This window comes from Moschus berezovskii, chromosome 5, assembly GCF_049115385.1.
Source record: "Moschus berezovskii isolate FMDL1 chromosome 5, NW_MosBer_1.0, whole genome shotgun sequence".
NCBI classification, from domain to species: Eukaryota; Metazoa; Chordata; class Mammalia; order Artiodactyla; family Moschidae; genus Moschus; species Moschus berezovskii.
This window is the reverse complement of record NC_142464.1, coordinates 50,436,176-50,724,533: the sequence shown is the minus strand read 5'-3', so window position 1 is coordinate 50,724,533 and position 288,358 is coordinate 50,436,176. Positions and strand designations below refer to the sequence as shown.

Genomic DNA, 288,358 nt, shown 5'->3' with positions numbered 1-288,358 from the left:
TTTTCCCTTTTCCCTAATTTGCTGTACAGGCTTTCTGATGGCTCCACACCCAAACCCAACACTGAGGGAAGTAAGAGAAGAAAGTAAAGGGGGGACATCTCTTTTTAGCTGACATTGCCATGTTGACTTGTCACTGACTCTTTCTGTAGTTGTCAGATGTTGACAACTGACTCTCATGAAGCGCTAGTGTCCTTCCATCACTGAGACTCTCACTCGCCTCACCTGCAGTTCCATAGAACAAGGTGAACATGTTTCTACTCATTCTTACTCCTTTCCCCAGATCCTAGGAATCCAGTAGCAGCTCCAGTTCCTCTCTGCTTAGATCTGCTCACCTCTTTGGGATGAGATTTAAGACCCCTCCTTGCAGATGTTTATTGTGTATAGGCACATGAATTCATATAAAATATTCATTCTTCCTTTACCTTTACAAACTCAAAAGTGCCTGCTGCCTAATGCAGCAAACTTGCCTTTGTTTTACCAAACTGATCATTCTGCCGGCCAGCCCATTCTTGCTGGAACTTAATAGCAAACCTGAGTCTCCAAATAACCATATCATGATAACTAACAATTTGGTACTTAATATATGCCAGCGGCCTTCGAAGTAATTTAAGCATATTAATTTATTTGATCCTCTATAGTCATTAGAGGTAGATATTATAATCATTTCTATTTTACAGATGAGGAACTGAGGTGATCTTCTCTGTGGCAAGTCCTGCATGAAAGAGCCTAGCTCTGGAGCATGATTCCCAGGAGGTCTAGCCTTACCAAAACAACTGAACTCATCTACTAATAATTCTAGAGCAGGTAATTTCTAATCTTCTTTCCCATACCTGTAATTAAAAATTTTTAAATGATATCACTCTTCCATCTACCCATGGGGAGGAATAGGCATGGGTTAATGTTGTGGTGGTGACAGCAGTAGAAGATTGGAGAAGGATTTTCCTGGTCTAAATCCCTAGAGGTGCCCCAATGTGATTCTTGCTATGATTTTGTAGCTCAGCAGAAGACTAACATAGCATCGATGGTATTACTCATGGAACCATGGAGTTATAACTCTTCCCAGGTCCTAGTAACAGATGTTCAATTGACCGTTCACACTTGCACCAAACTGCATGAAGCAAATGAAAGCATAGTGCCAGAGACACTAGATATGAAGACCTGCTATTTTTTTAATGTATATACTTAAAACCAAACTCCCAACTGTTTATGCATCTCTGCCCCCATACAATTCCAACATACCTCTATTAAAAAGATATCAGAGAGTGGGAACCAAAATTAGCTCTGTAACTAGTTGGAGGTTTTCTGACACAGGAAAAAGATGCAATAAACATGAATTTTATGACAATATTTTGGTATTTGCTGCTGGAGCACCTCCTTCCCGAAAGAGAAGAAACTGAAGAACGTAAATATGCATTCAGGAGGACACTGAAATTGGCTTCCTGAAGTGTGATCTCTGATGACCACAGACTTCGGGCGTGTTCTGTTAATGTCCAGTTGAAGAGCAGGAATAAGGAAAGCAAAGTGCTATTAAAAGTTAGGAGCTCTAACGCAAACCAAAACCACAGTGAGGCACCACTTCACGCCAGTCAGAATGGCTGCTATCCAAACGTCTACATGCAACAAATGCTGGAGAGGGTGTGGAGAGAAGGGAACCCTCTCACACTGTTGGTGGGAGTGCAAACTAGTACAGTCACTATGGAGAACAGTGTGGAGATTCCTCAAAAAACTGGAAATAGAACTGCCATATGATCCAGCAATCGCACTCCTGGGCATACACACCGAAGAAACCAGAATTGAGAGAGACACATGTACTCCAGTGTTCATCGCAGCACTGTTTATAATAGCCAGGACATGGAAGCAACCTAGATGTCCATCTGCAGACGAATGGATAAGAAAGCTTTGCTACCTATACACAATGGAGTATTATTCAGCCATTAAAAAGAATGCATTTGAACCAGTTCCAATGAGGTGGATGAAACTGGAGCCTGTTATACAGAGTGAAGTAAGCCAGAAAGAAAAACACCAATACAATATACTAGCACATATATATGGAATTTAGAAAGATGGTAACAATAGCCCTGTATACGAGACAGCAAAAGAGACACAGATGTATAGAACAGTCTTTTGGACTCTGTGGGAGAGGGTGAGGGTGGGATGATTTGGGAGAATGGCATTGAAATATGTATATTATCATATGTGAAATGAATCGCCAGTCCAGGTTCGATGCATGATACAGGATGCTCAGGGCTGGTGCACTGGGATGAACCAGTGGGAGGATAAGGGGAGGAGGGAGGTGGAGGGGGGTTCAAGATGGGGAACACATGTACACCTGGGGCATATTCATATCAATGTATGGCAAAACCAATATAATAATGTAATAGCCTCCAATTAGAATAAATAAAATAAAAAATAAAATTAAAAGTTAGGAAGCTCTTATGCCTCATGTCTTAGATTTTGAAGGCTCTTCAGAGCCCCTGGAAAGCAGAGTCCCCTGACTGCCAGGATGCAGCTGTAACTGGTGAGGCAGCTGTGAACTCATAAATAAAAGCCAAAGAGAATCCATAAAAGTATGTAACAGTAAGGTGAATGTAGAAAGAAAAGGATACCCAGTTCTCTTCCCTCTCGCCCACTACCGTTGCCTTGACTTCATTTCACTGCAGTTAGTCCACAGTCTCTTCTCTCCTTTCAGCCTTCCTATTCTTATCCACACTCAACTTCACAGCCAGAGTCATATTTCTAAAATGCAAATCTGATCATGTCACTTCTCTGCTCAAAATGTTGCTCCCCACTGCCTACAGGCTAGAGTCCAAACTCATTAAAATGGAAGTCAATGCCTTGAAAAGCTGGCGCTGACCCACCTTCTGGCCTCATTTCTCAGTGTAACATTTCCAAACCCATCATGCCCTCTTCTCTGCGAGCCTTTGCACATGCAGCCCTCCTATCTAGAATTCCCAGCAGTTTGGGATAGATTAGTTGCAAGTAAGAGAAAACTCAGCTCAAACAGGCTTCAGTAATGAAGTGTATGTATCAGCTCACAGATCAGAAAGTCAAGAGGTTGACAGGATTCAAAGTTGGTTGAACCAGGGGGTCACCAGCATTATTAAGGGTTCACCACTTACCATCACTTTCCTTGCCTTTTTACAGTACCTATTCCAGGGCCAGGAAAATTCATCTTGGGGTAACAGGATGAATATCAGCAGCAACCAGGTCTACATGGAATGGAGGATACACAGCTTGAGCAATGGGTGGCTCCCCAGAGAAAAATCTGGATGCTAAAAAGAGAAACAGAGAAATATATTGTGTATCTTTCAAGTCCCAGCTTATCAGCTCTGGGGAAACCCCCTATGCCCCAGGCTAAGCTAATAGTTTCTTCCTTAATGCTCATCTGACACATTATACATAGCTCTTTCCTATTTATTAGTACTCCTACAACTCATAAAAGTTTTCATGTTGGCCTATTGTATGCTGACTATTTGATATATGTTAACATATTTAACATTAATGGCAAAACTTTGAAATAGATACTGGTATCCATGTTTTATTTATGAGGAAACTGTTCTGAGGTGTTAAATAACTCTCACCGAACCCTCTAACTTCTGAGTTCATATTCTTTACTCTATACTATGTAAATGAAAGCACATTACAAAATATTCACTACATGGCAGTCACCTGAAAGGTATTTTGAATGAATCATAACACTTATCACACTGTCTTATATTTATGGATCTCTCTTCTACACCAACCATAAAACCCCTATAAAAAGGGATTGTATCTTATTCCAGTTGAGAGCTCTAGGGTGTCATGATTAAAACTGTTGGCTTTAAAGACAAACTTCCTGTGTTAATATCTGAATTCCTTCACTTCCTTTGAGACTTTGGGCAATTTATCTTAAACTCCGTATGCATCATTTGCCTCATCTGTAAAATGGGGATGATAATAGCACCTACATCATGGAGTTGTTATAAGAACTGAATAAGCTACAGAAAATCCAAACAATTATGCTTGAAGCATTGAAAGACTTCAGGAAGTATTACCTAAAAAGTATTATTATTCATCTGCTGCCCCCTTAAGATGGTCACTGTTACACAGCTAAACTGTGATCAGAGCCATGAGGAAAATCTTTACCTTGCAGAAAACATTTACCCTTTCCTCATATTTTCCTCCCTGTCTTGTAACTTTAAGGATACAGAGTTATTTTGTTGATCTGCAGAGGATCTGGCCCCGTTTAGCACAGAACAATGACTTTTTGATGTCCTGGACAGCATTAACATGGGGGAGGGGAAATCATGTTACAGTGAGATGGAAATTAAGCATTGTCCAGGAATCAGCAGATTTCAGTTCCTAGAGTTGTTTCTCTTTAACTGTGTGTGAGATTGAGGTGAAATCAATAGAACTAGATGACAGTCTGAATGTGGGGATTGAGAAAGAAGGAATTAAGAATCATTCTCAGCTATTCTGATCTAGTTTGTTTTTTATATCAATGAGTGTGTTTCTATCATATACGTTCTTCTATGTTTTTAGAATCCACATGTAAGTAATAATATACAGTATATGTCTTTCTCTTTCTTATTTCACTAACCAGAATAACCTCAGGATCTATCAATGTTGATGCAAAAGGCAAAATTCCATTCTTTTTAAAGCTGAATAATACCTTGAACTGCACAGTTGAACTGCACCAACTGTGGTGCAGTTGGTAAAGAACCTGCCTGCCAATGCAGAAGACATAAGAGATGTGGTTTCAATCTCTGGGTTGAATATACCCTGGAGGAGGCAATGCCAACCCACTCAGTACTCTTTCCTGGAGAATCCTATGGACAGAGGAGCCTGGCAGGCTTCAGTCCATAATGTCACAAAGAGTGGGATATGATTGAAGCAACTTAATACTATATATACAACATCTTCATATATACATATATAAAACATCTTTATCCAATCATCTGTTTATGGACACTTAGGTTGCTTCCATATCTTAGCAATTGTAAATAGTGCTATGAACATTGAGGTGCATGAATCTCTTCCAATTAGTGTTTCTGTTTCACAGAAACCTTATTTAAAGTGGAGTCAAGGGAAGCTGTCATGCCCTACCACTCCACCTCAATTGCAGATTCATCAGGAAGAGATACCTTACACTGCAACAGAAAGAAGGTTATGATTTTACTACTCAGCAGAAGGAAGAATTTCTTCTTGCCTGGCAACAGCCCAGCCTATGTGAGACCGTCACAACTCTTGATGAAAAGAATAAGTGGCAATAAAACTTGCTATTTGTTTTATTGCTCTACATTTGTTCACATTTCAAAACCAAGTAAACTATAATAGAGCCAATCCTTGGTATTGGGCAACCCACTCCAGTACTCTTGCCTGGAAAATCCCATGCACAGAGAAGCCTGGTAGGCTACAGTCTATGGGGTCACAAAGAGTTGGACATGACTGAGTGACTTCACTAATCCTTGTTATCCACTGAGGATTGGTTCAGAGACTTGATATGTTACACTTAAATCCAGAGATCCTCAAGTCCCACAGTCTGTCCTCCTCCCTCTCCACATCTGTTGATTCCACATTCAAGGGTTCAACCAACCTGGAAGAGATTGTAAGTATGGCACTTTTTATAATTCACAGTTGGTTAAATCCACGAATGTATTAATAGAACAGCTTATAGGGAAGGCCAACTTTACAATACAGTTAACCTTTGAAAAACAAGGGTTTGAACTGTGTGAGTTCACTTACAAGTGAATTTTTTTCAAAACATATACTACTATGTCTATAGTTGGCTGAGTCTCTGGATGCAAAATTCCTGGATAGGAAGGGCAGGACCTTGTTTTGACCCTCCAAGGATTTTGGTAACTATGGTGGGTTATGGAACCAATACAGAGGGATGGCTGTATAATGTATTGTAAAGATACATATATATGTGGCAGAACTATAGAGGAAAAAAAGAGGATTGTTAACAAAATGCAGGATAGAGACTTTCTTGGGAAGCAGGGGCACATGCTTTAAAGATGTTGGTGATTTCTAAACCTTAAACTGGTCAGTGGATACAAGGATGTCATTTCATTATTATCTTTTAAACAATACATTTAGGTACTCTAAACTCTTCTGTTACATAAAATAGAATGTGTGTATGCTACATTTCACAATAAAAACAAAAATTTAAAAGACTCTCTTGTCTTGATCCGGGCTTGGTAGGGATTTGCCTCCAATGCAGGAGACCAGGGTTTGACCCCTGGATGGGGAAGATCCCTGAGAGAAGGGAATGGCTACCCACTCCAGTATTCTTGCTGGAGAATTCCATGGTCAGAGGAGCCTGGTGGGCTATAGTCCATGGGGATCCCAAAGAGTTGGACACAACTGAGGGACTAACACACGTTGTCTTGGTCCAGGTGTTGGTCGCTTGGTCCAAGCAGGTGGGGACTAAGATACTGTGTCAGATTAGTAAATATATCTTAGAGGCAAAAGGGACACAACTCTGTGACTATTTGCATGTGAGTGTTGGGGGTGGGAGTGTGAAGGATGACTCCTAAGGATTTGGCATAAAGACTGAGGGGACACAGCATTAGGCATTATTTCTTAAAATGAGAGGACTTAAGTGAAATGAGGCAGAATTTGGTTCTGAGTAAGTTTGTAGCGCCTGTGAGATACCTGACAGGAGATGGCTGTAGGCCTCTGAGAGTGTGGGTCTGTTCAGAAGAGAGACAGAGATGGAGAACTCAACCAGGAGTCATGACCATGAACATGGTGCTTGATAAAAGGTAGAACTTAATCAATATTATTACATCATCAAGGTCACAGAAAATGTTGACCCAGTGAGTGGGAAGGAAGACGTGATGTGGTGGTTTAGTCGCTTCAGTTCAGTTCAGTTCAGTTCAGTTCAGTCGCTCAGTCGTGTCCGACTATTTGCGACCTCTAAATCACAGCACGCCAGGCCTCCCTGTCCATCACCAACTCCTGGAGTTCACACAAACTCACCTCCATCGAGTCGGTGATGCCATCCAGCCATCTCATTCTCTGTCGTCCCCTTCTCCTCCCGCCCCCAATCCCTCCCAGCATCAGAGTATTTTCCAATGAGTCAACACTTCGCATGGGGTGGCCAAAGGATTGGAGCTTCAGCTTTAGCATCAGTCCTTCCAATGAACACCCAGGATTGATCTCCTTTAGAATGGACTGGTTGGATCTCCTTGCAGTCCAAGGGACTCTCAAAAGTCTTCTACAACACCACAGTTGAAAAGCATCAATTCTTCGGCGATCAGCTTTCTTCACAGTCCAACTCTCACATCCATACATGACCACTGGAAAAACCATAGCCTTGACTAGATGGACCTTTGTTGGCAAAGTAATGTCTCTGCTTTTTAATATGCTATCTATGTTGGTCATAACTGTCCTTCCAAGAGGTAAACATCTTTTAATTTTATGGCTGCACTCAGCATCCACAGTGATTTTGGAGCTCAAAAAATAAAGTCTGACACTGTTTCCACTGTTTCCCCATTTATTTCCCATGAAATGATGGGACCAGATGCTATGATCTTTGTTTTCTGAATGTTGAGCTTCAAGCCAACTGTTTCACTCTCCTCTTTTACTTTCATCAAGAGGCTTTTTAGTTCCTCTTTACTTTCTGCCATAAGGGTGGTGTCATCTGCATATCTGAGGTTACTGATATTTCTCCACGCAATCTTGATTCCAGCCTGTGCTTCTTCCAGCCCAGCATTTCTCATGATGTACTCTGCATAGAAGTTAAATAAGCAGCGTGACAATATACAGCCTTGACGTACTCCTTTTCCTATTCGGAACCAGTCTGTTGTTCCATGTCCAGTTCTAACTGTTGCTTCCTGACCTGCATACAGGTTTCTCAAGAGGCAGGTCAGGTGGTCTGGTATTCCCATCTCTTGAAGAATTTTCCACAGTTTGTTGTGATCCACACAGTCAAAGGCTTTGGCATAGTCAATGAAGCAGAAATAGATGTTTTTCTGGAACTCTCTTGCTTTTTCCATGATCCAGCGGATGTTGGCAATTTGATCTCTGGTGCCTCTGCCTTTTCTAAATCCAGCTTAAATATCTGGAAGTTCACGGTTGACGTATTGCTGAAGCCTGGCTTGGAGAATTTTGAGCATGACTTTACTAGCGTGTGAGATGAGTGCAATTGTGCGCTAGTTTGAGCATTCTTTGGCATTGCCTTTCTTTGGGATTGGAATAAAGACTGACCTTTTCCAGTCCTGTGGCCACTGCTGAGTTTTCCAGATTTGCTGGCATATTGAGTGCAGCACTTTCACAGCATCATCTTTCAGGATTTGAAATAGCTCAACTGGAATTCTATCACCTCCACTAGCTTTGTTCATAATAATGCTTTCTAAGGCCCACTTGACTTCACATTCCAAGATGTCTGGCTCCAGGTCAGTGATCACACCATCGTGATTATCTTGGTCGTGAAGATCTTTTTTGTACAGTTCTTCTGTGTATTCTCGCCACCTCTTCTTAATATCTTCTGCTTCTGTTGGGTCCATACCATTTCTGTCCTTTATCGAGTCCATCTTTGTATGAAATGTTCCCTTGGTATCTCTAAATTTCTTTTTTTTTTTTTTTTTTTCAAAAACAATTTTAGGAATCTTTACTTAAAAACAACCTTATCTTAAAATGGAGTAACTTTGGTTTTACAAGCAGCAAGCAAAGTACAGAAGCAAAAATGCATTACAGGAGCATTAAGTTCTACATTAAGTCACAGCGTCTAATCCGAAATCACACCCGTAATATCATTTTCCAGGATATCTGGGAAATAGTTATTTCCCAGGATGTCTGAACCATAGCTACTCTATTTTGACTTTTAATTGTAAAAAAAAAAAAAAATTTTTTTTTTTAATAGCCAAAGCAGATTTCACCGTTAATGACGTCAGTGTTTTTCTAGGTATAAGAAGATGCAAGAATTGGAACTCATAAAATCTTTTTCTGAAAAGATCTAACTATCTGAAGGCCTGTTCTGCCAGTTTGTTTTTTGTTTTTTTTTTTCAGAGCACAGAGTGCCTCATTCCTGATTTTCACCCTGAACTTCTTTCAGGGGGTGTTGAAGGTCAGCAGCTTGCAATGGTCATGATGTAATCTTTGTAGAGGCAGCTGGCAAGTACCAACTTCCAGTCAGCAAGGTCCCTTCATAGCCACATATCTGACCATGTGACACCATTTCATGGCCATTGTGTCCCGTGGTGCTGGGAAGGCTCATTCCCAGATCTAGGGAAGTGATGGGCCACTCAGTGTGCTAAAATTGGACCAGGCCTTGCAAGTAGCAAAAGTCTCTGGACCACAGTCTTACTAGCCTTCTGGTCCAGGAAAATATTTCCTCTTGCTTTTTCCCATACCCAGAGTCACATTATTACAATTATTGATCTCATATGGAGCTGTCAGTTCAGCATTATATCACAGGCTCAGTGAAACAAGTGACATAGAAAATAATATAGCCATAGCTAGCAGTTATTAGTAAAATAAGAATTATAAGTCAAGAACTTTCATTAGATAAAGCCTGGTACACCCCAAGTCACTTGACTTCATTCATTAAATGATTATAGTCTGGTGTTAATCTCCTGGTTGTACATTATGGAGCATCCGACCTTTATCTGAAGATTGGTTACTGAGATAAGCCTTAGAAACTAACCTAGAGTGTCTTTTTAATAACTTAATTAAATCTTTTAGCAGTATCACGTAACAAGGAACTGTCTCAGCAGTGAGTCTTAGTAAACACTAGACATTAACAAAACTAGAAACTTAATTTAACAATTTACAAAACTTAATTTTCCAAGATTTTTCATTATGGAGGCCCTGTAGCCAGGGAGGCTTTAACCCATCAAATAAAAAATGAGGTTTGTCAGGGAGCTGGGAAAAGCCAAGCAGCCATCTTGGATTTCCCATAGTCCTGACTCTGATTTCCAGCTATTGTTTTTAATTTTCCAATTTAGAAGCAGACTGTTGCCATGGTTTAAGGACATTAGGATGGCACAAGTCTAACAGAGTTTTTGTATAAGCAGAATGAGCTTTTACATGTCTACAAATCCGACAACTGGATTAATGTTTAAAACTAGCATAGGATCAGGCCTATGGTAGAAAAGCATTTGATTTATATGCAGAGGGCTAAGAAGTCAAGAAAACATTATAAGTGATCATACGAATCAGGTCCAGCATCTTGGGCAAGCTGTCTACCTCTGCTGTCGTCGTCTTCTCATCCTGGTGTAGTGTAGTTTCTTCTGAAAAAAGTCCTTCCATCCAGGTTGGAGACAGTCCTTTAAATTATGTCCTTTTTTTTTTTTAGTCCTGGTTGCAGGTCACGAGGCATCTGATCTTCATCCAAAGATAGATCACTGAGATAAGCTTCAGAAACAAACTTGCTGCTGCTAAGTCACTTCAGTCATGTCCGACTCTGTGCGACCCCATAGACGGAAGCCAACCAGGCTCCCCTGTCCCTGGGATTCTCCAGGCAAGAACACTGGAGTGGGTTGCCATTTCCTTCTCCAATGTGTGAAAGTGAAAAGTGAAAGTGAAGTCGCTCAGTCGTGTCGGACCCTTAGCAACCCCACGGACTGCAGCCTACCAGGCTCCTCCATCCATGGGATTTTCTAGGCAATAGTACTGGAGTGGCTTGCCATTGCCTTCTCCGGAAACAAACTTAGGGTGTTCTTTAAGAATTCAATTAAATTTTACATTAATATCACATAACAGCAAGGAACTATCCAAGAAATGAGTCTTACTACCTCCATTGGTAGAAGAGATCTCTTGTCTTTCCTATTCTGTTGTTTTCCTCTATTTCTTTGCATTGATCGCTGAGGAAGGCTTTCTTATCTCTCCTTGCTATTCTTTGGAACTCTGCATTCAGATGCTTATATCTTTCCTTTTCTCCTTTGCTTTTCGCTTCTCTTCTTTTCACAGCTGTTTGTAAGGCCTCCTCAGACAGCCATTTTGCTTTTTTGCATTTCTTTTCCATGGGGATGGTCTTGGTCCCTGTCTCCTGTACAATGTCACGAACTTCCGTCCAGAGTTCATCAGACACTCTATCAATCAGATCTAGTCCCTTAAATCTATTTCTCACTTCCACTGTATAATCATGAGGGATTTGATTTAGGTCATACCTGAATGGTCTAGTGGTTTTCCCTACTTTCTTCAATTTAAGTCTGAATTTGGCAATAAGGAGTTCATGATCTGAGCCACAGTCAGCTCCTGGTCTTGTTTTTGCTCAGTGTATACAGCTTCTCCATCTTTGGTTGCAAAGAATATAATCAATGTGATTTCGGTGTTGACCATCTGGTGATGTCCATGTGTAGAGTCTTCTCTTGTGTTGTTGGAAGAAGGTGTTTGCTATGACCAGTGCGTTCTCTTGGCAAAACTGTATTAGCCTTTGCCTTGCTTCATTCCGTGCTCCAAGGCCAAATTTGCCTGTTACTCCAGGTGTTTCTTGACTTCCTACTTTTGCATTCCAGTCCCCTATAATGAAAAGGACATCTTTTTGGGGTGTTAGTTCTAAAAGGTCTTGTAGGTCTTCATAGAACCGTTCAACTTCAGCTTCTTCGGTGTTACTGGTTGGGGCGTAGGCTTGGATTACTGTAATATTGAATGGTTTGCCTTGGAAACAAACAGAAATCATTCTGTCGTTTTTGAGATTGCATCCAAGTACTTTAGTCGCTTAGTTGTGTCCAACTGTTTGTGACCGCATGGACTGTAGCCCATCAGGCTCCTCTGTCTGTGAGATTTCCCATGCAAGCACACTGGAGCAGATTAGCATTTCCTTCTTCAAGACTGTCCCAACACAGGAATCAAACCTGTGCCTCTTGCATTGACAGGCAGATAATTTACCACTGAGCTACCTAGGAAGTCCAGAAGACTTGCCACCTGGGAAGTCCAGAAGACTTGCTATACAATTCTGCCTTTTTCATTCTTGCTGGGGAGAAATATCCACTCTTTTACCAAAACTATATCTTTTACTCCCAGCCTAAGTAAAATGGAAAGCAGGGCAGAGAAAGCAAGGAAGAAGGAAGGAGGGAGGGGACGCTGGCTCACCAGATTATAACATGCATTTTAAAACAACATATTCCCTGCCTATCAGCATCGCATCCTGCTCTCTGTCTGAGTAGGCTGCCCAAGTCCCTAAATGTATCTGAACCATGCATAAACTTCATTTTCCCTTCCTCTTTTCTTTACTTTTCATTGAACTCATCCACCCACATCATTGTCTGTCCATGAAAGTCACCATACTCATCTACAAAAATACATTAAGCTCTCAGTTTTGTCTGTCACTGGGAAACATTTTCATAAATTTGGTATGAAGATTGCTGAAGAAAAACAAATAGTGCTCTCTCCTACCTGCCAGAATGATTGTTGCCACACCAAATTTAATGAAAGATTGCCATCAGGTGTCTAAATGCTTTAGTGACCCAAAGGTCAGAGTATGCCTTTATCTGCTGTTGCAAAACCTAATGCAAAAACCTTGGCTCTCCTAGAGCCAAGGGAGGGAGAGTAAACAACAGATATCATCGTGAAACTCCTTCTCCTTCTCCTTTGTCTTGTCCATATTTTCATGCAAATTTTCAAAATACTAATAATGCAATACCTTTTCTGTGAAAAATGTGAAATTAAAAGCTCACCTTTTTTCAAAGCTCACAGCAATGTCATAGTTCTGAAATTTAAATATTTTCTAAAATTATCATTATTAGGAATAATCTCTTCAGTTATAAGTATATTAACCAAAAACATCATTCCTTTCAAGCAAAAGTGAAATACTATAAAATATTGAAGTGATTTTAACTCTCAGGAAACTGCAATGCTCTACTTCAGCTTCAAACATAATAAGGCATTCATTTATGCATTATTCACTTTCACTTATTTAATGAACAACTACTCAGTGCTAGAGACTGTTATAGACTCCAGGGAGAAGCAATAGAACAAAATAGACAGGATCTCTATACTCTTAAAGAGTTTGTATTATAATTGCAGGGCAGGGAGCTGAAATGGGAAAGACTGACAATAAGTATAAACAAAGAATCATTTCAATTACAGAGCATGAGAAGTGCTTTGAAACAAAAATAAACAGGGTGGGGACTCAAAGGACATAGGGACTGAGTGTTCAGGAAAAGGGGCAACTCCTCTAAATGAGGTGGTATAGACATCCCAGAAGGATGGGAATGAGCCATTCAGGTGATAATGCTGCTAAGTCACGTCAGTCGTGTCCGACTCTGTGCGACCCCATAGACGGGCAGCCCACCAGGCTCCCCCATCCCTGGGACTCTCCAGGCAAGAAAGAACACTGGAGTGGGTTGCCATTTCCTTCTCCAATGCAGGAAAGTGAAAAGTGAAAGTGAAGTCGCTCAGTCGTGTCCGACTCTCTGCGACCCCATGGACTGCAGCCCACCAGGCTCCTCCGTCCATGGGATTTTCCAGGCAAGAATGGAGTGGGGTGCCACTGCCTTCTCCATCAGGTGATAATAGGGGTGAGGAAATACTCTTCCAGGCAGTGTGATTTGGAAATGTGAAGGCTCTGGCTGGGGAAGCACTTGGCATGTTCACAGATCACAAAGTAAGTCATTGGTTGGGTCATATAAAGGAAAGAAATGAATGTGAGTGCATTTCCAAAGCTTTATGGGAGGTGAGAAGGTTGTATTCAAACCCAATCCAACACCATTGGACCCAGGATTCTTACTACTGACCTAAAACAATAAAACAGCTCGCTATTTTCACCAGCAAAATGAGTTTACTCAGCAACAGCAAAGAATTGCAACTCAGGATACGCAATTTATGGTGAACCACAGGCAAGCCTGGAGAACAAAGGAAAGGACCATTCTTTACAGAGGAGAAAAGGGACTTGAGAAGGGCTGTTGTAAGGAGTCCATTGGAGGAAACTGGGAGTTTGCAGTGACTTTTCCACTGAGTTGTGACAGACTCTTATTGACTGGGGGTGTTGCCAGGCAAGGAAAATTCTTTCTTCCTCTTGCAGAGTAGCAAGATAGTAACCTTCCTGTTGGGTCTGCTACTGAGGTGGAGTTGTAGGGAATGATGGCTCCCCCTTCTGGCCTCCTACCTCCATTTTAAATAAGGTTTCTATGAAACAAAAAACACTAATTGGAAATGATACATGTATCCCAATTTTCATAGCAGCATTATTTATAATAGCCAACATATGGATGTAATCTAAGTGTCCATCAACAAATAAAGAAGATGTGCCATGTATAAATGCAATGGAATACTACTCAGCCATAAAAATGGATGAAATTTTGCTATTTGCAACAATATGGATCAAGAGTATTTGTCTTAGGGCAGTAAGTCAGACAGAGAAAGATAAATATTATATATCACTTGTATGTGGAATCTAAAAAGTAAAAGAATGAACATAACAAAATCAAAATGACTCATAGAGAACCAACTAGTGGTTACCAGTGAGGAGAGAGAAAGGGGAGGTAGAGGATTAAGAGGTACAAAATACTATGGACAAAATAAATGAGCTATAGGGATACATTGTGTAACCCAAGGAATATAGCCACTATTTCATAATAAATAACTTTTGGTTCAGTTCAGTTCAGTAGCTCAGTCATGTCCGACTCTTTGTGACCCCATGAATCACAGCACGCCTGGCCTCACTGTCCATCACCAACTCCCGGAGTTCACTCAAACTCATGGACATCGAGTCAGTGATGCCATCCAGTCATCCCATCCTCTGTCGTCCCCTTCTCCACCTGCCCCCAATCCCTCCCAGCATCAGAGTCTTTCCCAGTGAGTCAACTCGTCGCATGAGGTGGCCCAAGTATTGGAGTTTCAGCTTCAACATCAGTCCTTTCAATGAACACCCAGGACTGATCTCCTTTAGAGTGGACTGGTTGGATCTCCTTGCAGTCCAAGGGACTTTCAAGAGTCTTCTCCAGCACCACAGTTCAAAAGCATAAATAACTTTAAGTGGAGTATAATCTATAAAATATTGAATCACTATGCTATATACCTAAAACTAATACAATATTATAAATCCCCTGTACTTGAATTTTAAAAATTGTATCCACCAAAGTAAATAAATAAATGAGATTTCTGTGTCTTAATTTTCACATTACCCGCTTGTGAGCAATCTGAGGAGAAAGCTATGACAATCTGGTGGCTGTTTTGATTTCTCCTTTTTTGTTGGCTCTGACCTAAGGCTGATTGAGTTTACCTATGCAATGTTTTTCAAATCCCACCCAAAGCTCCTGGCCTAATTTAGGCCTTCACCATTTTTCACCTGGCCTGTTGAAGAAGCTCTGAGCTCTGGATTCCTGCTGTTACTTTAGTCCTTCAGGCTAAAGTTTTTCCAGTCTGCTGCAGAGTTAGCTCATTAAGGTACCTCTGACCAGGCCACTTGAACTCCGACAACCTCAGAAGCTCCCAGATGCTCAGACTGCTGGACCTACAATGGAAGGACTCTCACAATCTAGCCCCAATTTGCATTTCCTGCTTCACCTCCTATATTAGTCTCCTAGGACAGCACTAACAAAGTACCACCTACAGAGTGACTTTAGCAACAAATTTTATTGTACCACAAGTTTGTGGAAGAGTTGGTTCCTTTTGAGGGCTGTGGGAGAAGGATTTGTTCCAACCTCTTTCCTTGACATATAGCTGGCTGTCTTCTCTCCGAGTTTCTTTACATCACTTCCTCTCTATGAGTGTCTGTGTCCAAATCTCTTCTTAGAAGGACACCAGTCATACTGGACTGGGGCCCACCCTAATGAGCTAGTTTTAACTTCGTTACTTCTGTAAGGACTCTCACTCTAAGTCACTTTCTAAACTACTGGGGGTTACAACTTCTACATATATATTTGGGGGAAAACAGTTCAACCCATAAAACCTCCCATCTCCCATCCAATATTTTTTCATCCTATGCTCTGATCCCATTTAACATTCAGGCCCCCAAATCATCCTATATTCTTTGATACCACCAGGGATCTCTTGACTCTTTTCTTTCTGCATATGGAACATCCTTCATATTTTATTCAATATGGCGAAATCTTACTCACCACAAAAAGCCAATCTCAAAAGTTATGACCTCTATCCTTATCTTCCCCCAATGCACACATTTCTACAGTTGGAAGAAATGGCCTCTCCCACTTGTGTTTTTGTACCGATCGGTTCATAGCCAGACATGACTTGTGATGCATTGTATTAATTAGTTTGGGGTGCATCCATCTCCCCAGATAGAGTGTGGTGAACTGCTCCATGCCTTCTATGTAATAAATCATCAAAAAATGCTTAACGGACCACACTGCATGGCATTGCATTTACTCTTACTCCCTTGGTTTTCTCTTTAGAAACATTTTTGTTGGAGACTTTTGACAGTGACAAATGGCATTATCAAAATAATGATGGAGACATTGTGATGGATCTTGTGTCAGACTCTACAGTTTCTTTTATATATGAGGTATTGACCAGCTGTGTGATTGAGGAAAATAAAAGTATTATCTATTGGATGAGTGGTTGGACTTGACAACCTTTAAGCTGTCTTCCCCGCCCCCAACATGTTATGACAGAATTTTCAGTTGGATTTGAATAGCTGTTTAATTACTAACCCATCCCAGACCTCCCATAAACAATACTTTATTACCTAGCTTTTAAAGATGCAATGGATAATAATCCAAAGCATTAACCAATGAATAAAGGTACCCCGTGGTCAAATGAGTTTGACTAAAGCTAAATTACAAATCTCCCTCTTGAAGAGGACAATGATGCCAATATATTAAAGACTGAAAAATCCAGCAGCAAAGAAGACTTTTTAAATGTGTCCCAATACTTTTCTCATGTATTTGATTATATAAAATTATATATATATATATATACAAATAAATAATGCATAAATTTATAAAGTGTTTCAGTTCAGTTCAGTTCATTCATTCAGTCATGTCCGACTCTTTGTGACCCCATGAACCACAGCACGCCAGGCCTCCCTGTCCATCACCAACTCCTGGAGTCCACCCAAACCCATGTCCATTGAGTTGGTGATGCCATCCAACCATCTCATCCTCTGTCGTCCCCTTCTCCTCCTGCCCTCAATCTTTCCCAGCATCAGTGTCTTTTCCAATGAGTCAGTTCTTCGCATCAGGTGGCCAAAGTATTGGAGTTTCAGCTTCAACATCAGTCCTTCCAATGAACACCCAGGACTGATCTCCTTTAGGATGGACTGGTTGGATTTCCTTGCAGTCCAAGGCACTCTCAAGAATCTTCTCCAACACTACAGTTCAAAGGCATCAATTCTTCAGCACTCAGCTTTCTTTATAGTCCAACACTCACATCCATACATGACCACTGGAAAAACCATAGCCTTGACTAGACGGACCTTTGTTGGCAAAGTAATGTGTCTCCTTTTTAATATGCTGTCTAGGTTGGTCATAACTTTCCTTTTAAGGAGTAAGCGTCTTAATTTCGTGGCTGTAATCACCATCTGCAGTGATTTTGGAGCCCAGAAAAATAAGGTCTGACACTGTTTCCACTGTTTCCCCATCTATTTGCCATGAAGTGATGGGACTGGATACCATGATCTTAGTTTTCTGAATGTTGAGCTTTAAGCCAACTTTTTCACTCTCCTCTTTCACTTTCAACAAGAGGCTTTTTAGTTCTTCTTCACTTTCTGCCATAAGGGTGGTGTCATCTGCATATCTGAGGTTACTGATATTTCTCCCAGCAATCTTGATTCCAGCTTGTACTTTCTCCAGCCCAGAGTTTCTCATGATGTACTCTGCATATAAGTTAAATAAGCAGGGTGACAATATACAGCCTTGACGTATTCCTTTTCCTATTTGGAACCAGTCTGTTGTTCCATGTACGGTTCTGCCTGTTGCCTCCTGACCTGCATACAGGTTTCTCAAGAGGCAGGTCAGGTGGTCTGATATTCCCATCTCTTTCAGAATTTTTCACAGTATAAAGTGTTTATTTGAATGTAAATATGTATGTGTATTTACATACAATATAAAATGCATATTTTGTATGTAAATACAGGAATAAATGCAGATAGATATATAGATAGCAATATTGTAAATAGGCATTTCATCTCAAGAAATTAGTGTCTATGAAGCCAACTTTAGGAAAAGTGGACCCAACAACATTCATTGACTTTAATATTTAAAAAAAGACTGTTTTATTACAAGTGGTCATTTATATTTCTTTTTTTAATATGATATGCTTGCATTTTTCCCCCAGTATACACATACATGGATTCAAGGGAGTAATATAAAACTCATTTCTCCACCTAATTCCTCCTTAAAGATACAACAGCAAGAGTCCTGAACTTCTGAAGACAAAGTAAAATTGGTGATTATAATTTCAAGATAAAATTGTTAGCATGTTAGGTAACAGATTCTTGTAATATTTGCTCAGCAGACATTGTGATTTTGGAAGAGCTTCACATTAGATCTCTGACTCATGAGAATTTTGCAAATGATGATTGTGATAATCAATTTTGTCTGTCAATTTGACTGGCTCTGCTGCTACTGCTAAGTCACTTCAGTCGTGTCCGACTCTGTGCGACCCCACAGATGGAAGCCCACCAGGCTCCCCCATCCCTGGGATTCTCCAGGCAAGAACACTGGAGTGGGTTGCCATTTCCTTCTCCAATGTGTGAAAGTGAAAAGTGAAAGTGAAAATGAAGTCGTGTCCGACCCGTAGCGACCCCACAGACTACAGCCAACCAGGCTCCTCCATCCATGGGATTTTCTAGGCAATAGTACTGGAGTGGCTTGCCATTGCCTTCTCCGTGACTGGCTCTAGCTCCAGGTTATTCAATCAAACACTAATATAGGTTTTCTCTGAAAGTATTTTGTAGATGAGATAGACATCCATAATCAGTTGACTTTAAGTAAGAGACTTTGTCTTAGATAATCTGGGTGGACCTGATTTAATCCATTGAAAGATCTTAATTGCAGCTGAAGCCTCCCTGATAAAGTGCAAGTTCTACATGTGTCATCAGCTTCCACTTGAGCCCATGGATTCCAGCGGGGTCTTCCTGATGGCCCATCTTATGGACTTGAGACTTGCCTAGACAGTCCCCACAATTGCATAAGCCAGTTCTTTGCAATAAATCTTTTAGTATGTATCTCCTACCAGTTCTGCTTCTCTGACTAAGCACTGATTGATACCAAGGTAATATGTCTTCTATGACCACCACCCTACACTTTATTTTGGCTTTTTTGATCAGGAGACTTTGAAGGGCAGGGAGCAAGTCTCATTCATCTTGATGGCTCAGTACTCATGGGACTTGGCAGACTAGAGCTCAGTAAATATACACTGAATGAAGTAATTAATCAACATAGGCCAAACCCGTGGCAAAGACATTTAAGTAGGTTTTTCTGTGCCTCTGTATGGTTTTATAATAACCCACTGAGGTCATATTTTTGTGGTTTTGCTGATAAAGGAAAATAATTCTACTTTTCTCTATCCTTCTGTGGAATGAAAGAAAAATATAAAAGCACTATAAACACAAGCCTCAGATAATTATTAGGGAAATTACATGGAGCAAGAACAACAAACAAAATAGTTGCAAGGGTAATAACACTGTGACATTTTATATGACTATATACTTTTATAGCAGAAAGCTTTCTTTCCAACTGTATGATAAAAATTCATAATTTTGTAAATAAGACTATAATTTCTTATCACACTCTAAAATGCAGGTGTATCATAAGGGGAAAACCTAGACTTTCAAAGGGACTATGTTGGTAAGAAAGAAAGAAAAATAGCATAATTTTCATCGAACGCATATGCCATAGATGCTGCCCTGGATTGGTTTGCATTCCCAACAAAAATGTCCTCCTTCAACAAGAGGTCAAGTGATTGTGATAAAGTGAAATGGGCTTATGAATGTGCAGAGGATGTGTGTGTGAGGGTGTGGAAGGTAAATAAACTTTGCTCAAGAAAAGAGAAATGAGGAAAACAATTCACAGTGGAGTTCTACTATATGACAACCTTGGTGATATTGAGAGAGAATGAAATAAGTTATGCATTTTACTCGTGTAATCTTTACAGTCCCATGAGATAGGTTTTGCTTGTGATATTTCCCAGATCAGGCTTAGATAGGTTGAATTACTGGGACAATAATCACAGAGTCGAACGCGAATTAGCAACGGAACAACCACCACTGGTTAGTTAAAGAGGCACGATTTGAATTCAGGGCTGACTCTGAGGGTGATGCTCTTTTCACTACATAAATGTTTTCCTTGCAACTCATTGCACTTTATACTTAATAAACTCTTTAATGTATGTTTAGGTTGCACACTCATGCATGCTCAGTTGCTTCAGTCGTGTCTCTTTGCGACCCCATGGACCGTAGCCTGCCAGGCTCCTCTGTTCATGGGATTCTCCAGGCAAAGAATACTGGAGTGGGTTGCCATGCCCTCCTCTAGGGGATCGTCTCGACCCAAGGATAGAATTTGTGTCTTCTGGGTCTCCAGCATTGCAGATGGATTCTTTCTTTTTAATGTTTAGCCACCGGGAAAGCTGGATTAGGAGTTATAAAAAATCACACCTATTTAACATGCCCATCTCTTAAGAAGACAGAAAAAAAAGTTAGATGGAGAACAAGTATCCCTTTTATTATAAGTAAAAATGGAAAAGAGAAACCAGCTGAAATGGGCATCCACGTTCAGTTCAGTTCAGTCGCTCAGTCGTGTCTGACTCTTTGCGACCCCATGAATCACAGCACGCCAGGCCTCCCTGTCCATCACCAACTCCGGAGTTCACTCAAACTCATGTTCATTGAGTCGGTGATGCCATCCAGCCATCTCATTCTCTGTCGTCCCCGTCTCCTCCCACCCCCAATCCTTCCCAGCATCAGACTCTTTTCCAGTGAGTCAACTCATTGCATGAGGTGGCCAAAGTATTGCAGTTTCAGCTTTAGCATCAGTCCTTCCAATGAACACCCAGGACTGATCTCCTTTAGAATAGACTGGTTGGATCTCCTTGCAGTCCAAGGGACTCTCAAGAGTCTTCTCCAGCACCACAGTTCAAAAGCATCAATTCTTCGGCGCTCAGCTTTCTTCACAGTCCAACTCTCACATCCACGTTAGGGTTTCCCAATTCTGACCCCCAAATCTGGACACACGGGAAGACCACATAAGGGATAACGTAGATAAGCAGACACTGTTACTCAGAACTTTTGGACCACATGCTTCTGCCTTATTAGTAGGTAGATTCAGAACTCCAGCCCATCCTTCAGAAATCAGGCTTAGTCTCTGATTCACATGTGCTAGCCAAATGGAAGAACAAAGCAGAAACTATCATCCTGTTGGCAGGCAGAGCCAAAGGGAGAAACCGGAAATGGATTCAGCTCTGAATATCCATCCTCTTTCCAATCTCAGCAGTCAAAGTCACACTTCTCCACAGGAGAGGAGTGAGTCATAGACAAAGATCAGAAGCGTACCTTCTGAAATGTTCCCTTGGGTCAGAGTGGTGGAGCCCCACTCCACCAGCACTCCTCACCTTGCTAGTTACAGAAATGTAAGGAGTGAGAATTGAGGCCGTTTCTAATATCTTTCAACTGTGTCAATCAGAATGTAGCTACCTTACTGAATGCAGATAAGGGAGCAGTGGAAGAGTAGCATTTCATCTGGGACAATCTTACTCCCCTTACCACTGCCTCTTTGGAAGAGCGGGAGGACAGCTAAGCTTTTCCTTGGAGAAGGCTCTGAAATTACGTATTTTTTAAAAAATTGATTAGTTAAGCACCAAGGTCAAGTGCCACCCATGGTTGCAAATTCATTTCTTAGTTTATTTATCATCCAAAATTTTTCCCAGTAAATTATTCTACATGACTTCCCAGAACTATACAATGTATATTAGCTTCCTACAGCTGCCAAAACAAGTAACCACAGACAGACTGGGTGATTTTAAAAAAAATTATTTTTTCTCAAAGTTTTAATGATGGGAGTCTGAAGACAATCAGAGCCATGCTCCATCTGAAACCTATGCAGGGAATCCTTATTTGCTTCTTCTAGCTTCTGGTGTCGGAGAAGGCAATGGCAAGCCACTCCAGTACTCTTGCCTAGAAAATCCCACGGACGGAGGAGCCTGGTGGGCTGCAGTCTGTGGGGTCGCTAAGGGTCGGACACGACTGAGCGACTTCACTTTCACTTTTCACTTTCACACATTGGAGAAGGAAATGGCAACCCACTCCAGTGTTCTTGCCTGGAGAATCCCAGGGAAGGGGGAGCCTGGTAGGCTTCCGTCTATGGGGTCACACAGAGTCGGACACGACTGAAGTGACTTAGCAGCAGCAGCAGCAGCAGCTTCTGGTGTTGGCTGACAGTCCTTTAAGTTCCTTGGCTTACAGATACTCAACCCCAATTACTCTCTCCACCACTACATAGCTGTCTTCTCCACTTGCAGGTTTGTGTCGTCACATGGTGATCTCACTTCTGTAGTCTTTTCTTATTGTTATAAGGATATAGTCATATTAAATTAAGTGCCTATCTTACTGCCTTATATGGGGCTTCCTTGGTGGCTCAGATGGTAATGAATTTGCCTGAAATGCATGAGACCTGGGTTCAATCCCTGGGTCTGGAAGATCCTCTGGAGAAGGAAATGGCAACCCATTTCAGTATTCTTGCCTGGAAAATCCCATGGACAGAGGAGCCTGGCGGGCTGCAGAGCATGGTGGGTTGCAAAGAGTCAGACGTGACTGAGTGACTAACGCTTTCTTTCACTTTTACTTTCTTTCACTGTATTACACCTCTTCTTAACTTAACCAGCCATATCTGCACTGACCGTATTTCCAAATACATTTTGTTCTGAGTACTGAGAGTTAGAACTTTAACACATATTTTGGAGGGACACAATTCAGCCCATAATACAAAGTCATCACATGAATACCTAAAGGTGCTAAGACAATACAACATCAGCAACCCATCCGAGAGCTCCAGATGTGGACAAATATTTACATTCCTAGAGAAAAATTAAGGCTTCAAAATCAAATGTTCTTGCCTTTAACGTAACTGTTCAATGACATGACAATGCAAAACTCCTGAAATTAGGGTCCCAAATTTATCTCATTCTGCTACATCTCCACCAGAACATCTGTGTTGCGTTCCTCCAGGAGTCCTCCAGCACAACCAGGAATGAAGATGACTCCTCCATTGAGTTTGTAGGACACACAGATAATTACAATACTCCCAAGTCCACATAATTTAGAGAACATGACAAACCCCAGTACCAAAATCAAGGTTAATTCTCCCAACTCAGTATGGGTACAATCCTAATAAAGAAACAAAAATCCTAATAAGTGAAGACATCCGAGTGAAGGAGGAGAGTGAGTGGTAAGATGATTACTTCTATGTTTGATGCTTTCCAGCAGATCCACTGCTTACAACTATGGGACCTGGAGCAAGAAGACATATAAATGGAGGCCCTCATACCGTTGTTTAAATATTCAAAAGTTACAGATCAAGTTAACAAGCAATGAAATACAATATGTTCTATCCTCCGACCTTTAAGTCAAATTAGAATTTAGAATTCTCAAACTTTTCTGTGTTCTTATTCTAATCATCTTTTTAAGTCATTAGACCCCAGGGCATCCGTTCTCTCCTGTACCCTGTGATCAGGGAGTTAGTCTCAGCGGTTCCCTCCAATTTATTTTCAGTTTTTGGCTGTATCTCAGTTTCTCTGTTTCCAGAGCTGCACACTTTGCCTGAGTTCTGGTTCCAAGTTCATCTAAAGTATCTTGAATTTGGTTAACTTGCTATTTCAGGTCTTGGCACTCTTCCCATGTTCACCTGCCTCCTGAGAGAAGACATTCTAGATAAAATCCATCCTTGGTAAATTTGTGCCTTTAGGTTTGTGATGGCAACTTTTTCTCCTCCTTTGTTCACAGAAACTTTTCCCCTGGATCAAGAACACCACTAACCTCGACCTGTTTATCAATAAAACACACTACTCTTCCAGGATTGAAGCAAGTGTCCAGGCATCTAGAATAAAAACCATTGTCAGAACTTTCATAATTGACAAGTCTAGAGCCGAAGTGGAGTAATGTGATGGACAGGTGGGGAGAATTAATGACTCTAGGGCGCTGTGAAAAATCCACACACAACTAAGATGTGTGTCTTTCAGAGTCCCACAACCAGCCCTCTGTACAGGTAGTTCACAGAAAAGAGACTGAGAGAGAAAAGAAGCAGAATAGGGGCAGCTAATTTATTGTCCTTTATAGGCTCAAATCTAAAAATCAGTTTTTGGCGCGTTCCAGTAGAACTTAGCTGCCCTTTGCATTTTCAAGTCCTGTTCTGAAGTTCTAGGTGAGAACACAGTCAAAGCAACAACAGTAAAGATATTGTGACAAATACTGATAGAGAAAAAGTCAGCATGCTATAGATCTGCTCATTTGAAGTGAGCTTTAAGGAGAAATAAAAATAGCCTTTTCCTTATAATCTAATCACTTTCTCAGTTAAGCCTGAAAGGTCAAAGCCAGTTTTAAAAATCAGTTTATTCAATCCCCAGGTGACTAGGCTCAGCACAGCCCAGGTGAGTTTCAACAACAAAAGCAACAACAAAGATACACAATTTTAAAACGTTTCTCATTGTTCTCTCGGGTCCTTACTTACTCTCACACAGAGAAAAGGGGGAGGGACTGGGGGTGGGGTTCAATTTCTTCCAAAGAAATAAAGATAGGTTGAAGGAATAGTCAGCATTGTCCACTTACATTATGACATTGTCTCTTGTGGTTTTACAGGTGAGAAAACCACATGCCTTTGCATCACAGGCTGAACCACACTGATTTTACTGAGGATGAGCAAAGATCTGCACTGGTACTTTGAGCTAAACAAGAAAAAAGGAAGGCTTTTTCTTCCCTCAAGAATTATCTTGTGGGTAGTAGAATAGTTCTAAATGATGGCCCTTTTTGGTTCTGAGAATCTGTGAATCTAAGGTTATCAATTTCTCTGAACCAAGACAATAACAATTAGGTTATCTTGGAAATTTCTCTATGAGTAAGAGAAATCATTCAACTGGAGGAGTGGAAAAGATATCAGGGAGAAAGGGACATTTGAAATAGGACAGAGTGGACTGAAGTTTATACTCTTTGACTCATGTAACTATTTCTCTATAATTCAACTTATTTTGCTCAAAAGCACCAATTCCTACCTTTTGGGCAGCAATGGATTCAATTTGATAATCTCCAGGTCCATCCATGGTGCTGCAAATGGCATAGTTCCATCCTTTTTAATGGCTGAGTAATATTCCACTGTATAAATGTACCACATCTTCTTTATCCGTTCACCTGTTGATGGACATTTAGGTCGTTTCCATTTCTTGGCTATTGTAAATAGTGCTGCAATGAACATTGGGATGCACGAATCGTTTCAAATTATGGTTTTCTCTGGGTATAGACCTAGGAGTGGGATTGCTGGGTCATATGGTAGCTCTATTTTTAGTTTTTTAAGGAACCTCCGTTTTTCTCTCCATAGTAGCTGTACCAATTTACATTCCCACCTGCAGTGTAGGAAGGTTCCCTTTTCTCCACACCCTCTTCAGCATTTATTGTCTGTGGGTGGGATGAAGGGAGAGTCAGAGCTAGAGTTTGACTTCAGTTTAGGTTTAAATCATAATATGAAGAGCCATGATTATAGAGTTTATTCAATAAACTAGGAGAAACCATTAAAATGTTTAGGTTTGTGAGCAATGTAACTGAACCAAGTCTGGGGGGAAAAAACTTACTGAACCAGTCTCCCATAGGAACTCAGAATGGATGTGACTTTGGGGGGAAAAAATCATAATTTACAGAAACAATATATGAACAAAGGAGTCCTGCATTTTAAAACCTTTTCCAAAACCTGAACTAATAAATTTTACCCAAAAGACCATAGAACTCTCTCAAGTAAAAACTGTTATTTATATCATTAGGCATACACATAGTCTTGAGAAATACAAGACACATCAAGACTTTTTTTTTAAGAATATTAAATATAGGTCATTCACAAATTCCTCTGACTGATCACACCAAATGTGTTCAAGTTATGCTTCGATGACTTACACTCTGCCAGCCTGGCGTGACTTCCGAGTGGCAGCAGCTGAGACGTGCTTTAAAAATAGATTTTCTTTAATTGGATTCCAAATCAATTAAAATCCCATTAGGAACATAATTGTAGTGATACAAATCATAAAATGATATCTTTTAAAATAAACGAAAATCCGGGGGGTTCTGGTGTAATTAAGGCTTGATACACATAGACAGCATCATACTTTTCAGTCACCACCTGCCCAGATGCAGATAGATGTTTCCATTACTGAAGAAGGAAAAATTGGAAAAGTGTGTCAGCTGCCGATGTGGGCACCAACAGAATGAATAGATCCCCACTGGTTCACTTGTAAGAAAATCAAAAACCTTGTAGATATTTCATCATGGTTTTGGACACACTCTACATCTTTTCTATCAACTAATTAATCAGTAAAAACATACTAAGCAACACCCTCTACTACTTACTTTTACCCATCATTCAAGATCCAGCTCACATCCTGTTCTTTCAACAAAGCTAAGCCACTTCTCTCAGCTGCAGTTACCAGTTGGCTCTTTAGAACAAGGATGATACAGTCTTTCGGCTTTTATCACTTCAGAATTCTCTTTAACAAAGACTCGGTCCTTGTTCTCAAAGGGTGGTCACACACCAGCAGCAGCAGCATCACCTGGGAGCTTGCCGGAAATGCACAGTCTCAGGCCCCACTCAGATCTACTGGCTCAGGACAGCAGTGTGACAAGATGCTCAGGTGGCTTGTCTAGACATTAGAGTTCGAGAAGCAGTAGTACACTTTGCCTTGTCCTTAGCGGAGTGCCTTGGAAAGAACTAATTCTCAATGTACAATTTTAAATAAATTCTTTCTAAATTCTGATGTATTAGTAAAATTACATTAAAAAATTGAGCCCACTTTTTCCTATATTAAGGGCATCCTTTGCTTCTGAGTGGTAGGAATTAAATGAGACAATTACATATAATGTGCTTATACAAGGCAATTACATTTAGAGCATTTAGAGTGCCTATCATTGAGCTTATTAAATGTTGCTTAATAACATCATTATCTGGACTCTTTTGCCAATTGGTTTCTTTACCCATATAGGCATGATCTCCCTATTTTGGTCGATGTATTCCAATATAACTTGGTTGAATTTTGCTTTCATTTTAAAAGGAGGGAAATGACACAATATTGTAGAATCATTATTTTAAAAACCAGTGGAAAAGACGATGGAAACACGAACTTTTTCTCTTGTAGCAGATGACTGTGAGCCTTAATGTGAGGAATACAATTATTATGATCATAGTACAGAACATTTAAGTAGCCACGGGGTATCTGAGAAAATTCATAACCCACAGAAGATGTATCTTCCACCCAGCATAGTGCTACAAAAATGATTTTTGTGAGGGAGTGGGAGAAATCTTCCTTCAACCAAAGGAAATTTCAATTTTCAGTCACCACCTTGTCAATCCTGCTCTTAAAAATCTCTTTAAAAGAAGATATTTAGGAGAAAGAAAAACTTTGTGTTAGAAAAAGTAGACATTTCCAGTTTCTGGAATGAGTCTTAAAGTAAAAGCCCATATAAAAATGAAGTACATAGTTTAATTGTCCTTTTATCAGATTGGGGGTGGGTGTGCCTGGTAAGATTCCCTTCAGCAGCCTATTGACTCTTTCAACCTTGCCTCTTGAAACCTTTCTGAACACAGGAGCTGATACTGCAGGTTTTATATTTATAATGATTAATTAATTCTGCACTAAGCAATGTTCTTGACTGCAAGAACAAAATCCACTTTAGAAGCCCTAAATGACAGCTTGCCTAAAATAATTAACACTCATACTGATAGAATTGAAATGTTCTTACTCTACCGATGCAGATTTCAGCAATTTAATTACTAGTATTTCTAATTGTTCTAGAAATATAATAAAGAGTTTGATAAAACAATACTGCTAGTTTCTCAGTCGTGTCCATCTCTTTGCGACCCCATAGATTGTAGCCTACCAGGCTCCTCTGTCCATGGAATTCTCCAGGCAAGAATACTGGAGTGGGTTGCCATTTCCTTCTCCAGATAAAGCAATGGTGTTAATTAGAAAAATCAGGCAAGGGATAGGAAGTGAAAAAAACATTTAAATGTGGACACACTTAAAATTATTATATACACAGCAGGCACAAACAGGTATTTTGGTTGGGTGAACTACAAACAAAAAGATAGTGCCAATTATGGTCTAGGTTTGGAGTGAAAGCTCTGAGAGCACCATTGTAACACTCTGGAACTAGTAACTCTCTGGCACCCCAGTGAAGTATTATGTAACTGTGGCTTCAGAATGTCAGAGATGTAGCATTTCCTTGAAATTCCTTGGCCCTGACTGTCAGCTTTGACTATTATCTAGTTCATCATGGGACTTTAAAATCTCCAAATTTAAGAGTTCTGACATCTGGTTCGCGGGACTTAGGTAAATAGAAGAGGCAGAAGCACGTGATACAGCCTCTTGCCTTTTCCTGTGAATCTCTGAGTAGAGTTCATAAAATTACCCTACAAGTGGAAGCTTTCAACTGAAGCAAACTCAGGGTAGTGCCTGTCGGATTACGTCTCTATAAAGTGACAGCTTTGCTGATAAAACACTTTGATGGCATCCTCACACTTTTCACTCTCCCATCTCTCAGTTTCATATTCCCTAAATATGTAGTAAATGAAATCTAAATATTTCCCCCTGTTCCCCATAAAATCCTCACTACCTTTCAAAAGTTTGCTTTGAAAAAGGTAAAAGCAACCGAGTTCCTATTTTGAGTGAACAAATCAGTTTTTTTTTTTTTTCTTAAAAGCAAAATAATACAGACCCTTCTTTTCTTTGTAGATTTAGCCAATGTAGTCCAGAATTTCACTGACAGGATTGATTCATAAAATCTTTGATCACATTTTCCTTTTTGTTAGTTATACTGTGGCAATCTTGCTGTGGCGAGCAACTTCAATGCCTTTCTTAGCTTGGAGAATTATCCAAATTGACAGAGCTGTTGTCTAAAGCTCCCCAATCCAATGTGGTAGCTGCTAGCCTCTTGTGGATTTCAATCACTATGAAATGTGGCTAGCTCCCTTTAGGGGCTTCCCTGGTAGCTCAGTCTGTAAAAGACCACTTGCAATGCAGGAGACCCAGGTTCAATCCCTGAGCCAGGGAAGATCCCCTGGAGTAGGAAATGGCAACCCACTCCAGTATTCTTGCCTGAGAAATCCTGTGGACAGAGAAACTTGGTGGGCTACAGTCTATGAGGTCACAAAGATTCAGACATGACTTAGCAACTAAACTGCCACCACCAGACCCCATTGAGATATGCTGCTGCTGCTAGAAGTATAAAATGCATAATGGATTTCAAAGACCAAGCACAGGAGGAAAAAACAGAATATAAACTCATTAGTCATCTCCCATACATGGTTGAGTAAAAATATTTTAGATATATCAAGTTCGACAAAATAAAATTAATTTCACCTCCTTTAAAAAAAACACCAACATTTAAAGAAAAATAATTGTATTATTTACTTATTTATTTTTGGCTGTGCTGGGTCTTCAGTGCTGTGCTGGCTTCTCTAGATGTGGCAAGTGGGAGCTACTCTCTAGCTGTTTGGGAGGCTCTCTCCGTGGTGCCTTCTCGTGCTTCAGAGCGCAGGCTCTAGGGTACACAGGCTCAGTAGTTATGCACAAGCATGGTTGCCCCGAGGTACGTGAAATTTTCTTTGCATTGGCAGGCAGATTCTTAACCACTAGATCACCAGGGAAATCCTCACTTCTATTTTTTTTTTAAACTTGTTTTAAAGTGACTATTCAGTTCAGTTCAGTTCAGTCGCTCAGTCGTGTCCGACTCTCTGCGATCCCATGAATCACAGCACGCCAGGCCTCCCTGTCCATCACCAACTCCCGGACTTCACTCAAACTCATGTCCATCCAGTCGGTGATGCCATCCAGCCATCTCATTCTCTGTTATCCCCGTCTCCTCCCACCCCCAATCCCTCCCAGCATCAGACTCTTTAGAATAATATTAAATCACACCTGTCTCTTATTTTGAGGGTTCACATCCTATTTCTATTGGACAATAGTGGTAGGCAGAGAGCTATACACTCAATATTTTACAAACTCCACCTCTGTATGTTCTTAGTAAAGAAAGAGAGTAGACCAATGTTCATTGCAGCACTGTTTATAATAGCCAGGACATGGAAGCAACCTAGATGTCCATCTGCAGACGAATGGATAAGAAAGCTTTGGTACATATACACAATGGAGTATTATTCAGCCATTAAAAAGAATACATTTGAATCAGTTCTAATGAGGTGGATGAAACTGGAGCCTATTATACAGAGTGAAGTAAGCCAGAAAGAAAAACACCAATGCAGTATACTAACACATATATATGGAATTTAGAAAGATGCAAATGATAACCCTGTATACGAGACAGCAAAAGAGACACAGATGTATAGAACAGTCTTTGGGACTCTGTGGGAGAGGGTGAGGGTGGGATGATTTGGGAGAATGGCATTGAAACACATATGTTGTCATATGTGAAATGAATCACTAGTTCAGGGTCAATGCATGTTATAGGATGCTCGGGGCTGGCATGCGGGGATGACCCAGAGGGAGGATAAAGGGAGGAGGGAGATGGGAGGGGGGTTCAGGAGGGGGAACTTATGTAAACCCGGGGCAAATTCATATCAATGTATGGCAAAACCAACCAATATAATATTGTAAAATAAAAAAAAAGAAAGAGAGTAGACCTTGGAATCTGAGAATCAAGGATTTAGACCCTCTTTCTGGGATTTTCTATCAGTGAAAATCAGAATACTCACTTCTCAGAGTTACTGTAAACAATAAATAAATAAGCTCTCAAAGGGTCAAAGGGAATGCCTGGAAATGCTGTAGAAGAAAGAGTTTGAATTTGTCTCACTGGACAGAATAACACTTTGGAAAATGTGCCTCTTCCCAGCATCATGGTTTTGGGTCAGGTAACCTCCCAGCATCAATTTTTTTCACCCACAAAAGAAAGTGATGACACAGCCTTGCCAGGTCGTCATGGTGACAGCACAGGGCTCAACGAATAGAGGTCACTATTAACAGTCTCCATAAACACAATTATATTCCTTTTGCTTTCTACAGTTTGCTGCTTAGCAGGTGCCAGGGTTGGTTTTAAAGAATTTCAGACACATTGTATAATTTAGTCCTCCCCACCATGACCACAATGATGGTAACAGCTGCAGCTTGTAGAGACGTGACCAGGCACTGAGCAAAGTGCCTCACTGTGTCACCTTACAGCCTCACTGGTAAGGAAAATGGAGACAAAAAGCACTATTAGACACCCTTTATGGATGAGAATATTGAGACTCAGAGAGGCTAAGTCATCCCCCAAAGTCCCAAAGCAGGAGACAGAGCTGAGCGTCAAATGAGTTAGTGTTAAGGTGTTCTCGCGATCACTACAACACTGTCTCTCCCTTCATGGCTTTGCTCCTTCCTGCCCTTCCCTGTCTTTTCCTTCCTCCTTCCCATCCTATCCTTCCCTTCTCGATGACTCCTTTTCTTGTATTCTCTCTTCTCTCCAATCAGTTTCAAGGTGAGGCTTCAGACGTGAATACATTTTTTTTCCTCCCAGCAATGTCTAGTTCAGTGGATCAAGTAACTGCTTAACCCTTCCTCAGCATCTCTATCAAAACCATCTCTGTCTGTGATGCTGCGTTTGTACTTTTAATCGTAAATTAAGATCTGGCGTGTTACTGTTTCTCTAACATATTACAGGGGATTCGCGCTGCCATGGAGGTGCCTCTGGAGTTGCAGCCAACGACTGTCAGATGTCCAAGCAAAGCAATCACAGGGCACTGCCGCTGGTTTCCCAACTGATAAAATAATATGCGTGATCTTATAGCATAAGACATAGAATCCAGTACTAAACAGCATACTGGACATCATCTAATTTCTATGTTTTACACCACCACCACCATCATCATTTCTACATTTTATCAATAAAATAATTCTGCCCCACAAAGATTTTGACTTGATTTTCACTTTCATATAGCTATATGGCCATTAAGGTCTACAGTTAGTCCTATGTTCTTTATATTATACTAGTCGATACTCCAAGCTTAATTATCTTTAATAAATAGCTAAAATCCTATTTTTAAATAGAAAGTTCCATTCAAGAAAAGAAAATCCAGGGAAAGCAAAGCAATATTAAAATCTGTGTGGCTGAAACCTATTATTCCTTTTTTACCTACATTGCTGTATTACTATATTACTATCTAATTATCTATATTACTCTTTATGTGTATCTCCTACCCTATTTTAAACTGTACCCTTGTCTATAGCCAAGCCTTCCTTTGCTCCAAACTTTAGAGCAGAAAAGAGCAAACTGCCTAGGCTAGACCTTTCAGCATCCAATGGAAAATTGGTCACTTCATTTCAGAGCTGCACATCCACCTGCCTAGTGTTATACAAACCAAAACAACAAAGTTACCGAATCTGGCTAATTTGTCAATCATGCCTGCCTCCTTTCACAAATCTAAGCCCTTGGTCCACGTTAGGTATTATCGTTGTACTTAGGACTGGAGCTTTACCATTTTAAAAACCACTCTGGGAAAACATGTGAAGCTGAGTGAAACCGTCTAAGCATTTTGGATCAAACTTTACCAATCATTTGTATATCTCTAATAAAGCTATTCAAAATTGGGTGCATCACTTCCTGTTTATCCATTCTCAGTAACAGTGAGCCACTGCGCAACACTGGGGGGAGGAGTGATTTTTTTTTCCTTTTTTAAAATTGGACTATAACTGCTTTACCATGTTGCATTAGTTCCTGCTGTACAACAAAGTGAATCAGCTATATGCATCCATATATCCCCTCCCTTCCACCCCTCCATGCATTTTAAAATGACTTCCCCAGTAGAGTCATTTCAATCTGAAAGAATATTTACAAACTCATCTCTGTGGCAGCTTACTCCCACCATGTTTCATAAAATTTCCTTACCATCTCTATTTCTTGTCACCTTCCAAAATCAATTATTGTGATTATATCTTCCAAAGAAGGTGGCAGAAATGATCGTTTATTGTTCTACATCTTTAATTCGCTGATGAGAAATGAACTACAAATTTATTAACCTTGACCAGACAGTAATAAATTTGATGGAAATAATGTTAATTTGTAGCAGCCACTGTACACGTTGACATCTCTCTAATCTCTGAGGCTGGTTACCAGTCCTTCTGATCCATATCTCTAGCTGCTGCTGTTGCTAAGTCGCTCAGTCCTGTCTGACTCTTAGCCACTCCATGGACTGCAGCCTACCAGGTTCCTCCATCCACGGCATTCTCCAGGCAGGAGTAGTGGAGTGGGCTGCTATTGCCTTCTCCTATATCCCTAGCAGAGGAATCTAAATCCTTCCCATCTCATACGGTCATTAGTTCTTAGAAGAGTTAGATATACTTTCCAATTATGCATTCTGGTGAGTGAACAGAGAGAAATCACCAGACCAGTATCTTTAAAGAGCATCAATGGAGTACCCTTCCTTCCCCAGCAGAGGTCTGGGTAGCATATAAAACCAGATAAGCGGAGGCTGCCCTGCCCTCCGGGAGCTGCGATATATATCCATTCTGTGGATACGTAGAGGCGTCAAGCCTGCATTTCTGCTTCTATGTGGTGGAAAACAGCGCTCAGTTATATAACAGACAAATACGGCGTTTCAACAGCACTCATTACTGTGGTCTCTATTCATAAAGCAAATCCTGTAGAATGGAACTAAGTTTCCTAAGAGAGTGTATTTTTAAAACTTGTGTTGACTACCATTTTGCTTCAAGACGGAGCCATAAATTGAACTTGAATTATAACTCAGTGCCTGTCTACAGCCTCTTCCTCTCCCATCAATCAGACTGTGGTACAAAGATGCAGATTTCTGAGAGATGTGGGGTGGATGTCCCAGGAAATAAATACTATACAATACATCAGACATACCCTTTATATAGAATTGTTTAGCCGAAAGGAAACAGATCCCTACTTCTCCCTTAACCCCAGACATAACAGACTAAGTGTGAATGTGTTCCCTTTGAGAGTAATCATTCTTGGAAGCCTGATGATCTGACCTACATGTTAAAGGTATTTCACATTCCCTTCTCTAAAGTCTCTCTTGATTATTTCTCGAGGTCTCCTGGCAGTGTGACATGCCCTCTGAAGTGTCTTCTTGCTTTACTGCAGCCCAGGAGTTGAAACCCTATTCTAGAAGCTTCTCCCATTTCCACTTTCTCCAGGGTCCTCAGTAAGATCAAAGATGTCCACGTAGGGGTCTGAATCAGAATGTCCATCCTCCCTACATAGTGAGCCAAGGGACTGAGGGGTCCCAAAACAGCATGCCCCCTCTCAGGCCTCACATGGGGAGAGACACCATGCCATGTTTCACACAGAAACGAAGAGACACATCACCCAGTCAGGTCCACCCAAGTGCTGCTGGGAACCCTGACATCCAGAGTACTCTCACAAATCAACAAAAAATAGTCCACAAAGTTGAACCTACCAGGCACTGAGCGTTTCCCCTGCGACCCTTCTCTCCCTCCCCAGCTCCCCTCATGCAAAATCAAACTATGAAAAATAGATGTCTAGTTCCTGCACAACTAGTTCCAAGCCAGACAGGGGCTTCCCAAGACGCAGAATAACAACTCACCCTTTCTGAGCATTTAATGAAAGCCAGGAATTGTTTAAGCAGCTGGTGGGTTTAAATCCTGACTCTGGCTGTGTGACCTTAGGCATATTTCTAAACTCCTCTATGCCTCAGATTATTCAGCTCTGAAATAAGGATCACACTAATCATAATAACAATAGTACCTATGTCATAGGTTACCCTACGCACCAAAGGATTCACACATAAAGGACTTAGACTAACATCAGACACATAACAAGCACACTATTGTTTGAATTGCTGATAATTCTCACAGTAACCCTCCTGCTGCTGCTGCTGCTGCTGCTGCTGAGTCGCTTCAGTCGTGTCCGACTCTGTGCGACCCCATAGACGGCAGCCAACCAGGCTCCGCCGTCCCTGGGATTCTCCAGGCAAGAACACTGGAGTGGGTTGCCATTTCCTTCTCCAATGTGGGAAAGTGAAAAGTGAAAGTGAAGTCGCTTAGTCGTATCCGACTAGTAGCGACCCCATGGACTGCAGCCCACCAGGCTCCTCTGTCCATGCGATTTTCTAGGCAAGAGTACTGGAGTGGCTTGCCATTGCCTTCTCCGGTGACCCTCCTAGGACTAACATTATTGTCAACTTCCTGATGAGGAAACCAAGGCTCAGAGAAGTAATGTCACTTGTCCAGGATAACCCAACAAGAAGGTGACAGACTGGGGACTGAGAGTCAGAGATACCAGAACTCAAGCTTTTAACTCCCACTTTTGACTGTCTGCAATAAAATTCAGATCTGCTGATTATCTAGCAAGAGTCTTGTAAAATTCCCATTTGAGGCTTCTACTTGATTATCTCCAGTTCTTGCATAGTGGGGGCAACGAGGGATAGTAAGCAAAGAGCCCCCAAGCACCAAATTCCCTAGCAGTGCCCTCTATAAAGCCATTTTCTCTTCTCAAGTGCAGTCAGGATTAAGACTGTCGCACCCAGTGCCGCATCTCTTCAACACCAGTAATTGTCAACCATTTCTCTTGGATTTTTGCCTTGTGTTGTCCTGTTTTAGTCTCCTGTAGCACAAGCATTGCCTTCATTCCCCACTTCCACACTGCAGCTGGGCATATGCCCTGAACTTTCTCCTTTGTCCTTAATTCCATCAGATAACCTATAACGGAAGTTCGGAAGTAAACTTGGGCAGTGCAGCCCTCCCCCTAGTGGTGATGCAGGGAATATCCTCAATTTGCTTGCATTACAAATGAATCACGTTTTGTTAAAAACCTACCTACTTCTTTGAAAGATATTACAAAAAGAAGCCGTAGACGAGTGCAGCCTGTCAAATGAGGATGAAACAGGTTTCTGAGGTGCCCCCGAAAACTCAGGTACTTCAGTCATCTGGAGGCTAAGTGGAATTAATAAGTTGGAGTAGAGGGAGGATACTGTGTGTATACTCAGTCGCGTCTGACTCTTTGCAACCCCATGGACTGTAGCCCGCCAGGCTCCTCGGCCCTGGCAAGAATTTTCCGGGCAAGAATTCTGGAGTGGGGTGCCAGTTCCTACTCCAGGAATCAACCCGCGTTTCTTGCGTTTTCTGCACTGGCAGGTGGATTCTTTACCACAAGCGCCAACTGGGAAGCCTAAGAAAACTCAGATTTACAGGAGAGACCAGGGTAGTGCATTCAAAGTGTGTGCGGGTGAGCTCAGTCATGTCCGACTCTTTGTGACCCCACGAACTGTAGCCCACCAGGCTTCTCTGTCCATGGGATTTTCCAGGCAAGAATACTGAAATGGATTGCAATTTGCTTCTCCAGGGGACCTTTCCTACCCAGGGACTGAACCTGAGTCTCCTGTGTCTCGTGCATTGGCAGGCAGATCCTTTATCACTGAGCCACCTGGGAAGAGGTGCATTGGAAGTCCCTGATGCAAAAGGGAGTAAGCTTGTGGGGAAGATGGGGGAACTAAAAGAAAAACCAGTGAGGCTAGAATTCACAGAAGAGAAAGAATTAGCAAGACCAGCACATGCAAGCTTTTCTAGGCAAAGTTTAGGACTGGGCGGGGGTGGGGTGGGGGGTGGGGGTGGGGGGGGTGGGGGTGGAGCGGTGCTGTTGTCTAATAGCAATGGGCAGCACTTAAATGTCTTTACTCAAGGAAATGGCATGATCAGACTAGATTTTTAGCCAGTCCCTTAAATCCTATCTACCCCATGCTGGAGCTGGGAGTCCTTCCCAATACAGGGGGTTTGTTTTCCCCATTATCCTCATTTCATATTCCTGGACACGGGCTTGACTAAACCAATAGCAGAAGAGACCTGCTCCTTTAAGGAGACTGTAGGAGGGATGGTCTCACTGGCAAGTAAGGGCTATTTGTAAGTCAGCATTTCCTCCTGGGGGGATGTCAGCTCTGAAGCACTGTTGGAATAACAAGTGTCATGATTCCTCAGCAATCTTCCCCTCTGTGAAAGGAAAAAGTATAGACGCTTCTGTGTGGTTACAGTACATTTGCTTGTCTGTTTACTTACCCAATGGCAAGGGAGTCCCAGAGAATCTTGGATTTAATGCTGCCACAATTCTACCTGTCCTTGAGACACTTTCCCATGAAACCCTGCCCGCTGTGATCTGCCCCTTCTTTCTCTGCTCTCCTATAGTAACTGACATCACTATAGGAACTGAATAGTCAAAGCTTGGTTAACATAGTCCAAAGAGAAGCTGTGAGGTCTCTCCCCTGCCCCTAGCCTGCTCGCCGTGTGGACATACACTCAGAGATGGGGACGATGCACCTACAAGCCAAGGATTGTCAGCAAACCACCGGAAGAGACAGGCACAGGACCAATTCTGCCTTGCAGCCCTCAGAAGGACCCATCATTTCTGACCTTGACCTAGCACTTCTAGTCTCCAGACAGTAAGCTTCTGCCCTTTAAGGCACTTGGTGTGCAGTACTTTGTTAAGGCAGCCCTAGCAAACTCATGCAGCTTTTGGTCTCAAATCTTCCATATCTGAAGAAACATCACCCCTATTTTCCAAAAAACCAAGGTCACAAAGTTGTCATACTTGATTTGTCCATTTTCTTCAATATCCACCACCCTTCCATATTCCAGCCATCAACAAGCAGTCTGTCAATGAATAACATTGGCTCCTCCCTCCAGTTTCACCACTATCCTCTGATCTAAACTTGCACCACTTCTTTGCCTGGACTGTTGCAAAAGGTTGTGTGATTCTCCTGGTTCCCTGTTTGTTAGAGTTAGTCACTCAATCGTGTCCATCTCTTTGCAACCCAATAGACTGTAGCCCACCAGGCTTCTCTGTCCGTGGAATTTTCCAGGCAAGAATACTGTAGTAGGTAGCCATTCACTTCTCCAAGCAATCTTCCCGACACGACCCAGCGATTGAACCCAGGTCTCCTGCATTGCAGTAAGATTTTTTTTTTACCATCTGAGCCACCAGGGAAGCTAAAACCTTCCAATGACTTCCATTACATTTAAAGTAAAACCCAAACTCCACCCAGGGAACTCCTGGCTCTCACATGACCTTGCCTTGCTCATTGCTCTGGCCTCTTCTCTTACCTACCTTTTCCTTATGCTTCAACACACTCACCTTTTTCTGTTAGTAAAATTCACCAAGCCTAGCCCTACCTCAGGGCCTTTGCACTAGCTGTTCATTTCTGTATAGAATGTTCTTCATCCAGATATTTACGTGACTGGCTTCCTCTTCTCAATCAGACCTCAGCTCTAATGTTGAACTCTTCAATGAAGCGCTCCCTACTAGCCAATCTGAAAGGATCCCTTAGTTCCTCTTGATCACATCTTCATTTTATTTTCTACTAGGCACATTCTATTACTGGGTAACATATTTCATTAACTGAAAATATTGATTGAACCCCTACTCTGTGTTGAGAATTCTTCCTGGTATTATGGAATACAGTGGTGGAATGACAGTCTTTGTTCTCAAGTTTACCTTCCAATGGGGAAAGACAGATAAGTGACTTATCCCTTATGTCTTTCTGGTTTATTCTGGTTGATTGTCTGCCCAGTCCACTGCTCTTCCCACTAGAATGTAAACTGTTAGACATCAGGACACTCTTCTACCTTGGTCATCTCTATATCTCCAAGGTCTTAAAACAGATCCAGAAACATTTTTATTTGGATAAAAGTATTGAACAAATAAAAGGAAAAAACACTGTATACAAGTCTTCTATATAGTCTCCACTGACTGGCAGAAATATTTGGAGGAAGTGAACAAATCTCTCCAAGACCTCAGTTTCTTTCATAGTAAAACAGATAACATGATATCTACCTTGTTAAGGATTTATATTGTCCAAACACCAGGTTCAGAATTTTTAATCCAAGAAAACTTTAAAAAAAAATTTATGGTTTCATTTGCCATAAATAAAAACAGGATTATCAAACAGGAGAAATATAGAAAGGGTCAACTATGAAGATTCCACAGAAAAGCAAGTGCTCATGTTGGAAGAGTGAAAACCAACCGGCAGGAATGCCTGTTGGAACATAATCATAACTAAACCTGTAAAACCAGCGGGGGCACGCTTAGATCTCAGGCTTTTTCTCTACATCCTCAAAGCCCACGTGGAAGCAGGAATCACTTATTGAGGAAAATAAACTTTAAAAACGATGGTATAAAGTAGGTAATAAGCATAAGAAACTAGTAAACTTGAGATATAGTATGAGGTGAAACGGAAACACAGAAATATAGAACTGAAAGGGGATTTAAAAACCCAGAGCATATCTGAAAATCTTTTGTAAAAAGAGAAGAAAAGTCCAGGAAAAGGCAAGATCATTGTTACAATGTTTATTCATCAAAATGTGTGTCTTTTAGTCTCTTAGTGTCTATTTACCTTTTGTTTACACACAATTCTAACAAGTATGGAAATTTAATTTTCCTAGTTCCTCTAGATTAGGCTCAGTTATTGAACAAGAACTAGCTTGACAGAAAGAAGATAAATAACAAAAAAATTAGACAAAACCTGAAAAAGAATAATAAGAACCCCCTGAGGCCATTTAATGAAGAGGAAGGAAGTCCTCCATAATTCAGTAGCATCAGTGCATTCCTATTTTATAGACATACATAAGTATTCTGATTAAACCAAATCTTCCCAAAGACGCAAAAAATTAAACTTTACATTTTCTCTCTCTAACCATGAAAGTGTGCCATAACTTCATAAATTTTTATTGCTATTTGGTATTAAAAATTATATACGATGTCACATTTCAGTCATCCATTGAATTCAAGTATAAATCCCCCTAACTTTGTGACAGCAGGTAAATAAAATACTAAATAAATGCACAGAGAAGGATCTCAGACAGCTAATGAATCACTGAGGGACACCGGGCTATATAAAGCAGCCCTTAATCTTTGACTCTGGCATCCAGAAAGAGGGGCACATCCACGTGCCCATGACACCTGGGACAATCAGACAGAGGGCTCAGCAGGTGAGTATATAACCGCTTGAGAAAGAAGGTTCCAGCTGCAGTGCCTGGACTCTTCATTCTCTGGGCAGTGATGACTCTTTTACAACATCACACTGTACTTTCCGGTATCGACAGGGTCCCTCCATCAATTTGCCCTGTGTTGTCAATTGTCCCATTTGCAAGTCATTTAACCAAGAGCTATTTTCCTGCCTCACATTTTTCTCCCCAGTGGTTCTTCGAGGACCTCACGTGGAGTGAAAATGTTCTGTGCTCTGTATTCTCCAGTCGCTCCTACAATCTCTCTCCCCATTCTGCTCTGGGCCCCAAAAAGCTGACCTCTAAGGCCAGCCTGACAGAACCCCTGGTTCTCTGGCTTCTGGGTGGCTGCCGTATCTATGAGAGACAGTAGGAAGGGAGAAAATTTCATTTTACTTCCCTAGTTTCCTTTCTGCCGGACCAGTTGTTAGATGTGGCTTCCTTCCTTCTTCCTGACTCTCTTCCTCTCTCTCCTTTTCCTTCTTCTTTGGTCTCTCCCTGCCTCTCTCTCTCCTTCTTTTTATCAACTTTATTTGCCCGTCTTAAAACCACTTTTCCTTGTACTGTTGAATGCATTTTTTAAAATGTATACACTTGTGTAACCAGTACCACAATCAAGAATTCGGAAAGCATTCCATCACCGCAGAAGGGTGTATGACAGAGGAGCCTGGCAGGCTACAGCCCATAGGGTCCACAGAGTCAGAGACGACTGAAGTGAGTTAGCACTTAGGCACGCACCTGCAGTCAGCCCTTGCCTTCCCAGCCCCAGGTCACCACATATCTCTCTTGTCAGTACAGATTAGTTTTACCTTGAATAGAATTTAGTACAAATGGAATCACAGGGTATGAATTCGTTTGTTCAATTTAGTTATTTTGAGGTTCATCTCTGTTGTTGAGTTTATCAATAGCTCACCACAGATTATTGCACTGTAGTATTCCACTGCAGGCCTATCACAGGAATGTAGTACTTCCATAGCAGTCCCTGGAACATAGTACTTCCTTGTACCTAGAACATAGGCTTCCCTGGTAGCTCAGACAGTAAAGAATCCTCCTGCAATGTGGGACACCTGGGTTTGATCCCTGGGTTGGGAAGATCCTCTGGAGGAGGGCACCACAACCCTCTCCAGTATTCTCTCCTGGAAAATCCCATGGACAAAGACAGACAGTGGCTACGTTTTTACAGGCTTTCTAAAACTGACAATTTCCCTAGTTCCACTGTCCTTGTTGGTTTCCCTTAAGTCTTTTCCATTTTTGTAAAGAGCTCCCTCATGACACTGTCATCATGATTCCCTGTGGATATGCCCTCTGTCTCATGCTGGGCCTCTAACTGCCCCAACATTGCTTTGAAACACAGAACGAAAAGAGTATATACAATGTTCATTGCAGCACTGTTTACAATAGGCAAGACATGAAAGCGACTTAGATGTCCTTTGACAGATGAGTGGATAAAGAGGATGTGGTAAATACACACAATGGAATATTACTTGACCATAAAAGAGAATGAAATAATGAAGTTGCAGCAACATGGATGGACCTAGAGATTACCATACTAAGTGAAGAAATTCAGAGAAAAACAAATATCACTTATGTGTGGAATCTAAAAAAGAAAGATTCAAATGAACTTATTTACAAAAGAGAAGCAGACTCACTGAAGTAGAAAACAAACTTACAGTTACCAAAGTGGAAAGGTGGGAGGGGGGAATAACTTAGAAGTTTGGGATTAACAGGCACACATTCAGTTCAGTTCAGTTCAGTCGCTCAGTCGTGTCCCACTCTCCACGACCCCATGAATCACAGCACGCCAGGCCTCCCTGTCCATCACCAACTCCCGGAGTTCACTCAAACTCATGTCCACAGAGTCGGTGATGCCATCCAGCCATCTCATTCTCCGTCGTCCCCTTCTCCTCCCGCCCCCAACCTTTCCCAGCATCAGAGTCTTTTCCAGTGAGTCAACTCGTCACATGAGGTGGCCAAACTACTGCAGTTTCAGCTTTAGCATCAGTCCTTCCAATGAACATCCAGGATTGATCTCATCTAGAATGCACTGGTTGGATCTCCTTGCAGTCCAAGGGACTCTCAAGAGTCTTCTCCAACACCACAGTTCAAAAGCATCAATTCTTCGGCGATCAGCTTTCTTCACAGTCCAACTCTCACATCCATACATGACCACTGCAAAAACCATAGCCTTGACTAGACAGACCTGTGTTGGCAAAGTAATGTCTCTGCTTTTTAATATACTATCAAGGTTGGTCATAACTTTCCTTCCAAGGAGTAAGCATCTTTTAATTTCATGGCTGCAATCAGCATCTGCAGTGATCTTGGAACCCAAAAAAATAAAGTCTGACACTGTTTCCACTGTTTTTCCATCTATTTCCCATGAAGTGATGGGACCAGATGCCATGATCTTTGTTTTCTGAATGTTGAGCTTCAAGCCAACCTTTTCACTCTCCTCTTTCACTTTCATCAAGAGGCTTTTGAGTTCCTCTTCACTTTCTGCCATAAGGGTAGTGTCATCTGCATGTCTGAGGTTATTGATATTTCTCCCAGCAATCTTGATTCCAGCTTCTGCTTCTTCCAGCCCAGGGTTCCTCATGATGTACACTGCATATAAGTTAAATAAGCAAGGTGACAATATACAGCCTTGACGTACTCCTTTTCCTATTTGGAACCAGTCTGTTGTTCCATGTAGAGTTCTGACTGTTGCTTCCTGACCTGCATACAGGTTTCTCAAGAGGCAGGTCAGGTGGTCTGGGATTCCCATCTCTTTCAGAATGTTCCACAGTTTATTGTGATCCACACAGTCAAAGGCTTTGGTATAGTCAATGAAGCAGAAATAGATGTTTTTCTGGAACTCTCTTGCTTTCTCCATGATCCAGCGGATGTTGGCAATTTGATCTCTGGTGCCTCTGCCTTTTCTAAAACCTGCTTGAACATCTGGGAGTTCACAGTTCACATATTGCTGAAGCCTGGCTTGGAGAATTTTGAGCATGACTTTACTAGTGTGTGAGATGAGTGCAACTGTGCGGTAGTTTGAGCATTCTTTGGCATTGCCTTTCTTTGGGATTGGAATGAAGACTGACCTTTTCCAGTCCTGTGGCCACTGCTGAGTTTTCCAAATTTGCTAGCATATTGAGTGCAGCACTTTCACAGCATCATCTCTCAAGATTTGAAATAGCTCAACTGGAATTCCAGCACCTCCACTAGCTTTGTTCGTAGTGATGCTTTCTAAGGCCCACTTGACTTCACATTCCAAGATGTCTGGCTCTAGGTCAGTGATCACGTTATCGTGGCCATCTTGGTCGTGAAGATCTTTTTTGTACAGTTCTTTTGTGTATTCTTGCCACCTCTTCTTACTATCTTCTGCTTCTGTTAGGTCCATACCATTTCTGTCCTTTATCAAGCCCATCTTTGCATGAAATGTTCCCTTGGAATCTCTAATTTTCTTGAAGAGGTCTCTTGTTTTTCCTATTCTGTTGTTTCCCTCTATTTCTTTGCATTGATCACTGAGGAAGGCTTTCTTATCTCTCCTTGCTATTCTTTGGAACTCTGCATTCAGATGCTTATATCTTTCCTTTTCTCCTTTGCTTTTCGCTTCTCTTCTTTTCACAGCTATTTGTAAGGCCTCCTCAGACAGCCATTTTGCTTTTTTGCATTTCTTTTCCATGGGGATGGTCTTGGTCCCTGTCTCCTGTACAATGTCACGAACCTCCGTCCAGAGTTCACCAGGCACTCTATCTATCAGATCTAGTCCCTTAAATCTATTTCTCACTTCCCCTGTACAATCATAAAGGATTTGATTTAGGTCATATCTGAATGGTCTAGTGGTTTTCCCTACTTTCTTCAATTTCAGTCTGAATTTGGCAATAAGGAGTTCATGATCTGAGCCACAGTCAGCTCCTGGTCTTGTTTTTGCTGACTGTGTAGAGCTTCTCCATCTTTGGCTGCAAAGAATATAATCAATCTGATTTCGGTGTTGACCATCTGGTGACGTCCATGTGTAGAGTCTTCTCTTGTGTTGTTGGAAGAGGGTGTTTGCACAGGCACACATTACAATATATCAAATAGATAAACAACAGGACTTACTGTATAGCACAGGGAACTATACTCAATATTTTATAATAACCCATAAAGGGAAGGAATTTGAAAAAGAATATATATATTCATATATATGTATAACTGAATATATTTTAAGTCAACTTACACTTCAATTTTTAAGTGAAAAAATAGTATGTAAACTTCTGTTCTCTAAAGTGGTGAACATTTCAAGAGACATCATTTTATCATCTTCATTGTGTCCCTCTGTGGCAAAAAAAAAAAAACAGTAGATATCAGCCTTTGTAACTGCAAAGAGAAGAGGAATGTGGAGATACCCAGCTCCTTGCCTGTGGTAGGTGGTGAGATAGTAGGTAGAAACAAGTCGGGGCAAAAGAGTCTGGTGCCCTTGAATTTCTAAACCTCAGTGTTTATTTAATTATTTTAAAATAGTCTAGTAGATAAAATAGTCTAAAATATATGGATATCAAATAAAAATATAAGGAAAAAATTAAAACCATTCATAAATCCACTTTCCTGAGATAAATGTAACCTAAGTCTTCTCTCCCTCCACCTCACCAGGGGAACTAAGGGGAACTATTTTAAAGAAAAGCTTTATGCAACTGTTTTAAAGAAACAGAACAGTTTGGTTTTCTGCCTTTTTACACTTAATTATATATTGCAGCAGTTCCATTAGCATTAAATAGTATTCACAGAGAATTTTTTTAAGGGTCATATAAGCCTTACACTGTATAGTACATGCATTCAACTACTTCCCTATTGTTTGTGATCCTTGGCTTCTAACTACATTCTGAGCTATATTTTGCAGAAAGCAAACCAAGTTTCAATTCACTCTTTGGCCATCATGATGGTGTTCTTTGACATTTAGGGCCAGCCTCAATCCTAAATAGAATTTAAAATCAAAGGATTTAAGAATTGAGAGAATGGTGCTTGACAGCTAATGGAGGCATTTGGGGAATACTCACTGGGTCTAACAAGGAAAATAGAGGGGTTCTCAGTCTCCACCTCCAGGTAACTTCGAAAGCTTGCCCTGCTGAGGTTCAATTAAGATGAGAATGATCAGGTAACTTCACAGGAAGACCATAATTCCTGCAATAACAAATGTCAAATGCTGCCATTTTAGCAGTTCTGAGTGACTGCCTTGTTATTTCTGAGGGTTTTACAGGTAGTATTTGTCAATGGTAGTCTCACTGACTTTTCAAAGTAATTAACTTTTTATCCAAAAATAAACTTAATTGTTTAACCACCAGTGTATTAGGCACCATGGGAGGGATGTGCGACTTTCTTTGGAAATAAATCTGATTTCTTCAGCCTCTCGATTTATTTCTCCAGGAATTGTGTTATTGTCTTGTAAAATGGTCCATCCCTCCCATTATCTCCTAAGTAGCAGTTAGGCTGGGGAGAAAACAGTTATATTGATATATGAAGTTGGAGGCAGATGCCAAGCTAATTGATCTGAGTAGGTTAAATGGGAGAAAATACTTCGGAGAATCAATAGAGGTGCTAATTCGGCTAATTGTTGGATAGTGTTTCTTTTTTAAGTGAGCGATTTTCCCAATTACTGTTTATCATGTTGATTTTTTTTTACACTGAGTTTATCAGTTTTAACTTTACTAAACCTTCTATGATATTGGATTCCAATGCGTCTTGGTCCAAAAGTTTTTATCTGCAACCTGGCGGCAGGTAGTTTTCCTGGATGTGCTGCTCTTAAGGTGCAAAAATGAGGTTTAATCTTTTACCAAGAAGACGCCAGTAGGCACACACAAAAAAGTGGCATCTAAAAAAAAATAAGATCTCTATCTCACTAAAGTGGATGGACCAAGAAGTAAAAATTTAAGCACGTTATGTAAATCTGGGCTTCCCTGGTAGCTCAGGGGTAAAGAATCCTTCTGCAAATCAGGACCCTCAGGAGACGCAGGTTCAATCCCTGTGTCAGGAAGATCCCCTCGAGAAGAGCATGTCAACCCACTCCAGTATTCTTGCCTGGAGAATCCCATAGACAGAGGAGCCTGGTGGGCTACAGTTCACAGGGTCTCAAAGAGCCAGACAGGACTGAAGCAACTTAGCACGCACACATACGTAAATTTACAAAGATAACCAATAGATAAACTGGAGATTTAATATCTTACTAATTTAAAACTGGGACGAGACGGAACAAGATGGCGGAGGAATAGGACGGCGAGACCACTCTCTCCTCCACAAATTCATCAAAAGAACATTTGAACGCGAGTAAAGTCCACAAAACAACTTCTGAATGCTGGCAGAGGACGTCAGGCACCCAGAAAAGCAGACCATTGTCTTTGAAAGGAGGTAGGAAAAAACATAAAAGATAAAAAGCGAGACAAAAGAAGTAAGGACAGAGCTCTGTCCCGGGAAGGGAGGCTTTAAAAAGAGAGAAGTTTCCAAACACCAGGAAACACTCTCACTGGCGAATCTGTGGCGAGCCTTGGAAGATCAGAGGGCCACATATCCCTCTTTTTTTTTTTAAGATTTTTTTAAAACCCACAGACTACCCGCCAAACGGTAACTCCCAGCGGAGAAGCAGCGCAGACGCCTGCATACGCCATTAGCAAGCGGGGGCTGGGCAGGGAGGAGCTGGCTGAACTGCTTAGAGAGAGGACTGGGCTTGAATGCCGCGAGAACAATTTGAGAGAACTGGGGAGAGCAAAGCAGACTGTGGGATAGCTTTCCCATGAAAAGGCGGAAAGCTCTAACCTAAGATTCGGCCAGCCCCGCTCACAGAATAAAGGACTGAGCAGAGCAAGCTGGCTGCAGTCGGCCCATCCCCCATCCCCCGCCGAGACAGGCAGGGAGCGCAGCCAGAGCAGGAGCGGGCAACCGCGGCCCCAGAAAGGCATCTGATACAAACTGCAGACAGGCTTGTTGCTAATCAGGACTTCTTGGGCTCGGGCCGGTCGATATCCCCCTGAGAAGGTGCGCTGGTTGTACACCCAGAAAACTGAGTGGCGGGGACTGGGGAGGCGATAAGTCACAGAGACAGCGCTCGCCAAACACCTGGTCCCCTGAACTGCTCGGACCGGGGAAGGCACAAAACGCAGGCCCAACCAAGTCTGTGCCTTTGTGGAGTACCTGAGAACCTGAACTTGAGCCGCTCAGACCTGGGAAGTGCATACAACCCGGCGCCGGCCTCGGACAGTTCCCAGCAGAGCAACCTAGAGCCTGTGCAGTGTAGACTGGGACAGCACACGCTCTGTGAGCGGGGGCAAACCCAGTGTGGCCGAGTCACTGCGAGCACTCCCCACAGACGCCAGAGATATTTGTCTGCAGCGTTCCTCCCTTCCCAGAACAGGACTGAACAACTGAGCCTTAAAAAGTGTCCACCCACCCCCTAGTATCAGGGCGGAAATTAGACACTGAAGAGACCAGCAAATAGAAGCTAAAACAGAGGGAACCACCTTGGAAATGACAGATAGAGACGTCTAGAGGCTACTCCAAGAATAAGACCAAAAACTAGAGGCAAGAGGCTTAAGCCCGAATCCTGAGAACACCAGAGAACTCCTGACTCCAGGGAACATTAATCGATAGGAGCTCATCATACGTCTCCATACCTACACTAAAACCAAGCACCACCCAAGGGTCAACAAGTTCCAGAGCAAGACATACCACGCAAATTCTCCAGTAACACAGGAAACTAGCCCTGAGCTTCAATATACAGGCTGCCCAAAGTCACTCCAAACCCACTGACATCTCATAACTCATTACTGGACACTTCATTGCACTCCAGAGAGAACAAATCCAGCTCCACCCACCAGAACACCGACACAAGCTTCCGTAACCAGGGAACCTTGACAAGTCACCTGTCCAACCCCACACACAACGAGGAAACTACATAATAAAGAGAACTCCACAAACGGCCAGAAGAGGGAAAGGCCACCCCAAGCAAAGCATTATAAGCAAGATGAAGAGGCAGAGAAATACCCAGCAAGTAAAGGAACAAGATAAATGCCCATCAACACAAACAAAAGAGGAAGATATAGGGAATCTACCTGATAAAGAATTTCGAATTTTGATGGTGAAAATGATTCAAAATCTTGAAAGCAAAATGGAGTTACAGATAAATAACCTGGAGAAAAAGATTGAGAAGATGGAAGAAAGGTTTAATAAGGACTTAGAGGAAATAAAAAAGAGTCAATATACAATGAATAATGCAATAGATGAAATCAGAAACACTCTGGAAGGAACAAACAGTAGAATTACAGAGGCAGAAGACAGAATAAGCGAGTTAGAAGATAGAATTGTAGAAATAAATGAAACAGAGAGGAAAAAAGTAAAACAAATTAAAAGAAATGAGAACAATATTAGAGACCTCTGGGACAATGTTAAATGCTCCAACATTCGAATCATAGGAATCCCAGAAGAAGAAGACAAAAAGAAAGACCATGAAAGAATACTTGAGGAGATAATATTTGAAAACTTCCCTAAAATAGGGAAAGAAATAATCACCCAAGTCCAAGAAACCCAGAGAGTCCCCAACAGGATAAACCCAAGGCGAAATACTCCTAGACACATATTAATCAAATTAACAAAGATCAAACACAAAGAACAAATATTAAAAGCAGCAAGGGAAAAGCAGCAAATAACACACAAGGGGATTCCCATAAGGATAACAGCCGATCTTTCAACAGAAACTCTTCAGGCCAGGAGGGAATGGCAAAACATACTTAAAGTGATGAAAGAAAATAACCTACAGCCCAGACTACTGTACCCAGCAAGGATCTCATTCAAATATGAAGGAGAAATCAAAAGCTTTACAGACAAGCAAAAGCTGAGAGAATTCAGCATTACCAAACCAGCTCTCCAACAAATGCTAAAGGATCTTTTCTAGACAGGAAACACAGAAAGGGTGTATAAACTCGAACCCAAAGCAATAAAGAAAATGGCTACGGGATCGTACTTATCAATAATTACCTTAAACGTAAATGGGCTGAATGACCCAACCAAAAAACAAAGGCTGGCTGAATCGATACAAAAACAAGACCCCCATATATGTTGTCTGCAAGAGACCCACCTCAAAACGAGGGACACATACAGACTGAAAGCGAAGGGCTGGAAAAAGACATTCCATGCAAATAGAGACCAAAAGAAAGCAGGAGTAGCAATACTCATATCAGATAAAATAGACTTTAAAACAAAGGCTGTGAAAAGAGACAAAGAAGGAAACTACATAATGATCAAAGGATCAATCCAAGATGAAGATATAACAATTATAAATATTTATGCACCCAACATAGGAGCACCGCAATATGTAAGACAATTACTAACAAGTATGAAAGGGGAAATTAACAATAATGCAATACTAGTGGGAGATTTTAATACCCCACTTACATCTATGGATAGATCAACTAAACAGAAAATTAACAAGGAAACACAAACTTTAAATGATACAATAGACCAGTTAGACCTAATAGATATCTATAGGACATTTCACCCCAAAACAATGAATTTCACCTTTTTCTCAAGTGCACACGGAACTTTTTCCAGGATAGATCACATCCTGGGCCATAAATCTAGCCTTGGTAAATTCAAAAAAGTTGAAATCATTCCATGCATCTTTTCTGACCACAATGCAGTAAGATTAGATCTCAGTTACAAGAGAAAAACTATTTAAAATGCCAACATATGGAGGCTGAACAACACGCTGCTGAATAATGAACAGATCATAGAAGAAATCAAAAGAGAAATCAAAATATGCATAGAAATGAATGAAAATGAAAACACAACAACCCAAAACCTCTGGGACACTGTAAAAGCAGTGCTAAGGGAGAAGTTCATAGCAATACAGGCACACCTCAAGAAACAAGAAAAAAGTCAACTAAATAACCTAACTCTACATCTAAAGCAACTAGAAAAGGAAGAAATGAAGAACCCCAGGGTCAGTAGAAGGAAAGAAATCGTAAAAATTAGGGCAGAGATAAATGCAAAAGAAACAAAAGAGACCATAGCAAAAATCAACAAAGCCAAAAGCTGGTTCTTTGAGAAGGTAAATAAAATTGACAAACCGCTAGCCAGACTTATCAAGAAACAAAGGGAGAAGAACCAAATCAATAAAATTAGAAATGAAAATGGAGAGATCACAACTGACAACACAGAAATACAAAGGATTATTAAAGAATACTATCAGCAATTATATGGCAATAAAATGAATAACCTGGAAGAAATGGACAAATTCCGAGAAAAGTACACCTTTCCAAAACTGAACCAGGAAGAAATAGAAAATCTGAACAGATCCATCACAAGCACGGAACTAGAGGCTGTAATCAGGAATCTTCCAGCAAACAAAAGCCCAGGTCCAGATGGCTTCACAGCCGAATTCTACCAAAAATTTAGAGAAGAGCTAACACCTATTCTACTCAAACTCTTCCAGAAAATTGCTGAGGAAGGGAAACTTCCAAACTCATTCTATGAGGCCACCATCACCCTAATCCCAAAACCTGGTAAAGACCCCACAAAAAAAGAAAACTACAGGCCAATATCACTGATGAACATAGATGCAAAAATCCTTAACAAAATTCTAGCAATCAGAATCCAACAACATATTAAGAAGATCATACATCATGACCAAGTGGGCTTTATCCCAGGAATGCAAGGATTCTTCAATATCCGCAAATCAATCAATGTAATACACCACATTAACAAACTGAAAAATAAAAATCATATGATTATCTCAATAGATGCAGAGAAAGCCTTTGACAAAATTCAACATCCATTTATGATAAAAACCCTCCAGAAAGTGGGAATAGAAGGGACATACCTCAACATAATAAAAGCTATATATGACAAACCCACAGCAAACATTATCCTCAATGGTGAAAAACTGAAAGCATTTCCCCTAAAGTCAGGAACAAGACAAGGGTGCCCATTCTCACCATTACTATTCAACATAGTTCTGGAAGTTTTGGCCACAGCAATCAGAGCAAAAAAGACATAAAAGGAATACAAATTGGAAAAGAAGAAGTAAAACTTTCACTGTTCGCTGATGACATGATCCTCTACACAGAAAACCCTAGAGACTCTATCAGAAAACTACTAGAGCTGATCAATGATTACAGTAACGTTGCAGGATATAAAATCAACACACAGAAATCCCTTGCATTCCCATACACTAATAATGAGAAAATAGAAAGAGAAATTAAGGAAACTATTCCATTCACTGTTGCAACGAAAAGAATTAAATACTTAGGAATATATCTACCTAAGGAAACAAAAGACTTGTACATAGAAAACTATAAAACACTACTGAAAGTAATCAAAGAGGACACTAATAGATGGAGAAATATACCGTGTTCATGGATTGGAAGAATAAATGTTGTAAAAATGAGTATACTACCCAAAGTAATTTATACATTCAATGCAATCCCTATCAAGCTACCAAGGATATTTTTCACAGAACTAGAACAAATAATCTCACAATTTGTATGGAAATACAAAAAACCTCGAATAGCCAAAGCAATCTTGAGGAAGAAAAATGGAACTGGGGGAATTAACCTGCCGGACTTCAGGCTCTACTACAAAGCCACAGTCATCAAGACAGTATGGTACTGGCATAAAGACAGAAATATAGATCAATGGAACAAAATAGAAAGCCCAGAGATAAATCCACACACCTATGGACACCTCATCTTTGACAAAGGAGGCAAGAATATAAAATGGAGAAAAGACAGTCTCTTTAACAAGTGGTGCTGGGAAAACTGGTCAGCCACTTGTAAAAGAATGAAACTAGAACACTTCCTAACACCATACACCAAAATAAACTCAAAATGGATTAGAGAGCTAAATGTAAGATCAGAAACTATAAAACTCCTAGAGGAGAACGTAGGCAAAACACTCTCCGACATAAATCACAGCAGGATCCTCCATGACCCACCTCCCAGAATATTGGAAATAAAAGCAAAAATAAACAAATGGGACCTAATTAAAATCAAAAGCTTCTGCACAGCAAAGGAAACTATAAGTAAGGTGAAAAGACAGCCTTCAGAATGGGAGAAAATAATAGCAAATGAAGCAACTGATAAAGGATTAATCTCCAAATTATACAAGCAGCTCCTGCAGCTCAATTCCAGAAAAATAAATGACCCAATCAAAAAATGGGCCAAAGAACTACACAGACATTTCTCCAAAGAAGACATACAGATGGCTAACAAACACATGAAAAAATGCTCAACATCCCTCATAATCAGAGAGATGCAAATCAAAACCACAATGAGATACCATTTCACACCAGTCAGAATGGCTGCTATCCAAAAGTCTACAAGCAATAAATGCTGGAGAGGATGTGGAGAGAAAGGAACCCTCTTACACTGTTGGTGGGAATGCAAACTAGTACAGCCACTATGGAGAACAGTGTGGAGATTCCTCAAAAAACTGGAAATAGAACTGCCATATGATCCAGCAATCGCACTCCTGGGCATACACACCGAGGAAACCAGAATTAAAAGAGACACATGTACTCCAATGTTCACTGCAGCACTGTTTATAATAGCCAGGACATGGAAGCAACCTAGATGTCCATCTGCAGACGAATGGATAAGAAAGCTTTGGTACATATACACAGTGGAGTATTATTCAGCCATTAAAAAGAATACATTTGAATCAGTTCTAATGAGGTGGATGAAACTGGAGCCTATTATACAGAGTGAAGTAAGCCAGAAAGAAAAACACCAATACAGCATACTAACGCATATATATGGAATTGAGAAAGATGCAAATGATAACCCTGTATACGAGACAGCAAAAGAGACACAGATGTATAGATCAGTCTTTGGGACTCTGTGGGAGAGGGTGAGGGTGGGATGATTTGGGAGAATGGCATTGAAACACGTATGTTGTCATATGTGAAATGAATCACTAGTTCAGGGTCAATGCATGTTATAGGATGCTCGGGGCTGGCATGCGGGGATGACCCAGAGGGAGGATAAAGGGAGGAGGGAGGTGGGAGGGGGGTTCAGGAGGGGGAACTTATGTAAACCCGGGGCGAATTCATGTCAATGTATGGCAAAACCAACCAACATAATATTGTAAAATAATTTGCCTCCAATAAAAAATTAATTAATTATAAAACCGGGACGAGAAATGCAGAGGGAGTGGATAATGAACTAATGTCTCACCTTTCCAAAGGTGTTGGGAAGAGGACATCAGGAGATATTGCTCCAGATTGATGGTTCAGGACATTGATCAACAATGGATACAAGGAATGGACATGGGGGAAGGATTGAAGGGGCGAGGAGAGAGAACTGTCTTTTTTTATTCAACCCGTCTGTGTAATGACTTAAAATTAATAATAATATGAACACAAAGATATTAAGACTTTGAAAAGAATAATGAGTAGGAAAGAGGAATCTGGAATCCTAGAATGTCAGGACTAAAAGAGACCCAGGAGAATGGTCTTTTCCCCACTCACTTCCTTTACAAACAACAGACTAAGAGACAGATGGTTGAATAATAATACAGAATATCACAAACATTGAGACACAAAAAGGACAAACCAGAGCATAGTCTATTGATATTCATATTTTCTTGGAATAATACTTGGAAAATTCTCTTTGCTAACTCATACCTCCAAACCTGCTCACTAAAACCTGAAATTCTTTAAAGATGGGACTAAGCCTTTTATTCCAAAATGAAGGCTACCCTAGGGAGAAATTTACACATTAACTCAGGGTTCTGCTTGAGTGATTCTGACCTAAATTGGAACAAAGGTTTAAATGTCTGATATTAGAAGAGTACAAAACTCTGAACACAGAGACAGAGAAAGCCCTGTCAATGTAAACTCCAAAAAGGATGACCAGAAGCATCGGATACAAGTATTTTACATCATAACTGTTTCCTGCTGTGTCTCCTGCTCTCTGCTCTCTTTCTCCAGCCTCCTTCTTTCTTTATGTGCAATGGTCCATGATGTTGGAGTTGTTTTACTGCTAAAATCAGCATCAGAATTGGAATTTCAAACAGTTACCATCAGGTTTTGGCTGCCATCTTTGGCAGATCCTCCTTCTGGAGTGACAACTATCATATCAGGGGGTGGTGATAAACTAGAACCAACATATCAGCTGGTGGCTAACCTGGAACAGAGAAGAATGTTTCAAACTCTTTCTCAGGGAAATTGAAGTTCATTGATCAAAAGAATTCACACAAACATCAGGGTACCAACAAGAATCACCCTGGAAGTAATGTGTTATCATCATCATCAACAACACTTCACTTGGGTTGCCGTGTGACTGAGGACTTATTTCACTTCTCTGAGATCAGCCTGTCCATCTATGAAATGGAAACATTGAATATGGCCCTGCCCACCTTGTAAAGAGAAAAAATTTGGAAAAAGAAATGAGACAAAATGCATCAGAAAGGCATGAAAAAGCACTAAGCAAATATGAAACTAATCAGAAAGATTTCTAGGTTGGGAGGTCTTTGAAGACCCCAGAGATCATTGCATGGAGCATTGCACATTGTGGATATTCAAATGTGTTTTATGTATATCTCACAGAGAAAATAAGGTAAAAATACACAATAACATAAATGATAAGATAATTCCATAAGGTATTAGGCATATGATAGCAAGGGGTATGAACAGTCAATGCTATAATTTCAGAGGATATGGGACCAGCCAGAAGGATTCTGGAATAAAATTATGGAAACTTTAGTTGAGCTTTGAAATATAGATCAGATTTAGATAACTATTGAAGAAAAGATATCCAAAGGTAGGAGAAAAATATAATTGGCAAATTAGTCCAATTATTATAATACATCCAGATATGACGATATGGTAGCCCTTTAGATGTACTCTTTAGTCTTTTCAAAAACTTTCTGAGGGATTAATGTAAATATTAGTTAGTTTCCAGTAAGTTCTATTTCATAGATGAACCATGATTCGAAAATGCTGAGTTGCCTGAAACTGCATAGCTAATCATGGGGAGGAGAGTATGACTGACGCCAAACCCTGTACGCTTAACCACGTTGTAAAGTGGATGTGCACACAGTTTGGAAACTGAAGACCATTATTCACTTGACAGTAAGATGTTCTTGAACCCTTGGGGGATGTTTAGTCTTCTAGAAAGGATGCTCTTTTGTAGTCTGAGCTCTGTGAAAATGCAAATAGAACCAACCTTGAGTAGTTGCAGACAGCATATTTGTGAATTTACCTACTTGCTAAAGTTTGTTGGAAAAAATCAGCATTTGCAGAGCTTTTGTGGTCATTTGCAGACATGGGCAGAGTGACAAAAAATTTTGAGCTACTGGACATGCCTGCTTCCAGCTGAGGTCCAACAAGGCAATGCTTTGCTTTCTGCTTTAGCTCTCATCCTATAAATGAGTGTCCTTTACAGAATCTATTTAGTGCCATCCTTTTCACTTTTTTTTTGCTTTTAGTTGGTGATTTTGCCACTGAAAATGGCCCCAGAATGTAGTACTAAAGTTCTGTCTAGTGTTCTGAAGCGCAAGAAAGCTATGATGTGGGAAAGAACGTGTTAGACCAGCTTCACTCATGCATGAGTTATGGTGCTGTTGGCCTTGAGTTCAATGTTAATGAATCAACAATAGATACTAAATAAGGGGGTCTTTAGACAGAAACACACATAAAACAAGTTTATGTACTGAACGGTTGACAAAAATGTGACCTGAGACTCACAAGGACCTAGCTCTGTTTTTCCCCCGGGAGTAATGGTTCAATATCCTCTAACTCAGTGTTCACAGCAACTTTATGGAACGTAACTACCACAAATAACAGGAATCAAGTCTATTTCCTTGAAAACACAGCCTGTGGCTTGCAGTATCGCTCACTGGTTACATATCACAAATTCATTTACTGGATTTGCTCACCCCTCTTGGGAATGGGAAGTAAAGTTGGAGGCAGGGACAGAGGTGTAGAATGGAAAGGGCAGAGAGGGTTTAGAACTAGGACACGCACAGGTGGGTTAGCACAATAGTGAGGAAGATGGCATCGTTAGAGTAGCTGGAGAGAACTGGGTGTTTGAGATTCCCAATATGAGAGACTCCAAAAGGAACCAAGGAGGGGACCGTTGAGCTCAAGCTTCCGCTGCTCACTACTTTGTCTTGAAAAGGACCGCTGTACATAGCTTTGTGGAAAGTGTCATTCAGCATGACTGCCTTCTTCCTGAAAACCTAGTTAACTCTCCAGTTAGGGCTCAGGAACTCTGCAGTCTCCTTTCAACATCTTCAGCTGTCATTTGCTCATCCTGGTCTCCACTTCTAAACCACCCCATGGAGCCAGTGCCCATCAAGTCAAAGGAATGTCCAGGTCTGGAGACTGCCTGAAGCTGCCTATCATCAAGATTCAAAGGTTCTTTAAGGGTCTATGTTTTATCACAGAAATTCAGAGTTGGGCAAATTTTGTGTTCTACTCTATAATGGACCTGCACCTATATGTGCAACAAAAATTAACATAAATAAACATTTTAAGAATAATCATTAATCTATATGAACACTGATCATGAGTCAGGCAGTGATCTATGCCCTTTACTTTCATTATCTTTTTTTAATATTCAACAGGTGGAAAAACTAAGGCTTGGAAAGAGTACTTTGCCCAAGTGCATTCAACCAATCAGGCTGGTGGCAAAATTAAAACCCAAGCTGGATGACTCCAGAGCTCAGTTGGATCCTTCAAGAACCATCCAAATTTTCTCCTCTTGTACCCATCTCTCCATGCGCCTCGTTATGGGCTAAGTGTCCTCTGAAGTCATGGCATTTACCATCCATCCCCTTCTGTAATCATATCCTCCTTAGGTTATCAGGTATATTGGCATTCATATTTATTACAATGTGCTGACACTGGGGCTTCTAGAACTCTGAATCTCACAAACTTAAGTTTGGGAAGGACAGATCTACATGATTAGACCTTCCAGGAGAAGTCTTAACATTATCTAAGCTAAGCAATGGTTTTTGCAGTAGTCGTGTATGGATGTGAGAGTTGGACCATAAAGAAGGTTGAGCACTGAAGAACTGATGCTTTCGAATTTTGCTGCTTGAGAAGACTCTTGAAAGTCTTTTGGATGGCACAGAGATCAAACCAACCAATCTTAGAGGAAGTCAATCCTGAATATTCATTAGAAGGACTGTTGCTGAAGCTAAAGCTCCAGTATTTTGGCCACCTGATTTGAAGAGCTGACTCATTGGAAAACACCCTGATACTAGGAAAGATTGAGGGCAGGAGGAGAAGGGGGTTGCAGAGGATGAGATGGTTAGATAACATCACTGACTCAATGGACAGTATGAATTTGAGCAAACTCCAGGAGGTAGTGAAGGAAAGGGAAGCCTGGCATGCTACAGTCCATGGGATCACAAAGAGCTGGACATGACTAAGTGACTGAACAATAATCAATAGGCTTCATCCTGTGTCACAGCCTGAAGGCCTCCAGCGAGGGAAAAGAGATAAAAGAGTATAAAAAAAAATGGTAGTAAGAGGGAAAAAATGGGAAAAGATTTTGAAAAATAACAATAATAAAGTTAGTAGAGGGAAAGGAAGGTGGGTTAGAAAGAAAAATAAATACAAGTGGTGTATTAGCCTGGGTGTATTAGAAAACAACAATGAAAAAAGTGTCTGTTACCATGTATATCCCACGGGTTACCCATCTCTAGGGCTGGCCCAAGCTCAAGGCTGGTTGTTAGAAAACAAGAGCTGTGACCCTGTGTTCACTACTAATTAGTTGGAAAATCTTGAACCATTCAGCCAGTTTCCAATCAACACACTTCACTTAATCTCAGCTGCTTCTACTCCATTACCTCTCCTGACCACTGCATGAGATGACTGGAAGAACTAAGTGACTTCACATTGTGTGAAAACACTTGGAGGGGAAAATGTATTTGGCAGAATATTACATTGCACTTCTAGAAAATATTGTAGAAGGTTTCATGATGAATGTTAGAGATCCAGAGATGAGCAAGACCGCACCTCACCCTCAAAGAACCCACAGGCCAGGGATGGAGACAAGATGGATTAACAAATGAATTACAAAATATTATGACAAGTGTTGGGACTTCCCTGGTGGTGCAGTGGTTAAGACTTCTGCACTTACAATGTGAGGATTACACCTGGTAGCTGCCTTTCTTTTGGGCTTCTCTGGTGACTCAGATAGTAAGAATCTACCTGCAATGCAGGACACCTGGGTTCGATCCCTGAGTCAGGAAGATCCACTGGAGAAGGGAATAGCTACCCACTCCAGTATTCTGGCCTGGAGAATTCCATGGACAGAGGAGCCTGGCAGGCTACAGTCCATGGGATCGAAGAGTCAGACATGACTGAGTGACTTTCACTTTCATGACATGTGTAGGGTTTCCCAGGTGACACTAATGGTAAAGAACTCACCTGCCAATGCAGAAGACACCAGAGACATGGGTTCGATCCCTGAATGGGGAGGATCTCCTGGAGGAGGAAATGGCAACCCACTCCAGTATCCTTGCCTTGAAAACTCCATGGGCCGAGGAGCCTGGCAGGCTACAGTTCATGGGGCCACAAAGAGTAGGACATGACTGAGCACACACATGACAAGTGTAATAAGAAAATACATCCCAAGAATGGAGAATGGTTGACTCTCTCAGGGGAGGGCAGGGAAGACATCATAGAAGATAATACAGGTATCAGTATTTGTTTTACACACACAAAAAAATGGGAGGTGATGAAAGGAAAGACAAGAAGTAACTAAAAATGTCCAATGTAGGTTTAAAACCACCTGATTCACTATCAGACTAACAGTGTATTTGTTAATGTCCGACTTCTTTTCTCTGCAATTTTAATCAAGCCCTAAAAGACACTGGTGAGATTAAATCACCACCCATAAGACCTTGATTTATCCAGGGAAAATGGACTATTTCAGCCTCCACTCCCTGAGCAGAACAGACAAGCCAATTTTGCTTTAAAAAATCAACAGGTAGAGGCATAACAAAGGTCATATATTATGAGGCTGCAGATGGAAATTCAGCCCCAGCAGTTACATCGACACAGTTATTACTGTTATTACAGCTAAACCTCCTCATTCCGCTGACATTATTAACCAAGACAAACGTGGCCCTGCAGCTTTATTTCATGGGGCAGATCACCTATTAAACCAAGAACAATATCACTGTCTTTTGCAGCACTTCCAAAATTGCTTCCTGCCTCTAAAAGGTTTCCTGGGCTTTTTTCCCCTTACCCTCAAAATAGACACCATCCATCTCGTACATGTTGTATGGGCAGAATTGGTTTCACACACCCCTGCATTTCGCCATGATATTCAGTCAGGTGAAAGACGTGCAATTGTTGTGATCATTTGTGAAACCATCAGCATGCTCTCCGGTAATATTATTTAGGTGCTTACAGACTGAATCCACCTTTTAAAAAGCTCAAAGTTTATCAGGCTATTTTTTACCTCTAGTCAAAAATGCATACTTCAGGATCCATGAGTAAAACTCACCCCAGAATTTGAGAGTGCTACCTTCATCTACAGAAAGAAACTGAGTCCCAGACAATATAAATGACTTGACCAAAGCTACGCAGCTATATGTGACTGAACAGGGATTAAAACCGAGCTCATATAAAATGTTTTCTTACCTATTTAATCTAGAAAAATAAGCTATTCTTTGAAACAGGATCTTATTATTTTTCTTGTGTGCTCACTCATGTCTAACTCTCTGCAGCCTCATGGACTGTACCTGACAAACTCTTCTGTCCCTGGAATTCTCCAGGCAAGAATATTGGAGTCTGTTGCCATTTCCTCCTCCAGGGTATCTTCCTGATCCAGGGATCGAACCTGAGTCTCCCGCATTGGCAGGCAGATTCTTTACTACTGTGCCACCCAGGAAGCTGATTCTTTTGAAACAGGATCACAAGTCCTTGTTTGCTATGTGGATGATAACTAAAATTCAAACTACCTTTATCTGACTGACAGGTTGGGCTGACGTTTGCAAGGAAATTTCCCTCATTTAAGTATACTTTTTTCACCTCAATTAATGTACTGAGTAAATCATTCCCACACTTCATGTCATGTGACCTGGATTTGTTACAGTTTGAGTGTAGTCCCTTCTGGTCAAAGGGGAACAAATCCCCTCAAAGCATTGATGATCATGGAACTGACAATATTGATTCTTTTTAATGTAGCCCTAGGCACCCTATGTAATTGTAAATAAAATCCCAGACAGAAATAATTACAGTAATCACTCAACAGTGTCCTCGGTTCTCTTGTGAATGGTACCCTCAAGAGGCAGAGTCCAGCAAGAAGTTTAGGACAATGTGATCTTTCAGAAAGGGGAAATATCTTCTAAATTTTGTGAAACTCCAAATGATCAAAGCTTTCCCAGGAGGTTTGCCATATGGCTTGGGCTTTTGCATGTCTTTTCTTGAATTTTCTTGTCTAATAAAACACATCAACATGTTACTGTTGAACGACAACAAAATAGCAGGACTTGATGTTCCAGTGGCATCAAGGTCGGATGTCTGACCTGCGAGGACCTCTGTGGGCTGCCTCTCCCTCGGCCTCCACTCTTCCAGCCAAGCTGGCCGCCGGCAGACAAGTGTGATGTGGGGGGCAGAGCCTGTCGCCTCGCTGGTTCCTCTGGTCTGTGGGCAGCCGGACTGATCCAGGGCCAGACATGGCTCCCCAGCTCTCTGCCTTTTGGCGACCAGCCACCTGGAGTCTGTTCAAATGAACAAGCTGCCTTTTCTTCCTACATATTGGTTTCTCCTCCATTTGAAAACAAAACTCTTCCCCATCTGCTTGCTTCTGGGATCGCCATAATTGCATGGAGGATAATTGGCGGCAACTCAATCTGAGGAAAACCCTGTTGATTCGAAGCACAGGCTCAATAAACGTTTGTGTTTCATCGTTTTGCTAAATGGAGCCTGTGTCCCAGCCAGCTTTGCTAACGCAGGAGGAGAAATTAATGGGAGCCATATGAAGAGGAGGGGAAGCATTGAACAATATTCTACCATGACTTCTTTGTTTCTAAGAAAGCTTTGCTGTCAAGGGAGCCATTGATTTGTCTGGAAAGTGTCCCCCCCAATCCATAAAGCAAAAAGTAAATGACACCAGGATGGAGCCCTAAAAACAATGGTACTGCCAAGAATAGGGCTATTTACCTGACTCCACGTACTAAACTGTGGTTCTGGATATGAGTACTGAGCCGGACGATTACCATTAAAAAAGAAAAAATCATTGCCTTAATACCTAACATTTGCTTTCTGAAATAGTCCTTGACACAGTGAAATAAGCCTTGTGAGTTTGTGCATAATCCAAGCAGGGAGTACGAGAGAATAAACTAGTCATTTGAACACCTGGATTTGAGTCTTGATACTCACAAGCTGTATGACCTTGTGCACGTCCTTTAATCTCAGCCTCGGGGTCTCATCTCTAATATGGGGATGAAGAATCATTTCTAACTCATTGGGTTGCTGTGAATGAGATGGTTCATGTAAGTGCTACATCAGTATCTGAAGCATAGTAAGCTCTGTAACACTTGGTTATTATTACTTATTACATTTGGTGTTCATTCAACAAACTTGTACTGAGTGTTTACTATCTATCAGGCACTCTTTTATGTTCTGGATATACAACATAGAAAAAGACAATGTTTGGCAGTCATGAATCTTAGAGACTTGTAAGGGAGGCAGGCAATAAAGCAAGGAAATAAATTAGTAAATGAGATTGTTTGAAATAGTAACAATTTCTATGATGAAAATAAAACAACCTAAATGTCCACTGACAGATGAATGAATAAAGAAGATATGGTGCTGTGCTGTGCTCAGTCACTCAGTCATGTCCAACTTTTTGTGACTCCATGGACTGTAGCTCACCAGGATCCTCTGTCCATGGAATTATCCAGGCAAGAATACTGGAGTGGGTAGCCTTTCCCTTTTCCAGGGGATCTTCCCAACCCAGGGATTGAACCCAGGTCTCCCGCATGGCAGGCAGATTCTTTACCAGCTGAGCCACAAGGGAAGCCACAGGGAACTATACTGAATATTTTGTAATAACCTATAAAGGAAAAAAATCCAAAAAAGAGCATATATAACTGAATCACTATGTTGTATACCTGAAACTAACACGAGGTTATAAATCAACTGTACTTAAAAAAAAAAAAGAATAGGAAACAAGAGAAGTAGAGAAAGACTAAGATAGGGACTATAAGCTTGGATAGAATTTAGGAAAAGTCTCCCTAAACAGGGGAGCTTCCTGGATGGCTCAGACAGTAAAGAATCTGCCTGCAATGCAGGAGACCCGGGTTTAATCCCTGGGTCAGAAAGATGCCCTGGAGGAGGAAATGGCAACCCACTCCAGTATTCTTGCCTGGGAAATCCCATGGACAGAAGAGCGTGACGGGCTTCAGTCCAAGGGTCTCAAAGAGTCAGACACGACTGAGTAACTAACACTTTCCCTTTCACTTTCACTTCCCTAAAGAGGAAATATCTGAATGGAAACTTGAAAGCTTAGGCATAGAAAAGAGCTAGGGCGAAGGTCAGTAGTGGGAATGACCCTGACATATTCAAGAGGAAAAAGGAGACCAGTGAGGCTGGAACACAGTGAACCACGGATGAGAGAGATGTGAGATGAAATCAGAGGACTTGGCAGGACCCTGTAGTTCAAGGTAAGTATTCTTTTGTACACCGTGGAAGGTTCCGCAAGTCACTAGAGGCATGTAATTTTTCACATTTAAATGCTCAGTCTGGCTGCCTGGGGAACACTGTCATGAGCTTAAGCAGGAGCAGGCCAATAGCAGACTGGTGCTGTGACCTCATTGGTGGAAGGAACAAGACGGAGACGGGTAGACGGTATTTGAGCTATCTTCCAGTACAGCTACGTCCATCAGCCTGGCACTTGCTTCCTTTCACTGATCTGATTAATCTGAGTTTCTGAATGTCAGTCCTGAGATCACCTATCAAGCAGCAGTCACATAGACAGTGAAGAAGTTTGGAAGAAGGTGTATTCAAGGGATTTTTTTCACTACACCAAGTAGGCAGGATGGGGTAGTAGAACGTGCCCTGGGGTTTTGTCAAAAAAGCCAAGAATGAGCTGGACTCCACCACCTACCAGATGTGTCACTTTGATCAAGATAGTCAACATCCAGCCTCAGCTGTTGTCTCATCTGCAAAATGAGGGGGAATTCCAAACTCATAGACTGGTGAGGATAATATATGTAGAAACTGTTCCGTGAACTTTAATGTGGTATTAAAATGTAAGAAAGTATTTCCAAACAGAGAGCTGGAACAGATGGTTTCTGCTTTTCTTGATGTTCAGTGCCCAACCACAGGGCCAACTGGGCCGCATCTTGTTTGAGTTTCTATATTAGTTTCCTACGCCTGCAGTAACAAATTAACACAAACTGGGTGGCTTAAGATAAGATAAATGTATTCTCTCAGTTCCAGAAGCTAGAAATCCAAAAACAAGGTACTGGCATGGCCATGCTCCCTTGAAAGACTCTAGGGAAGTGCCCTTCCTTGCTTCTTTAAACTTCTGGTAGCTCCAAGTGTTCTATGGTTTGTAGCACCATTATTCCAATCTTGGCCTCCATCTTCACATGGTCTCTCTCCTACATGTCGGTGTGTCTCTGTTGTCACAAGGCATCCTCCTTGTGGAGGATGTGGCTGTTTTCTCTTCTTCTAAGGACACAGTCAGATTAGGGCCCACCTTAATCAAATATGACCGCATCTTTAACTTGGTTACTTCTGCAAATACCCTATTTTTAAACAAAGGGACCAGGTTGCGGAGATTGAGACTTTAACGTATCACTTCAAGGGACACAAAAAAGAAAATGTGCAGATTTGAACCATCCTGGTATCTTGCTAAACAAGAGAGTAATGTCCAGTTTAGAGCTGCAGGACATAGCTTTGCAAAAAGGCAAAATGAAGAATCCAGGATATGGACCATGAGCAGACGGGATAAAATGGGATGCTTGATGTTGTGGTTAAAAATTAAACTGGAGCCATCTGGTGGCCCTAAGGAGGGTTGTCAAATTGGAAGAACTAAGGAAAAAAGGAACTAGAGAATAAGCCAGTACTGTTATGGGAAAAGAAAGAGTTAAACTGGGTACAACTGGGGTGGAGGAGACAGTTGCCACACACAAGGGACACGGCCAAAGCACTCCATTTTTTCAGGCAAAGAGTGTTACCCAATAAGAAGCAAAGAGAATGATTCAAAGAAAGTAGGTTTCAAGTTCTGCAGGTCATTAATTGAGCACAGGTGGAAGCCCTAAAGAAATTAGACTGTAAGTCACTCTGAACTGTATATGTGTTAGATGGTAGCTCAGTCTGGCAGGTAGCCATGTTCCTAGGCAGACAAGACAGAATCTTTTAAAAGTGTCCTTTATCAGTTTCCTTTTTGATTTTTGTTTTAACATTTAATTTTAAACTGTTCATGAATATATGCTTAATTCCACTAAACAGAGAAAGTAAGCAATAATATCAATTATTAATATTTTTCCTTTCTCAGCTGGGGGAGAGAGAGAGGCTTTAATTCTGGAATTAACTAGGTACATTAAGAAATATTCAAATGGAGCTTCATGGGATGTCTTCTGACAGAAATTAATTCAAGGAATGTCGAATTGTATGTAGAAAGGAAAGAACTGGAATATTCTCTCTCCACAAGAAGTCATAGTGGCTTTCAGGGATCAAAGCTGCAGGCAAATCATTATACTAGTGCTCGTGAGATGAAATGTGCACTTTGAATCCATAAAGTGGAACCGACGGTGTTTCTTCCACAGCATCAAGTACTGTCATGTGAATTTCACTGTATATAATTCACCCACATATGTCATATCAAACCACATTAGCAGACATTTAGAAACACCAACACTGTCCCAAAATCTGCTGCTGCTGCTAAGTCGCTTCAGTCATGTCCAACTCTGTGCAACCCCACAGACAGCAGCCCAGCAGGCTCCCCTGTCCCTGGGATTCTCCAGGCAAGAACAATGGAGTGGGCTTCCATTTCCTTCTCCAATGCATGAAACTGAAAAGTGAAAGTGAAGTTGCTCAGTCGTGTCCGACTCTTCACTACCCCATGGACTGCAGCCTACCAGGTTCTTCTGTCCATGGGATTATCCAGGCAAGAGTACTGGAGTGGGTTGCCATTGCCTTCTCCAGTACCAACCTCTGAGAGAGATTCAATACGCTAGTGTGGTTGTATGTCTCTTGTAGTTGTATGTCTCTGTGTTATATATTTACCCATTTATCTCCCACTCTAGACTGAAAGTCCCCTAAAAGCCAGGGATGTCTTTCATTTCCATATGCCTGGACTGGTGTTTAATCAAAACTCAAAGAATGAATTTACCTAACATACAACTATCTCACTTAGCCCTAATTTTAGGAGACAAAGCTCTTGGGGAACATGATCTTCCAACTGAGGTTTGAAGAAAGAATAAAAGGACATTCCAAGCAGAGAAAATGAGATGAACAAAGGCATGGAGGGAGGAAATCACGATGTGACAATTGGTAGATGGTAATGGGGAAACAGTGGAAATAGTGTCAGACTTTATTTTTTTGGGCTCCAAAATCACTGCGGATGCTGATTGCAGCCATGAAATTAAACGATGCTTCCTCCTTGAAAGGAAAGTTATGACCAACCTAGATAGCATATTAAAAAGCAGAGACATTACTTTGCCAACAAAGGTCCATCTAGTCAAGGCTATGGTTTTTCCTGTGGTCATGTATGGATGTGAGAGTTGGACTGTGAAGAAAGCTGATCACCAAAGAATTGATGCTTTTCAACTGTGGTGCTGGAGAAGACTCATGAGAGTCCCTTGGACTGCAAGGAGATCCAACCAGTCCATTCTAAAGGAGATCAGTCCTGGGTGTTCATTGGAAGGACTGATGCTAAAGCTGAAACTGCAATACTTTGGCCACCTCATGTGATGAGTTGACTCACTGGAAAAGACTCTGATGCTGGGAAAGGTTGGGGGCGGGAGGAGAAGGGGACAACAGAGAATGAGATGGCTGGATGGCATCACCAACTCAATGGACATGAGTTTGAGTGAACTCCGGGAGTTGGTGATGGACAGGGAGGCCTGGCGTGCTGTGATTCATGGGGTCACAAAGAGTCGGATACTACTGAGAGACTGAACTGAACTGAACTGAAATTTGAAGTTAAGACCAAAAAATTAGCTGGAGATATACAGTGGCCACATGCAAGTGATCCCAGACTATCTTTCCAGACTTCAGTATCAGCTGGGGTTCAATCCAGAAACACAAACCACCCTAGGTGTCTTAGTCAGGAAGTGGTTTAACATAGAGAATTGGGAGTTTATAGGATACTTGGAGCTAATGGACTGTACCTCTGGGAACATCTCCCAATCTGCACAGAATGAGCCATCAGCAGAGCTAGCTTATCTGAGATCCCTGGAGCTTTTCCAGAATCAGGAAGTTGGAACACCATGATTGCCTCCAAATGCCCCCAGAAGCTGGTGGTGGCCAAAGGAAAGCTTCTGCAGAAATACCCACCAATCCAGGCTCTTGTCCAAGAAGGTCAGGAAGACAGCACCTTCCAAATACCACATAAAATCACTCATGGGTAGCCCCTAATTCAAACCCAAAATCCCTATCCATAAAGACGTGTTAGTCACTTAGTCATGTCCAACTCTTTGTGACCCCATGGACTGTTAGCCTCCCAGTTTCCTCTGTCCATGGAATTCTCCAAGCAAGAATACTGGAGTGGGTAGTCATTCGCTTCTCCAGGGCATCTTTCTAACCCAGGAACAGAACCCAGGTCTCCTGCATTGCAGGCAAATTCTTTACCATCTGAGCCACCACTCATTGGAAAAGACCCAGATGCTGGGAAAGATTGAGGGTAAGAGCAGAAGGGGTGATAGAGGATGAAATGGTTGGATGGCATTACTGACTCAGTGGACATGAGTTTGAGCAAACTCTGAGAGATAGTGAAGGACAGGGAAGCCTGGCATGCTGCAATCCATGGGGTCGCAAAGAGTCAGACACAACTTAGCAAATGAACAGCAACAACATCCATAAAGAATTCTAGGAAATGTAATTTTAATGTAGTTTTACCTTTCTAACTTCTTCAACTAGAAGGAAGTTGGTGGTTTGAGTGATCCAAACCACAGCATTCAGAAAACCTGTTACAGGATTAAAGTGCTGACGATAAAAGTGATGGCTTGAGAAATTTTTCCAGGATGAATTAAACAGAGTCTGAACACAGAGAAACTAGCAGAAACAAATGAAAAATTTATAACATGTACTAAATATTACTCAGAGATTTTATTGATGACAAAAATCTTTTTAAAGAAAATATCTTTCCTGCTTTGGAGTATGTGTGTGTGTGTGTTGGCGTGCGTGCATGCGTGAGTGTCTGTGTGTTTTAAGGAAACTGTTTTATGACTGATAAGGGCATTTATCAATAGGGAACAATGAAATACAGATAAGGAAAAAGCGTCCCTCAGCTCAAAAGGACTGCCTACTGTTGTCATCTTACACTGTAGCCTGCTGAATCCTGGAGTCATCCACAGGATTTCTTGAATTCATTTGGCATTTCAAATATCAGCTGCAGTTTTAGGTCAAGCGTTGGCTTAAATTTCTATGGGGTTTGTTCAATATGGTGCCTCGGGTTTGGGTATTGGCGAACTGTCATTGTAATTGTGCATTTAATTTGATGTGACTTCAGTATGTACCTCTCACTAAAACCTCCTGAGCAGTTCTTAGAATCCTTGATTAGTTTAGGAAAAGAAAAAAAAGTTTTCTCCATTAAAAGAAAGAAATAAAAATGGCCACATTAGTCATGAGGCTTTCTAGATATGTGGCTGTGAGAGAACAAAGTCCCCGTCACAGCTACCTTTCAAGCTGCTCTCCACTGTACCACAGGGCAGTGGGGACACACATGGGCAGCCTAGGCTAAATCTCAACATTGCGCTCTGCCAGCTAGTTATTTCACTGCTCAAAGCCTCAGTTTTATCTACTGTAAAATGGACATGACACTTATTTTATAAAATGGTTGGGGAGATTAAAAATATAGCAATTTCTGGCTTATAATACATAATTTGGGCTTCCCAGATGGTGCTAATGGGTAAAGAATCCATCTGCCAATGCGGGAAACATGAGAGACACAGGTTCGATCCCTGGATTGGGAAGATCCCCTGGAGAAGGGCATGGCCATTCACTCCAGTATTCTTGCCTGAGGAATCCCCATGAACAGAGGAGCCTGGAGAGCTACGGTCCGTAGGGTCACAAAAAGACCCTATGTAATCATAGGGTCACAAAACTGAAGTGACTTAGCACGCATGCGTGCATACATAGCTTATATACTATAAAAGTATAGTTATCGCTTTAATAAATATCAGTGCATTCTCTCTTTCTCTCCTTTGCTGCTTAACTGTGTGCTTAAAGAGCGTAATACTGTGTGTTCCCTTGTTTCTAATACCTATGTATATACCTGGTACATGGTAGGTTCTTTACAACTGGTTTCTGGATAATTAGTTAATGCTAGGATGGCCAAGTGGGTTGTTTACAACAGTCACTCATACCATGAACAACTGTTGGTTGACTGGGCTGTACCTACATCTCTGTAATGCCAGGGAGTGGGTTTATAGTGCAGACTCCAGCCCATGCTGAGCAGTGAAGCAACTGTCATTTTCACTCCTGACTAGAACCCGACAGGACCCTCCCCTTTCTGCCTCAGAAGGCCTTTCTTGCATTTGAGGCCCCAGGAGTAATTGTCCTTTCCTACAGGCTTATTTCACAGTCGATTATCCTGTGGCAGCCCCAGTCATCTCATTTTAAACATGTATAGCATGTCCTTGAAGAACCCAATTGCTTCAACAAGAAGCAGTCACTCAAAATATTAAATATCACTCCATCTTCGAAGCAACTTATCATATCATCCAGTCTCTTTTGCGCAAGATCGGCTCTTGTCAAAAAAGAAAAGAAAAAGAAAACATAGTTGCTTAGAGATGCAATCAGTCAGTTACCGAGCCATGGTGGCCACAGGGCTGGACATCATCAAAGAAACATCACCTGGTGACAGGCTCAAATACAGCCATTTGGCCAGCAATATCCAAATAAGTACTTTGCACCAAATAAACACAGGGCTTCGATTCTCCACAACATGAAAGAACCTAGATGTGCAGTTCCCATAGCCTTGGTGGGAGTCCCATGGCTTACTCTAGCCTCATGGATCCTCCAAGTGGGTATTTATCTTGGCTGCCTAAGCCACCGCTGGTGTCATTAGTGACTGCAGAAAGAGTGCCAACACCACACTGCTGCTTCCAAATCACTGTGGACCACAGAGACAGTGTGGTTTGGATAACTCCTGAGAAGCAGGCTGCTAGACAAGGTTTTCTCTCCTCCCTGAGAAGTGAAATTATACAAGCCTTTGATCTCACTTTATTTTCTTTCTCTGAAGTGAATTTTTTTTTGCCTGTGGAAAGTACCAGACTAGCAGGCCAGGAAAATGAAGGGTTGTACTTGCCAGTGAGAAAGGTCAAAGAAGAGGAACAACCTTGCTCTCAATGGTCAATTTTCCTGCCCCTGCATCCCCTATCTATGAGGGGTTAGAAGAAAACTGTCCAGATATCAGAGGATTCTTGTCCTGGCTTCAGTCTAATTGGAAAGCTTGCCCAGCTTCCTTGCTCTACCTTGGTTTTCCTTTCCACTGAGTGAGTAGAGTCAGTCAGATTTTTCTTCCTCAGAGAAATATTTGAAAACAAAGGTGCTTTCAGGTTTGAAGTGCTTCTGAGTTCACCAGAGCATAAGTGTGACAGCAACTCAGTCAGAAAAAACTGGTCTTGCTTCTGAGGTTTGTGTGCCTGTGTGCTCAGTCGTGTCCGACTCTTTGCAACCCTATGGACTGTAGCTTTCCAGGGTCCTCTGACCTTGGAATTTTCCAGGCAAGAATACTGGAGTGGGTTGCCATTTCCTCCTCCAGGGGATCTTCCCAACCTAGGGATTGAACCCATGTCTCCTGCATTGGCAGGCAGGTCCTTTACCACTGCACCACCTGGGAAGCCCCACTCTGGTCTAAGTTCAGTTCAGTTCAGTCACTCAGTCGTGTCCGACTCTTTGCGACCCCATGAATCACAGCACGCCAGGCCTCCCTGTCCATCACCAACTCTCGGAGTTCACACAAACTCATGTCCATCGAGCTGGTGATGCCATCCAGCCGTCTCATTCTCTGTCGTCCCCGTCTCCTCCCGCCCCCAGTCCCGCCCAGCATCAGAGTCTTTTCCAGTGAGTCCAAGAGGAATGCGCAAAAAGGACACCATTCACTCCCCTGTTCAACTTCCCACTCTGCTCCCTAGAGTGGCCCCGCCTCTGCATGGAGACATAGGAATGGGGTCCTGCCCTCAATCAAGGACTGTCTATGAAGTTTCTTCCTTTTCCTGAAAATGGAAACATAGGTCTAATCAGAAAAATTAAACTAAGTCAATAAATAATCAAGAAGGAAAAAAGTTAAACCAAAACTGACTTAGCATAACTTAACAACTGTGAAGTGTTATGAAGATAGCCATTGCACCATGTAGCTACCACCCACAGGGCTGAGAAAACTAAGGGGACAGATAAGCATCATTAAAACAGAACAAAGACCCCATAAGACTGGAACTCAACTCGGACTTCCCAGGAGGGAGGGCTGCATGGCTGAAGCTGGGGTTTCTTAGGGGATGTGATGGGACTGGTCCTATAAAAGTTTGAAAAACTTCAACGTGCTTTTGGCTGCTGGGGTGAAGGAGCACCCCCTAAGTAATAAAGCCAGGAACTGGAGATTGAATATGGCAAGAAGGGAAAAACAGGAAGAGGTACCTTCTCCCCTCCAGTCTTGCTCACAGTGTCCCTCTAGTGTTTCCTTTCGGCAAGACTTAACAGAAAGCAGTGGGCAAAGCAGATAGGTGGTTGTAGAGCCCCAGTGCCTGCATCACACGAGGGAAAAGGGAAGGGTCAGTTTGGAGTGGGAAGACAATTCCTTAATAACTGGCCATAGGGAATAAATAAGGAGAGAAAGAGAAAGTACTATTTGGGGGGTGGTGCTGTAAAGACAAAGGGTAGAGAGTAAGACAAGAGAAGCAAAAAAACTGGAACAAAAGTAATCAGTAGAAAATGTAAGCCTTTGGAATTCACAAGAAAAATAGAAAGAGGGAGTAAACATAACACAGAATGTAAGGTTCAGTTCAGTTCAGTCGCTCAGTCATGTCCAACTCTCCGCGACCCCATGAATCGCAGCACGCCAGGCCTCCCTGTCCATCACCAACTCCCGGAGTTCACTCAAACCCATGTCCACAGAGTCGGTGATGCCATCCAGCCATCTCATTCTCTGTCGCCCCCTTCTCCTCCCGCCCCCAACCTTTCCCAGCATCAGACTCTTTTCCAGTGAGTCAACTCGTCACATGAGGTAGCCAAAGTATTGCAGTTTCAGCTTTAGCATCAGGCAAGGCTATTGGGCAGGGACAGGTGGCAGTGAGCCAGACAGATCTTAACATCAGAGTATGAACTCTGATTTAAATACAAGTTACATCAGTTATTTAATGTAGGACCCTGGGCAACTTGCTCAAACTCTGAGTTTCTTTGACCACATCTGCAAAGTAGAGATAATAACACTAGCTATGTTGTAACGTTACTGTGAACGGTGGGTGAGATAATTTTGTAAAAGGGCTTAATAGAGTGAATGGCATAAACCAGGATCTCATTGTTTTCTGTAGTTTTTTTTTTAACATATTTCAAATCTATTCACACTTGCTATTCTCTTTTGTGATGTTATGAAAGAAACTGCTCTTTGTGTCCCAATACTCACTTTTTAATTTCAGCATAACGGTGGAATTTTTATCTGGGGCATCTGGCTACACAGAGTAACAACTTCTTTCTCAGCTATCTCTGTGCCTCGTAGATTAAGTTCTGACCAACAGGATAACAAGCCAGTGATGGTGCAACTTCTGAGTGCTGTCTTTAAAAGAAAAGGGCACTGTCTCCTCTTTCCTTCCTGCCTTACTGCTGGCTGGAATGTAGACATCCCAAGGAGCCCTCTTGACTTTTTAGATGAAGGCAGCACCTTAGGGAAGGCAGAGCAACAACATAGAAGGAGCCTGTTCATCTGACAATATCACAAAACCATCATAGTAGCTCAGACTTTGTGAAAGAGAGAGGTAAACTTCCATTGTATTAAAGTCACTGTAATCTGGAGTGAAGTAGACTTGATCCCCGTCTTCATGGAGCTTTCTTTCTAAAAGGAAAGTGTAGCTGTTATAAACGTGTATCCGAGAGCATACTTTTGATTTCAAGAAACAGAATAATCAGAACCTAGGAGGTTTTAAATAAAGGTTTGCTTGTCTCACAGAAAAAGGAATTCAAGTGGCTATGGAGTTCATTGAGTAGCTCACCAATAACAGGATTCTGTGTCAGCTTCTCTGTGATGCTGTTGGACCTGTCCTCATGGTGTAAAGATAGCTGCCATAGCACCAAACATCACATCTTCACACACACAAATATATAAAGCAAGAAAAATGGTCCCTGTTTGTCCTTCTTTTCCATCAGACCGGAAAGTCTTTAACAAATGTCCTATCAGTTTTGGTCTCAGATTCCACTGGTTAGTATTGGAATACATGCCAATGCCATAACAGCTAGAGAGGCCAGTCCAGCAAGGAAGTGACATTCTTAGCTTTTACAGGCTTTGGAAGGTGGGCTTCTCAGGAAAGGAAGAAGTAGGCTAATAGTACTGTTAGGCATCAATCTTTTCAGGAACCATTCTTTGCTTTTTGTAACTTTCATGTGGATAGGTTAGTGCTGAAATTCTTCTCCAAATGTGTTTATTTATGCCTTACTGTCTTGTTGAGTTGCCACCTTATGTTATAGAGGAAATAAAGTAGGGTTAATTAATCAATTTTTTCTGTACTACTATTTAATTCAATTATGCCATGCATCAGGCTTTGGATTGAATACTTGAAACACATTATATCATTTAATAAAGTGTGGTTTCTGAAAATTGCTGGTCATCTTCTTGTTACCTTCCAAAGCACTGCATTTTTGTATGAATAAAATAAAGCTGGATGATAGAAGGTACTGTGAATCAATTTTCAATATGCCCAAGAATCAACATTGCAGAAAGCAGACATCTTATTATCTTGGCCAAACTACATAAAGTGTTGGCTTAGCTTTTAGCTATGGTTTCAAATCGATTCTGATAATGGTGACAGAAAACACGGTGAAAAACTAAAACATATCTGGCATTTTCCTGTCAAATAAACCAACCACTCCCTGGGAAATGAGACATTGGTCAAGAATTTAGATTGACTCACCAGGGTTATTCCAGGACTTATCAAAAAGTCTCAAAGTTCTTCTAATTTGCTTAAATATTTGCCGCAGTTGTGCACTTTGCTAGTTACTTGCATTGCATAAATTGCTACACATTCTCATGTAGACTGTGGACTTGCCTTTAAATCTGCTGAATTGAAGAAATTAATGCTGGGAGACTTTATTAAAACTGCCACTCTCACATCCCATCACCTTCACACAAATGGTCAGATTGCAGATATGGTAGATGCAGTGAAGAAACGTGTAGAAAGAACTGTCCAATGAGACTAGACTAGACAGGTTCCACATCACAGAGCACAGCTCAAGGGTGGAGTCAGGACTGCAGTTTAGCGAGCTGTGCAGAATCTCATGTCTTGACAACATCAAGACTTCTATATGTGCAGCATCAACACAAACAGAGCCTAGAATAATTGGCTCTCAAATTTGTGTGGTCATAATAATCACATTAAGGAATGTATTAAAATATAGATTCTATGTGCTAAGTTGCTTGAGTCATATCCAACTCTTTGGGACCCTATGGACTATAACCCGCCAGGCTCTTCTGTCCATGGGATTCTCCAGGCAAGAATACTGGCATTGGTTGCCATTATTGATCTTTATTGTTGACCTCCCCTGGAGGAGGACCTCCAGGGGACCTTCCTGACCCAGGGACCAAACCCCCATCTCCTACATAGCAGGCAGAAACACTGAAACACTGGGGAAGCCCATAGATTCTTATATCTTATCCCAAACTGTGTGAGTGGATCTGGGCTAAAGTAGGTGAATCCGCTTATTTGACATGAGTTCCAGGTGGCTCTGATACACCTGATAGACCAGATCACAGACCATAGTTTGAGAAACATGGTCTAGATGCTGCTTGGTTGGCATCTACTCTTCCAACTTTGAGTTATACAATTTAGTCTTTATGAATTTGGCCTAAAGTAGGATCCCTTTCAAACTGAAATCACATAGTCAAGTTGTGCAATGATTAGACATCATAAAAATCAACATGGCATTACCATGTTTACCAGGTGAGATTTGTATATACACATGCATAGTCCAGTGACTAATAGAACCAGAGCTTTTAAAATATCTAATCTCCATCACTTAGGAAATAAACTATCAAATTTATCAGAAACAGAATATAAAGAACATAATTATTTTAAGACTACCACAAACTGCTATAATTAAGTTATCTAATGGTTTTAAATCTATTGGCACAAGGTTCAACTTGAGGTGTCCTCTTCCGGGATAAACAGTTATATTCATTTTAGGGAGTAAGAGTAAAGATTTGATAGTCAAGGAATTAAGACACATTAAATCTTCAGTTCAGTTCAGTTCAGTCGCTCAGTCGTGTCCGACTCTTTGCGACCCCATGAATCACAGCACGCCAGGCCTCCCTGTCCATCACCAACTCCCAGAGTTCACTCAAACTCATGTCCATCGAGTCGGTGATGCCATCCAGCCATCTCATTCTCTGTCGTCCCCGTCTCCTCCTGCCCCCAATCCCTCCCAGCATCAGAGTCTTTTCCAGTGAGTCAACTCGTCACATGAGGTGGCCAAAGTATTGGAGTTTCAGCTTCAGTATCAGTCCTTCCAATACTTAGTCTAACAAATATCCTTATTTTCCCATTAGGTTCCCAGGAGACATTTATGCAAAATACAGAAGCAGGATGTTTAGAATAAAAGAACCACTAAATTAATCGAGCACAGATCCTCCTACTACTTTACTCTGTTTCATGGCAGACTGGAGCAAGTGTGCTTTTGTCTCGAGACCTAGGCAGGGTCTAAGACTCCTGCTCTCTTCCTGTAAGTCTAAATTCTGGAGCAATTATATGCTGTCAAATCTATGTGGAGAGGGATGGAAGAGAGGTGGCAGGATACAGAGAAGAGAGAATGAGACCAGGAATGAGGAGGAAATCCAGAGGGTGGGCCCTGGCCTGAGTCGCCTACCTTATAATACACAGAGAGACTGAAAAATAATTAACCAGGAAACCAGGAGTCAGTCACTAGAACGGCACGCCCTGCCAAGATCTGCTTATCAAACGAAGAGATATCAAAAGGGCAAAGGAAAGAAGCCACTTCCACCTTTAAGGACCGTAAGCCTGCCTGTAAAAATGGTATGGCTCTAAGGTGTACTTTCATCTGAACAATCATATTAGCAAGTCTGGCTCAGACTCTTGTGAGGTCACTGCTCCTTTCCCATGGGTCCTGGAGAAGACTCTTGAGAGTCCCTTGGACAGCAAGGAGATCAAACCAGTCAATCCTAAAGGAAATCAACCCTGAATATTCATTGGAAAGACTGATGCTGAAGCTGCAGCTCTAATACTTCGGCCACCTGATGTGAAGAGCCAACTCATTGAAAAAGACCCTGATGCTGGGAGGGATTGGGGGCAGGAGGAGAAGGGGATGACAGAGAATGAGATGGTTGGATGGCATCACCGACTCAGTGAATATGAGTTTAAGCAAACTCCGGGAGATGGTGAAGGACAGAAAAGCCTGGCATGCTGCAGTCCGTGGGGTCACAAAGAGTCAGATACGACTGAGCAATTGAACAACCACCACCACTATCTCACAGCAAATACAGAGGGATGGGGCGGGGGCAGTGGAAGGGAAGTCCGAGTTTGCTCCAGCTGTGATTCATGCCATAATTGGTTTTGACCTTGAAATGGATTGGCCAATCTGTTTCCTCAATCCTACCTACCTTTTAAAATCTTACTCAACTTTTAGGGTTCAGCTCAAATACATTCTTCTGCCTGACACCCAAGCAGGTAACTCTTTCTGTGCAATCAAATGGCGCACATCTATACCATCTGATAATTACCAGCTCACTTATGGACAGATTGTGAATGACTTCACTTATAAAAAAGTAAGCTAACCCTTGTAAGAATTCATAGAATGATTGGGAGGAGTCTCAGAAATGTGATCATGCCTCCTCTCCGTAACTAGATTCTCTATTCCCAAAACACAGAATTTTTGTTTCAAATGTTTTTGTAATCTTTTGTATCACCTGTAATGTATAATCTAGAAATCCTCTCACTTATGAACAGTCAATTTACGAACTTGCATTGTAACAAAGATTTTCACTCTGGTGAAAGGGAAGCAATCTGCCGGCCATCAACAGATGGTTGGGCATGGTCCCTTGAGATGTGGGGATCAAGTCTTTCATTAATTAATTGCATGTCTGAAGCAGTACCATGCTATCAACTTATTTTTTATTTTAAAAAAATTAAAATGCAAGCATATTGGGGGAAAATGTTTAAGAAGTTTTTAAAAATCATAACTGTCAAATAATCACAGTTCTTTTACAAAACTTGACAGAAATATGCTGACAGAGATTGCTTGTCGGGTATCCTGGGACTTCTGAACAAATAAGCTAATGAACAGCCTTTTGAATCTTGACTTGATCATAAGTTAAAGAAGATTTTGGACTAGAATGTAGTAATTATTCAGTAAATTTTTATCTGATTTTAATTTCTTTGGCTTCACTACTAAATTTTTAACCTTTTCAAAGGCAAGCACCTTATCAGCTGCTGCTTTTGCATTCACCACAAAGGACCAAACACAGTGCTAAACAGCACTGCCAACCATAGAAAGAGAACAAATTTTAAAAATCATCATCCAAAATAAGTCCACAGTACATACTTGTGTGTAAGATTCTACACACTAACAAGGATATTTTTCCTCCAAGAGAATATCCCAGGGAAGGAAAGGAAAGAATGTGGAGATTTTCAGATACTTGTGTGCAGCAGAGGATACAGGTCCAGGTCAAACAGCTTTCTTCACATGGAAGCACTCATTGAGTATTCAACTTTGGTTACATTGCCTAGTCATTCTGTGCCTCAATTCACTCTTCTGTACAATGGAGGTGACAATAGCAGGACCTATCTTATACAATCAGTCTGAAGCTCAAAAGAATTAGAGGTTGGCAAACTAACACCCGTGGAGCTTTCCAGGTGGCACTAGTGGTAAAGAACATGCCTGCCAATGAAGGAGATGTAAGAGACATGGGTTTGATCCCTGGGTCAGGGAGATCCCCCTGGAGGAGGGCATAGCAACCCACTCCAGTATTCTTGTCTGGAGAATCCCATGGACAGAGGATCCTAGGGGACTATAGTCCATAGGGTCACAAGAGTCAGACACAACTGAAGCAACTTAGCACAGCACAAAGAAACTACCTCCCATGGCTGAAATCTGGCTTACTATCTGTTTTTTTTTTATATAAATAAAGTTTTATTGAAACACATACACAAGAGTAATGCATGTGAATGCTTAGAGTTTTCCTGCCCTCTAGCCAATGCTCAGTGAATACTAGCTACTGTTTTTGTGGTGTCAGGAGACACTAGTCCTAGCTTTGCTGCTATTGCGCCCTTTGATTCAATTTCCTTGTCTGAGAAATGGAAATATTTAAGTATTTAAACCAAATGATCTCTAGTGCTAATTCTAAACTGAGTGATTCATATTCACATTATTCATATTTTTCTTTTCAGAAAAGAAAATGCACAAGATAATGGAAAGAAAAATATAGACAAAGAAAAAAGAAACCAAGCAGAGTAAATTATTAGACAGAAAGCATCCTGCCTCCCCTTCTCACACCCAAAATAAAAGCAGCTGAGAGAAGGAACAGGATACAAGGAGAGATAGTGACACTATAAAAAGAACGAAGAGGCAATATTTCACTCAGGGCTCTATTGCTTTTATTAACTGTGAGACAGATTCACTCAGAACTTTTAATTCTTCAAATAACAGGCATCATAAACACCATTATCTGTTTGCTTTTGCCTGTAGCATTTACTGTAATTCCTCAGATGAAAACCTCAGCTTCTAATATTACAGGACAAGGATGGAGTGAGAAAGGCTTAATGCAATTCAAGATATTCAAAGGTAAAAAGCTGCAAATGAAAATTATCACAATGAGCAAGAATAAAATTATTATAAAACTGTCACATTTCTAATATTTCATATCACTTCTGACCATAAGCTCTGCAGCTATAAAAGCAATATCTTTTACTCCCCAGTGTGCGGTGGCAATGGTTCGCATTCTTCAAGGCTTATGATGTTAAAATGCCTTTAATTACGTTCCGGATAGCTATTCGCAAGGCATTCCTAAACCTCTCCAAGGTCAGCGTCTTCCTTCTCACTGATTCTCAGGTCATCACTCTCTGATTCTGGCTTCACTGACATAATATTCATTTTATCCTGGGGAAAGGCACAATTGCTGAATTGGTCACACTGGCATCCGGGACGGGAGCAAGACTGTCCCAGAAGGTACCTTTGCTGGGCACTTGACGTCTGCATTGGTCTCCTCTGCCATTCTTTAGAGGTCAGCCAAACAAAATTCAGACGGATACTTAATGCAATTCAAACGTCTGAGCTTTGCAAACAGCCACCACCTTTTGGGGCCATTTGGAGACCTGAATACCAAGCAGATGGTCAGCGGCACAGCCCCTTATAGATTTGTGTTTCTGGCGATATCATGTAATGGGGAACAGGAAAGCAACGTTGAGTTGCCCATCACAATGTTAAGTAGGCACCTTGAAAATTGAAAACCTAGGTCTACCCATAGTTTATGCCAAACTTAAACAATTGCTGGCTATGTTGCCTACAGTATTAGACTGTACTCCCAATTCATCCACTAAAATGCTCAGACACCCAAACCCCAAAAAGGAAATCAACTTCATGGATGGCTGGCCTTGTTAACAAGTAGCGAGTGGGTAAGTTATATTTCAGGAGCACTGGCTCACCAAATTCTTGTTAAGGGCATGGCAATTTTGGAAATGTCCTTGTTTTCAGCAATTTTCTTTTCATTTACACACATACCCACCCACACAGACCCATACATCTGTTTTCCCTATGTGAAATTTCAGAAAGGCTGTGAAAAATAAGCGGAAAGGGAATCCAAAGCCCAAAGCTATCAGAAGAAGACCAAGTACAGAATGGGCTATGGGGTGACTTCCAGGAACCACCTAGGTGGTGGGGGATGACTTTATTCTCCTGTTAATAATTTTTAATAGTACTTTTTGTTATTGTTGTTCAGTCTCTCAGTCCTGTCTGACTCTTTGCAAGCCCATGAACTGCAGCACACCAGGTTTCCCTATCCTTCACCATCTCCTAGAGCTTGCTCAAACTCATGTCCATTGAGTCAGTGATGCCATACAACCATCTCATCCTCTGTTGTCCCCTTCTCATCCTGCCTTCAACCTTTCCCAGCATCAGGCTCTTTTCCAGTGAATCGGTTCTTCAAATCAGGTGGCCAAAGTATTGGAGTTTCAGCTTCAGCATCAGTCCTTCCAATGAATATTCAGGACTGATTTCCTTTAGGATTGACTGGTTCGATCTCCTTGAAGTCCAAGGGACTCTCAAGAGTTTTCTCCAACACCACAGTTCAAAAGCATCAATTCTTTGGTGCTCAGCTTTCTTTATAGTCCAACTCTGACATCCATACATGACTACTGGAAAAAAACATAGCTTTGACCAGACGGACCTTTTTTGGTAAAGTAATGTCTCTGTTTTTTAATATGCTGTCTAGGTTGGTCATAGCTTTTCTTCCAAGGAGCAAGCGTCTTTTAACTTCATGACTGCAATCAGCATCTGCAGTGATTTTGGAGCCCAAAAAAATAAAGTCTGACACTGTTTCCATTATTTACCCATCTATTTGCATGAAGTTTTGGAACCGGATGCCTTGATCTTTGTTTTTTGAATGTTGAGTTTTAAGCTAGCCTGTTCACTCTCTTCTTTCACCTTTATCAAAAGACTCTTTAGTTCTTCTTTACTTTCTGCCATAAGGGTGGTGTCATCTGCATATCTGAGGTTATTGATATTTCTCCTGGCAATCTTGATTCCAGCTTGTGATTCATCCAGCCCAGCATTTCGCATGATGAATAGTACTTTACTGTGTTTTTTGCAGTAATTGAGAGAAATCTATTTCTCACTATAGGAAATTTGGAAAATACAGAAATGTTATGGAATAAGTTCTACAATTCAGGGACTGCCACTAATATGATTTTGGTATATTTTATGGTTAGTAAGCATTTTATTTTATTTTTTATTTTTTTTAATTAATTTATTTTTTATTGGAGGCAAATTATTTTACAATATTATATTGGTTGGTTTTGCCATACATTGACATGAATTAACTGAATCTTTATAAGCCTTTTTTATATTGCATTATCTATTTGTTTTATACCTCTTCATTTCTAACCTTGACGTAATTCCAAATTTTGTTTATTGTCTGTAACTCCCCCACCCTGAAATGTTCATTCTGCCCTGAAAAGTATGCTTCTGAAAGGAAAATCATTTTGTCCTATTCTTTGCTTTCACAGGACCCAGGATCTCTCGGGCCCAATAGATTAGTGAATGCACCCAACTGATTAGTGAATGCACCAATTCATTGAGATCCTACTGAATATGTAACTTTAGATCTTATATTTCTCTCCCAACACTACAACAGAGTAATAAGCACATCTTGTACATTATGACTCAATCTCTCCAATCTCTCTATTTATCCAAGTACTACTGAAGAGGCAGATACCTGTATGCCCTAATGCAGCTGGTGAATGCCTCCCACAGACTTTTGTTTCCAGCCTGAAGGCGTTTCTCATTCCTTAGAGACACTCATGGGAACCCTATGCACAACCTGGAGGTGTGCCCATGAGGTCACCCTTGATCAATGACAGTCAGGAGCCAGTAGATAAATCCTCTTCTTATCCCTGAAGAAGATGGTTCTGAGATGTCTTTCACAAACCCCTCTGAAGGTACAGATGGGTTTGAGTTCACCAGCCAAGGACAACATGAAAACACATTCTTGTTCTGGTTCTCCCTTCTTCCTTCTCTTTTGCTCAGCAAGCCACCCCCAGGGAAACCCATCCTAAAGATTCAAAAAGACTTCATCTCAGATTCTGCATCATGGGAAGTCAGTCTAAGAAAAACATAATTTTTATATATTATTATAAATTATTTAAAACAATTTTAATGGCTGTATGATGTTCTATTAACATGAATTACTACAGATATATAATAATTTTAATATTATTGGACTTTCAGGTGGTTTATCCCTTTTAATCTTACAAATAAAACTATGTCAGTCTTCACATGTAAAGCTTTTTATTCATTTAAGAAATGGAATTTGTGATTCATAGATAAGAATCTTTTTTTTTCTTTTAAGTTTTAGACCATATTGGCCAGTTTCTGTCTGAAAATTATAGTCTTATGAACTTGTTCTTTCACCGCAACCTTGCCAACACTGAATATTATCTTCACTTGTATTTCTGGTAATTTGGGAAGTTGAACATATTTTTATTTTAATTTACATTTCTTTTATTTATAGTATTTCATCTTTTGGAAACTGTGTCTTATGGAAGAACAATACTGTTCGGAATTTTATGAAATTGTGTTGCACATACCCTATGCCACAAGCCAGATAACCCTAGGAGATGACCATTAGGTTAATGAGGTTGGAGAAGAGATCTATGAGAAGTTTTGAGTTGGAAGAAGAAGAAAAAGGGACATTTCAATTAAATAAATATGGTGCCCACTACATGCTGGCACATTAGAAAATATTGAATATCCAAAGATGAAAAAGATAGAAAATGTCATTTTGGAGCTAATACTCTAGTGACCATGCTAAAGGGGATACTGAATGGCTGAACTAAAGTCATCCTAGACAATAGCTTGACTGGAAAGAGAAAACCTAGTTCCAAATTCTCAGATTTTAGATTAAGAAAAGTACATTGTTTGGACTGCATTTAGTTTGGCTATGAAAGAAAATAAACAAAGCCAGTGGTTTAGAACTAGACATAACTGGATTAAGCTCAAGTGATACCAAGTGGAGTAAATGATAATATGATATTATAAGAAAACAGTTGTTATGTGACTTTAAATTAAATAGGGTATGGAATACTCTAACAAACTCAACGGTACAAAGCAGAAAACTGATAAAAATCATAAAGCAAAAAAAGTTAATGCTTTTTTAAAGTCAAAAACAAAATTCCTCTGAGGATAAGAAGTATATTTTGTCATGTAAAATACATCAATGTCACATTTAACTGTGAAAAGACAGACCTAAAGCAAGAGAATAAAAATGAAGGAAAGGCTCTAGAAGATAGAAACTGTGAGGAAAGTAAAAAGTAGTAACCAAAAAACAAGTGCTGAGAAATAGGGAAATTGTCTCAACAACTTTTTTAACAATGAAGGATATGAAACAGTCAATTAAAAATTGTTTGTTTTCTGGTGACCACAGTTGATAATACTTGAAATTTGCTAAGAGTGTAATGAAATTTGCTGAGAGTCTTCCACGTTCTTAACGCTCACACACAAAAAAAGGAGCTATGTGAGATGATGGATGTGTTAATTAAATTGACTGTGGCAATCATTGCACAATGTATATGTGTATCAGATAATTATTCATCTTAAATATGTATAATGTTTATAATCAATTATACCTCAATGAAGTGGGGAGAAAGTGACTTTTCTACTCACTAAAATTGGATGTTATAAATCTTTGAATTTTGGCAATAAGATCTGTTAAATTATTTTATTTAATAATTGCTTTAGGTATTCCACGCCAGTATTCTTGCCTGGAGAATCCCATGGACAGAGGAGCCTGGCAAGCTACATACAGTTCATGCAGTTGCAAAAAGTCGGACACGACTGAGAACTAAACAGGCAAAGTTGGGGAATAAAAAATTATACCTCCAAAAAACTTTGCTACACACATAGTCTAGTACCAAAGTGTGTTAATTAATATGCATATGAGGGTTTAAGATTGCTATCAGCTTTCTTTTCTCCCACACTCAGGACCTGTTTACGGAAAAAGTATATTAGATATAGGAATTACAAAAGATGTTACATATATACCTAAAATATTTTTATCCACTAATTTTTGCGTGTGAATCTAATACCTTCTGTTCAAGTAAAATTCTCTCAGCTGGCTTCCCAGTCATCTTTCTTGCATAAATCATACCTATAATACAGCCTTAATTTCCATTTTTATTTCTTGAAAGTGGAACAAGAACTTAAAGACACTTGTGAAATAATCTGAGTACAGAATCTTTCTGGAGCCTTCCAATTTTTTTCCAAATCTTTTACTGTTATTTTTCCCAGGTTTAATTTAACTGTTTTTAAACAGCTCATCTTTATTGAGACTTGCCATTATTATATCATAATGGACAGAAGCTTTTACTTAATTTTTTAATCTGTTAGGATAATATTTCCTATAAATTAATTAGTTATACTAAAAAATGTCTGTAGCAAGCCAGTTCGGTAACAGACATCTTTAATATTACTAAGCATACCACATGACTGGTGCCTGTGCATGACTGTAGTTCTAGAGGATAGCCTATAATGGTTTCTATTTTAGCAGTACGGTAGACTAGATCTTTCTGAACAACCTTCCTGACTAAAATAGCTAAAGTGTTGGATAAGGTATATATATATATATATATATATATATTCAGTCTTTTAAAAAGAACTGCTAAGTTGGCATAAAGGAAGTAACTCACAGAGGTCAAGGTAAAAGTGAAAACAAGAACCTTGAAAGATAAAAGATACCAAAATCAGATTACATGTAGAGGTTTCTGGTAAACCCTGGAGTTCCTGAGCTCCACTTTTGTGCTATAAAAGGTACAGGATACTGGAGTTAAGATCTAGGATTTACCCAAGGATGGAAACTGTGAAGACAAACTTCCTTAGGTTCAGCTTCCAAGGGCTGCCTACTCAAGATAAAAAGGGACACCAGGAAAATTTCATTTATTGATTCATTGCATTTATTGATTCTATGTTGAACACGACTGAACGACTTCACTTTCACTTTTCACTTTCATGCATTGGAGAAGGAAATGGCAACCCACTCCAGTGTTCTTGCCTGGAGAATCCCAGGGACGGCAGAGCCTCGTGGGCTGCTGTCTATGGGGTCGCACAGAGTCGGACATGACTGAAGCGACTTAGCAGCAGCAGCAGCATGCTGAGTCAAGAGAGAAAAACAAAATCTCATTTAAGAATTTGTTGCCAATAGACCATCATTATAGAAGTTTACAATCCAAATCCATGATCCCACTGAATAATAATAAATTCCCAGAATAGTAAAGTCATCCTGTGTCAGTAATGCTACTGAATAGCCGGCTGCTATGTAACCCCACAGACAGCAGCCCAACAGGCTCCCCTGTCCCTGGGATTCTCCAGGCAAGAACACTGGAGTGGGTTGCCATTTCCTTCTCCAATGCATGAAAGTGAAAACTGAAAGTGAAGTCTCTCAGTCGTGTCCAACTCTTAGCGACCGCATGGACTGCAGCCCACCAGGCTCCTCCATCCATGGGATTTTCCAGGTAAGAGTACTGGAGTGGGATGCCACTGCCTTCTCTGCTGAAAAGCCTGCTGCTGCTGCTAAGTCACTTCAGTCGTGTCCGACTCTGTGCGACCCCACAGACGGCAGCCGACCAGGCTCCGCCGTCTCTGGGGTTCTCCAGGCAAGAACACTGGAGTGGGTTGCCATTTCCTTCTCCCATGTGTGAAAGTGAAAAGTGAAAGTGAAATCGCTCAGTCATGTCTGACTCATAGCGACCCCATGGACTGCAGCCCACCAGGCTCTTCTGTCCATGTGATTTTCTAGGCAAGAGTACTGGAGTGGCTTGCCATTGCCTTCTCCAGCTGAAAAGCCTAAACAAACACAAATGTAGTTTGGAGGAATCCAACTATAACTTAGGCCTCAAGAAATTCTCACAGATAAAGTGCCAAGGGAAATGAGCTGACCACAGCCAAAAATCACAAAATGCAAAAGTGACAGCCAGCAGGAACAAAGAGATTTCAAATTAGAACTGGAAGTCTTCAGTAATTCTAATATCGGATGCCGTGTATAAAATCTACAAATTCAGTATGTTTAAAGAAATAAAAGAGAAGCTTGAAAGTAAAGCAGAAAGGAGATTATAAAGAGCAACTAAATTGATTTGGAAAGACCTAAATTACACTTCTAGACATGAAAATAAATTAATTATTATTAAAAATACAATGGGTAAATTCAACAGCAAATTGGAGACAACTGACATGAGTGTTAATGAGCTGAAAGACAAATCCAAATAAGTTATCTAGAATACATCCAGAGAGAAAAATGATTGGAAACACAAAAAGGGCTAAGAGTCATAGAGAATAGAGGGGAAATATCCAGTATAAACCTAATTAGTGGTCCAGATAGAGGATGCATTTGTCAAAACAGGCTAGTCTATGACATAGTTACCTTTTAGTGGATTAACAAACAAGTGTATGTCTCATTCACATAAAGTACAGTGTGAATCAGGCAGCTGTTCAGGGAAACATTCTTCCCTGCAGAGCCCCAAGGGTACTGTGGATCTTTTATCTCCATGAGTGGTCTCCACAGTTTCTGCCAAAGGAGAAGAGAAAGCTAGAAGGTCAGAAAATAATCAACAATTATAAGGTAAATGCACAGCATTATCTCTGCCTCCGTTTCCCCTTTAGTCATCAAACCATTCAACTCTTCTACCCACACAAAGAACACATTCAGCCTCAACCCGAAGTCCCATCTAGTTACTATCTTTACCTCAAAATCCTTGGATTTTTATAATCATATTAATCTCTTTAAACCTGGCCTCTGTTTTCATGAGATCTGTGAACTAAAAAGTCAGCATTATGTTCCATCCAAAAAAATCAATAATGGTGAAAGAGAAAAAATGATTGCAATAAATATTCCCATTCTGAAAGGAAATGAAGGGAAGACATGTAATGCAATGTCACATAATATAATATTCACTGAAGTCCAGTGGGCAGACCGCATGCATGCTCCTTACTCAAGAGAGATTTTCCAAAATTAAGTCCTGATTTTCTCTTTTGGAAGAATCCTTTTCCACAGGTTTTATTCCCCACTGGTGTTACTCTATTAAGTTATTCCTTTTTGCTTATTATCCTTTGCCACATCTAACGGAGAAGGCAATGGCACCCTACTCCAGTACTCTTGCCTGGAGAATCCCATGGATGGAGGAGCCTGGTAAGCTGAAGTCCATGGGGTCGCTAAGGGTTGGACGAGACTGAGAGACTTCACTTTCACTTTTTGCTTTCATGAATTGGAGAAGGAAATGGCAACCCACGCTAGTGTTCTTGCCTCGAGAATCCCAGGGACGGGGGAGCCTGATGGGGTCGCACAGAGTCGGACATGACTGAAGCGACTTAGCAGCAGCAGCAGCAGCAGCCACAACTAAAATGGCCTTTTGGAGTCAATAACTTGTGGTCTGTACAGATTTCACAACCCATTTTCAGTTCGTGGAAAGTTGGAACCCAAAGTTTGCTTTAAATTCGGAAGGTCATATGCTTTCTAAAATATCAAGCTAATAGTTTCTTTGTCTATATAGGTTTCCTAAAAAATTATTAAGTTTCTGATCTATCTGCTTTCAGTCAGTTACACGTCAGTAATGATATCTAAGTACCCTTAGAGATATTTTTTCAGATATGATTTATCTCTTTGTTTTCTTGTCCCATATGTCCCATATACTTCTTTTTCTCTCTCAGTTTAATGGCAGATATATTAAGGCTTTTGTAATAAGGACTGAAAGGAAAAAAAGGTATAATGTGTATTTATCCTGGGTCATTTTATCTATTGATAGGTTTTGCTAGTTGCCACTTTTAGATATTTTGGCTTTCCCAACTCTGCAAGTTTTTTAATAGATTCTTGATATTCTTTTCTATTGTGCTTGTAAACTGACCATCTCTCTCTCTCTCTCTTTTTTTTTTCATTGGAGTCTGAGTTGGTGATGGATAGGGAGGCCTGGAGTGCTGTGATTCATGGGGTCGCGGAGAGTCGGACACGACTGAGCGACTGAACTGAACTGAACTGAACTGAATTATTTTACAATATTATATTGGTTGGTTTTGCCATACATTGACATGAATCTGCCCCGGGTGTACATGAGTTCCCCTTCCTGAACCCCCCTCCCACCTCCCTCCTCCCCTTATCCTCCCTCCGGGTCATCCCTGCACACCAACCCCGAGCATCCTATATCATGCATCGAACCTGGACTGGCGATTTGTTTCACATATGATAATATATATGTTTCAATGCCATTCTCCCAAATCATGCCACCCTCGCCCTCTCCCACAGAGTCCAAAAGACTGTTAAATACACCTGTGTCTCTTTTGCTGTCTCGTATACAGGGTTATCATTGCCATCTTTCTAAATTCCATATATATGCATAAGTATACTGTATTGATGTTTTTCTTTCTGGCTTACTTCACTCTGTATACTAGGCTCCAGTTTTATCCACCTCATTAGAACTGATTCAAATGAATTCTTTTTAATGGCTGAGTAATACTCCATTGTGTATATGTACCAAAGCTTTCTTATCTATTCATCTGCAGATGGACATCTAGGTTGCTTCCACGTCCTCACTATTATGTCTACGGCCATGCCACCATGAACGCGCCCAATCTCGTCTGATCTCGGAAGCTAAGCAGGGTCGGACGTGGTTAGTACTTGGATGGGAGACCATATCTCTCTTGAACAAATTCCATTTTTATAACATTGTCACAGGTTGGGTTCTCTAGAAAGGAATTTCAATGGGAGTTTAATATACAAGATGATTATTGAGGAAAGTTCTTTGAATTGGCAATTGTGAAAGAAAAGGAAAGATAGGAGAGTTAAACAGAGGGAAAAACTGAGACATGATGGAGTCCCATGAAAGCCTCAGTCTATCCCACATGGAACTCTGGAACTAAAATGGCCCAAGATAATTTTCACATGCTGGGCTAAAATGATTGGATGTTCATTTATCTGTTTTAATCAGTCATTAGATATAAGCTAGGTGGCCAAGGACAACCAGCTAAGTCAGTACCTCTTTCATGGAGGATAGTCTATTACCTATTGTACGTACTGATAGTACATTACATTGATGTCTTATAAAGATCTATACATGCTAAGTATACTAAGTCACTTCAGTCGTGTCCAACTCTTTGAGACCCCATGGACTCTAGCCCACTGGGCTCCTCCGTCCATGGGATTTTCCAGTCAAGAGTACTGGAGTGGGTTGCCATTTCCTTCTCCAGGGTATCTTTCTGACACAGGGATCGAACCCAGGTCTCCCACATTGTAGGCAGACGCTTTACCATCTGAGCCACCAGGGAAGTCTTAGCATCTATTCCCATGTATTAACCTATGTGTCTCTATGCCAGATCACTTCATCACTAGTCTGCTAATCTTCTTCCTTCCGGAAGTCTGATCACCTGTTCAGAATAGTCACATCTTCCCATGAATCCATATACATATTTTATCCTGAGGAGGTCACTCCTCTGGCCACACAAGTTGATAATCGGGTGTACCACTTGTATACCTGCCAAACTTGAGAGAAACCAGCATCCCATCCACCCATATTCCACTATCCACATCTCCACCATATAGTCTTTACCAGATTTAAAGAGAGCTAGACAAGCTAAGAGTATTCTATGTCTGGAATGTTCAAAGCTTTGTCTCTTCCATGGAGATAATAGAAAATAAAGAAAAGATAATGTTCAAAAACTGCTGAGAATTTTCCAGAACTATTTAAAGACATCAACATTCAGGACTAGGAACTACAGTAAATCCCCAGGGGAATAAGTATAAAAGAAATAGATACCTCAATCATAATAATAATCCTGAAGAACACAAAAAATGAAAAAAGAACATCTAAAACATAGATTACCTACAAAGAAATGGATATTAGACCAATTTATGATTTATCGACAACAACAATGAAAGCCAGATAGTATTGGAATAATATCTTCAATGTTATGAGAAGAAAAACAATTGAACTATTGTTCAAGAAAGAAGGTAATGACATTCTCAGACAAAAAATATATGAGAAGCTCAACCTAGCTTCTCCTTGGAGTAAAATCTATGGCATATAGTGTAAAGAGAAGAAAAGCAATCACAGATAGAGTATCTGGGACACAAAGATTAAAAAAAGATGGGAAATGTGGGTAAATTTAAATCAACACTGACCATCCAGAAAAGCATAAGAAATGTTAAATGTTGGGGGGAAATAGGAGAGAATTAAAATACAGAATAATATTAAGATTTAAATTGGAAAAAGAGGTGATTAAATTTAAAATATTTAAGGCCCTTGAATATCTTGTAGGACAATAAAGTGGTGGGGTTGGTTAAATAAATGTGTTAAAAGTGTTTGGGTAACAAAACAAAAAATACATGGATCACGTAGCATCCAAACATACAAAAGGAAAAAAAAATAAAACAAGGGAAAGGAAATCATATTTAGCCAAACAAGTATGTCACAGAAGAAGATATATCAATATAGAATCATATTATCTTACTTACATATAGATAAAAACAAAACAATATATTTTCAGGGGTACATATAAAATCACAGAGGAAATTTAGAGAGTAATTTAGAGAAAATTCAAAGGTTGACTACTGCTTAGAAAGTGGAAGAGCAGTTGAGGGATGCTGTGAGGGAGGGGCATATACATTTTGGTTTTTTAAACTAGACGATGGGTACCCAGGTATTTATCTTATTATCCTTTTTCAAAAGAGTCACAAGTGTTTCAAATATTCTTCTACATGTATATTTCATCAAAAATTAAATATACATTAGAAAATGTGGCGTACTGACTCTGAGTATTCAAAGTGCCATGAGCTTTTAGTCAGTATGAGTTGTCAGCACATATGTTTTAGAGAAGGAATGGAGAGTGCCAATTAAAGCAATAAATCAATCCAGAAAAGCTCTAATCCAGCAATGTGATTAAGTAGAGATCAGATAAGAGTGATTCCACTCTGGGTAAACTGTTTGGATGTGTGCTCCCAGGGGAGAAGAGAAGCAGAGAGAAAACCTAGCAGAATTCATTGCTCCTGGTTTGATTTCTTGGAAACTGTTCTGGATCTTGGATGTGGATTTAACTGACTGTGATGCTTGCTTTGGTAAGACTCTATATGTGTTAACTGAATTTTATCATGTACAGACTTAATATCACTTCTTAATGGGCTATATCTGTATTGCACATTTTTCCTCCATGAAAAGCACAGCAATAGGTTACTGTTCAACAACGACAAGACAATAGTTAATAAGGTTTGTATTTCTTATAAAGTTGCTTAAATAATGCCTGCTCAGCTTCCTGAAGAAACTGGGATGAAATAATAAAATACATTTTAATGAAATATGCAAGGAGTTTGAACGTTAAAACTGTCGTTATCAGTATTACCATTATCAGTAGAGAAGTTGTATACCTAATTCTCCACACATTATTCCAAAAAATTAAAGCATTATATCTAACACAATGTCAAAGACAACATTAATGAAAAAATTAACTACAGGAAAGCACAAAAGTGAAAGAACAGAATTCTAAATGAACAGATTAAAGAGATGGTAGCATTAAGATGTCTCGGCTTCTAGAATTAAGACACAAAGTTTTCTAATGTAGCACTCTGAAAAAAAATTATTCTTGGACGTTCTACCTACAGTCATTTACATTTTCATAAATGATATGTAAAATGACTAGTTGTTAAAATGTAATATTGACTTTAGATTGATAAAGAATCAACAACCAAGAAATGCCTGAAAATGAATTCATCCAAACTGTCATCGTTGGCCAGAGACTGTGCTTTGTTAGAAATACAAAGCCAAAGTTAAAAATACAAAGCCAAAGCAATCAGGATTCCTGTCTAAGGGGATAAATGAAGCGGAAAAAGCCAAGAGATTCCATGCTCGCATGGTGAGTCTCTGGCTCCCCGTTCTCCATCTCTTAGTAGGTGCTTATTGAAATGTTATTTGAATGATGGCTATGTAGTACGTTGGGTCAAAGTACTTTCAGAATACCAAAGAGTAGGTGAGGTTAGAGCTGAATCTTTAAGAAAGGACAGGGTATTTCTAAGAAGAGAAATATTCAGATGGAAGAGCTCAATGGAAAGAAAGATTGCTTTTTCCATTCAAAATGTAAGTAATGCAGGGGTAAATGGACATGTAAGCCCTGAAAGATTCAGAGGAAGCCTGGAACAGAAGTGTGAAGGTACAGATGAGACAGGGAGGTAGACAGCCATATAAAAAAATGACATTTAAAAAGCTTGTACTTTCTCCTACAAAAAAGGAGACTTTAGAGGCTTTTCTGCAGGGGAGTGTACATGCAGACTTGTCCCTATAAGAGATCTCCTAATGCATAACAGAGGATGGGTTAGGAGAGGAATGCCATGTCCTAGGCCCTGTGTTAGTGACTACATGAAGATAAAGAAGATGCTGTCATTGCCTACCAGGTGGTGGATGCCTAGTGGACAAGGGAAGTAAAATCGGGGGGCAAGATAATTGTTATTCAAAGGTTAAGCGCTATGATGAATTTATCCACAGTGGTGCTTTGGAATATCCAGGACTACCTATCTCCTGGTGAAGTCAGAGAAGGCTTCCAGGAGGAAGTATCAGCTGAGCTGAGGCAAGAAAATCAGGAAATAAAGGCACATAAGCTGTACTTTAACTCACTGCTCAGCGTACCATAAGGTTAAGACACCATAACTGATTCTTATCCCATCGTGTGTATTTTGGGGAACATGGCAGGGTATAAATATAAAAGAAATTAATGTAATAAATCAATAAAATAATAAGGGCACTATTTAATCTTATTAGGCACAAAGAATGTTTCATTGATTAATCATGCACAGAGAGTGTTTATCAAGAGTTAGGCACTAAAAAAGCTTCAGGAGAATTTTCAGAAGTACCAGAACTGTGACCAATGGGATTCTCACAATGGGAAAGACTAGATCACATTTAGAATGTGACCCTAGAATATGTCACATTTCACGAAGTCCCTTTGAATACTGAAGTTCCATTTCTGCCACTATGAAGTTTATAACCTAATTGATGAAGCAGATTTTTTTCATGCCAGAACAAATAAAGGTCTAAAACAAAGCTTACAAAAATGTAAGAAGAAGTGGTATGATATAAACTGAAGCTTTCATGGGTATTCTAAGAGATGAACTGAGAAATTCCAGACAGGGAGTATTCTAAACACAATGCCTGGGAATAAACAAAAATGTGGCTTTCTCTTTTTCCTTTCTTCCTTCCTTCCTTTTCTTCTTTCTTTCCTTCCCCACTTCCTTTCCTCCCACCCTTTATTCCCCCCTCACTCTTTTCTCCTTTCTTTCTTCCAATAGATATTTATCTAATCTAGAATTATTTTCTGAGAGGGCAATGGCAAGCCACTCCAGTACTCTTGCCTGGGAAATCCCATGGATGGAGGAGCCTGGTGGGCTGCAGTCCGTGGGGTCACTAGGGGTCAGACACGACTGAGCGACTTCACTTTCACTTTCACACATTGGAGAAGGAAATGGCAGTCCACTCCGGTGTTCTTGCTTGGAGAATCCCAGGGACAGGGGACCCTGGTGGGCTTCCGTCTATGGGGTCACACAGAGTCGGACACGACTGAAGTGACTTAGCAGCAGCAGCAGAATTATTTTAAAAATCAAATTTTAAAAATTTTCCAGTATTTTTTTGCTGTAAATTGCTTACAGTTCAGTGAAAGGACATCAAAAAAAGAGAAGATGGCCTGCCCTCCCCTTCCCCTCCTAAATCTAATTCCACCTTCCAAAGTCAGGAATAAGGGGTTGATAGGGAATACATCCCCAAAGAGGTGATGCCCAAACTAAATCACAAAGAGCCCAGAAGGTACCCAAGGCAGAAAAATAGTTCACACCAAGCAAAAGACAGAGCGTGGCATGTTTAAGGAAATACAGGGATTTCAATATAGCCAAAGCTTGGGATGTGCTGGAGAGTGGAGGGGCGGGATCTGAGGAGCCATGCAACGGTGACTCACAGGGCAGGACACTGACCTGGCTGGTGGCGAGGAACAGTAGAAGATGAAGATGAATAGGTCAAATAAGGTCCTGCCAGCTAGAGGAGAGCAGATGGACTTCACATAAAAATGCTTCCTAATAGTCCTGCAGCACTGTGTTGGTTAAGCAATTTTGCACACTTGAAAGCAATCTGCGTCCGTTTAGACCTTCCAACTATAGTTTGTGTTACCTGTAATTATTATTAATTAAGGCAGAGACTGGTGTATATGAAAGGAGTGTGGAAATCTGCAGGGTTCATTTTTGTATTTGTCAACTTTTATTTGAAAACAGCAGGTGAAATTCTGATTTGAGCAACGTTTAGCCTCAAACTATCATGCAGATTGTTTTGGTATCTATGTAATTGCAAAAGACTGCTTTGGTCGAAGCTCCCGAACACTTTTTATTGCTAATTTTGGCAATAAACCTGTTAATTAGTTAATTGTAAAACATTAGTGAATCAAGCAAAAAGAATCCATCTGTTTATAAATTTCAAAGATCTCTTCTGGGCATAACGTTTAAAAAGAAGAGCTGGCTTGCACTGTATTGCCTACCAACTACAGACCCTGTCTTTGAAATATTTGTACAGTCTCCTCTTAGGGCTAAGAGGGGCTATTTTAATGGAACCAGTTGCTGTATTGGAAGGTAATTCTGTAGGTACATGGTACTGCATACCATTTTCTTCAGGAAAACTGGAAAATCCGGTAAGATATTTATGACTTTTTCTTCTATATCCCAAGCTGAATGTAGAAATAATTAGCCAGACAGGAAAAAAAGCAGAAGGGCATTTCACACAGAGACACACAGTTATAAAAGCAGGGTGGTGGGGAGGACTGCAAAAATCCCTAAACAAAGAAAATCTTTTGTGCATTCTATGAGAAGAACCAGAGAGAAGACTAGTGAGAAATGCAGGGACCAGACCATAAAAATATTTCCTATTTTTCAGGGCTCTGATTTGCTCATGAAGTCTTCACTTCAATATTCATCAAAGTTGATGAAGTATAACAAGATGAAGTGTACAGAGCCAAACTAACGAAGTCAATTATGTCAGGGACAAAATGGAGATGGTCAGTGCAGGTGTATAATGGAAGCTTAAACTAACCCTGTGTGTTGTTCTTAGTCACTCAGTTGGGCCCAACTCTGTGCGACCTCATGAACTGTAGCCCACCAGGCTCCTCTGTCCATGGGGATTCGCCAGACAAGAGTACTGGAGTGGGTTGCCATGCCCTCCTCCAGGGGATCTTCCCAACCCAGGGATAGAACCCAGGTCTCCCACATTGCAGGAGGATTCTTTACTGTCAAAATGGCTTCCCAGGTGGCTCAGTGGTAAAGAATCCGCCTGCCAAATGCAAGAGACACAGGAGACCTGGGTTTGATCCCTGGGTAGGAAAGATCCCCTGGAGTAGGAAATGGCAACTCACTCCAGTATTCTTGCCTGGAAAATTCCAGACACAGAGAAGCCTGGTGAGGGCTCATGGGGTCTCAACTGAGGACACATGCACAGAACTTACAGCTCTTCTCAAAATCAGCAGAGGATGTCAGCCACTCCCCAAATGCCAAGTATGTCCATGCCATCTCAGTGGACTTCCTTGTTCCCCTGACTCAGAGTCCTTGATTCAATAGGGAAGAAGACCCCTAGGAAGCCAATAAACTGGATAAAAAAATGACTTCTGCATTTACCCCATAAAAATCCCCCAGTCTGTGAGCAACTTGGAAGACGTTGCTCCCTTCATCTTAAGTTTTCTGACTTGCTGATGGAAAGTTTTGCAACAAACTCATTGTTTTGCTGTGTTTTAGTCAGTGTGCAGAGTGCAGAAAGAGCACTGAGTTGGGAGCCACAAAACTTGGCCTCCAGTCTAGTCTTGAGAATTATGTGGCCTTTAATAATACATGTAATTTCCTTTAGCTTCCTCAACTATACTTCCTCCCAGCTTCCTCAACTGTAAAAAGAGTTGGATCAGGTATAATTTTAGATTACTTCCATTTAAAACATTATGGAATTTGATTTCCCAGGCTAATTTGAGGGGCATCCATTTGCTTCCAGCCCAGAAACAGAGGCCAACGCTGTTATAAACTTAATTATATGGCTGTTTAAATAAAGATAAGTTCAATGCAAAAAAAAATAAAAATAAAAATAAATTAAAAAATAAAAAACTGACAGAGAGATAGGCAAAGAATAAAAGTTTCCCTAAATGCTCCTGATATTTCTTTTTTTATTTATTTTCTAGAGCAAATCCTGAGTTGCAAATGCCATTTTTTTTTCTTCATGGGGAAGTAAAAAAATTAGCATTTCAAATATGCCAGCATGTAACATTGCGTTTGTTTCCCTAATGTCTGATTTAAGGATAAAGATCTTTTTTCAACACTGAAAGCAAAACCTCCTAATTTATCTGGCTTAGAGGATCATTTACATATCCAATGGAACATGTATTTTATCTGACCAGAATTGAAGATGATACAATATTCTTGGCTGAGATTAAAAATATATAAGGATGGAATATTGATGGCAATACGCAGGATAGAGAACAGCCCAGATGATGCACTGTGGATGATAAGAATGAAATGGTTCCTAGCTAAAGTGGAATGATAACCTCAAAAGATATAGATTAATGACAGTAGTTTCTAAGGTTGAAATGGGAGAGGCAAGGATAAAGAGGAATAAATTTAAGCATATCGACAAAGGATAGAGAAATTTAAAGGATAGTGTTAATTGAATTATGTGTTGTAACCAGATAATACTCTATTATACAAAGATGAAAGCCACAGTCGTATCAAACCATCTAGTAGAAAAGACGTCAACTGAATCTACAAGAGTTATTTTTAAAGTGGCAGTTTCTAATATGAATCCAAATTTCTGGAGTCCACGTTTCCTTGAAGCGTCTTAATTTACAATGGTGATAAACAGTGTGATTGTTCAGGAACATATATGGCAGATGTACGGCAACATCAGGATAACTGAATGCATTGTTACTTTTTGACAAGAATTCATTGATTTATTTCGTGTACGTTTCTTGAGTTTTTCTATGTCCGTAATCCCAGATGGCTCAAAAGGCACTGTTTTATTCAATCTTCATCCATCCAGCAAACCTTTCCGAAGTAGCTTCTGTGTGAAAAGCACTGTGCTAAAGTTCAGAGCTTAGAAGAAATTAACGTTTTTGAGGATAACAGCTATGCTATTTTTACCTTTCCATGCCTAACAAGAGGACCAGGCCTGATATAAGTAGTTGATAAATGTTAAAAATGACCTAAACCTTTTAGGAAGACAGATATACATAAAACAATAAGCTAAAAAAAACCAAATAATGGCGTAACAATGTATATAATCATGAATTTTAAAAGTTGGAGGAAGATATGAAAGCAACCTAAGTGTGCATCAACAGATGAATGAATAAAAGTGATGTGGGACATATATAGATAGATATCAATACAGATACACACACGCGCGCGATGGAACACTACTAAACTATAAAAAAGAATGAAATTTTGTCACTTGCACAACATGGATGGACTTGGAAAACATCATGCTAAAGTGAAATAAGTCAAATAAATAAGACAGAAATAAGACAAAGACTCATATTGTATAAGGTCACTTACATGCAAAGTCTAAGACACAAAACTAGCAAATATAGTGAATATAATAAACTGGTGAATGTAACTAGTGAATATTACAGAAAAGAAGCAGATTCACAGATATAGAATAAACTAGTGGTTACCAGTGGGGATAAGGAAGAGAAGAGGAACAATGTGGGGGTAAGGAATTTAGAAGTACAAACTATTAGGTATAAAATAAGCTATAAGACTATATTGTATGATGTTTATTTATAATAGCCAATATTTTATAATAACTATAAATGCAATAAAACCTGTAAAAATTGTGAATCACTATATAGTATCCTGTAATATATACAAGATCATGGCATCTGGTCCCATCACTTCATGGGAAATAGATGGGAAAACAGTGGAAACAGTGTCAGACTTTATTTTTTGGGGCTCCAAAATCACTGCAGATGCTGATTGCAGCCATGAAATTAAAAGACCCTTACTCCTTGGAAGGAAAGTTATGACCAACCTAGATAGTATAATAAAAAGCAGAGACATTATTTTGCCAACAAAGGTCCGTCTAGTCAAAGCTATGGTTTTTCCCGTGGTCATGTATGGATGTGAGAGTTGGACTGTGAAGAAAGCTGATAGCCGAAGAATTGATGCTTTTCAACTGTGGTGCTGGAGAAGACTCTTGAGAGTCCCTTGGACTGCAAGGAGATCCAACCAGTCCATTCTAAAGGAGATCAATCCTGGGTGTTCATTGGAAGGACTGATGCTAAAGCTGAAACTGCAATACTTTGGCCACCTCATGCGAAGAGTTGACTCACTGGAAAAGACTCTGATGCTGGGAAGGATTGGGAGCGGGAGGAGAAGGGGACGACAGAGAATGAGATGGCTGGATGGCATCACCGACTCGATGGACATGAGTTTGAGTGAACTCTGGGAGTTGGTGATGGACAGGGAGTCCTGGCATGCTGTGATTCATGGTGTCTAAAAGAGTCAGACACGACTGAGCGACTGAACTGAACTGAACTGAACTGAATATATACAATACATCAACTATACTTCAATAAAAAATAAAGATAAATGAAAAGTGTAAAATAAAATTAAACAGTTGGGAGAGATAGTATAAGTCATTTAATCTTATGATTCCTAGGTTTGTTCTGTGGAATAAAAGTAACAAATATTATTAAAATTAATGGGCATAGGAGATTCTTGGCTCAAAAAATTTCACAGGAAACAGAAGTAAACAAGTTTCTTTACTTCCCAGAGACTTTGATGTGCTAAAATTTGGTATCTCTCTCAAAATTGCAAAGAGTACATATCATTTCCAACTTTATTCATTCAGGGGCTCTTTTATTGTTAAACTAATGTTCTGACTTTGGTAAGGGCTGAACTGATCCATTTTCTTTGCTTTCCCTCCCAATCCCAACCTCTCTCAACTAGTGAGAGACAACTGTTTAACTCTGTCTAAAGAATTCAGTGAGTAAGTGATTCATCCAATTTTTTGAGCAAACCCGTTCTATTATTCAGTTCAGTTCAGTTTAGTCACATGTCTGACTCTTTGCAACCCCACGGACTACAGCACTCCAGGCTTCCCTGTCCATCTATCATTGGATAGCTTTAATCATTAGAAATCTTGAGTTTTGAGCCAAAATCTACCTCAAAGTCTACTAGAGTACATCCTCGCAAACAATAGTCAGAAGGAAAATCTGCCCCATGGTCTACCTTTGTATGACCCTCAAGCTAAGAAAAATTTTATATTTTTAAAGAGTAAAAAGATGATGAATATACAGTGCTGATCATATTTGGCCAATGCCACCCAAACTATTTGCAACCTGAATTTTTACAAGAGTCTACAGACCTGTATTCTAAAAAAAAGTCTCCAGAATTTTTGATCATGTGCTCTGTGGTAAGTAACTCTAAGGCAGTTCCCCCAAATCTCTACCTTCTTTTATTTAATTCCTTATGTAGCAACCCACTCCAGTGTTCTTGCCTGGGAAATCCCATGGACTGAGGATCCTGGCGGGCTACAGTCCATGGGGTTGCAAAGAGTCAGATACAACTGAAGTAAAGCAAGCAAGCGAGCAAATAACCTGCTCCTGTTGAGTTGCTAGATTCAGCAATTCATTCGTTTGACTTGTTTCTATCCAATTCGATTCTACTGAACAGTGGTAAAGAACCTACCCGCCAGTGCAGGAGATACAGGAGACATGGGTTTGATCCCTGGGTTGGTAAGATTCCCTGCAGGAGGGCATGCAACCTACTCCAGTTTTGTTGCCTGGAGAATCCCATGAACAGAGGAGCCTGGCGGGTTACAGTCGAAAGAGTCGCAAAGAGTCAGCCATGACTGAGTAGTAGACTAAGCACAGAGTACTGAATAGAACTTGGAATTTCACTAAATAGAATAAGGGGAAATTGATGGAATGCCTCGTCTCACATTAAGTTGTAAGAGTCTGGCTTCTGACTTGGATACTTTCCCTATCTCTCTCATTCATCTTCTCTAAGGAAAGTCAGCCGCCATATTGTGAGCTACCCTATAAAAAGGCAAGGAAAAGAGAAAGGCCCTAGGCTAACAGCCAGTGAAGGACTTAAGCCTTCAAACAGTCTGACAGGGACTGAATTTTACCAATAAAATAGGTGAGTGAACCTAAAACAGAATCTCCTCTAGTTCAGCCTAAAATGTGACCACAGCCCTAGTCAACAGCTTTATTTAAAATTCATAAGAGACCTTGAGCTACAGGCAGCCAGCTAAATTACACCCAGATTCCTGACTCATAAAAACTGTGAGATTGTAAATGCTTGCTGTTTTAAGATGTTATGTTATGGAATAATTGTTATACACCAATATAGATAACTAACATACACTCCCATTAGTAAAAATTTTCAAAGCATGCAATCACATTATATGTATATCTATTTATGAACTATAAACATGTCCTACTGTAAATTTTTTTTCTTACTTCAAATTTTTACTTTAAATACTAGCAAAGCTTACACTTTTTAAAATTTTTAGATAAAAATATAGAAGTCAATAACTCGTTATGAGTATGGACCCTATTGGATTGATTTATCCATCCTTTGATATGCTCACTTTTTATATCTACTTTGGAGAACACTGTTAAAAGTAAAATATAATACCATAATAACACAAACACTCCCCAAAATTATAAACTAGAAATTTATTTGTCTGATCACCACATCCTTTCAGGAGAATCAGATCATTCTCCCCAAAATACTTTATTTGTTCAGAAACGTTAGCTCTTCATTCATGTTAAACAATGGCTAGCTGGGCACAGAAGTCACCTTGGAAACCTGTACTTCAGTTTGTAGGAAATTTTCAGACATCTAAGAGTTTGTTCCTGTCTTAAGGGTTGCTTGGCCACTGAAGAGGAATGTTAACAGCTGTGGGAGAAGCAATTAGTGTCCATTCTATCCTGATTGACAATTCTGTAAAATGCCTGGTAGCATTTTCTATGGTTTTACAAAATGGCGACCTTCTGTTTCAGAGTGCTTGGGTAGATTGAGTTCTCAGTACAGTTATCATCATGTGGATGCCCCATGTAGCTTCCAATTAGGAAATCACAACTAATTTTACTCTCCAACCAGACTGAAATATAAAAGAGACAGATAAGACCTTCATAGTGAGGTGTGAACAGAGATTTCAGGAAAGCAGAATTCATGAATATCAACTTTTAGGAGCGTTCAATTAAAAATGCAAAGGCAGAGCTCTCTGAAAAACGGGAAGGCTCTGGATGAAAGGAGAGAGATTAGTGAGAACCCTGCGTCGAATGCACTGTTTTCATACAATGTCCTAATCAAGAGACGAGAGGCAGTTGTGAAGCAGTGAGCTGGGAACAATGCCTTTCCCAGGAAAGTAGTCACTACGAAACAAGGGCTGCGGTAGTACGATACTGACTCGTATGCATGAAAAAGAATAATTACTTTCAGACATTGTGTTTGACATCTGGTGAGCTTCCTTGGTCCAAAACAAAAAACCCTAGAAACTGGAAAGTAGTGGGTTATTTTTCCCTTAGCTTCCAAACTTCCTATTTTTCTCACTGCACATTTCATATTATCCCAATTATCTAAGTTGGTGCATTAATATAGAAATACTATGATCTTCCATTTTCCCTAATTAAGACTATTAGGAAGACATTTTATGCTCTTATTTTTTTAATGAAATTCAATTTAAAGTCACTGTATCAGATCTTATTAGCTGCTACATTATAACATATAATATTTCATTGGGGGCAAAACGCCTAAATCAAAAATTAGATCCAAACTTCAAGAATACAAACTATGATAGTAACATAGTCATGGTCTTTTGCATATATTTCATCCTGTATAAAAAAAAAAAAAAAGACTTCCCTTGTGTCAAATTTTAATCAAGTATGTCCCTAGGAAAAACTATGACATGGGAGACTGCGAAGACATTTTATCATTCCATCTTTTTAATAATAAGTTGTCCAAATTAAAAGTCCCATTATTTTAAGGAGGGTGCGAGAGGTGAAGAAATGTTGACTCACACTAAATAGGTCACTTTTATTCAATAAATTCAGAAAGCATATTTAAGTGTCAACTGCACTGTGAATGTGAAACTGACCACAATGGGATGGGATAACACACTGGAGAAAGACATGACCAGAATACAGTAGTTGCTCATACAGTATTTTTAAACTAGCTCTGTAATGTCCTTATTCTTACACCTAAAGAAACATACAATCTGATTGTGATTAACAGACATTCTTCAACTAATGTTCATATTATCCATAAGGAAGAAAATATTTTTCAGCTAATTTTGTAAATGAGGAAACTGAGGTTCTGAAAAGTTAATCTGCCCAGCCAAGCTCAGAGAACTAGAAAGTGTGGAACAAGGAATTCAGCCTTGTCTGTCTGGCTCTGGAAGCCAGGCTATTAACTAGGATTTGCATCTTTCAGCTGCTGATGTTTCGCTCTTCTGAGAGCTAAGGAATGCCCTCAGTGATCTCCTGCTAGTCCTTCAGTCTTGGCCTCTTTTTAGTATGCTTTCTTCCCCTATCTATTATTCTCCCTTAGAAACATTATAGAAGGACAATTCAGCCTCATAAGGGAAATCTTCCAATAATAATTATTAAAACACAAGTAAACCCATACCCTCAAAACTTTAGGGAAAATCATATTTTCAAGTAAAACCTTCAGGGCTGCCTGGCAAGCCACTTTGCATGTGCCCAGAGCTCAGAACCACCACCACCAGGACAAGTGATACTCAGGGATATTTTCTTTGTCATTGCTGGACAGGAAGGACCTTTCTCAATGATTTTCTGTCGCCTCTTGAAAGTGATAAGCTCTATAAACAGTTTAACGGCCAAATAAAGGATTTCTGGATACCCCACAGTGGGGATTCTCAATTTTGCTGTGCTCTAAGTATATCTCATAGGTATGCTTCGAGCACACATCGACGTCCAAATTTTCACCAGGGCTCAGCGTAGTCTATTTCTCTTAGAACAGCTCACGCTGGTGAAACTCAGATGAGACTAAAGATAAAGCATCTTAGGAAGTGAACAAACAATATAATTCACATCCTCAGTTTTAAGCTCATGGGGACAGAAAGGTTTTTTTGTTTAAGGTCTAAATTTTTTAAACCTTAATAAATTTGAATAATAAGAACTGTACAGTGGGGAAATATGCCAGAAAATAAAAATGATGAGTGGGATTCCCTAACAGGAATGGGTTGCTTTGTAGGAAGATATCTCATTTCCTGTTTTTCTTTTGTTTACAGAATTAAATACTTAAACTATAGCATTTTTTTCCTGAGACTTTATTACTCTTGAAGGAGGTACAGCCACTCTTGACCAAAACACTTCATCCAGCCAGCCAGAATTGGAACTGAGAAAACCGGCAGCTCTGATTCCCCCCAAAAAATGACAGATTGCCAAAAGCCACAGAGACAGGAACTTCCAGAAACACCACAGAATTGCTGTCACCCAATTTTTCTGTAACGTCTGATTCATAGCCTATCAATAGGCTGCACTGCGTCCTTCTATGACTCCCATACAATTTTCCATCAGCCATCGAAAGGACCATGTAATATATTCCTACTTCCGGTTTACCGTAAAGCCACCCCAGGAATTAGTCTTTATGTCAACAGATATTCTATTATGCTTCCAGAAGACCTCAAAGCCCTGAGGAGCAGAATATTTAAAGTTTATCCATGCAAGGTCAGTGATGTGTCCGTTCCATGTACCTTCCCTTTACCTTTTTCCTTACCATTTAAAGATACAATGGTTTTTACTTTTTGAAGTCGTTCAACCATTCAGTTTTGTCAGGGTAAAAAATCTTTATCCGAGCCCTGCAAATCCTCTCTCAAGGGTCTTCAGTTCCTTCTTAGTCTGCCCAGAACTGTGCTTTTATCCAGTTCACAGGCAGTCGGTCAGAATGGTTACTTGTCTCCAGCCCTTACAGTGCAGGCGCACTGTAAACAGAAACCCTTTCAAGGGCTTGATGCCGTTGTAGTTTGCGATGTGCATGCCTTGGATTTCATCAAGAAAAGAGAAGGGAGGTTAGGCCCCCCGTCACGTGCTCCATAGCACTCTGCGCTTCTCCTTCACCGTCCTCATCACACTTCTAATTACTTGTTCAATGTCACTGTCTAATTACTTGTTCCCCACATGTTCTCAATTAAGACTTTTAGAGGCCCTAAGCTCTGACAGGATAATGGTGTCTCTTCCAACACCATATGGATTTTGAAATTAAGAAGAAAATCAAAACTTTTAAATAAGTTTAAGATGTCCAGCAAGATTTTATTTCCCATGATGACTGCTCCATCGCTTTACTCCAAGTATCATATACCAAGCTTAATTTTTAAATAGGAGGGGGAGGGCACATCTCTGGTGGGTGCCAGAGCGGGTGGGTCTCTCTCTGGGGAATCCAGCACCATTTGTACACAAATTGTAAGCTTCATAGGACCAACGTTGTATGTGTCTTGATCGAAATGTAGTCATACCATGCCTGAGCTAAAATAGGTTCTTAATACATGTCTCATGAAAGCAAAAGAGGAGGACTGAGTGAACAAGTGAATGAGTGAATACATGAGTATATGGAGCGTCAGGGAGAGAATGAGATGGAGAAAAAGGGGAAGGAAAAGAGGAAGGTCGGGAGGAGTAGAGAATGAAAGGAGACAGAAGGGCGGGAGGAAGTAAAACCAGTTGGTTACTATCTTAATTTTGCAATAATTTAGGGAAACGGTGTACCAAGACTAGATACTGTAGTCCATCGTGAAAGCTCAAAGAATTATCTGTTTTGTTATAGGTTAATTCCACAATAAATATTGCCTTCATCCTTTTATAGAATTATGAACCGTGTATTTACTTACACGACATAATTTTCAAATATGTGACAGTCTGTTGCTCACATTGCCTTTGTCATAGAATTAGAGAAATGTAGCATAAACTTTAAATCTGCAGCTGTCGTCCAATCAGTGAGGAGGGCCTGCCATGCAGACAGCCCTGTGATACATGGAGTTAGCTATTCAACTGCTATAGTCCTTTGGACTTTCAATTTCTGTCACCCTGGCAAAGGAACAGCATTTGTGCTGACAGCTTTTTCTTTTTCCCAATTCACCCCTTCCTAATGAAGCTATTCCAAACAGAGGTGTGCATTTAAATAAATTTTACAAGCCATATCAAAACAGAAATATTAAGAATACTCCTTGCCAAAAAAAAAAAAATCCCATGCAAATCACAGGGAACTTACAGACACAAAACATTTAGCCAAAATAGGGCTTTTAGATGACATAAATCTTATAAGGTATCAACATACAGCAATAATATTCAGAGATTTCTCTTCTTCCTTTTTCTTGATAAGAACAAAAGTACGCTTTGGCATAGAATTCAAATTTGTCAAATAAGCACCCAAAAATGAATGTATTGTCCAATCTAAAGTTTAGTAGAGAAGGCCCATATGTTGTTTAAAAAAAGCTCCTGTATCTTTAGGTCCCCAACTCCAAATGTGACAAGGATATTATTATCCACTAGAGTTATAAAGCCTTTTATAGAGATATTTCCCCCCTTAGCCCAGTTATTTTAATTTGTGCACAGATTTTAGCACAGGCAATTTCCCCCTGCAAGGGCCTTTCACTAATAGAATTATACTATCTTAGCACAAAATGGCCTTTGGTTCTTAGTCCACTGGGCTCAAAAGATTATTTCCTTGTGGTGGAGAGTTTTCCACACCACCCAGGAGCCCACCATTATCGGCACTGAACACCCCAATCCTCTACATCCTTCAAGAGGCTACACAGCTGGGCCCAGCATGAAAATGACAAGCATTAGGAAACTCCAAGAGTTTATTTTCCTCTAGCTGGGCATCTTGGCTTCTGGACTCCCGTCAATGCCATCACAATGCATGCCTTTCAATAAAAAGTGATCCTAACAGGATTAAATGTAATTTAGAGTCAATAAGGAGAAGTTTGCCATCGGGCGGAATTATAATAGACCGTGTGATCAGAAGGAAGAGAATCTGGAAGGTGTTCAGAGCCCATTCTACTGTAAAATGAAACACAGAAAAGAGAAAAAAAAATTATTCTCAGTCAAACCCTTTCACTAATTCCATCTTGCACACAAATCAATTCGCAGTCTATTAAAGTGCTAAGAGCCATGTATTGTCATTTATGGGGAGGAAAAACAGAGAGAGTGTGTGTAAAACAAGTGTGATTTCTACACCAGTCTTCTCTGTGGCTATGCAAATAAAATGTTTTTGGTTCTGCCTGACATGTGAACTGAACCCACAAAAGGGTCATGGAAGCCAACAAAGAAGCATATTTGAAGCGGTGAACGTGTTAATTGCTCAGTTGTGTCTGACTCTTTGTAACTCCATGGATTGTAGCCCACCAGGCTCTTCCATCTATGGAATTCTCCAGGTCAGCCTATTGGAGTGGGTAGCTGTTCCCTTCTCCAGGACCCAAGGACCGAACCCAGGTCTCCCATATTGCAGGTGGATTCTTTACCAGCTGAGCCACCTGGGAAGCAGTTCAGTTCAGTTCAGTTGCTCAGTTGTGTCCGATTCTTTGCAACACCATGAACCACAGCACACCAGGCCTCCCTGTCCATCACCGACTCCCAGAGTCCACCCAAACCCATCTCCATCGAGTTGATGATGCCATCCAACCACCTCATCCTCTGTTGTCCCCTTCTCCTCCTGCCCTCAATCTTTCCCAGCATCAGGGTCTTTTCAAATGAGTCAGCTCTCCGCATCAGGTGGCCAAAGTATTAGAGTTTCAGCTTCAACATCAGTCCTTCCAATGAACACCCAGGACTGAACTCCCTTAGGATGGACTGGTTGGATCTCCTTGCAGTCCAAGAGACTCTCAAGAGTCTTCTCCAAACCACAGTTCAAAAGCATCAATTCTTCAGTGATGAGCTTTCTTTACAGTCCAACTTTTACATCCATACATGACCACTGGAAATACCATAGCCTTGACTAGATGGCAAACTAATGTCTCTACTTTTTAATATGCTGTCTAGGCTAGTCATAACTTTCCTTCCAGAGAGTAAGCGTCTTTTAATTTCATTGCTGCAATCACCATCTGCAGTGATTCTGGGAAGCAGAATGGTTCCCAAATCTTCACTCAGCAGGTAGCAGCTTTAGAAAGGCAAGCCACTCTCTGGAAGGCAGCCCTCCATCCCCTAGGCAGGGTGGATCTGGAAAAGTAATGGAGGAATGGAGCACTGGATTGGAACTCTAGTCCAGAGGAGAATAACCCTCCATGGCCAAAAGGATGAGCTGCTGCTTTCTTAGATCTGACAATGGATGCCTTTCACCAAATCACTGCTTTAGTACCAAGGAAAGGGATAAGGAAGCAAAGTGAGCATGTAGCCAGAAGTGACTGCCTGAAATTAATTCCCTAATTTTCTAGTCTTTGCACTAATATTAATAGAAAAAACAGTAATCAGTTCAGTTCAGTTCAGTCGCTCAGTCATGTCCGACTCTTTGCAACCCCATGAATCACAGCACACCAGGCCTCCCTGTCCATCACCAACTCCCGGAATTCACTCAAACTCTTGTCCATCGAATCGGTGATGCCATCCAGCCATCTCATTCTCTGTTGTCCCCGTCTCCTCCCACCCCCAATTCTTCCCAGCATCAGACTCTTTTCCAGTGAGTCAACTCATCGCATGAGGTGGCCAAAGTATTGGAGTTTCAGCTTTAGCATCAGTCCTTCCAATGAACACCCAGGATTGATCTCCTTTAGAATGGACTGTTTGGATCTCCTTGCAGGCCAAGGGACTCTCAAGAGTCTTCTCCAACACCACAGTTGAAAAGCATCAATTCTTCGGCGATCAGCTTTCCTCACAGTCCAACTCTCACATCCATACATGACCACGGGAAAAACCATAGCCTTGACTAGACGGACCTTTGTTGGCAAAGTAATGCCTCTGCTTTTTAATATACTATCTAGGTTGGTCATAACTTTCCTTCCAAAGAGTAAGCGTCTTTTAATTTCATGGCTGCAATCAGCATCTGCAGTGATTTTGGAGCCCAAAAAAATAAAATCTGACACTGTTTCTCCATCTATTTCCCATGAAGTGATGGGACCAGATGCCATGATCTTTGTTTTCTGAATGTTGAGCTTCAAGCCAAACTTTTCACTCTCCTCTTTCACTTTCATCAAGAGGCTTTTGAGTTCCTCTTCACTTTCTGCCATAACGGTGGTGTCATCTGCATATCTGAGGTTATTGAAATTTCTCCCAGCAATCTTGATTCCAGCTTGTGCTTCTTCCAGTCCAGCGTTCCTCATGATGTACTCTGCATATAAGTTAAATAAGCAGGGTGACAATATACAACCTTGACGTACTCCTTTTCCTATTTGGAACCAGTCTTTTGTTCCATGTCCAGTTCTAACTGTTGCTTCCTGACCTGCATACAGGTTTCTCAAGAGGCAGGTCAGGTGGTCTGGTATTCCCCTCTCTTTCAGAATGTTCCACAATTTATTGTGATCCACACTGTCAAAGGCTTTGGCATAGTCAATGAAGCAGAAATAGATGTTTTTCTGGAACTCTCTTGCTTTCTCCATGATCCAGCGGATGTTGGCAATTTGATCTCTCTACCTTTAAAGGACACTGTTATTATCACTGAGTGGAGAGTGTTCTAAATTATGTTCACTGTACCATCTCATCTAAATTTTCACTATGAGGATTTCCCTGGCAGCCCAGTGGGTAAGACTGAGCTCTTGCAATATGAGAGATACAAGTTCAATCCCTGGTCAGGGAATTAAAATCCCACATACCATGCAGGGTGGCAAAATAAATAAATTCTCACTATAGTCCTATAAAGTAGGACTTTTTTGTGTTGTTTTATGGTGATTTTTTTGCACTTGGGATCTTGGTTCCTCTACCAGAGGTAGAAACAGTGCCCGCTGCAGTAGACTCTTGGAGTCCTAACCACCGGACTGCCAGGGAATTCCCAATAGGTAGTTTTATTTTAATTCTTAAATACAGATGAGGGAAAGAAAAATCAGAGGTCAAATATTTAATACACAGTTATAAGTTGCTTAGTTACGCCTGATATCACACTACATACTAGAAATATTAAGACCTCAAAGTTGATTGCCATTGAGAAGGGCAAACAAAAAACATTATTGTGACAGAAATAATAATTTGGTCCCAATCTGCCCATCTGCTCTCCTAAGGAGAACTGGCCTAGACCCTGCCTCCTACCCCCAGCAAAATGTATGCTTTCCACTTTCATTTTTAACATACTATTTTTATATTGCATGATTTTTCCTTGCCTGTGGAGTCATATCTGACCACCCTGCCTAGCAGAGAACTCTCTCCCCTCTCCGGTGGTGGTGCTGTTCAGTCGCTCAGTCATGTTCAGCTCTTTGTGACCCCATGGACTGCAGCATGCCAGGCTTCCCTGCCCTTTACTATCTCCCAGAGTTTGTTCAAACTCATGTCCATTGAGTTGATGATGCCGTCCAATCATCTCATCCTCTGTCACCCCCTTCTCCTCCTGCCCTCAATCATGCCTATCATCAGGGTCTTTTCCAATGAGTCAGCTCTTTGCATCACATGGCTAAAGTATTGGAGCTTCAGCTTAAGCATCAGTCCTTCCAATGAATACTCAGGGCTGATTTCCTCCCCCTCTTAGCATCTGGAAAATTCACCCAGCATCATTTGTCATCATTTCGTGTCTCTCTTCTAGTTCCCAAACAAGACCATGAGCTGTCTGAGTCTTGCATCTCTATAGTGCATTGCACAGTTTAGTTTGGTAAATATGTGCTGATTAGGCTGCTGGTAACAACGTCTAATTACTATAAAAGTAATGGCAATTTTCAGTTGCCAGTCCAATGTATAAGGAGCTTGTAAGTCGTTGCTCTGGTCCTAAGGACAAGAAGAAAGCCAAACAAACTGAAAATGAACAATTCTTCATAGATCTGTCAGAGAATTGAGGTCACAGGAGAAAAATGCTGTCACAAAAATTGGAGAGACTGAATCACAAGTTTCCAGAGAAAAACCTTTGCAGGAACCAGAAGAAGTAAACATAATGGCTCACCCTCATCATGTCCAACATCTCTGAACATGTGACATCTATCAGCTTGTTTAACCTTCACAACAGGCTTATGAGGAGCCCATTTTACAGATAGGGAAACTGAGGCTCAGGGACACTCAGTAAGGTACTTCATGTCACTTATCAGAAAGTGAAACTGCTAGTCACAGTTGTGTCCAACTCTTTGCAACAATATGGACTGTAGCCCACCAGCCTCCTTTGTAGAATTTTTCAGACAGGAATACTAGAGTGGGTTGTCATCCCCTTCTTCAGGGGATCTTCCCTACCTAGGGATCGAACCCAGATCTCCCATGTCAGAGATAGAATTTAAACGCATGTGAATTGGTTTTTAAAGATTATTAATGATGACACTCTGTTGACCTGGTGTTTCTTTGTGTGCTCAATCTCTAAGTCATGTTTGACTTTTTGTGACCTCATGGACAGTAGCCTCCAGGCTCCTCTGTCCATGGAATTTTCTAGGCAAGAATACTGGAGTGGGTTGTGATTTCCTATTCTAGGGTATCTTCCCAATCTAGGTATCAAACTCACATCTCTTGCATTGGCAGGTGAGTTCTTTACCACTGAGCCACCCAAGAAGCACATATTGGCCTGGTATCAAGGACCAATACCACCACTCTGGCAAGGTCACACAAACCAGTTATGGGTCAGGTGATACTTAGAGACCTTGGGAAACCTGGAAAACTGGGCTCCATTTACTCTCCACAAGAGACATTAACTCTCACAATTGGGAATCTAACCCAGAGCTTCTGCCATCTCCTCACCTCACCTACTCAGTTCAGTTCAGTTCAATTGCTCAGTCGTGTCCTACTCTTTGTGATCCCATGGACTGCAGCACGCCACGCTTCCCTGTCTATCACCAACTACCAGAGCCTACACAAACTTATGTCCATTGTGTCGATAATGCCATCCAACCATCTCATCCTCTATCATACCTTTCTCCTTCTGCCTTCAATCTTTCCCAATATCATGTTATTTTCCAATGAATCGGTTCTTCGTATCACGTGGCCAAAGTATTGGAGTTTCAGCTTCAGCATCAGTCCTTCCAATGAATATTCAGGACTGACTTCCTTTAGGACTGACTGGTTGGATCTCCTTGCAGTCCTTCTCCAACATCACAATTCAAAAGCATCAATTCTTCAATGCTCAGCTTTCTTTACAGTCCCAACTCTCGCATCCATACATCACTACTGGAAAAACCATAGCTTTGACTAGATGGACCTTTTTTGGTAAAGTAATATCTCTGCTTTTTAATATGCTGTCTAGTTTGGTCATAGCTTTTGTTCCAAGGAGCAAGTGTCTTTTAATTTCATGGCTGCAGTCTCCATCTGCAGTGATTTTGGAGCCCCCCAAAAAACTAAAGTTTCTCACTGTTTCCTTTGTTTCTCCATCTGTTTGCCATGAAGTGATGGGACTGGATGCCATGACCTTAGTTTTTTGAATGTTGACCTTTAAGCCAACTTTTTCACTCTCCTCTTTCACTTTCATCAAGAGGCCCTTTAGTTCCTCTTAGTTTTCTGCCATAAGGGTGGTGTCATCTGCATATCTGAGGTTATTGATATTTCTCCCGGCAATCTTGATACCAGCTTGTTCTTCCTTCAGCCCAGCGTTTCTCATGATGTACACTGCATATAAGTTAAGTAAACAGGGTGACCGGAGAAGGCGATGGCACCCTACTCCAGTACTCTTGCCTGGAAAATCCCATGGATGGAGGAGCCTGGTAGGCTGCAGTCCATGGGGTCGCTAAGAGTCGGACACGACTGAGCGACTTCACTTTCACTTTTCACTTTCATGCATTGGAGAAGGAAATGGCCACCCACTCCAGTATTCTTGCCTGGAGAATCCCAGGGACGGGGCAGCCTGGTGGGCTGCCGTCTATGGGGTCACACAGAGTCAGACACAACTGAAGCGACTTAGCAGCAGCAGCAGCAGCAAGCAGGGTGACAATATACAGCCTTGACATACTCCTTTCCCAATTTGGAACCAGTCTATTGTTCCATGTCCAGTTTTAACTGTTGCTTCTTGACCTGCATACAGATTTCTCAGGAGGCAGATCAGGTGGTCTGGTATTCTCATCTCTTTCAGAATTGTCCACAGTTTGTAGTATTTCACACAGTCAAAGGCTTTGGCGTAGTCAATAAAGCAAAAGTAGATGTTTTTCTAGAACTTTCTTCCTTTTTCAATGAGCCAGCGGATGTTGGCAATTTGATCTCTGGTTCCTCTGCCTTAAATCCAGCTTGAACATCTGGAAATTCACGGTTCACGTACTGTTAAAGCCTGGCTTGGAAAATTTTGAGCATTACTTTGCTAGCGTGTGAGATGAGTACAATTGTGCAGTAGTTTGTGCCAAAGAATGTTCAAACTACCGCACAATTGCACTCATCTCACGTATTAGCAAAATGCTCTCACCTACTGCCACCATCTAAAAGGTTTCTTCTCCCTTCCTGCTGCCACAACCCATAACTATAAGCCCACCATGAGTGCCTCTCCGTCAAAATGTCTTCTAATTTCATTCTTTGAGGCTCATCATGCTTTGTGCTCTGTACTGTGTCCCTCCCAGGACAACTAGAGCCTAAAAGATCATGATCAGTGATGAGTGTGTATTCTCCAGATAGGGAACACTGCTAGTAATTAAACAGTATTAATTCCATCAGCTTTGATTTATTCTGCTCTCTCAATAATGAAGCTCAATCTTCTGTTTTCTTTCTGTCTAGCACTGAGCAATAGAGTTGGTGTTTAAGGATTACCATATAAATCTACTTTTTGGTCAGCCAGTGCTGGGGAATTTTTTCAATATATTACAAATGTATTCATTATTCTCTCATTCACAAAAATAATTAAAACCTACAGGTCGAACACAAATTCCCAGACCACAAAAGCCTGACTGGCATTCTGCTGCCAAATACCAAGGTTGCAAGTGTCTTAGTTTATGGGTTTCTTAATGAGAACTTGTACTGCTCATTCAATAAAGGACTTAAGTGGACATTTCCTGGTGTTCACAGGAATTTTAAAACAAGCCCCAGGTAACAAAATGAAAAGGGAATACTATTACTTTCTGCATGTTTTTAGGAACTCAGAAATGAATTACCCTAAAATTAAAACTACTAAAAAAAAACTCTAAAAGTGATCATCCCCAGTATGCTAATAATGTGTTCACAATCTCTTTAAAACAAAAAAAAAAAAATCAAAGAAAGAGGGTAAAGAGATATACAAGTGGATCCAATCCATCATTGTGATATTCAAGTTTCTCCTTAGATAAAATAGACATAGAACATGTGCTCTACAAGCCTCAGATGACCTTCAAGACATCTGAAGTCCAGTATCTATGGATTTTTAAGTATAATTAACAACTCCTGTTTTTCCATCTAAAGAATCCAAGTTCTGTTTCTCTGACAGGCAAAAGCCAATCAATTTTGTTCCCAAATGCCAATACAAGCAATTTTAAAATAACATTAATTAAAACACTACCAAGGCTGTTAGAGTTTGTGCTGGTGGATTTTTTTCCCCTCTCTTTAACTTATTGTAATTTTTATTTACAGGGCTAATGAGGGAAACACTTTGGTTGATCCATTGCTTAGACAAAGAACTGGCCTTTCAAACACAGCAGAAATCTGTGGAGGCCACTGCACTGCCAGGCTACATTGCAGCTAGATTGTTTGTTTCACCTGGCAGACCAAAAGTGACAGATCATTTTATCACAGTGCGAGTAACAATTTTCTGGTTTTGGTAACGAAAATACAATGCTCATTTGTATTGTTGTAAAATTTATAAATATGTCCTGTAGGATAAGCAATATTCAAAGCAACATCTTTATTAAAAGGAAAGCTCAGTTATCTTGCAAGATAATATAAGGAAGGCACATAAATTGTAAATAAGATACATGGTAAAAATGAAAAAGACAGGCTGGATAGGAGAGGAATAAAATAAGATTTAGAAACCTGCTGTCTAAATGAACACAAATTGTGAGATTATGTCTCATTGAACAATAAAAATAACAAACCAGTGGCAAAGATGTAATAGAATTTCCTATGTACACCATTTTAATCTTAATATAATTTTCCCTAGTGCATCCACATTTTTTGAACTACCACGACCATTTCTTTCTCACTCTGACCAAAGTTACTCAGAGAATGTACTTTGATATAAATAGCTTCCTGATTATGAACATGAAAACAGTCCAGAAATTGACCACAGTGTCTTGTTATTATTAACTTTTTATTTTGTATTGGAGTATAGCCACTTAACTATGTTGTGGTAGTTTCAGATGAACAGCAAACAGATTCAGCCATACAAATACATGTATCCATTCTCCCCCGAACCCCCCTTGCATCCAGGCTATCACATAACGTAGAGCAGAATTCCATGTGGCATACAGCAGTAGGTCCTTGTTGGTCATACATTTTAAATATAGCAGTGACCATAGTGTTTTTTAAAAATGACCGGACATCTGCTCAGGCCTGAAGTCTTAGGAGAATCACAAAATATCTGCCATTTCCTCAAGGAAGTAGAGAGTACAGAAAACCAACTTCCCCATTTCCTCCTGCCTAAAGTAACTCCACACATTTGTTTCTTTTTTACTTTAAAAAAAAAATTGCAGAGACAACTTCCATGACACCCTGATGTAGACTGATGGCCACCTGATGCGAAGAACTGACTCATTTGAAAAGACCCTGATGCTGGGAAAGATTGAAGGAGGGAGGAGAAGCGGATGACAGAGGATGAGATGCTTGGATGGCATCACCAGCTCAATGGACATGAGTCTGAGTAAATTCCGGGAATTGGTGATGGACAGGGAGGCCTGGTGTGCTGCAGTTCATGGGGTTGCAAAGAGCTGGACACAACTGAGCGACTGAACTGAACTGACCTAGACTGTGCTGGACAGAAACAGAACTGATGCCAGGGAAGAGCCAGGACCAGTAAACTTTGATGTGGCTTAAGGAAGATGACCATTGGTGTGGCCTCTGTTTCTCAGTCTGCAAAATGGGATGATAATACTTATCTCACCACTTCAAGCCTGATACATGAATGTTTAGTAGTATTACTTGAACATGGATCTTGAAGGCACAAACTGTACACCTGTAAAAGATTCACTGGAGTGAAGCCATGAAGTCCAGAGGGGGCCCTACATCTCCTTCAGGCTTTACTGAGGAAGCTCAATAAAATACCCAAGTCCAACCAACCTCACATACATCTTAGACAATTCAAACACCAAGGTAACAAACTATACCCTCCTTTGCTTATGGTCATGTTAATCAGTTAACATATTTATTTCCTGGTTGTCATCAATGTTCTGATGGATCCTCAATTTTTAACAATAGGCAAAAGTAGAGACTATACCCTGCTCATTCTTTTGTTTTTAATGTGCTGTCACTATTATGCCAAAGCCTTTGACAATGTAGATCACAACAAACTGTGGAAAAATACTCAAGAGATAGGAATACCAGACCACCTTACCTGCCTCCTGAGAAATCTGTATGCAGGTCAAGAAGCAACAGTTAGAACTGGACATGGAACAACAGACTGGTTCCAAATTGGGAAAGGAGTGTGTCAAGGCTGTATATTGTCACCATGCTTATTTAACTTATATTCAGAGTATATCATGCAAAATGCCAGGCTGGATGAAGCACAAGTTGGAATCAAGATTTCTGGGAGAAATGTCAATAACCTCATATGCAGATGACACCACCCTTATGGCATAAAGCTAAGAGGAACTAAAGAAACTCTTGATGAAAGTGAAAGAAGAGAGTGAAAAAGCTGGCTTAAAACTCAACATTCAAAAAACTAAGATCATCGCATCCAGTCCCATCACTTCATGGCAAACCTATGGGGTACAATGGAAACAGTCAGAGACTTTATTTTTGGAGCTCCAAAATCACTGCAGATGGAGACTGCAGCCATGAAATTAAAAGACACTTGCTCCTTGGAACAAAAACTATGACCAACCTAGACAGCATATTAAAAAGCAGAGACATTACTTTACCAAAAAAGGTCCATCTAGTCAAAGCCATGGTTTTTCTAGTAGTCATGTATGGTTGTGAGAGTTGGACTATAAAGAAAGCTGAGTGCCAACAAATTGACATTTTTTTAACTGTGGTGATGGAGAAGACTCTTGAGAGTACTTTGGACTGAAAAGAGATCAAACAAGTCCCACTCCAGTGCTCTTGCCTGGAAAATTCCATGGATGGAGAGGCCTGATAGGCTACAGTCCATGGGGTCGCAAAGAGTCAGCTACGACTGAGCGACTTCACTTTCTTTATTTCTATAGTTCCTTTTGGAGAAGGAAATGGCAACCCACTCCAGTGTCCTTGCCTGGAGGATCCCATGGATGGAGGGGCCTGGTGGGCTACAGTCTATGGGGTTTCAAAAAGTCAGACATGACTAATTAACTAACTAACACACAAAGGAAATCAGTCCTGAATATTCATTGGAAGGACTGATGCTGAAACTGAAACTCCAATAATTTGGCCATTTGATGTGAAGAACTGACTTATTGGGAAAGATCCTGATGCTGAGAAAGATTGAAGGCAGGAGGAGAAGAGGACAACAGAGGATGAGATGGCTGGATGGCATCAACGATTCGATGGACATGAGTTAGAGCAAGCTCCGGGAGTTGGTGATGGTCAGGGAAGCCTAGCATGCTGCAGTCCATGGTATCGCAGAGTCGGACACGACTGAGTGACTGAACTAACTAACTAATAGTGTAGGAATCCAATTTCTATTAAATGACAATGCTCAAATACTTCTTTTGCTATTCACATTCTGGTTTGTGTTATTCACTTATTATTTTCCAAAAGTATATCAGGCAAGAAAGACATGTACTTGCTTATGCATAGCTATGTGCCAAACACATGAACAAATCAACTTTATTAAGTAGTTTATTAATTAATTCCTTTGGTAAACAGAATGTATAAAGATATAATGTGACTTTTTATTGTTCCCTTTATTAATTTTTTAAAATGCTTCATCAGCTCTAACAAGTCTATTCATAAGTTTTCCAAATGTTCAAATACAATTTCAAATACTCTGCCAGTTCTTTTTCTTTTCAGCTCTGCAGAACTCTCTCCTGAAGTTCTCTGATAATGTGACTAACTTTTAATTTTGATATCTATACTAGGTTAAATAGTAAAAAGTTATGGACAGTGTACCTGCTAAGGCAAATAACAAGTTTATGTAAACAAAAAAAAAAATAGATTCATAAACAGGCCTTCTTAAATTAAGTTATCTGTTCTTAGAGTTGCAAATCATGAGCACACCCTGTTTATAAACCCTGCATTACTTTTTCTAGAAATAAAATCTAAGGATTTAAATTGAAGCTACCAAGTCCATCTGATTTCTTAGTACAAAAATCAATTGCAGTGGTTTTCTACTTTTTCAAAAGCCTCATTGATCAAAAATACAAACAGAGTAAAAGCCATCATTAAATAATTTCCAGGCACTGCATATTCAGACTTCATGATCACAGATCAGCTGGTAGGACATACTGATTACCAAGGCAACTTGAGGATGTCTGCAGGATCACCAAAGCACATTCCTTTTCTGAGGGCAGAGTCCTTCTCCAGGTGAAATTACCCAGCTATGCTTTCTATGGAGGCCCCTCCAGGCCATTGTTTTGGATGATCTTAGCATACTCCTTGGCTGATGTGTAAGGGACTCGGGGTCTTGCTGGATCTTCAAAATCAACGTGGAAGAGACCAAACCGGTTGCTGTATCCCTGGTTCCACTCAAAGTTATCCAGAAGAGACCAGGCACAGTATACTTGAAGATTGACTTTGTCAAGTTGAATAGCTAAAATTACACAAACAAAAATTTACCAATTACTCAAAGATTTTATGTAAACATAGACAAAATCATTGATGAACAGTATGAGTGGGTAGCATTCTCCTGCTGAAGATCACAATGGAAACAGAAGAAGCCTTGTTTCAATCCTCTTTTCCAATTTCCTGTTTTAAACAAGTATGGGCTTCATTTAGGAAGTTAGACTACACGCTTTGTTATTTGTCAGCCCCCCTTCATCATATGGGGGAGCTCTTTAATCTCTGAATTTCAGCCAAGTCCAAGTATATAAAAGACCCAATTTTTATTAAAAGTGTAAATAAATGAATAAAGAAATTATGACACTAAAAAAAGTTAAATTACATAATTCTAAACATTTGGTGACTTCCCTGGTAGCACAGTGGATAGGAGACCACCTGCCAATGCAGGGGGAGCAGGTTCGATCCCTGGCCCAGGTGGATTCCGCGTACTGAAAAGCAACGATTGATAAGCCCATATACCACAACTACGGAGCCTGCACTCTTGAGCCTGCTTGCTGCAGCTGGAGAGGGCTTGGGTAAAGCAACAAAGAGCCAGTGCAGCCAAAAATAAATAAATACAATTAAAAATTTTTCTAATATAGTAACTTTTAAAAATTAAAAATTAAAATAAATATTTGGTTATTCATTCATTTTGAAATGCATTTTATTCATCCATCCATTTACTCAATACATGTCTTTTCAATCCCTACTATTTTTCAGATATGAAACACACATATACAGAGTTTCTCTTTAGTACCCTAGAACTGCACTCAGTAAAAACACTACTAGCTTCTAAATTCAACTCCAGGATAATCTAGAAAGCTCATTGATAAACTGGAAAAAAGTGATAACACAGCTGAGGAGGCCCCAGGCCTTACTTTGTGTCCTTATGACCAAGTTAATATATATTTTATAATTCTGGAAGTAGAACCTCCAGGATGAACAGGACCAGCACAGGGTTCTGGCCATGCTTTTATCACAGACTAAGAAGGTACAGAAATGTTAGGGCATTTTCTCTGCCCCGTGTCTAAACTCAGAGTGGTGCCAAAGAACTAGACCACCTCCGCTCCAAATGTATATATGGACAAGCAAAATATCCTATATAATTTCATCTGCGAACGCTCCAGAGCCCATCCATGGACTCCATAGTAAGATACCAAAGGGTGGAGAATTCTCTAAGTACACTGATTTCTGTCTTTTTAGTCAGGGAATTAAGCTCATTTTTAATTGGCATCTTAAGTTTGGAAAATTCTTAGGTTATATGAATCTTTGCATTGAGCATTTTCTTTTCTTAAAACAATAACAAATAAACCTTATCTGTGGGATTCACTAATATTTGTTTTATGGTGCAGATATTAAAGGGCAGGTTTTATTTATAAGATAGACATATTCCTAAATAAGTTTGGAGAAGGAAATGGCAACCCACTCCAGTATTCTGGCCTAGAGAATCCCACAGACAGAGGAGCCTGGTGGGCTACAGTCCATAGGGTTGCAACAGGTTGGACATAATTGAGTTACTAACACAATTTCTTCCTAAATAAGTTAGATGAAAATGAGCATTTATATAATAAATCAAATCTTAATTTTTCCAGGGATTGCTTTCAACCCAAATGACTCTTCTAACTTTAGCAAATAAGATTTCCCTTTAATTTTTCCAGTTATATTTCTGTAATTTTCTTGTCTCTCAAAAGTACTATACCCATGAACATGTGTTGATCTCCAAATCTTGGAATTTTTTTTTCACTGTAGATATTCCATAGACAAATGGAATTGTTTTTACCATAGATATTCCTTTGACAAAAATTTTCTGATAGGTTAACTGATGCATAACCCCTTGACCTTTATGTATGGAGGCATGCAAGGGGCTTTACCTAGAGAGTGCTCTGTGAATGGCCTCAAGGCAGGAATTAAACCAAACTGGACAGATTCCTTTGCAATGAAGAACTGTTGGAAAATTAAATATATACCATTCAAGCACAGAAAGCTTTACAGAAATTAAAACATTTACTAGATATTCCTTTTCCTTCTACCTGTCCACCTTGCCACACGTGTCTCCTCCCCTATCAACCACAATCGGCAAATACCAAATTTTTAAATAATCTTCTTATATTTAATTTCTGGATGGAATATATTTAAGAGTGAAAATGACCAAAACCAAACACCAGGCAAGAATATAGCAATCTTTTTTGACTGCTTTATAATTCAATGTGGGTACATGTGAAAATCAGCACTTTTTCTCTCTCATTTGCAGAACTACTGCTCAACAAGCCAGTCTGCCAGGTATGAAGCCAGACAGTTTCTGAAAGCATGCACAGTCCCACCAATCACATACAAAAGGACTGATTCATGTTCTAAACTGGGGGATAAAAACGATGCCCTGCCTGCTTGGAAGGGAACAAAAAGGAAATCTTGACAATTTCATCGTTATCTGCCAGAAGTTCCGCAGCAGGCACTAAACGGCCCAAGTGACACTGGTGGATATCTCTGCGTTTTCATTGCAGGAACACTCAAGTAGAGAATTACCTAGTTAGGGCTGAGGAGCCACCCTGCTAGAATCCTTTTCATGGTGCTACCACTGGGAAAAATTACAAAACTGTACTGGAACCTGCATGCCTCTCCTGTTCCAATCTCCTCAAGAACAGAAAGAAACATCATCGCATTTCTTGTCACTGTGATTTATGAAGTCCCAAATCTATGCAGGAAAAAAAACACTCCTGTGAATCCACTCTCTTTAAGCAGAGTTTCAGGCCAAGTAAACACAGACTGACAAGAACTGCAGATGAGTACCAAGTACATGGGGGTGTGAACAGGACACCCATCCCAGAATAACCAGAGTTTGGCTTTGAACTAAAAGACCAGTAAGAAAGGTATCACGGTCAGCAGGTTGAATATAAAGATGAAAGGATTTCTTATCTCATAGCATTGGAATGATGTTGAGTCATTTACAGAGATGTGGATGAACTGAAAGTGTATGACAATACAGAGTGAAGGAAGTCAGGAAAAGAAAAACAAATATCATATATTAACACACACATATATATAGAAGCTAAAAGATGGTACAGGTGAATGTATTTGCAGGGCAGGAATAGAGACACAGATGTAGAGAATGATGGTGGACACCGGTGGTGGGGGGATGAGTTGGGAGATTGGGATTGATGTACATGCACTGTCATGTATAAAACAGATAGCTAATGGGAACATGCTGCACAGCGCAGGGAGCTCAGCTCGATGCTCCGTGATGAACTAGATGGGTAGGATGCGGGGGAGGCTCAAGAGGGAAGGATACATGTATACATGCAGCTGATTCACTTCTTTGTACAGCAGAAACTAACACAACATTGTAAGATAACTATACCACAATTAGAAAAAGATTCAAGGAGAAAAATACCTAAGGTTTATTCATGTACTATATCCTCCGGCTGTTCTCATTATAACTCCAGTGTTATAATATGCACACACACACACACATACACTCACTGCCCAGTGTTGGCCAAAATGAAAAGGTTGAGGAGGCAGTCCTTCACCAGACTGCACTCTCTGCTGACACAGCTTCAAGTTGTGTCCCCCAAACCATGCTCAGTTTCAGTAAATTGCTACAAGAACTCTCCAGAACTTAAAGAAACCTCTTACAGTCAAGGTTATGGTTTCTTCATCAAAGGATACATATGAATATAAGCCAAAGGAAGAGGCGCACAGATCAGAAACCAATGGGCTTCAAACAGAAAGTTTTCACTGTCTTTTTCCCTAGGAGTCAGGACAACTTGTCCTCCGGGTGCTGACATGTGACGACACACACAGAGCACTGCCAAGCAGAAAGGCTCACCTGAGCTTCAGTGTCCAGAGCGTTCACTGTAACTGTGTTATTAACATGCTGGCATGATCGACTGATTGTTCATGTGAATGAACTCAGCCCTCAGGTCAAGTGACACTGTGTGACCCAAAGCCCCCCAATCTGGCACACAGTCGGTCTTCTAGTGTGACTAGCCCTCACCCTAAACAAAGACGTTCTGTCATATAGCAATAGATTTATCACCCAGAAGCTGAGGACAAAGGGTAATCTACTCTTTGGGCAAAATCAAATTCTTTACTACACACACACACCTAATTTAGAAGCTGACCATTTCATGGTATAGTGCAGATTCTTCTCAATTTACTGACCTAAGTGGTGCCATGATTATGCCTGTCTACTGCTGCTGTACACAGCAGAGAGAATAGAAAGGAGAGATAAGAAATTGTTCCCCAGTGATCAATGCAAAGAAATAAACAATAGAATGGGAAAGTCTAGAGATCTCTTCAAGAAAATTAGAGATACTAAGGAAACATTTCATGCAAAGATGGGCACAATAAAGGACAGAAATGGTAGGGAGCTAACAGAAGCAGAAGATATTAAGAAGAGGTGGCAAGAATACACAGAAGAACTATACAAAAAAGATCTGCATGACCCAGATAATCACGATGGTGTGGTCACCAACCTAGAGCCAGACATTCTGGAATGCAAAGTCAAGTGGGCCTTAGGAAGCATCCTACCAATAAAGCTAGTTGAGGTGATGGAATTCCAGTTGAGTTATTTCAAATCCTAAATGATGATGCTGGTAAAGTGCTGCACTCAATATGCCAGCAAATTTGGAAAACACATCAGTGGCCACAGGACTGGAAAAGGTCAGTTTTCTTTCCAATCCCAAAGAAAGGCAATGTCAAAGAATGCTCAAACTACTGCACAATTGCACTCATCTCACATGCTAGTAAAGCATGTATAATGTTACAGTTGGACTATAAAGAAAGCTGAGTGCCAAAGAATTGATGCTTTTGAACTGTGGTGTTGGAGAAGACTCTTGATAGTCCCTTGGACTGCAAGGAGATCCAACCAGTCCATTCTAAAGGAGATCAGTCCTGGGTGTTTATTGGAAGGACTGATGTTGAAGCTGAAACTCTAACACTTCGGCCACCTGATGTGAAGACCTGACTCATTGGAAAAGACCCTGATGCTGGGAAAGATTGAGGGCAGGAGAAGAAGGGGATGACAGAGGACGAGATGGTTGGATGGAGTCACTGATTCGATGGACATGGGTTTGAGTGAACTCCGGGAGTTGGTGATGGACAGGGAGGCCTGGCGTGCTGTGGTTCATGGGGTCGCAAAGAGTCTGACATGACTGAGCAACTGAACTGAACTGAACCGAAAGTAATGCTAAAAATTTTCCAAGTCAGGCCTCAACAGTACATGAACTGTGAGATTCCAGATGTTCAAGCTGGATTTAGAAAAGGCAGAGGAACCAGAGATCAAATTGCCAACATCTGTTGGATCATCAAAAAAGCAAAAGAGTTTGAGAAAAACATCTACTTCTCCTTTATTGACTACACCAAAGCCTTTGATTGTGTGGATCACAGTAAACTGTGGAAAATTCTGAAAAGGACAGGAATACCAGACCACCTGCCCTGCCTCTTGAGAAACCTGTATGCAGGCCAGGAAGCAACAGTTATAACTGTACATGGAACAACAGACCTGTTCTAAATCAGGAAATGAGTACATCAAGGCTGTATATTTTCACCCTGCTAATTTAACCTATATGCAGAGTACATCATGAGAAATGCTGGGCTGGATGAAGTACAAGCTGGAATCAAGATTGCTCGAAGAAATATCAATAACCTCAGATGTGCAGATGATACCACCCTTATGGCAGAAAGCGAAGAAGAACTAAAGAGACTCTTGATGAAAGTGAACGAGAAGAGTGAAAAAGTTGGCTTAAAACTCAACATTCAGAAAACTAAGATCATGGCATCTGGTCCCATCACTTCATGGCAAATACATGGGGAAACAGTGGAAACAGTGACAGACTTTATTTGGGGGGGCTCCAAATCACTGCAGATGGTGATTGCAGCCATGAAATTAAAAGACGCTTACTTCTTGAAAGAAAAATTATGACCAACCTAGATAGCATATTAAAAAGCAGAGACATTATTTTGCCAACAAAGGTCCTTCTAGACAAAGCTATGGTTTTTCCAACAGTCATGCATGGATGTGAGAGTTTGACTATGAAGAAAGCTGAGCACCAAAGACTGATGCTTTTGAACTGTAGTGTTGGAGAAGACTCTTGAGAGTCCCTTGAACTGCAAGGAGATCCAACCAGTCCATCCTAAAAGAAATCAGTCCTGAATATTCATTGGAAGGACTGATGTTGAAGGTGAAATTCCAATAGTTTGGCCACCTGATGGTAAGAACTGACTCACTGGAAAAGACCCTGATGCTGGGAAAGATTGAAGGCAGGAGGAGAAAGGGATGACAGAGGATGAGATAGTTGGATGGCATCACAGACTCAATGGACATGAGTTTGAGTAAACTCCAGGAGTTGGCAATGGACAGGGAGGCCTGGCATGCTGCAGTCCATGGGGTCACAAAGAGTCAGACTTGACTGAGTGACTGAATTGAACTGAACTGCTGCTGTTGCTGTTTAGTCGCTAAGTCGTATCCAACCCTTTGTGACCCCATGGACTGTAGCTCTCCAGGCTCCTCTGTCTAGGGGATTTCCCAGGCAAGAACACTGGAGTGGGTTGCCATTTCCTTCTCCAGAGGATCTTCCCAATCCAGGGATAGAACCCAGGTCTCCTGAATTGGCAAGGCAGATTCTTCTACCTGCTGAGCCACCTGGGAATCCCAAGCTTATATATCTCATGTTACAAAGGGTTAGAAATTGGGCACTCAGAATCAATGAGATTTATTTCCCCATAGTTTATAAAGAGATAATCTTTGTTTTCATGATTGCCTAGGACTTCTATAAGACATCCATGAATGTGACACAACTATTAAGCTATGAAAGAAACTAATCCACAGACCCAAGCTGCCAGGAAAAGAACCAGTGGACAGGTCCACAAGAGTGCAAAAGACAGCAACTTCACAGGGGAAAAAAAGAGAGATAAAGCCCAAGAACGGATGAGAAGAAAAAATTATAGGCTTCTAGATTTTCATGTGTCAAGTAATGGTAGACTATACTACTCAAGAAAGTAGTGAAAATAAGTTAACATGCTGGATAATTTTTTTTTTTACAAATCTTCAAAACAATGGAAAGTTGACAATTTCATAGGGACTTACCAGGACAAAGCAGGAAGTGAGAACTGAGATTGGTGGGCATGGCAGCTACTTTTGCATGATGAAATTTTCCAATCTTAGAAAGTCAGAAACTTTTTATCTTTTCTGGAGTGAGAATAGGTGTCAAAGAATTGTAGTTTGAGAACTCACACACAGAAAGCTAAGATCCCCAAAGACTAAAACTTCAGGGTAAGGGTGAGCCAGAAGGAAACCGGTCACTGGAAAATCACAAGTCACCTGTTGGTTCAGAAAATGTCAAGCAATATGACTGATGTCCTTAGAAGAAGAGAGAGAGTCACCAGGGGTGCATGACCACAAAGGAAAAACCAGAGAGGACACAGTGAGGAAGTACTTATCCAAAAGCCAAACAGAGACCTCGGGAGAAGTCAAAGCTGCTGATATCTGAACTTTGGACTTCCAACTTCCAGAACTGTGAGAAAACAAATTTCTGTTGTTTAAGGTGCCCAGTCTGCAGCATTTTGTTACAGCAGCCCTTAGCAAACTAATATAGGTTGAGGACGGAGAATTTCTGTTCTTGATAAATTTCCTGAGTGATTTTTATATTTAATCAAGTTTGAGGCTCATAAACCTAGGATAAGCTCTGATGGGCAACTACAATTTTTGAAACCCAGTTTCCAACCCCAGAGCCACCCTCTAGAGGCATATGTTAGACTATCTTCATCAGCCCCTCTCCTCAACAGTCACAGCTGGAGGAGCTCTGTGCAGAGACACCGCCATGTGTGGGCCATAGCTTTCAGACATGGAGGACCGCTGTGAGACTGAGGGGGAAATGCTGCATGCTTAGGAGCGTCAAATGCCTTTCCATCCCTCTGCTTAGTCCATACCTAGCCTTATCCCAGCAGATCGTGGGAAACCATCTCAATTCACCACATGGGATGGGTTGATTGGATGCTCATACAAAAGATGTGTGCATCCAAAGCCCATGAGTGTGTCCTTATTTAGAAAAAAAGAGCCTTTGCAAATGTAAATGAAGGAGCTCAAGATGAGATCATCATGCATAATGTGTCTGTGCATGCTCAGTCATGTTTGACTCTGTGATCCCATGGACTGTGCCCCGCCAGGTGCCTCTGTCCATGGAATTTTCCAGGCAAGAATATTGGCATGGGTCGCCAGTTCCTATTCCAGGAGATCTTCCCAACTCAGGGATCGAACCCATGTCTCCTGGCTCTCCTGTATTTGCAGGTGGATTCCTTCCACTGAGTCACCTGGGAAGCCTCTATCTTGCATAATGGTGAGTCTTAAATACAGTGACAAGTGCCCTTAAAAGAGAAAGAGAGAAGTTATACAAGGAAAAAGGCAGTGTGAAGAGAGGCAGAGACTGGAGGGATCTCCTGCAAGTCAAGGAACGCCAAGGCAGCCACCAGTAGAGAAGCTGCAGCCACCAGTAGAGAAGCTGGTAGAACGGCTTGTACCCAGGGGTTTCCCAGGTGGCACTAGTGGTAATGAGTCTGCCTGCCAATGCAGGAGAAGCATGGTATGGATTCTCCCTCAGAACCTCCAAAAGTTGCTGATCTTACTGATAAACCTTCATTTCGGACTTCTGGCCTCCAGACCTCTGAGAGAAGACATTTATGCTGTTTAAGCCACCATGTTTGTAGTAATTTGTTTCAGCAGGTACAGGAAACAGACACACCAGACTCTCTGGGGTAGATGCCAACTGGGTTCCAAGTCCCAGACCACCCACCTGATTCTGCTGAGTGCTTATGAGAATCCCTCTCAAGGCCCACACAACTGGAAAGAGTAAGCCTTCCTGGGACACGATTCAAAGCATATTTTCTGGCATTCATCCCACACACTAACTTTGAACACGTGTCTCTCAGAGTTTGATGGATGTGCATAAGAGCACTGCAACTGGAGGACAGCTTTAGCTGCTAAACAGTTCCTGAGAGAACTGGCACGCCAGCCGTTCCTCTTCCTTTAAAAAAAATAAAATAAAACAACATCAAGAAGATCTAAACATAGAAAATGCATAATAAGCCCTCCCCTCCCACCCCCAACAATTCCAGGTGAGTATCAGTGGCCAGACAGCATCTGTGAAAATGCCCGAATAATCCTTAAGCTGGAGGCCCCACCTGCACATGGGAACTCTTCGAAGCAAAAACTATGACTCTCTGAAAAAACAGTCTTTGAAAAGCAAAGGCTAATTTATAAATATTTTATTGGAAAATGACAATTAACCAGAAATGAGCTTAAAGATTTCTTAATGATCTGCATTGTTCCTATTACTTAGATTAGATTAGGGTGGGGGGGTGTAAGTAAATAGCAAGCAGATGAAAGGTATCATTTAAAGCTGTATTTTTATTTATTTATAAAGTTGATGGGCAGATAGGTACACATTTGGAGTCACCTTCTGTAGCTTCTCCATCAATATTAACTTTTACAGTTACCTCTGCTACAGTATGTAAATTGTTGTAAGAACCAAAGTTCTCAGCACATAAAATTGTCTTCTATCAGGAAAACTGCCTTCCATGTCCCACTCCCTCCCTGTCTCTCTTCCTTCCTTCTTTTCTTTCCTTCTGGGACTTACTTTCCCTTTCTGTAAAATGAGGATTATAGCATTTTCTTCCAAGGATTGTGGTAGGTATTAAATCAATATAAAGCTCTATGTATAATGCCTAGTTTATAGTAAATACTCAATATACACTACTTGTTGGTATTGTTATTCTTGTTATTTCTCTCAGAGTCTGGAAAAGCAATGAATGAAATCTGTTTTTTCTTTCCCTCCCATCTGGCTCCAAACAGCTTTCAGAGCATGTAGAGTCAGCACAAAACTGTTCAATGCTGAGAACCAGAGAAAGCAGGGCATCAAGGGAAGTGCAGCATCTGGGGCAGGGTTTGTGCCTGGTGGAAAGGGTCAGTTGTGGGTCATGAAAAATAAATCACTAAAGACAGGGGCCTTAGGGTGAGGCTGCCAGAAACACCGGATGTTGCTGAAGCCTCCCTGCATCAGTACACTTGGAAGTGGGAACAGCATCCCTTTAGGTTTCAGGGATCCACATCCATCCTTGGGGCTTCCTCAGTGGCTCAGTGGTAAAGAACCCACCTGCCAATGCAGGAGCAGCAGGAGATGCGGGTTCAATCCTGGGTTAGGAAGATCCCATGGAGTAAGAAATGGCAACCCACTCCAGTATTCTTGCCTGGACAATCCCATGGACAGAGGAGCCTAGTGGGCTACAGTCTGTGGGGTCCTAAGAGTCGGACCCGACTTAGTGATTAAACAGCAACAACACATCCATCCCACATTTATTCAATAAATATATATTGTGTTAGGAATTGGGACCATAAGAGTGAACAAAATAATCAGCCTCTCTTTTTAAAAAGCTTAACAGCCTATATGGAAGACATATCTTAATCAAATTACCACCCTGTGAGCCTTTAATTACAATCTGTGGAAAGCATTATGAAAGGAAAGACATGGGAACTATGGGAAAGAACAGCATATTAGCTAACATTTATTGAGCACTTGGGTACCACTGTAAGGGTTTCAGGTATGCATTAATTCACTTAATCTTTCCAGTAAACCTGTGAGTTAGATGGATATCACCATTGTATTCATTTTACAGAGAAGGGAAATGATGCACAGAGAAGTTTGGTAACCTTTGCAAAATTCAAATATCAAGTAACTAGGGGAGTTGAGACTGGAACTCAGGCAGGATACTGATGGAGCCATGACACTACTAAGTCTTTTCTAGTTTTGTTTAAAATTCCAAGTTTCCTTTTTTTTTTTAATTTTTAAATTTGTATATACTTTTTAAAGGTTACTTTCCATTTACAGATGTTACAAAATACTGGCTCTATTTCCCATGTTGTACAATACACCCTGGAGCCTATCTTACACCCAATAGTTTGTACCTCGCACTCCCCCACTCTTATACTGCCCCTCCCTCACCACTGCTAGCCACTAGATTGTTCCCTATATATCTGTGAGTCTTGTTTCCTTTTTGTTATATTCATGGCTTGTTGTAATATTAGATTCCACATATAAATAGTATTATATGTTTGTCTCTGTCTGAATTATTTCACTTAATATAATGCCCTCCAAGACCATCCATGTTGCTGTAAATGGCAAAATTTCATTCTTTCCTATGGCTAAGTAGTATTCCATTGTGTGTGTGTGTGTGTGTGTGTGTGTGTGTGTGTTATATACCACATCTTCTCTATCCATTCCTCTCTATCCATTCATCAGTTAATGGACACTAGATTGATTCCATACTTTGGTAATTCTTTGGCAATTGTAAATAATGTTGCTATGACCATTGGGGTACGTGTATGTTTTCAAATTAGTGGTTTGCATTTTTTCTGATATATACCGAGGAATGGAATTGCTGGGTCATATGACTCACTGGAAAAGACTCTGATGCTGGGAGGGATTGGGGGCAGGAGAAGAAGGGGACGACAGAGAATGAGATGTCCGGATGGCATCACCGACTCGATGGACATGAGTTTGAGTGAACTCTGGGAGTTGGTGATGGAATGGGAGGCCTGGCGTGCTGTGATTCATGGGGTCGCAAAGATTCGGACACGACTGAGCGACTGAACTGAACTAAACTGATGGCAGCAAGAATGTAGAGAAAAGGGAACACTCTTTCACTGTTTGTGGGAATGTATCTTGGTGCAGCCACTGTGGAAAACAGTATGGAGGTTTCTCAGAAAACTAAAAATAGAACTACTATCCTAAATCTTGACAATATACTATAGTGGAAGATCTATCTTAGTCAGGAAGGGTGGGAGAACAGGACAGAGGGAAATGGAAACAGTTTCTTGGAATGAACTAGAGTTGAGACTCAAAGACTAGCCAGACTTATCAGATGCTACCAGCCAGGTTCTTTCTTACTTGTAAGTAATAGAAGCTGACCTTGACAGACAAAGCAAAAAAGAGGTGAAGCGACAGTTGAGTGGCACAGGAGCAGCGGCCAAGAGGAGATACCCCTTGTCCAAGGTAAGAAGTAGAAGCTTCGCTTCACTGGAGCAGCCGTGAAGAGATACCCCATATCCAAGGTAAGAAACACCCAAGTAAGATGGTAGGTCCTGAGAGAGGGCATCAGAGGGCAGACAGAAAACCAGCCATTCTGATCACATGGACAGCAGCCTTGTCTAACTCAATGAAACTAGGCCATGCCGTGTGGGGCAACCCAAGACAGACGGGTCATGGTGGAGAGGTCTGACAGAATGCGGTCCACTGGAAAAGCAATGACAAACCACTTCAGTACTCTTGCCTTGAGAACCCCATGAACAGGATGAAAAGGCAAAAAGATAGGACACTGAAAGATGAACTCCCCAGGTCAGTAGGTGCCCAATATGCTACTGGAGATCAGTGGAGAAATAACTCCAGAAAGAATGAAGATATGGAGCCAAAGCAAAAATAACAGCCAGTTGTGGATGTGACTGGTGATAGAAGCAAAGTCCAATGCTGTAAAGAGCAATATTGCATAGGAACCTGGAATGTTAGGTCCATGAATCAAGACAAATTGGAAATGGTCAAACAGGAGATGACAAGAGTAAACGTGGACATTCTAGGAATCAGTGAATTAAAATGGACTGGAATGGGTGAATTTAACTCAGATGACCATTTTATCTACTACTGTGGGCAGGAATCCCTTAGAAGAAATGGAGTAGCCATTATAAAAGAAAAGAGTCCAAAATGCAGTACTTGGATGCAATCTCAAAAATGACAGAATGATCTCTGTTTGTTTCCAAGGCAAACCTGTGGTTTTAGAGGTAGAAAAATAGGTAAATAAAAAATTATAAAACTGACTGTGACAGCAAAAGAAAAAACCAGAATTGAAAGAGACACATGTACTCCAATGTTCATCGCAGCACTGTTTATAATAGCCAGGACATGGAAGCAACCTAGATGTCCATCTGCAGACGAATGGATAAGAAAGCTTTGCTACATATACACAATGGAGTATTACTCAGCCATTAAAAAGAATGCATTTGAATCAGTTCTAATGAGGTGGATGAAACTGGAGCCTATTATACAGAGTGAAGTAAGCCAGAAAGAAAAACACCAATACAGTATACGAATGCATATATATGGAATTTAGAAAGATGGCAATGACAACCCTGTAAACGAGACAGCAAAAGAGACACAGATGTATAGAACAGTCTTTGGGACTCTGTGGGAGAGGGTGAGGGTGGGATGATTTGGGAGAATGGCATTGAAACATGTATATTATCATATGTGAAACGAATCGCCAGTTCAGGGTCGATGCATGTTACAGGATGCTCGGGGCTGGTGTGCGGGGATGACCCGGAGGGAGGATAAGGGGAGGAGGGAGGTGGGAGGGGGGTTCAGGAAGGGGAACTCATGTACACCCGGGGCGGATTCATGTCAATGTATGGCAAAACCAACCAATATAATATTGTAAAATAATTAGCCTTCAATAAAAATAAAAAATAAAAAAAAAAAAATGTATAGTTTTGCTCTAAAACTGATTCAGGGCTTTAGAATTGTTGTCAATCCTTTCTTAAATCCACAAAATATACGGTAGAGCATCTACCCTATACAAGTTACTATTTTATGCAGAGTGATTCTCACTGGGGGTTGGAAGGAGGAATCTAATGCAGACCTTTGCCCTGGAGGTGAAGTAGAAGAGCAAAGACCCCATTAATCTCTCTGCTATGTGCATTCACTCAACGCCATTCATTTCCCTTTTGTAACATGAATAAGACACGGAAATAACTATTTCTTCAGTGCTGTCTTCTACTCCAGCTCAGAGCTCCATGAGGGCAGGCAGCACATAGATTTTATATTCCCAAAACCTAGCACCGTGGCTGGTGAAGGATAATTTTCTAGTGAATATCACTTAAATGGGTGAATGACTACAAATAGGTATAGAACACTGAACAAAATGTTTGCAAGGTAAGAGTAGACAAAAGGTCATTCTCAAGAGGGCAGGAGTATCTTCTTGACCAAGATAGTAGATTTCAACTCCAAATTCATCTTGTCCAAACAAAGAGGAAGAAACATCTCCTTACAATCTGATCAACTCACTGGGCATTTTGTATGCTGAAATATTTTTCTATGATCACTTGACTTCAGGAACATGTCTCTTGTCAGTTGCTGGTATTCCTGCTGCTGCTGCTGCTGCTAAGTCACTTCAGTCATGTCCGACTCTGTGTGACCCCATAGACGGAAGCCCACCAGGCTCACCCTTCCCTGGGATTCTCCAGGCAAGAATTCCTATACCTATACAACATATGTTGAATAAATTATACTAAGTACCCCTTAAAAGGGCTTCCCTGGGGCTCAGTTGTAAAGAATCCACCTACCAATGCAGGAGATGAGATTTCAATCCCTGGGTCAGGAACATCCTCTGGAGGAGGAAATGCAAGTCACTCCAGTATTCTTGCCTGAAGAACTCCATGGACAGAGGAGTATAGCACGCTATAGTCCATGGGGTTGCTAAAGAACCAAATACAATTTAGCAACTAAACAACAACGACCCCTTAAAATGCCATTCTCAGAGGAGTTAATATCGCCTTTTGTTAATGACAAAGGAAAAGAAAGTAAGCATTAGCCTTCTCCTCACCACAATAATACCACAAACACATTTCAAGTGCTTGCATTTGATGAGCACTGTAATTGTACAGAGTTCAGAGATACAGGAAAGTGAGCAACGGAGAGTTGGGAAGACAGAACAGTGACATGTCTTTAAGATGCTACCATGTACGTTTTCATATTGGCACCAAGTTCAAGCTCCAGTGGGTACTCCTCACCCAGACTGCCTGTCGTGGCCTATTGCACAAGTCTCGCTAGTCTGCTTTTTAAGGACAAGGAAGGACACTGCTTTGGTGATGTGGCCACAAGCTGTTCAGGGAAGAGACTTTGCTCAGCACATTTCAGCTTCTGAGCAAGGCTGGGTTCATTTCAGAGAGCCACATAAAATAAATAATCATGCAAAAGCAGATTCGTTCTGATAGGGCTCTGACAGCTGCTCTGAGAGGTGGGTGCTTGCAAGCCCATCTTTCAACAATGAACTGACCCAAAGATCCAGGAAAGCTCCAGACAGGACCATATGGCCTGGAATAAAAACATATTTCAAACTCTGTTTATTATGCATATCTTTCAAAGGTTCACTACTCTGTGATGAAACATTGCACCTGCAAGGCTTTAATAAGCTTCCCTAGCAAGTACAATTATAAAATCCAGGAACCTGAAGAATTTGTCTTCTCTTACACCTAGCCATGTACTGCCCACCAATGACTGGTCTCATTCTTTTTAATTATATAGGTTTGCAGTATTTTATAAACTGCGATCAATACTTATTCAGAAAATAAAACTTCTTATAGACCTTGGCATGAGAGCCATGAAATATCTCTCTTAAAATTTTGGGGACTCCAACATTACTGTCCATAGAACGCTCTAGTCTCTCTGAAAATAAAAGCAGCAGTTTAATCATGCAGAGCATATGATATGAATTGAGGTAGGGCTTCCTTCATCAGCAATGGCCAGGGCAGAGGAGACATGAACAGTTTCCCTTCACAAAGTGAGCCCTGTGAGTCCACATTTGATCCAAACATTTGAGAAGTCCAGCTTGTTCATTGTTCACTCAACAAATATCGACTGAGCAGCTCTTATGTGTCAGAGTCCAGGTCAGATATAGAGATTCAAAGATCAACAGTACACAGTTTCTGCCCTCCAGAAATAACAGGGCTTCCCTGGTGGTCCAGTGATTAAGACTCTGCCTGCCAATGCATGGGACACAGGTTCGATCCCTGGTCTGGGAAGATTCCACATGCCATCAAGAGACTAAGCCCATGTGCCATAACTACTGAGCCTGTACTCCAGAGCCTAAGCTCTGCAACAAGAGAAGCCACTGCAATGAGAAGCCCACGCACCACGAGACAGTAGCCCCTGCTCTCCACAACTGGAGAAAGCCCACGCTCAGCAATGAAGACCCAGCACAGCCAGAAATAAATTAATTAATTTTAAAAAAAGAAATGATGGTATCATTGGGAAGACAGATCCAAAAAGAACTGACTGGAGAATACGAAGAAACACCGGTAGGACAAACCAAAAGTCTACATGAAATTCAAAACTCTTTTATTCCTCGACCCTAAATAGTACACTTGAGACATTTTAGGATTTTAGAAATGGATTTCATGTAAGATGGCTGAGCCTAATCACTTTGCAGAGTGTTAGCATGGTCGCTTCTTTCTAAGATCGTATCTTAGTCCCCTTGAACCCACGGGGAATAATAACACTGGATTTACATCATAGAAGTATTATATCATACAAACGTCAGTGTGAAGAATGTAGGACCAGCAGTGGTAGATGATACAAATACTTCACTTTGAGATTATGTGGTAAACCTGGAGACATGAAATAAAGTAATTGTGTCTTCCTAGAGGTGTGAGGATGCCATCACTACATGAGCTCCTTGGACCAGGGGTTGTTACTTCATGGACTTCCCTCATAGCTCAGTTGGTAAGGAATCCGCCTGCAATGCAGGAGATCCTGGTGAGAGAAATACACAAAGGGAGGAAGGGAGGGAGGATGAGAATAAAGGATAGCGGAGGCAAAGAAAAAAGGAAGAGGCAAGAGGAAGGGAGGGAAAGAGGGAAGGAGTCCGGAGGGCAGGAATAAACATTTACTTTCTACAATCAATGGCATCTCTAAACTGCTTTTATCTCCAGACTCTCAAGAAGGATTCACAAATATGTAGCCAGGACATTAGCTTTCAAGCCTTTTCAGAATCAAGGAGAGCAAAGGATTACCAAAGATGACACCTGATACTGTCTAGACACATAGGAAAAGGAACAGCTTTGATTTATTGCTAAAAACTATGCTGTTCACAACAATTCTTAAACACTGATGCTATTCTGTCCATTATATGGAAATGAATCTCAAAGAAAGTAAACGTGTTCAAGGTGATCAAGACAACAGGTAACAGAGAAAGGATTAAAACCCAGCCATCTGCCTCCAAAATTCATGTTCTTCCCAAGATCCTATCCTGTCTTTTTCCTGACTCATCTTAATGAACATTCACATCCCTGCTTAGGAAGGTATCCATTTTACTTATGCTTTGAAAGACTGCTGATCAAAGCCATGTAGGTGGCCATAACAGATGAAGTGTCAAAGGAATTCTGGACAGGTATCTGATACCAAGCATGTGACTGGCAAGGACCAGTCTAACCAGAATCTCTTCATTTGACCTCGCTGTCTCTCGAGTATCAGTTAACCTTCTCTGGTTCTGAGTATTAAAAAAAAAAAAAGTCCTAAGAGACATCAGCAGAAATAGAGAAAGCGTAGAGCATGAGCATTGGGAATGGAAACCCTTTTACTGTGAACTGCATGGCAAAGAAAATCATCAAACCAAGAGAGAATGGGGTCAACAAATTTTTGTTTTTCTCATGCTTATGCCAGAATTCTACAAGTTTTTCAACTCCATTGTTTCTCTTGATGATGCTTTTGTTTAGATGATAATAAGCCCACTCTTATTTTAGCTACTTCACTGAGGCCAAGAAAACCTATAGACCACCTCTTTCACCTAAACTTTCATGACTACCTCTAAGAACAATGTTTTTGAATGAAGGATGGGGTGAATTCACTTACATTTGGAGCTAATAAGATAGTAGTGATTCCCATTTACTGAATACCAAGCACACTTTTAAAGTTTTATATGCATATTTAATTTACTCTTTCCAACAATACCATTATATGAGGTAGATACTCGTTATTCCCACTTTACAAAATGAGAAAAATTACTTAGGGATGCTGTGTCATTTGCCCCAAGGTCATCCATCTGATAATACACGTCAAGGATGATCTTTGTAAATCTCTGGTAGAATGAAGTGGATAGCAACTTGGAGATGATTCTTAAAGGACAATTACATTATCTTATTTTTATTGGGCATAATGTTTATTCTTTCATTCAAATTCTTTCAATTTATTGTTGTTGTTTTTTTCAAGCCAATGGGAATACAGAAACGAATACGGTGAGATACGAATCTTCAAGTGTTTCTCTTTCTTTTAAGGAAGAGAAATACATAAAGGAGTAATTGGGATAGACGCAATCAGGGCAAACACTGGGCATGGTGGGGGAACAAAAGAGGAACTGTTAACTCAAGGCATCAGCAAAACGATGTCAGATAAGGTTTCTTTAGACTAGCTGATGCTAGAATGAATAACCTTGAAGGGCAGATAGAATATAATGGGGAGGAAAAGGCCAGAAAGCACAAGAAAAAGACATGGACACGTTCTAGGGAACTATATCTAATTCGATGTGACACAAGGCATCAATAAAGACAAAAGGGCAAGAGTGACCCGGGGGAGTATGTAAAAAGTATGTAAAAAGCCATGTCATGAGAGACCTTGCTCGCCATGCTAATAAATTGGAATTTTATGCTGAAGGCAATGAGAAACCACTAGGGATTTTAAAGTAGGAGAATGGGAAGAATGAATTGCACTTTAGGACAATCATTCTGGTAGTAGGCCAAAGACTGGAGTCTGGGAGGCCAGGGAGGTGGCTGCTAAAGCCTTCTATTTGAGAAAATTGCAATGGCTCAGAGGGAGGGGCATGATACTAGAGATATTAAGAAAGAATCAAATCTTACAGTTAATTCAATGAGATGAAGGGTTTAATATGACTCCCAGTTCTATAGCTGTATCAACTGGATTTAAAAAAGAAAGAGAATTTGGACTTCCTTGATGGTCCAGCCGTTAAGACTCCTTGCTTCCAATGCAGGGGGGATGGATTCAATCCCTGGTCGGGGAACTAAGATTCCATATTCACTGAACTGTGCAAGTAAAGCAAGTGAATTATATGGTATATAAATTATAATTCAATTTTTTTAAAAAGAAAGAATTTAAGAGAAGAATCAGGTTTGGAGAATTAAACATTATAATGCACCTGAGGCTTTACAATATAAAATAAAACTGACGATAGTGTTTTATCATTTCTTTGAACAACCCTATGAGGTTGGTCTTATCCATCCTCATCTCAGATGAGAGCCCTGAACAGAGAGATCAAGTGATTTGCTCAAGCTCCCACAAATAGCAGAGGGAAGAACTAGAAGTCGAACCCTTTCTAAATCTCATTTTCTCTCCACTACGAAGTCTGATCCATGCAATAATAGTAGCAAAATAATAATGATGATAGGGAATGTATGTCAAATGCCCAGGCCCTCTTCTGAGAACTTCATATTTAATTTTTTAATTTTTTAGCTTCCTATTTAATATTTAACTTCATAACTCATTTAATTACCATGACAGTTCCACCCAGTAGGTATTATTGTTAGCTCCATTTTATTTTTTTTTCAATTTTTACTTTGGGGTGTAATCGATTCACAATGTTGTGATAGTTTCAGGTCAACAGCAAAGGGACTCAAGTCATACATATGCATTCTCCCTAAACTCTGCACCCATCCAGACTGCCACATAACATTGAACAGAGCTCCGTGTGCTAGCTCCATTTTATAGCTGAAGCAAATGAGGCATGAAGAAGTGTCAGCAATAAGTGGTATCAATTGGTATAAAATCTGCCTGTTGCCATCTCCCCTATGAACAGGTCTTGTGCCACAGCGAACAGAACTACACAGCAGTAAGTCAGTGACCATCTTCATGTTCCTCAACAGAAACCATGGTCTTTTCAAAGCCTGTGAACTGGGAGAAAATCCAGACACAGGTCCTCATTGTTTCAATCCACATAGGAAAGTTGACAGCCATCACCCCACTCCCTCTGCCACCAATTTCTTGAGTCTACCAGCACAAATATCCAGGCCTTCCTTGCCAGGCTGCCAGCATTGCCTTTCAGAAGCCAGGGCCAGGCTCTGTTGATCCAATTTGCATCTTCAGTAGGGAACAATTTTCCAGCAGCTTTAGTGCACTGGGCTATGCTGTCCTGGAGCGGGATTAACAACCCCAGGCTTGACTGCCCCATGCGTCAGGCTGTGGAAACAGTCCTCTGGAGGACCCTGCTCACCAAAAACCCACTAGCCAATTACTCAGAGCTGGTTTAGTAAATGAGCTTTCCGTGGACTAACTGGAGTGCCGTGAAAGCGAATCTGCAATGAGAAGCTAGCTCTCTGTAGCGAGATCTCTCTCCGTGCACCGTCCATGGGGTCGCACAGAGTCGGACACGACTGAAGTGACTTAGCAGCAGCAGCAGCAGCAGAGAGCAGATGGTGTAGTGCCACACCCACACACTCTCAGTCTGGGCTGTTGTGTTCTCAGTTGCTTAGTCATGTCCAACTCTTTGCAACCCCATGGACTGTAGCCCACCAATCCCTCATGGGATTCTCCAGGCAAGAGTGCTGGAGTGGGTTGCCATTTCCTCCTGCATGGGAATCTTTCCAACCCAGGGATGGAGCCCTCATCTCCTGTGTCGCCTGCATTGCAGGCAGGTTCTTTACTGCTGAGCTATTGGGGAAGCAGCTCAGCCTGGGCTGCTCAGAGTCAAATCCCAGGTCTGGCCCAGCTGTGCCCTCCAGCAAGGTATTCTGGTCTCAGTTTCCCTATTTGTGAAATGAGGATCTTGGGACCCATTTCAGTGGATCTGGAGCTCTCAAATGTGATGACGCCCTTGTGCTCAACACATAAAACCATTTCAATCAATGTCAGCTGGTGTTATTTATTGTACTTGTTTACTTGTGTGGGAAAAACCCACTTTATTCCAAAGGATACAATATTAAAAAGTGATAGGAGAGAGGATAAATTCATTTCAGTGTGACTACTCAGGTTTGAGTACGTAAAATTACGAAGGCAAAATGTGGTGTTTGCTACAGCCCTCATTGGCAGTAAAATATACTTGATTATTAGTTTGTATCACTGTGTTGCTAAGTGACTTTTCTTCTTCCTAAGTATTAATTATCTCATCAATTTGATTTTATGCTCCTTGAAGACAAGTTCTATATACTTTCATATCTGCCAGTATCATTCAAATATTCAATAGATATTTGCTTGCTGATTTATGTTCTTGAGTAAATTTCTGTCATTCCTTATAAAAAATCAAATACTGGTATGTTTGCTTTATCACCATGAATATTTAATTCTTTAAGATTGAAAGATTCCAATCAATTTAACCTCTATTCTATTTAACCAAACCACCATGTTCTGGTGTCAAATTAGACATGCATGTAATAAGACCCAAAGAATAAAACAGTAATAAAATAAGCCAGGGCAAGAACTTATATTTCTGAGTCACAGGTATTTTATTTTATGAAGACTTCATTTTAAAGTTCAAGTAGATGAATGCAAAAGTCTTCATGATCTTAATGCCACTGGAGCTGGACAACTGTTAGCCTAAGAAATAGAAGACTAAAAAGTAAATTGAAGTTCTGCATGAATTAACTGTAATTGTCACTGAAGCTGTGCAAACCTGATCAAATAATTTTATTGTCTGCAAAATCTGAAGTCCATTTTAGTATACATGAAAACAATATGCTTGGTACTATTGAAACATTAACCCAGTAACCATTTTATGGCTTGAATACCTGATCATTACTTATTGAAAATTATAGTTGTCAAGGTAAGCATTAAAAATAATAACTTCATAATGTGGTAAAAGCCAATTATTGGTATTCAATGTCTTTTATGCTTTTAATTTAATCTCTTTTAAAAGCATAAAAATACTATGCTGATTTGTTTAAAGGAAAAATAAGAAAAAGTATGTCACATCTTTTGATAAATATAAGTAGCTGCTGAGTGGAAAAATAAGAACTGTTTACCTGCAAATTTGTCATTCAGACTTAGGTAAAGAGTTAAATTACTCTTAATTATCAAGTTTCTATGGAAATAACTTTGTACTCTAAAAAACAGGAGAAAACCCTGAAATAGCTTCTTTTCTTTAGAATGGTCATTTTCCTGATCCCACAAGCAGAAGCAAATACAATGTGACCGCTAATTCCCAGCTGTATAAAGCTTTAAATCCATGTCTGAACATTGGACAATCAAATTATGTAGTAGCACAGTAGCCAGAAATAAACACAACACATAAATACAGTTTATTCAACATTATTAACACAAATAAAATTTACACCTACAGTCCTGTGCACTAAAAATAACTTCTCTCATGTCAAATAGCAATATTTTGCTATGCCAATCAAATTAAACCACCAGAAACATATGGAAAGAAATCAATTCTATAACAAACCATTGTAAAGTATGGCATTCATCATGTTCAAGGCAGGTTAATTCCAGTTCTAAACAAACTTTCTCCTTCCAACTTGGGCTTTTGTTTTACATTCTTTTCTTTGCTGGGAATGTACACAACACATTCTGTCAATCTCGCCACAAAATCCTTTCTCTCCCACCTGCATGAATTAAAAGGAGAAAACACACACACACAGACATATAATCCTACTAGAACCAGAAAAATTTAACTGTATTGATTTCAGGCAAAAGTGGGACTCAGATCCTACGCCAAAAATGAGTTTGAATATTCTGGTGAGACGTGTTTATAGAAAAAAAAATGTTTCTCGTCAACAGCTTCAGAAACTTAAGTATAAAATCACACCAGTGAATCTATCTGACTAACAAGGGAGAAGCCATTTTTAATGGCCTTTAAAATGCTACACTCTACATAACTCTACAGATGGAAATGTGATAGCCTCAAGCAGAGCCCAACTCTGAACAATAACTGCATATCCACATTACCTGAATAATATTCCTAAATTAGCATCCTTCACAGCCACTGATGAGTTCACATTCGAAAGACAGAGTCAGGACCCATCTTCCAAATCATGGACCAGAACAGCCTTACTTGCAAGCTATGAGTGGAGGAACAGCAGCCACTCTAAAGCGCATGCAGAATGGAAAAGAAGGAAAAGAAAGGCAAAAGCTGTATATTTTAGAGCAGAAAGAGACCTTCCCAATTACCTAGTCTGGTCTTATAACTTCTATCACATGACAGTGTGGGAGTGAAAATGTGGGATGCAAAAACTTTCCCCACTGGCAAAGAAGAAATGAACATACAGTGCCAAATGCCCATAGGGCTTCTCCACATTTGTACAGGTACCTAGTTATTCTTCATGAAAATGGAAACAGTCAAAACTATCGTGTCAAAATTAAGAGAGGAGCTGGCTTTTCAGCTAGGGATTTGAAATTTGCATTTAGTTAAAACCAGTCAGCTGAAACATCAAAATACATTTCTTTATTTTGTCTCAATCTTATCTTATACATCCTAATTAATTCATTAGGCATTCACTTATTAAGTGAATTAAGTCAACAAATATTTACTGAGAGCTCCCAAGTATCACTGCCCTGGCTGCAGGGGTGGAACAATGAACCAAACAGAGAAAGTCCCTGGGAGAGAGCTGTCAATAAACTAGTACAGGCATCCATACATCAACTGGTGATAGGTGATATAAGGAAAATGATATCAGGGTAAGAGCTGAGACCATCAGAAGATGCTATTTTATATAGAATGGTCAAGGAAAACCTCACTAATAAGGTGATATTTGAGGCAAGATTTACAAAAGAAAGGAACAAATCTGAGAGTATGTAATAAGAGCATTCCAGACTAATGCAACAGGAAGTACAAGGTTATCGAGTGAAAGCAACGACACATACAAGGAACAAGAAGATCAGGCTAGACTGGAATGTGCAGAGGAAGAGCTGAGCAGGAGGGAGAGAAGTGAAGAGTGTCAGGTAGGGTCTTAGAGGTCACAACAAGGACACTGGGTCTAATCCTAAGTGAGATGGAAAGTCATCAGTGTTTTAAGGAAAGAAGTGACATCATATGACTTGGCTGTTGTGAAACATGGACTACTAGAAAGCAAGGACAGAGCAGTTTAAAGAATGCCTGTAAGCATTATCAGACCCTTCCCCATGGAGCTGGCTTCATTCAAGTCTTCAGTTCATCACCCATGACCACAATCACTACCATCACTCCACCAAACCCAGTAGATATAAGTAGAACCAAAAGGGAAAGACGTCATCTTATTACAGTTCATAGAGAAGCAAGCATCCTCTCTTAGACCTCTCTATCATCCCTTTGTATGATACGGATGGGATCCAAATGTTCTCCCTCACCCCTGGTAAGTTAGGAACTGGTGACCGTTTCTTTGCTCAGGACTAAAGATAAAGGCAAGAGCAGGATGGTAGAGGTAAGAAAGACAAGGCTGCTGGTTGGGGAGCAGCCTGCATCACCACAGTTTACCAAAGCAAAGATACAGAAAAACTCCCACGGGTAAACCAGATGCCAGAAAACAGAGGAGTTTAAGCACTTCTGAAAGGGCCACTCATTAAATGAGGGCACCCTGTGCAAGAGTTAATGGGATGCCCATGGTCTGAACTGAAGCTGGCAGGAAGACATCAAAACTAAGAAAGGTCTCCTGGGCCAGGTGACTGTGTAGAGTATGACAAGTATGACAAGAGCTCTCCCATGAGCACCCAAACGAGGTAACTCTTGGGGAAACTGTCACACAGAAGAGTAAAAGCCAGTTGATAAAGGAAAGTGGACTAAAGGGCTCTAAGGAAGCCTGAAAAGCCCCTTGCCCTCAAACTGTTGCCTTTTGTGTGATAATAATGTGATTCTGACCTAGATGTCCATCTGCAGACGAATGGATAAGAAAGCTTTGGGTACATATACACAATGGAGTATTATTCAGCCACTAAAAAGAATACTTTTGAATCAGTTCTAATGAGGTGGATGAAACTGGATCCTATTATACAGACTGAAGTAAGCCAGAAAGAAAAACATCAATACAGTATACTAACGCATATATATGGAATTTAGAAAGATGATAACGATAACCCTGTATACGAGACAGCAAAAGAGACACAGGTGTATAGAACAGTCTTTTGGACTCTATGGGAGAGGGCGAGGGTGGGATGATTTGGGAGAATAGCATTGAAACATGTATATTATCATATGTGAAATGAATCGCCAGTCCAGGTTCGATACATGAGACAGGATGCTCGGGGCTGGTGCACTGGGATGACCCAGAGGGATGGGATGGGGAGGGAGGTGGGAGGGGGGTTCAAGATGGGGAACACATGTACACCCGGGATGGATTCATGTAAATGTATGGCAAAACCAACCAATATAATATTGTAAAGTAATTATCCTCCAATAAAAAAATAAAAATAAAAAACAAAACAAAAATAATATGATTCTGGTGATAACTCATTGAGGAATTTGCAAACGCATAGTTTAAATTTTGGAAACACTCCAGTGAAAATTTTCCATATTAAAAAAATTCCATCACAAGAGACTGATTAAATAGAGCTTATACATATAGTCTCCTTTTACAGTATTAAATTCAAAACAGAAAAGTTTAATAGTTCTGTCCTAAAGTGATATTCACTAGCTCTTGAGTTTTCCAAATTTTTGAAATTAAGTAAAAAAAATCACTTTCAAAATCTGACTTTTTAAATCATGTGTATGATTAAGAAGTAGCCTGGTCTGCAGGTAGAGCATTAGAATGGTGTCAGCCTGACTCTACCTTTTAAACTGTGATTTTATGGACAAGTCACTTCCTTTTGCAGAGATGACATCCTCTTTAAAGAGTTGGTATATAGAAAGTGTTCCGATTGCATACATTTTCAGCCCTTTGGGGAGGGTTCCTCCTGATCTCTTACCTCCCATCCTGTTCTTACTGCAAGGTAGCCAAGAATCCACCACGAAATTCTCACAGTACCTGTTAGTTTCACCGAGACTACCTTTCATCTATCACCCACCAGCCACTGGTAAGAAAACCTCACTTTTTCTGGAGAAATACTGTCGATATTCAGTGCACATGCTTCAGATGGGACTGGCCCTATCTCCTAGATCCAAGTCTGAACACAAGATCTATTTCTGGCCAGTCAAAATTTTCCCAAACTGAAGTCATAGTGATTCTGGCCCACAGGTGAACTCCTGATTCAAGTTCTGTGATCAGAGTTAAGCTAAGCATTGGCTAGAGAAACAGGAGGATGTACTTCTCCTCCCTTTAATCTTGAACCTATAGGATGCAAGCCTGAGTCTGCTAGCAACCACCACCACATGCAGAGAGCCTGGGAGTTGAAGACAGTCCACAAAAAAGCAGAGCCAAGAGGTGAAGAAGAAACAGATCTCTTTAAGCCTCTAAGTCCAATTAATTTGAAAAACTATCCTTGGACCTTTCAGTCACTTGAGCAAGTAAATCCTCTTATTTCTATTAAGTGTTTTGGTAACTGAAACCAATATCTCTCTGTAACTGGAAGAGATGTATCTGATGTACATAGTCTATAAGTTGAATTATTTAGCCATTCAATTCAGTGGTATAAAAATATTTTATAATATACATAGATTATGAACCAAATAAAATATAAATCAGCATAGAATCACTTTCTACATGTTTTATTCGGACACGACTGAGCGACTGAACTGAACTGACTGAAAGTTACCATCAGAAAATTTCAACAGTCCTTTTGGGTTCTAAAGCCCTATAATATTTAGAAGTCTTTGCATTACATAAGTTAAAGTATAAACATTCATAAAATGATACAGGACATTAGTCCTTAGAGATTAATCAATAAGCACCTTTCCTGGTAATGTGACATGTGAGAACTTTGAGACAATGATGTTACATTGTGGGTTTTGCTGATTAGACACATGGAAATAAGGTTGTGGATCCTGAGTAAGACCAAAAAATTGTTTAAATCCAAAATGATGCCTTTTGTTTTGATCTTTCTTTTGGTGCCAGTGGAGATTTCACACTGGGTAATATAAATCACCAATGTGCTAATTAAGCTGTGTTTCTCACTTTAAGGTCTTTTTGTGCTTCCCTCAAAGTGATAACAAATGGAACATCATCATTTCCCTTAGATCTCAGATCACAAAATGTCCACAAGCTATATACAGTTGTAGTGATACAATAGCCAGCAAAAAATAAGGCTTTAAATATCACTCACCACAAAACCTGGAATATAAAATGTGAAATTTGCAGAGGCATGACTAATGGGGTGATTTCTATTTTTCCAGCAACTGAACACCCAGTCCATGAACTGTGCACATATAATACTTAGAAAACAGTCTTAGAGAAAACTGACAGATATATGGGGTATTTTATCTTGCATTATGTGATTTGTAGAAGTAATCTCCACTGGAAGTACTTCAAAGGAAGGCATTAAACAAGTGTAAAATAACTAATCTACAAGTATTTATTAAGTGTTTGCTATGTAGCCAGCCAAATCCAATGTGATTGAGGAGGAAATAAGGATGTGAAATCTAAGGACCCTGTAGAGAGTAACCTGCTAACTGTGTCCCACTCTTTAAGCCTCGTCCTTCCAAATCATTATACATGTAGCTCCCAGGTTGATGGACTCAAAGCACAGTCTGATTCATTTCACTATCCAGCTCAAGGATCTTCAATGGCTCCCAGATGCCTTTGAAATACATTCTGGATATCGCAGGTGGGCACCAAGATTAGACATCCTAATCTTCTAGCCTATCTCTCAGTATTCCCTTTTGAGTGACTTGGACATAAAGCAGCACTTTGTCTGAGAAGGAATTGGTTCTAGAAGGGCTATGATGATGAGAACAACAATGATGATGGAAAAGAACACGAAAAGAAAGAGGAAGGAGAGGTTGACATTCTTCGGTTGATTACCAGGTGCTGAGTACCAGCTATTGTACTATCTATAGTCTCATTATAACCCCATGAGGGGTATATTATTTTCATTGCCAGTGTTTTCTACTGAAGTGAGTTTCATATAATGTAAAATTAACCATTTTAAGGTGAAGAAACATTTAGTACATTTACAATGTTGAACAACCACCACCTCTATTTAGTCTCAAAATATTTTCATCACCCCAAAGGGAAACTCCACATTCATTAAGCAGTTTCTCCCCTTCCCCCCTTCCTCCCAGCCCCCGGCATTCACCAATCTTCATCTATCTCTATATCACCCCTACTCCAAAAAAGAAAATCCAGTCTTAAAAGAGGGGTAACTATTTGAACAAGTTCTCACTGGTAAGAATAATTGAGCTGGGATGGTCTCTCCTGCCTGAAAACAATTACACTATTAGGATTTGAAACAGTTACTTGAAGAATAAACTTGCTATGAATACAGGGATTAGAGAGAGGTTAAATGGTGTGCCATGGGGACCCAAAAGCAATAAAATAGACCAGATCCCCTACCTGAAGAGACCACATGCAATGGGCCAGGGAGACATCACCAGCAGCTGTCAGTACCCTGAGATTCATTTCTAACCAGCATCTGATACCATTTATGTATAATATTATGTGATACGTATTGAGTACCTGCTATGAGCTCACTATATAGTGCTGAGCTACAAGCATGGTCTACTTTAAAACCTCCCTGATGGAACAAGTTTCAAAACAAAATATCTTTAAGCCTCTGCATGTTATCCGTGATAAAATGGACCACTGTTTTTCTTATGTTGGGAATCCTAGTTCTTTGGTATAATATAGTATGAACATTATAAAATATCTTCCATAGCAGATGTAAATATCCCAGACTATAATATGATATGCATATTGTAAAATCATATTTATATAATTACATATTATAATAACTAATCCAAATCTAGATATATTATTTTACATAAGAAATCATACATATTAACTCAGTATAGTGCTGTAAGATATCTCACTTGACCCTGGTCTAGATAAACTGAAACAGGAAGGAAGGAGCAGGGTATAGTCTTCAAAAGAGTGACATAGCCACATGTCATAACATAAACTGAAGAGAACCAAACAGATCCAAGATGGCTGATGAGTTGACTTCCACCAAGACATTCAGCCTGGATTGTAACATATGGTAACTCATTGTAACCTATCAGCAAGCTAAATGACACATCCACCAGGCCAACATTCAAGGTCAAAAAGTGGGTGGAGGCCCAATTCCTAGAAATCCCCACCCCTTCCTCCCAGTAGCTGGAATACTCCTCCCACTCATTAGCCTATGAAATTACCCATCCCTATAAAAACTGACAGCTGCATACCCTGGGGCCGCACTCATCTTCTGAGATGGCCCACACTCTGTTTGTGGAGGGTGTTTCTCCCTGAATAAATCTACTTCTTACCTATCGTTTTGTCTCTCACTGAATTCTTTCTGTGATAAGACATCAAGAATCTGAGTTTCATGAGGTCCTAAAACCAGGTGTGTGATCTCAGTTAACAGATCATTGGTCCAAGTCCCAATCTGGACTTTGGTTGGGTTCAAGCCTCTACAGTCATGTAAGCCAGTTCCTCCTCAAAATAAGTCTGTCTCTCTACATCCTCCCTTCCTTCCAACACACACACACATCCTATTGGATCTGTTTTTCTGAGGTGTTCTAAAACAGGTAGTAGGCCTGCCAATATGTGCACAAAGTCAGACAGCTACGGAAGTGGTTCTGAAGTCATGCAATTCAGACTGGGACTCGGAGGAGTCAGGGACCCAAAGAGAACAGATATCAAATTCCGTCCATGCTCTGCACAAAACTTTCCAAGGACTTCAATTTCCATCAAAGTAGAAGCCAACACCACTAAAGACTTAACCTGTTCATGGAGGTTTCCTCTCTCCCTCAATGACTTCTTTCCCCTCAGCCATGTCGTTCCAACCCCGTTGGCACCCCCATTTCTGCCCCTGGGCTGTGGCAGGCCAGATCCCAGCTCAGAGGTTCTATGTTGGATCTCCCTGCTGCCTGGCAGCTGTTTCTACACTCATCTCCTCCAAGCCAGCCCTCACAAGACTCTTCCTCAATGAGACACAGACTGCAACCAGCCTTTGACCTCCGCCCCCCACCCTCTTCACAGGTAGCTTCCCAGGTAGCACTAGTGGTAAAGAATCCGTCTGCTAATGCAGGAGCCATGAGAGACAAAGTTTCGATTCCTGGGTCGGGAAGATGCCCTGGAGGAGGACATGGCAACTCACTCCAGTATTGTTGCCTGGAGAATCCCATGGACAGAGGAGCCTGGCGGACTACTGTCCACTGGGTCACAAAGAGTCAGACACAACGGAAGCGACTTAACACACAACACACCCCAACTTCTAGTCCCAGTATATCTGGCCCCCCTGCCCCTTGCCTTACCTCATTGATTCTTTCAGGAACCCCATGAAGTACATGCTTTTATTACCCCCATTTTACAGATGAAGAAACTGAGAAACAGTTGGTTTCATTACTTTGCCCTTCCCACGAATCCTCAAAGTGGAGAGACCACAGAATTTGAAGTCAAGCAGTCTTCCCTAATTCCAAACCCATAACCACTCAATTAGACTGTCTCTAGCTGTTTTGGAGGAGAGAAGGAAATGCCATGTTTTCCCAGCTTTATTGAGATATAATTGATATAGACCACTGCATAACTTTAAGATGTACAGTGTAATGACATATCTACATATTAAGATATGATGACCACAAGAAACCCTGCTTTCTGAGTGGGCCATGCAACGGGCACAGCCCACAGTCCTGTGCATACCTCTGGCACATTATTTCATTTAATTGCCAAACAATTCTGTGAAGTTAGCATGGTCCCCTTCACGAACTGTGGGAAAGACTTTTTAGGAGACTTTGGGTAACACAGCAAATGAGAAAATTCCAGTCTACTCTCAAAAATCTTTATCTCCACTCTTCTATGCTCCAAGGACCTGGGTTCTCTCTATATGTCTGTTCTGACATCCATGATATCTGTTTCAAATTCAGGACTCCCTCGGTGCCCCCAGTGCTCCAGGCTCTACCCTTGAGAATGTAATACAACAGCCAGAACTTCAGGCCTCCTCTTCTCACACTACAAGAGAAGGATGAAGCCGCTCCTTTAACTACTCCAATGGGAGGGACTGAAACCATCTTTTAGAAACACCAATCAATACCTTCCTGCATCCCTTTATCTCTGATTGGGTAACATCCTTTTCCATGCTCCAATCAGAGTGTCTCAGGAATGGTATTCTCTCATGGACTTTAACTAATTAGAGCTCTTGCTCTTCTCTGAAGCTAGGATGGAACCATTCTTCCCAAAACCAGGGAGTTGTAATGGGAACCAAATGAATTGCTCAGAGAAAATGTGGGACAATATCAGCAGATGTAGCCTATGTCCACTAGGAAAGTGTGTGTTTGCGTGCTCAGTTGCTCAGTCGTGTCTGACTCTTTTGTGACCCCATGGACTGTAGCCCACCAGGCTCTTCTGTCCATGGGATTTCCCAGGCAAGAATACTGGACTGGGTTCACTTCCTACTCCAGTGGATCTTCCCGAGGCAGAGATTGAACCCGCGTCTCCTGCATTAGCAGAAAGATTCTTACCACTGAGCCTCCTGGGAAACCCCTACTAGGAAAGAGTAAGCTATAAAACCATTTTAAGTTGTAAATACTTAATCGGGATATTGGTGTATTCACTGATTGTTAATCGTGGCATTTTGCCTGGTACATGGAAAGAAGAGTGTGCAGGGGGTGTCAGTCTGTGTGGGAGTTAAGGGTTGAGGTAGGGGGGACAACGCATTTCATCTCCTGCAGCAGGAAACTGGCAGAGCAAGCAAATGCAAGAACCAAGTCACACTGAGAGGGTGGAGTGCCTTAGATTAGCAGTGAGCACCAGAAGCTACAAGGCAGAGCAAGAACAGGAAGGCAGATAGGTGCAGGAAAGAAAATGAAGTTTTGCCTACTTGACAATTTTTTCCCTCTCTGTGAGGCATGAACTATTGGACAGGCAGGTTACCAAAGGAGAAGGAATTGACTCTGCAAAAACAAGCATACGTTACAGAAATTCTCAGTTGGGATGATCCTCCCGAGAATTCTGTTATGTCCCAGCTAATTAGCCAAGTAGATAATTCATTTTACTCTTGAGAATCCAGTTTTCCCTGAGGGGGGAAAATATTCAAGGTCTGCAAAAAGAGAGTTCCTTACGACTGTGAGTGTTCACGAGTACCAAGTGTTCGAACTGCGGGGTTGGAGCCCAGCAAGGACAAAGCAAAGCCAGATTATCTGGCTTTGAGTGGCAGTAGCCACTTTTCCCCTCGTCCTTCCCACCATCCCCTTCCATCTAATTTTCCTGCCCCTCCCCTTGCATTTAGGCCTAGAGATATCTCACGCCGTGGGAATGCAGATCCTGCAGAGAATTCCTCTTGTTACTGCCAAAATAGACCGAAGGGAAAGCCACACAGTATGAGGTGGGCAGAACACAGGGGGAGCAAAAGGCATGACCAGTGCTCAGTCAGCTAGAAAAACACCACTGGGTAAACACGGGTGAGCAAAGACACTGCAGAAATGTTCTCGCTTTATGGACTAAAAGCGATCGTGCAATCATCCTGTCAGGGAATCAAGGACCCACTTCATAGAGCCTGCCTCTTATTTCCTCACATTAGGTCTCTCCCCAGCCCTGGTACAGAACAAGGCTGACCAAAGCCATAATGAAAGTGTGGCTGCATCCAGAGAAGAAACAACATAGTCAGAGCACAACTCATGACTTCATCACAAGCACGCTGCCGTCTTCCTTGTGATTATGCTGATCGGTTTCCCAGCCCAGCTTAGATTCCTCAAGAGTTATCTTCCTTTAGTTTCACACTTTTGTTACTAATCGAATTGTATATGTTAATTTTGTTTTAAACCCTATCCATTCCTGTATGAAAGCAAGGAGCCAAAGTAAATTGCCCATTTAAAATACCTCTGATGGTTACACAAACTAACTGTGTGTGTGTGTGTGTGTTTGCACACCTGCGCACACGCATTCAGTCACTTCAATCAAATCTGTTTGAGACCCTATGGACTGTAACCTGCTAGGCTCCCCTGACCATGGGATTCTCCAAGCAAGAATACTGGAGTGGGTTGCCACACCCTCCTTCAGGGGATCTTCCCGACCCAAGGATCCAAGCCTTGTCTCCTGCATCTCCTGCGTTGCAGACAGGTTCTTCATTGCTGAGCCACTGGGGAAGCCCCACAGGAGCTAACTGGTAATGTTCACGCTATATGTGGATATGCTAGTGACCACCTTCCTTTAAAAATATGATGCAGAACCTAACTTGGGCAGTCATGAGTCTGGAGCGTTGAAAAATAGGAAGAAGGCGAGTGTGGCTGGAGTGGAATGAGGCAGAGAGTAATGGCAGATGAGATCCAACAGTCTGAATAAGGTGGCTGCGTAGGAGACTGTCAATCAGCTAAGTGTTTTCACCATTATTCTGTGTGATGTGGAAAGCCACTGAAGAGCTCCAAGCAGATTATTTATATGATCTGACTTACACTTTAAAAGGATAATTCTGGCTTCTGTAAGATGGAGAAATGAGAAACCAGGTAAGAGCCTGGTTCATTAGTTCAGGCAAAGACACAGTGGCTTAAAACGATGTGAGGAGATTTATTGGCTGAGAGGGCACACAAAAAAGAGAGGAGACAAAAATGGCTCCATATTTGGGGCTTAAGTCACGGGGAGCTAGGAGTTGCCACTGAATGAAATGCTGTGCCAAGGCACTGGGGACGCAGAGATGAACAAGACACAGTGGTACTGAGAATCCACAGTCTCAGTGAGGAGATGGGCAAAGAAAAAGATGTCAGTAAAAGCAATCCCATTTCTTAGAAACTTACTTTGCACTGGACACTGAAGCAAACATTCTATAAATATGACATAATTCAGTCCTGTGATGACTTCATGTGGTTGATGTAAGTGCCCTATTTTATAAATGAGAAAACTGAAACTCAGCAGAGTGAAATGAGTTCAGAGCTGAAAGATGAAGAATTGGTTTAAACCCATATCTGCTCAACCTCAAACTTATGTACTATGCATGTGTGCTAAGTCACTTCAGTCATGTCTGAATCTTTGCGACCCCATGGACTGTAGCCCCCCAGGCTCCTCTGTCCATGGGATTCTCCAGGCAAGTATATTGGAGTGGGTTGCCATGCCCTCCTCCAGGGGATCTTCCTGACCCAGGGATCAAACCTGCATCTCTTATGTCTTCTGCAATGGCAGGCAGGTTCTTTACAACAAGCTCCACCGGGGGAGCCTCTTATGTACCTCTTATATACCTGAGCCTAATTTTGACTCGACCTAATCTGAGAAAATAAGATAGGCAGGCTATGTGAAGCAAGTCCACGAGAAAAGGTAGCAGTTTACCTATGACAGAATGATTGCACAATTGCTTTTAATCCATAAAACAAGAAGGTTGGACTCAACGATTTTCATGGTTCCTCTCAGCTCTAAAAGCCTATAATTTTAAAACATAGTGATGCTTCTTTTCAGTCAAGTGAAAGTCATTTTTATTCCTTAAGATTGAACAGCATATAATATAATTCTCTTATTTATACAAAGCTATTCCATGCTGGGCTGAACTGAGCCTCAAGTCTTACAGTTTGCCTATTTTGAAATAGAAAGACCATTAAGGGTGGAAGAATAGCAGTGAACACAGAAGGGTAAATGCGGAAAAGGACAAGGCACATCACGGAAATAAAGGACTTGTCATAAAATAAGCAAGAAAATAAAAATGAGGCTTGGAAAATTATTGTTTTCCAGAAAACTGAAGGACTTTTATATCTTTTATAGTGAGACATCTTGATTGTTGACTAAAAAGTTCAGTGACAACTAAAGAAGTGTCTTGAGTGTTAACAGAAACTTTAATTTTCAGAGTATTTGTTGTGCCAAATCCTAGTCTGTAGTATCACATCTTCAATTTATCACAATAGCAAAATCATATAAGCATATTTTTACTCAGAAGGGACATAAATCATAAACAGCCAGAAAAAGATAATGTAATATATTTAAGTTTGCCTTCAATATGAGATATATCTGTGAGATTAAACTAAAATTTTGCCTAGACTTAAGGAATCATAAAATTAACTTTGGGTTTAACTGGAATGTAACAAGCAGTGAGTTTTTCTTCATCATCATCACTAAGTTTATGATGGGCGTCCATAATGTAGGAATCTCTGCAGCACAAGGAGGCTACTGGGTATGTCACTTGGTTTGCTAACACTGAAGGCAAAAGAAGTTACAGTAAAATGATACCAAAGTGTCTGATTAGCATAAACAGAAAAGGAAAATTTCTAAACCCTGCTTTGTAAAATATGCTTCATGGAACTATGGTATCACAGTCCGTGGGAAAAACTCTCCTTCTCCTTCTCTCTCCCCCTCACTTTACCCTGTTTTGGACACTTTCATAGGATATCCCTAATATAATTACATTTTAAAATCTCATTTTAAGCTTTAAAAAACATATAACATTGCATCTAAGAATATAATGAGTGGATGGAATGGAATGGAATGAATGGATATAATGAAAGTTTAAAGAAAATTGAACACTATCCCATATTTCATTTTATTTTTAATATAAATTTATTTAATTGGAGGCCAATTACTTTACAATATTGTAGTGGTTTTGCCATACATTGACCTGAATCCCCCACAGATGTACATGTGTTTCCCATCCGGAACCCCCCTCCCACCTCCCTCCCCATCCCATCCCTCAGGGTCATCCCAGTGCACCAGCCCCGAGCACCCTGTCTCATGCATCGAACCTGGACTGGTGATTCATTTCACATATGATAATATATATGTTTCCATGCCATTTTCCCAAACCATCCCACCCTCACCTCTCCCACAGAGTCCAAAAGAGTATTCTATACATCTGTGTCTCTTTTGCTGTCTCGCATCCAGGGTTATCGTTACCATCTTTCTAAATTCCATATATATGTGTTAGTATACTGTATTGGTGTTTTTTTTCTGGCTTACTTCACTCTGTATAAAGGCTCCAGCTTCATCCACCTCATTAGAACTGATTCAAATGTATTCTTTTTAATGGCTGAGTAATACTCCATTGTGTATATGTCCCACAGCTTTCTTATCCATCCATCTGCTGATGGACATCTAGGTTGCTTCCATGTCCTGGCTATTATAAACAGTGTTGTGATGAACATTGGGGCACACGAGTCTCTTTCAATTCTGGTTTCCTCGGTGTGTATGCCCAGTAGTGGGATTGCTGTCCCATATTTTAAAATCTTCATTCTCTATGTACTTTCTGGGGACTGTTACTGGAAATGACAATCAGCTATTATAATGGCTAGTATTTTCTTAAAACATGTGCTAAATGTGAAAACCATAATAGAACTTTTAGAAGACTTGAACAGATGCCTTACAGAAGAAATTCAGATAAGTACAAAAAATATTATCTTCTCTAAAATTAAATGAATGCAGGTGAAAACAAGAGAAATATATGTGCAAATGTAAATATCATATCAACTCAGCAAGCTGTATGTTGTGGGTATGTATGCACTTTAAACACAATATCTACTATTGGTGAACATGTGGCAAAATGGGAATCTTAATAAGTATCAAGAAAAACTTTAATTTCTAGAAGTCAATTTGAATATATATATATTTAAACACTTTTAAAAGTCCATACTTTTTGACTCAATTTTCCATCTAGAATTATATTTTAAGGACATAAACAGAAGCTGAATCAAAAAATTATTTCCCAATGATCTATCATGATTTTAGGTGAGGGGTCAATGTAAGCCCAAGCACCCAATTCTCTCAATTTCCATTTTCCTATAAACATTTCAAAATATACAATAGATAAAACCTGCATTAATTCTGGAAACCATAAAGGATTTGCCAAAAAATGTAAGGTCTCTGGTTTGTCTGCTGCAGAGAGGGGGCAGATGGCACCAGAATGAAGGAAGAACAGAAGGTAGGCAGGGGTAGATGAGCAGTAAATACAGAACACCCCTGTGGAAGACGGACACCCAGCCTGAAGACCACAGGCTGGATTCCACCCAAATGCGGAGGAAAACAATCAGACCCTTGAAAACCCGCTGCCTCTCATAAGAAACACTCCTAAAAACTATAGAAAATGTCTTCCTCTAAAAGAGGCTTATTTTAAGAAAAGTAGGGTTCTTGCCTGGAGAATCCCAGGGACGGGGGAGCCTGGTGGGTTTCCGTCTATGGGGTCACAAAGAGTCGGACACGACTGAAGTGACTTAGCAGCAGCAGCAGCAGGCATGTTTAAAACGTTTCTGCCCTTTTGTCTCAAAATTATATGAGGGTTTATTGTATCTGTGAAATTAAAGTAAATAGTCATGAGATCAGGAAAGAATGCATGAAACCACTGAACCAAAAATCACCATGGTGCTAGAAATCAGATAACCAAGCATAATCACAAATCAAATTAGTACAGTGGAAGCCATGATCGGAAACCTGTTCAAATCTCACAGAAGGGCAAGAAGATTTAAGTATAAGAGAAAAATTAAAGACACAGAGAACAGATTCCGTAAAAATTAGAACACAGAGGATACAGTACAGATGAGACACACCTAACTCTCAAAGATATAATAGCATAACATTTTTGTGAGCTTAAGAAAAAATGAAACAATTGTTGCCAATAGCTTATTGGCAGGCTAAATAAAGACAAGACAGGAAGCGTGGATTACATAACTCAAGATAAACAGCTATTCTCATAAGCATTCTTGTGGATGCTTATTCACCTACAAAGAAACAGAGACTTCACTTCCACAACAGTAACACCCAGAAGAATACAGATCAAAGTCTTAATTTCAAAAAGAGGGTCTTCTCTGGTGGCTCAGTGGTAAAGAAGCTGCCTGCCAGTGCAGGAGACACAAGTTTGATCCTTGATCCAGGAAGATCCCACCTGCCATGGAGCAACTAAGCTCGTGTGCCACAACTACTGAGCCCATGTGCCTAAGAGCACAGCATACTGAAGCCAAGGAGCCCTGGAGCCTGTGCTCCTCACCACGAGAAACCACGGCAATGAGAAGCACTCACACCACACTGGAGGGTAGCCCCTCCTCACTGCAGCTACAGAAAAGCCCATGTAGCAACGAAGACCCAGCACAGCCAAAAGTACATAAGCAAAACTTTAAAAAATTATAATTTAAAGGAAAAGAAGAGGAGGATGAGGAGGAAGAGGAGAGTTTTAGAAGCATTCACATCGCTACTTACGTGCAAGGGCAACAGAAATGCACTTTCAAACAGTACCTGTCAGGAAGGCTCTGAAAACATTACACCTGTATAAAACTCTTCCTGAGTATTTTTCAAAAAATCCTACCATTTCACAATAGCTCAGCATAAATGAGAACACTGGTCTAAAGTGTCTCTTAGAAACTAGGTCTTTTTAAATTCTCAGATCCACAGAGAGTCTATGTTCTATGCAAACGATGCTCCACAAATAATAACATGGAAATTTTTAGATTTCTCTTTAATATTAGGAGATCAAAGCCCCTAAATCAGTGATTCTCAGCATTATCTGCACATTATCTCCTGGGGAACTTATAAAATCCCTAATGCCCAGGTCACACCCCCTGCATTTAAATTAGAATCTGTTTCTGCCCTCTCATGTTTATTGCAGCGTTATTCACAGTAACCTAGAAATGGAAACAACCTGTCTACAAAATTGAGTAGATTAAGAATATGTGATAAAGATACAGATAACATAACATATGTGTATATATGTGCACTGTATATATAGAGTATGGGGCTTCCCAGGTGGCTCAGTGGTAAAGAATCCTCCTGCCAAGGCAGGATACTCAGGAGACACAAGTTCAATCCCTGGGTTGGGATGATCCCCAGGAGGAGAAAATGGCAACCTACTCCAGTATTCTTGCCTGGGAAATCCCATGAACAGAGGCCTGGCTACAGTCCATCAGGTCGCAAAGAGGAGGATACAACTGAGCGACTAAACTTGCACATATATAGAGTATACATATATACACATACTAATATATATATACATGTATATAGGCTTACCACATGGTGCGAGTATATTCCCACCAATGCAGGAGACTAACAGACAATGGTTTGACCCCTGGGTTGGAAGATCCCCTGGAGGAAGGCATGGCAACCCACTTCAGTATTCTTACCTGGAGAACACTAGGGACAGAGGAGCCTGGCATGCCACGGTTCATACAGTTGCAAAGAGTCGGACATGACTGAGCAACTGAACATGTATATACAGAAAGTATACATATATACACTCACACTATTATTTATATATACATACAATATAATATTATTCAACCATGAGAAAGAAGAAAATCCTGCTATTTGCAACAACATGAATGGACCTTGAGGCCATTATGCTAAGTGGAACAAGAAAGCAAAGAAAGACAATTACTGTCAAGCTCTCAGTTACTTGTGGAATCTAAAAAAGCCTAACTCACAGAAACAGTATAGAATGTTAGTTGCCAGGGGCCAAGAAGAGAGTGGGGTAGGATGGGGAAAGGAAGTTTGGTCAAAGGGCACAAACTTCCTATTATAAATAAGTTCTGGGGTATAGCAAGGTGACTATAGTCAATAACACTATTGTATATTTGAACGTTAGTAGATCTTAAATGTTCTCACCACAAACACACAAAAAGACAATTATATGAGGTGATGGAAGTGTTAATTAACTCTACTGTGGTAATCATTTTATTGAATATATACATACATATAAACATCACCTTGTACACCCTAAAATTACACAACATTAAATGTCAATTATATCTCAAAAAACATGGAAAAAATTAACTGTAATCACTAGGGGAGGACAGGGGAGAGCCCAAATAGAACCAAGTATTTTTCAAACCTGCCAGGCTATTTCAACATGCAGCCAAGGTTGAGAAGTGGTACTCCAAATGTTTGCTCTGTATACAGTAAAAATTAGAGTATTAAAGAAAGAGTAATGTCAGAATACACAAGCTTCCATATTAATATTTTCAATTTCCCAGATTTTTTTGCTTTTCCATCTAAGATCCTTTCAAAATACTGGCATGTCAGCTTAAATGGAAACTTTAGGCCCTGTGGACTGAACATTCTTAGTGGCTCCAAAACAAAGACTTGGGAAAGTTGTCTCCATCACTCACTCCCTCAGAACTATAGCCCTTACTCACAGCACATTAATCTAAACTACATTTGGAAAACATAACTTAAAACTGGATTAATTTCAACGTCAACAAATGGAAAGGAGACACATAGAAAGGGACACGGGCCAGTGGAGGAATTAACGAGATCCCCAAACTATATGGCAAAGGAATATTTTTAAAGACTGCCCAAGTATCTCATGTATTTACTAATGCAGAAATGAAAGCAAACATTAAAAATCTGGGGCTGTAATCTACTCAGGATCAAAGTGACTTCCAATGTTATAAGTACCCAGAGGAAGTATGTTCATCTCTTAGGTCACTGTGATATCGTGAGGACCAGTGACTACAGGAAACATGTTAATGATATTCTAACACTCCTTTCTGAAGTGTATGAAGGACTGAAAGGCTGGATCCACACAACGGCCACTGTCATGTCTTTGGCACAGTCCAGAGAATTCAGGCCAAAATCTTAGATTCATAATGTGATATCCAAATCTAACCCACCAAATTGTTCCATCCAGACATTTACTTATTAATGTTCTCTAGTGCACTGAAGGAGGTTTCCAAGTCAAACACATTGTGATTGATTGGGGCAGACTTGACTTTAAAGAATTAAGTGTGCTTACTTATAATTCTGCAAAGTCTCTACTTTATAATTCATGTTTTTACCATCAATGAGAATTCCTGAGATCCAATTCTAATGCAAAAATATTTATCTCGACAGAGTTTGATTAAATAAAGCCAACACACATCATCCTGAGCTTGGAATTCATATTAACTTTAAAGACCAGAAGAGATGTGAACCAAAGAAAAGAAACTCTTTTTTTATGTGTTATAATCTTTCATGGCATGAAAGCAAAGCTACTAGATCTTAATATTTCCAAAAACTAAAAAGAAATAGTTATGTGAGATGATAGAGGTGATATCACTACCATGGCCATCATAATACGATATATAAATGTATCAAATCAACATGTTGTACACAGTAAGTTTACATGATGTTATATGTCACACAGACTTCAATTTCCTTCATCTGGGGTACAAAAGTAGGAGTTGGCTATAAAGTGGTTTTCTGAACCATGTTCTTCCCTGCCAGGCAAAAAGTTAAGTGTCACTGGTAGGTTGGCAGTGTTTTGAGATCTCATAACTTTAGACTGCTCTAATACGGAATTTGTGAAAATTACATCAGAGCTTTGGCTAAAACTCTCTGAGACTCATGGAATTCAGGACTGGAAGGTGATCACGTCCAGACAGCAGCTGTGCCTTATATATTTCTGTATCCCCCACAGAAACAGGCACACCGTGGGTACTCAATAAATATTAGGTGATTGCACACACTTGTGGAATGACCATCCCACATGGGCAGACATCCTCTGAACCATGTCTTTGACAGATGGGCATCTGGCGTCTGCTTTCACGCCATCTATTGACAGGTATCTAATGACCTCCTGAGGATATCCATTCCCTTCCTCAGCCCCACTAATTGTTAGAAAGCTCTAGCTTATTTTGAACTGAAACTTGCTTTCTTGTAATGGGTCCCCATTGGCCTGAGCTCTGCCCTCTAACAACACAAAATGAGTCTTTTTAGTCTTTTGCATGATAGCTCTTCAACAACTTTAGCAAATATTACAGGCCTCTCCCTATATGAGATTATCCTGGGTGTTCTCTTCTGGGTATGATTTAGATTATTAATGTTAACGCTTAATCGTGCCATGGATAAAAGATAATATTCCAAGTATAAACTGAGTGTGATGCTATTATATCTTATAATCAGGCAATCTGACACTATGGATGTAAGCAATGCATGCATGCATGCTAAGTCGTTTCAGTCGTGTCCGACTCTGTGCAACCCCATAGATGGCAGCCCACCAGGCTCCCCCATCCCTGGGATTCTCCAGGCAAGAACACTGGAGTGGGTTGCCATTGCCTTCTCCAATGCACGAAAGTGAAAAATGAAAGTGAAGTCACTCAGTCGTGTCTGACTCTTAGCGACCCCATGGGCTGCAGCCTACCAGGCTCCTCCACCCATGGGATTTTCCAGGCAAGAGTACTGGAGTGGGTTGCCGTTGCCTTCTCTGGGATGTAAGCAAAGCAAACTTTTAAATGACTAAAATATATATGTTTGCTTCCACGGAGTATATTCAACAATTTCTATCAAGTTTCTAGCTTGACTTCTTCCAAGTTTCATTTCTAAATCAGAAATCTGATCACGTCATTGTATTGCCTAATATTCTTCAATGGTTCCCACAACTTTCTTTCAATCAACTGAAGTTTATTAAGTTCCTATTATGTGTGTATGTGCTCAGTCATTCACTCATGCCCAACTCTTTGCAACCCCATGAACTATAGTCCATCAGGCTCCTCTGTCCATGGAATTTTCCAAGCAAGAATAATAGAGTGGGTTGCCATTTCCTTCTCCAATTCTATTATGTACCAGGAACTATCTTATGTCCTGGGGTACCAGAAATGAGCAGAGAAGCCCTCTCCCTTCTGTCATTCAGCTCATAGTCTAGGACAATGCGTCAAGAAACCAGTAAACAACTAAGAAATACAATTTCAGATGAAGAAAACAGGTAAAAATTGATTGGAAATGGGAGGCCATATATTAGATGCACAGGGAAAACCTCTGTGAAAAGGTGAAATTTATGCTAAGACCTACTTGATAAAAAGAAACAAACCATCACAAAAGGAGCAGCATGTTTTTGTTCTCACCTAGTGAGATTCCTACTCCAGCACTCTCGCCTGGAAAATCCCATGGACAGAGGAGCCTGGTAGGCTGCAGTCCATGGCGTTGCTAAGAGTTGGACACAACTGAGCAACTTCACTTTCACTTTTCCTTTTATGCATTGGAGAAGGAAATGGCAACCCACTCCAGTGTTCTTACCTGGAGAATCCAGGGACGGGGGAGCCTGGTGGGCTGCCATCTATGAGGTCACACAGAGTCGGACACGACTGAAGCAACTTAGCAGCAGCAGCAGCAGCAGTGAGATTTTTGTCATCTTTTTGATGACATTCAAAATGAATTCACTCAGCTTTTTACCCAGATCATTGGTTAAAATGTTACCTGGGGCAGGGTCACAAGGAGACAAACTTTAGGCACCTAGAAGTTTCCTGCTAGACCTTCTTGTAGCAACATCTGATTACAAAGACTTTGTACAATAGGCTCTAGGTTCAACTACCTCCTTAGAACTGACTCAAATACATTAGCTTTTTTAGCTGAGTAATATTCCATTGTGTATATGTCCCACAACTTCCATATCCATTCATCTGTCAATGAACATCCTAGGTTGCGTCCATGCCTGGCTATTGTAAATAGTGCTACAATGAGCACTGGGGTACGTGTGTCTTTTCCATTTATGGTTTCCTCAGGGTATATGCCCAGTAGTGGGATTGCTGGGTTATATGGTAGTTTTATTCCTTGTTTTTTAAGGAATCTGTTCTCCCTAGTAACTGCACCAATTTGCATTCCCACCAACAGTGTAGGAGGGTTCCCTTTGCTCCACAGAGTGAAGTAAGTCAGAAAGAAAAAGATAAATATCATATATTAATGCAAATATATGGAATCTAGAAAGATGGTACCGATGAACCTATTTACAGGGCAGCAAAGGAGACACAGACATAGAGACTTTTGGACACAGTGGGGAAGGAGAGGGTGGGATGATTTGAGAGAACAGAACTGAAACATATACATAACCATATGTAAAATAGATAGCCAGTGGGAATCTGATGTAAGACACAGGAAACCCAAAGCCAGTGCTCTGTGACAACACAGGGGGCTGGGAGGGAGGTGGGAGCGGGGTTCAAGAGGGAGAAGATACATGTATACCTATGGCTGACTCATATTGATGTATGGCAAAACCATCACAGCACTGTTAATTAACCTCTAATTAATTTTGTTTAAAAAAAGAAAAAAGAGTAATTACAAAAACTTTGCAAAGCAAATAATACACTTGCAAGGTTTCCAAAGCTGGGCAGAATTCCTCCCTTACTAAACTCCCATCAATAACAGAGGGGACATCACACTGCCTGTTGTGGGGCTGTTTTCCTCTCCAGGCAAAGCTACCTAGTGAGAACCAAAAGGACTTTAGATGAACGCATTGCAATGTATTGATACTTGTAGCACCAGCCCCAGTGGGAGGTTCACAGCTTGGTACCTTCAGCCCAATACAAGTCAAACTTCCTTTCCAGGAGCAACCACAGAAACACCTTCCCTGCACAACTTGCCTTCCTTAGTAGCATACAGTTGACTTAGAGATGAAGCCTGCACTGCATACGTGTTTATATAGAAGGGGCTTGAGGGCATTATCCTGGAAAAGGGGAAATGTGGATAATAACTCCTCACATTATCACTTGGCCCAACCACCAGTCCTCTGTCAGCTGGAAAAAGCAAAAGCCTTGTACATCTTCCTGGTGTTCTCCATTTGCAACATATTATCTCCAAAGAGGAGAAGGGAGTGATAGAGAATGAGATGGTTGGATGGCATCACCAATTCAATGGACATGAACTTGGGCAAACTCCAGGAGATGGTTAGGGACCAGGAAACCTGGCATGCAGCAGTCCATGGTCATGAAGAGTCAGACACGACTTGGTGACTGAACAACAACAACAAAAATCTCCAAAGAAGGTAGAATTCCCCCAGCCCCTACCTTTAGTTGGAATTACCTTGAGTAAATATTAACCATGAATCTATTTAGATTACAGTTGCTAAACTTGTCAAGCACATGAATTCACCCAAACTCTGTATACCCTACAGATTTTCATATCGAGAGCATCCCCGACATTCAAGACTGCTGCTTGTGATTATGCAGGTTGTACTTTGCACAGCTCTAGAAAATATCCTTGACAGAAAGCCACTTTAGATTTGTTTAGTCTTTGTGATCAAAGTTTTCCAAAAAATGTTTTGAAGAGAGGGAGCTTCATTCTATATGGTACAAAGATACCACATGGGCTAAATATGGGACTGCTTCATAAACCCTCATGTAGGAAATGCCTTTCAAACATATGAGCTACTCCAAAAATAAATTAATTTTAAAAAAACATATGAGCTACTTAATGACATTCAGTGCAGCACTGTTTATAAAAGTTAGAAAAAATCCATCATTTTGACCCCGAAGATCTATCAGCAAGCAAATGGATATTAAATGTGGTCTGATCACATATCAGAATATCATAGTGCCATTTAAAAGATGATTTCAAGCTAAAAGTATCAACATAGATAAACCTTATAGAATGTAATATTGAAAGCAGCTATTGTGACACCACTTATATAAATACTAAGATGCACAATGTACAAATGGGTAATGGGTCCGTGCATTTTGTAGCAAAATGTGTATCTAATGTGCAATTTGATGTCCGTCATTTTCAGGATCAGGGTTATCCCAGGTGAGGGATGGAAGAAAGGAAATTTAGGAAGGGCACAAAAGGGCCTCACCTGGGTCAGTCATATTTTTTTCATGTAAAATATATGTGGCAAAATATTAATATTTGTTAAATCTAGGTCATAGATGTATGAATACTTGTATTTTTTTCTGTATGCTTGAAATACCTTTTTTTTTTAAGTGAAAGAGAAAAGAAGTGAAGCTTCATTTTCCCAAAGGAGCTACTATGCTTCTTCCCCTCTGATAATGAGATCCCTATTAGTCAGTGGCTTTCCACTTTTTCTTTTTTTAGCAACAGAGTCTTCCTTTCAAATGAAAATTTTTATGGATTTCTAATATATATACCCAATGAAAGCTGAGGTGCCCCCAGAGCCCTAATTTCTCACCTTCTCTCGATGCGACCTAACAGAGTCCCCAACGATATCTCCACAAAACCCAAGGCTCCAGAGCACACAATCTGAACACACTTGTATAACGAATGGTGAATCCCCTTTAACCCTGATGTCAGAAAGCTATGGGCCAGTTTTCAAGCTTTCTAGTCAACATCTATGTTCAGAACATTTGTAGTCTCCCTTTCCCTCCTATTTCTGACTTGCTAGCTGGCATTTGTTTTCATCAAGAACCTGAATGTAATAAAATGGCCTATCTTCAATAATTGACAAAAATTAATACCTCTCAACAAGTTAAACTGACATCTAACTGTCCTCCCTACTGTTATTCTCTGAATAACCAAGATTTAACAGTGTTTATGTTATTCAAAAATACTTTTTAAAATAGAAATACAAAAAGAAGATGATTTTTTAAAGAAGCAAATCTCCCTTAAATAAAATGAAAGCAATAAATGACTCAGATTGAATGCAATTACCTATATTTATAAGAGAATCCAGCATTAGGAATGTCAAAAGTTAAAAAATAATAGACTCATTTTCACAATATACAAATATTGAATCATTATATTGTATACCTGAGACTAATATAATGTTATATGTCAATTATATTTGAACAGAAAAATTCTAAATTAAAGAATAAGAAACATAAATTTCCCTCAACTACTGACCAATATACAGATACTCAATACCACATATTGGTACAAAAAGCTAGTGAAGATATTTCTTTGGCTTTAACTTTTTATATTAAGATAAATTTATTTCGGAGAAGGCAATGGCAAGCCACTCCAGTACTCTTGCCTAGAAAATCCCATGGATGGAGGAGCCTGGTAGGCTGCAGTCTGTGGGGTCGCTAAGGGTCGGACACGACTGAGCGACTTCACTTTCACTTTTCACTTTCATGCATTGGAGAGGGAAATGGCAACCCACTCCAGTGTTCTTGCCTGGAGAATCCCAGGGACGGGGGAGCCTGGTGGGCTGCCGTCTATGGGGTCACACAGAGTCGGACATGACTGAAGTGACTTAGCAGCAGCAGCAGCAAATTTATTTGTTCTGACAAGGAGATCTGATACTGTTCTTCTGAAGATGTCACATTTTCTTAAAGAAGTCTCCTCAATAAAACATTGCAGTTGACCATTCTAATATACCAAAGTTCAAAATCATCGCTCCCAGAAGATTCAATATAGCCCAGTCATGTAAGTAAGGTTTGTCAAACATGAAACATATTTGCAATAGTCAAACAGATATAACTGCTGTGGCTAGAGAAACAATGACAGCATTCCCATCAAATTGCCTGCTTTTAATACATGTTTATATAACAAGGAAAAAAATGTTACCTAGTGAGAGTAGTCTCAGAGACAGTGCAGGGTTAGAGTGCTAACTGTTGCTTCCTGGTTATGCACCCAGGCTCCCTGTCTTCACCAAGCATGGACCCAGACATCATCAAGGAAGATTCTATGCTTTGACAGGAGCACCCTCACCAATCCTGGCTTTCCACCAGGGCCAAGAGTTGCCCGATCTTGGAAAACAAAATTATCTCTTCACCAGCTACCCTGTCCTCGTTCCTCATTTAAAGGAAACAATCTACCTCCTTCTGCAGCCGCCACTGTACTCACTAAGCCCTGGGAGTGTCAGCTGGGGTGTGGAGGATACTGTGGGAGAAAAAAAGACTGTCAATTGGAAGGGGGAATTTCAGGGCAAGGCAGATATTTAAGGAAGGCAGTGTGAGGCCAGACAGAGGAGGACAGATGAATATTATGTTCTCTGGTGATCAACTAAACCTCTAAAATCAATCTGCTTGCCTGAAAATCTACCTTACCAAGATCACAAAGAAACAACACATTGATAAATTCTTAAAGACTTTATTTCTAACACAAGACAGTTCTTAGGCCATCTTTTAAAGCAGCACATGACATTACATGGGGGAAGAGATAAATGGAAGAAATGTGAAAAATTCAAAGAACCACAAAAATGATTAAATGCATAGTAAAGTTTTCATCAGGAAGGTTATGTAACCTAAAAAAGTCAGGTGAAGATGAGTCTAAAATAATTGGATAAAAGTAAAGTCTGATGAAACACCAAGACAGGTTGAATACTAATGTCAGTTGAGGTGCCCATCTCTAGAAATCCATAGAAAAAGAATTGACAGTCCTCCAGGTGAGAAGATTTAGTTACTCATCTGCACAAAATCAGATAGGATGACCAGGATTATGAGCTTGTGATCAAAAACACACAAAGGTCCTTGTGTAGATTCAGACTATTGTTTGAGAATATTTAAAGGTTAGTTCTAGAATTTCCACCAGGGAGTAATGTCAACACATTGACTTTGAGAATGGATATAAGGCCTGTGTGAAATGAACTCACACAGCAAATGCCCAGTTGATCCATAAAGAGTTTGGGTTCCAGCAACATACAATAAATTCTTTATTAGTTAGAAAGTCAGGAAATAGAGTGCTCCAGCTAATCAAATATTTTCCGTTAATTGTTACCACATGCAGAAGGATTACAAATTTTTAAAGAATGAGAATAAATTAAAATACACTTAACACTGAAACTAAACTGATTATAATTTAATCTTTCTCTAATTATTCAGAATGCATTTCAGGGTCATCAAGAAAAGCATAAATTATCAGTGCTTGATGACTGTGCAGGAAGTCACAGTTTTTCTAAAATCCTGGTTAATAGATGCTGGGTAAAAAGAATTCACTGCATTCGTTATCATTTGCGGGAGTTATGTGCCAAGCATTTTTCTAGGATATGAAGTATATCATTAATCCTCAGCAAAAATAAAATTTCACAGATGATGAACTGAAATTCATAAGAGTTAGAATAACTTGTCCAAGGGTACTCAACAGGAAAGAGTGTCAGAGCCAGGTTTTGAGGCAGAACTGTGTCTTTAAGGAATATGCTCTTTCACTATTTCAAACAAGGTATTGCATAAAAGTATTCATAAAATTTACTGCTTGTATGCATAAAACTTAAGCATAGTCAGTGGGTCAGAGTGTTCATTTTTCCAGACATGCTGAAGAATTTTTCTGAACCATTCTTGAGATTGCTACCATGTATTCATAATGGCAGAAAACTTTGGGCATGAAATATTTTTGTAGATTTTTTAAAAATAAAAGGCCAATTGCTCATTCAAAGGCTCAAGAATATGGCTCAAACATCTTTGGACTAAATTAGCATAGCCTCAGCCACAAAACAAAATGACTTATTAATATACTTAATATACATTCATTTACTCACATTTTATGCAATGACCTAATTTCTGTGTTAACCCACTCATATTTAACTGTGAAGCATATTTGACTTGACTCAGATGGTAAAGAATCCGCCTGCAATGTGAGAGACCTGGGTTTGATCCCTGGGTTGGGAAGATTCCCTGCAGAAGGGTATGGCTACCCACACCGGTATTCTTGCCTGGAGAATTCCATGGACAGAGAAGCCTGGCAGGCTACATCCCATGGGTCACAAAGAGTCAGACATGACTGAGTGACTTTCACTTTCATAAAAGAACATTTAAAATTATTTAAAAACTTTAGGCTGAATTTATATCTATAAAGGAAATGAATTCAATTTGAGATAGAAGAAAACAGTTATTTCATCAACAGATGTGATACATCCCTTCTCCCATCAGCTACTTTTGCATCCCAAACATTCACAATTTCACCTGAGACATTTATGCCTTCTTGTTCACCTGTATTCACAAACACCAATTAAAATTCTTCTGGGTTCAAATGCCTTCTGTTCCTCCACCCATAATGGTTTCACTTATCTCTAAAACAGGCAGTAATTCCCATAATGGAATTTCACAAACAAGGGGGGAAAGTGGCTGAACTTTGGAAGGGGTGAGGGGAATCCTCTCTGGCCATGATACTCTTTCATTAGCTAATCCCATTCACATCCAGGAGACTTGGCAGTTCTGAGATGACCCTCATCAAAGAGACTGTCCTTCCTCCCCTCCTCTGCACATAGCATTTCCAGATAAGCCTTAAGAGTTACTTTCTATTCCAAAAGAAACTATTTTCATCTCTAGCACCACACTGATATTTCCATCATGTTGAAGAAAATCCTACCTAAACAGTAACTTGGGGTCAGAGGATCCCTGACCAGAGTTAGCTCTTTGCTCAAAAGTTCAGAATAGAAAAACAGACTTCACATACATGAAGTCACTACACAGAATTATGGTGGGAAGGTAATTCTGAAATTTGATCCTTCCTTCTAATTCAGTATCTTACCCAGAGACAAAAGTTTCATGCTCAAGTAAAATTTAAAGAAAGTTAAAATTACTGCACTGCCTAACTGAATTAAATTACGCATTTATAGTGAAGCTTGAAAATCATAGTTAACTGTCTTAAAACTTGATAGATTAGGTGGTGCTTGCCATGATCGTGTTTTGAAAGGTGATTTCACTGCTCGTGATTGTAACTGCCATGGAGCTGTTCAGTTGGGAATTTTACTCTAATGCTTTGAACTGATTTGTTCATTCAATTTCCTCTCTGAGATTTTATTCCCTCCACAGTAACTTTGTTAAACTTGAATCTGAGGTGACCCTTCTGATTCTGAACTCCAAGGGATAACTTTCTCAGGGGAAGTAAAGTAAGGCTCATTTTCAATATGAATGAATAAAAAAGGAAACACCCAGAATGAAGGTCAAGAAAATGTTACCTGGAACTGAATCAATATCAATAGAAACAGTTCATCGAAGAGCAAGGGCTAATTTTATGTCCAGATAAAAAAAGTGCTCACATTTCAAATTAAGTAGCTGGATAAGAAGAATGAAGAAAGTTCTTTTTAAAAGACTATTAATTATAATTCCTTAGACTTAATTTTATAGCCTAAGAAATTACCAAGAGTTCTTATAAAATATGATCCTTGACATACACGCCTAGAAAGAATATTTGGAGGGTCACATAATTCTTAAACTGAAAGGATCCCAAATGAATAGCTAGTTCACCCCTTCTGTTCTTCAAACGAAGAAATTGAGGCACAGTGAGGAGAAGTGTACTTACAGAAAAGAAAGGTCAAAAAATTTTAGCATAGATTTCAATTACTGTCACAACAAACTCAAGTTTAACATCGAAAGGGTATAATTAGCACCCATGCATAATACCAATGCATGAAAATTATCTTAATAACAGGAAAAACAATCTATCATTTCTTTAAATTTTTCTTAAAAAGCAAAATGGTGGAATAAATCTAATACTTCATTGCAATTCCCGGGAGTAATTCATTTCTCCTGCTAATGTAGACTCAATCTCCTAGTCACTCATTAAATGTTTACTGAGCATTTACAGACTGCTAAGTATGGAGCTCAAAACTCCAAAACTGTATTCTGGTCAGAAATTTGTCTGAAAAACAAATGGTGATTAAAAGTTTACTACATACTGTTCCTGACTCTGAGTCTTTATACCTTTTAAAAACTTCCATTTTCTTCTAAAAATGGCTTTCTTCCTTCAAGGATTATAGTAGGCACTGTCTTCAAGAATCAAAGTGTTTCTCGAGTTCTATCTATTCAATCATCTTATTTAATAAATATCTAATTGTTACAGGGCTACGGGTGTACAAGGATCCTATGAATCAGTTACAGTATCAATGTTTAATATTTCTTTCATAATATTGTTGATTTTCTTACATACAGTGTCAATCTCTCTATTGGAATATATATATATAGGATGTAGTTAACCAATAATTTATCCAATTACAAGCCTGGGAAAGTTGTCAGAAACCATATTTATGTCACTATAGAGCACATGTCCAGCCTAAGCAATCTCAAAGTTATAGAATAAATATAGAGCAACTGTCCAGCATATTTTGAAGTTATAAACAGTAAGACCAGACCATAGTTGAGATTAACACTGCTTAAGGGCTTCCCTGGTGGCTCAGAGGTTAAAGCCTCTGCCTCCAATGCAGGAGACCCGGGTTCGATCCCTGGGTTGGGAAGATCCCCTGGAGAAGGAAATGGAAACCCACTCCAGTATTCTTGCCTGGAGAATCCCATGGATGGAGAAGCCTGGTAGGCTACAGTCCACGGGGTCGCAAAGAGTCGGACACGACTGAGCGACTGAATGGAATGGAATGGAAGGTCTAATGAGTAATGCTGCAAATCCAGAGACTCATTTTCTCAGTGTACCCAGAGTTAATACCCACTGCTGAACTCACAGGACTTTGATTTAAAGACATAATGTCAGAATAATAATTCATAGTGAGGAATATCCTCTTCCAAGATTTGGAAAACTCCAAAAGTTCCCTGAGTAGGAATGTCTAACACTTGGCCATACACTTTTCTCTCTTCTTTCCAAGAGCCCACAGCTGTCCAACGGAATGCACCTTAACACAGTTACCAAGACAACCCCTGCCAGTCACACTAAGAAACTCTACTTACCATGTTCCAAAGTAAGTTCTTAGATAACTAAGAAGCCAGGTAGTAATCAGGTTATTTTGCAGATCAGGAAACAAGGGCTAATGCAGGCAGACACATGGAGGCCCACATCACCTGGGCCCCAGGGAAAACCTGAGACTTGCACCTTCGCCCACTGCCAAGACTCCATTCGGTATCTGAATATTCCAGCATTGCTCTCTCCCTGAACAGGTGAAAAAAGTCATCATCTCTTCAAACTCATTTCCATTTCCTTTGGATATATACTCTGAAGTGGATTTTGCTAGATCATACGGTAGTTCTATTTTTAACTTTTTCAGGAACCTCCCTACTGTTTTCCATAGTGGCTGAATCAATTTACATTCCTGCCAACAGTGTACAAGAGTTCTCTTATCCCCACATCCTCCCCAATACTTATCTCTTATTTTCTTGATGATAGCCAAGAGATATATGAATTCCTATGTTTATTCACAATAATCAAGATATGGAAACAACCTAAATGTCCATCAAAAAATGATCAACAGATGAATGAATAATAGTGAAGTTGTGGTGTACACACACACACATGCACACACACACACACACAATGAACTATGAGAAGAAGGAAAAGAAATCCTGCCATTTTTAACAACATGGATGGAATTTGAGAGCATTATGCTAAGTGAAAAGTTAGAAAAATACAAATATTGCATAAAATCATTTTTTTTATAGAATCTAAAAAAGCCAAACTTGTAAAAACAGAGTAGAATGGTGGTTACCAGAGTCTGGGAGTTAAGAAAGATGTTGTTTAAGGGTACAAACTGCGAACTAAAAGACAAGTAAGTTCTGAGGAACTAATGCACAGTATGATGATTATAGTCAACAATACAGTATTATAAACCTTAAAGTTGTTAAGAGACTAGATCTTAATTGTTTCTACTACCAGAAAAAGGAAATTATAATTTTGTAACATAACATAGGTGTTAGCTAACACTAAGGTTGTAATGATACTATAATATATAAATGTATCAAATCAACATGGTATACACCTTAAACAATGTTATAGCTCAGTTATGTTTCATTTAAAGCATGTGTGCGCTCAGTCATGTCTGACTCTGAGACCCTATAGACTGTAGTAGCCCGCCAGACTCCTCTGTCCACAGGATTCTCCAGGTAGGAACACTAGAGTGGCTTGCTACATTCTCCTCCAGAGGATCTTCCCAACTCAGGGATAGAACCCACATCTCCTGTATCTCCTGCATTGCAAGCAGATTCTTTACTGCTTGAGCCACTGGGTTTTCATTTTAAAAGTATTACCATATTGTCACCTTGCTTATTTAACTTATATGCAGAGTACATCATGAGGAACGCTGGGCTGGAAGAAGCACAAGCTGGAATCAAGATTGCTGGGAGAAATATCAATAACCTCAGATATGCAGATGACACTACCCTTATGGCAGAAAGTGAAGAGGAACTCAAAAGCCTCTTGATGAAAGTGAAAGAGGAGAGTGAAAAGGTTGGCTTGAAGCTTAACATTCAGAAAACAAAGATCATGGCATCTGGTCCCATCACTACATGGGAAATAGATGGAAAAACAGTGGAAACAGTGTCAAACTTTATTTTTTTGGGCTCCAAAATCACCGCAGATGCTGATTGCAGCCATGAAATTAGAAGACGCTTACTCCTTGGAAGGAAAGTTATGACCAAACATGATAGTATATTAAAAAGCAGAGACATTACTTTGCCAACAAAGGTCCGTCTAGTCAAGGCTATGGTTTTTCCCGTGGTCATGTATGGATGTGAGAGTTGGACTGTGAAGAAAGCTGATCGCCGAAGAATTGATGCTTTTGAACTGTGGTGTTGGAGAAGACTCTTGAGAGTCCCTTGGACTGCAAAGAGATCCCACCAGTCCATTCTAAAGGAGATCAATCCTGGGTGTTCATTGGAAGGACTGATGCTAAAGCTGAAACTGCAATACTTTGGCCACCTCATGCGACGAGTTGACTCACTGGAAAAGACTCTGATGCTGGGAAAGGTTGGGGGCGGGAGGAGAAGGGGACGACAGAGAATGAGATGGCTGGATGGCATCACAGACTTATGGACATGAGTTTGAGTGAATTCCGGGAGTTGGTGGTGGACAGGGTGGCCTGGCGTGCTGTGATTCATGGGGTCGCGGAGAGTCGGACACGACTGAGCAACTGAACTGAACTGAACTGAACTGAACTGAACCAAATCCTTCCTTTTGTCCCCCTTTTGAGATTCTATTGACTCTATTCCTTATATTGGAAAGATAAGTCTTCTTCAGACAAATTATACTTTATTTTACAGATCTTTTACAGTTATAAAAATGCAACTGCACTTCTATTTGCTGCTACATCAATACAAAAACTACTGGACAAACTGCCCTAACAATGGAGGGTGAGTTTAGAATCATCTAAATAAAAATTTTTTAAGACTGTATAGTAGTATAAAATTCACTGGGTATGGGGTAGTGGAGGATCTTAAGTAATCACCCCCTTGAAGCAGTTGGAACTGAATTAAAAAGAAGTCCCAGGGACTTCTCTGTAGGGGCAAAGAATGCGATGGAAATAGAAGATAAAGAATGGTTTCTAATCAGGAAGCACAAGGGCAGATTCTCTGATGTATGACTGAGCTGCTGCTCACAGGGAATCTCCTTGAAACCTGCTCCCAGGAAGCAGATGTACGAGGTTCTGTGTCTCAAAGAGGGTGTGCCTGCTAAGTCGTGTATGTCCCTCATCATATCAGTATGGCCTCACTTGGGTTAAGTCTGATGAAGTAGCTCAACAATGGCAGTGTGTGTGTGTGTGTGTCTGTCTGTCTGTCTGTGTGAGTGAGTGATTTAGAACTCTGCCAAGCACCACACCAGTCACTTGGTCGTAGAACACATTCTCTCAAGCCCCTGAACTGATCGCACTCTCATGGGCCTTCAGAAACATGCAAGAGAATACAAACCATAGATTCTGAGACAGGATATGGATAATGAGCACCAAACCCTCCCCTTTGCAGTGGATAGCACTAAGGTCCAGATTATGTATTTTTGCCAGAGTGGTTGATATCCTTAAAGGTATAAAGTAACTATATCAAACATAAAACTAATATCTAACATTTTAAGGTATTCTGGGCATATGAATACATACATTTATTTTCACAACTGACTTTGAGTTAGGCAGAATGGGAATTAGCAGCAGTCTCATTTAACAGATGAGGAAGTTGACATTCAGAGAGTCCTAATGAGGACTTCCCCAAAGGCACACCCCTAGAACACAAGACTTAGTCTGCTTTCTTCAGACTCTGCAGACTTTCTACTCTTCTACCCTTCATATGGGAGAGGGATGACAAGCATGCTACTGAACAGATGTAGGGGAGAAGCAATAGAGGACAATCATCTGGCATGTTTCTCTTCAAAGTTTACTCTATAATCTCTGGTTGTCTGAGTTGATGTGTGGTCTGAGTATGTAGGTTGGTGGTGGTTTAGTCATTAAGTCATATCCAACTCTTGTGATCCCACGGACTGCAGCCCTCCAGGCTCCTCTGTCCATGGGATTTTCCAGGCAAGAACACTGGAGTGGGTTGTCATTTCCTTCTCCAGGGGATCTTCCCAGTCCAGGTAGCAAACCTGCATCTTCTGCATTGCAGGCAGATTCTTTACCTCTGAGCCACCAGGGAAGCCCTGTAGCCTTGCAGGTGGGTGGGATACAAATACAATGGAAATTGTTTTCTTCATGACTTTTCAAATTCCCCAAGTCTATACACTAGCAAGCTCGAACAATTCTGTGAACAGCCTGTGAATCTCCTTCTTCCTTCTCTGTTCTGACCTTGACTCCTCTTCACAGGCTCCATTCAGTCCTGCCGGGAGCAACAGTACTAAGTGCATCTGACATCCCAGCCTCCACATACCCAAAGCCGTGAGTTCTCCATGAGCTATAAGATGAACTGCTCCATGGGGCTGGGTTGACAAAGGTTTATCTTGAGAAGCAATAAAACAATAAACATGGAGTGGGACTCTATATTCAGGTTAATTGAGTCTCTATTCTGAGCTTGCAATGGATTTTTAATTGGTTCGTTTTTCCAAAAGGTCATTGTGTCAAACTTTGAGCCCTTTCCTTAATTCTTAGGATATTTTTTAACGCACATTTAGAAAAACACAGGTGCTTAACACATTTTGTCCAGTTAAATGGGCCTCTGCAATCTGAAATTGACATAGGCAGGTGGCTGCCAGATCTGCACCACTTTGGGAAATGGATGTATTTCTCCCTTCCCGGCTCTCCATTGGAAGGGAGGGAGGGAGAATGCTGACAGACAACAGCAGGGTGATTCTGAGCTCAGCATCCTATCTTGGTGGTATACCCAAGCTGCAAGATTTATAACCTTCTTGTTACAATACATCAGCTTCAACACTTTCAGTGAAGTCTTCAATAACTTCGATGACATCTTGCTGAGGGGTTTTGTCATTAAAAGCCTAAAGCTGGTCATTAACAAACCTTCTCTGCAATCATCTACCGCTGTGCTAACTCAGGCATGGATCTCACTGGAAAGTTGGACTGGCTCAGAAACTTTCCAGAAGGCTGCATTTTTTTCCCATGTGGGGTATATTTCTTTAAGAAAAGGAAATACAGTTCCCAATCATTTCATCATTTATTTCTCATTATCCATTGAGTAACTCTTCTCTGAAAGACACAACCAAATTCGACAAACATGTAGAAAGCTACTTCATGACAGAAACAGTGCTCAGGGCTGAAGATATGATTATTAAAAAGACACAGCTCCAACTCTCAAAGGGTTCAGAGATATCCCCCTCCCAAAATTAACTGTCATTTATGGAATCTTTCATAACATGCCAGACTCTGTATTTAGGCTTTATAAGGATTATCATGTTCATTTTTCACCATTTTTTTATTATCCCCATTTTTATTTTTATTTATTTTTTATCCTCATTTTTATTTATCCCCATATTTATTATCCCCATTTTTATTTTTATTTATTTTTTTATCCCCATTTTTATTATCCCCATTTAAAGATTAAATGACTAAAGTGTTGTTTGTTTAAGAATTCCCCCCAAAATCACTGAACATGAAGTGGAAGAATCAGGTTTCAAACCTGCATCTGGCCTGACTTCAAGCTAGCTGATCTTCTCCAAACAACAGGACGGGGCCAGGAAGAAGGTGAAGACCATTTCCATTGAGGAAAGACTGAGAGCCAGGCCACAAGGAGACACATGTTCAGCAGTGTGAGGAACAGGTTGAACCCAGCTGAAATCCGCTTTTAGGAGAGTTTACATCATGGGTCAAGGATCACCCACTGAGAATAACTTGCCTGGTACACTGTCTCACCTCCTCAGCATCCAGATTATTAAGCTATCCCTTTATGTGTTCTTGGGCTTCCCTTGTGGATCAGCTGGTAAAGAATCCTCCTGCAAGGCAGGAGACCTGGGTTAGGAGAATTCCATGGACTGTGTAGTCCATGGGGTCGCAAAGAGTCAGACACAATTGAGCGATTTTCACTTTCATTTATGTGTGCTTATATATAGACTTTATACATAAGAAACTAAAAGAAGCTTGCTCCTTAGGAAAAAAGCTATGACAAAACTAGACAATGTACTCAAAAGCAGAGACATCACTTTGCCAATAAAGGTACATATAGTCAAAGTTATGATTTTTCCAGTAGTCAAGTATGAATGTGACATTTGGACCATAAATAAGGCTGAGTGACGCCAAAGAATTGATGTTTTCAAACTATGGTGTTGGAGAAGACTCTTGAGAGTCCATTGGACAGCAAGGATATCAAACTAGTCAATCCTAAAGGCAATTAACCCTGAATATTCATTGAAAGGATTGGTGCTGAAGCTGAAGCTCTAATACTTTGGCCATCTGATGCGAAGAGCCAACTCATTGGAAAAGACCCTAATGCTGGGAAAGATTGAAGTCAGGAGGAGAAAGGTACGACAGAGGATGAGACGGTTGGATGGCATCACTAACTCAGTGGACATGAGTTTGAGCAAGCTCTGGGAGATAGTGAAGGACATGGAAGACGCGTGCTGCAGTCCACAGGGTCGCAAAGGGTCAGACACAACTGAGTAACTGAACAACAACAATATATAGACTTAAACCTGTCTGCTGGCACCAGAGCAGCCAAGACTGATGTAAATTTCATGAATATAATAAAGATTCAAATCATGTGATGAAAGCCTAATGCTTGGAAGATCACTGCTTCTTGAGTTTTTACAAAAATCCCTGTGACAGAACAATTCTAGCTACCCATTTGTTTGACAGTTGTTTCTGCTGCCAATTATTTGATATTTCACTTAATGTGGAATGGAAGGAGGTCCTGGCTGCTAAGTAGTTACTCCATAGGATTCAATCATAAATAGCCAGAGGGTCAATGCTACCAGCATTCATTAGGAAGTTTCCCATTTAAAAAAATGATGGAAAAATTGCAGACATGGCAGGGGACATTCTGTCATAACTTAGAGACATGAGGGGGGATAGAAATTTTTTCTAATGTCCTGGGATTCTATTTTTTAAATAATAATGAAAATAACTCAGGGTGATAGATATATTCTTAAAAGTGCACATTTGGCAACGATAACAGTCATTACCATTGGTTGAGGGCTTACGATGTGCCAGGCAATTGCTTGGGGTGTTTAGCACAATAGCTTATTAAATTAAATTTTTACAACTCTGCCAGGGAAAGTATTACCCCATTTTTACAGATGAACAAACTGAGAGTTTGGGAGGTTGAATCATGTGCCCCTAGTTGAATAACTGGAGCTGGAATCCAAGCCCAGTTAAATATTATTTCAAGTTTTTGTGTCTCCACTGTGTTGCTTTTCTCTTATCCATATCTACATTAATTAAAACAAAACCTGTTCAAAGGCATTTAAATAATGCAGTGATTAAAAAGGCATTCGCTGATTTCTCCCTTTTTTTCCTGAAATGACATTTTCCTCTTTTTTTTTTTTTCTCCTTTTCTCATAAGGAAATAGAAACATTAGCTTTCTTTTTACAGCTCAATTAATTGCTGTGGGATTTTACCTGACGAGATTAGTAAGGCCTTCAGGCAGACGCCATTGATCCAACTATAGTGTCATTCTGTGCCTGTCCATATGCATGATGTGGGAGGGAAGGCTTTGTCCCTGAGAGTCACAAAGCCATCATCCATCTGACTCCCTGGGTTCTGGTGGCCTCTCACCTGCCGTGCTGCCACAAATACCTTCCTCGGCTTGTTACTGCTTTTAATCGCTCACAGGGTGGTTCTTCCCAGTAAAGTGCTCTCCATTCAAGATCATCAGCATTACCTTGGAGGAGTCTCAGGAAATTGATCAGTTACTTCAGCTCCCTTCCTCTGATGAGAGGCAGGATATGGGGCATCTGAGCTTCGTCCAAGGTCATAGGACCTGCTGGCTCCTGCAGAGGCAGCATGAAACCCTTTCAAAGAATTTACGCAAGCCCAGGGCACCCAAACGTGAGGCAAAGTTTCCAGAAGTGTGGTGGGACAAGCAAGTGCTCTGAGTCAGAAAGCCCTGGACTCAGGGATCTTATCAAACACCAAAATAGTGGTAGTAATAATAATACTATACACATTCTGCCTTGTTTCAGCAAATATTACTTAGTAACTCTGTGATCTCAAGCAAATGACTTAGCCTCTTTGAAACTCAGTTTTCTCATCTGTAAGATAGGAGCAATGACCTCATCTCACTGTCTCGAAAATAAAATAATGTGATGGCCTCAATTAAGGCTCTTTTTGTTCCAAGTGATAGAAATCCAATCAGAATCAGGTGAACCAGAAAGAGCACTTAATTATAAGTAAAAGTAATGTCTCTCAAAAACATGTTTGCAGCTCAGTCTAAGAAAAATTGGAATTAGAAGCACAACTGTCCCCCTGATTTCTCCCTGGTTGCTTGTCTCCATTTCCCTGGGTGCACTGGTAGCTGTTCCCCACCCACCTTCTCACTACCCCTAAGCTTTACATGGAAAGGCATAGCCACCAATGGCCCACAAAGTTACATCACCTTGCCAATCCATGCTATGAGACAAGCAAACTGATTGGTCCAAATTCTAAATCCCAAGGAAGAATTGGGATCGCTCCACCTCAAGTCATGTGCCTGCATCCAGATCAATCAATTATCTGTTGACAAAGGTCAGTCATTTATTCCGCTTACATAGCTATCCCTATGGTAAGTCTAAGAATAAGGGCAAGGTGGGTATTTCCTAGAACGAAAAGGGACTAGTTATTAGAAAAGAGTTTCACTGCAGAAGAGAGAACATGTTCACTACAACATGTGAAAAATAGCTATTACTATATCCAGTCCAGAATAGATACACTTAATATAGTGTTTTCAGTCAATGTGTAGATTTCTACACATTTTGAAAAACTACATTTTCAAAAAATACAATATTATTTGTTAATTACAAAGAATAGAAATCATAATGTTAAGAATCAGAAGATAATGTAGATGCTGTGAATAATTAATGGTTTAAGTTCATACTTTTTACATTAATTCCACAGTACAATAGGAATTCAATAAGTTCAAAAGCAGGATTTCGCTCCTAACCTTATCTTCTCTCCTATCCCTCACAAACCCCAATCTTCTCATATTTTCTTCTCTTGCCTTCAGGTACTGTTCTGTCTTTAAGTTATCTTAGTTTGAGGGTTCACCGGTGAGTTTTTAGTGTTAAAGATCTAAGGCACTGTACAAATGACTAAAAATGACTTCAGAGAACAAAGAAATGTCCTTATATGTTAGCACTAAACAGAGCACCAAGATGGGAATGAAGAAAGACAATTTCTACTTTTTCTCTATTTCCCTAAAATACACAGAACAGTTTTGAACAAGTCCTTTGTGGTCCCTAGGGCATCCATAAATCTGATGATCATAACTAGCCTACTTGTCTCTTGAGGTGAAGTTGGGAACATTGGTGTATTAACTATGAGCAGGGTCATTTATAACCCACTCCAGTATTCTTGCCTGGGAAATTCCATGAACAGAGGAGCTTGGCGCGCTAGTCCATGGGTCACAAAGAGTCAGACATGACTTAATGATTAAATAGCAGCAGCAGCGGAGAAGGCAATGGCAAGCCACTCCAGTACTCTTGCCTAGAAAATCCCATGGATGGAGGAGCCTGGTAGGCTGCAGTCCGTGGGGTCGCTGAGGGTCGGACTCGACTGAGCGACTTCACTTTCACTTTTCACACATTAGAGAAGGAAATGGCAACCCACTCCAGTGTTCTTGCCTGGAGAATCCCAGGGACGGGGGAGCCTGGTGGGCTTCCATCTGTGGGGTCACACAGAGTCGGACACGACTGAAGTGACTTAGCAGTAGCAGCAGCAGCAGGGTCATTTATAGGGAGAAATGGGGAAGAATCTCAAAAAACTAGAGATTTCCTTTTCTTATCAGAAGATGAATTTCCACACAGAGGATGAATCTTTTTTGTGTGTAACACAAAAGAATGATTTTGCTTGTGTAAAACTGTAGAAATACAATTGCCCTCTGTCAATAAACCCCAGGGCTGGGTGAGGAATTGAGTCAATATATTTGAGGCTTTGGAAAGAAACCACTTTGTGTCACTTTCCAGAATTCCTTCTCACTGATTCCAGTATATTACTGATTTAGTTTGGAAAGAATAATTCCAGGACCTCTCAAACAGAATGAGGAAAAATAACTGCCTATCATGGTTTTACAAAAAAAAGGAAATTGAAAGTCTCATTTTCATTGAATTTTTTTGCTATGATATGATTTCTTTATAGGGAGGAGAAATTCAATTTATGAAGCAACAGTGTTCCAAGTGGTAGCTAAAAGGGAGAAATTAACTGAGGCAGAAACGTGTGTTACCAGCTTAAGATGATTCCTTCACATTTGTTTTCAAATATGAAAAGAATTCCACTGGGTAAAAGGAGTTACCAGAATAACAATATTGTCTTGAAATAAAATTCACAGATTCTATATGGCAAAAAAAAAAATGTCTGCTGTTTAGTTACACTTTAAATGAAATATGCATTGATTGAAGACACATACCACTTGAAAGTTTATTACACAAATGCTTGATTTTGGTCCTTGAAGAATTCTGCCAATTCATTTCTTGATAGTTAGGATATTAAAATATGCAAATAAGCATGCTCTAGTTGGTCAGTGCTGATCTATGTGTAATGACTAATGCTCTCTCCCAACAGCCACCACTCCTTCTATTCATGTCACCTTCACCCAGGAGTCACAAAATGCTGAAGACTGTCGCTTTTTACTTGATTAAATTTCAGCAGGTTGAAGCTACACCAAAATTCTCACCTTCCTCTTTCCTAAATACTTTTTACTCCCCCCTCTGTTAATTACATAGCTTTACACTGATTTACATGAATTTCAGCCTTCAAAATCATTGGTCTTTGCTGAATGCAAATAGGCACGTGGGAAAATCATATCAAGTTTGCACAATTGATCTTTCATCATTTCAAATGGTACCTTTGAACAGTTCCTGAAATGTCTGTCTGAAATACTCCCAGCGCTGAGTGTCATCAAAAGATGTGGGGTCACCCTGGGGAAACCCATTCTCAGTGATGTAAATTACAGGGTTATTATACGTATCCTGGAATGAGAAAGCGGAAGTTTTATTCCAAACAGATGTAGAAAAAAAAACTCATAAAATCAGGTGCATTACCCTCTATCCTCTCTAAGCTACAACCCCAAAACTAGTTTTCATCAAATTGCACTGACCCTATTAACTTAATTTTCCGCGCACTGACCTTTTATAACTAACAATGGAAAAGAAAAACTGTGCAAATATCCATGAAGACAGGCAAATGACTCTTGTTATAATGAGAAGACAGAAATATCTTTCTTCCATCAGCATCTGCTGATTGTCATTGCTCCTTAACCCCTTGGTCCCCTTCTCCCCAGCAGCTATATTCTCTATCACCCCGATAGCAGGAATCCTAAAAAACTGATAACTTAAAATTTTCATTTCAGCTACCTAGATGCCATTCAGTGTAACAGAGACCCAAAAAGGATTCAGCTATTGCAAACCCCTATCATGCCTTTTTAGAGAAGACAATGGCACCCCACTCCAGTACTCTTGCCTGGAAAATCCCACAGATGGAGGAGCCTGGTAGGCTGCAGTCCATGGGGTCGCGAAGAGTCAGACACGACTGAGCAACTTCACTTTTCACTTTCATGCACTGGAGAAGGAAATGGCAACCCACTCCAGTGTTCTTGCCTGGAGAATCCCAGGGACGGGGGAGCCTGGTGGGCTGCCGTCTATGGGGTTGCACAGAGTCGGACACGACTGAAGCGACTTAGCAGCAGCAGCAGCATTATGCCTTTTAATAACTCAATTGTAACCCCAGCCTGAAAAATATGTCCAAGGTACTACTGTAGCTACAACTGAATTTAACAGCAAATCCTAAGTCTAATCATGGCTTTGAAGCCCTTTGTCCTTGGTTGCTCAGACAGTAAAGCATCTGCCTGTAATGCAGGAGACCCAGGTTTGATCCCTGGATCAGGAAGAATCCCTGGAGAAGGGAATGGCAACCCCACTCCAGTATTCTTGCCTGGAGAATTCCATGGACAGAGAAGCCCGGCAGGCTACATACAGTCCATGGGGTCACAGAGTTGGACACAACTGAGCAACTAACACTACTATCAGCTAATCGTCCCTCATTGACTTAAATCCCAGTCACCTCTTCCCAGGCCAACAAACATATATGCTATTGCCTAAAGCATTCATTGTTCAGGTCTTTATACACATAGACATATGCCCATCTTCCCATCTTTCCACGTTTGGGTACACATGGATGCAAACAAATAGTGCATTTACCTTAATGTATTTCAGTAGCTTACGTATTCCCCATGGCACCACACAGACCCAATTCAAACTTATCCAAGATGGGTCTGGAAAAACTTCAACCTCCACATCCTGAAGTAAACCCAGTTCTCCTTTCTTGTTCTCCTGGTTTTTGACTAAGCATGTCGTGTAATATTGCACAGCAAAGAAATCAGCAGTGCCTTTGATCATTCTCTTCTCTTCTTCCGTAAATTCTGGAAGCCGTGATGATGAGTAGCCCTGCTTTTTACTCATGAGGGCAACCTGAGACTTGACAACTTCAGGATAATCGCCATCGATAAATATGGGTTTAGCAAAGAAGTCCAACTGGAATGCCACGACTCTTTTAACTGCTTCCTGGTCAGACACTGAGTAGGGTTCTGCTGGTTCTGCCCAGACAGCAAAAATTGATAGAGATACTATGCCCTTCTGCTCTTTTCGGAATAAGGAATCATAGCTGTGCCAGGATCTGGCATGAGCTTTAATCAAATTATGAGCTGCCTGATAAGCTTTAGTTCCAACATGAGGCACACCAGGAGGAAATACACCAAACTCATATGCCATCACAGCAAAAATATTAGGCTCGTTTATGGTGATCCACTGCTTGACTCGATCCCCAAACGTACTGAAGCAAAACCGGGCATATTTGTCGAAGGATTCGATGATTGCCTCTGAGAGCCAACCTCCTTGATCTTCCAAGGCCTGAGGCAAATCAAAGTGGTAGAGGGTCACGATGGGTGTGACCCCATTTGTTAACAAATCATCAATGATCTTGTTATAATAGTCAATTCCTAGGAGAAAAATAAAAGAAAGTATGAGGAGAAAAGTCATCTTCATTATGCTGACAATAAATAAGGATTGGGAGAGGATCGGGAATAATAATTTTCTAAAAAACTTAAATCCAAAATAAGGTTTATAACTTCCTACCTATAATCAGTTAAAGGTTGGAAGGAAACATGAAGTCCAAGGAAGACTGGCTGATCCGAGATAAGAGAATGTGACGGGGTGACACAATTATGGAAGCTGTTACATTCTGAAAGGGATTCATTTGGACAGGTTGCTATCACATAACTTTGTGCCAGTGGGGCACTTACTGAAATTATTTTATATGTTGGGTGGGGGGATAAATTTGGAGTTTGGGATTAACATATACATAGTACTCTATATAAAACAGATAACCAAAAAGGACCTACTGTAGAGTCCAGGAAACAATAGTCTCTAAGGAAAAAGAATCTGAAAAAGAATATATATATTCTTATATATATATATATATAACACATATATATATTCTTATATACATATATAACACATATATGTATATGTAACTGAATCACTTTGCCATACATCTGAAACTAACATTGCATTGTAAATCAACTATACTTCAATTAAAATTTTAAACTTACATACTCATATTTTAAAAAGAAACTATTCTTTGCCTGTTTGCATGTTTGACTTTTTGCTCAATTCCACTAGAACTGTTGTTATTGCTGTTGTTCGGTCATGTCCAACTCTTTGCCACCACATGGACTGCAGCATACCACTCTTCCATGTCCTTCACCATTTCCTGAAGCTTGCTCAAACTCTTGTTCATCAAGTCTGTGATGCCATCCAACCATCTCATTCTCTGTCAGACCCTCCTGCTTCTGCCTTCAATCTCTCCTGGCATCAGAGTCTATTCCAGTGAGTCAGCTCTTTATATCAGATGGTCAAAGCATTTGGACTTCAGCTTCAGCCTCACTCCTTAAAATGAATATTCAGGATTGATTTCCTTTAGGATTGACTGGTTTGATCTCCTTGCAGTACAAGGGACTCTCAAGAGTCTTCTCCAACACCACTGCTTGAAAGCATCAATTTTTCAGTGGTGTTCACCTTCTTTATGGTCCAACTCTCACATCTATACTTGAATACTGGAAAAGCCATAGCTTTGACTAGATGAGCCTTAGTCAGCAAAGTGATGTCTCTGGTTTTTAATACACTGTCTAAGTTGGTCATAGCTTTTCTTCCAAGAAGCAAGCATCTTTTAATTTCATGACTACAGTCACCATCTGCAGTTGTTTTGGAGCCCCCAAAAATAAAGTCTGTCACTGTTTCCATTGTTTCCCCATCTATTTGCATGAAGCAATAGGACCAGATGCTGTGATCTTCATTTTTTGAATGTTGGGTTTTAAGCTAGCTTTCTCCTCTTCTCCTTCACCTTCATCAAGAGGCTCTTTAGGTCCTCTTAGCTTTCTGCCATAAGAGCAGTGTCATCTGCATGTCTAAGGTTATTGATACTTCTCCCAGCAATCCTGATTCTGGCTTGTGCTTCCCCTAGCCCAGCATTTCACTGATGTACTCTGCATTAAAGTTAAATAAGCAGGGTTACAGTAAACAGCCTTGATGTACTCCTTTCTCAATTTTGAACCAGTCCATTGTTTCATGTCCTGTTCTAACTGTTGTTTCTTGATCTGAATACAGGTTTCTCAGGAAACAGATAAGGTGGTCTGGCATTCCCATCACTTGAAGAATTTTCCAGTTTGTTGTGATCCACACAGTCAAAGGCTTTAGCATAGTCAATGAAGCAAAAGTAGATGCTTTTCTGGAACTCTTGCTTTTTCAATGACCCAACAGATGTTGGCAATTTTATCTCTGGTTCCTCTGCCTTTTCTAAATCCAGCTTGAACATCTGGAAGTTCTCGGTTCACATACTGTTGAAGCCTGGCTTGGAAAATTTTGAGCATTACTTTGCTACCATGTGAAATGAGTGCAATTGTGTGATAGTTTGAACATTCTTTGGCACTGCCTTTCTTTGGGGCTGGAATGAAAACTGACCTTTTCCAGTCCTGTGGCCACTGCTGTGTTTTCCAAATTTGCTGGCCTATTGAGTGCAGCACTTTCAGAGCATCATCTTTCAGGATTTGAAATAGCTCAGCTGGAATCCCATCACCTCCACTAGCTTTGTTCGTAGTGATGCTTCCTAAGGCCCACTTGACTTTGCATTCCAGAATGTCTGGCTCTAGGTGAGTTATCACACCATCGTGTGATTGTATGACCCATCATTATCTGAGTCATTAAAATCTTTTTTGTATAGTTCTTCTGTGTATTCTTGCCACCTCTTCTTAATATATTCTGCCTCGGTTAGGTCATGAGCCTTGTCTAATTTACATCTGGACCCCCCAAATCCTGGGACAATAAATAGCAGAAACCTAGTAGAGACTCAATAAATAGCTTTTGAGTGAATGAATAGATTTCAACAATATACAACATAAAGTAAAGAAGTTTAATGCAATGACTGCCTTAGTGCTTCTACAGACAGGTCAGTCTTACAAGTCTAAGAAAAGAGATTCACTGAGCATGGACAAGGGCTCAGCATCAGTCCCAGGGTTTGAATTACAAAGACAGAAAGCTAGGAGTTTGACACATTAAAGAACTTCCCATTGGAGAGTTTGCTCTAAATTTCTGACATAATCCATAGGAATACCTGGGCTTCCCTGTTGGCTCAGATGGTAAGGAAACTGGCTGCAATGCAGGACACCCAGGTTCGATCCTTGGGTTGGGAAGATCCCCTAGAGAAGAGAATAGCAACCCACTCCAGTATCTTGCCTGGAGAATTCCATGAACAGAAGAGACTGGTTGGCTACAGTCCATGTTGTCACAAAGAGTCAGACATGTTTGAGTGACTAAGCACAGCACAGCACATGATTATATGTCTAAGAGTATGGAGGGAAAAAGAGGAGATATATGTATATGTATCGCTGATTCACTTTCCTGTACAGTAGAAACTAAGAAAACATTGCAAAGCAACTATTTCCTGATGGCTGTGCCTGCAATGCAGGAGATCCAGGTTCAGTGACTGGGTTGCGAAGATCCCCTGGAGAAGGCTGCTGCTGCTGCTGCTGCTAAGTCACTTCGGTCGTGTCCGACTCTGTGTGACCCCATAGACGGAAGCCCACCAGGCTCCCCTGTCCCTGAGATTCTCCAGGCAAGAACACTGGAGTGGGTTGCCATTTCCTTCTGCAATGCGTGAAAGTGGAAAGTGAAAAGTAAAAGTGAAGTCGCTCAGTTGTGTCCGACCCTTAGCGACCCCACGGACTGCAGCCTACCAGGCTCCTCCATCCATGGGATTTTCTAGGCAAGAGTACTGGAGTGGCTTGCCATTGCCTTCTCCGTGGAGAAGGCTACCTACTCCCATATACTTGCCTGGAGAATACCAATGGACAGAGGAGCCTGTTGGGCTACAGTCCATGGGGTCACAAAGAGTCACACACGACTGAGCAACTAATGCTTTCACACTTACACTTCAAGTAAATACTTAAAACAATAAAAAAAAATTTAATTAAAAAAAATAAGAGTTTGGAAAGAAACTAAGCAAAGAGGAGAGAAGCATTCCTGTTTTGAGAGATGATTTCCTGAATAATAATTGTAAATTCATATGCAGAACTTATGTTGCATTAAAAGTTTGCATAGAAGCAGGGTCCCTGTATCTCTTTTTAAAGGTATTATCTTCCAATTTTAAATAATAATTGAGACTTTTGTGCACATTTCATTTATTCAATCATTAATTTGTTCATTCCTCAAATACATTTAGAGAGACACTACTATATGCATGATTACAAACATCATAAACACTCTCCTTGTACTAAGAAAACTTTAACTGTAATAGTAATCAGGCATGCTTAGTTGCTCAGTGGTGCCCGACTCTTTACGACTCTTTGGACTGTAGCCTGCCAAGGCTCCTCTCTCCGTGGGATTTCCCAGGCAAGAATACTGGAGTACGTTGCCATTTGCTCCTCCAGGGATCTTCCCAACCCAGGGATAAAACCTGCATCTCCTGTGCTTCCTGCATTGCAGGCAGATTCTTTACTCACTGAGCCATAGGGGAAGCCCCTTAAATGTTAGTAGGGACTACAAATAAATTCATAAATAATTATCATACAGTATTATTATTAAAGGTAAGTTCCCATCCCAAACTGAGGGCATATGAAAATCTACTCTGAAAGCAGAGTAGCAGCATGGTTTCAAAAGTGAACCATGATGACAGGCTACATAAGTTCTATCCCACAACCTTCACCTACTAGTTCAGAGACCTCGAGAGTTACTTTATCTCTCTGAGTTATCTTTTCTTGTCTGTAAAGTGTAGGCAATAATAGAAACCTATTTCCATAACTGTTCTGAGAATTTAATGAGTTGATAAATTGAACATGTTTAGAACAGTTCTTGGCACAGTTAACTATGATTCTAATAATGATTATTATTGTTATTGTTGTCATGAGTGACATCTAAACTGATCCTTAAAAGATGGATACCAATGACCCACATAAGGCAAGGAGGAGAGATCCAGGAAGAGAAAAAAGGGAAACAAATGTGCAAAAGGCCAAAAGAAGAACGGAAATAAACAAAGACCTCCCAAATGTGAACAGTCTGCTTATTTCAAGTTTGCAGCAAGCAGCCAGCCATTATCACTAGTGTTTGGCAGATACTCAAAGGCTATCAGGGAAGCAGGAAAGTTTCACAATAAAAACAATGAGGGGAGGATCCAGGTACCTTCTGATTGAAAGTTGTTGGCACAGGTAGGCTGGAAGTGGGCTAACTGAAACCAGGGCATCTTGGGTAATTGGGTTGGGGAGCAAATTTGCCTTTTTCTGATTGGTCCTAAGTTCAAAAAAGAGGACAGAGGAGCAAAATCAAAGAAGGGGTAGTTGTTGACCATATTCTGACTTTTCTGGGTCAACTGCTACAGAAATTGTAGTCTGGCTGCCTGGACTTTTTATGAGGATCAGAGTTTTACCATCATATATGTTATGGACACTATTTGTAAATTCATTCTCTTAGAACAACATGGCTCTTTCTGGTAACTGAATGCTCACAATAAGGAGAATGTATAGCTCAGCAGAAGCGGAGTAGGAATAGTGAGAGGTAAGCAGCATAAGCAGAAGCCAAATTATGAAAGGTCATGGGTTATCTGTCTGTCTGTAAGAATGGGTAATTTTTAACAACAGCTCACTTATTTTGCAAGCATGAACATCATGTGGGTCATGCATAGCAACTCCATACTTGGAAGCCCCTTTTGCATGCCATTACTCACTGGTTGGAGAAGGCAATGGCACCCCACTCCAGTACTCTTGCCTGGAAAATCCCATGGACGGAGGAGCCTGGTGGGCTGCAGCCCATGGGGTCGCTAAGAGTCAGACATGACTGAGCAACTTCACTTTCACTTTTCACTTTCATGCATTGGAGAAGGAAATGGCAACCCACTCCAGTGTTCTTGCCTGGAAAATCCCAGGGACGGGGGAGCCTGGTGGGCTGCCGTCTATGGGGTCGCACAGAGTCGGACACGACTGAAGCGACTTAGCAGCAGCAACAGCAGCACTCACTCGGTGGACGTAATAAGTTACACCACCAAGAAGATGTCAAGTTGTAATCCACAGATCATGTGAATAGGTTACTTTACTTCTTATGTTACTTCAAAGGGACTTTGAGATATTATTCTGATTAAGGAGGAGTTGGCAAGATGTTTCTAGATTGTTCTGGTGGACCCACTCTGCCACATGAGTCCTTAGAAGTGAAAAGGATGGCAGAAGAGTGGGTCAAAAAGATTCAACAACAGAAAAAAGAGGCACAAGAGGTGGCAGCATGAGAGGGTTTCAACCAACTATTGCTGGTTTTGAAGATGGAAGAAGGGAGCCAGCAGCTGAGGAATGCATGTGGCCTATAGAGGCTGAAAATGGTCCTCAGCTCACAGTCATCAAAGAAAAGGAGACTCCAGTCCTACAACCACAAGAAACTGAATTCTGCTAACAACCTGAATGAACCAAGAAACAGAGTCTCCCTTCAGTTCAGTTCAGTTCAGTCGCTCAGTCATGTCTGACTCTTTGCGACCCCATGAATCACAGCACACCAGGCTTCCCTGTACATCACCAATTCCCGGAGTTCACTCAAACTCATGTCCATCGAGTCGGTGATGCCATCCAGCCATCTCATTCTCTGTCGTCCCCTTCTCCTCCCGCCCTCAATCCTTCCCAGCATCAGAATCTTTTCCAGTGAGTCAACTCGTCGCATGAGGTGGCCAAAGTATTGGAGTTTCAGCTTTAGCATCAGTCCTTCCAATGAACACCCAGGACTGATCTCCTTTAGAATGGACTGGTTGGACCTCCTTGCAGTCCAAGGGACTCTCAAGAGTCTTCTCCAGCACCACAGTTCAAAAGCATCAATTCTTCGGCAATCAGCTTTCTTCACAGTCCAACTCTCACATCCATACATGACCACTGGAAAAAACATAGCCTTACTAGACGGACCTTGGTTGGCAAAATAATGTCTCTGCTTTTTAATATACTATCAAGGTTGGTCATAACTTTCCTTCCAAGGAGTAAACGTCTTTTAATTTCATGACTGCAATCACCATCCGCAGTGATTTGTAAAAGAAATGCAGCCCTGTAAGCACAGAGGTTTTTATTCTGGAGATACCTGTGTCAGACTTCTAACCCACATAATTCTAAGGTAGTAAATTTGTGTGATTTTAAGCAAGTAAACTGGTAATAATTTGTTGTAGCAGCCATGGAGTACTAATACACTCACCAAAGTTTATAAAACTTTCCTCTCTCTATAAAAGATCATCCCACCATTCCATCTCTGGGCCTCTGTAAGCCCATATTTCCTCCTTTATAAAATGGAATGCCCAAAGATCTGTATGATGGAATCATCTTGATATTGGACTGTGTTAAGGTTTTCATAGTCAATGCCTTCCACTGGCTTTGAATATAAAAATAATATCAGCTTTCGTGTTTTGTATTCATACTACATGTACATGATGTCACACATTTTGTTTAATCCATCCACTAAGTCCAAGAGGTAGGCATTTTTAGTTTCAATAAACATATGAAAAAACTGAGATTCAGAAAGTGAGTTCCAGACTTCAAATGACAGTGTTTTCAGATAGCAAAGCCAACATTTAAAGCCAATCTGTCTCACTATAAAGACTGAGCTGTTCCCACTGTGACATTCCCCTTCTTACACTAATGTTTCAGAATCAAAATCAGGGGGATACTGTTTTCCTAGCTTTAATAATCACCTACTTTGGATCTGATTCATAATATCATGGTTTTTCTTATGTCTTGGGGAATCAATGATTTATAAGCATCATTTAATATGATGCAATCATTAATGATGGCAATCAATGTAATTCAAACAACATGATGATGTGCAATTGAATTGAAGATTTAAAAAATTTAAGTAAAACTTTTTCTAACTCATCAACATGGCAGAGCAACAAAGCATTGCATACTTAGTATTTATCATTCCAGAACTTGACTGCAGGTTTCTTCAGTTTATTCAGCACTCCAGTGAATCCTTTCCATGATGCAATGGAGTGAGGCACTGAAGAGCAGAGCTCCAGAGTCAGACAATTCAGACAAGGGATCGTGGACAAATTACATGACTGCCTCTCTACACCCACATTTCCTCATCTCTAAAAGAGGAATAGTAATAGCGCCACCTCAGGAGTGTTCAAGCACTGAGAACAAACAGTCAGAGAGTTCTCTAGCTTTACCAAACTCATACAATTCAGGGTAACTCATTCTATCCATAAATACATATTTTTGTTTCTTTTTTATTTCTTGGTCGCATGGCATGTAGGTTCTTAGTTCCCAAACCAGGGATTGAACCCTCTGCATTGAAAGTGGAAGTCTTAACCACTGGACTGCCAGGGAGGTCCCCATAAATATGTATTTTTAAATGATCATCAGTTACCAACCTAGGGAGCCTAAAACCCCAAGAAGTCATATGGACTCTGTTCTACATCTTGATATTTAGGGCAGGGTTACTGTAAGTATTAAAACTTTCATAGCCTTCTTTCACAGTTACTATCATCACCTTTGTTTTAATTAAACTTTTTCCTTCTTATTTGATCTTTGAAAATAAGAAGCATGTTTAAGTCAGAGGTCTTTTGGAAATAGGGAAAAGAACCCCAATCAGATTAACTCAAATGTAAAGGTGGCATTAGAGGCAGGAGGCTGACTGGTAGGGAATGCAGTGAGCATTATTTGAAATGACAGAGAGATATCAGATGCCAAATGACAGGAAATAATCACAACTGAAACTTAAAGCTGGGAGCTGAGAAAATCTTAACCTCTCACAAAAGACTGATGTCTCCTACCCTAACTTCCCTCAACACATCTAGTCCACTCCTCTCCTGCTCAGAAAGCCAGTTTCCTCTATGCAGCCAATTTGTTACGGTCTCAGAATGGGCATCCTATCTGCCAAGACTATCTCACAACCCTAGTGCCAACCACCTACCAAATCAGGCTTCTACTCCTCCTCAATTCCAAACATCCCTGAGACAGGGAGGCAGTTGAACAGGATTATCTTTTCTAATGAAGTTACAAAATTTATATGTCACAGGGAAATAAGCTTTTCCCCCGTCCAGTCAGCTGTGGCCAAGAGCGGAGCAGGGTTATATACAACAAAGAAATGGGAAAATTCCCTTAAAAGAGCATGCGGCTGAAACTTTCAAAGATAATGTCTCAGTTCATAAAATAACTATACTGGAATTCTTCTAGTCAAACTGTAGATGTCTTAACGAAGAATGAACTTTGACCTAGTGCCTACCTGTGTCAAAATATAATTCTCTAGGTTCACTCCTCATTAGACCCAACCACCAATTTCTGTTGGCATACTCCCTGTGTTAGTTTACTATTGCTGCTGTAACAAATTTCTACAAACTTAGTGGCTTAAACCAACACCCAGTTACTATCTTACAGTTCTAGACATCAGATGTCCAAAATGGTTCTCACTGAGCTAACATCAAGATGTCAGCAGAGCTTCATTCCTTCTGGGAGTTCCCAAAGAGAATCCATTGCCTTGCCTTTTCCAGCTTCTAGAGGCTCATGACCCCTTCCTCCATCATCAGAGCCAGCACTGAAGCTCCTTGTCTCCTGTCTGACCTCTGCCTCAGCTCTTACACCTGCTCTCTCTGACTGTGATCCTCTTACTTACCTTTTTTAAGGATCTGGGTGTCACACCTATCCAGATAAACCAGGATAATCTCCCTATCTAAAGATCTTTAACTTAAGCACATCTACAAAGTCCCTTCTATCATGTAAGGTAATATATTCAGTTTCTAAGAATGAAGACGCGGACATCTTTGACAGGGCATTATTCCGTCTGCCACGCTGCCCAGTATAGAGTAGGAGATTAACTAGTGCTCCTTTAGTTTACTTAACTACCATTCCTCTAAGTGTGCTAAGATTTTAAATCTTAAAGTGTGAAAGAAATTCTGCATAACCATTCCTTTTCCTTTTCCCTTTCTATTTCCAATAATTGGGTCTTTTGCTAATCACTTGAAACTTACATTTGTGGCAGATATGAAAATGCACTTGAACAGTTGAGAAATACAGAAATATGTGATTTCAGTTGCCAGCTCAATCTCTTCTTGTTAAGTCTCAAAAACTTGACATTTGAAAGAGAAAAGCTGTGTAATAATTCCACTTTGTAAAATATTCTTCCAGTTTGGGTCATGGGATTTTATTTACACGTTTCCAAATGTCCTCTCATCAAGCTTTAAAATAGGAAGTCAAATACAAAAACTTGAGTTTCTTGGAAAAGACAGTGACAAGGATTATCTAATTCTTTACATGCTCTTTGAGAAAATGTTTAAACAGAAAAAAGCAAATGATGGCCTTTCTGAGTTAAAACAGTTTCAACTGCTTCAATAGATCACTGCACAAGAATGAGCAACCACTTATTGAAATTCTGCCTACTGGAAGCACCTCCAGTGCCCTCAGGCTCATGGAAAAGTCTGTAATATTAATCAGCTTTGGCTTTACAAAAGCTAGTGCCAAACACAAAAATCTCAGTGCTGAGACAACGTGATCCCCACATGAGAGCTGCACCAGTGAATCCCTCACATTGTCTGGGTGGCCCCAGGGACTCCAATCCCCTTCCACCACCACCCTCTACCTTCTCTGCTGCCCTGTTCTTGAACTTCTACTTGACAGTGAGCTCCATGAAACTCTGTGTATCTGGAGTTGGTGTTAAGTCACTAGACGTGTTGAGGTATTGCCACAGGGCCATAATCCTTTATCTGAAAATCTTGGCAGCCATGTTTTCAGAAGTTGAGAATTTTTAGAAAAGAAACACAGTAAATATTGTATATTAAGTTTAACACCCCCAATGGGGGTGGGTCAGTATCCCTTAATATTTCTGCAGTAAAACAGATAAATATTCCAAGCAAAATGAACTGAGATGGTATTAAAACTTTGCCATCAACTCAGGTCAGCTTTTGCTGCCTACTTTTTTTAGAATTAAACTTAGTAAAAAAGGATTCAATATTTAGAACCTTTTGGATTTTAGAATTTCAGATAAAGAATTATAGTCCTACATTACAAGGTGGTGGGGTTTTTTGTTGCTGTTGTTTACCACCCAAATGGAAACTTAGTAAAAACTCCAAACTCCTAGAATCATAGGCTAGAACAGTGGCATGAGTTTTAGAAATGTAATGCTTCCACCTCATGTTACTATCAGGGAAATTGTAGCACAAAGCATGTGTGTGTGTGTGTGTGTTAGTCGCTCAATTGTATCTGGCTGTTTGCGACCCCATGGACTGTAGCCTTCCATGGTCCTCTGCCCATGGGATTCTCCAGGCAAGAATACTAGAGTGGGTTGCCATTCCCTTCTCCAGGTGATCTTCCCGACTGAGGGATTGAACCCATGACTCCTACATTGCAGGCAGATTCTTTACCATCTCAGCCAACAGGGAAGCCCAGCACAAAGCATACAAGTGGTTTCATGATGTTGTAAATGTCTCTGGAACCTTACATTTTTGACATGAGACAGAACTAGGTTGACTCAGCTCTAACTAAATTTATTGTCTTGGCAAATTTATGCCCAGCCTTACACCCCAGATTACCATGATTCCCTCTGTTTAGGGAAAGCCCTCCTCACTCACAGGACTGTCAGGAGCATTGACTCAGCAAAAGCAGGTGCAGTGCTTGGCACAGGTGCTGCACATACTATATACTCAATAAAAGTCAACCACTACAATGGCAACCCACTCCAGTACTCTTGCCTGGAGAATTCCAAGGACAGAGGAGCCTGGTGGGCTACAGGCCATGGGATCACAAAGAGTTGGACACGACTGTACAACTAACTACCTACCCTTAGAGTGATCTTTATGATGGTTATTGATCTAATTCAGTTAAGTGTTTACTGAATTCCTCCCTGCAGGGCACTGTACTAGGTCACAGGGGTAAACAAGGCAGACATATCTGTCCATGACCCTGTAAACAATTTCAGGGATTCTCTCATATTTCTGTTAAGAGTATGGAGCACTGTCCCTGACACAAAGTAGACACTTAATACATGTTTGCTGGGATGAATTAAACACAAAGTGTTCACAATCAAGCAGGGGATTTAATAATGCCAAGAGTGAAGAATGTAAGAAATATTTTAAGAGTTTTTCAAAGCACTATGAGAATTTAAAGAAAAAAAAATTTTTTTTTGTCCTGAAATAGGGACTCTAAAGAAGAGAACACATTTGTGCTAGACCTTGTGCTGTGTGCCGTGCTTAGTTGTTTAGTTGTGTCCGACTCTTTGCAGCTTCATGGACTGTAGCCCACCAGGCTCCTCTGTCCATGGGGATTCTCCAGGCAAGAATATTGGAGTGTGTTACCATGCTCTCCTCCGGGGATCTTCCCAACCCAGGGATCGAACCCAGGTCTCCTACGCTGCAGGCAGATTCTTTACCATCTGAACCACCAGTGCTAGACCTTAAAAGTATACAAAACATTTCACAGGTATAATTGGGAATTTTTTTAAAAAGCCATTCCAGGCAGGAGGATGAACTTAAAAGTTTTTCTTCAGAAGTAGAAAATTACATAGTATGTTTAATAAGTAGTGGGTTATGTGCTTAGGGCATTGTGTGGAGGAATTGCATAGCCCACATGTATGGGGGAATTTCAGCCTGGAATGCCTCAGAGGTGAGTCAAGACTAAGTCAAGTAAAGCCTGAAATGATATATGAAGGAGTTTAGATGACTAAAAAAATTTTATGCTGCTTTGTTTTAGCAGGAGATGATGCAAGCCAGCATGTCTTGGGCCAAGATTTCGGAAAATTGCTGTGGTGGCATTTTGCACGAAGGATTAAAGGACAAAGAAAGAGAGTGAGAGTAGGTATATCCGTCAAGGGCATATCAAAAAGCCCTTGATGAGGGTGATAAACATCTAAACCAGGGCAGAGAGAGAGAAGATGACTGGAGCGGGAAGGGGGAAGAAGTTAAAGAGGCATAAGAAGAATGGATTAGATTTGGCAACTAGTTAGATGCAAGAAGAAAAGAGAAGACTCAAAGATTACTCTTAGCTTTTAATCCTTGAAGGTTATGAGGGTGCCAAAGAAAAGAGAGGGTATAGATGATGGATTAGGACGGTGGAAAATTACAAGTTAATTTCTCAACTGAGCAACAAATTACCTCCTGTTCAAAGTCAAAAAATAAAACTGGCCACTGATGCCAAGAAAGGAGACCTTTAACCAAGAGCAGTTAAAAACAGGGCCTAATGTCTTTAGAATGAAGTCATGGGCCTGCTAAACTTGTATTTTCCTTATCTGAGGGAAGCTACTTGAAAGCCACGGTATGGTGCATCCATAAACTCTGCTTCCATTTCACAATGCAGAGGTTCCTCCACCTCTACACTGAAAACTAGTGCTCAAGTCCACCTAGGAGCTGTTATCAGAGATTGTTCTCACTACATTTGTTGCTGTCATTGTATACAGGAAAGCAGATAACTTAATCAAGGAGAACCTCTCAGTTTCAATGTGTCTCTTTGAAGTGCAGGTGTGGTGAGGCAACCTTGCAGTTGTGAGATGCTGAGAGAACATGCCTCCCAAATCCTGCACATTAAGCACCGCCTTGCCTCACCCCATCCCAACCCTAGGAGTCACGGGAAATCTTATCCAGAGCAAAGGAGCAATAAAAGTTCTTTATGAAGAAGTCATTACATTGTCATGCAGGGGTTACAAAATTTTTTCTATAAAGGCCCATGTGGTTAACATTTCAGGCTTTGCAGGCTGTACAGTCATTGCCCCAACTATTCAATGCTACCATAGTAGTGGGAAAGCAACCACAGACTACACGTAATGAAGGGGTACAGTTGTACTACAAATAAAACTTTATTTATAAAAATAGGGATCAGGGCAAGTTTGAGTCTCAGGTCATAGTTCGCCAACTTCCGTTGTGTGGAAGGAGCTAGCCAAACCTTAGGCTTAAATTCCAGATCCACCCGAAAATACAAATTTACAAAATATCTGGATTTGAACATGCACCTCTGGAAAATGTGGTACTTATAGCTTCCTCGTTGATTTGTGGGGTGTAGAGAAAATGTATGCAAAATGCTTCATAAATAATAGGCTTTGAAATAGAGCAACAGTCTTTTTCATTACAAGGCATAAGATGAGTAAGAACTAACACTTATTGAATGCTTTTATGCTATATCAACTACTGTGTAAAGCACTTTAAAAGACTGTTTCATTTACTCTTCCAACATCACTTGGAAGTAGGAGCTATTACAGTATCCCTTTCTCCTCATGGGGAAACTGAGGCACTAAGCGAGGTCCACAAGATTCTCACAAAGATAGTAAGTTAAATCTGTGGCACGTAATCCAAAGTGAAGAGATTCCAGGGCCTCTGGGGCCAACCTCTGTGCTAGCTAATTAACTCCACTAATTCAGCGCCAGTTGAAATGCTCAGAATCTTCTCAAGTTCTACAGGGCTTTTCATGACTTATCACAGCATAACACAACTGAAAATAGATTATACACAACCTTTGGAAATTCACCTTCAGGTCAATACTCAAGTAACATTTTACATAAATAAAACACTTATTCCAACCCACTTCCTGCCCATCTATTTCCACCCCTCCCAACAAAGATCTCCAGTTGAGGGAAACCAGAATAATACTGGAAAAGTTAATGGAAACCCATTTCAAAAAATTTATCCTATAATCACTCTAAAAACTTGCAATCTCAAAGCTACGCTGCAGAATAGCATCCTGGATTAATTATGCCAGACTGCAGCAATAACCTTGAATTAAAGCTGCAACCTTCTATTTTTAAGAAACACTTGCCTTTCTGGTTGATGAAACCTGTCGTCCCATCAGGTAACAGACGTGACCAGGAAAGAGAGAAGCGGTAATGAGTCAATCCAAGCTGTTTGATACATTTCAAATCTTCCTCCCACAGAGTGTAGCTGCCACAAGCTACATCACCAGTCTGGTTCTTGAAAACTCTCTCTCCTCCCTGATGGGTGAATGTGTCCCAGACACAAGGGCCTTTTCCATCTGCATCCCAGCCTCCTGAGAAAAAGAAGAAAATGAAACCGTTACACTCTTGACATCAAGAGGCATATGTGGAATGTAAATATTTGTCACCAAAAGAATATCCCTCATTAACTCAATGTACCATATTGATAACTTTAAAATATGCTTTTAAAATAACATGCATGAGCAGGTTATGTGTTCAGCTGTCCTTGATCCCTGAAGCTGACTGGTGGCAAATGAAAAATTATTGCATAATGCCACAGCATAGCAGGCTTTCACGGTTCATTATCTGAAGATCTCCCAGCTGGTAGACAGAGGCAGGGCTCAGCTTATGAGTGTCTGAGTTGAAAACATCTCCTCCTTGTGAACATTTCTCCTGGCCCTGACAGACACACCTTGTCCTTATCGTGCGTAAAGCAGTCTCGGGACTCTATCTTTGACCCTTGACACCTGAACCCTATCTTCCAGTCATCTAACCATGGAGCCTGAGATGGTCCAGTCAGCTATTGCGGTGGCAGGGTGTTAGTTCCTGCCACTGTTGAGATGATAAAAGTATCCCACATTCATTCACACCTCCCTTAATTCAACACATGCTCTGTATCAGGCTCCAAGGTAAGCTTAGTGGATACCAGGGTGAACTCTGCTGCAATTCTTGTCCTTGTCAATTAGATGAAAACATAAAACAGCCATGTAATGGTTCCTGCAAGAAAGCCAGGGAGAGGTGTTTATCCAGATGTGGGCAAGAGTCAGAAAATTCTTAGAGAAGACACTCCTAGACTGAAATCTAGAGATGTTGACTCATCAAAGTGAACTGCTAGGAGGTAGGGATGAGAGAAAACAGAAAAAAAAAAAGAGGGGCTAGGATCAGAATAAGCCCAGAGGTAAGAGAGACCATCACACATTAGAGGAACAAAAAGCAAAAATTATATTAGATTTGAAATATCTATTCACACAGAAATTTTGTCTAAAATGGTAGTTAGAATCCATTTTACGGTACGAACGATTAATTTTTTAAAATCTCATGACTCTTTAATTCCACTTCTAAGGGCATACCCTGAAAGTATGCTCATATATTTTCACAAAAAGATTATATGAGATTATTGAGGCAGAGTTTTCTGTCACAGCAAAATCCTGGAAACAACCTAAGTCCTACCAAGAGAACAGATAATTAACTTTAGGTATATTCACAGAGAGGAAACACAAATAAGTTGTTACAGTGAATGAATCAGACCATAGATGACCCTATGCTCTGCTGTGACTGTTTGTGTCCCCGCAAATTCAGAGGTGGAAATCCTAACACCCAATGTGGTGATTTGGGGAGGAGCTTAAGTCAGGAGAGTGGAGCGTTCATGAATGAGATCACTGCTTCTAAAAGGAGACCCCACAGCACGCCCGACCTCCTTCTGCCCCGGGAGGATACAAGAAGCCTGTGATGAGGAAGAGGGTCCTCACCTGGCCAGGCTGGCACCCTAACCCCAACTTACAGCACCCAGAACTGTGAGGAATAAATGTGTGTTGCTTACAAACCCTCTAGTTTTCGGTCTTTTGTTAGAGCAGTCCAAATGGGCTAAGACACCCTCAAAACTATAATGTTAAGCTAAAGAAAAAATCAAGATTTGAAATATATATACAGAATGAATACATGGAGCACAGGAGATTTTTATGGCAGTGAAACTACTAAAATTGTGCATGCCTTTTCCTCTGGGCAGTGGGTCTGTTCCCCTAATCCGATGTTGTTCAAGGGTGGACTATATTCTGTATGATACTATACTAGTGGATACATGACATTATACATTTGTCAAAACCCACACACTGGGAACTTCATTGAATAATAATGTATCAATACTCACCCATCATTTGTAATCAAGGACCCACACTAATGCTAGGTAGGGGAAATTGGGGGAATGGGATACATGAGAATTATGTACTTTGTGCTCAATTTTTCTATAACTCTAAAATTGCTCTAAAATATAAAGGTTATTACTTTTTGAACGATTATATACAGTACTGTATCATGTTTTATGCAAAATATATAAAACCAAAGATGGATTTTCTGAACATATACACATGAGGTAAACACATAACAGCATGCCTGGAGATGATCAGTTCAAGCTGGTGGCTGCCTTTGGGTAGAAAAGGCAGGGAAATGGAAACAAGCAGGAGTCTGAGGGCCCTTTGCATCTCTTACGTTTCACTCCTTAAGCTGGCTAACAGGTATCTAAGAGGCTGTTGATTACATTATTCACAACCATTTTTATATACCTAAATGATGCTAAAGCTGAAACTCCAATACTTTGGCCACCTCATGCGACGAGTTGACTCACTGGAAAAGAGTCTCATGCTGGGAGGGATTGGGGGTGGGAGGAGACGGGGACGACAGAGAGTGAGATGGCTGGATGGCATCACCGACTCTGTGGGCATGAGTTTGAGTGAACTCCGGGTGTTGGTGATGGACAGGGAGGCCTGGCGTGCTGTGATTCATGGGGTCGCAAAGAGTCGGACTCGACTGAGCGACTGAACTGAACTGAACTGAACTGGAAATAGTTCAAAATGACTTGCACGCAGGCTCCGGCGGTGCAGACGCGTGAGACGCCGGCGCAACCGACCACGCACAGAAGCGTGGCCAAGAGGAGCTACCCCATGTCCAAGGTAAGGTACAGCGGCTGCACTTTGCTGGAGCAGCTGTGAAGAGATATTCCACGACCAAGGTAAGAGAAACATTTAGCATTGACCTTCTCATATTTTGTGCACAATTCTGATAGGATTAGACATAGTCTCCAGACCAACAGAAAGACAGCATGGGCTATAATTTACAGGAGAGAACCATGGGGACTCAGGAAGACTACTAAAAGAAGAAGCTCTGACAATAGCGAAAATGACAGCTGATATCAAGGCAGGGTATTAAAGATCTATACAAAGAAATTATGAATATTACAAATTATTATACTTTGGAGCCATATCATATAGAGGCAAAAAGCTTTAAACATCCCAATGGCTCTCAAGTTTTGTCTATATGTGGGGTTTGGAGGGAAAAAGAAAAATAATACTGATATTCAATCTTAGAATGAAATAGGTATGAATACTAAATTACAACTTCAGTCAAGCATGGTATTCATAGTTTGAATAATTGATTTACAATAAATGAAGAAGCTTAATCTCAGAGAGTTTAGGCAGTTGTGTGCTGGTAAATATTAACAATTGGTTGTATATTAAAAAATGTATATACCATTATTTATACATATTTATTACAAATTATATTGGTATAGAGATATATTGGGATAAAGGATGTATAATACACAATTTCCAAATAACAATATGCAATGCTCTTTACTGTATATTCCTTATAGCCAATTGATTCTCATAGAATACTTGTTTAGATTTTTGCCAAACTCTTATATGCAGAGCCAATCTACAATATACAACCTGACAAATGTGAGTTCTCATGTGACTGTTGACTGGTATCTTTCCTTAAATTAACAGGTACAATGAAATGAAAATGATAATATATCAGAATTTCACTTGTTCATCAGTGACATGAGCAATTTTCTTGCTAAACTGGTAATAGTTTTCAAACATTGGAAGGATATTTCCTGGATTTTTTTGTCCTACTCACAATGTAACAGTTACAGGCATACTACACATTCATTTACTCTGCATTATTTCTGTTTTATCTGTCACTGTCTTGAGTCCAGGCAACTACAAAACAATAAATCAAATGCTGACTTGTAGCACTTGCCAATTTCTGTGGTGTCAACAAATACTTGCTGCTGCTGCTGCTGCCAAGTCACTTCAGTCGTGTCTGACTCTGTGTGACCCCACAGACGGAAGCCCACCAGGCTCCCCCGTCCCTGGGATTCTCCAGGCAAGAACACTGGAGTGGGCTGCCACTTCCTTCTCCAATGTGCGAAAGTGAAAAGTGAAAGTGAAGTCGCTCAGTCGTGTCCGACCCCTAGCGACCCCACGGACTGCAGCCCACCAGGCTCCTCCATCCATGGGATTTTCTAGGCAATAATACTGGAGTGGCTTGCCATTGCCTTCTCCGCAACAAATACTTACACATGACCAATTTCAAGCACTCCATAGGATAGTACTAAAGGCAGAGTTGCAAGATGAACAATGGCACATCATTAGACAGTATTTCATCTATACAGGTATAAGTAGCCTCAAGGGCATAGCTAATAATACAATGTGTTAAAATAATTAGGAGATGAGGATTTGAATATTTATTATCTTTGTTTTTAATATAAATTATTTATTTATGTTTATGTAATTGAATCTTTAATACTGGCTATATATTTAAGAATCAGCTCATAAGGGATTTTCCTGGTTGTCCAGTGGTTAAGAATCTACCTTTCAACGAAAGGGACATGGGTTCAATCCTTGGTCAGGAAAATAAGATTCCACATGCTGCAAGGCAACTAAACCTGAGAATTGCAACTGCTTAGCCTGTGTATTCTAGAGGCCCAGAGACACTGGAGAGAAGCCCAAGCACTGAAGTAAAGAACCCATACACTGCAACAAAAGATCCTACATGCCACAACAAAAATCCTATGTGCTGCAGCTAAGACCTCATGCAGCCAAATAAATAGACATTAAAAAAGAATCAGCTTGTAAAATTAATGAAAATTTAACAGTAGGCATTGGTGAGCCAGTACAAGCTGGCCTCACATATCACCAATTAGTGACTTACCCAAGACAACACTTTTCATTAAGTGGCAGAACCAAGATATTGGGACTTCTCTGGTGGCTCAGCAATAAAGAATCCACCTGCAATGCAGGAGCCACAGGAGATGTAGGTTTGATCCCTAGGTTGGGAAGATCCCCTGGAGGAGGGCATGGCAACCCACTCCAGTATTCTTGCCTGGAGAAACCCACAGACAGAGGAGTCTTGCAGGCTACAGTCCACAGGGTCGCAAAGAGCCAGACATGACTGAAGCAGCTTAGCATACAGAGAACCAAGATGCATTTCAGATCTGTCTGATACTGGAGTTCAAGTCCTTCTTCTGGACCGTGCTGCTCTTGGTAATAAAACCTGACTGATGAGTCAACTGACGCCCATGCTATTCAATGTAAGAAGCATTAGAAGTGAATAACTTGACATGCATTTTGGAACACAGTCTTTCTTAAGTGCTTAAAATAAATTTTGACAATTTTAAGAGGTCAGTGTCAGCAGGAAAATATACTTATGTGGAGTAGTTTATTCTAGGTGTATACTAGATGAAGCATGTAAAAGCAATATTGTTCCTATGAGAACCAGAACATGAATCAAAAATTAACCATTATAGTTGAAATTTTTCATAAAAGAAAAGATATATAGTGGCCTTTAAAATATATATATAGTATACTAACAATGAAAAATCAGAAAGAGAAATTAAGGAATTAATTCCATTCACCATGAGTCTGCTGGCAATGCGGGAGACTCAGGTTTGATCCCTGGGTCCAGAAGATCCCCTGGTGGAGGAAATGTCAACCCACTCCAGTACTCTTGCCTGGAAAATTCCATGGACAGAGGAGCCTGGTAGGCTACAGTCCTTGCAGTCACAAAGAGTCGGACATGACTGAGCAACTTCACTTTCTTTCACTTTCCATTCATCATTGCAACAAAAAGAATTAAATATCTAGGAATAAACTTACCTAAGGAGACAAAAGAACTGTACACAGAAAATTATAAGACACTGATGAAAGAAATAAAAGACGGCATAAACAGATGGAGAGATAGTCCATGTTCCTGGATAGGTAGGAAGAACCAATATTGTGAAAATGACTGTACTACCAAACGCAATCTACAGATTCAATGTGATCCCTATCAAATTACCAATGGCATTTTTCACAGAACGAGAACAAAAATTTCACAGTTCATGTGGAAACACAAAAGACCCTGAATAGCTGAAGCAGTCTTGAGAAAGCAGAATGGAGCCGGATGAATCAACATTCCTGACTTCAGAGTATACTATAGTCATCAAGACAGTATGATACTGGCACGAAAACAAAAATATAGACCAATGGAAAAAGATAAAAAGCCCAGAAATAAACCCATTCACCTATGGGCACCTTATTTTTGACAAAGGAGGCAAGAATATACAATGGGGGAAAGATAGCCTCTTCAATAAATGGTGCTGGGAAAATTGGACAACTACATGTAAAAGAATGAAATTAGAACACTTCCTGACATCATACACAAAGATAAACTCAAAACGGATTAAAGACCTAAATGTAAGACCAGAAACTATAAAATTCTTAAGAGGAAAACATATGCAGAACTCTCGATAACATAAATCAAAGCAAGATCCTCTATGACCCACCTCCTAGAGTAACGGAAATAAAAACAGAAATAGACAAGTGGGACCTGATTAAACTTAAAACCTTTTGCACAGCAAAGGAAACTATAAGCAAGGTGAAAAGACAACCGTCAAAATGGGAGAAAATAATAGCAAATGAAACAACTGACAAAGGATTAATTTCCAAAATATACAAGCAGTTCATATAACTCAATGCCAGAAAAACAAACAACCCAATCAAAAAGTGGGAAAAAGATCTAAACAGATATTTCTCTAATGAAGACATATAGATGGCTAACAAACACATGAAAAGATGCTCAACATCGCTCATTATTAGAGAAACACAAAACAAAACTACAATGAGATATCACCTCACACCGGTCAGAATGACCATCTTGAAAAAGTCTACAAACAATAAATGCTGGAGAGGGTGTGGAGAAAAGGTAACTCTTGCACTGTTGGTGGGAATGTAAATTGATAAAGCCCCTATGGAAGATGGTATGGAGATTCCTTTAAAAACTAGGAATAAAACCACCATATGACCCAGCAATCCCACTCCTAGGCATATACCCTGGGGGAAACCAAAACTGAAAAAGATACATGTATCTAACTGTTCACTCAGTTCAGTTCAGTTCAGTCACTCAGTCATGTCCGACTCTTTGCGACCCCATGAATCACAGCACGCCAGGCCTCCCTGTCCATCACCAACTCCCAGAGTTCACTCAAACTCAGGTCCATCGAGTCAGTGATGCCATCCAGCCATCTCATTCTCTGTCGTCCCCTTCTCCTCCTGCCCCCAATCCCTCCCAGCATCAGAGCCTTTTCCAGTGAGTCAACTCGTCGCATGAGGTGACCAAAGGATTGGAGTTTCAGCTTTAGCATCAGTCCTTCCAATGAACACCCAGGACTGATCTCCTTTAGAATGGACTGGTGGATCTCCTTGCAGTCCAAGGGACTCTCAAGAGTCTTCTCCAACACCACAGTTCAAAAGCATTAATTCTTCAGTGATCAGCTTTCTTCACAGTCCAACTCTCACATCCATACATGACCACTGGAAAAACCATAGCCTTGACTAGACGGACCTTTGTTGGCAAAGTAATGTTTCTGCTTTTTAATATGCTATCTAGGTTGGTCATAACTTTCCTTCCAAGGAGTAAGCATCTTTTAATTTCATGGCTGCAGCACTAGTTACAATAGCTAGAACATGGAAGAACATGGAAGCAACCTCGATGTCCATAGACAGATGAATGGATAAAGAAGTTGTGGTACATATACACAATGGAATATTACTCAGCCATAAAAAAGAATGCATTTGAGTCAGTTCTGATGAGGTGGATGAACCTAGAACCTATTATACAGAGTGAAGGGAGTCAGAAAGAGAAAGATAAGTATTGTATTGTAATGCTTATATATGGAATCTAGAAAAATGGTACTGAAGAATTTATTACAGGGCAGCAATGGAGAAACAGACAGAGAACAGACTTAAGGACATGAGGAGAGGGGAGGAGAGGGTGAGATGTGTGGAGAGAGTAACATGGAAACTTACATTACCGTATGTAAAATAGATCACCAACAGAAATTTGCTGTATGGCTCAGGAAACTCAAACAGAGGCTCTGTATCAATCTAGAGGGGTGGGATCGGGTGGGAGATGGGAGGGAGATTCAAACAGAAGGGGATATATGTATACCTATGGCTGATTTATGTTGAGGTTTGACAGAAAACAACAAAGTTCTGTAAAGCAATTATCCTTCAATAAAAAAAATAATTTAAAAGGAAAAAAAAATATATATATATAGTATCCCGTATTCATTACCGTGCTCAGTGCTCAGTCACTCAGTCACGTCCAACTCTTTGTTACCCCATGGACCATAGCTCACTAGGTTCCTCTGTCCGTGGTATTTTCTGGGGAAGAATATTAGAGTGGGTTGCCATTTCTACTCCAGGGGACCTTCCCGACCCAAGGATCAAAGCTGTGTCTCCTGCATTGGCAGGTGGATTCTTTACCACTGAGCCACCTGGGAAGCCCACTCACTAGTACTTGAATGTAAATTTTCCTGAATGAATGATATTAATAATTCATTTCTTCATCAGGCATTTTCTCAAGATGTGATTATGCCTACTCTTTAAAAGTTCGGACCATTCTTTATGAGGAACAAGACTACTGTTTCCAGGCAGATTACATATTGAGCTCTCCTTCAAACAAGTGCCTGATAGAATATGGAAAATATATTGTTAAATGTGCCATCCATCTTGCAAGATGTTAGGCAACCCAAAATCAAAGTGAGAGAAATTCTGAAGCATAAATGAGTAGTGATGCAGGATTTTGTCTTCAGAGCATCTGAGAAGCCCAGATGTTGTGAGCTTCCATTTTAATGGCCTGTGGGACAAGGGAATAAAAAAATTCTAAAGCTCTCCAAAGATGGGAAACTGATGATAAGATGTTCACACAAGTCTGATGATGCAAGGACTCCACACACTGGGCCAGAATAAACAAGAAAAAAGTTCTGCATAAGAAACAGACAACAAAGCAACCAGCCTGGGGGGAAGAAATTACTCCTCAGTTGAGTGACTGAACATGAGCCCATTTGTAACCACAACTCATCTCTCCATTAATTAAGAGTGAGAATGGAGAAAGATTTTAGCAGACATATAAGCTCTCACAGGATATTGGAAAACATTTATCTCTCATTGGATATTACTGGAGGATAAATTTCTCTAAAACAATGATGTTAACCAAGAAAAAGAAAGATCTAGGATCCAGGAAATGAAAAATTCAGCAGGATAAATCTCCAGAATGACGTAGCTCTGCAGCAAATTCAAGGAGTAACTGGACAATTTGCGCATGTCATAGGCTATGGGAAATGCTTCTTTGAGAATTTAATCTACTAGAATATTTAGTTTGGTATTCCTCAAATTTTAAAATATTTCCTACTGAATTGCCAACATGCACAAAAGTAGGCAGAATAGTACATCAAAGTCCCACACATGTACATGGGGCTTCACAGTTTCCCACCTTTTGATAATCTTGTTTCATATCTATCCCACTCACGCTTTTTCATTTACTCTGTCAACATTTCAGTATACTCTCTGACAATATTTTAAACTGGGGTAAAATACATATAATATAAAGCTTGCCACCTTAACTATGTTTAAGGAGTACAGTTCAGTGGCACACTGTGCACTCACATTGTTCTGTAATCATTAACATTTATCTCCAGAACTCCCTTTATTGTGCCAAAGTGAAACTTTGTACCAACTCAGCAAAGATTCCCATTCTCCGCAGTACTGGCATTGTGTTGGGGGGTGGTGAAATTGAGAAGGGAGAGGGAGAGAAAGTGGACAAATGGGTAAATCTTCATCTTTCACGGGGAGAAGTCAATAGATTATGCCTACAACAAGCAAAAAACTCAAAACCTAGGAATATAAGCATGCCATTTAAGATAAAAAGTCAATGCCAAAAGGATTAACCAACAGAATTTAAAGAGGTTTCCTCTAAAGAAGTACTTGGAAAAGAATAGGACGTCGATAGTTTCTAAAACAGTTTTGTTTTGACTCTTTAAATAATTTTATTATATTAACTTTGATTTGCTTGAAAATGAATTTAAGTACTAGTAAACATGAGTTGGTGATGAACAGGGAGGCCTGGCATGCTGTGATTCATGGGGTCGCGGAGAGTCGGACACAACTGAGCGACTGAACTGAACTGAACTGAACTGAAGGAAACATGAGAAATGGAGAGGCAATGGAAACCCACTCCAGTGTTCTTGCCTGGAGAATCTCAGGGACGGTGGAGCCTGTTGTCTATGGAGTCGCGCAGAGTCGGACACACCTGAAGTGACTTAGCAGCAGTAGCAGCAGCAAACGTGAGAAAATATGGCATTGCAAATATACTATTAAATATGGATAAATTAAATATAGACTATGTGGAAAATCTGAACAAACTATTAACATGCAGAACAATAACAATGTCTGTTTTTTGAGAATTAAAAAGACTAACTAGATAGAATTAAAATCCTGGACCAAGACTATAAATATACGTATGTATAGATATATACTGGAGAAGGACATGGCAACCCACTCCAGTATTCTTGCCTGGAAAATCCCATGGACAGAGGAGCCTGGCAGTCCATGGGGTCGCAAGAGTCGGACACGACTTAGCCACTAAACCACCACGAGATATATATATATATATATGAAAGCAACAAGGCGAGAAATCAGAGTTAAAGTGTTCTCAGGTTTTTACACTATTTAGAAGGGGATCTTAACATTTTACTTTATTGTATTTTGTATTCAAATTAAAATTTATAAGGTAAGCACTTAAGGAAAAAATGTAATTTATAGTTTTAAAGATGAGTCCAACACATTTATAGCAAGTCTGTGCCAGGCTCTACTCTAATCAGTTTATATATATTAACTCCTCACAACAAAATTATTAAGTAACTGCCATTATTAACCTCATTTTCAGGAAAAGAAACTGAGAAATGAAGAGGCTAATTAAATTGCCCGTTTCAGTTTGTACTAAAGCTGAGAGATGAATTCTGGAGCCCCCACTCCTAATCATTGTGCTAAATAGGAAAAAACAAATAAATTTAAAAGAGGGCAGGAAAATAATTTTTAAAAATACACAAAAGTGATAAAGGAAAAAACATAAAGTTAAGTGGCATGACAAGATATAAATGATCACTTATAACAATATGTCACCGGGGCGGATTCATGTCAATGTATGACAAAACCAACCAATATAATATTGTAAAATAATTAGCCTCCAATAAAAAAAAAATTTAAAAAAAAACAAAAACAATATGTCAATGGACTAAATTCCCCAGATAAAAGACAAAGATCGTCAGACTGTATTTTTTTTTTTAATCCTGGGATACACTGTTTACCAACACACCTAAGACTATGTTAAAAATAGAAAGTCAAAACACAGAGGGAGCGATTCCTCCTTCCCCTAAAAAAAAAAAAAGCAGAGGATTTCAAGGAGGCAGAAACAGCATTACTTGAGATAACCCGGGTCACCATATAGCGACGACACTGTTGAATGTATCTAGGAATCTAGTTTCAAAATATGAAAAGCAAAAACTGATACAACTGAAATGTAAAGTTGACAAATCCACCTCCATAATGAGAGATTTTAATTACCCAAGTTTTATCAAACATTTAAAAAATAAAACCAAAAACTCCACACATAGGAATTATTCAAAAAAAACAAGAAAAAATCACTCAACTCCTTTTATGTGCCTAGAATAACCTTGACACTAAAACCTCTCTCATCAATTGAAACAAGGAAAAGTAAGGATAGCAGATATTAACAAGCTTGATCTGATTGATATATATGATATTCAGTTCAGTTCAGTCGCTCAGTCGTGTCCGACTCTCTGCGACCCCATGAATCACAGCACGCCAGGCCTCCCTGTCCATCACCAACTCCCGGAGTTCACTCAAACTCATGTCCACAGAGTCGGTGATGCCATCCAGCCATCTCATTCTCTGTTGTCCCCTTCTCCTCCCGCCCCCAACCTTTCCCAGCATCAGAGTCTTTCCCAGTGAGTCAACTCGTCGCATGAGGTGGCCAAAGTATTACAGTTTCAGCTTTAGCATCAGTCCTTCCAATGAACACCCAGGATTGATCTCCTTTAGAATGGACTGGTTGGATCTCCTTGCAGTCCAAGGGACTCTCAAGAGTCTTCTCCAGCACCACAGTTCAAAAGCATCAATTCTAATAAATGCTTCAATTTTAAAAATATACATTCTTTTCATGCAGACAGAAACATTATGAAAGCTGAGCAAAAATTGGTTCATAAATAAAGTGACCATAAATTCCAAAGATCTGGAGAAACACAGATGAAAATCCTTGATTAATCATGTTAGAATGATTGAACTACAGTACATTAGTTCATTCTTTCAGAAATCTGAAAAGGAACATCTGAATAGTTTGGGAGTAAAGAGGGCATAATAGTGGTCACCAAAAAATATGAAAAACTAAATAACAAAAAAATCAAAACATTGATATTTACCTTAAGTGGTATTTAGAGAAAAAGCCTTAATGAAGAAAAAGAAGAGTTACAGCTAATAAATTAATATGACTTATAGCTAATAAGCCAAAAGAATATATAATAGAATTATTTTTAAAATAATTAATCTGAAAAAGACAGAAAGAGAGGGGAAAGAAAATAAAGACAGATGGAACAAAGAGAAAACAAATAGCACAATGGTAGATTTAAAGCTAACTATATCAATACCATTAAATGTAAATGAGTCTAAATGACCCAGTTGAACGGCAGATATTATCAGAATGGTAAAAACCCCAGACTCAGCTATATAGTACCTAAAAGAAACCCTTTTTAAATATAAAGACAATAAAAAATAAATAATATAAAGACAAAGAAGCTTAAAAGTGACAGAATGGAAAAGAGGTACCATGCTAACACTAATTAAAGAAAACCAAACTAGCTATATGAATAACTGTAAATTTCAGAGCAAGAACATTACCAAGTATAAGGAAAGACATTTCATATATAAAAGGGGGCCAATCTATCCAGAGGATTTATAACTGTAAATATTTATTTACTTAATAACAGAATCAAAATACATGTAGCAAAAACTGATAGAAGATAGACTGCAAAAAAGTAGGCAAAAAATTGCAAAAAATAGACAAATCCAATTTGTTTTTGGATATTCGAATTATTAATAAAAGGCCAACAAGACTATAAAAAGTGAACAAAATGTGTGAATAGTTCATTCACAGAAGGAGAAACAGTGTTAGTAAACATTTAAAAACACATAGGAGATCATTAAAAAAAAATAGGGAAATACAAATAAAAGCCACAGTGAGATACTATTCTACAGCCACACAGGTGGCACAAATTTAAAAGCTGGATAATATCAAGCATCAGAGAAATTGTTACAAAGCAGGAATGTTTATACACGGCTGGTAGGAGAACAATAAGGAAATCTCTAGCAAAGCTGAAGAAGTATATATACCAAAACCCCATAATTTACATACCATCATATACCCTGTTTCTACAAACATAGACCTGGACACGTATATAATCATGACTGCAACAATAAAAACTCTCACTGGAAACAGCCTTAATTTCCTTTGTCAGGACAATAAATCAATGAAGGAATAAAATAGACCACAGAATAGTCACACAATGAAAGACTACACAAGAGTAAAAACAAATGAACTAATTCTGTACGGACCCACATGCATAAATTTCCCAAATATAACATTGAGAGGAAAGAAGAGAATTGTAAAAAAAAAAAATACACACGTTATTTCCATTTATATAATATCCAAAATATGTAAAGTTAAGTAAGAAACTGTTAAGCTATATGGTGCCACATGCTAAAATCATAAAGAAAAGCAGGAAATGAACAAATGCAGAATTCATCTTAGTGGGTACCTTTGGGAAAAGAGATAAGGAGACAGTACTGGAAAGGGGTCCTAGAAATATGGTGAGTATATAGCTATTTTTATTTTTATTCGATAGGTAAATTATAAATGTTTTATCTATTGCTTTTAAAGTTTGTAATACATTTTATTGTTCATAGTAAACGCAGGCCATTTACTGAGCATTAGCTCTCTGTTTCTCTCCTGTACCAGCAACTTACATCAACCAACCTATTCTTACCCTCACAACCCTTAGGTGTACTATGATTATTAATAAGAAAAAATGTATGAAGATTGAATAACTTTCCAAGATCATTTAACTAATAACTGTGACTATCAAAGATGATACTCAAGTCCTACCCTTATTAAAATCAACTTAGGTGTTCAGTTCAGTAGCTCAGTCGCGTCCGACTCTTTGCGACCCCATGAATCCCAGCACGCCAGGCCTCCCTGTCCATCACCAACTCCCAGAGTTCACACAAACGCATGTCCATTGAGTCGGTGAGTCTTGCACAAAAGGAAATCTTTTTTTATGAAGTCATGTTTCATTCCACCTCTCTAATTTCTCAAATAATAATTGCAATATCCACTTTCCTTTGAGGATCTCACAGTCTGAGTGATATTAGACAAGTCTCAGACTATGTTAAGGCAAGCGCTGCATTAAAATCATGGAAAAACACTACAGGAGAACCAAGAAACAAGCACTCAAGAGTTACTTCATCACTGGGAGGCAGATAGACTTGCCCATGAGGAAACATTTTTAAGGCAGGCATTGAAAGATGAGTAGGAGTTATGACAGTGGCTCTGATAAGAGAAAAGCAAATGCATAATTCAGTGGAATTGCCAGGGTGAATTGAAGATAGAAGGCACCAGAAGTCCATAAACCCTTAGCAGTTTACTGCAATGTTTTTGGCAAGAAATTATAAACTCCTGTATTTTTTTAGTAATTTGGAAGAAAATAACAATGTTTCTGAAATTCTTACCATATGAGGACATAGAAGGGAATCCCATAAAAATGTAAAATATCAATATTACCTACAAAAACTAAACATCAGAAACTTCTAAGGCTGCAAAGGATTAAGTAAAGAGCACAAGTTCTAAATCTGGCATAGAAGAATTTCAGTTCCCTTTCTACCCATTGCTTGATTTCTCTTTATGTAGAAATCAGAGGATAATATCCACTTTGTAGGGTTCTCACAAAGTCAGCTGAGCCAAAGCAAACATGTCTAGCAGGGCATGTGGCAGACAGTATGTATTCAGCGAGTGTTAGTTTTCTCCTCTTCTAGGCTCAATGCAACAGCAAGGGAAAAAATGTCAAAGTGTTAGTCTGACAAAGTGAAAGAGTCTGACTCTTTGCAACCCCATGGACTGTAGCCCTCCAGTTTCCCCTGTCCATGGAATTTTCCAGGCAAGAATACTAGAGTAGGTAATCACTCCCTTCTCCAGAGGTTCTTCCAGACACAGGAACCAATCCTGGGTCTCCTGCATTGCAGGCAGATTCTTTACCACTGAGCCACCAGAGAAACCATAAATACTGACTAAAAATTTACACAGAAAGTGACCAGTTGCTCTCTTTTCTTCTTTCTGTGACCATCTCTTGACACCAGAGTGCACATGTAGGAAGCACTCTAACTCATAATATTTGTAAACTTGCCTGTGATGAAAATTCAGTGTCTGGACCTGCATGCTTGGGCCTATGGGGTTTTCAGCTTCCTGGTTTAGAAGTTATCAGTATAAAAAGTATCATGTCACTTTCACTTTCACCATGACAATGCCCTTTGTGAGGGCACAGATCTATAGGCCTGTTTCTGCACAAAGGAAATCATGTCAAGTAAATGCTAAGTAAGAGTGTGAATGTGTGTGTACGTATATATACTTTTCCTTCAAAACCCCCAAATGATATTACTTTACAACCTCTTCTCAGTAGTACTCTCTAACTCCACCATGACCACACCCTCCTCAGGGTACATACATAGCACAGAGTCATTAAAAGTATCTTTTCTCTTTCTGACTGATATTCCATTGTATATAACCACATCTTTATCCATTCATATGCTGATGGACATCTAGGTTGCTTCCAGTATATGCGTATATATGGAATCTAGAAAAATGGTACTGCTGAACCTATTTGTAGGAAAGGAATGGAGACACAGACATAGAAAATGGACTTGTGGACCCAGCAGGGGAAGGAGAGGGAAGGATGAATTGACAAAGTAGCACTAGATATATATATATACACTACCATGTCTAAAATAGATAGCTAGTGGGAAGCTGCTATATAACTCAGGAAGCCCAGCCTGGTACCCAGTAATGACCTAAAGGGGTGGGATGGGAGGGGGAAAGGAGGCTCAAGAGGGAAGGGGGCATATGTATACTTATGGTTGATTCACACTGGTATGGCAGAAAACAACACAACATTGTAAAGGAACTATCCTCCAATTTAAAAATTAAAAAAATAAAAATCTTTTGCATCCTTTGTACTTTGAACTCTGTCAAGGCAGAGTCCAGGTTTCACTCACTTATCTGTTTCTTGGGTAGCAAGAATGGCATATGGAAACAATATGTATTGAGTAAAATGATTTTGTGTGGCATGGGTAACATAAAATAGGAATACTGACGTCTGCTGTGTCGTTGCTTCACAAAAATACAGAAAAGCTGTCTCCATGTTGGTAAATAACTGCAAATTCTTTACTTGAAAGAGGAAAAAATTCAAGTAATTGCCATTTATAAATTATGATCTGATGTGTATTCAAATGAAAACATTTTTACAGCTAACATTCATTAAGCATATTAGATGTAACCATTCTCTGTGAAACACTGAGGTTGTGAAGAGCAAAGATTCCTTGATCTAGAAACAGTGCCCTGTGCCAGAAGCTAATCCAGAAGGGATGAGGGCCCCAAAAGCAATAAGAAAAACCACCATACCACGTTTCACTATCACAGCACAGGAGAATGGAGTGATCCAGAAGGGATGTCTTCAAGAAAACAAAAACAAAAGAAATGGAGGGAGTACGTGATGTGCTTGAACACATCAAGAAGTAATTTACATTTTTAGTAGACTGTGAAGATGAATTAGTGAAAGAATCACAAAAAGGAAGCCAACAACGACAAAGACAAGTATTAACCCTCAAGCAAGATAAAAACCATGCAGGAAAGACAACCATAAGATGTTAGACTCACTTGTGCACAATATTTACATAAAACTGTGTAAATATTTTTTGTGATGCAAAAACTAAATGATAATTTAAACAAAATTGATTGAATATCCAAATACCCACATTGGAAAATGGGGAACAGAAAGTTTGCTTTGTGAGCAGATACCATAAGGAAGACTGAAAATAAAAATCTAATCTAACATAACAGGATGTCAATATATTTTCAACTAGAACATCAAATAAAAGCCATATGGGCATGCTCTTTAGAAACACAGAAGTAAATACTAGAAAGACTGAAAAGTCTCAAAAGTGTTGGATTTGGGTAAAATAAACAAGAGCTCCTAGCACTAACACCAAAAAATGATGTCCTTTCCATCACAGGGGACTGGAATGCAAAAGCAGGGAGTCAAGAGATAGCTGGAATAATAGGCAAGTTTGGCCTTGGAGTACAAAACGAAGCAGAGCAAAGGCTTACAGAGTTTTTCCAGGAGAACACACCGGTCATAGAAAACACCCTCGTCCTCTATATAGGAACATAACCAGACGGTTGGTACTGAAATCAGATTGATTATATTCTTTGTAGCCAAAGATGGAGAAGCTCTATACAGTCAACAAAAACAAGACCTGGAGCTGACTGGGGCTCAGATCATCAGCTCCTTATTGTAAAACTCAGGCTTAAATTGAAGAAAGTAGAGAAAACCAGTAGGCCATTCAGTTCAGTTCAGTCACTCAGTCATGTCTGACTCTTTGTGACCCCATTGAATGCAGCACACCAGGCTTCCCTGTCCATCACCAACTTCTGGAGGCTACTCAAACTCATGTCCATTGAGTCAGTGATGCCATCCAATCATCTCATCTTCCGTTGATCCCTTCTCCTCCCACCTTCAATCATTCCCAGCATCAGGGTCTTTTCCAAGGAGTCAGTTCTTTTCATCAGGTGGCCAAAGTATTGGAGTTTCAGCTTCAGCATCAGTGCTTCCAATGAATATTCAGGACTGATTTCCTTTAGGATGGACTGGTTGGATCTCCTTGCTGTCCAAGGGACTCTTAAGAGTCTTCTCCAACACCACAGTTCAAAAGCATCAATTCTGTGCTCAGCTTTCTTTATAGTCCAACTCTCACATCCGTACATAACTACTGGAAAAACCATAGCTTTGACTAGATGGACTTTTGTTGGCAAAGTGATATCTCTAGTTTTTAATATGCTGTCTAGGTGGGTCATAGATTTTCTTCCAAGAAGCAAGCGTCTTTTAATTTCATGGCTGCAATCACCATCTGCAGTGATTTTGGAGCCCAAAAAAATGAAGTCAGCCACTGTTTCCACTGTTTCCCCATCTATTTGCCATGAAGTGATGGGACCTGATACCATGATCTTAGATTTCTTAATGTTGAGTTTTAAGCCAACTTTTTCACTCTCCTCTTTCACCTTCATCAAGAGGCTCTTTAGTTCTTCATTTTCTGCCATAAAGGTGGTGTCATCTGTATATCTGAGGTTATTGATATTTCTCCCGGCAATCTTAATTCCAGCTTGTGCTTCATCGAGCCCGGCATTTCACATCATATGAAATAAGTTAAATAAGCCATTCAGGTATGACCTAAATCAAACCCGTTATGATTATACATAGAGGTGATGAATAGATTCAAGGGACTAGATCTGGTAGACACAGTGCTTTAAGAACTATGGTTGGAGGCTCATAACATTGTACAGGAGGTGATGACCAAAACCATACCCAAGAAAAAGAAGTGCAAGAAGGGAAAGTGGTTGTTTGAGGAGGCCTTACAAATAACTGAGAAAAGAAGAGAAGCAACAGGCAAAGGAGAAAGGAAAAGATATACCCAACTGAACGCAGAGTTACAGATACTAGGAAGGAGAGATAAGAAAGACTTCTTAAGAGACCAATCCAAAGGAATAGAGGAAAACAAAGAATGGGAAGGAATAGAGATCTCTTCAAGAAAATTAGAGAAACCAAGGGAACATTTCATGCAAAGATGGGCACAATAAAAAACAAAAATGGTAAGGACCTAACAAAAACAGAAAAGATTATGTAAAGGTGACAAGAATACATAGAAGAACTGTACAAAAACAAAAAAAGCTCTTAATAACCCAGATAACCATGATGCTGTAATCATTTACCTAGACCAGACATCCTAGAGTGCGAAGTCAAGTGGGCCTTAGGAAGCATCACAACAAACAAAGCTAGTGGAGGTGATGAAATTCCAGCTTAGCTATTTCAAATCTTAAAAGATGATGATCTTAAGGTGCTGCATTCATTATGCCATCAAATTTGGAAAACTCAGCAGTGGCCAAAGAACTGAAAAATGTCAGTTTTCATTTCAATCTCAAATAAAAGTAATACCAAGGTATGTTCAAATCACTATACCATTTCACATGCCAGCAAGATTATGCTCAAAATCCTTCAAGCTAGGCTTCGGGAATATGTGAACTGAGAACTTTCAGATGTACAGGCTGGATTTTAAAAAGGCAGAGGAAGCAGAGATCAAATTGCCAACATATACTGGATCATACGAAAAGCAAGGGAATTCCAAAAAAAAATCTACTTCTGCTTCATTGACTACACTAAAGCCTTTGACTGTGTGGATCACAACAAACTGTGGAATATTCTTAAAAAATGGGACTACAAGACTACATTACCTGCGTCCTGAGAAACCTGTATTCAGGACAAGAAGCAACAGTTAGAACTGGACACAGACCAACAGACTGGTTCAAAATTTGGAAAGGAATACATCAAGACTGTTCATTGTCAACCTGCTGATTGAATTTACATGCAGAGTAGATAATGTGAAATGCTGGGCTGGACAAGGCACAAGCTAGAATCAAGATTGCTGGGAGAAATATCAACAACCTCAGATATGCAGATGATACCACTTTAATGACTGAAAGTGAAGAGGAACTAAAGAACCTCTTGATGAAGGTGAAAGAGGAGAGTGAAAAAGCCAACTGAAAACTCAAGATTCAAAAAACTAAGATAATGACATCTGGTCCTATCACTTCATGGCAAATAGATGGGGAAAATGTGGAAACAGTGTCAGATTTCATTTTCTTGGGCTCCAAAATCAATGCAGACCACGACTGCAGCCACTAAAAGATGTTTTCTCCTTGGAAGAAAAGCTATGACAGACCTAGATAACATATTAAAAAGCAGAGAATCACTTTGCCAACAAAGGTTTGTCTAGTCAAAGCTTCAGTTTTTCCAGTAGTCATGTATGGATGTTAGAGTTGGACCATAAAGAAGGCTGAATACCAAAGAATTTATGCTCTCAAAACGTGGTGTTGGAGAAGACTCTTGAGAGTCCCTTGGACAGCAAGGAGATCAAACCAGTCAATGCTGAAGCAAATCATTCCTGAAATTCATTGGAAGGACTGATGCTGAAGCTGAAGTTCCAACACTTTGGGCCACCTGATGTGAAGAGCTGACTCATTGGAAAAGACTCTGATGTTAGGAAAGATTGACGCCAAAAGAAGGGGGCAAAAGAGGATCTAATGGTTGGATAGCATCACTGACTCAATGGACATTCATTTGAGCAAATTCAGGGAGATAGCGAAGGACAGAGAAGCCTGGCAGGATGCAGCTCATGGGGTTGCAAAGAGTTAAACACAACTTAGTGTCTGAACAACAACAAACAAGAAGCAAACAGAAGTGATATAAAACACCTTTTTTGTTGTTGAGTATTATATAACTTTTCAGGCTTTCCAGGTGGCTCAGTGGTAAAGAATCCGTCTGCCAATGCAGGAGTCTCAGGATACATGGGTTCCATCCCTGGGTCAGGAAGATCCCCTGGAGGAGTGCATGGCAACCCACTCCAGTATTCTTTCCTGGAGAATTCCATGGACAGAGGAGCCTGGCAAGCTACAGTCCATGGGGTCCCAAAGAGTCAGACATGACAGCGGGTCTAAGCACAAGCACATTATAACTCTCACAGTATTGTTTTTGTACTGTGCATATATTTTACTAAGATAAATCTAAAAGTTATGTTAGAAATAAAGATAACCACAAAAGAAGGAAAATGGTAGACCAAGGTCCCAAACTAGTCAGCACTGGTTCGCAGGTAGGAGGGTGTACAAGAGAAGGAGGCAGGCAGAAACATGCCCGTGTGTTTTTGATTGTCCCAGGGACTAGGATACTGCTAATATTTAGTGACAAGACTAGTAAGAGGTTCTGCCAAGTACAGAGTAGCCACACATGCCAAGGAATGGCCAGATCAACTGCTAACAGCACCTCCGCTGGGCTACACTGCAGTAGATGGGAAAAGAGGCTTCCCAGATGGCACTAGTGATAAAGAACCTGCCTGTTAATACAGGAGACACAAGAGATGCAGGTTCAATCCCTGGGTCGGGAAGATCCACTGGAGTAGGAAATTGCACTTCACTCTAGTATTCTTGCCTGGAAAATACCATGGGCAGAGGAGCCTGGCAGGCTACAGTTCATGGGGGCCGCAAAGAGTCATGACGCCTAAGCAATTGAGCACTCACGCACACCCACACACACACAGATGGGAAAAAGAGTGAAGAAAATAATACTGAGAAGGGAAAAAGGACAGAAGAGAGGGAGTACAGATCAAAAAGAACTAGCACATTAGTTAGTTAGTTCAGTCGCTCAGTCGTGTCCCACTCTTTGCGACCCCATGAATCACAGCATGCCAGGCCTCCCTGTCCATCATCAACTCCCGGAGTTCACTCAAACTCATGTCCATTGAGTCGGTGATGCCATCCAGCCATCTCATTCTCTGTCGTTCCCTTCTCCTTATATAAAATAATCAAATGGCAGAAAAAAGTTGAAATATATTGGCAATTGTTGTTCAATCCTCACATCCGTACATGACTACTAGAAAAACCACCATAGCTTTCGCTATATGGACCTTTGTCAGTAAAGTGATGTCTCTGCTTTTTAACATGCTGTCTAGGTTTGTCAGGGGTTTCCTTCCAAGAAGCAAGCATCTTTGGATTTCATGGCTGCAGTCACTATCCACAGTGATTCTGGAGCCCACGAAAAGAAAATCTGTCACTGTTTCCAATTTTTCCCCTTCTATTTGCCATGAAGTAATGGTACTGATCTTGGGAGTCCCTTATACTGCAAGGAGATCCAACCAGTCCATTCTAAAGGAGATCAATCCTGGGTGTTCGTTGGAAGGACTGATGCTAAAGCTGAAACTCCAATACTTTGGCCACCTCATGCGACGAGTTGACTCACTGGAAAAGACCCTGATGCTAGGAAAGGTTGGGGGCGGGAGGAGAAGGGGACGACAGAGAATGAGATGGCTGGATGGCATCACCGACTCTGTGGACATGAGTTTGAGTGAACTCCGGGAGTTGGTGATGGACAGGGAGGCCTGGCGTGCTGTGATTCATGGGGTCGCAGAGAGTCAGACACGACTGAGTGACTGAACTGAACTGAACTGAATGGTACTGAATCCCATGATGTTAGTTTTCTGAATGTTGAGTGTCAAGCCAGCTTTTTCACTCTTCTTTCATCTTCATCAAGAGTCTCTTTAGCTCCTCTTTACTTTCTACCCTTAGAGTGGTATCATCTGCATATCTGAGGTGCTTGTTATTTCTCCCAGCAATCTTCATTCCAGCTTGTGATTCATCCAGTCTGGCACTTCACATGATGCACTCTGCATATCACTTAAAGAGCAGGGTGACAATATATAGCCTTGTCATACTCCTTTCCTGATTTTGAACCAGTCCATCGTTCCATGTCCAGTTCTAACTGTTGCTTCTTGACCTACACACTGGTTTCTCAGGAGACAGGTAAGATGGTCTGGTAGTCCCATCTCTTCAAGAATTTTCCACAGTTTGTTGTGATCCACAAAATCAAGGGCTTTAGTGTAGTCAGTGATGCAGAAGTAGATGTTTTTCTGGAACACATTTGTTTTTTCCAAGATCCAACAAATCTTGCCCTTCTTTGGGACTAGAAGAAAAACCGACCTTTTCCAGTCCTGTGGCCTTTTCCAAATTTGCTGACATATTGAGTGCAGCACTTTAACATCATCATCTTTTAGGATTTTCAATAGCTTGGATATGTAAAAATTATACATCCATTAAAAATTCCTGTTTCAACAAAGGCAAAGATTAAGAGGAAAAGCATATTTACATGTAAGTACTGATAAAAATAAAACATATATAGTAATATTAATATAATAAAAATGAATACAAATTAAAAAATTAAATAAGACTAAGAATAATAAGCTCATGTTAATAAAACTTATGTAACCCACCAAAACTGTATAGAAATTATGAACCTCTGTGCATCTAATGTAGATTTTTTTAAAATATACAAGAAAAAATTACTACAAATGCAAGGATATGCTGAAAACTTAATGAAGAGATTGAGAAACTCCTTCAGAAATTGACAAAGCTAGAACTTGGTTAACATAGTTTATAAGCTTATTCTCTTATGGATAGAACTCTATATATGACCTTACACATATAGGCATATATTATATATGTATATACTTATAATACACACATATGTGAACAAGAGAAGCAAAGACTGATACTCAACAATAGAAAATATTTCCAAATACCCTTGAAGTACTCACAAATAATAGAATTCATGAAGGCTACATTCTCTGACAATTTAAAAAAAAAAAGGAACGGATGGAAGGGAGGGAGGGAGGGAGGGAGGGAACAAGAGAGGAAGAAAGGGAGGAAGATTTTTAACAACCAAAGAATAAACCAATCTACCCATTTGGACTTTATTTAAAATTCTAACTAAATCTTGGAGTAAACAGAAAATAAAGCAGAATGATTTTTGAGGGAAAATGTGTTATTAAAATTATCTTAAGAAAAGGGAAAAACCTGAAAACAAACATCTTTAATGTAGCTAAGTGCTTTCAAACAGACTTTTTCTCAACAGATGGGAGCTGAGGCTGAATAGAGAAAGTGATGGGCTGGGGAGACAGCTTCACATGCATCTGGGGTGCTCAGATACTGCCTGGCATGGGGTCTCTGGAAGCCACAGACACATCCAAGAGAAAAAGATTCAGTTCTAAATATCTACCAAAATCAGATGTTGTGAAACAAACTTAAGAACTTTCCTTTTCATTGCCCTGCCTTCAACCAGGTCAACTGGGCTCAACCCGGTCAGAAGCTTTGGTAAACAATTGGAAATCAATTGTTTGATTGATTGAGAAGAGAAGTAGGCAAAAAAAAGTAGATGACCACATCCTCTCTTCCAATAGAGCTAAGAGAGAGACTTAACCTTAAATCCTATTTGGAGTTTTAACCATTTCATAGATTAATTATGCCACACACCAAAATGAGAGTATGTATTGCAAATGAAGTGGGCACAGGAATCAGCCAAGGTCCTAGCAAGGAACAGATGGCACTCAAACTGGGGGACAGAGGACAGTTTCCCACAAGGGCTGTGTACTGTATGTGAGCAGAGTTTGGGGAAAGCGACAGGGAGGGAGCAGTACCTCCAGGTCCCCTCCCTATTGTCAGCACCCCGGCAGGACCTGGGGGCAGAAGGGGCCTCCAAAGCCTGTAAAGAGCAGTGATTTGCTGAGGGCAGCTGGCAAGAGAGGAGGCCTTTGGTAGAGCCAACTCAGTGCAACCCAGCAGAGCGGGGAACAGGAAGAATAAATATTTTGTCTTCTCCCTCCTCCCACGCAGACTCTACCATCTCCTGCTAATGCTTCTTGTTGATCAAGTCCAAACTGAAGCCAAAGCACAATGCCTTACATATAGGTTGGTTCCCAGAGCCAAAAGCAGGGAAAGGTGAAGAGTAGATCTCAATGGACACCTAGAAAATGGCATGTACAATATATAAACAGCAAAAGCCTACTGTAAAGCACAGGAAACCATATTCAATATCCTGTAATAAACGCTAATGGAAAAGAATATGACAGGGAATGCCTGTATGCACATGTAGAACCAAATCAGTTTGCTGTGCACTAGAAACTCATACAACACTGTAAATTAACTAAACTTCAATTTTTGAAAAATGAAAAGTTCTGGTACACAATAAGATTTAAAGGACTTCCCTGGTGGTCCAGTGCTTAAGACTCTATGCTTCCACAGCAGGGGAAGCTCCTGGTCAAGGAGCTAGTTTCCCAAGTGTTGTGTGGCATGGTCAAAAAAAAAAAAAGACCACCAGACAAACAGAGACCACCTGTGCTTTCTTTTAAAGAGAAAGGAAGAACACCCCCACTAGAGTAAGTGTAAAGGGACAGTGAGGGGAAAAAAGAAGTCACTTTTATGAGTGTGCCCTGAGGGATGTACTTGCAGGCTACACAAATATAATGTATAACAGAACATGATTATAAGTTAATTTCTGACTTAGTAATTCAGGAAAGTGATAAATTCTTCTAGGAAGAAAGAGTGAGAGGAAATTTAACCCTGGCTCTGGGACTCGACCTTCTGAGCTCCAACCCTGGACTTGTGCTGCTGGTTTTCTGATGATCACAATGTCTTCAGCTACAAAGACTCCTGACATCCTCTTCATTCACTGTAGTCCTGTTTAACACATGTGCTTTTTGTCTTGACTGCCTTTGCCTCTGCTATTCTACCGCAATTACTCTTTTATCTTCAATTAAGTCTCTTTGCATTCAGCCACTTATGCACAGAATTCTTCCATATAGTGAAAGACACTGTTCTCAGTCTTTGAAAGAAAACCTCTCCCCTTCTTTTCATCCATTAGAGCACTGCATTCATCATCTAGGCTGACTTCAGCTTCTGATTGTCACTATGCTAATCTGAGCCCCATTTGGGAGGACAGGAATGGTGTACTGGAGAAAGCATCATGATGATAATAATAGCTATCATGTATTAAGACCTCACAGGGGGTAGGCACTCTGCTAAGCACTTTACATGTGTAGGGAAGGAAAAAAATCTTCCTTGACCCTCTAAGGTTCCCTGTCTGGGCCTGAAAATTAAACTGACAATGACAGATTAATAGGAGAAAAGCATACGAATTTATCTGATCTAAGTCTGACATGACATGGGAGCCACCATAAGGAAACGAAGATCAGAGGAAATGGTTAAACCTGAGCATTTTTATGATGGCTCGATGAAGAGTGGACAGTTGTGGAGGAATAAAATAGGTCAATGGGTATGTGCTAAATTGAGGGAAACTTAGCAAGGTCTGCTTATTCAGATTCTTTCAGTGTCCCTCTGTCTTCTGAGATAAGGGTGTAAGGGTATTCCTTTCCTCCACGTATGGGGAGAGTACCTCTCACATGAAGCTTTTATAACCTGTTTCAGGGGCAGACGATCAGAGAGACCTTCTTATTTCTGCCCATTTCTCAAACCGCTTCAGTTTCCAAGCTGCCATGTTTTGGGAGAGTGAGAACGTGTCCTGAGCCCCATCACATCCTCTCTACCTTCTGATTCTACCCCTTTTAGGCATAAAGAATCTGAGGTTTCCTTGAGTTTAATGATTTGGAGACAATCAGAGAGTTGGCACTGAGTGAAATTAAAACTGTAAGCCAGCATAAACTCATCCAAGACTCTGCTCTGGCTTCATTCAATGGCTTTTCAATTCATATTTTCTATATATTAATTCATCTCTACACCTCACCCCAGCTGGCTCAGTGGTAAAGAATCTGCCTGCCAAGAAAGAGATTCAGGTTCGATCCCTGGATTGGGAAGATGCCCTGGAGAAGGGAATGGCAACCCCACTCCAGTATTCTTGCCTGGAGAATTCCATGGACAGAGGAGCCTGGCAGGCTACAGTCCATACGACACACAGAGTTGAACATTACTGAAGTAACTAAACAACAACACCTTGCTATCTTTGTGACCTTAGAGAATTCATTCAACCTCTCTTTGCCTCTCTATGCCTAGTTTTTTAAATCAAAATAAGAATGATGATAACACCTGGGTCTTCCTATTTGACAACGCTGTTGAGAAAATTTCTTGGATACCTTATGGGAGTTGAGGCATTTAAACTTGTTGGGAGGCAGTGTTCCCTGTTGCTGTTGATAAACAGTATTTATACCCAAGACTCCAGGCTACACTCTCTCCTAAGAAAAGATCTCAGAGTAACTAGTCCTTTTAGGAACACACCTTGACTTCCTGCCCTCCTTGACAGCTACAGAGCTGAACCGGCTCCTGGACACAATGCACTATAAAAGCTGTTCCCCTAGAGGCAAGTATTTTTTTTCCAGTGGCCCTTTTTCTGTTTCCCTTTAAAAGTAATAAAGTTCTCTTATTATATAACTGTGGGACAAGGGATCAGACAGTGCTTAAAATGCAAAAAGTGCCCTACATTCAAACCACTGTTGCCCAGAAGAAACACCCTTTGCAAGACTTAAATAAACCCTTTAACTCTTACCTGCCTCTGATACATGAAAATTACAAAAAGCACTGTGTCTTTATCCGTGGTTTCCTAGTGACATCAAGGGAGACATAAAATACCCCAAGAAGCCTCAACTCCTGGGAATTCTGGCTGAATTCCAGAGGCAAATCAACCCAAGAATTGTAGAAACACTCATTTGATTTTCATTATTTTCTTATCAATCATAAATTAAAGAGTTTCATTGTACACATAACTAATCAAAATAATGGGCCTCTTAAATCTATTCCATGAATTGGGCCAGGTAAATCAATTCTGCTTGTCAGTTAAATTCAAATGTCTTATTTCAATGAATTCCATTTTGATTAATGTTTTAAGAATACCTATATAAACCTGGCATTCATGATAATGCGCTATAGGTATCCCTTTTTAACTAGTGAAAAAAAAGTCACAATCTTCAGAATCAGCTGCATCTTTCTTTCACCATATTAACAAATATTTATGAACCATCAGTTAGTCAGTCAATTCAGTCACTCAGTCATGTCCAACTCTCCGCAACCCCATGAATCACAGCACGCCAGGCCTCCCTGTCCATCACCAACTCCCGGAGTTCACTCAAACTCATGTCCATCAAGTCGGTGATGCCATCCAGCCATCTCATTCTCTGTCGTCCCCTACTCCTCCTGCCCCCAATCCCTCCCAGCATCAGAATCTTTTCCAGTGAGTCAACTCTTCGCATGAGGTAGCCAAAGGATTGAAGTTTCAGCTTTAGGATCAGTCCTTCCAATGAACACCCAGGACTAATATCCTTTAGAATGGACTGGTTGGATCTCCTTGCAGTCCAAGGGACTCTCAAGAGTCTTCTCCAACACCACAGTTCAAAAGCATCAATTCTTCAGCAATCAGCTTTCTTCACAGTCCAACTCTCACATCCATATATGACCACTGGAAAAACCATAGCCTGCTATAAATACTGAGACATGACTCTGGGGTTTCAATCCTACTTCCCATTTCCCAGGAGAATAGAGAAGAGCTGGGGGTACATAGACTTAGAGAGCTTAACCCAAAGAGAGGTAGATCATATCCAGATAGTACCACCTAAAGAATGCCAAGCCCACAAACACATGAGGCAAGAATTCCTGACAATCTGTCTAAATAGGAATGTGGATTTATTATTTTTTTGTCTACATTTAAAAAAAAATTATCAAATTCCCACATAATAATTTACCCTGGACAATTCAATTTCTTTGAATCTGTATCCTCATCTTTAAAAAGCGATTGATTATATAGGAAACATGCAAAATGTCTAGCATGGTGACAAATAACAGTCTTTTTAAAAAGGCATCTATTATTATTATTATCATTCCAATCCTAGGAAGCTCTTTCTACAGGTGACTTTTATGTTTTCAAATATCTCATTAAACTTGCAAAGGTATATTTATCCATGCAATATATTCAGGTGCATTTAATGACAGACTATGTCATAAGCTAACTCTGCTACGGTTTCTGTCTTTTAGAAAAATGCTGTTCAGAGTCAATGTATCATAGAAATTAAAAGCCCAGCTTGAGGTATGATTGAGTTATAGTCCATTGCCTGAGATGAGTAAAACCATTCATCCCCCACAGACAGGTCTATACTTGGTACTGGCAAGTCTTACTAAATCTTTATGTGATCTAAGTTTTGTTATACTTGAAATGGTTAATTAGGAAAGGTAGGGGAGTCTGAAATGTCACAGCAAGTTCCTTTTGGCCCACTGTCACGTTTCATGAATTCTTGTGCTGAACCCATTTGGATTAAGCAGTGACCCAATCCAAACAAATTGCTTCTGTGCCTCTTATCTCCTATTACCTATTTATGTCCCAATACATCTGCATTGCGTAGCTCAGTAAGATCCATTAAGTCCTTGGGCAGTGTTTACGGCTAATTTTTTTTTTATTATTTCTTTGAGGCTCAAATTTATCACAATAAAGTGATAGAAATCTACAGTGCATACAGTGAGTACAACGCTTTTTAAAAGAAAGGAAAGAAAAGAAGTATAAGATATGCAATTTCAGTCTGGGAATTCTCAGAGCAACTCTGTGGGTGAGAGACAATCATTTCTTGTAGGTTTTAGGTAAAGATATAATTTACCTTTATTTGCAGACACAAAATTCTAAGAAAACATTACTTGCTGTCAATTCCTCTGGCTTTAAAAATATTTATGAGATTGAAATAGTTACCTGGAGACAGACATTTCATTTCAATGTCAAAGGTCAGGCACATTGGCTAACACCCCAGATAATATTGATATACTTTCAAAATTTAAAATAATGTTTATACCATTTACTTATTCATTCATATATAGAGCACCCATCCTGAAGTATCTGGGACACTGAACAAGGTTTACATAAATCTGACTGTTTTTTCCTCTGGGCCATTTGGCTCAGTCTGGTAGAACATAAATATTCAATAATACTTTACAATGACAAAGCATCTTTTATGCAAACATCTCTAAGCACATTATTCACCAATATTACAATCTCCTTTTTAACCTACTGGTAAAGTCACAGAAACTAATTGACTTTCTTCAAGGTCCCACCAGAAATTGTTTATTTTATAGAGTCCAGGTATCCTGTTCCTAAGTATAAATAAAAGGTAAAAAAAAAAAAAAACACATTTTTTAGATGCTTAAGCTGATGACCTACACTAAATATTTCTAAATTGAATCTATTAGGCAAAAACATCCTCCTTAAAGATGTTAAACGTTGTGATGCATCCAACTGAATTTTATAACTTTTTTTCCAATTTGCCCAAGGCCAGTTACCATTTTCAGAGCCCCAAGAATGACCTATTTTAATTGAATCCTGTTACAAACACTTAAACTTTAACTCTTTAATCAAATCAGTTTTCTAAACAGAAATTAAAGTTGGAGCACAAAAATAAAACTTTTCATGAAAAGATCCAGTTGAAGTAATAACATAACTGTACCAAAATAGTCAAGCAAAGTAAAAAGGTAGGAATTACTGTGAGATCTGGGCAAATCTCAGGGTTCAGGTTACCCAAGCCAAAGGAAATAATTTAAATTCTTTTTTACTTCTTCTCCCAAATGTTAAGTAACACATGCTAAATATTAAAAATAAAATACAAAAAAATGGGAAAATTTTTTAAATCAATCACCACTGTGACTGCCATAAGAATACATTTTACAAACCCCTAACTTCAGGGAGTATAATTGACTGAGGACTGAGCTCTGAAATCCATCATCTGTGCTCAAATTGGCACTGAGGCACTCTTCCCTAGGTTGGTCCCAGCCAGTGATGAGAAAGGCTATTACGAAAATCCTGGACTTGGAAGATGTGGGAGGGCTTCCCTGGTGGCTCAGGGGTAAAGAATCCACCTGCAATGCAGGAGACATAAGTTCCATCCCTGGGTTGGGAAGATCCCCTGAAGGAGGGCATGGCAACACACTCTAGTATTCTCACATGGAGAATCCCCATGGACAGAGACGCCTGGCAGGCTACAGTCCAAAGGGTGGCAAAGAATTGGACATGACTAAAGTGACTTAGCATGCGTCCACAGAAGACGTGGGAATCTTCTGACAGGCGACTTTGGATCAAGGACTCCCAAAGATCCTGGTGAACTTTCTTTGAACTGCACTTACGTTTAAGCGATTTACACAATCTTTCTTTCTTTCTTCCCTTACTCCTTCACTACTGCATCCCAGACTCTCCGGGCTCCCACTCCAGTTTCTCTCATGGGCATTTCCCCTAATCAATTTCTTGCATGTTCAGTACCATCCTGGCATCTGCTTCTTGGAGGACCCAGACTAACCCATCATCTGATCGTGATGATGATAATGGTGATGATGGTGTTGGTAGTCCCGATGGTAGTGAAGATGATAATGACAATTATCAACATTTAGTGAGCCATTTTAAAAATATCAGGTCCTGTGCCCAAGAAATTGCCTAAATTATTTCACGTACTACTCCCAATAACCTCAAAAACATAAATATTACTCACCTGAGGGAAGTAAGTCTTAAAAAGGTTAAATAACAAAGACCACATTTCTTAAGAAAATTAAATTTGAACTCTTGTTTTTCCTAAGCTAATGGAGTATGGAAGCACTGTTGCCAGTGACTACTACATTATATTACCTCTCTGTATTAAAATTTTGCAGTACAATCTTCCAGTCCTTCTTCGGGATAGTTATTACACAGTTATAATTATACTCAAAATAATAAATGTAAGAAGTTAAGTCTTTTTTATAAGAAATTGAATTTCCACTTGAACTTTCTGATTCCCCTAAAATTTTCACTGTTAATCTATTTCACTGGGTTACATAGACCTGATCCAGTTATTCAAATACTGTTAACATATTCACATATGTTCCATCTTATCATTAAATACATATTTGTACCACATGTATGTAGAACCACTGTATCAACTCTGTGTGGTGGAGGAATTTTCCTCAAGTTATGAAAACAAAGGTCAAGCAAACAAGCCAAGGTCAAGCAACTTAGACAACCAAAACTGTTAGAATGTCCAAAATAACAGTACCCAGTCTGCAACTTTAGAATTTATTGACACTATTAAATAGACCACTTTAAATAACAAACTAATAGGCTTTTTCTAAACAAAACAATTGGTACAATAAAATGTACTTAAGAGGATTTATATCCCATAAGTGTCTTACTAAGAAGGGAGACCAGCTTGGAACTTGTTGCAGGTTGCCAATTTCAGAACAGAAATTTCCAATGGTGGTAGATGTCACCTAGAATAATTTGAGGTTTCTTTGACTCATAAACTAATTGAACTTCCTCAGGTCCTCCCAGGAATCACTGGGTCAGTCTTCAGTCTTGGCAGATTTCCACTGATACCTCAAAATAACTCCCTTCATACCGAGTATTCTAGAGTTTCCATGTGAAAGAATGACTGCAGTTGCTATAAATAGTTTCTACCATACGCCAGTTGGCAGCATAAACTGGTGTTTCATCAGTAACCTTCCAAAAGGGTCTTCTTAAATAAATATGCATTTTAATAAGGAAAGCACACTTGTCTTGCAAATAGAATTTTAAGACAAATCATCAAGATTTCACTCTCACAAATTATCAAGATTTCACTGCCCAACTAGATTGTCTCTCCCAAAGACTCTCTTACATGAAAGAAAAGCCACTGCTGCCCTTCACTGACTCTCTAGCTCTTCTTATCATTAAAGTTCCACTTCTACCACAATTTGGATGAAGTCTGGACTGTAATTGCAATGTGATAACTGCCTCAATTTTGTAGAAACTGGAAAGACTCTCTTTGTTTCTCCAACCCAGCACAAACCTTTAGCTCTGACTCTTAAACAGGCAAGAAACTGAATCCCTGAATGTCTTCTTAGATTCACAAATCTACCACCTTTGCAACTCCTTCCCAGAATGTTACAACTTAGAATGTTCACACACACACACACACACACACACACACACCCCTCATCTGTTCCTTAAAACCCTGCTTTGTCTTCACCACTGGGCAGGCTCCAAGTTCCATGCTACCTTTGGCTGCTTTGTTTCTTGTGGGCTTTATCACAACATGTTCTCCCTCAGTCACAAATGAGTTTCAAATGAGTTTCATGACAACAATTATGTATTCCATCACCAAGCCTCCATAAAATAAGGAATGCACATTGATGTTTTAAAAGCCTTGTTCCCTGGAGAGGAGTCAGGAATTGCCAAGTGGAGAAGAAGCAGTAAAGAAAGGAACACTGGGTGGATTGGCATACATTTTCCCTCTCTTCCCTTCAACCAGAGATGCTCTATCTGGATCTGTTTTATTGAAATATGTATGTTGTCATATGTGAAACGAATCACCAGTTCAGGGTTGATGCATGTTACAGGATGCTCGGGGCTGGTGTGCGGGGATGACCCAGAGGGAGGATAAAGGGAGGAGGGAGGGGGGAGGGGGGTTCAGGAGGGGGAACTCATGTACACCGGGGCGGATTCATGTCAATGTATGGCAAAACAAACCAATATAATATTGTAAAATAAAAAAAAAAGAAAAATAAATAAATAAATAAAGTTCTAAGTTAGATTTTCCTTGAAAACTGAGTTCTGCTGCATTAAGAACTGTTATAAAATCACTGGTCTAGACGATGCCTCAAGTTCTTTCTCATCATTCCCATCTTCTGGAAGAATGCCACATCCTTATGGGCTCTTCTGAATCTTTTGAATTCTTTTACAGTACTTAATCCAGACTTTGCAACCTGCTTGTTTTCTGTTTCCCTCTATAACCCTATCTCAAGGATTCTCTTCTTTTATGACTTGAACTATCAGCTACACACTGATAACTACCAGCAAATCCAATCCAAAATGGAGATGTAAATTTCCAGTCACTTCCTAGGCATTTCCATTTAAATACCTTAAGGAAATTTCAACCCCAAATTGAATCTATCAAATTATATATCTACCAAGCAAATTCCAATCCCTCTCCTTCTCCAGTGTATTATATTTCTATTCATAGACTCATCAGCCAGGAAGTTACCCAAACCGTTATCACAAGAGTCACCTTCGTCTTCCATTTCCTTCAAACCATACATTATATTCATGGGCTTCCCTGATGGCTCAGTTGGTAAAGAATCTGCCTGCAACGCAAGAGACTCCGATTCAATTCCTGGGTTAGGAAGATCCGCTGGAGAAGGGATAGGCTACCCACTCCAGTATTCTTGGGCTTTCCTTGTGGCTCAGCTGGTAAAGAATCGCCTGCAATGCGGGAGTCCTGGGTTCGATCCCTGAGTTGGGAAGATCCCCTGGAGAAGGGAAAGACTACCCACTTCGGTACTCTGACCTAGAGAATTCCATGTCCATGGGGGTCACAGAGTCGTACACGACTGAGTGACTTTCACTACATTACGTTCACGAATATTTCCTTTTGGTTCTCTCTCAATGATGCCGCTTTCTGGTTTTTTCTCCATTTTTTCCCCTCTACCCAAATTCAGGCCTTTGTCACCATCTTCCTCATCTATTGCGATAGCCGAATAACTGTTTCTTTGCCTCCATGTTTTCTTCCTTCAGTTCCTCCTCCACTCTGATGTCAAAACTCTTCGAGTATATAGACTAGACTGTAGCACTTCCTGTGCTTAATATTTTGTGGGTCCTAAGAACCCAGAGCACAAGATCCTGACATCACCTCCTTAGCTTGGCACCTTATGTACATCATGACAAGGCCCTACCTACCTCTCTGGCTTTAGTCCTGCCATTTACCCAGTCATCAGAAAACATAGCCTATGGCAGAATTTCTCGAATCATCAGCCATCCACAACACACACAGAGCATTTATTTTTAAAAAATATAAATTCCTGGGTCCCATCTATAAATATCACTATTAAATAACCTGGTGTAGGCCCTCAAATCTTGAAACAAGAACTTCAGGTGAGGCTAGTACATTCTAAAATATTAGCGTTTTGTTTCTTCTACTTTAGAGTTGTCCCATGATATCACAGTCATTTGTTTGCCTCTCCCTCACTAGACTCTTGGATTCAAATGATCATTCTACTGACCTTTTAAACCTCCAGACTCTAGTACCCACAGTAAATAAATATCTAGGAAGAACTGTGCAGTAGTAATTCAAATAAATATTCATTCAATTACTAATTCAACCCCAGGAACCCTCCAAGTACAACCTGGAGATAGACCTCTTCGGAATCTTCTTGCATAATTTCCCTACAGCCAAGAGAAAACCCGTCATCTAAGTCAATCATATTGTAGGCTTAGTATAGTTGTACCTGATCTTTCTTTGAGCCACACAGCATGTACTAGCATGACCATAGAGGATGTTTGGCCTAGCTGTATAGTTTCTATGCTAAGAACTCTTCTGTTCTCCCTTCATCTAATCAGTTGAGCCACAAGAGTGTATTGTGTGCCTATGTTTGACAGGCTCTTGCCACCACAAAGAATCAGAGGATTTTGTTGGGGGAGGTCAATGTACTAGTTACAGATTTTCTATGCAGTAAACATAGTTTATATGTACATTGTAAATTTAGTCAACTAATTTGTTGAAATAATTCCATTGAATTGGAACTGCTAGGACTAAGAATATCCAAAATTTATAGTTTGAGTCCAAACCAGATTTTCCCCTATTATATAAATGGGACTTCATCAATCTTGTTCCCTAGTGTTTAAGTGGGTATATTTCCTAAAACTGTACAAATGTTAGATTTTTAATCTTTGGTAATATGATATTACAAAGAAATTGCTTTTCTTCTGTTATTGTTCAGCTCATTTTTATATATGCTTAACCCTTACGAGTCACTAGTGTTATTTCATGTCTTCTGTTGTGTTGTTTTTTTTTTTTTCATTTCCCTTGGTATAGCAATGTCTTTGTTAATAGTTTCTAAGAACTCATTTATGGCTAAGGATGTTAACTGTTTGTCATGCAATGCAAATGAAATACTGTATTTTATTGTCAGTAATTTACTATGGTGCTTTGTATTTTGCTTGTATATTAAAATATAATCATGTTGTGTTTTTTTAAAAAAAAGAACCAGAGGATACAGCACCTCCATCCCCATGTCTTGCTCTTCACACAAATACAATAGACAGTGACCAAAGGCCCTTTGTAATATTTTACTCTGTGAAAGAGCCTTAGTCTCTTATACTCTGGTGCAGAATGGCTGCCGTGCATCCCTAACCAGAGCCTGCCACCCAAACCTGGATAATCATTTGTAAGATATGTGAAGGGATGGACCATCAAGAGAAAATGTTGCTCTTTCAAAGATCCCCCAGTATGCATCTGTATGATGGACTACAATAACTCCGAAGGAAGATTATTGTCTTTAGAGTAAATAATGCACTTTTTTCCCCAAGTCTCAAAGCCTGCATTTAAATGATTATTCATGGGTGTTATGGGAGTCTTTAAGCCTTAGCTTGGCAATTCCCAACATAAAAATGGGTCATGTTTCAAAAACCATCTTTATGAGTCACCTGCCCAGAAACTCACCATTGCCTCTTACATTACGTTCCAAATTCCCAGGTCAACTCCCAAAATCTATTTATCTCATTACACACCTGAAGGGCACTCGGTGACACCAATCCCTATTTACAACATCGTTCCTTTGCGAACATGTCCTCTAAATTCCCAGTCAAGTGACATGTAAATACATTTCTCTCTGCATGCTGACGTGCATGGGGAAAGATGAAAGGATGAAAATGAGAAGCAAATGAGATCAGATATTTCCAGAAAACAGAATCCTGTTAATCTTACACAAACATTCATGAAATGTCTTTCTCCACTTGGTTACTACTCATTAGGGACAAAGAATTATAGCCTCCACTTTCAAGAGAGAGCTTTTCAGAATCTGAAGTAACTCCCACCCACTCCTTGCTACCTAGTTGAAACATAAACATGGTTATAAGAGAATCTGACATTGAACATGAAACCATCCAAACCCTTGCCTATATTTTCAATTTTTCCCCTAACTCCATTAAGTACCTATTATGATTAGTATACATTTTAAACTGATGCATCATAGGAAATAGTCTCCTATTTTGAATCAACTTAAAGCCAAATATATCAACATTTACTATTTCAAAATATAAAATTGGCTCTTTTTGATTAAAAAAAGGAGAAGAAAATCTAGCTTGGCTTTTTTTTCTATTATTAAAATGTAAAGGATTTTTAAAATATCATTTATTTTGTCAATTGGTTCTGCTTAGCACTCTTCAGCCCAGTCCACTCTCAATTATCCATGCTAAGGAAGGAGGATCAGTGGCCTGGATAATCTAAAACAGCAGACAATTTTAAAAGCCCTTGCACTTGGCCTAGGCATACTTTACAATCAAACTCTGATTATCCACACTAATGAAAGGAAGAGCAGGCACCTTGAGAAAGATCCAAAGCCAATACAGATCTGCTCAGCTCAAGGCAGCGTCCCACACAGCAAAGGAGAAGGAAAATAACAGGGCTGCAGCTGCTCCCTTGCCATCTGAAATACCAACATTCAGTGTAATAGCCATGTTAATATTGTATCAATCCATATCAATATTTCTCATGATATTGCATGCATGCTAAGTTGCTTCAGTCATGTCTGACTCTTTGTGACCTTTGGACTGTTGCCCACCAGGCTCTTCTGTCCAGGCAGAATACTGGAGGGGTTGCCATGTCCCCCTCCAGGTGATCTTCCCCATCTCCAGGGATGGAACCCGTGTCTCCTGCAGCTTCTGCATTGCAGGCGGATTCTTTACCCCTGAGCCACTGGAGAAGCCCCTCTCATATTAAAAATTCTTAAAAGCATGGAGTTATGTCCAAATTCTCTCAGGGAAAAAGACATATTATCCATGTCGTTCCAAAGAGTTAATACAATAGACTGTTATAAGTACTAAAAACTTCTTTGGGTGGCGTCCTTTGCCATATCCCACTCCCAGCTCCTTACTATCTCTACCAAGCTCCCATAATATACTGAGATAAGTAATACAAAGGATGAAGGTGAAAGAGGCAGTATGCTGCAGTAGGAAAGGAGACCCAGCCTGGAAGTTAAGAAGCCTGGATCTTTGTCCTCCGCTGGTCTCTGAGCATGCCAGAAGTCAGGTATGCATTCAAGCAGAGGGAACAGTGCGTGCAACAGTACATGAAGGTCATGGCACATTTAAAGAATTACTTGTGCTTCATTTTGGTCAAAGAATAAGATACAAATGAAAAGGAAACAAGAGATGAAACTGGGGATGTAGTCAGAGGTAAAGTTACAAAGAGTTTTTTGTTTTGTTTTTTTAATGCCATGCACGGATTCAGAAATAGTTCTGTAGAAGACAAGAAGACAATTAAATAATTGTTAAATTATATTGAACACATGTAGTTTGCCCAGTGCAAATCTAAACAGCTGATGTCCACAAACATATTTACAACAACCAAGACAGGTACCCCTACTATTCCCATTTTACACATGAGGAAATGAGGTACAAAGCTTATTTGTCTCCGAAGATCACACAGCTGGTAAGACGTGAAGTTAGAATTCAAACTTGGTCTGTTTGATTTCAGAGCTCATGCTGTCTCTTAAGAAATGGAGGGATTCTCCTGGAGGTCCAGTGGTTAAGACTCTACACTTCTAATGCAGGGGGCTCAGGTTTGATCCCTGGTTGGGGAACTAAGATCCTATATGCTGCATGGGGCAGCCAAAAAGTAAAAACTAAAAACTGAGGACCACTTAGCTTCTCTTACCAAAAAAAAAAAAAAAATCATTAAAAAAAAAGAAATGGAATGAAGTGGTCAGAATTTTAAAAGACCATGCTAGAAGCAGGGTGTTAGAGAGATTGGAGGAAAGTGGAGGGGAGGCAAGAAGAATTTAAGACAAAAGATGGAGAGTTCTGGAACCAAAAGAAAGGAAGCAGTAAGGGGGAAGATGGGTGTAATCAAGGGGTTTAGAAGAGATAGAACAAAAAAATAATCGATTAAATAAAGAAGGGTAAGAGGAACAGTCTAGCATGAGTCCCATATTTCTGTCTGGGACACTATGTGATGACCCAATAATTCTTGAAGAATCACTTAAGCTTTGCACCAGTGAACTTACCTGGAAAGCAATCCCTGCCAGATGGGCAGGCCCAAGAAAGAACAGTCTTTTTTCAGTACGATGCTGGCACACATTCATCCAAATAAAGAAATGTCCCAGCTTAACTGATGAATTTGGTGGTCACAAATTAATTTATGTACAGATAGGTAGGACACGATATAGAACTCTACTCCAAATAGGAGATGTAGCAAATTTACTGAGATACAGCAAATTTTTTCATAGCTTCAAGGATGCATATTGATTCACATTTGGTTTTTTTTTTTTTTCTGCTTCTTTTTATTTTTAATTAGGGGATAATTACAGTATTGTGATGGTTTCTGCAATACAAGCAGTTCATGCAGTTCAACAGCAGAAAAACAAACAACCCAATCAAAAAGTGGGCAGAAGACCTAAACAGACATTTCTTCGAAGAAGACATACAGATGGGTAATAAACACATGAAAAGATGTTCAACATTACTCACTATTAGAGAAATGCACATCAAAACCACAATGAGGTATCGTCTCACACCAGTCAGAATGGCCACCATCAAAAAGTATACGAACAGTAAATGCTGAGGAAGGTGTGGAGAAAAGGGAACCCTCTTGCACTGTTAGTGGGAATGCAAATTGATATAGCCACCAGGGAGAACAGTATGGAGATCCCTGAAAAAATTAGGAATAAAACTACAATATGATCCAGCAGTCTCACTATTGGGCATATACCCTGAGGAAACCATAATTGAAAAAGACATACAAATCACATTTACTTTCTCTGCAACATCCATGTGTATAGAAAGATAGAGAGGAGAGAAAAAGAGGCAAATGTGTTACAGTCTATCAAGATATTTTTAAGTGTCTTACAGAAACCAAAACCATCTATCAGTTCAGTTCAGTCACTCAGTCGTGTCCGACTCTCCGCAACCCCATGAATTACAGCACGCCAGGCCTCCCTGTCCATCACCAACTCCCGGAGTTCACTCAAACTCATGTCCACAGAGTCGGTGATGCCATCCAGCCATCTCATTCTCCGTCGTCCCCTTCTCCTCCCGCCCCCAATCCTTCCCAGCATCAGAGTCTTTTCCAGTGAGTCAACTCGTCGCATGAGGTGGCCAAAGTACGTTCCTATTAGGATGAACAAAAGTGGATGAGTGCATGAAAATCTGTGAATGTATACAAAGAGACTGAAGTACGTACTCAAAGTTTGAAGACACCTCTCTGGCTGATTTTTTATTTGTTTGCTTGTTTGTATATTTTAAATGCTCTAGAATTATTTTGTAGTAATTCCATCATACAGATGAAAATGCTTTTTCCTAAACTTATGTGATAAGCATTCATTCAGTATCAAGAACTTTGCTGATAGAAAAGAATACATAAGCAGGCAGACTGTTATCAGCAAACACCCCACATGTACCAACAGCAGATCCCTTTCATCAATGCCCATGAAGCCAACTCGTTATCAGGTAACTTGGTACATGGAGAATCTGTGTCCAGAACAAAGGGATGTAAGAAAGGGTGGAAAGTACGAACGGCTTAGAGCAGCTGACCGCAGAGGCAGGCACTTTTCTCGGCCAGAGCCCCATCCTCCACTATGGCTTTCCTCACACTCTCTCAATATTGCACTTTCTCTCATTTCCTTAAATGCCATCAGTTCCATGTTATCTCATCCTCTTCCTAAAAGCATAAGACTAGAAAATTTCCAGAGCCTGGATGTGTTAGTGATAGAAAGGAGGAGGATAAGGGTAAGAAGAAGATGGGGGAATTCACTTGCTAAACTTTGAATAATACTGTACGGTTTATAAGACACTTTCATTCTATAAATTCATGTTAATAAGGACTTCCAGTTTAAGATGGGGAGTGGAATGGACATATTTAATTCCTCTCCCTTTCACAACCCCACTGAAATGACAACCAGTTAAAAAAGAAAAATCCATGACATAACTGAAAACCAAAAAAGCCCCAAAAGAATGCCACATTGACTAAAGTATTTATGGAAAACAGAAAGTAACTAGAATGGAATTGTCTGAGAAACTAAAGCAAAGGATTACAACACACACAGACACACACACAGACATACACACACACAAGACGGCTGGTAAGGATTAAGAGGGGATGCCCTAGAGAATCTATGGGTCAGCCACTTCAGAGAGCAGAACAGACTCAGAGCAATCATCAGAGTAATTAACTGAAGGATTATCTAACGTGCTGCCGGCCTGACTGGTTCCTCTCCCACCCTTCAAACAGAGCAGCTGGTGCTACCTTCACCCCACCTCAAAGTTACAAGATATGCTTAATAAAAGTGAGATATGTTATGGGGAAAGATTGCTATCAAAGGTACTGAGACAATCCAGAAAGGCAGAATAAACTCTAGAACTAAATATGAACTTGAAGGGTAGTACAGATGGGAAAAAAAAGTCAAAAGTGAGCAATCAGACAGAGAAAGATGAATATGGTATGATCTCACAGTGGAATCTAAGGAAAAAGAAAAAAAACAAACTCATACAGAAAAAATAAGCAGATCCATATCATCCAGAGATGGGAGGTGAGGGGAGGAGAAATTGGATGAAGGTGGTCAGAAGGTACAAACTTTTGGTTATAAGATAAATTAGTACTGATGAGGTAATGTACAACATGAAGACTGGAGTAAACTTTGTTGCATGCCATATTTGAAAATTGCTAAGAGAACAGATCTTAGAAATTTGCATCAAAATTTTTTAAAAAGCTTTTTTTTCTTATTGTGGTAATCAACTGACAATATATGTAAGTCAAGTCATTAAGCTGTACGCTTTAAACTTATACAGTGCTGTATGACAATTATACCTCAGTTAAACTGATGAAAAAAGAAAGACTTGATAAAAACACTTTTAAAAGGCAAACAAAAACATTCTTTTTTAAAGTCCTCATTATCCGGCCATTATTGAGATCTAAATGTTGGCTTCCTTCCCTCACACACATAGTCCTTTATGAGTAGACTGACTGTCAACGGGTCCCACTCACTTACACAGAACCCCGCTTCTTACAGGGTCAGGACTGTTTCAGTTGAACAAAACCACTTAACTTCAAAGGAAGCCTAACTCAGTTACTCATATCAATGTATTCTTTCATTCAAAATCATAAATGGGTATTCCAGGATCACCAACTAGTTGACAAAGACAAATAGCATGAAAGATGAGGACCCAAATAAACAACCCAAAGATTTCAAAGTGATACAAAAAAGGGGGGAAAAAAGACAGTTTTTAAACTAGCATTCTTAAAAAGATTTAAAGAACGACTACATCCAAAAAACAAAACATGACTTCCTGGAAATTAGACAATCAAAGAATAAGAATGTGTTCCTAAAACTTAAAAATATGATTGCCATAATTAAATACTTCATAGAGAGGCTGAAAGACAGAATGAACAAAGCTAATGCCCAAATTAGTAATCTGAAACAAGAAGTCGGGGAAATCAACCACACAACATAAGAAAAAGCTCTCCAATACTCACCCAGACAAATTTAATTAAAAAAGAGAGAGATAAGCATCAGGGATTTTGCGGGTGAAAAATCTGAGGCTTGGAGAAATTAAGAGATTTAACTCTCCAGTAGTTCACAAATAGTCTGATATCGTCTTCATATGTCCCACTCATAAGCCTAAAGCTAAAATTCAATCAGTACATGAAATTACGGCCTCAGTGGTTGATTACAGCTGGTACCCACTCTGCTTAGTTAAGCGAGTGCCAGGCTAGTCAAGTCAGTTATGGACAGCTGGCCTCTAACTCTTAATGGTCAATGAAGATGCTGCCAGTCGTCTGAACCATACCAGCGGCTGATGGTTGGAATTTCCTCTCAGAAGTCAATGTAGGTGTGAGTCCAGTCTATGCCAATTTTTTTTACAGTTAGCATCTGATTGGTCAGTGTATCAGCTGATGAATATCTGAATACCATCCCGGCCAAAGCCCATACTTGTTTGATGATGCCTACATAATTTCATGGTACAATCAAAAATGGGGGCAACTACTGAGTTTTCATGGATCTCAAATTTGAAACTGGGGGAAAGAAATAAGGGTGGTTTCTCTCACCTCAACTTCAAGGTATGAGAAATTTCATGGATAAATTCTTACCTCTCTTCCTCCTTTTTATAAATGTCCATGCTTTTAAGTCTGCTTCCACTCCTTTCTTAGATGGTTCATACAAAGGGCAGATCAGTTTGGGTAGCCAAAAGATCAAATCCCCAGCTGAAATGTTTGCTTCAAGGAGTTTAGTAGAAATTAGGAAGCCAGATACACAGCCAAAACTGGTTGAGTAGAGGAAGCAAACAGGAAGCGGTCTAAAGAAATATGGGGCCTGTGCCGACATCTACAGTAGGTAGATAAAATGGGCCTCCAGCTCAGGTTATATAGTTGAATTCAGTTTTTAAAAGGTACAGAGAAGAAACAGCCTGGATAGAATCACTTCAGGCCCTCCCTGGTGGCCCAGTGTTTAAGAATTGCAGGAAGCATGGGTTTGATTCCTGCTCCGGGAAGATCCCACAGGCCTGGGAACAACTAAGCTGGTGCATCGAAACAACTGAGCCCCCACTCCAGAGTCTGAGAGTGCAACGACTGAGTCCAGGTGCTGGAACTACTGAAGCCCCTGTACCATACAGCCCGTGCTCTGCAGCAAGAGAAGTCACCGCAATGAAAAGCCCATGCACTGCAAACTAGAGAGTAGCCCCCGCTCAGCTCACTGTAACTAGAGAAAGCCTGCTCGCAGCAATGAAGACCCAGAGCAGCCAAAAATTGATTAATTAAAAAAAAAAAAAATGAATCACTTAAAACTGGACCTAAAACCAAAGAATTTGTTCATTCTCCCACTTTTGTAAGCACAAAAGAACCCCAAGTTTCTCAACTACAGGAGTTCATCTTTGATACACCAAGGCCAAATTTTGAGGCCAGCCTCAATATCTGCCAACATAAACTCAAAGTCCAAGTTAAATCATAGTCCAAACATTACACTGAGATCCAGTTCATCATGGAGGGTTGGTAATCGCATTCATAAAACTGAGGGCTTCACCTCCTTAAAAGCCACAAACTTGGATTCCACCAGGAAGCCTTAGTGGAGTACTTTCAGACTTCACTTAGGACCCATAGGATTTTTGCAGAGCACATTCACCACTTTAGAGCCTTCCCTGAAATTACTGGGAGTTACAAGCTCATAAGAGCTGTACAATCAGGTCCTAAAAGTTATTTTCATAGGCCCTCGTGGCTTACCAAGGAAGTAAACAATGGCACTGAGCTATCTGCTGTTTTGTGCCTTATGTTCCCTGCAGCCAGAAACACAGGCAAAGAGTTTCATAAGGGGTTAAAAATTGTGGGGACTTTTTCATGCTTTAAAATATTGCATGAGATTCACTTCTGTACGAATGATGATTATCTTCATTTTCTTCCCTGCCTTTTTGTCTAACGAATATATTTTTACAGGTTTTACAGTGTTCTTTACAACTCACCTAAAACACATAATTTTCCTCCTGCTTATATCACTTGTTTATTATTTATTTATTAGATTTATATGGTGCTTTCCTCCGAAAAGCTCTAGGCACCATGAAACCAACTCTGGTATAATAAACATTAAACTCTTCTTAAAAACCATAGCCAAGGAAGTGGCCAACGTGAACGTGAAAGAGACATGGACAAGCCCAGAAAGAAGAGCCATAGGTCTGGTGAAATACACAAGCAAATAGTACATTAGGAAACCCAGTGGCTGAAAGGCCTGTTTTGCCCTTTCTGGTTACTCTACTTGCAAAGACCCTGACAGTGACTTTCATTCCAAGTAACAGAACCAAAATATCACTATTTCTGTGTGGGGGTGGCCATGGATCTGTAGAGGATGGTGGGGGCCATGGAGTATGATAGCTATCTCTCCAGACTAAGGGGAGGGTGTCTGGAAACAAAGATACCTACACAGACAATGTGTTTTGAAAATCAATATAAAAAGACACATCATGATGTTTTAGAATAAATGACCAAGCTAGATTTTTTTTTTTAACAAATACACTTGCTGCTCAGTTTTCAGTTCTGCTAAATGTCCATGACTTCCAAAGACTCTGTGAATTTTCAGAGGCCAGGGAAGCTCAAAAGTTCAAAGATTATCAAAATTAGAAAGTGACAAGGTGACTTCAGCATTTAAATTCCAGGCCACATTGATCTGACAAAGCCAAGTGTTGACATCCTGCATGTGTGATCCCTACAATGGTGGAAGGGGTAGCTAAACAGTAACTCTCCCAGTAATGGGACAAGAATGAGCAAGAACAGAGTGTATACTTATTTAGGGTCCAAAGTAGAAAGGACCATTCCCAGTAAATGGAGCAGATGATGTAGTGGGACAGAATCAAACCAGGAGAAAGAATAACATTCATCATCATTACTAGTAGTAGTAGTATCAGTTCAGTTCAGTTCAGTCGCTCAGTCATGTCCGACTCTTTGCGACCCCATGAATCACAGCACACCAGGCCTCCCTGTCCATCACCAACTCCCGGAGTTCACTCAAACTCATGTCCATCGAGTCGGTGATGCCATCCAGCCATCTCATTCTCTGTCGTCCCCTTCTCCTCCTGCCCTCAATCCCTCCCAGCATCAGAGTCTTTTCCAGTGAGTCAACTCGTTGCATGAGGTGGCCAAATTATTGCAGTTTCAGCTTTAGCATCAGTCCTTCCAATGAACATCCAGGATTGATCTCCTTTAGAATGGACGGGTTGGATCTCCTTGCGGTACAAGGGATTCTCAAGAGTCTTCTCCAACACCACAGTTCAAAAGCATCAATTCTTCGGCGATCAGCTTTCTTCACAGTCCAACTCTCACATCCATACATGACCACTGGAAAAACCATAGCCTTGACTAGACAGACCTTTGTTGACAAAGTAATGTCTCTGCTATTTAATATGCTGTCTAGATTGGTCATAATGTTCCTTCCAAGGCGTAAGCATCTTTTAATTTCATGACTGCAGTCACCATCTGCGGTGATTTTGGAGCCCCAAAAAATAAAGTCAGCCACTGTTTCCACTGTTTCCCCATCTATTTTGCCAAGAAGTGATGGGTCCAGATGCCATGATCTTAGTTTTCTGAATGTTGAGCTTCAAACCAACCTTTTCACTCTCCTCTTTCACTTTCATCAAGAGTCTCTTTAGTTGTTCACTTTCTGCCATAAGGGTGGTGTCATCTGCATATCTGAGGTTATTGATATTTCTCCCTGCAATCTCTATTCCAGCTTCTGCTTCTTTCAGCCTAGCATTTCTCATGATGTACTCTGCATATAAGTTAAATAAGCAGGGTGACAATATACAGCTTTGACGTACTCCTTTTCCTATTTGGAACCAGTCTGTTGTTCCATGTCTAGTTCTAACTGTTGCTTCCTGACCTGCATACAGGTTTCTCAAGAGGCAGGTCACCATGAACAGTATGAAAAGAAAGCAGACATATAAAAGGCATCTGGGCATTGACAGAAAGAGAAGGGAAGATCAATTTCCCTTCTGAAAGCTGTTATTAGACAGTGAACAGCACGATAGCAGGCTAGGGATCACAAATAAAGAGCTTACGGTAAGGCAGCAGCAAGCCGGGTATAGACAGAAGAGGTCTAGCCATGTGGAAGCCCTGTGAAGCAAGAAGCTCAGAAGGGAGCCGTATGCTTACCCCCGGCACCTGAGTGAGCAGGATCTGGAGCTGGGTACTGAAACCCACTGTCCTGTCTTGGATAACTAATTGCATATTTCAGCCAAGTTTACTGTAGAGTTCTAAACTGAGTCATTCTCAGTAATCCCTTTGTGACTGACCCCCATCTAAATATAAGTACCATTCAGGGATCACTTACTAATCATTCAGCATTTAACTCATATCATCTTGTTTAAACCTCACAGCAACACTATAAGGTTGATAATACCATCATTATCCCCATTTACATGAGAAGGCACAGAGAAGTTGAGTAACTTGCCCAGAGTCACACAGGGTTAGGAAAAGGTACAGACAGACCCCAGGTCCAGGGAGTCTGGCTCCACAGCCTAATTTCCTAGTCTCCATGCTATGCTCCTTCTAGAACCTGATTCTGTTCACTCCATTCCAGCACTCTGCAACCCCCTCTCAGTTCTGTCTGACCTCTCTTCTGAGAAGGAAACTAGCCAACGTGATATCTCTTTTTTACTCCTAGAGGGTCATCCCTGTCAAGTCACCCATGCTGACCAAGTTGAGATTATCTGGGAAAAGATGAAGACGGTACGAGAGAGAGAGAGAAAAGTGATGTGGGATCTTGCTAAACTGGACATGCCCAGACCTTTTGAGCATGCCTTGTATCAGAGCAGGAAAGTATGAAAGTATTGGTTGCTCAGTCGTGTCCGACTCTTTGCGACCCCATGCGCTGCAGCCCTGCCAGGCTCCTCTGTCTGTGGGATTCTCTAGGCAAGAATAGTGGAGTCAGTTGCCATGCTCTCCTCCAGGGGATCTTCCCAATCCAGGGATCAAAGCTGGGTCGGCCACACTGCACGCTGATTCATTACCATCTGAGCCAGCAGAGCCTATGTGTGTCAAAACACATTGTCCCCATGGAAGATGGCTTCTACCTGGAAGTTCCATGGAGGTGAACGGAGACCAACTTCATTCTGGATCCTCTTTGACCTCTCACAGTTGCTCCCCTTTACTTCTCAGCCACCCAGGAAATGGGGGGGCCTTGTGCTCAATAGAAATAGAACAGGGCACCTCTCCTAACTGAAGAACATCCTTTAATGATGTCTCTTGAAATCTTTGAAGGTACTTAGTCAATATTTTCAAACCAACGGGAGCAGCTGTTTTCATTTTTAGGGAGGTTATGGCCAATATGTTCAAGAAACAAATGATGAAAGCAACTCATTCAATGTACACTGATGTCTCAGATAAGCTGAAACCAACCAAAAATACAGCTGTTGCTGGGTCTTCAGCCCGTCACCACCACCACCCTTATGCCTAAGGAAAGGGACATGGGAAGCCAGCCTCTTCTGTGAGAAACGGGGTAGTTGCATTTATACAATTAGGGGCTCTTCAATGCTTTTCTGGGGCTTCCCAGGTGGCACTAGTGGTAAGAACCTGCCTGACAATGCAGAAGGCCTACGAGACACAGGTTCGATCCCTGAGTCGGGAAGATCATCTGGAGGAGGGCATGACAACCCACTCCAGTATTCTTGCCTGGAGAATCCCCATGGACAGAGGAGCCTGGCAGGCTACAGTCCATGGGGTTGCAAAGAGTCGGACACGACTGTAGTGACTTAGCACGCAGGCACAGTGCTTTTCCTTCTTTTTTTTTTTTTCTTTTTCTTTGCCTCCTCATCCCCACCTTCTTCCACAGACATACAGAATCCATGAGAAGGCGTCCAGCCCAGCCCTAGGGAAGGGCAAGGAGTTTCTCCTACCTTCTACTTGATAAGCTGAGGTGGCTGCCCCCCATCCAAATCCTGCAGGGAAAGCCATGTGTTTCAGAGACAGCTGACCCGGACACTTGGGCAACTGAGCAGCACCTTTCAGGCAGAGTCCCGCAGTTGCGCAAACAGTAAGTGAACTCACCCTGACTGAAGTCTCTCTGATTCGTGAGCGAATATGCAAATAAGAAGGGAGCCTGATTAAAGGACTCTACTTGAATGGCCACAGCCTTGATAGGAAGCCAAGTCACTGTGTTCAGGGCGAGTGTCTGTACTTTCTTCTCCGGACACTCCCTGATTCTTAACAGAGTTGGGCCAGCCTGGGCACAGACCTAGTCCCTGCTTTGTCAGGGCACCCGTCCTTCTAATCTTTTCCCTTTTAATAAAATACATGGACATTGCTTTTAAAAGTCACGTAAACCCCTGTGGCTCAACTAGTAAAGAATCTGCCTGCAGTGCGAGAGACCTGGGTTTGATCCCTGGGTTGGGAAGATCCCCTGGAGAAGGGAAAGGCTACCCACTCCAGTATTCTGGCCTACAGAATTTCATGGACTGTATAGTCCATGGGGTCACAAAGAGTCAGTCACGACTGAGCAACTTTCACTTTCACTTTGGGCTTCCCTGGTGGCTCAGATGATAAAGCGTCTGCCTGCAATGCGGGAGACTGAGGTTCGATCCCCGAGTCCAGAAGATACCCTGGTGAAAGAAATGTCAACCCATTCCAGTACTGTTCCCTGGAAAATTCCATGGACAGAGGAGCCTGGTAGGCTACAATCCTTGGGGTCACAAAGAGTCAGACAGGACTGAGCAACTTCACTTTCTTTCTTTAATCCTCCTAGAACTTTCCCTTGACCAGTTCTTCACAATTCCTTGTCCCCATGCCCTGGAGGTAACTATTCTCAGCTGTTTCTGCTGGTTTTTATTTTCATGTTGTTTCCCAGGTGGCGCTAGTGGGAAAGAATCTGCCTGCCAATGCAGGAGGCATAAGAAAGTCGGGTTCAAGCCCTGGGTGTGGATGATCCCCTGGAAGAAGCATGGCAACCCACTCCAGTATTCTTGCCTAGAGAATCCCATGGACAGAGGAGCCTGGGGGCTACACCCCACAGGGTCCAAAGAGTCCGACACGACTGAAGCTTGCTGGGTATAGGTATGTACGTCTAAGCAATAGGCTGATACTGGTGCTTCTTAATTTGTTTTTCAATTTTCCATAGTAACTATTGACTTCTGGATAGAAGTGTGGAAGATCCCAGCATGTGTGTGTTCTCTCTTTCTCTCCCCTTCCTCCATTCCCCATAATGTAGTTAGATTACTATTTCTGTTTAAATAAATATTCACTATTTACATGAAAATGACCAAGTATGGCTCAAAGCTAAACCATGTAGCATACCACACTTATGTGAAACTTTTTATTTTCTCTAGGGCTCATCAACTGTCTGGTTTTAATATTTAATTTCCTGTGTGCTGCTGCTGCTGCTAAGTCTCTTCAGTCGGGTCCGACTCTGTGTGACCCCATAGACGGAAGCTTACCAGGCTCCCCTGTCCCTGGGATTCTCCAGGCAAGAACACTGGAGTGAGTTGCCATTTCCTTCTCCAAATTTCCTGTGTACTTGTCACTAATTTATCCCCAAACAGTCTGCCTGGGCTATGAATCTATGTTCGGACACTTCTGTTTTCCTATTCCACGCTGTACTGTTTATTTCTTAGGCAGCCACAGATGTACCTGGTATGCAGCTTCCTTCATCAGCTCTAGGATTTCTCTCTCTTTGTTTCCTTTCCCTTTTTAGAGAAGCAAGCCCTTGAATAACTTTCTGATACAAAGGGCACGCTGCTGCTGCTGCTGCTAAGTCGCTTCAGTCGTGTCCAACTCTGTGCGACCCCATAGACAGCAACCCACCAGGCTCCCCCATCGCTGGGATTCTCCAGGCAAGAACACTGGAGTGGGTTGCCATTTCCTTCTACAACAAAGGGCATAGGAGGCATATTTTTTGAAACCCCATAGTTCTACAATTATCTTTATTTTAATGTCACACTTGATATGTAGTTTGGCTACTCTGGAATTTTATGGCACAGATAATTTTCACTCAGAATTTTGAAAGCATTGGTTTATGGTTTTCTAGCTTCTGGTGTGGCAATTGAGAAGCCTGATGACAAGCCAAGTCCTACTCTTTCATATGTCACATATTTTGTGCCTCAGCTCACTTTCATTGCTCCCCGAGCTTCTGTTTCTGAAATTTCAGTCACATGCCTCATGTGGAACTTCTCATCCACTGTGCCAGACACAGCGTGTGGACCATAGTCATGAGGATGCTGACAATAACGGAAGCTGGGTGGAGGGTACACAGGAACATTCTCTATTATCTATGCACCTTTCCTGTACATCTAAAATTGATCCAAAATTAAGTTGGGTTTTTTAATGCCTAGGGAGAGAGGAGTTAGGAAAAATCAAAATGAGGAAAGTTATTTCTTCAGTTCCAGTATTAGTCTCACACTCATGTCTGACTCTTTGCAACCCCAAGGACTCTAGGCTGCCAGGCTCCTCTATCCATGGGATTCTCCAGGCAAGAATACTGGAGTAGGTAGCCATTCCCTTCTCCAGGAGATCTTCCCAAACCAGGAATGAAACCAGGGTCTCCCACATTGCAGGCAGATTCTTTACCATCTGAGTCACCAGGGAAGCCCCCAGTTCCTCCAAGACAGCAATAATGCATCCTACACTGTATAAGACAGGAACATAAGATTGGATCAAAGTATAGCTAGGTTGAAATCCTACCCTTGCTAGTTATCCTAATGCTAGGAAAAAAGAAGAGGTTAACTATCAAAGGAAATGAGGGAAGACATTTAAAGGGTATGTGTTTGGTGAAATAAACATAAAAAACACAGGGCATGCTATTAAAATCCCTCTAGTCTTTCAGTTTGAAGCAATCATAAGCTGAATGAAAAAAAATAAATATTAAAATATTTTCACTATGGAACACTAGATGGCAGTATTGCAATTTTTTAGGTTTACAAATTGCTGTGTGAAGTGTTACTAACATTTACTTATCCCACCAATGGCCATCTACACCATAACCCCTAGCTTCTAATGATTTTTCTCCAGGAAGAAAAATCTGCCTTCTCAGTGCTTCACATTCTCTGAGATTATTAGACCACAAATGGCGGAATCTAATTTTTCTCAGCTCTGGTGGCATTCTGCAATCTAGCATTCTTAAGTATCTTGGTGTCAGAACCTCTTTACATCCTTAAAAAGAACTGAAACCCTAAAGAGCCTTTTTTAAAATATGATTTGTATTTATCAATATTTATTCTATTTGAAATTAACACTGAGATTTTTTAAATATTTACTGATGAATTCATCTAAATAGCAATAAAAAGCATGTGAGCATAAATATTTTATGAAAAGTCATCATATAAACAAAGAATATTTAGTGAGAAGAGTGTTTTGCATCTTTGCAAATCTCTTTTATGCCTGGCTTAAGAGAAGACAGCTGGATGTTTATATCTGCTTTCATTTGATCCGTTGCCTCTGGAAAACTCCTCTGTACACTCATGGAAGAAAGAAAGATGAGAGTGGAAAAGACAAATCATGTCTAAGTATAAGTATGGGCCCCCAAAAGGATCTTCAGGCCCCAGGGGTACCTTTGCCTCACTGGCACACTCTCCAATACCTGCCTTTGCTTCCCACAGTCTCTCTGTATTCTCGCCTTAGAGAGAGCTCATTCCACTAACACTCCCCACACTAAAACCATCCTGGATATAAGACCTGTGAATTTGCAGCCCCCATCTTCAGTAAGAAAAAAAGTTATTTCTTAGTTTTCTTTATACAAAAGAATTCTGATTTCATGGCCCCATCTAGCAAGACTGTCTGGTAATTTAACTTGCTACTGAGTCCCCTCCACTCCATTTTAGGGCCAAATAAGAAAATTCAGGTCTCATGAAGATGATTTTTTAAATGCTTGATGTCCCCATCCTCCCACCGCCCAATTTTAATCCCTACTAGTTGATGCTAGTAAAATCATGCTCAAAATTCTCCAAGCCAGTCTTCAGCAATATGTGAACAGTGAACTTCCAGTTGTTCAAGCTGGTTTTAGAAAAGGCAGAGGAACCAGAGATCAAATTGCCAACATCTGCTGGATCATGGAAAAAGCAAGAGAGTTCCAGAAAAACAACTGTTTCTGCTTTATTGACTATGCCAAAGCCTTTGACTGTGTGGATCATAATAAACTGTGGAAAATTCTGAAAGAGATGGGAATATCAGACCACCTGACCTGCTCTTGAGAAACCTGTTTGCAGGTCAGGAAGCAACAGTTAGAACTGGACATGGAACAACAGACTGGTTCCAAATAGGAAAAGGAGTACGTCAAGGCTGCATACTGTTACCTTGCTTTTTTGACTTATATGCAGAGTACATTATGAGGAACGCTGGGCTGGAAGAAGCATGAGCTGGAATCAAGATTGCCGGGAGAAATATCAATAACCTCAGATATGCAGATGACACCACCTTATGGCAGAAAGTGAAGAGGAACTAAAAAGCTTCTTGATGAAAGTGAAAGAGGAGAGTGAAAAGGTTTGGCTTGAAGCTCCATATTCAGAAAATGAAGATCATGGCATCCGGTCCCATCACTTCATGGCAAATAGATGGGGAATAGTGGAAACAGTGTCAGACTTTATTTTTCTGGGCTCCAAAATCACTGCAGATGCTGACTGCAGCCATGAAATTAAAAGATGTTTACTCCTTGGAAGGAAAGTTATGACCAACCTAGATAACATATTAAAAAGCAGAGACATTACTTTGCCAACAAAGGTCCATTTAGTCAAGGCTATGGTTTTTCCAGTGGTCATGTATGCATGTGAGTTGGACTGTGAAGAAAGCTGATCGCCGAAGAATTGATGTTTTTGAACTGTGGTGCTGGAGAAGACTCTTGAGAGTCCCTTGGACTGCAAGGAGATCCAACCAGTCCATTCTAAAGGAGATCAGTCCTGGGTGTTCATTGGAAGGACTGATGCTGAAGCTGAAACTCCAATACTTTGGCCACCTCATGGGACGAGTTGACTCACTGGAAAAGACTCTGATGCTGGGAGGGATTGGGGGCGGGAGGAGAAGGGGACGACAGAGAATGAGATGGCTGGATGACATCACCGACTCGATGGACATGAGTTTGGGTGAACTCCCGGAGTTGGTGATGGACAGGGAGGCCTTGCATGCTGTGATTCATGGGGTCACAAAGAGTCAGACATGACTGAGCAACTGAACTGAACTGCCTGAGTTGATGCTAATACGTCCACTATCCAGTCTCTACACGTGGCATTGCCCCCTGCAGTCCACCAACTCTCAGCTTCTGAGACACAGGAACCCTTTAAGGGTGTAAATCTGAGCCCTCAGGTTCAACGCACTTTCAAAACCACACAATAATCCCTTTGAGATCCTACCACCTTCCCAGTGTCCCACCCTGGAACAACAGCACACCAAATCCTGCCATTCAGGACAGGCACTGACCTCTGTCCACATTCAAAACTGAAGGGAAATGAATATATGACTTGCATTATGGGTTTGGCTGCAGCTGTGCTCTTTCTAAAAATCCTGGAGTGCTCAAAGACTATACATGCTGCACCCTCTGAGGTAAAAGTATATCTCACAGAAACTCTTCTTTGCTAACAAGCTGTTACTCAGTAGAGATTCGGTGCCATCAGTCAGACTTTGGCCCTCCCAATCTGAAAGACCAAGATTCAAAACCCTGCCATTCACCATGCTCCTGTATAGCTGTGTCAGGAGAAAAGTGAGGTTCTACATAAGCATTTTTCTACCTGCAGCAGAGATTGCTATGGGGTAGCCGAATCCTGGTTCCTTTTCCATCAGGGCACACAATTAGACTACATTCGTCGGCTCCCTTGCAGTTAAACATGGCTATATGACCGTGTCCTGGCGAGTGGAATGTGGGCAGAAAGAACATGCATCACTTCCAAGCTAGGTGGAGGAAATCTGCCCACACAACCATCCACGTTTTATCCGTATGTCATTATCATCCTTCATCCAGCCACTGGAAATGGAGGCTCCACTGGAAAACTTCGATGTCCTAGGTATTCTTTCAATAGAAGATGCCTGGTTCCCTGTATCACCAAGTGAAGCAGGTGCCAATACCAACCCCACAAGCAACCCACTTTGCACTATGGTGTGAATTAGATATAAATGTTTGCTAAACCACTGAGATCAGACACAAACTGATAAATACACTCTCTGAATACTGAATAATGACTATGTTTTAAACAACAACAACAAAAAGCCCAAGGAAGAAGTTTGGTGACTTCAAAATAATCTTTTCCACCAGGGGATCCTGTTGTGATATCCTATCATGGGAGGAAAAAGCAGGTGAGACAGGAGTGAAGGAGGACGGGGGGTGGGGCACTCCACAGGGTGATTGTGCGCGCAGTTGTGTGTGCAGTGGATTATGCATCTTGATTTTTTGCCTTCGCCAAGAAAGAGCCCCTCAAATCTTGATCTGAGGGTGCATATTTTACAAAAGTGCATCCCAAACAGGGCCCTGGACTCCTGAGAGTCAGCAAACTATTTTAATATTTCAGTATGTCTAATTGCAATTGTACATTTACTTTCTAGCGGGTCTCTCAGGCTATCTAAAACATCCGTTTTATTGCTTTAGGCTGGAATTGCATAAACTCATTGTGGTGATACCAGCTTCTCATGCATGAAAATGCAAAAATGAATTAGTTATAACAATGCTCTCAGTTTCTTCACAGATAGAATCTGTCAAAACATGAAGTGCAGAAAGCAAATGAGTTATAAAAGAAATCTTCAATTGTGAAGATTCTGACAATGATGGTGTGTGTGTGTGTGTGTGTGTGTGTGTGTGTGTGTGTCTGCAGTTGAGGCAGTTTGTTGATCTGGGCCACCTAGAACTCAGCCAGTTCTCAGGGTTCTCTCAGTAAGTGAATCTGATTTTCCTGTGGGTATGTGCCTTTCCCCTATGCAGCCAATCTGCTTGTGGAGACACTGCACCCCACCCAACAACCCACCATTTCCAGCGATTAATTTAAGGCCATCTTCACATCTCATTGGTTACGGGGATTAGATCTGAGTTGGGCTTTAAATCCAATCAAACAAGGAGACATAAGAAAACGTATGTTAGGGTTTCTGAGAAAGAAGCTTCTCACTCTTTCATGCTGCTGCTGCTGCTAAGTCACTTCAGTCGTGTCCGACTCTGTGTGACCCCACAGACGGAAGCCCACCAGGCTCCCCCGTCCCTGGGATTCTCCAGGCAAGAACACTGGAGTGGGTTGCTATTTCCTTCTCCAATGTGTGAAAAGTGAAAGTGAAGTCGCTCAGTCGAGTCCGACCCTTAGCGACCCCACGGACTGCAGCCTACCAGGCTCCTCTATCCATGGGATTTTCTAGGCAAGAGTACTGGAGTGGCTTGCCATTGCCTTCTCCGCACTCTTTCATAGAAGATATCTATAAAGACATGCTCTTCCTGCTAATTTGGAAGGCCTTGGCAACCATTTCAACAATATAAAGAGGGCTAGCTTTGGGATCTGGAGGAAAGATGGAAGAAACTGAACCTTTGAGAACCAATAAATTCCCTTTATGGTTTAGGCCTATTGGGTTGAGTTTCCTGTTACTTGCAACCAAAAGATTCATGTACAGTATATGTATATATTTGTACTGTGTGTGTACATGTATCTGTATCTGTATATGTATATGTGTCCATATCTGTAATATTTATTTTCATGTTTATGTCTATCCACATGTGTGGTTTTATATAGATGAGCATAAATGAATATAGACATAGGGACATGAAAGTCCCTATATACAGGGACATGATATATATATATCATGATATATAAGAGGTACATATATATATAAGGACATGATATATATACCTCTTATATATTATAAATCCCCTCCAAATAAAGGAATTTTGCTGGATTTTTTTTCCACCTGTCTTTAATGTTGGCCTGTATCACCAGTGCTTCAGCGAAGAGATCTATGAGATAATTAATGGCAGGCTCAAATGGGATTCAATTACATCATTTGCATTTATTTATTGAAGGCCATACACGCCATAAGATTTAGCATGAAAGCAATATAAAACAACAGCAGTCTATCACTCAACATTTCAAAAAGCCATACTGCTATATAATTAAGGATTTACTATTGAGTAATTTTCAAAACAAAAAAAAATGGTCTGCCCATCAAGGTGTTGACAGGCTGGTACTAGCAATGGCATACAAGTAATCACAGGAACCACTCAATATCACTCAGAGCTCAACCATTGAGCTTAGAAGCAGTAAGAACAAAAGGCAGTCGGTAGAGGCAGAGCTCTTAGAAGGCCTTTTGGGAGCCTTCCAGTGCACACCCACAGCTGTGGTGTCAGATTCTATGAGCAGCGCTTCTCGGGACATCATTCATAGCCCAGCTTCCAGGGAGTCTGTCTGTCCATCAACATGATTTAAATTCACCAGAATTGTTATTCCACCAACTTGGATTTAGCCACTCAGATTATCTTTGTAAAAACATCTCTCCATCAAAATAATCTAAACTCCACTTACCTTCTTAGGGACTATTTGGAGATATGTTAAAGCTGGAATTAGCATGAAGCAAGTGAAGTGCCCAGGATGCAAAATTCAAGGAGGTGCTCGCTCTCAACCTTGGCTCTGGTGTTAAGTACCAAAGAGAGAACATTCAGGTCGTAAGGCCTTGCTCAAGATCACATGTGTGTGTGCGTGCAGGGTGTGCTCAGTCATGTCCAACTCTGCAACCTCATGGACTATACCCACCAGGCTCCTCTGTCCATGGGATTCTCCAGGCAAGAATACTGGAGCGGGTAACCATTTCCTTCACCAGGGGACCTTTCTGACTGAGGGAGTGAACCTGTGTGTCCTGCATCTCCTGAATTGGCAGGCGGATTCTTCACCACTGAGCCACCTGGGAAGCCCCATGATTACGAACAGGCTTTATTACTAAACTGTTTGTGGCAATGCACAGGTGTGCCATATGCCTCAGGACTAGACTGTAGCTAATCCACCTAAATCCCGTGAGTGTTTGCACATTTGAGAGCATCTTTGATTGTTTGTCTTGCTTCAGGGATTGGTTTGGAACTTCAAAAGGATTTTATTCCCAAAGTGAAAAGAATGATGCATTGGAGGCCCACAATCTGGAAAGGAGGCATCAAAGAGTGGAATCTAGCCAAATAAAATGTAAAATCAGAGTGGAAACAACAATTTCAGTGATCATCAAGTTATTTTAGACAAGCTATGCTGGAGAGCAAGCACAGCTTTTTCTGTGGCATGTGATGGATGGTCAAAAGGAACCTGCCCAGACCTCTCTCTTGGATCCTCAACCAAGCACCACTGCAGAGCCTGGACGCTGTTCTTTTCTCTTGTCCTCCTCCTTTCTGTCACATGCAGCCCACAACCAAACATTGTTGACTCTAATTCCTTGACATGTCTGACATGTGTCAAATTCCCTTTGTCCCTCCAGCCTCTTTGTGCAAAGTCAGTGGAAATCCTCTCTAGCCTGGAAACCTCCAAATGGGCTCCCTACCAACAGATTCTACTGCAGCCTGAGCCATCTTTCTAAAACATTAATTGTTCAGAGACTGTGCTCTGCTTGTTGATCTATGCAAAGCCCACGTGATCTGCTTCCCACCTCCCTTTCCCATACAGTCACATCACTGTTCCACACATAAGCTCTTTTAACTTTGTTCCGCTTTCCAAGCCTTCCATGTTCTTTCTCGCTCTTTCTCCACAGTGATTCTTGGAAAATGGTGCTTTCTCTGCTGGAACTTTTCCTCCCTTTATATGAAAACCACCTCTTCAGTTCAGTTCAGTTCAGTTCAGTCGCTCAGTCGTGTCCGACTCTCCGCGACCCCAGCACGCCAGGCCTCCCTGTCCATCACCAACTCCCGGAGTATACTCAAACTCATGTCCACAGAGTCGGTGATGCCATCCAGCCACCTCATTCTCCGTCGTCCCCTTCTCCTCCCGCCCCCAACCTTTCCCAGCATCAGAGTCTTTTCCAGTGAGTCAACTCATCTCATGAGGTGGCCAAAGTATTGCAGTTTCAGCTTCAGCATCAGTCCCTCCAATGAACATCCAGGATTGATCTCCTTTAGAATGGACTGGTTGGATCTCCTTGCAGTATAAGGGACTCTCAAGAGTCTTCTCCAACACCACAGTTCAAAAGCATCGATTCTTCGGCGATCAGCCTTCTTCACAGTCCAACTCTCACATCCATACATGACCACGGGAAAAACCATTGCCTTGACTAGACGGACCTTGGTTGGCAAAGTAATGTCTCTGCTTACTCCTCTTCAATTGGCAAGTTGAAATTTACATTCCCCAGAACAAGCTAGGTCTGCCTGCCCTGTGTTCCTTGTACTTTGTGTACCTCTTAATCATAACACTCGTGGTTGTTTCATTATAAAATGTGTTCAGCTGCCTGGCAAATCCATCAGTTTATAACTTTCTGACAGCAGGAATTGCCTTAACCAGGCAAGCTAATATACCAAAATTCATTTGGTGTATTTTTCCCCTAAACTCTTCACCAAATGTAGGGTCGTTATTTACAGTGAGCCAGGAACCATGCTAAACCCTATGCGGAAAGCACTGAACCAGTCCAACCAATTCTGTCCCTGAATATGCCATCAGGATTTGAATCATCTTTCAATCTAGTAATTAAAGCTCCCAACTTTACTTTAATAGCATCTGATTTTGATCCCACATTACTCAGAGAAGAATCAAAAAGTAAGTAGTTACTTGTAGTTTCCCTAGGTGTATTATTCTGGAGAAGGGAATGGCAATCCACTCCAGTATTCTTGCCTGGATAATCCCATGGACAGAGGAGCCTGGCGGGCTACAGTCCATGGAATTGCAAAGAGTCGGACACAATTGAGTGACTTACACACACACACTCACCCCAAACCCCACCCGCATGCCTTATAGATTCAGAGAAGAGAAAGGAGATGGATACGGAGGAGGAAAGAGTATAACCTGACTCTTTTGCTCTGTTTGCCTGTGAGGTCATCCAGGGAGAAAGCAAGTGGTCCTCTGGGACTACTGGCTGAAGTGGGTTTAGGATTTAGGTTCAAGGAGCAGACAGTAAGGCTACTCCTTAGAGAACTCCATCCAAAAAGTTGTCTGTGAAACTTCAGGGTCTTAGAGTAGCTGGCACAAACATCCACCAGCCAGTGTGGTACACTAACAGTATGGGGCATGTCAGTCTCTGAACAAGTCAGGGAGCCCTCCTCACTGCCTTCCAGAAGGCCACATTATACAGCACCCACATTCCTTTTATTTGGGATCCCCTTCCTTCGGTAATACCAGCCACATTCCTTTTATTTGGGATCCCCTTCCTTCGGCAATACCAGCCCTCAACTTACATTTCTGTTCATAACGTTTAGAGCTTAAAATGTACTCTGCTCATTTTAAATGATTATAAAATATTATTATTCTATTCTCATTTCCTGTGTTTTATGTTGTTTCATTCTAATGATTTCTTGCATTGTAACCTTCATATATAATCAAAATGCATAAAGTATGAGCAATATATTAATAATACTCTTGAAATCAAGGTGAGGCTGTTAAAACATGCCAAAACAGTTAAGGTCAGTGAGAAGGAGCTTGTGACAAATGAGAATTTTTCCTGGGGACCCCTTTTTATAACATTCATTTCCTGTGCTTAGAGATTCATGGAAGAGACAATATACATACAAACCAGCAAGCAAAAACACGAAAATCTATTTCTAACTGTGATAAAACAAAAATTCTAGCTTCCGATCATGCCAGAGTAGCATTTGTCAGAATTATCCATTTGCAAATTCCAATTGCAAAGTCTTAACATAATACCAGAGACAACTTTTTAAAGAAACTGAAGTGAAGTCGCTCAGTGGTGTGCAACTTTTTGCGACTCGGTGGACTGTAGCCCACCAGGCTCCTCCGTCCATGGGATTCTCCAGGCAAGAATACTGGAGTGGGTTGCCATTTCCTTCTCCAGGATATCTTCCCGACCCAGGGATCAAACCCAGGTCTCCCGCATTGCAGGCAGACGCTTTAACCTCTGAGCCACCAAAGAAACTGAAGATGATGCAACAGTGGATGGAAACTGCTGCTGCTCTGCTGTCGCTTCAGTCATGTCCAACTCTGTGCGACCCCATAGGCGGCAGCCCACCAGGCTCCCCCATCCCTGGGATTCTCCAGGCAAGAACACTGGAGTGGGTTGCCGTTTCCTTCTCCGAGGCATGAAAGTGAAAAGTGAAAGGGAAGTCGTTCAGTCGTGTCCGACTCTTCCCAACCCCATGGACTGCAGCCTACCAGGCTCCTCCGCCCATGGGATTTTCCAGGCAAGGGTGCTGGAGTGGGGTGCCATTGCCTTCTCCAGGTGGAAACTGGGGAGGATTCAAACCATGAAAGACAGAAGTGAACCATAGTGCTATTCATTTTTCAAGATGTTTACCCTGAGGACACTCCTCGGAAAACAAGCAAAAAACCTCTCTGTCCTTGCAGCTTGATGGGAGAGAGTGAATGGAGCTTGAGGGAGAAGAGAGGCTGGAAGGGAGGCAATCTGAAAAAGGAGGGAGCTAAAACTTAATAAAATCTCGGTGCTTTCATTGCATAATTTTCTTGGAACCGTCTGCACGATGCTTCTTCTAACACATGGTGCTAGCTTTCTATATTCCACCATGATATAAGTTTTTCTTTATAAATTTTAAACTTAATAAAAATTTTAAGTAAAAAAAAAAAAGAGTCCATTTAAATTAAGTGGTAACTCAAGAATCACAAAACTACAGCAAAATAATGAAACAGTGTTAAAAGTGGGATCCAAAGTTCTGAAATTTGTGTAGCTCTGTATTAGGCCTTTATTTTCATCCGTTTTTAAACCCATGCCCAAACTATAATTTTACCTCTGACAATAAGGAAGATGCTGATTAGCTTTCCCTTTGATGGTTTTTTATTGGGAAGGAAATTGGAGTATTGAGTATTTTCAAACCACAGCAGACCCCTCTTTTCTAGAACAGCGAATAGTAGAGGTATGTGAACTTGGGTGTCAACCAAAGGGTCCCATGTGAGGATGGCGTGGCTGTTTCATAGGTGTGTAGGCTGGGATGCACTTACTTCTCTGAACAACAGTTTCCTCATCTGTAAACTATTGATGGTTAGTTTAACCCTGTTGTGAGGGGAGAGCATATGTGAGACAACACTTGTGAAGCACTAAGAAAAGTGCCAGGCCCACAGCTGATGCTTCGTCAAGAACAGTCATGGGAAACATTGCTGTGTATTCCAGGTAGCAATTGGAATAGTATATAATGCCATTCTTATTTCACATCTGAAATAACAATTATAAAATGCAGAACAGACTAGGGGCTGCCTGGGATTAGGGATGGGGGGCTGGCTATAAAGGGACAGCAGATGGGATCCTTGGGGTAAAGGTAAAGTAGCTAATTATGGTGGTGGTTACTGCGCAGAGTTACACACATGCTCAGGAAGAGCACGTGTGTTAACTGGTGACATGGAATTTGTATAATGTCCATTCCCTAGTTTTAATATTGTACCATAATATCTGATGTAAGACATTAACATTGGAGGATACTTGGTGAAGGGGGCACAGGACTAACTTGTACATCTCTGAGCAACTTCCTATGGATCTTAACAACTATTTCAAAATAAAATGTTAAAGAAAAAAATGGTAACAGTTTGACATTCAGAAGGCTATAAAGATAGCAACAAGCTGCATTGGGCAGGGATCTTTTCAGATACAATGTATTAAAGAAGCTAATTCCCTCTGTCAGTTTAACTTGGCAGTGGGAGGGGGCGGCGGGGTGGGGCCAGCCTCCAGACTTAAAGAAAGTGTCAGTCAGTCAGTTCAGTCGCTCAGTCGAGTCCGACTCTCCGCAACCCCATGAATCACAGCACGCCAGGCCTCCCTGTCCATCACCAACTCCCAGAGTTCACTCAAACTCATGTCCACAGAGTCGGTGATGCCATCCAGCCATCTCATTCTCCATCGTCCCCTTCTCCTCCCGCCCCCAACCTTTCCCAGCATCAGTGAAGATGTATAATTATGAGATGCATAGGAGCAATTTGTTTCCACTGCTCACACTTGTGAACGAATGGCTTCTCTCATTAGTCACGGCCTCTCTGAAATGGATTCTCCCTCCTTTACAAGTACCTGCTCTTGTTTATACAAACTCAACCAAAGAATTGAGCCAGAAGAGAAGTCACGTGGGCATACGGAAAAATGTCCTCCGCTAACTCCAGTTAGCAAGGGACCTTAGGTGCCCCTCTCTCACTGGACTTGTGGCCTTTTGCCACTTGTTCCAGTCAAATCCCTGTGTAGTCCAACAAACACTATGAAAATGAATGTCTCAGTTGTCTAGGAGAAATGCACTCTTCCTTGATTCTTACAAGACTTCTAACATCAGAAGTGAGGTTTTCCCTCATTGACTAATTCTCTGATGCCAGCTGGGTGTCTGCCAATATGACTCAGTTCTGACAATCTGCCTAGAGTGAACATCAGAACCCATGAGTCTAGTGCTCAGTCCCACCGACCACCTCCACTTCAGAGGCCAGTTGCAAGCCCCAAGTTGTTACCCGTACTCCTGACTAAGTTGGGGTTTCCACACCCCCTTCCTTGTGCTTAATTTTTTATTAGAGCAGGTGACAGGCTCAGAGAAAGTTTCTTTATGTCAGTGTACTCAATAATAAAGAGTTTGATCAAGGGTAGAGATGAGCAGCCAGATGAAGAGATACGTAGAGTGAGATTCAGAAGGGTCTCGAATACAGGAATTTCTGTCCCCGTGGAGTTTGGCGTGTCACCACCCCAGCTTGGACGTGCTCGCCAACCGGGAAGCTCTCCAAACTTCGTTAGTCGCTCAGTCATGTCTGATTCTGTGTGATCTCATGGACTGTAGCCTACCAGGCATCTCTGTCCACGGAATTCTCCAAAACAAGAATATTGGGGTGGGTAGCCATTCCCTTCTCCAAGGGATCTTCCTAACCCAGGGATCAAACCCAGGTCTTCTGAATGGCAGGCAGATTCTTTATTTTCTGAGCCACCAGGGAAGCCCCCAAACTTGGGATTCTATGGAAGCTTCATCTCACCAGCATGATAGATTATTATCTCCACTTCCAGGCCATTTCCTCTCCAGAGAATAGGAGTTGGGGCTGAAAATTCCAAGCTGCTACTCATGATTGGGTCTTTCTTATGATCAACCCCCACCCAGAAGCCCTCCAAGAGTCACTCCTTTAGAATAAAAGATGGTCCTGAAACTCAGGAAATTACAAGGACTTTAGGAGCTCTGTACCAGGAACTGGTTCAGGTGTGTGTGTATACAATCACATCAGTGATATTTTTTCATCAGTGATTTTTTTTTTTTTAATTCACATCAAAAAAAAAAAAAAAGCCCCACTGAATTCTTTGGATCACTCACCTATGCTGCAAGCAATATTTGCTACATTTTCTACAATTAAATATCAATCCAATAATACAGTTTAAGAAGTTCTTTATGTAGTTCTCATGGGGTTGGCCTTATGTTCTTTAGAGAGGCATTCAGAAACTATAGAAGTGAGAAAAGCAATAGGGAATATTAAGGCTGAGGCCTGGCGCCTCTATTTTCATGTGTTTGGATATCACTTTTGTTAGGACAAAATACCAGCATGTGTTGCCACATCCCTTTCTGGATCACTTTCTCCAGTTCACAGCTTTTGTTTTATTTCTGCCTCTGTTATTTAGAAGCCTGGAGGCTTCTGCTAAAAATGCCTCATTTTATGGCATAATTGCTAATGCAAAAGGCAAACATTTACTCTGGGGTATTTTTCTTTCCCCAAACCAATTGATCCCTAAATCAATAATTGTTTTAACAGTTTTTTTAATTGGATTGTCAATGATTGAATGGCAAACATTGTTAAATTCCCCAAAATTGCCTTAATTTTCCTACAATGTTCATTTATTCCATTTCACCTCTGGTCTGTTGAGCTACGCCTACACTTCTTTTCTCATTCTGTCTTGTTTTCTTTTCTCTCCCTCTCATGTATCTGAGCTTCCAAAAATTCTAGTGACTGGAATTTTGTGGTAGTAAAAAGCAGGACACTCACCAAAGATCTTTTTTTCCTTCAGGGCAATCACTCATATACCTCCCCACTAAGAATTTTAAAGCTTCACCCATTTAAAAGGAGCACAATTCTTTATTTTACCCATTTTCTGATGCCTTAAGCAGAACTGTCAATTTTGCCAAGCTAAGGGGGAAAAAAATTTTATTTGCAACATTTTCCACAAATATTCTATGTATGGCTTTTATAGTTAAAAACACATCGTCTCCTCCAAGTGTAAATATTTTCTTGGGATGAGAAATCCAATAAAACCACAGGTCCTTGGCCTTTGTGGTTGGTATAAACAAGCTCTACTTTTTGAGCTTTCAGTCTCAAAATGTGACAGCCACAATTTTATTTTAAAGGTTACACTTTGCATCTTTTTAAGCACTTTCAAGATTTATTCATTGGTGGTTAAATATTTCCACATTTCTGAAGTCACCTGCTAGGATCAGCCTCACTTTACATATGGGAAAGCATTTATGGGAAGCGAACAATAATTCCTTTGTCTCTAGCCACAAGCTGGCTCAGCATCACCTTCACAATTAAGTGAGTTTCCAAAATTATCTTCCTGGTGTGCACTGGATTCTTTTCTTCTCTGAGAACTAGAGAACAAAATTGCCTTATCCCGATTCCTTACTGTAGCTTGCCAGTGTCAACAATGCTTTCACTCTTCTGAAACATTTAGCTGAGCCCCAGAGGAGGTGCAGTGTAACATAACAATCTGTACCAGTCGCAAAGGTTACTTTGCTTCTCCAGGTTTATTTCCCTATGTGGATGTATGTATTTCCTACCTCTCACCCCTCTTTGGCTACTTATTGGTATATTTCTTACAAGATTCATTTCCAAAATGTGGTCATATCCTGGTGTTGAGGTTATGATCTGTTGGGCAACATGTATACACTCTATGTATCAGGAGGAGGAAAGCATTTTTCTTAAAATGAGACCGCATAAGGAGTTAGAGAAATTCTACCGACCGTCACCAGACCTTGATTCTAACCACTAACCCTCTTCAAAGCAAGTTGTGTGAACATCCTCCCCACCCCCTAGGAGAGAGAGAAGACAGGGCTTCACAGGCTCACAGTTCTCTGTTGAGCAGTTGCAACAACTGTTTTGAATGGCAACATAGATGCACTGAGTGATAATGTCACGGCTGGCTGCCAATCATGGGGAGCTAAATAGAAGGAACATTCCAGAGGCTCCCACCCTCATTCTGCCTTTGTCCACTTCCACACATCGTATTTTTTTAGGAAGCAGAAATGCTGGTAGTACAACAATTCTTTGTGCCAGATGGTATCACAGTTAACTACCCAGAGTCCCTTTCCAGACCTTTCTTCTCCCTTTCCGCACAGAGGTCAAGCTAAAGTGAGTCCATTCAGAATCACAAAGCAGAGAACTCAAAAGGCCCTATTCATGGAGTTTGGAGAAGGTCTCAGTTAGGGTCATAGAGTCTTCTGAGCTAGAAATGATATTAAAGGCCATTTAGGAAGATGCAATCATTTATAAACAAAGAAGCGGGCCAGAGACTTGCCTGGAAAAGCACCCTTGCTGCTAAGTCACTTCAGTTGTGTCCAACTCTGTGCGACCCCATAGACGGCAGCCCACCAGGCTCCGCCATCTCTGGGATTCTCCAGGCAAGAACATAGGAGTGGGCTGCCATTTCCTTCTCCAATGCATAAAAGTGAAAAGTGAAAGTGAAGTCACTCAGTCATATCCGACTCTTCGCGACCCCATGGACTACAGCCTACCAGGCTCCTCTGTCCATGGGATTTTCCAGGCAAGAGTATTGGAGTGGGCTGCCATTGCCTTCTCCAGAAGTCAATAAAGCCAGAACTCGAGTCTAGGTGTTTTCATTCCAAGTGCTGTCCCTTTCCAGCACTCCCATTCCATGTGGAGATGCAGCTGAGTACTGCTCTAGAAGACACAACACATTTCTACCACAGAGCCCCTATAATAGAAAAGCTTTTCCCAAAATTTCTCTAATTTTTAAGCCTTTCACAGGCATTTATCTTCATTGGATTTTCCAATAGGCGTATACCTAAAGCTTATGCAAAGGATCATGAAAATACCATTTCTGGCCACAGTCTTTCCCCTCTAGGCTTTTCTTTAAAATCATCCCTTCTACTTTTCCCCTCTCTCTCCACTGTACAAAAGTAAAAATGGCAGAGAGAAACAAATCTGAAAATACATGTTGATATACATCCAGGACTGGGTTACACACTCTGGAGTAAAGGAAACTCTTGAGATCACAGCACACTTGAAATGAAGTAGTGGTACCCTAACTGAAAAACAGGGAACTGGGTTTCCAAACCAGAATGGAGATTTCAAACATCAGCACATTTTGAGCAAATATCTCTTGCCAGGGTCAATATACAACCATAGTTCTGGCACTCCATTTTGTTGGATCAACACTATGCTTTTTAAAAAAAAACGCTTAAAATATTTCCCATGATTTAAATGATTCTACAAAGAGACAAGGAATCCATACTTGGGTAAATTTAAGTACATTGTGTGTGCATGCTCAATCACTCAGTCATGTCCAACTTTTTGCAACCCCATGGACTGTAGCCCACCGGGCTCCTCCATCCATGGGAGTTCCCAGGCAAGAATACTGGAGTGGGTTGCCATTTCCCCGCCAGGAGATTTTCCCAATCCAGGGATCAAATCCAAGTCTCCTGCATTGGCACGTGGGTTCTTTCCCACTAAGCCACCTGGGAAGCCTGGTTTTTTTTAACACCAAAAACCTTTTGTATTGGGGTATAGCCAATTAACAATGTTGTGATAGTTTCAGGTTAACAGTGAAGGGACTCAGTGATATTATATATATACACTGCTATGTTTAAGATGTATAACCAAAAACACCTACTGCAACATGGAACTCAGTTCAATGTTATGTGCCGACCTGGGTGGGACGGGGGTTTAGGGGGAGACTGGGAAGCACTTTAAGTAGATTAGAATAATACCTTTTCGAAGATAGCCAGATAGCTGAGGAAAAAGTCATAGTTCACTGAGTAAGATCAGATTGGTTCTAGCATTTGAGTTTCCCCTTTCAACTTGGACCTCATGTTCCAAAACACAGACTGATTCTAGAAGCTCAGTAGGTTTCCCAAATCAAGAACTGACCATTTACCCTTCTTCTTCTTTCTGTCTTCACAAACACCTAACACAAGTGCAAAAAGTTCATAAACTATGAAGAGTGGGGGGAAGGAGAAGAGTGTGGAAAAATAGAGATATTCTTTCAATGACCATTGGCAATATGTATGGGACTTGGGTTCACAACGGCCAGGCCTATAACAACTTTAACCTTTTCACTCTGTTCTAAAGCTCTTCTCATTATTCATGATGAAACGAGGTATTTATGAGGAAAGGTGAATAGAACCACCAAGTGTAGACCAGGCTTCATCTTACCCACTCTGCCAAGCAGACTTAGTTCCTTTTCACAACAATCCTGAAGACCAATAACTCATTGCCTTTTTAAAGACTTAGAAATTAAAGGCTAGCAAGGTTTAACAACTTGCTCAATTCAAAGTTGAAGACGAGGGTCACAGGGATTTCTTTGAAAATAAGACCTGTTGGCCTTGCCCCAAATCATGACACTTGAAGCTTATTTTCCATGTGTGAAGAGTGTGTGATTTTTTAACTCTTCACCCCTAGGCAGGAGGACAAGCCTCGGGCCCATACTTGTTCTTTCTGTGAACCTGAATTCTTAGAATATCAATATTTTTCATCTTGGAAAAATCCAGACCCTTCTAAACAAATGATGGCTAGGAAGGAGAAGGCTAAGCCCCTGGGGTAGGATTGTGTAGTCACATTGATGGGTGGAAAAAACCATGCGCAGTGGGGGGACTCTACCTGATTTCCACTGTAGGAATCACTGAGCCAAAAACCTAAGGAAGTCACTTTCCCATATATAGGTATGTGTGTGAATGTGTGTGTGTACACTCAGTCATGTCCAACTCTTTGTAGCCCCATGGACGGTAGCCCACCAGGCTCCTCTGTCCATGGAGTTTTCCAGGCAAGAACACTGGAGTGGGTTGCCATTTCCTACTCCAGGGGATCTTCCCAACCCAAGGATCAAACATCTTATGCACATTTCTTATATCTCCTGCATTGGCAGGTGGGTTCCTTACCACTAGCACCAACTAGGAAGCCCTATATATATATAGTATGTCATATACATATATATATTAACATATAATGTTATTAGTTTCCGATGTACAACATAGTGACCCAACACTTGTAGACACTGTGAAATGATCTCTGAATTAAGTCTATTTACCATCTGTCACCACACAAAGTGATTACAACACTATTGACTCTATTCCTCATGTTGCACTTTACGTCCCCATTACCTTTATTCTATAACTGGAAGCTTGTGCTTACGCCCTTTACCCATTTCCCCCACCCCCACCTTCCTTCCCTCCAGCAACCGCCAATCTGTCTTCTGCATCTATGAATCCTGCTTTTTTAAATTTTTTTTTTGTTTTGATTTTTAGATTCTACATGTAAATAAAATCATGTGGCATTCGTCTTTCTCTATCTGACTGATTTCACTGAGCTTAATACCTCCAAGTTCCATCCATGTTGTTGTAAATGGCAAACTTTCAGTTTCGTAATGGCTGAGTACTGTTCCATTGTTTTTGTATACTACATCTTCTTTATCCACCCATCCATCAACAAGCACTTATTTGTTGTTTTCATATTTTTACTATAAATAATACTGCAATAAGCACAGGAGTGCAAATATCTTTTCAAATTAGTATTTTTATTTTCTTCAGATTGATACCCCAAAGAGGAATTGCTGGATCACATGGCAGGTTAATTTTTAACTTTTTGAGGAACCTCCATACTGTTTTCTATAGTGACTGCAACAATTTTCATGCCCACCAATGGTGATAAAGAAATTGAACAAGTATACACAGATAGATGAAAAGGTATTTTTTGCTCATGGATTGGGAAATTAATATTGTTAAGATATCCATACTACCCAAAACAATCTACAGATTCAATGTGATTCCTATCAGAATTCCAATGGCATTTTCTATCCTCCCTTTTTATTGGATACTAGCTATTACAGCGGAGAAGGCAATGGCAAGCCACTCCAGTACTCTTGCCTAGAAAATCCCATGGACGGAGGAGCCTGGTAGGCTGCAGTCCGTGGGGTCGCTGTGGGTCGGACACGACTGAGCGACTTCACTTTCACTTTTCACTTTCACACATTGGAGAAGGAAATGGCAACCCACTCCAGTGTTCTTGCCTGGAGAATCCCAGGGACGGGGGAGCCTGGTGGGCTTCCGTCTATGGGGTCACACAGAGTCGGACACGACTGAAGTGACTTAGTAGTAGTAGTAGTAGTAGTAGCTATTACAGAGATCCTTTTGTTTGGAGCTTCTGACTTCCTCGACTATGAACACCTTCATTAAAAAAAACAAAACTCTACCTTCCTATATATAACAGAGGTTTGCAGTCTCTTTCTAAAGGTAGGTTTTAAGCTCATTAAGTACTTGGGCCCTGTATTAACTATCTTGACATCTACAAAAACCTGAACTTGTACTCTGATGATTCTCTTGAAAAAGGTAGACAAGGAGGGGAGAGAGGATTAGAAGGAAAGAGACAAGGTTTGGCTAATGCGAAAAGAAAATCTACTACTTTTCCCAACATTCTGAGCTCTGCCACATGTTTTCAAATTCATTTTCCATGAATCATCTTAGTTGTTCTCGTTCTCATCTTGATGCCTCCTTTTATCTTTCTAAAACCATAAATTAGACAGACAATCACTCAGATGTGGTTCAAATGTACTCCATCAGCAAAATTAAATTTTCTGTTAGTGAACAAGCCCAAACCCTAAGACCTCATTATTTGTGACCTGAGCATGATTGTCAGTCACTTTGGGAAAACAGTCCCAAAAGCTGGATCTGATGCCTGTGGCAAATATCATAGCAGTGATTACCTGTTGATATAACATGTAAAGAGAAATCAGAGAAAGAGAGAATACACTTGCTTTTATTTACAATCAGATAGAAATTATTTCTGCTTTCATTACTTTGTAAAGAAAGCATTTAAGACACTTGCTACAGACTGCTAAGACCAATGGGAATAGATCCTATAACCGCTGACTTCTATTTGCTCTCACCATGCACAACTCAAGGTTAGCTAGAAGGTGCTCATAAAAGGACTAGGATGCTACAAAGATTATCTTAACAGCCCATGGAAAACCTGTAAATCTAAATTGTTACTTTCAAATACAACACTGAGATTTACATTATGATGGTTATTGCAAACTATTGTTATATATGTTCTGTCAAGCCCAGAAATAATTCTCCTATCTTTAAAATGTTGTTTTGCATTTGTATTTATATTAACCACCCCCCACAAAAAAACTCTTGCTCTTGGAAAAATAGTTAGGCATGGTGATACAAGTTTACACACCCAAACCTTGCACCATGAGTTCAAATCCAGGCTCTGTCACTTAACAGCTGCAAGTACGTGGGACTGTGCTTCAATTTTCTTAGCTGTAAAATGGAAAAGATACCTACTTTGAGCAGTTGTTAGGATTAATTTACCTCGTTCACAGAGAACATGTTTCACTGTGCAGTAATAATGCTTATATTAGCTTTTATCATTTATTCTGAAATAGACCTTGCTGACTTGTATCAATTTCTTTGTGGGAAGAACAAGATGATTTAAAGAAGAAGGCAAATAAATGTAAAACGCCAGTCCCTACCATGACAATACTCAGGAGATCGTGAGCTTGGAGTCAGAAGATCGAAATACACTCTATGAGAACAGAGTGAGCTTAGGAACATCTCCTAAATTTTTTTTTCGAAATTCCTTATCTGCCTGCACCCAAAATTGCTTACGGATCAAATGAATCCTTAGTTGAAGCTGGTCAGAAACTGGAAAAAAGGGAAAACAAAAGACTGTTTTGTTATTTGTCTTAGTACTAATTTTTACCAAAATTATTCTGACAATGGTTTTTATATTAAAGGGTGTTATAAGTTAATTACATACCAACTTCCAACATCTTAAAGTCGTTTTGATCTTGTCTTTCTGCCAGTGGTTTCTACAAGTAAAATAAAATTCCTGCACCCATAGTCAAGGCTTTCCCTGGCAAAGCATCCTCCTCAATCTTATTTCACCAAATCTGGTCAAACTGAGTTGTTAGTCAGGATTTCAGTTCACAGACCGAATATTTATTTATTCCTTCTCTAATGTTATTCCTCGGAGAAGGCAATGGCAAGCCACTCCAGTACTATTGCCTAGAAAATCCCATGGATGGAGGAGCCTGGTAGGCTGCAGTCCGTGGGGTCGCTAAGGGTCGGACACGACTGAGCGACTTCACTTTCACTTTTCACTTTCCACTTTCACACATTGGAGAAGGAAATGGCAACCCACTCCGGTGTTCTTGCCTGGAGAATCCCAGGGACGGGGGAGTCTGGTGGGCTTCCGCCTATGGGGTCACACAGAGTCGGACACGACTGAAGTGACTTAGCAGCAGCAATGTTATTCCTGACATGTGGAATGCTTTTTCATTTCCATCTCCATCTGTTCAATTCTTACTCATCCTCCAAGTTCAAATGTCACTCTTATGAGATCTTATATAATTCTCCTAGAGTCAACATTACTTTCTTACTTCTCTGAACTATGCTGCTTCTTTATGCATGATGTCACGGGAAATCAAAGACACCACATGTCAACAGCTGTAGCAAATGACATGATCTCCCCCAAATCAACTCTGCTTTTCTCTCCTGGGAGAGTCTATGCATGCTGACTCTACAATCTGAGATTTCTCCCATCTGCTCATTCACTAACTGGATTTCTAATCCTCCAAACCTTAACCCAAGAGCTACTTTGTCAGCCAGGACTCTACCAGACAGGACTGAGTAAACCGTTTCTACCATCTCATAGCACCAAAGACCCTGAGCACTTCAAAAAGCCATAGAAGGTAGTTTCTGACACTGACAACCCTGTGTTTGAATCCCAGCTCATTCACTTATTACTCTGATAACTTGGTCAGTTAAACCTGCTCTAAACTTGTTTCCTCCCCAAAAAATATAGCAAGAGATTGAAAAGAGAATATTAATTTTGGGGAACAACTACTAAAATAATTTACAAAGTCATGAGAATTTGCAGCATTGTGAATAAAGCACATGCACATTTAAGGAATAAATAAATCATATATATTTTCACATAACTCTGTGTTAGTTCCTATCATAATACAGCAGAATTGCTTTTTTGATTGATGTTTCCCTGTATTATGAGCCCCTGGAAGGGAGCTATCACGGAGCAAAAGAGTCTTAGAGCCTGACAAATACACACCTGGGTTTAAGTATCAGCTCCATTACTTATGAGCTGTGGTCACTGAGCAAGATGCCTGATCTCGTTATGCCTCAATTTTACTACCTATAATATGCAGGTAATATTAGCTATGTGGGAAGGGTGTCTTAAGGATTCACTGAGGAGAAATAAAAAGGTCAGAAAAAAACATAGGACATGGGGACTTCTCAACACACTGAAGTCATTATTTTTCTGATACAAATAAGTATAGTATATAGTAGCTAAATATAGAACGTTGTTGTTGTTGTTTAGTCACTAAGTCATGTCTGACTCTTTTGAGACCCTGTGGTCTGCCAGGCTCCTCTGTCCATAGGATTTTCCAAGCAAGAATACTGGAGTGAGGTGCCATTTCTTTCTCCAGGGGATCTTCCTGACCAGGAATTGAACCAGAATTGAACCCCAGTCTCTTGTGGCTAATGAATCAGCAGGCAGATTCTTTACCACTGAGCCACCTAGGAATCCCAAATATAGAACGTGGTGGTTTAGTCACTAAGTCGTGTCCAACTTTTGCAACCCCATAGACTGTAGCCCACCAGGTTCCTCAGTCCATAGCATTCTCCAGGCAAGAATACTGGTGTGGGTTACTGTTTCCTTCTCCAGGGGATCTTCCTGACCCAGGGACTGAACCCGAATCTCCTGCATTGCAGGCAGATTCTTTACTGACTGAGCTACCAGGGAAGCTCAAAAATACAGAACATATACTTCTATATACAAAAAATATAGAACATAGCAGATGCTAAATAAGCATTTCTTGAGTGAAGAAATGAGTAGTCTATAAAACACTAAGCAGATATTAATAATTATTCTACTGATTTACTGAGGTTATTTCAGCTCAAAGAACCTGTTCTCAGCTTTGAGTAGGAAATCTTATTCCATCATTTACTCCAGTCGTTGTGAACGAGATTCAGGATGCAGATAAAAAAGATTCTAGCTTTTTTTCAAAATGTGCTGGAAAATATACCTGGACCGATAGTCAAAATGCATTGATATGCAATGAGATAATCTATCAGATTTTCTATCACCAATCTTCCTATGGGCCAGAACAAAAAATGTTGCCTCTAATATTCTTCTGGAGACTTTTTTTTCTAAGTACTCTTTTCAGTGCTATAATCAACCAAGATATTTGTTGAAAAGTCTTGAGTCTGGCATTTGTAAAGCAAGATCTTTTGACTAACTCTTCTGTAAGAGTCCTTCTAGGATTTCAAGGTGCTCAGCACCTGACTGGGTTCCATGGAGAGATGACAAAGTATGAGGCATGTACCCTTCCTTCAAAGAGTACCTCCTCAGAGTTAATATTTTTAAATTAAATAGGGAATAAAGAGGAGTTGCTTATTAGCATTACAGTCCATTGGTTTTCAGTTTAAGACTGGAAACATTGCATATACTTACTATGGGCCACTGTTTTTCATTATGACCAGAAACTTTTGATTCTCTGGAACTCTATGTATTGCAATATCACGTATTCAATTTCAACACCAAGTTCTACAGGAAAGACATTTTCAATGGGCTGTCTCATATGTGAGATAAGTAAGACAGAGCCTTCCAGAGGGTGTCACCTTCTGACATATTTCACTTTTGTAGATTTTAATGTTTTTTCCCTGCATCCACATTGTCTTGGACACTTCTCTGTTCACATGCTTCAAATATGGCAACACTAAAAGTAACAGTGAAAAAAAATAAAATAAAAATAAAAGTAGCAGTGAGTTTTAGGGTTAAAAAGGAAATGAAGAATCATATTATTATTATTGATTCTTGCAAGGAGAGCTTTTAGGACATTTAATTTAGTTTTGAATTTTTAAACTCTAAATTACCAATTTTAAAAAAATGTATGTTATGTGTGCCTTCCTGAAATTTTTCTTAAATAACTGATACATTGTTGCTCTTTCATTGTTATTATTTTTCACTTACATAATGTTAATTTTATATTATTTAAGTGATTTATACCTTTAACCTATCTCCCTAAAAGCAACAAGCATTTTTAAGTGCTTAATATGTATAAGACACCACTCTACATCATGTAACTTCACACAACAACCATATAAGAATGTGCCCCATCTCACAACTGAGAAAACAGGATCATTACAGCATGTAATTTTCCTAAGGACCTATAGCCAGGAAGTACAGAGCAAGATTGGAACTCGGTTTCTCTGACTCCAAATCATAAATCTTTCATTCCTATGTCTCAGCAGCTTTCTTAACCAGATTGAGTCTTTCTTTAGAACAGAAACAAATATATTGTTCTGATTTCTATATCTCTAATACCCAGCATAGAATCCCTTGCCTAGTAGCTGCTTAATAACTTCAGAAGAAGAAGGAGGAGGAGAAGAGGAAGAGGAAGAGGAGGCAGCAGAGGGAGGGGAGGGGGAAATGGACTCCAAGAATGATACAGTGACTGTGATACAGTTTCTTCTTTCTTGAAGGCATCCCTCTGCTTCTCTCAAAACCTTAAGCTCCAGCAAAGAGTGTCCACCCACTATGTGGGGAATGAATATGGGAAGTGGGTGGGCAACAAATTTCTAATTTTCTGCATGGATGCCTTAGTTACTATTAAGATACTGTCAAAGGGAAGTAATTTCAAAGAAGAGAAGCTAGCCTGATTAAGAAGTTAGATTAAGGTTGACTTTAAAGAAAAATTAAAAGTTCAGAGGGAAAAGAAAAGATTAAGATTGGGAGCCATTAAAGGGAACCCAAAGACACCGGAAAAGCAGAGAGCAGCTGCTCACTGGCACAGAGCACAAGACCTTTATACTGACAATGCCTTTAATCATAGCAATCACAACACAAGTGTGCATTGTCAGCCTGCCAAGGCCAAGCATGCCCATGTTAGCTGTGATTTTAATAAACCTGGGGCCTCTTTTGAGCCTGCAGGTCCTCAGTGGACTCACACAGCCTCCCTGCTTACCTTGCCTCTTTCTGGCCCATTCAGGACTTGGACCCTAATTGTAGCACCTAGTCCCACTCCTTCAACCCTGTGAATTAATTTTTTCTCTCCTTAGAGATTTGCTGAGAACAAGTAGCCACCCCAACCACCTCATTTGAGCAAGAAAATCATTATTCTTATCCTACTATATGTCAAGCTCCTAGTTGGTGGCATTCTTGGCTGACTGTCCAGATTCCTCTAAACACAATATGCTTCTGGCCAGTGCTGCCCAGTAGCTGATGGTCTGGCTTTTGGTCTCAGGAGTGTAGTCTAGAAAGGATGCAAAGACTGTTCCTCTGGGGAGATGTCAGGGATGGGTCCTCTGGGGACAAATGACAGATCTGTACAGATCTGTACTCCCTGACTTCTACAAATCCTACATTCTTCTGCGTCTGTTTTATATCTTTGTCATCATTTGAAAGCTGTCACTCAAAATAGACTCTGGCTACTCATTCTTGGTCAGTTCAAATGTACTTTAATGTGCTCTTAACACTAACAAGTAAGGAGAAAGCTGTCAGCCTAGTCATTAGTAGAACTATAGCCAATAGGAAATGCTTAGAAAATTCTACTACAATTAAAACACTAGGCATCCCTAGAAGGGACAGGGACTAAAAAATTGGAATTAGCATAAAACTAAATGGTCCCTTTCAGCTTTATTTTTTTCTTCCTAATTTTCCTCAGAACAAGAAGTCATGAGTTTCAAAACCCCACATTTCTACAGAAAAAAAAGAGATAATGATATTGCCACCCTAAGAGTTTATAATGACACATGGAAAGTTTTTGTGTTACTGTATACATGTGTGTTCAATGTTCATGGAATTTTAACCTGGCAAGGAAGAGAAATGGGGCGTCTCAGGTGGCTTATCAGGTAAAGAAACCCCCTGCCAATGCAGGAGATGCAGGTTCAATCCCTGGGTTGGAAAGATCCCCTGGAGAAGGGAATGGCAACTCACTCCAATATTCTTGCTTAGGAAATCCCATGGACTGGCAGGCTACAATCTACAGGGTTGCAAAAAAGTCGGACACAACTTAGCAACCAAGCAACAGCAAGGAAGAGAAATAATGTCTTCTTTTATTTACTCTGAGAAATGTGAAACTCAAAGTGACAACAGTTTGTAACTTGTCACTTACCACCACAATCCGAGTTATAATATTCTACTTTTAGAAACTCCCAAAAGTATGTATGTGTGAGGAATGAGGGTCAGGCCAGAAATAAGAAACATGCCTTGGAATTAATCCTTTTAGGATCACATTATGTTCTAATGTTACATCTGCCTTTCTGAACTCAATAAACCCCCCAAGTAATTCTGAGTTAACATTTGTCAGTTTCTTCTGAATGTGTGTCTGTGTGTGTGTGTGAATTTATGAACCTAACATTTTGTTGTTGTTGTTCAGTCGCTCAGTCATGCCCAACTCTTTGTGACCCCATGACCTACAGCATGCCAGGCGTCCTTGTCCTCCACTGGAGGACAAGGATTTTGTCCTTCCTGGAGTTTGCTCAGATTCATGTCCATTGAGTCTGTGATGCTATCTAACCTACAATAACTTTTACTTTTTTCTTATTTAAAAAAAAAGAATTATTATAGATATATTAGAAAGAATAGAGAAATAGAAATAAGAAGAGAAAAATCCCACTTCTGGAGGTAGTTAACATTTAGCCTCTCAAAATACATCCTGTCCCTTAGTGTGTGACATTTTCTTCATTTAAACATAAGAAGCCCTTTTCCTCACATCTTTCTCCACAGTGTTCTTCCATAAAATATAAAATAACTTCTTTTAAACTTACCTTTAATAACTACAGAGTAGATCTAAGGGAGCAAAAAGATAGGACCCAGTACCCATATGCAATTGCACGTGTGCAGGAGGTCAAACAGAACATTTTAAAACTAAAAGAGACTTTAAATATGGTCCAGTGAATACTTATTTACTTTGTGCTCAATGCAAGCTTCTTTTCAATATCCTATGAAATAACAATGTAGGGATAAGCTCACAATGTCAAAAGGAATGGGGAAAGTGATAGCAGCAACAAATTTTAAGAAGAGAGCAAATGGACAGGTCGTAACAGGCCGCAAAACAGAGAAACATAGAAGCCAGCCCATGCCATAAATACTCCCACCATAGGTAGTTTCAAGCTTCTACTATAATGTTACCGAACACAGACTTGGGATGAGATGAGCCCACCATCTCTAGAGAGATGATTCAAGCAGGCTCCAGCACACCTCTGGTTAGAACCAATTAAGCAGTAAAGGTGTTAGCCTTCTTTTTCAGCAACTATTCTATGGAGACATTCCAGAGAGACCTAGGACTCAGAGACTTGAGGCTCAGATAGGAAGGGAGTGCAGCATTCAAAAGGAGGGCTATGTGGACTTGTTTTTTATGCTACAGCCCCTTTTTCCTCTTGGCTGGAGATGGGAGAATCCTTTATGAGTAAACTGAAACTCAACCAGAAAGATCAATAGACAGGGCATTTGGGGAGTTTCTCAGTGAAACACAGCAGCCACATCACACCAAAGTGAAGCCCATAATAAGATGCGCCACTCTTGCCCCTGAGCCTTCAGTCAGCATTTTAGTGCATCACTTTAAACAATAAACATAATATCATATTAGTGTTGGTACGTTAATATTACTATTATTATTTTTGTGCTAAGTACTATGCTAAACGAAATAAGTCAGACAGAGAAAGACAAACACTATATAATATCACTTATATGTGGAATCTAAAATACAACAAACTAGTGAATATAACAAAAATGAAATAGACTCACAGATACAAAGAGCAAACTAGTGGTTACCAGTGGGGAGAGGTACGAAGAGGAGTTGATACAGGGACAGGTGAGTAAGAAGTATGAATTACTAGGTATAAAATAAGCTAAAAGGATATATTGCACAGCACAGGGAATATAGCCAATGGTTTATAATGACTCTAAGTGAAGTATAACCTTTAAAAATTGTGAATCACTATATTGTATACCTTGGAAGGAAAGTTATGACCAACCTAGATAGCATATTAAAAAGCAGAGACATTACTTTGCCAACCAAGGTCCGTCTAGTCAAGGCTATGGTTTTTCCAGTGGTCATGCATGGATGTGAGAGCTGGACTGTGAAGAAAGCTGATCGCCGAAGAATTGACGCTTTTGAACTGTGGTGCTGGAGAAGACTCTTGAGAGCCCCTTGGACTGCAAGGAGATCCAACCAGTCCATTCTAAAGGAGATCAATCTTGGGTGTTCATTGGAAGGACTGATGCTAAAGCTGAAACTCCAATCCTTTGGCCACCTCATGCGACGAGTTGACTCACTGGAAAAGACTCTGATGCTGGGAAGGATTGGGGGCGGGAGGAGAAGGGGACGACAGAGAATGAGATGGCTGGATGGTATCACCAACTCAATGGACATGAGCTTGAGTGAACTTTGGGAGTTGGTGTTGGACAGGGAGGCCTGGCGTGCTGTGATTCATGGGTTTGCAAAGAGTTGGACACAACTGAATGACTGAACTGAACTGATTTATTGTACATCAACTGTACTTCAATTTAAAAGTATTGTTATTATGAAACTGTTAGTATAATACAGGATAAAGAATGAGTGTACTGTGGGATACTCAGCTATCTTCTCTGTCCTTGCGAATTAGAATTCTTAATGCAGAAGAAAGGAGACTAAATGTAATATAGGAGGAGCTGAACTCTCATATTTATGGTCAAGTAATTTTCTGGCAAAGTTATCAAGACAGATCAATAGAGAAAGAAAAGTATTAAGACAATTGGATATTCACAGGCTAAAAATATAAGCTTTGATTCATAGTCATACCATGCATAAAAACTACTTCAGAATGGATCCCAGACATAAATGTGTATGCGTGCTCAGTCATATTGGACTCTGTGATCCCATGAACTGTAGCCCGCCAGGATCCTCTGTTCACAGAACTTTCCAGGCAAGGATACTGGAATGGATTGTCATTTCCTACACTGGGGGATCGTCCCAACCCAGGGATCAAACTCGAATCTCCTGCCTTACAGGCAGATTCTTTACTGCTGAGCCACCAGGAAAGCAATACAGACATAAATTTTAGCACTAAAACTACAAAGGCTCTAGAGGAAAGCATAGAAGGTAATCTTTATGACTTTGGATTAGATACGACACCAGAAGTAGAAGCTATAAAATAAAAAACTGATAAATTGAGTATCTTTTAATAAATTTCACCAAAATTAAAACCTTTTTGTATTCAAAATATGCAGCTAAATAATGAAAAGGAAACGCACAGACTGGGATGAAATATTTGTAACACGTGTATGACGAAGGACTTTTTCAGGTTATGAAAAGGATTTCTGAAACTCAATAAGATGCCAAACAATCCACCAAAAGACTAGATAAATGATTTGAATAGACACAAAGAAAAATGTATACATGATTGATAAGCGCATGAAAAAGTGCTCAACATCAGTAATCATCAGGGAAAAGCAAATCATCATGTGCTAGTAATCATCATGTGCTAGTACATGAGCTACTAGTACAGAGCAAATAGACTGGCTATAATCAAAAATACTACTGACTATTAGCCAGTATACCAAAAAAAGCTGGATTACCTATGCTTTGCTGGTGGAAAAACAATCTGGAAACTTTGGAAACCAATGTGATGAGTTTCTATCCCTAGGTATTTACTTGAGAGAAGTGAAAACTTATATCCACCCAAAGATTTAAATGATCATAGCAGCATTATTTTTAATAGCCAAAAAGCTGGAAACAATTCAAATATATATCAATTGATAAATAGACAAATAAAATGTGGTATATCCATATGATCAAACACTAGTCACTAATAAAAAAGAATGGATTATTTTTACATACTACAATGTGAATGAGCCTCAAAAACAGTGCTTAGTGAAAAATGCTAGATACAAATGGCTTCAAATATTGTATAGTATTTGAAGCAAATTCATAGAGACAGAAAGCAGATAAATGGTTCCCTGGGACTGGATTGTGTGCAATTAGACACAAGGGAAGTATTTGGGATGATGAAAATGTTCAAAAGCTGGATTGTGGTGATGGTTGCACAACTCTATAAATTTATTAAAAATCAATGAATTGTAGTTATAATGGGTAAATTTTATGAAAGGTAAATTATTCAATAAGGCTGTTAAAACATAAGGAAACCAAAAAGCATATTAAATAAGTGAACAAAAATGAAATGTGACATCTAGCATGACATTTTTGGCAATGAATCTAGAAAGAAATATTAATATAAAGAAGTGGTTATTATTTGACTTTTTGTTCACATTTATTCAAAATTCCTTTAGTCTTCATATCCCATTGAATGAAAAGGACATCATACTAAGAGATGGCCCACTGCTTCTAACTGTAAAACTATCTCTTCCTATGGGGTTTCCTACTTTCTGCAGTCTTCCGTAGTTAATTCAAGAAGTCCATACAAGTAACTCACTGACATCATAAACTGAACTCTCAAACAGAATTATCTCATGGGATCATTGAGAAGACAGTGTTCTTCTCGTTGTTTAGCTCCTTTTGTTAATATCCATGTATGAGCTATGAAGCAAATTACGAGACATGGAATGAATCTAAGCCATCGATGAATGAATGGGTAAAGAAAATGTGGTGTATATATACACAAATGGACTATTATTCAGCCATAAAAAGAATTAAATGTAGCCATCTGCAGCAATACGGATGGACCTAGAAATCACCATACTCAGTGAAGTAAGTCAGGAAAGGAAAGACAAACGTTACATATGTCACTTGTCGTTGTTGTTGTTGTTCAGTCTCTCAGTCGTGTCCGACTCTTTGTGACCCCCATGGACGGGCAGCATGTCCACCTTCCATATCGCTTATAATGGAATCTAAAAAAATAATACAAATGAACTTATTTACAAAACAGAAACAGACTCACAGACATAGGTCAGTCATTCAGTTCAGTCGCTCAGTCGTGTCCGACTCTCTGCGACCCCACGAATCACAGCACGCCAGGCCTCCCTGTCCATCACCAACTCCCGGAGTTCACTTAAACTCATGTCCATTGAGTCAGTGATGCCATCCAGCCATCTCATTCTCTGACGTCTCCTTCTCCTCCCACCCCCAATCCCTCCCAGCATCAGAGTCTTTTCCAGTGAGTCAACTCATCGCATGAGGTGGCCAAAGGACTGGAGTTTCAGCTTTAGCATCAGTCCCTCCAATGAACACCCAGGACTGATCTCCTTTAGAATGGACTAGTTGGATCTCCTTGCAGTCCAAAGGACTCTCAAGAGTCTTCTCCAGCACCACAGTTCAAAAGCATCAATTCTTCGGTAATCAGCTTTCTTCACAGTCCAACTCTCACATCCATACATGACCACGGGAAAAAACATAGCCTTGACTGGACAGACCTTGGTTGGCAAAGTAATGTCTCTGCTTTTTAATATACTATCTAGGTTGGTCATAACTTTCCTTCCAAGGAGTAAGCATCTTTTAATTTCATGGCTGCAATCAGCATCTGCAGTGATTTTGCAGCCCAAAAAAATAAAGTCTGACACTGCTTCCACTGTTTTTCCATCTATTTCCCATGAAGTGATGGGACCGGATGCCATGATCTTTGTTTTCTGAATGTTGAGCTTCAAGCCAACCTTTTCACTCTCCTCTTTCACTTTCATCAAGAGGTTTTTTAGTTCCTCTTCACTTTCTGCCATAAGGGTGGTGTCATCTGCATATCTGAGGTTATTGATATTTCTCCCGGCAGTCTTGACTCCAGCTTGTGCTTCTTCCAGCCCAGCGTTCCTCATGATGTACTCTGAATATAAGTTAAATAAGCAAGGTGACAATATACAACCTTGACGTACTCCTTTTCCTATTTGGAACCATTCTGTTGTTCCATGTCCAGTTCTAACTGTTGCTTCCTGACCTGCATACAGGTTTCTCAAGAGGCAGGTCAGGTGGTCTGGTATTCCCATCTCTTTCAGAATTTTCCAAAGTTTATTATGAGCCACTCATAGGGACATAGGAAACAACCTTATTGTTACCATAGGGGTAAACAGGGAAGAAGGGATAAATTAGAAGTATGGGATTAACAGATATACACTACTATATATAAAATAGATAAATAACAGGAATCTACTGTATAGCACAGGGAGATATATTCAATATCTTATAATAACCTATCATGGGAGAGGATCTGAATGTATGTATGTATAACTGAATCACTTTGCTGTACACCTGAAACCAACACAATATTGTAAATCAACTATACTTCAATAAAAATGTGATGTCATTTTAGTGATTCTACACGTGAGATTAATGCTCTTATAGCTGTTTTTAAAATTGATATTGTATAATATAAATGATATTGCACAATATGAATGGCAAAATCTATGCTAAGAACTTTAGAATTTTCAATTTCCCCCTGCTTAAAATGACATAAAATGGAAAATAAAAAACATCATAAAGATTCAAGAGAAAGTATCTGGAAGTAGGGAAAAAACTTCCTATTTTATCACCTTTAACATTTTTTCCTAGCTTTTTCAGCAAAGACTTTGTATTTTCATTTTGCATTTGACCCCATAAATTATGGACCTGGCCGTAACGTGAGGGTACCATTTTGATTAGGACAGTGTTGCTCATGTAGGACAAGAGAGATCAGTTACTGATAACATGGTAGGGGCCTCAATATCATGATTTTTACCAAAGACCTTGGCTGAGACTTATGCACAGTTCCACTCCCTATATTTGCTGATTTCAGGACAAGAGTAGAAGTGGAGGACGATATATGACATGGCTAAATATTAAAAGTTGTTGAAAAGGTTAACAAATTCTTAAATAAAATATGTTCTACCCTCTAGCCTTGGGAAAAAAAAAAATACTCCTTTGTTACAACTGAAAAGGGAGTCTGAGACATCTTAGAATTCTGTTTTGATATGTGAAGATGTAAGGCTTGCCAACCCTGGTCCCCAGTTCCCAGTTGTGAAGTGATCTCATTTTCTTTCCACCTCTAGCCTCACCCCAGACCAAGAAAATTTCATGCTAATGTGTATAGACACCATAGCCGACACATTCCAGCTCCATCCTCACCCCCACAAATAGCCACCCCTGGCTTCCCTTCCCCTTAGTCTGAGAGACTGAATACACCAATGGACAGCAGCCAGACCAGCTATAAAAATAGAATTCTGACCCCACACACCTCAGCAATCAGTCCAGGAGTCAATCCCCTTATCTATTAATACAATAAACAGCCCAGGAAGCCAGCCTGCTGTAAGTCAAACTTGGAGAAAGCCAGATGGTTATCTCCAGTGACAATCCAAGAAGCTAAACAAAGACATCTGTAACAATCAGCCCCAAGTGGCCAGGACTTGATTAATAACTGATTGGGCAGGTTGACAGCCCAACATGCAGAGTGTAGGGCAGTGGATGGATACTTAAAACAGGAAACATTAAGGCTAGTCCAACTTGACAGGATCCTTGGGGAAGGTAAGCCAAGGTAATAAGATATTGAGGGTGGGAAATAAGAAATGTTATAAGTTATGAAAGGTGGGGGACTTTTTGCTAAACTGACCCAGGAGAATTCTTGCTAAAACAGGGCTAAGCAGGCTAAGGACAGATATCCAGAACAAAGTCAAGTCAAAAAACATGCTGAAAGGAGCCTGACTCAACTTTGTTCAAAAACGAGTCTTTGTTAAGTGCTCCTCACTCTCCTTTTTATTTCTTCTAATTTCTATGTATTTATTTTGATGAAGAGTATATATATTTAAGGCACGTGATGTGACATTTTGGTACTGATATACGTTGTGAAATAATTACCACAGTCAAACTAATCAACATATCCATCATTCCATACTTACTATTGTGTGTGTGTGGTGAAGATCTGAAATCTTTGTTCTTAGCAAATTTCAAGTATACAATGTATTATTATTAACTCTATAGTCACCATACTGTAGGTCTACAGAATTTATTTAACTTCTACCTGGAAGTTTATAGCCTTTGACCAACACCTCCCAGTAACCACCAGTCTACTCTCTGTTACCATTTTTTATTCCATATATAAGTAAATTCATGCAACATTTGTCTTTCTGTTACTAACTTATTTAATATAATGTCTTCCAGTTTCATCCACGTTGATGCAACTGCCAAGATTTCCTACATTTTTAAGGCTGAATAATATTCCATATATATATACCCAAAGCCTTTGACCCTGTGGATCACAATAAACTGTGGAAAATTCCGAAAGAGACGGGAATCCCAGACCACCTGACCTGCCTCTTGAGAAACCTGTATGCAGGTCAGGAAGCAATAATTAGAACTGGACATGGAACAACAGACTGGTTCCAAATAGGAAAAGGAGTATGTCAAGGCTGTATATTTCACTCTGCTTATTTAACTTACATACAGAGTACATCATGAGAGACGCTGGGCTGGAAGAAGCACAAGCTGGACTCAAGATTGCCGGGAGAAATATCAATAACTTCAGATATGCCGATGACACCACCATTATGGCAGAAAGTGAGGAGGAACTAAAAAACCTCTTGATGAAAGTGAAAGAGGAGAGTGAAAAAGTTGGCTTAAAGCTCAACATTCAGAAGACTAAGATCACGGCATCCGGTCCCGTCACTTCATGGGAAATAGATGGGGAAACAGTGGAAACAGTGGCTGACTTTATTTTGGGGGTCTCCACTGCAGATGGTGATTGCAGCCATGAAATTAAAAGACGCTTACTCCTTGGAAGGAAAGTTATGACCAACCTAGACAGCATATTAAAAAGAAGAGAAATTACTTTGCCAACAAAGGTCCGTCTTGTCAAGGCTATGGTTTTTCTAGTGGTCATGTATGGATGTGAGAGTTGGACTATAAAGAAAGCTGAGCACCAAAGAATTGATGCTTTTGAACTGTGGTGCTGGAGAAGACTCTTGAGAGTCCCTTGGACTGTAAGGAGATCCAACCAGTCCATCCTAAAGGAGATCAGTCCCGGGTGTTCATAGAAGGGCTGATGTTGAAGCTGAAACTCCAATACTTTGGCCACCTGATGCAAAGAGCTGACTCATTGGAAAAGACCCTGATGCTGGGAGGGATTGAGGGCAGGAAGAGAAGAGGACAATAGAGGATGAGATGATTGGATGGCATCACCGACTCAATGGACATGAGTTTGGGTAAACTCTGGGAGTTGGTGATGGACAGGGAGGTCTGGCATGCTGCGGTTCATGGGGTCTCAAAGAGTCAGACACAACTGAGCAACTGAACTGAACTGAACATATATATGATTTATGCACTCATATTATCAGTGGACACTAACATTGTTTCTGTATCTTGTCTATCATGAATAATGCTGCAATGAATATAGAAGGACAGATATCTCTCCATGATTTTATTTCCTTTGGATATATATCCAGAAATGGGATCATATGGTAGCCAGGGCCAACAGCATGCAAGTCTCTTGCTGTAGGAGTTAGCTGCAGGCACACGACGGGAAAGGCTTATGTCAGGAGTCGGAGCCATCTTCCGGTTCATGAGCAGCCATGGGGGCCTGGCTCTTGATGTGCACCTGTGTGGCTGTAAGGGTTAGCCACAGACACACGTGTTATGGTGAGGGTTGGCTGCAGGGAGCTTGGACTGGCACTATACACACCACTGCAGTGGCGTGGCTGGCTAGCTGCAACAGAATAAAAACTGGGATCCAGAGCCAGGGGCCCCTCTGGCAGCACTGGCTGACAGGGGGCTCTAGCAAGGGGTGAGGGCAGAGAGGGACTCAGCAAGGTGAAGTCTACAAATGCAGAAACACATGGAGCCTTCAGGGGTGAAGTCTGCAAGGGACCCTCAGCATCCACAGGGGCTGCTGAAGTCCTCAGTGGTGAAGGCTGCCGGGTGCTCTGCAGAGCGGCCCCTGGGAGCTGCAGTCACTCACACCCCGTGACTGACACTGGTGAACGATGACCTTCGTCCTTGTTCCTATCCATCTCTAGACATCTCAGTCTGGCGGTCTTTGAAGATGGTAAAGCCAAAGCAGGTTTCAGGCAGTGCCCAAATAACTGGGGAGGCTGGACGCTCACCCTGGTGAGGGGAGGTCTCTCTGTCCAGGGAGTTTCCTCTTGGCACTAGACAGTGCCAATCTGGGTATGGGATGGTGCAGGCAAAGTGGAACTGTTCTTTCTACCTTTTTTGTGTGGCTGTTGTTGTTGTTGCTTGGTCGCTCAGTCGTATCTGACTCTTTGCAACCCCATGGACTATAGCCCACCAGGCTCCTCTGTCCATGGGATTCCCCAGGCAACAATACAAGAGTGGGTTGGCATTTCCTTCTCCATTTGTGTGGCTATCCCCAGATGTTTTGCTCCATTGTGACACTGAAGTTACTTAAGTGGACTCCAGACTTCTCCCAATGATACTTTCATTCATGGGTAGCTCCCTAATTATTGTTTTTTGTGGGGAGACAGCGGCTGGGGTCTCCTACTCTGCCATCTTGGTGACGTCATCCAAATTCACTGTTTCTCACTCTCTGTCCTGAGTTAGGTAGTGGACCTACCTCGGAGCTATTGCTGCCAAAGTCATCCCTTTCCCCTCACTTCCATTGTTGGGGGGAAAGCATAGAGCGTGGAGGCTGGCTGACCAGAGTTTGAATATGGGTTCTGCTACTAACATCTGTAGGATCTTTTGCAAATCATCTGTCCCAGTTTATTTTTTTTTATTTTTGGCTGCATCTCACAACTTATAGGACTTTAGTTCCCCAATCAGAGATCAAACTTGAGGCCCCAACAGTGAGTCCCAGCCACCAAGGAATTCCCTGTGCTGATTTAAATCATGTATTCTTATTTATGCCATTTTTTATGTATAAAATGGAATGATAATATCTGACTGGAATAATTGATATTTATATTAACAATGGTATATGCCGCTGCTAAGTCACTTCAGTCGTGTCCGACTCTGTGTGACCCCATAGACGGCAGCCCACCAGGCTCCCCCGTCCCTGGGATTCTCCAAGCAAGAACACTGGAGTGGGTTGCCATTTCCTTCTCCAATGTGTGAAAGTGAAAGTGAAGTCACTCAGTCATGTCCGACACTTAGCGAACCCACGGACTGTAGCCTACCAGGCTCCTCCATCCATGGGATTTCCTAGGCAAGAGTACTGGAGTGGCTTGCCATTGCAGTTGTTATATATTTACTACTATAAATATATATTTATTTACTATAAATATTTACTACTACTATAAATATATATTTATTTACTATAAATATTTACTACTCCCCTTCCTGCTACTACTACTACTATTATGGTCATTTTCTATTCTTTAACTTAGCACTTTATCAGTTCTATTTTATTTGGTCTGGTGCTCAGTTCCTGTAAAATTTTGTTAAACAAGTGTATCACATTGCGTATTTGTGTAGCTAAGAGAATTCTCAAGCATGCACGTGCACGCGCGCGCGCGCACACACACACACACACACACACACACACATACTGCATGTCAGAAAACAATCTTGTCTTGACAGGAAGAAGGATAATGACACCCAATGGGTCTTTTTCATTTCTAATTTCAGTCACTCTATGGTCCTGCAATTACCGTAGCCAACTAATCAACTAAACGTAATTATGCAGAATTCCAAACATATTATGAAGTAATAAGGCCTTTATTTTTCATTGTGCCCTGAACACTTGTATCATTAAAGATATAAAAACAGAATTTAATTTGGACCCACAGAATAGAAAGTCAAAGGAATGAAAGAGAAGATAAGAAGGTCTAATTTTTTTTCTTTCTTAGCTCTGAAATATACAAACACTTACATCTTATTTTTAAAATGTGTGAAGAACCTCACAGGGCCCAAATCATAGAGCGGACTCACCTTATGTACCCCAATATTGGAGGATTTTATTCTTGAGTCCATTGAGAACAACTGAAAGTAGATATCAGAAGTCTTTGATGAGATGCAAATGATAAAGTGTCCTGGAAAATCTAAACAGATCTGTATCAAGATCACTGGGACACATCCTAATTGTCTCATAGCCTGCAAAACGTGTCTAACTCCACAGTTTTCTAAGTCAAGACTGTATATAAACTGCAAAATTAATTCTAGAAGCATATTAACAAAAAGCAGATAAGAGCAGAGGGCTTTACAAAGTAGTTCTGATGTAACTTCTACAGCATATCATTAAACAAAATAATGAATGCCGTCCTGGTCTGTAATCTGTATTTACAGTGGATTAAGCAGAGTTACCATTATCTCTAATGATGTAACCACTAAAATTCTCATAATGAGAGCAGAACAAAGTTATTCATCTTACCCAACATCTTCAATAAACAGGCTAGTCCAGTGGCTAGCAGTGCCTGCTTTGCAGAGAAAACCAAACAAAGCAGTGGCATCCTCCTTCAAATAGAAAAGAACAGAAAATCTCACAATTAATTTGGGAATGATTTTAACAACTCTTTTCTGAATTCGAGGCTGAAGTATGGTGAGACCAAGCTCTGTCTCCAAAAATTAACAAAACCATAAATTATTTTAAATGCTAGATGTATTATAGCCCACTGTTTGCCCTGCAACATGCACTAATTTTAATCAGCACAACACACAGATTTATTCTGTGTCCTCTCAGAGCTCTTTTTATATTTCTATTTAAATTTTCCTGGAGAACACTGAGCATAGCTAAACATTCTTCATTCTCTAGGCAAAACCATGTATGAATGTGGATTCCAAATTATGTCCTTTCTGTTTTACCCTGTATGGGCATACATTAAAATTCAGACTAACTTTGTGAAGGACTGTCATAAATAAAAGAGAAAAAATTAGAAGTGTTTAAATCCAACTCGGTGCTGATATTTCAGGATCCAGGCAGGAAACACACCGTATTTTCCTCCCCAGCTCGTTACTCTTACGCAGCTTCTTTTCTCTTAGAAGTTAGAAAAATGTTGAGCTTAAATATCAAAATTAAATTACTCTTAAAAAGGAACATTTATCAGAAAAAATATTAATTGGTTGCTGGAAAGTGGAGCTATGAGAATAAAGGAATCTGAAGTGAAATGAGAGATTAAAGCTAGAAAACATCACTAATGAGGAATGGAATCTCCTTTCATGCACGTTGGAGCTTGCATGCATGTGTTCGTTTCTCCCAAATATCTCAGATGCTTAGATGAGCAATGACATGCCATTAGCTTTGCCCAGCAGGTTTTCCCTTTGCCTCTTATGGTTTGTGATACGAGACATTTTTCCCCTTTATTCTTCTGTCGAAGTTTTGTAATCTGCTCTGTGTTGCATACTGCCCACACTGCCTTTCCTGCTCGATAACTGTAAGTTGGGAATACAGAGAAAATATACCCCTGTCTGTGATCAGGGCTAAGATGCAGTAAAGAGAAGCAAAAACCAAGGAGACTGCTTCTTGTCCACCCAGGAGAGACCAAAGTATCCTAGAAGAATAGGGAGGCATTTCAGCAAGGTTTCCAAGGCCCCAGTAAATACACTGGAATTCTCAGCACCCAAGTCAGAATGAGGGTAGAGGAGGCATCTGAAGCTGCTCTCTTCAGCTCCCACCAAAACACAAACATACACTGACAGTGTTTTAGGGATAGAAAATTATTCAAAAGAATCCTACCTTTCCAAATCATCCTTCCATTTTCCAGCCCTCCCCTCATCTAATCGAGGTATTTCATGCCTCCAATGGTCTTCAGTTCAATCAGTCAGTTGTGTCCAACTCTTTGGAACCCCATGGACTGCAGCACGCAAGACCTCCCTGTCATTTGGGAGTTTACCCAAACTCATGTCCATTGAGTCGGTGATGCCATACAACCATCTCATCCTCTGTCATCCCCTTCTCCTCCGACCTTCAATCTTTCCCAGCATCGGGATCTTTTCCAATGAGTCAGCTCTTCACATCAGAAGGCCAAAGTATTGGAGTTTGTTTCAGCTTCATCATCATTCTTTCCAATGAACACTCAGGACTGATCTCCTTTAGGATGGACTGATTGGATCCTTGCAGTCCAAGGGACTCTCAAGAGTCTTCTCCAACACCACAGTTCAGAAGCATCAATTCTTTGGCACTCAGCTTTCTTTATAGTACAACTCTCACATCCATACATGACCACAGGAAAAACCATAGCCTTGACTAGATGGACCTTTGTTGACAAAGTAATGTCTCTGCTTTTTAATATGGTGTCTAGGTTGGTCATAACTTTCCTTCCAAGGAGTAAGCATCTTTTAATTTCAAGGCTGCAATCAGCATCTGCAATGATTTTGGAGCCCAAATAAATAAAGTCAGCTACTGTTTCCACTGTTTCCCCATCTATTTCCCATGAGGTGATAGGACCAGATGCCATGATCTTAGTTTTCTGAATGTTGAGCTTTAAGCCAACTTTTTCACTCTCTTCTTGCACTTTCATCAAGAGGCTCTTTAGTCCTTCTTCGCTTTCTACCATAAGGGTGGTGTCATCTGCATATCTGAGGTTACTGATATTTCTCCCAGCAAAATTGATTCCAGCTGGTGCTTCTTCCAGCCCAGCATTTCTCATGATGTACTCTGCATATAAGTTAAATAAGCTGGGCGACAATATACAGCCTTGACGTACTCCTTTTCCTATTTGGAACCAGTGTATTGTTTCATGTCCAGTTCTAACTGTTGCTTCCTGACCTGCATACAGGTTTCTCAAGAGGCAGTTCAGATGGTCTGGGATTCCCATCTCTTTCAGAATTTTGCACAGTTTATTGTGAATCACAGAGTGAAAGGCTTTGGTATAGACAATCAGAAATAGATGTTTTTCTGGAATTCTTTTGCTTTTTCAATGAGCCAACAGATGTTGGCAATTTGATCTCTGGTTCCTCTGCCTTTTCTAAAACCAGCTTGAACATCTGGAAGTTCACAATTCACATATTGTTGAAGTCTGGCTTGGAGAATTTTGAGCATGTCTTTACTAGCGTGTGAGATGAGTGCAATTGTGCAGTAGTTTGAGCATTCTTTAGCATTGCCTTTCTTAGGGATTGGAATGAAGACTGACCTTTTCCAGTCCTGTGGCCACTGCTGAATTTTCCCAATTTGCTGGCATATTGAGTGCAGCACTTTCACAGCATCATCTTTTAGGATTTGAAATAGCTCCACTGGAATTCCATCACCTCCACTAGCTTTGTTCACAGTGATGCTTTCTAAAGCCCACTTGACTTCACATTCCAAGATGTCTGGCTCTAGGTGAGTGATCACACCATTGTGATTATCTGGATCATGAAGATCTTTTTTGTACAGTTTTTCTGTGTATTCTTGACACCTCTTCTTAATATCTACTGCTTCTGTTAGGTCCATACCATTTATGTCCTTTATTGTGCCCATCTTTGCATGAAATGTTCCCTTGGTATCTCTAATTTTCTTGAAGAGATTCTAGTCTTTCCCATTGTTTTCCTCTGTTTCTTCCTATTGTTTTCCTCTATTTCTTTGCACTGATTGCTGAGGAAGGCTTTCCTACCTCTCCTTGCTATTCTTTGGAACTCTGCATTCAAATGGGTATATCTTTCCTTTTCTCCTTTGCTTTTCACTTATCTTCTTTTCACAGATATTTGTAAGGCCTCCAGACAGCTATTTCACCTTTTTGCATTTCTTTTTCTTGGGGATGGTCTTTATCCCTGTCTCCTTTACAATGTCACAAACCTCCGTCCATAGTTCATCAGGCATTCTGTCTATCAGATCTAGTCCCTTAAATCTATTTGTCACTTCCACTGTATAATGGTAAGGGATTTAGGTCATACCTGAATGGACCCCACAGATACTGAGACAGAACTGTGTTTGAGCATCTCCTATGGAGGTATGGGTCATCAGTGGACTGCCAAAGGGACAGGGGCTCTGGGTGCAGCAGACTTGGGTATGGCATAAGCTCTCTTGGAGGAGGTCACCATTAACCCCACCATAGAGCTGCCAGGATTGGGAAATAAACTCTTGGAGGGCATAAACACAGCCTTGTGCAGCAGGACCCAGGGGAAAGGAGCAGTGACCCCACAAGAGACTGACCCATACCTGCCTGTGAGTGTCCAGGAGTCTCCAGCGGACGCATGGGTGGGTGGTGGCCTGCTGCAGGGTTGGGGGCACTGAGTGTAGCAGAACATGCATGGGATCTTTTGAAGGACGT

The 288,358-nt window shown here is 40.5% G+C and overlaps 1 protein-coding gene across 1 annotated transcript; it reads right to left on the bottom strand.

Moving 5' to 3' along the window:
* Positions 1-116,751: 116,751 nt before the first annotated feature.
* Positions 116,752-244,010, bottom strand: LOC129561981 (cytosolic beta-glucosidase). Its single transcript, XM_055434896.2, has 5 exons — positions 243,953-244,010; positions 195,789-196,016; positions 180,694-181,490; positions 179,343-179,466; positions 116,752-116,954 (listed from the first exon to the last, which is right to left on the bottom strand). The coding sequence occupies exons 1-5, from the start codon at positions 244,008-244,010 to the stop codon at positions 116,752-116,754; spliced, it is 1,410 nt and encodes a 469-aa protein (XP_055290871.2).
* Between the last annotated feature and the right edge of the window lie 44,348 nt (positions 244,011-288,358).

Excerpts from the sequence above, each read along its gene's own strand:
- LOC129561981 (XM_055434896.2), bottom strand. The coding sequence starts at position 244,010 with ATGGCTTTCCCTGCAGGATTTGGATGGGGGGCAGCCACCTCAGCTTAT. Across the intron at positions 196,017-243,952 it reads CTCAGCTTATCAAGTAGAAG|GAGGCTGGGATGCAGATGGA; the intron begins GTAGGAGAAACT and ends TCTTTTTCTCAG. Across the intron at positions 179,467-180,693 it reads AGCTACTGAAATACATTAAG|GATACGTATAATAACCCTGT; the intron begins GTAAATGCACTA and ends TTCTCATTCCAG.